Genomic DNA, 288,358 nt, shown 5'->3' with positions numbered 1-288,358 from the left:
TGGTGACTATAGTTAATAATAATGCATTTTATACCTGAAATTTGCAAAGAGAGTAGATTTTAAGTAGTCTCACCACAAAAAAGGGAACTATGTGAGATGATAATATGTCAGACAGCTTGATTGTGGTAATTATTTCACAATGTGTGTATATATATATATCAAAACATCATGTTGTACACATTAAATATATACCATTTTAATTTTTCAATTATACCTCGATAAAGCTGGGGAGAAAAGAAATTACTCCAGAGTTACTTGGTATGTCATCAACGACTGGATTTCTAAATAATACTCAATTAACTCTACATATGTCTAGTTATATCTAACACACTTTATGAACTAACTATACATGAAACTTTATGTAAATACTCAGGTTACAGAGTATTGCTGTTTTCAAAACTACAATGTCCTTTTGCTCCCGTGAGAATACACTGTGTTTTCACTATAACTACTATAAAATTACTAAATTTATGCAACTAACTAAAATCAGGCCCATATCTACTTATTGTACACTTGATAATAAAATGAAGAGAGAGACACTTTAGCTTGCAAAAATTAAGGGTATTTTACCGAGTTTGTGATTCCCAATAGCCTCCTGGAACCAGTTTCTGCAATGCCTCTGTTCTTGCTAAAAGAGATAATTTTCCATGGAAGCTTATATGAACAGGCCCTTTTTTTCCTTTTTTTCCTAATCATAGTAGCTTCTTGGTTTCCCTCTCAACCCAGCCCGTTCCAGTACCATAACAACCTATTTTCAGGCAGTGTCATTACCCGGTGAGGCAGAATTGGAGCTTTTGGTGTTTTATGTTCTACAGCAATTAGGCTGTAAAAACTCTAGATGCATCACAGCCCCAGATTGTTTTGTGTCTGAGTGTGCCATTACGATTCCGTGTCTTCCCCCGGCTGTCAAGAACATCACAACAAAATTCTAAATTACATAAATCTCACAGAGCGGCTGAGGATAAAAAGATCTCCTTCAACGTATTCCCATAAACATCAACCAGGTTGTAAAAAAAAAAAAAAAAAAGAAAAATCTCCTTGAGGAAATATTTTGATCAAGTGAGACCATGAAAATTATAGGTTACAGGGCGAAGTGTTCTTTAGCATAAAGGCATGGAGAAACAAAGAGAAATAATCCCATACAGTTATAAAATACCTTGATTATGCAAGTCAGTTATCAAATGCAACTCACCCTGTTCTGTTTGAATATCAGGCTACACAAAATCTGCTTGAACAATATGCTTCCCTCATATAAGTAATACTTTAAAAATATGAATATGATTTGGAAATAATGATAATAATGGCACCATTAGTAAAAGCAAACCCTATGAAGTATAGGGTTTACCTCAGCTTTACAGGTGAGGAAACTTCACAGAGAGGTTAAGAACTTTCCTAAGGACATAAATCTACCAAGTGACGGTGCTGGAATTAGAGAAGATCAGGCACATTCAGGGTGGTATGGCTGGAAACAGTGCTGGGATTAGAAACCCAAGAGTTGGCTCCAAAGAATGTGCTTCTTAGTTTGCATCTAGAAGGTGACCAATAATCCCAGTGACGAAAGCTTCAATCTTCATCTGTCCTAGAGAATGTACTTGGCTAATGATAACTCTCTTTATTGGATGTGTTGAATTCTTTCTGTGTATTGGACATCTGTATGGATTAGAATCATCATCCCTATAAATAGACAGTCATGTCTTCCATTGTACAGATTAGAAAATGGAGGCATAAAGAAATTAAGCAATTTACTTGTGATTCTTTTTTTTTCTACTTTAGGGTGTCTCTTTTATTCATAGAAGTATTAGAAAGTAAAAAACATGTCACATTTCTCAGGACTTAAACAATTTTGAAGAATAACCCAAACTTTTCCCCTTCCACATGTAAGTAATATAAATTACTTCTTAGAAATAGAATGGCTATTTTTTTTAATACTTTAAGTTCTGGGATACATGTGCAGAACATGCCGGTTTGTTACACAGGTATACATGTGCCATGGTGGTTTGCTGCACCCATCAACCCGTCATCTACATTAGGTATTTCTCCTAATGCTATCCCTCCTCTAGCCCCCTACCCTCTGATAGGCCCCGGTGTGTGATGTTCCCCTCCCTGTGCTCATATGTTCTCATTGTTCAACTCCCACTTATGAGTGAGAACATGTGGTGTTTGGTTTTCTGTTCCTGTGTTAGTTTGCTGAGAATGATGGTTTCCAGCTTCATCCATGTCCCTGCAAAGGACATGAACTCATTCTTTTTTATGGCTGCATAGTATTCCATCGTGTATATGTGCCACATTTTCTTTATCCAGTCCAACATTGATGGGCATTTGGGTTGGCTCCAAGTCTTTTCTATTGTGAATAGTGCTGCAATCAACATATGTGTGCATGTGTTTAGAGTAGAATGATTTATAATCCTTTGGGTATATACCCAGTAATGGGATTGCTGGGTCAAATGGTGTTTCTAGTTCTAGATCCTTGAGGAATCGCCACACTGTCTTCCACAATGGTTGAACTAATTTACACTCCCACCAACAGTGTAAAAACATTCCTATACTCCACATCTTCTCTAGCATTTGTTTTTTCCTGACTTTTTAATGATTGCCATTCTCACTGGCATGAGATGGCATCTCATTGTGGTTTTGATTTGCATTTCTCTAATGACCAGTGATAATGAGTTTTTTTTCATATGTTTGTTGGCTGCATAAACGTCTTCTTTTGAAAAGTGTCTGTTCATATCCTTTGCCCACTTTTTGATGGGGTTGTTTGTTTTTTACTTGTAAATTTGTTTAAGTTCCTTGTAGATTCTGGATATTGGCCCTTTGTCAGATGGATAGATTGCAAAAATTTTCTCCCATTCTGTAGGTTGCCTGTTCAATCTGATGATAATTTATACTGCTGTGCAGAAGCTCTTTAGTTTAATTAGATCCCATTTGTCAATTTCGGCTTTTGTTGCAATTGCTTTTGCTGTTTTAATCATGAAGTCTTTGCCCATCAAAAAGTGGGTGCTCTTAATGCAGTGGGAATGTACCCTGTGTGTCATAAGGGCTATAAAATACTGTTTTTCTATGTAAGTTTTTGAGGGAGGGGTTTATTAACTTTAAGGTAGAAAATAAAACTTCTTTGTTGACTAATGCTAGGAAATTTTCCCTTCCATTTTTTAGAAAATATGAACCCATAATTCTCTACTTGTTTCCTGTAACCCAATATAAATATCCTGCCTAGATATTCTCTTATCCTCTATCTGCCCCATTGTTTCCCCTGTAGCAGCAGCTATGGTTAAATGTGTTTGCTTTAAACCATTAATGTTAATGTTTCAGGGTTCCTCATTTACATGTCACTTCCATGGCCCTAGATGATACCTAGGAATGTAATTGTATTGAAATAAAGGTTTGAAAATTTTGCAAAAAATATGATGCTTTACAGTCTATAAAGATGTCTCTGTCCACCCTAATGTCCTCTCATCACAGTTCTATCTCGTATAATGGGATATTAAGGTGGTCACCAGCATTTTTGGTGTCCTATGCCCACTCTATTCCCTTGGTAACTTACCCAGGATTGTGCCAGCAATGTGAAAAGGTACAGGTTGAATTTCTATATGAATATGTCCTATGGTACTGAGAACTGAAAGAATGTGTGGAGTGGAAGATGAAAATGGTTTGAAATGTGTGGACCCAGAAGCTAGCCCATAGAAAATTCTTCCAAATATCAAGCCTGTAAAACTGTGAGCAAATAATTTTATTTTCATAGTTGACAAGTCAAAACAGAAATATTCCCCTGTTACGAATAAACCCGATAATGCAACATTTACTATTATAAACACTATAATAGGTAACTATAAATCACCTGTTCCCTCTATTTTAAAAATATTAAAAATTCATCACATATACAAAAAAGTTATTTTAAAAAATCATATAAATGTTTTTTAAACATACAAAATAACATTTTTATTTAAAAAATAGGCAGCCAAAAATGTAGGCTATAGGTGTGTTATAAACAGCTCAATTTAAAAAGATTGTATTTTTTCTGAATTTCATGATAGTTGTGTTTGTCAGCTTTTCAAAATTTGTTATTTATTGTAATTTCTTTTTTATCATTCAAAATAATTATTAAATTTTATGCTCAGTTTTATTATCATAATTTTTTCTTTTTGTCTGACAGTACCCAGAATGATATAAATTTGAAGCCCTACAAAACTGGATTCTCAAGTGAAGAATAGAAATACTACTGGAGCAGTGAAATTACAGATAAAAATCCTATGCAGTATTTCTTAATGGGAGGCGGGTGATTTTGCCCTCCAGGAGACATTGGACAATGTCTAGAGACACGTTTGGTTGGCCAGATTGGAGAAAGTACTACTGGCCTCTAGGGGGCAGAGGTCAGAGATGTTGCTAAAATACGCAAGACAGTCCTGCATGACCAAGAATCATCTGATTTAAAGTGTCACTAGCTCCAAGATTGAGAACCTTTGGTCTGTGTACTAAGAATGCCAGACAGAAGATATCAGGGCTGATACAAGGATATAAACATTCTGACATGGACTGGAATAAATAAAAAAATTAGATGTAGATTATCCCTAATTGCAGGAGCAGATGATTGAGAACAGGTATGATGGCAGGAGACAACGAAACCAGAATTAGCAAATCTATTTTCCTAACATTTGTGCCTGAAATTTTGACTAATATCCCAGTAAGAGAAGACTGATAGGTAACATTGAATTTACACTGGCATCATGCTGCTCTGTGATATGCTGTTGCTACATGTTTGTCTTTCTAAGTCCACTTGGAAACAGGAGGTAATAATCCTTTATAGAGGTATTACAAAGATTTCAGAAGTTCCCAGTACTCGTTCCTTATAGAGTTCATTATACTGTGTTAAAACTGGCATGGGCCGGGTGTGGTGGCTCACGCCTATAATCCCAACACTTTGGGAGGCAGAGGCAGGCAGATCACGAGGTCAGGAGATCATCCTGGACAAATGGTGAAACCCTGTCTCTACTAAAATGTACAAAATTAGCGGGGCATGGTGGCACGCGCTTGTAGTCCCAGCTACTTGGGAGGCTGAGTTATGGGAATCACTTGAACCCGGGAGGCGGAGGTTGCAGTGAGCCAAGATCGTGCCACTGCATTCTAGCCTGGTGACACAGCAAGACTCCATCTCAAAATAAAAAAGCAAAAAACAAACAAAAAACAAAAAAAAAAATACTGGGATGGTATGAGAGGCATTAGTTGAAGTGCCTCCTTCCCATCTCATACTTCCACACAAGTATGTTACCCCAGAAGGCTAACAATCAATGTCTGAAGGAGAGAAACTATGTAGAAGAGTGCCTATGGAGGAAGGTGTTTGCTTTGTTTTGCTTTGCTTTGCTTTTCACCTTCCTCTTAGATCAGATAAGAGCTTCCAAGAGGAGTGGAAGAAGAGAACCTAAGGAGTCAACATGACAGAATGTCACCCTGGTATGGGAAGACTTGGGTCTTGTTCTCCTTTAGGTCAAGTGGGTGATGATGGAGCAAGGTAGGTAGAGAGAAAAGTAGTAGACCTCTACATAAGATTGCTGATCCAAGACGAAAAAAGAATGGCCCACTGCACATCTGGAACTCCTAGAAGCAGTAGCCTCGCATGTGATCCTGGTGCCAGAGTGCAATGGAGCTGAAGAATAGAGATGGCAGCACGAGATGCAGGTCACAGTTGGGTAACCTGAGGCAACCCCAGAACTTTCTACAGCCTCATGATTTAAAATCCAATTCAGACAGAAGGGAGCAAGATGAAACCCTGAATTTAAGTGAGTTTAAACCTTAAATGCTTGAGAGAAACTTCAGAAATAACTAAAACCACCTGAATGTAAATAAATCACATTTTCAGGTTTATAGATTGTAAAAATCACACACTACACATGTATGGTTTCTGTACTTCTCAGCTAATCTTTTGTATTGTCTTGCTGAAGTCTCAAATTAAAAAATAAATGTGACCCAGCAACAAGAATCTTCAGGTATTTTTAAAAGCAAGGCACAAGTAGAACAGAATAATATTTTTAGGAAACTTCTTGGTCCCTAGAGAAGGTGGAAGAGAGAATTAATGCCCTGCTTAAAAGACAGGCTGACTGAGTAGTCCCTGGCAGATTAAACTTTGAAGAGCAAATTGTCAGGCTTATATAGTCAGCTGTCCTATTTAAAGCTTTAACAAATAATTTGCTGAACGACATACTAGCCTGTATAAGGCAGTATACCAGAAACAGGACACAAAGAGGGATAAGAACGTTGCTCCACTCCAAGGTACACACACGAACCTCTCCTATTTGAATTACAGTATAAAGCGCCTAAAACACCTACAGAGATAATATTCCATGTCTTACATGGATTCTAATGAAAACAAAGAGGTCAAAGCCTTGAACTTGATAGACTTGAACCAATTTGAAATAGAAAGTAGAGATAATTTTATCCAAATAGCTCTAATAATAAGGCTGAGGCATTCAGCACCAGCTGCAGGCTATTTTGCCGCTAATACCAATCCTAAATACAAAGAATAGCAATACCTATAGAATAGTAGAGTTTAATGATGCCAGGCACCTAGACAAAATGCAATGTTGGATCTCTTTTAATCTTCCTATAAACCGTGTTTCACCTTTGTTTATACCATTTCAGTTTAAATACAAAATTTTCAAATCACTTATTTAAATTTGGCTTTTTCTTGGCTCTAGTAGTAGATTCAATATAATGTATGGAGGAATCATAGAGTGTACTCTTTATGCTAAAATTTCTTGGACTAAAAATGTCTTTGTAACAGATAAAAGACACTCCTAGTATGTTGAAGAAAATCACAAACATGTACACAAGACCAAATATAATAATTATCTTTCACTTTTTTGAGTTAAAGGAAAGCACAATAGCAAATAAAACAAAAACAGATAATCACCCTAGAATTGCTTCCAAATAATTGCTCTATCAATGCATTATTTCACACCATTAATCAACTATGAAAATCCTTGAAAGGCAGACTAGATCCTCAAGATTTAAGCAAAATGAAAATTCTAGAATTGCAAACCCTATTTTTTTGATTGGACCAAAAACAAAAATTGCAAAAAAAGATTAACATGCCTAATTGCTCCCGTGAAGGGAACAATAGCAAGTAGTTTTAGAGAAATGCTTAGAAATTCATTTGTGCCTGTCAATAATATCCACCTTTTCAAGCTACTAATCCATTAGTGACTAATGGCTGACTTGGTATTAAGCTGGACAACAGAAACAGCCCATTCATTGCAGGGAAAAGTAAAGAACTAAATTTTTGTTGTTGTTGCTATTGTTGTTTTGCTTTTTGTAGGATAAAAAGTAGCAGTAAATGGATTTGGGATTCACAAAAAGAGCTGAGGGAGGTAATTTCAACAATTTGCAAGAAAATGTAAACACAGGTAATCTTCCCCATAAAAATTAAGTTGACTCTAACTTTCATGATCACTGTTACATTATACATGTAATACTATTAAAGAGGGAAAATAAATATCAAAGGTGAGTAAAGAGTTTTAGTATCCTTACCATGAAGAGATAGATTTTTCTTAGCATCATCTATGTAAAACGTTGTTCTGTTGTGCCAGCAAAAGCAATACAATATTTAAAATCAAATTACACAACAAAGAATTTTAGACAACCACAAGAGTGCAATTAACAGTAGAGGTGTGAAGGAAATTTTGTTCTTTTAAATGAAAGAGTGGCAAAAGAATAAAACCTTGGTGTCATTTCAAATTAATAATGATTTCCAAAATTGATTCTTGGATGGTAGTCCTGCTTTAAAAGAAACAATGTGCATCTTTTGAGCTGAGCCCACTCTGACTCAGCACATTGTTAGAGAATAACAATAGTGCCATCTACTGTCAAATTATGGTATCACTTATTTCAAACTGACTTAAATAGGGGGTTCCATCCAATACTGTAAAAGAAATCTTAAAATTATATATGTTAAGTAATATTTATCTAAAATATTCAAGAAAATAAAGAGACTCTTTCCACATAGGCAAGAATTTCGTTCTGTGCTTTTTTCCACTAGTTATTCTGCATGCTCTTATATATTACTTAAAGCACTGTTTTACAAGCTTTATAAAAAATAAATTGAAAATGTACCTTACATGGCAGCAGTAAAGATTTCATGGATAATTTTTAATTAATTGTCCCTTATTTCTAAGTTTATTTTTCATTAGTTTCCAGGCTGTTTCCTAAATCTAATTAGCAATTTAATTTTCCTTGTTAAATTTGCAGAATTTGTTTTGGGAGACAACTGCCCAAAGTAAGATAGTAAAAGAAACATATAGATGTGTTTATAACATTATGGTATTGCTGCTAAGCACTGTCAATAATGAGTTTTAAATGATAATTGTGAATCCCTAATGTACTTTATATATTAACTATCCTATAGAAGAAAGTTTGAAGTCCCGGAATAAATAGACCCCATACATGTGATTCTAATTAAAAGGCGTACAGATTCACTGCATTTGTTATGTAAGTCACGAAGGCCTTATAGAGCTAGACAATGGCAAAAATTAAACAGGCATAGAAGAAAGTAATAGGCTTTAAGTCAAAGAATATTTTTTTAAAAATATACAATACGACCAGAAGCAGTATACATGTTTGCTAAAACTATTGATAACATCATTTTTACAGTTGGGCAATTGATAAGGAAATTGGTTGGTTGTAATAGTTTAGCTTGGTTTTAAATTTAGAATCAGGAATACTCTGCCATAGTTTTTTAAATGCAGGATATTTTTATGGACACCAAGTTACCAAGTGATTGTGCTGAGATTAGATGAGACCAGGCACACTCAGGGTGGTATGGCCACAGGCAATGTGAGGATTAGACCCCCGAAGTGGGTACCAAACAACTTGCTTCTCATTTTTCATCTAGGAAAGTAACCAACAGCCCCAGTGACTGGAACCCTAGTCTCAGTCTTTCCCCAGAATCTCTTTAGCTGATAATAACTCTCATTACTTCATGTATCAAATGCTTTCTATGTATCGTGCTAAACAACCCTTTGTATGGTTTAGACTCATATCCTATAAATTAGACCCTAATATCTCCATTTTATAGACCAGGAAATGGAAACATAGAGAAGTTAAGTAATTTACCTGTGATATTCCCTTAAAAGTACGCTTGATACATGACTCAAGCACTTAAGTTAAATGAATATGGCCACAAACGTTATAAACACACAGCTATGCTCCTTACTTTTTCTAGTTTGTTTTGTCAGTAAGGAGCCGTAGGAATACCATAAGAAGCCATTATTATGAAAGATAAGACATTTTCTTACTGTAGTGCAGCAGATCTCAAGGTGAATGGGAGGGGCAGGGTGTAACTACATAGGGGTGTTGCCGACATGGAGCAGAATGTCCCATTTTTGCTCTCTAAAGATATGTTTTACTTGGATGCTCTAGAAGTTATAAAACCTCTCCAACCATTTCAGACAGCTTTACCTTTCTCTAGGGATCCCTATAGTTCATTTTCTTCCTTTATTTTACTCTGACTTCTTTAACCCCAAGCCAAAGCATTACTCAGGAATGCTGGATTTGTGAAGACTAAAATTCATTTTCTTTGGGTTCCCTCAAGACTCTCCCCTACTCCACCAGTCACAGAAGTCAACTGAAATTAGTGTGCTCGGTTAACAGCTTTATTTCTTTCTCAAATTTTTCTGTTTACATTTTTGCTCCTTCAAATTATCTTCTGTGGTTGCACATATCTGTCCTGAACTACAATAGAAGCTAAAATGCAATCCTATTTTTTGTTTCCTATCTAGTCAGTTTTTTTCCTACTGCAAAGTGAAGTCTAGCTTATTTCTTGGTGTATTCACTGACTGTGAACATCAGCACAGCAATTAACTTGTTTGAAATACACCTCATTTCAAAAAAAATCAAATGCGGACAGCAGACAGCGCAAACATGAATCGTAACTGGCTCCTGTTAAGTTAATAACTCGTACCCTCGATCAACGCTAAGGTCAGACTGTCAGCTTCAGAAAACAATGAAAGAAAGATCTGCCTCAAAACTAGGCAACAATGAAATAGCCAGGATATGGAGAGGGGAATCTTTCGGATGACAGGGCAGAAGAAAATTCTGTGGTTTATAGGAGAAAGATCCTGTGATATGTTTTGAAAGTGGAAGTAAACTGTTTTCAGAGTTGTGTTTTGTTGTTGTTGTTGTTGTTGTTTTTGAGACAAAGTCTTGCTCTGTCGCCCAGGCTGGAAGGCAGTGGTGCCATCTCGGTTCACTGCAATCTCTGCCTCCTGGGTTCAAGCGATTCTCCTGCCTCAGCCTCCCAAGCAGCTGAGACTACAGGCGCCCGCCACCACGCCTGTCTAATTTTTTGTATTTTTAGTAGAGACAGGGTTTCACCGTGTTAGCCAGGATGGTCTCAATCTCCTTACCTCGTGATCTGCCTGCCTCGGCCTCCCAAAGTGCTGGGATTACAGGCGTGAGCCACCGTGCCCGGCCAGAGTTATGTTTTTGATAGATGATGAAGTGGAAAAGAGGAATGTCAGAGTGTGAGCACAGATAAGAAAATAACCCCATGGCATTTGTGGCAGAGCCCAGCATGGCCTGGGAAAGGTGAAGAGGGCACACTGGGAGACAAGCAGTAACAAGCTGGTTAGGTATTGGTGTCATGCACACCCTGTGGAAGTCACGTTAGTTCAACAAGATTGGGTAATCAAGGTACAGGTCAGGTATGGGAGTGGACTGGGAAGTGTCTGCATCCAAGTGAGTGATTCAAGTCAAAAAGTTTAGCAAGTATCAGAATCCACAGTCCCCAGTGAAACCAGATGACAAACAGGTTAGTGAAGTAAGAACATAAATCAGAAGGCTCAACAGTAAGGGAAAAGGCAGGGCATCAAGTGTTCATATAACCTACATGATTCAGAAATGCTGGTGGCAGGCAAGACCAGGCAGCAGGAATCCTGAGCCCAAGTTGAGTCTGAACAGCAGAGTGATCAACATTTATGCAACTAACTCTGCAGTAGTCTATCCACAGCAAGAAAATTCTGAGTGCAAATAAAACAATATTAACTATATTCAGCCTCATCTCTGACAACTTTAAGCCATTTTAACTTCCTGATGCAGAAATCATGAGTGAATCCAGCCCAGGTTGCCATACATCAAAATGCATATAAATTTGTACATGATAATAAATGGACAGGTGTGGAGTGGAGATAAATGTTACCATAAAAGGAGTAATTCTGGAGGGCTTTGAAATCTCAGAGAGATCTTTGAAGGTCTTCAACAGGAAAGCAGGCTGGGCGTGGTTGCTCACGCCTGTAATCCTAGCACTTTGGGAGGCCGAGGCTGGTGGATCACCTGAGGTCAGGAGTTCAAGACCAGCCTGGCCAATATAGTGAAACCCTGTCTCTACTAAAAATACAAAAATTAGCCGGGCGTGGTGGCGGGCGCTTGTAGTGCCAGCTACTTGGGATGCTGAGGCAGGTGAATCGCTTGAACCCAGGAGGCAGAGCTTGCAGCGAACCAAGACCATGCCACTACACTCCAGCCTAGGCAACAGAGTGAGATTCTGTCTCAAAAAAAAAAAAAAGAAAGAAAAAAAGCAGTGGATGAGGAATTCAGTCTGACACCAGCATGCTGAGCCACTGGAGAACAAGAGTGCTAGGAAATTGTTCCTGAGTAAGGAAAAAAATAGGTTTTTGGAATACTAAAAAACAGTTTCCTGGTTTAGTCTGTAGGCTTCTCTCTGCTTCATTCCTAGTTGTCTTTCACAATAAAGTCAAAAATATCGCTTAAGTATTAATATTGGAAGACAGAATTCATGCTTGGCATATAAGCTCATCGTGCCACATGGGAATTCTATTGTTCAACAGGAGGGATACTTTGACTCTTGCCGCTTGGGAACGTGTTTAATCCTGAGGCATAACAAGACTACACCAGGGACAGGGTGCAGGGGAGAGGGAATGATAACTCTCCTAATCTGCACTATTGTAACATTTTTAAATTCACTAAATTGTATGTCCCTTGAGAATAAGGGACATTTCTTCTTTATTCATGAAGTCCCAACACTTTCTGCCTCAAAATAAAAGATACTCATAATGTTTATTGGATTAAATACTATAGATGACTTCCATATTTGTATTTTAGAATACTCTTTCATTACAAAGAAATGAAAGTTTTGGAGAATAATTAACTATTGAAAATCCAAACTAAGTAAAATATGTATCTCCTCAAGTTCTGAAAGCTACCACAATTTCATTTTAATATTTGTCAACCTTAAGCACATTCTAAACTTGAATTTTATAAATAAGGAAACAAATGAAGAATTAAATCTGTTCAGAATTATTCACAGTAATAAGAACAATAAATGTTATTTTTTTCTGATAAAACTTTTTATAGAAAATAAACTATGCATCAGACATAGTTTTAAAATTAGACATTGGAAACATTTTACTCTTTCCGTTTAACTAATCTGCACTGTAAAAATAACCAATTGGGAAACTTAAGTGACCTCTCTAGAGAAAAATATTTTCAAAGGAAGAGAACTCCTTACTGTGTTGTGGGCATGCAGAAATTGCTTAGATGGCATAGAAAGCAGTTTCTATTACTATCACTATAAATCATAGCATTTATTTCTTTTTAAAAAATTGGCTGATAGCAAATGATTTCAGTATATATGTATATATAATTGCCAATTTGACGTTAATTCTGAATTACACCATTTACAACCATGGATCACTTGCACCGCCTAGTGGTCATGTGTAAGTATTTCTTACTCAAGGGGTTGGCATACCTGAGATAATATTTTAAAGGTTTGAAGTACTTTGTTTTGAGTATATTATTTTAAACCAAATTCGAATAAAATATTCATTCCTATGTAAATACGGAGTATAACATAGGCACCCAAGTATATAAGGACATGTCTATATTGTACAATATATATATGTAAATAGATCTCAAAAAATTATGTGGTTCATATAAATGTCCATAAAATTTGTGTAAGCCTGAAGCGCATCTCTCAAGATTATCTCTTCTCTTTTCTATCACATGAAAAATTAAACAGAGGCTTTTCAGCTCTCAATAGCCATGATCTTAAGTGTGTTCTCAACCCTGACTCCATATTAGAACTGCAAGGGATATTAATAATAATAATACAATGTCTAGGTGTCAGCAAAGAGCATTAAATCAGAATTCTTGAGTATAGGTATGGGAACTTATAGTTTTATAGTTTTTATAGGTGACTCAAGATACACCCAATATTTCACACCTCTGATCTAAAGGGTGCACATAAGAATTCTTCAGTTGAAAGAGAACATACAAAATTAAGAGAAAAGATGAGTCCACGTTACCTGAAAGTGTGAGGATGGTGACATGTTGAATCACTCAGCTCTGCCTGGTTCTGCACGGGGCCTATTATGGTAGAATTACAAAAATAAGGACACTTGTTTCCTCTCCTAGAGGTTTCAAAACTTTTTTTTTTTTTTTTTTTGAGACGTTGTTGGCATACCTGAGATAACATTTTAAAGGTTTGAAGTACTTTGTCGCCCAGGCTGGAGTGCAGTGGCGCGATCTCGGCTCACTGCAAGCTCCGCCTCCCAGGTTCACGCCATTCTCCTACCTCAGCCTCCCAAGTAGCTGGGACTACAGGTGCCCGCCACCATGCCCAGCTAATTTTTTTTTATTTTTTTAGTGGAGACGGGGTTTCACCGTGTTAACCAGGATGGTCTCGATCTCCTGACCTCGTGATCTGCCTGCCTCGGCCTTCCAAAGTGCCGGGATTACAGGCGTGAGCCACCGCGCCTGGCCAAGATTTCAAAACTATTATACAAATGCACCAGATTCACTTATTATTTGATAAAATACATTATTGTGCAGCATACTGCCATTGTCCAAAATATATTTTGGAACTCACATTTGTGAACTGCTTTCTATGCTGGAATAGAGATTATATAGAAAAAGATGTGGAAGGATTATTTTTTCATGGAAAAATCACTACCAGATTTGCACAAGATCTGTTACCATATTTTAAGCCATCCCTAGGCATATGGACAGGTGTTTGTCTTTAAGATACTCAGGTAATTTGTCTATAGTTTGAAACATTGAAAAATAATCAGCATTAAAATCTTGGATGTTTAAAGTTGTTATATGAACTTTTGGGCCATGTAGGAAAGCCAAGCTTTTTAAATGAAAAAGCTAGTTTTACTACCAGTAGACACCTGAAAACATTCTTCAGTTCATATTAATAAGACTGAATGTAACTGAATGTCAGCAGATATGGTGATTTATAAAGTACTTCATACCCGGTGTATAATAAAATCCCTGGCACTGAGTCCTAATATTTGATGAAACATGATAGTGGCTTTATTGCCAATAGAAAACTTGATCTAGAACCTTCTGTCATTTTTATAGTGAACTAGTTTACCTGTTTCTAGCTGTACTCAGGTTTTCATCTTAAATTAAAGAAAAAAATTACACCATATGGATTTTAGCCAATTTCCTTTTTCAGCTATTGCATACATCTTCAAGGCAATAAAATAAATATTTTAGCAAATATATCAGAATTACATATGTCTAAATGAGTGTAAACTTTCTGAAAACAGATGCTTGAGGAAATTGACATTTACTTCCCTGATACTGCCGTTGTCCAAAATATATTTTGGAACTCACATTTGTGAACTGCTTTCTATGCTGGTAGTACATTTTCAAATATCTGTTTTATGAGAAAACTTTGTTTCTGATGGTGGATTTGAATTTTTTAAACAGCATTAGATGACATTTGCAGCCAAGACTAATGGGTAATTGTGTTAAGGCAGATGATAAGTAAAACAAAACAAAACAAAACAAAACAAAATAGAATAAGATGTGTGGGACTACAAAGTAAGCACGATGGGGGTGACGAATGTCACACTAAAGACTATTTTGAAACTCTCCTTAAACCACCAATGAAACATTTCCCAAATAATATCAGCGATATCAGCACTTTGGGGATATGCATAAAGTCTCACAAAATACCTGCTTTAAGGGTAGTAGATGTGCTGTCTTGGTATAGGTTTCTTTTATCAGGGTAATGTTTACTGAACTATTTATTAAATATTCATTAAGTTGAAATATTTATTGAATTGGAAAACAATTGTAATTAAAATGTTTTATTTACACTCAAAATTATATATGTATCATGAACATAGAGCTCAATTAATTAACACACAAATTAAACACACTCGTGTAACCAGATCAAGAAAAAGAACATTGTCAAGTTTGTAGAGTATTTAAAACAAGCTCAATGCTTTGTATTCACACATTTATTTAAAATAATGTTGTAAAAGAACAGCATCATCCAGCCACAAAACCTAGGAAGAAATTTAATTTCAACTTAGAAAGCAGGCTCATAGTTCATTTTAATCTATTAAAAATTAAAATGTTTTAATATGATAAAACACATAATGTGGTGCTTTTAACTAAACATGCTTTATAAGTACCTTGATAATTTTATAAGAAGAAAATTGACAGAAGTAAAACAAATTTTGATAAGATTTCTAATATTTATTCATCATTTTAAAATGTAAAATTTGAACATCAAATAAAAATTTCCTAGTAATTTTGATAACTTTAAATGTATATTTCTATTCATGTTGACGTTAAAAAAAAAAAAAAAGTTCCCCAGACTTTACTCTCAAATGTGAATGTGCATTCTACCAGCCTGGATGCTATTGTCAAAATGCAGATCTTTGTTCGATCTTTCTAGGTTGGGGCCCAGGAGTCTGCGTTTCTGACAAGTTCCCATCTGGTGCTGTTGTTGCTAGTTCTTGTGCCACACTTTCAGTAGCAAGGGTGTAGACTTCAACTTGGATATATTTAATAGATATCATCACGTAATATTTTGTCGTCTTTCTAGCTCTTTCCCAGTCTCTGGACATGCCATTTATTTTTGACCTTTTCTTTTCTTCCCTGTTTTTGGTTTGTAAAAAAAAAGCAAAAAAGACTCCTATTACTATGAATTGTCTGACTTCATATTCTCAGTGCTGGAAATTCCCTCAAAAACCTCTCCCTTCCCCTTGCCTTGGCACATTCCCCTCCCACTCCCCACACCTGCAGCTTCCTGTAAGCACTTTGATTTTCAGAGGTTAGTTTCTACCTCCATCTAAGGTTCACCGTAATTCTTCAGTGTGGTTCTGTGTAGTAAAATGAAACTGTAATATCAATGTCCTGGACCCATGAAGGCCAGAAAGCTCAATGATCCAACAGTTTAAAAAATCAATTCTGCTTAAAAACCAACAAAACCCAGAAATATCTAAAGCAGCTGGGCTGTAATACTACAATTCATCAGCTGGTACCACTATCTGATAAATTTTGTACAATCCTGAAATATTACTTGTTTTTATGTTTTGATTAATGCAAACAATTAGTTCCTTTATATCAATTCTGCAAGACTGAGGTGCAATAATTTCAAGAATGAAAACAACAGTTGGCGATTTCCAGTATGAAAAAAGGGTCTATGATGCTAACTTTAAAGGTTATAAGACAAAAACAGAACATAAAATAATAAATTTAATTATGACTGGATAAAGCATAAATAACTTTAGATAATGGCTGATTTTCAAATAATATAAGAATTTATCCCATATAGACTTTTAATTCAATGACTTTGTAAATAAAGGCAATAAGAGATCAATAAAGTTTAAACAAAGGCACAAAATCTCCAGAATTTTTTAATGTCAACTTTGTATAATGAAAGAAAGAAAAAGAAAAACCTATCAGTAAGATGAATATATGAAATTATGTCTTATTCGGCAATTTGCTGGTAATGGAATTTTCTGACCTGAAAATCTCATAATTATTAACAATCTATAATGAATCCATCTATATTCAACTCATTGAGATGTATAAATAATAATCAGAAAAATCAGTCAATTCTGAGCCTTTCCAAGACAAATGTATATATATTTTACAAGATACGTCTATGAATTATTTCAATTTATCTGTTCCATAATCTGATCTAAATTTTTAATTCTCTTTGCAGTTATGAAACAGTAGTGACAAATGAACATATCAAAAACAATTAAATATATCTATCTGCATTTCTGATTCATTCAGATCATGGTCTAATGAGCCCTGGGGTGAGAATTGAAAACTTGGAATCTAATTTTGGCCCCAGCACTAATTAGCTTGTGATCTTGAACAGGTCAACTAAATTCTCTGACTTCTAGTATCTGATATTGGAACAGATCTTTGGTGCTAGACAGGAAGATTGTAAGAATCCCAGGAGTAAGCTCAGAATCAAGTCTCATTCTGACCTTAAACCCAGCTTCTAAAACTTAGCTTCTTGACACTTAAGACCAGATATTTTGTCCCCACTCCTGGTCGAGGATGCTGGTCTCTGCCTTGCTGCCCATACTTCTGCTTTGTTTCTCATCCGGGATTGTAGTTGCTCTAGGACTAAGATGCAGACTTAGTCTTCTAATATTTGCTTAATACTTGAGATTTTCTTCTAAGCCCCAATGTCCATAGCTACCTTCTTCCCTTTGACTCTTACACTGCATAGATTTCTGGCTAATGTTTCTTGCCAAAACCCTCTTGCTTCTGAGATTTTCCTATTTACCTGGTCTCCACTTGCTGCTGAATCTCTGCTCATCATATAGCCAGTGCTTTGTAGGGTCTCCACGTCCCACCCTAGCCTTTGAGAACCATGCAGTTGTTGAAATAACATTGACTTCAAATATCAGGGTCTACGCATGGGATGATGGTCTGCGGGTATAAAACTGAAAATGTTGTTGCAACAAGGCAAACAGGTCAGATGGGGGGAAAAGTGATGAAGTGTTGCATCACTTCAACAGAATGTTTTCTTGACCAAATATAATTGTCATGAAAATTAGCAGATTCAGAGAACAAATACAGCTTAGACAACTGCTTGCTAATATCAGTTCTAAAAGCATGGTGAAAGTTTATTTCCCACAGGTCATTCAAAGACATGTGCTTCTAAGTTAAGTGCCAGTATCTGTAACCAATATCTGTTCTAGGAGCTCTCATTTAAACAAGTGAAAATACATCAAAAGAACTGAAACAAATCAGCAGTGACCATTCAGGATTTATTTGTATTAATCAACTTACACAAAACACTTTTTTTCTTGATCTCTACCGTTTACTGCACCTATATCTTAAAAAACCATAAGCTGTATACAACAAATACAATAGATAGGAATGTGTATAGCAAGCCAATATTAAAACATCAGGATTGCTTCACATCTGATACCTCTTATTGCAGCAAACCCTGCATCTTCAGTCACTCACGGGTCATTTCTGATTGATTATTTTTAAAGTATGTATCTGATTTTTTTTATCATTTGTATATTTTTAACAATAGATTCTTAGAAATATAAACTTGTCTGTGTCTAAAAATATGGGTTCCTGGGTCTACAGAGTTAGAATATCCAAGCATGAATGAGAATTTGCATTAACAAACTAACCAAGTCATTCTGTTCTTATCTTTCACAGAGGTCACTGTAGAACAACTGTTGTTTTCATTTAGCCCCTCTTCCTAAAATGTTAGGAAAGCAAAACACTGGTGAACAGTGTTTGAGAAAAATGTAGACTAAATTTAAATACCTGTAAGCAGAGTATACCAACCTCTCATCTCAATTCCCACACCAACTTAGCAACTGCAGAGGTTACTTACATGCCTGGCTGCAGAGGCCCTGGAATTTGTTACTGTTGACCTCAGTTATTGGGGGAAAATTATCATTACCTGTTGTAGAAAGATGCTAAGCAAATAAGGCAGACAAGGTACTGTGCTGACTTATATTATTTAATTAAAGTAAGCTTTCTTTTCTTTATGTTCTGGAGATCTCCAAAAGTTGGAAAGGCCACTGGTCAATGTTGTTTAAGAATAAGGATCATCTTTCAATTAAAATGTTTTCAATTATAGATAGACTGAGCTACATTGGCACAATGGTTTTAAGATAAAAGTAATACACTCTTAAACACTAATCCATGAGATCTGAAAATAAATAAGATCACTCTCAAATGCTAGGCACTATTTTAGCATGTCAAACTTAAGTATGTTTATTGAGTTTTGAATATTCAATAAACATTTTTAATATCTACTATTTTTAGAGATTCAATAACCAAATAGTGTGGCAAAACAAATTCAAATGAAAAATGCATAGCTATTTTTAATTTCTCTTGGGTTATTGGGAGCGTATATAAATATACAATATATGTGTGTGTACATGTGTGTATAAATAGATGTTTCACTTTTAAATGACTATTTTCACCTAACAAATATTTCTCTAATTATATATTTTTAATGATGTCTTGATGCATATCTGTATATTCTATGCAATATGTATAAATAGGAGCCTTACAAAAATAATGATATTTTAAAGTATAAATGTCCAAAAAGAATAGGCTGTGAGTACTAAACAATGCTCTCTCAAAGGAGAGTCTTTTGTCTATTTATTTGTTTGTTTGTTTTTTGAAACGGTGTTTTGCTCTTGTTGCCCAGGCTGGAGTGCAGTGGTGCGATTTCAGCTCACTGCAACCTCTGCCTCCCAGGTTCAAGAGATTCTCCTGCCTCAGCCTCCTGAGTAGCTGGGATTACAGGCATGAGCCACCATGCCTGGCTAATTTTTGTATTTTTAGTAGAGACGGGGTTTCACTATGTTGGTCAGGCTGGTCTCGAACTTCTGACCTAGAGATCCACCCACCTCAGCCTCCCAAAGTGCTGGGGTGACAGGCGTGAGCCACCGCGCCCGGCCTCAAAGGAGAGTTTTACCTTTGAACATTCACTTATTTTGCAGGCTTAGTATTTTTTTTAAGTCAAATTAAAGTTAAAGTTAACCGAATGCTATTACATAAAGTCATATAAAAATAGAGCCAACAACTAACCAATAGTTTTTAATTGTCTTTTTTATTCTATTTTAAAATATGTAATTATTCTTAAATCAAAACTAAAATCCTGGCAACTAATACTGTTCTGTTATAAAAATAAGCCTTCATACTTGTTCCTGATTTCCAAATATGTAGAGTAAGAAATCCACCTCGGTTTTGTACCTATGTGAGAACTTGGTGTTTACATCTGTTTCTTTCATTTATTGACAACATGCATACTAGGAACAAACTGCCTCTCTTCTTTATCTGGATAGTTCATTCTAATCTGTGTAATAAATACGACCATTTTGTGTCATTTCATAATATTCTGAAACAATCTCCATTTTTCTAGTGTGAGTTATTTCTGGCTGTCCTTGTGTCAATAAGGCACATGATGGTTTGGTTTTAGAAAAACTAAACTTTCCAGTTTGGTAACTATAGAAAAGTTTAAAATGGAGTTATCTCAGGAGAAGGAATTACTTGTGCATTTTTGCAGCTTATTAACCTTAAGTGTGAATGAATTTGATATTCTGCCTTTAATATTATGGCACTTACTCTTGAATTCTCAACACGGCTTTGGCAACACCCCAAGTCCCAGTGCAAAGGGTATTACACGTTTATCTGTTCCGATTTTAGGTTGAGCAACAAGACTGCTTTTGTTCAAAGAATAACTAACAGATGAGTAATGAAGTCACTTACCCAAAACCAAATTCCATTGTCAATAAGAGGAGATTTGGATTGTACAGTTTCATCTGACAACTATGTCGGAATTCAGCTTTTTTAGCAGAAGTCAGAAAGCAACTGTTCTTTCAACCAAACTATTTTTTCTCAAGAATACACCAGCAATCTCTGAAGCATTTTCATTTGACCACTTTTTTCAGAAGGGGCTCGTAAGCTTGTGTTATACTAAAGCGTAGCTCCTCAAGCAAATTGGTGTTTTCCCTTTTTGTTATCAGTAGAGGACTTTCGTTGTTGCTTTTTTCCTTCAGTAGAGTTTTTGAAATCCTCAGGGGCTTTTCTGTTTTTCTTTTGTTTTGCTCTTTTTTGCTTTTTTTTAAAGAAAGTTTTTAAATGTTCATTTAGTAATGGAGTCAAAGTGGAACCATGAAGGCAATTCTTAAAAAAAAAAAAATTGTCCAAAATTAAAATTCCTGTGACCTTAACGGAAAATAAAAAATTTTACCATTAAGTCATGAGACAAATGCCGTTAGGATATATCAGCTATCAAAGTGCAGAAATCAAGTCTCCATGAGAAATAAACCTCAATGGAGGTTTGCTGCTGGGTATGTAATAATAAATTTATTTATATTATATTTTTATTTCTCATGAAAATGCCTACTGCTTAGATAGGGGTACATTGATACTAATTTCTGTGTAGCACTCTTGGTGCGTTCCTCCAAATTCAGCAGACTTAGCACTTCTCCTCAATATAGGAATACATTTTAAGATAAAATAGATTAAAATATTTTCAATTTTTCTTCTCTCACGGAGACATCTACAATGCTGCCCATGTAGGACAGCTGGTTAGGAATACGTGTTTACTAGACTTATATTTGTACAATTCTCAACTTCATTTGTTACAGTAAATTAACATTGCCCCAGCCAAAAAACTATTTTCTCTTTGTTATGATTTTTCTGTACTTTTTAAACAGATTTCTCTGCCTAATTTTATACACGTTTTCTATTGCCTTCCTGGTCCTTTTTCTCTTTTTTTTTCCCCAGAAATCATTCTTTCTAATAAATTTCGACTTTCACATAATTATGCTGATTTGGGGTATCATGTTTCTACAAGGTACCTTTCTCCTGAACTCCAGCATCCACGACAGCCTGCTGTCTTCTCTCCACGGTATTCTGAACCAGCCACCAGCCTTGGTCTCTGATAAACAAAACTGAGGCTTAAACTGCCTTTTGTTTCACTTGTGCTCTTTTTAGCCTAATTCCTTATAGTCCATATTCTAATATTATTTCTCAATTTTAAACCTTTTCCTATAATCCAGAGTCAAAGTATTATTTCCAGTTTCTAACTATAAAGTAACTCTAATTGCTTTTTTGCATACGCAGTAATTAGGAAGTATTTAGAACATGGTGTTTTAGCACATATGATGAAAATTTAAAAACAATCTTGACTTAGATCTAGAATGTTTTCCAAGACAAGCATAACAGAATAGTCACTAATAAATTTATGATAAGAGTCAGAAATGGTAGATCAATATATGAGTAAGAACATATGCCTTTCCTTTTTTCCTATAACCATGGCACAGTTAATGTAATAGTTTTTCAGTATTCTTTGAACCCTCAGGTAATGACTGTAGCTAAAGACACAACATTAGGTCATCCAATTATCTGATTTTTTGTTATATGTTCTACATGTTTATATTTTCAGATTCTTTCACTATGATGGCAGAAAATCAAGACTTGGAGGAGGCTGTTATATAAACTTTCTCTAACATTCATTACATTTATCTAAGGACTCTATCAGATACTTTCAGTGTGGTCTCTCCTAAGTTCATTGAAATTCAAAATAATTAATTGAAGTAAAGCCCTGTATTTGTGCATGCACTCTGAGCAATTAAGTGGAGTGAAACACATGTATTGCTAATCTTGCATGCTGTGATTAAGATAGAAATGAAGACGTCCGTCAAACGAGATTACTTCTTCATCAACAAGGCTCAGAAATATTTCTACAGCTGTTTAGATCGTTTTAATTGTATCAGAACCTCTCACAGCATGGTTTAAGTGAGGCACTATTTCCCCCCATTAAAAAAGAGAATATGAAGATATAAGACTATACTAATCTGCATGTGAAAGAAATCACAATGCATTTAAAGGTTTCTTTACAAATAAAATTAGATTAGCTAAAGAAACAAAAGGCATTTGTGTGTTTATGATCTATTTTCATACTTAACTGCACAAACACAGAGCTGAGAGGACCAGCTGGGTCCCAGATTTCATTATCAAATATTCCCGGATGATTCCCTCTGGCCACTCTAACTCCTTTATTTGAAAAAAGAACAGGGAATGGTACTACCTTCCCTATGTAAAAGTAAATCTAATTGATGACTCACACACAAAAAAAACCATGATACTTGTTACCATTTCCTCAAGTTCCATTCCTCCTTCCAATAGGAACATAGTTTTTTTAAAACAACTAATTATTCCAAAAAGAAAAGAACTCACTTATTCTACCAATTTTTTGGTTAGTTACTCAGAATTATTCCTAGTAATATAAACTTGGATTTTGAGTCCCTCAATGGGACTGAAGAATAAGACCAAATGTTATCTCAGAATAATGAATGATTTGACTCAAAGTGATTTCTTAAAAGCCAAAGTTACCATTTCAGGAAATTCTTTCTTTTGTGGTTCAGTGAGCTATGAAAGAGGTGAACTGAACAGAATGAGAATAAATCAAGATTGGACTTTTCATAGGTATAGCGCCCTTTCTTTGGCTATCTCAAAATACTACAAGTAGTACCACTGTCATATCTCTCATGTAATTAATATACTGAGTTTCATCTTAAAAACCAAGTGCAAAACCATGAACTTGAGTGATTTGAGACAGAAATATATGTATTTGTATTCATAAAAGCTTGAACCAGCAAAAATGCCTTTCTATCTAATTATATTACTTTAGCAATTAGTTGTGAAAAGAAGTAGTTTTAATTAACTTTTTTTTTCACTGTTGTATATTTTAGGATTTCAATTCATTTTAATAGATCTTCAAATTAAACATAAAAGAAACTCTCAGACTTTAGGAACCTATAACCTATAGGTCAGAGTGGTTCAACTGAAAAAGCAAAGAGAAACATGCAGACCCATGGTGACAAACGGCTGAACCCTACACTTTACTGAAATTGGACAAGCAAATGTTTATATCACTAAAAAAAAAAAAAGAAAAAGAAAAGGAAAAAAGAAAAAACCTGGAAAAAGTGTTAAGTAGTGATATTGAAAATGACATGTTCTTATAAACAGAATTCAAATATTAAAAATAATATTTTTATGCTTTACAACTTCAATTACAATCGCTAAACCAAATGGCAGTGTTAATAACAAATACACTGAAAAAATATATGTTAAGGTAGGAAAAACAAAAAAACAGGAAATTGGAATGTCCTATAATAACTAAAAATACTGTTGTTAAAATGCACTTATTGACATAGAATAATGTTTACGTTATGCTAAATTTTTAAAGTATGTTATAACAGTTTTTATATTGTATAATGTAACATAATACATAAATAACATACTACATATAATAATATTTAAATAGGTAATATCATCTATTATTCTATAAACTACATATTCCAGAAGAATATACGATAAAATTTTGTGGTAAGGATGTATTTATGACTTTGAATCATTTCTATCTGCTAATTTTCTTCAATAAACATATGTTAGTTATGTAAAAACACTTTTCCATTTAATTCTAGAGCCCTTAGGTTCACTCTAGCAGTTAGTTAACAATATGTGACTCAGTCTCCTCTGTCTTTCCAGTGAAATATTTTCCAATGAAACATTAATTGAAACAAAACAGTATAATTTCTCATCAGCAAAGAAAATAAAGAAGCTCCATCAGCTAACAGCAGGAATTACTTGAAGGAATTACTCCTAAGTACAGTATGAATGAAATCAATTGAGAAGTTATGAGGATCAGCCAATCATAAGAAGATTTCTCCCTCCACATTCATTACCCCCTGCCTCCAAACACACCTACAACAGAGATGCAGAGCCTCAGACCAGAAAAACCTAAATACTATATTATTCACAAATTGCCTGCTAAGATTGTCAGAATCATCTCCTATTCTTGCATCAGGTCTTCTTCTTTTGTAAGTATTTGGCAGGCTGTGTTCACAGTGACCCGACAGGGCCAGACACACAAGAGGAACAGCAGGGAAAAGTAGGAAAGAAACAGGAAGAATACCTGGAGAGTAAGAAGAGGGAATATCAACAATGAATTAAAGAGAAATCCAGGCCAATCAGAGCACTGTCCCTGCTCCTTGGGGGCAGAAGAAAGAGCGGAAGCTGTTTTCCCTTGGGAAGGGAAAGGAGCATAGAATTTTCCTCTCCTGCCCAGTACTCTTCATTATTCTTAAAGCAAACCCAATGAGGTAGAAATAATTGTGTCTCTTTCACAGGGAGATCAACAAAGCTCAGAAAGATAAATACTTGGCCCCAAATCACATAAAGGAGATCTTAAAATTCTGAAGCCTCATAATCAAACTTAGCACTCCAAATAATAAAGTCAGTGTTTTTAATTACAAATGCCAAAGATGAAATTAATCCAATGGCAGCAGCCATAACCAATATAAATTGAAAGAATATGTGCTTTTATTCCGTCTGTTTTCAAACTAGCAATTTCTTTATTTAACTAGTGGTTCTGATGTCTTTTAAACTATTAAAAGTAACACAAGTATGGTGATTATTATTTTTTATAGTCTCAATCATTTTTGAAGGCTTATGATTTATAATGATGTTATGATTTATTAGTAAGACAAAAGATAAGTAAATAAATAAAGCCAATAAATTTCTGGATGTGCCTCATCACCATGACCTACCATTGTTTTCATAATAAGTTGATGGTGGGATTTGATTTGTCCCTACCTTATACTTTTTTAATGATTTAGGAAGACAAATAATACCTCTAACCACATAAACTTCTCATATCCTGTTTTGCATACAATGTGAACTTCAAAGTATTTTTAACAGAAATTTAATTAGTCCTGGGTAGATCAGAGATAATGGTTGTGGGATCCTTTTTATTTGCATGACTTTTAAATTCCTCCTGAAATTTCTACTATACATGGTAATTCTACTTAAACTACTTTTGATAGAAAAATCAGTGCTGTCAACCAAGGACAACATCCTTTCAATTCATACCAAATAGAGATTTAAGTACTGCTAAATCCACTGCCAGCTAAGGACAATCATAGATAAGGCAAGGTTGATTTGAATCTCTTTCCACTAACTAATGGAGAGCATTTTTATTTTAAACAGGATAATCTTTGGCTGATAATCTAATATGCAAACTTAGTGTGTAATTTATGCAATTATGTCATTATTAAAGTGTAGCATCCTATATCTTCAGAGATTACTAAATATGCCCCCTCATCTAGCAATCAGAGACATGTAAAAAAGATGAAATTCTTTTCTATGAGATAGGTAGAAAAGTCAGTTAGCCTATGTTTTTCATCAAATAGCCTTTGATTTGATGCTTAATATTAATTGTTTTTAACTGTGTGAATGTTATGTTATTTAGTGTGTCTAAACCACAAATGGCTCCTGGAAAGACCTCATACCATTAACAATGAGATTAGCAGAGGAAAATTCAAAAACACTCATGGGGATTGTTTGTACTGTTTTTTGTTGGGTATGTTTTTGCTCTGTGGGATAGAAGACAGTTTAAAACAGCACTGCATGAAAAAAGAAGCGACTGACCGCAGGTTGCAAGTATGCTTCAGTGAAGCAGAAGTTTCTACAGCTCCGTCTCAGCAAAGGGGAGGTTTCTAACGGTCCCCTGCTGACTTCAAATGTGTTCACAGCCTGCACGCAGCAGCCACAGTGGAAACTTACCGGTGTGATAATAATCACTTAGAGTGAGACTGTGGTGCAGACCCTCTTCCCCCAACCAGAAATCCCCTGAGTAAAAGCTTTATCCCCTGGGGAGACACAGAGATGTAAAGACTTGAAAACAGGTGTACCTTTCCCTGACATTCAGAAAAATTGGGTATGAACAGCTTTTCACTCTTCATATCCTCAGAGTCCCAAAATTAGCCCAAGCGCAGTGTTTTCTAATCTTTAGGCATCTAAGAAATGCCTTAAAACATTTGTTGGGACCATTTTTCACATGTAAAAAGGCACAATTTTTGTTAAAAGAAAAATAAGCCTCTGATGAGAGAGACAGAGAGAGAGAGTGTGTGTGTTTGTGTGTGTGTGTGTGTGTGTGTGTGTGTGTGTGTGCATATGCATGTGTGTTTTTCTATATAAATACAGTCCTGGAGTGACACACAGTATATGTCTCTGTAACATGAGGTACAGGATAGAAAACAACTATTCCTTTTATTTTTCATATTTCTGCATTGCTTGCCTTTGTTACAATTACTGTTTGGTAGGTTTATAATTATTTTTAAAACTTGCTTTCACAGTTATTTTGAACCATCTCCTTGGATGAAGGTGAACCACGTACTTTTTCTAAAAAAGCGAACTTAACCTTTTGCAAAAGGTGTGGTATAAGTAAATACACATAACAAACTGTTGTGCAAGGATCAACATCTTATGATTCATTAAATTCATGAAGGTGATTTTTAATTTGATTCCACTTTTTTTTTATTATTTACAGATTACAGAGTGCTTTGCCCACTCCTGACCATATGTTAGGCAACACCATCCCCTCTCAAGAACATATCATTTTTGTTACATTATAATAACACTTATATTAAGATATTACAATGAGTTATATTTAAGGAGTAATATAATAAAAGCAAACCTAAAAATATCAAAGTTCAAGAAAATACTTCGTAAAACACAAATATTTTTGCTACATTGAACTGAGATATCATGTACTGCTGTCAAACCATTTTCTAACAAGAACTCTAAATGCTAGCACTTGAGTATTAAAAATCCACTCAGCAGGTGGGCAAATGTTGTAAGGATCAAACAGAACAAGAGAACACAAAAGCAGTTCTAGTTTGTACATAGGTGGACATGGTGATGGGCCCACATGAATCTAGATACTGTATTAATTCTCTCCCACATTCTTATTTTTCTACTCTAGCCAAACTCACATAAGATTGGAAAACAGAATTTCTGGGGAATCAATAGCATGTTCTTTCTCCAGCTGTGCCTGCTAATACTAGAGGAAAGCTAACCTTACCTTTAGAATTAAAAGATCTATGAAAGCAAAAAGACAGCTTAATTAGGGACACATTTTAGAGTCACCTGGGGACCATTTTAAATGTATAGCTCCCAGGGCAGGCTAACTGAACAGAATTTGTGGGGACGAAGCCCTAACATGTATATACATATTAAATATATTTTATATTTAAACCACCACAGGTGATTAGAATGTCTGATTATCAAATATTTGTAGAGGAACCTAGGATAATAAAAAGTAAAAGAATCTAGTGGTAAAATAATGTAAAAATCTATGCTCATTTATCTAATTCCAAAGTTGAGAATTAAGATCATTAACCATTAATAAAATGCATTTAATAAGAGAAATGAAACAATTAATTTAAGTCCTTACATAATGTTAATCTAACTCATGTCTGCCTTAGCAACATGAAGTCAACATGGTGATGTAAAGTAGGTATTTTCTAAATTTCTTTTATCAGTGTTCAATAATTTTTAATTTTAAAAAAGTTAAACATCATTTTTAAACAATATGTTAAACATATTAAAATTCACAAATTCACAAAAAAATTCAAAAATTCACAAAAAAGTAAATTTCCATTAATAAACACGGTTTCCTGTATATAAGCATAGCTTTTCTGTCACCAAAGCACTTTTTTAACTGAAACATTCATGACCTGATAATATAAACCTTTCTTATATACACTGCTTACTTCAAGAGAACTCGGAGATTTATGGATGCTAAATCATCACTCCAAAATTTCTATAAGGAGTTAGTTTTATACCTATATATAAGAAATTCAGGTATACACATATTAATAAACTCACAGGATCCTATAGCTAGACCAGAAATAGAATCCAGGTTACGTATTTTTAGACTAGTGCCTTTTTAATTTTCACACACAATATGATACCTACCCATATGCTTTAAAAGGACACAGATTTTAACAAGGAGGATAGCAGGAAGGAGAGAATTTGAATAACCCTAGAATTGAATAAAAATCTGCATGGCGTTGCCATAAGCATTATTGAAATCTTCTCTTTGAACCACCCATGCCTTCCTTCAGATCGTTATTTTTTTATTCTAAGCTCAACTCGCCACTTTTCCTTACTCTAAGGATACATATAGCTCTCTCCAGAACATAACAACAATAATGAGAATAGCTGCTTATTCTATATTCCAGGCACCTCCTATATGCCAGACAGTTTCAGGCATCCACTGAGGCTCTTGGGACATACCCCGAGCAGATAAGGAGGGACTGCTGTACACATGTTAGAGAAGAAAATGTTAAGGAATTCATCAAGAGGCAATAGAGTATAGTATCAAAGAATTAATAGATACTCTGAGATTAGACTGCCAGTTTTAAACACTGGCTCTGCAACTTGTCACCTTTTTTTTTTTTTTACCTTGGGCAAATTCCTTAAATCTCATTAGGTACTTGACACAAATTTTATTTAATGGTCATAACAACTCTATAAGTTAGATATTACTACCGTTAATAGGCGAGGAAATTGAGGCTCCATGGTTTACCAAATGAAAACTTGAGTTATTTGGACACATTTGTGGGGCAAATGAGAAACTGATATTTCAATTTTTTCTGTTTGATTTTGTGTTTACTTCAATTTACTTCAGGTGAGCAGCCAGATAAGGAAGGGAAGGATAACTCAGTGGTGACCAATGGTCACCCTTAGGTTCACTCTTAATACAGTAGTTTCCCCTTCTTGGTGGTTTTGCTTTTCATGGTTTCATTTATCCATGGTTCAAAAATATTCAACTGAAAATTCCAGGAAAAAATAATACATACATTTTAAATTGTCCGTTCTGAGTAGTGTGATGAAATCTTGCATGGACCCATCTGTCCCACCTGGGACGTGAGTCATCTCTTTGTTCAGCATCTCCACATTGTCTATGCTATATGCCCGGTGATCAGAACGACTGCTACAGTACCACAGTGCTTGGGTTCGGTACTATCCACAGTTTCAGGCATCCACTGGAGCTCTTGGGACATATCCCCAACAGATAAGGAGGGACTGCTGTACACATGTTAGAGAAGAAAATGTTAAAGAATTCATCAAGAGGCAATAGAGTACAGTATCAAAGTATTAATAGATACTCTGAGATTAGACTGCCAGTTTTAAATACTGGCTCTGCAATTTATCATCTTTTTTTTTTTTTTTTTTTTACCTTGGGCAAATTCCTTAAATCTCTGTTATTATTTCATCTTCTTTAAAAATGATACCAATTGTTCCTATCTCAAAGAGTTTTTGTAAGGATAAAAAGAGACAATAATGCATTTCAATGTTTAGTTTTCCACGTGTCTTATAACCAGTGCTCAACAAATATCAGCCACTGCTCTTCCAGAAAGGCTAACACTGTTTGAGACCCTGGTGAGGGCCCCAGCACTACTTATTCTGATAATCTCTTTGTTATCAATAACAGCAGCCAGCCAATCACAAAACTGTCTCTGGGCAATCACATTTCCCCAAATAGTATATTAATATTTAAGGTAGTAATAAAAGAGATTTTCTGCACATTTTATTTAGGCCTAAGTTGGTTTGGAGTTGTTAAAATACCTACCATTTAAAAATACCACTTACTATTATCCAGGCTGTAAGTGTATTATTTCTTTTAATTCCCCAAATCTTGCTATGAGGAAAGACACTATCATGAGAGACAGGAACTAGATGCATAAAGAGGTTATATAACTTTACCGTTTAACAAATGACAGATAACAGGTGGTGAAGCCAGGACTCAGATCCACATATCTGGGCCATATAGTGCTCACTTACGCATTTTACTATAGTGCTTCTCACTATGCTATATATTTGATTATTTTATTCCCATAACTCTGCTTCACAGAAGTCATCTAAGACATGCTTTATTACTCCCCATTCCCAGCATTTTAAATCCTTGAGTTCTTTTGTGATTTGGATAGGCATCATCTAGGCTGAGTCATGAAAGAAGATGCAGGGAGATCTGATTTCTTGTTACCCGACAGGACCTTTGCTTTGGGATTATAGCATTCCAGAGTTCCACACCTGATCCCACCATTTGCTGCTATGTGCTCCTTATGTCAAGTCAGCACATTACCAATGTCTTTTGAGTATTAAAAATTGAAAAACAGTGACCATAAAATGTGATACCGCTCATTAAATTAAATGTAAAATGAAAATCTTGCACAAATAAAATTTAGTGTTAATTCTTTTTGACTTGAAGGGTAATATATTAAGAATAGTGTGTGCATTTTAATACGGTGCAAGAATGTCGACATTACAAGTCAGGCTCCTGTCTGGATTGTATGGGGGCATCCTCACCAGGATTATCATACAGGTTCTCCATGAAAGAGTGCTCCATATCTGCAACTTAATCCAAATTTCCAGCCACTTATATTATGTAGAAAAAGATTTGTTTCAAGACTTCCAATCTTATCTGCAGTTTGTTGATCATAGAGAGTAAGACTTTACCTGAATAAAGATTATAATTATCGCTTGAACCTGAGAGGTGAAAGTTGCAGTGAGCCGAGATCACACCACTGCACTCCAGCCTGGGTGACAAAGCAAAAAAAAAAAAAAAAAAAAGAAAAGAAAAGATTATAATTAAGTGCTCTTTCTTATGAAGCATGCATGCATGTGCAGACACACACACACACACACACACACACAGAGAGCTAGAAAAGTTTTCTTACACTGTGTTCTTTACATAAACACAAGGCCTTAGCCTCGTTTTTTCCCCTCAAACTTAAAAGTATGTCTCATCCCTGGGACAGCCAGGAGGAGCCTACGGTGGCCTAAGTAGTCTTATCTGTTTACTCCACCGTGATATCTTATACATTGTTATTTTCAATATGTATCATATGTCCTAAGTTTGGGGAGTACCAGTGAAAACATTGTTCAGTGCTCTCAATGTATAGGTAGAGTCTATATTAATCACCAGTGCACATACTTTCAGTGAACAATTGGTGTAGTTTATAATTAGGGCTTTATATTATATGTCTGGATTTGCTGTTTATTTTTCAAATAATTCATTATTATTATTTTACAAAGGTATCTGCCCATGATGAAGTGGGGGAAAAATGGTCCTTTAAACATAGAGAGGGACATGCTCCAGGCTACATCTATCTCAAAAATAAAGTTCATTTCCTCTGCTCTTCCCCAGTGCTGGATTCCCTCCCAAATGCTTTTTCATACTCAAGAAGAATTGATTTTAGTTTCTCAACACTCAAGCCAGGACCCACACCTGCTCCCTTGAGGTTAGAGGAGTCATAATCACTTCCTGATAGCAAGTGCACTCTTGCATGAGACCATGATGGTGGTGTGGTCACCAACTGCAAAGGCCTGGTGTTTATGTGAAACCTAGCTAGTAGAAAACATACTTCATTTGCTTCCATATGGTTAGCACTAGGGTAAGTTTTCCTTGTCTGCTGAACTTTTCCAAGGCTGCCAATGGTAAATACCATTTCTCCCCATTATAGTTTTCTTAAACCGTGACTGTCATGCCCTTTTCTCATGTTACTTGAGTTGCAGTGTTTGAACTTACTAGATTGCCTCACATAACCTGTCCCCTGGTTAATAGGGACAGCATCTATTCTGTATCCTTCATGGATTATATTGCCTCGTTAATTCAGAATCGTGATTCTCATTCACCAACATGACCTGGTGTAGGAGTCAGCCCAGCAGCCCCATTTCTTCCTACGTTTATGGTAACTTTATCTTAGAGAGAAATTGCCTTTGTATGTTAAAAGACGTAGGACAATGCTAATACCAGCAATTGCCACAACTTTAAATCTAATGTGGAAGAAGTTTAGGATCTTTATCCCTTTTCTACTAAATAGCAGCTGAGTTTGATCATCTCCTTCACCAGCAGGCTTCAAGCTTTCCTCATTAGTAGTAGCTTTTGCCAAAGAATATACACCATATACATTAATTCCGCTTCCCCGGAAACTCCTTTACATATTTTTCCATTTTTGTTAACCTTAACATTTTTCATACATCACAGTTCATTTTAGACTTTAGTACCTTTGACATTATCCTGACAGTCAGTATCATTGTAATATTTAAGTAGGTAGCCTTTCTTCTTGTGTCTCACCAATTTAAAATCTCATCTTGTCAGTTGTTTCCTGGGAAATTACACTGGTTTCTTTCAGTACATTGACCTGTATTGTTTTTCTTCCAGACAATATGAAAATGTATAGGCCAACAGTACCAATTTCCCTAATAGCTTTCTTCACCTTTTACTGGATGAAAACTATCAGTCAGATAAAACAAGACCTTATCAAATGCTCAGCTTTCAATAAATTAGATTTTCAGTTAAATGTGCACTTAAAGTCCAACTTGTCATTTGCACCAGGTGAATATTATCTATTCACTTTCTTTGGTCAAGTTCTCTCTAATACTCTTCTACAGTGATAATAATAATTAACATTTATTGAGCACCTTCTTTATGCCTGGAGATTTGCATTTAATCTTATTTAATCCTCACAATAACCCTATGAGGTAGGTATTATCATCACCCACATTCTACAGATGAGGAATTTGAAAGACAAAGAGATTAAATAAGTTGTCCAGGGTTCCACAGCTATAAGAGATATATTCAAGATAGGAGCCCAGGCAATCAACTTTAAAGTTCAGCCTAGTAACCACTGGGAGATACTGCCTAATTTTGTTTCTAATCTCTTTTTAGCCTCACACACATACCCTCCACAATTCTATAGATTTTCCTGAAGGAATATATCTTCACCGTACTGTACTACAATACCTTTCTTAATAATAGTTCTGTTTCTTTTGAACCCGGGATCATCATATCCTATCACAGTGTATTCTAGTAGTGAATTTCCTCCTTCATGTCCTCTCGTGTCACATGAACTTCCTTATGTCACAACCTCAGTTTCATTTTGTTTATTAATCATGTTTTTCAACTACTCTGGCCCCTAGGTAATACAAGTAAAACAGATGATCTGACCAGATTAATCTAATTTACTTCCCTCAAAAGTATATGAGATTTTGACAAATACAGAGAGGAGCATACCCTTATAGTTCCATTACTTATCTTAGATAGTTTTTAAGTGAGAACATTAAAAGAAGGGTTATTTATAAGGTTAAATTTGGAAGAGATTTTGGAATTCATCTAATTCGACATCCCCTTTTACCTTTTAAAAAATGATGCTTTGGTATGTTAAATCATCTGCCTACAGTTAAAACAGCTAGTTTATATTATTTTTTCCATAGTAATGCTTTCAGTAAGTTATCACTAGTGAAAAAGATACTTCTTTTTAAATTTATTTATATTAACTTCATGATTATTTAACATCTTTTTCCCCAATTTAATATGTAGTAAACTTAAAATACACCTTTTTATCACTGTGTACTTTTAGTTCAGAAGGTTATAGTTATTTCAATTAATATGTAGAAAACTAGATATTGTTATGTAAAAACTTCTACTTTAATTAGGCAGCACATATTTTGGAAGATACATGTGATAGCCATGTACACAAAAATTTTACAGTATTTCTGATCAAAAAAAATTCTAAAATGTCAAATATAAAAAAATTAACCAGAAATTATAGTGACAAGAACACGAAATGTCTTAATTAGTGACACTAATTAAGTGTCAAAATAATAAAAATAGTATACATGTTATAAAAGTAATCTCAGGGAAATATACGTTCAGTGGAGAAACATACAGCGACATTTTCTCTGTTTTCTTTCTCCCTCCTCAGAGATTTAACAGATTGCTTCTCTCATCCTAGTAACACTGGATTTGATGAGTATATAGCAGGTACCTATGGTTATTTCATTATTTTGCCATAAATGTTATTTACTGACACATGTTATAAAAACTATTCTGGTTTTAAACATAAGCATTATTTTTTTAAAAAGTGGAGCATTATGAAGAAAAAGTTTTCAAGATTTACAATTTGATCAATTTGATGATAAAAATCTGCATGAGTAGGTCAAACTGGATATGCAGGAAGTCTGAGAAAATTAAAAATTGTGGAAAAACTCAGAAGTTTCAAATGTGATTTAGCTTTAATTATAACCAAACTCATATCCTTTCATACATCTGATCTTCATATTAAAAATAAAATTCAAAGGTAATGTGGAAACTGAATTTCATTGTATATTATATACTTCATTTATGAGAATACAAGTTTGCAGACAAGGGCTTGTGGGGAGGTGTGACAATGATATAATGGAGAAGTAATGATCTCAACACAAACGAGTGCATTTCTTTTCAGCTTTTATTCTGTGTGTGTGTGTGTGTGTATGTGTGTGTGTGTTTTTGTAATAGTAGTCAGCCTCTCTACCAAGTTTCTCCTCCTTGTAGGTCACATGATATGTAGGATTCACCTCCTGCTCCTGTTCCACTAGAGGCTTATCCTTTGTAAGTAAGAGACTGGTAGCTGACTAAAGTGACTCATCTACATTTAAGACCTATGATTACAAAATTGGGAAGGGTTATGTTTCAAAAAGTGAATAGTTTACTTTTTCAAATACAGGATTAACACATTTAGTGTTCTGGTCACAACAAGCAACCTGGCTTCCCAGCCATCCTCAGAAAAGTCAGGGGTTCCGCTGAGAATAATATTTCCAAACTAGAAGTGCTTGAGCTCTAGGCCCTAAATTGTAACTTAAAAAAGTGCTAATAAATTGAGGAAAGTCACTTACCCTCCCTGTTCTACAGCATTCTTATCTATGAAAATGACATGATGCTAATTGTTGCACAGTCTTAATTGATCATTTGTATTAGTTTCATGTGTCTATTCATACCTCAATTTCATCTGAAAATAAATTTGGGACAGCTTCTAAAATAAAAGGAAAAAGATTAGGTTAAAAAGTTAAGTAGGAAGATCAGAACAAAAGAAAATATAAGGAGATAAATATAAAATCAAGTCAGGGAAAGGATCGGTAGACAGTTTGCTTGACTTTACATTTGAATATTAGCTTTTCCATAGCCAATGACTCTCATCTTAGTGTAAACTGATGTCCTCATTGTCAGAGATAAGCTGTTGATAGTGAGAAAGAGTAGAGAAAGCATAAAAACCCCAGCTGCCTCAGGCATATAGGATAAATGTACATTTTTAAATTATATTACAGTTTTGCCTACACTAGAGCACACCCAAAAATAAATAAGATAATTTCTAAAATTTAAAGTGGGTCAGTATTGTTTGGCTCTGGCTATGTAACCAAACCACTATATAATCTTTGGAAGGCCGAGGCAGGCAGATCACGAGGTCAGGAGATTGAGATCATCCTGGCTAACACGATGAAACCCCGTCTCTACTAAAAATACAAAAAATAATAATAATTAGCCGGACGTGGTGGTGGGCGTCTGTAGTCCTAGCTACTCGGGAGGCTGAGGCAGGAGAATGCCGTAAACCTGGGAGGCGGAGCTTGCAGTGAGCTGAGATGGCAATACCGCACTCCAGCCTAGACGACAGAGAGAGACTCTGTCCCAAAAATAAAATAAAATATAAAAACATCATAATTCCAGAAGTTGAAAGATCTTTTAATTGATGCTGACATAGGAAACAATCCTATAAAATATTTGCTTTTCTGATACTATCATCACTAAAACATGTAAAATCATCATGTGTAACTGACCCTTGCAAATATTTTCTTTCCTTTTTTGCCACTCTCCAATTTTTGTCTTCCTCAGCTCCAAATTATGGAAGCAGTTTTCAAGGTCTTACAGATGCATTTCCTTCCATTTGAAAATAAGCCTTAGTGATGTTAATGTCAGAAATTAGTTCCATAGCAACTATTATAGGAGCTTTCACATGCACACACATTTCTAGAGAAATGATATTTGTAATTCACAATAGTACAAAGAAACTTAAACTAAAATTATCTTTTGCCTCTGGTACAAGAAATAGGAGTACTTCAAAGATCTCGAGGAAGTTTCTTAAGAGCTCTCCCTAGGTCAAATAAGTTGTATTATTTTGCTCCCAAGCTCATGTTATTTTAAAGCAAGATCCAGAGCCTGGAAGTGACACTAACTCTTCTATCAAAGTGATTTAAATGATCATACTTTCTGAAGATTAAAAAACTGGAATAATTTTGCCACTGTATTTTATAATTTCCTTTCTCACATATAAAATAATTTTATTCTTCTAAGAAAACCTGCTGAGTTAATATGGGAGACATTTCCACTACAAGTACTAAAAAATCAGTCACCCTTACAGTTCACAGAAAGAAAATCAAATTCTATTTTAGTGAAGTTTTCATAACAGCCTTTTGGTAATAATGTTGAAGAATCATGATATATTTAAGAGATATTAATTCTAGTAATAGTCATTTATCTTTGATGTCAGAGAGAGACAAAGGCTTGGGAAATAGAAGATTTACGATGACATATTATAGACTCACTTGGTAGATGTTGGATTTTTTATTCTTCCTCTGAAATGACAGATAATGAAGCTTTATCAACTTCCTTTTATTAAGGCTAAAAACATATCCTATAATAGGATCATAAACATTTAATGAAAATCACAGCTGTACTGAATTTTAAAATTAGGTGAGAATGGGCAAGTAGTTCATAGAAAAGTAAATCAGCGTAACTCATACATTATGGATTTACAACCCAGCTTGTTTTAATTTAGTTTATCTCTGGCTCTGACCTCTTTCCTGTAGTCCAGACATATATTGCCAATTTCCTAAATGAACCTGGATGTCCAAAATGAGTTGATTTTCCTCCCAAGGACATCTGAGACATGTCAGTGGAGAAAGCTCAAATTTAAGAAGATAGAACAGGATGACTGATCTTCCCTTTATTCTTCCCATTGCTTTCTGGGAAGAAGATTAAAATTCTTATTATTATATCTCTGCCTTAAGTTGTATTCCCCAGAAACAGACTCCCAGAAGATGACTCATGTGAACATGATTAATAGAAAATTTTCCCAGGAAAATCGGGGATATGGGGTGTGTAGCAAGGAAATAGGACCAGTAAGGTAAGAAGGCTAAGGAGGGGTATATTATAAAGCAAAGTTTCATGGAGGGTAATCTTGTCTCTGTTCCAGAGAGGATATCTCTAAACAGTGTGGGTCACACCTCAGACTTATCCTGAACAAGCCACAATGGCTGGAATATTTAAACCCCTGAACCTATCAGTGATTGGATAAGAACTACTCCTGGAAGGATATAAATCCCCAAATACTTCTACCACAGTGGAGCAAAGTAGATTCCGGCAGTCAGGGGCCACCCCTCCAATAAAAAGACACAGTGCTGTCAATGTGAGAATAAAAACACACGTGGAGACGGAGAACCTGGGAACGTAAAAAATTCAGGCAAGCTATGGCAGTGCACTGACTATCTGCTTTAATGTACATACTGGTCACAGTGTAATCTTATTTTCCTAATACCTACACCTTTATCACTTTCCATTTATTTACTCATCATTTTCTTCTCCTTTATTCCTTCTATGTGCATCCTGCAGGAGGGGTGAGGTCCTGGGACATCAATGGCTAGCAGTAGAGTGCCACCACAGGTTGGCACCAAGGTTGCAATTCCTTCCTTCCTCTTTGTTCTACTGCTTAATAAAGTCAGGAGATATACATCGTTGGCCAGCTCAATATTTTAAAAACTTGAATATGAATGCTTTCAGATGAGGTGTTTTTTTTCTAATTCACCAGAATCTCCTAACACTATCAGTTAGGATTTGATTCAACTGCATGTAACAAAAACCCCAAAGTAAGTCATTCTCAAAGTAGGGTTCACGGACCGCATCATGTGGCAGTCAACAGATACTACAGTTCTTTTAAGTCATGAAGAACCCAGTCATCTCTCAGTTTCATGGCATAAGAACGCTGCCTTAGCAGCATCCATCACCTCCTCATTCCAAGCAGCAGGTGTGGAGGAAGATGCAGGGGAGAAGATGCAAGGGACTCATGCAAGATGTTTTTTGTTTGTTTGTTTGTTTTTAAAGAGGATAACACTTTCCAGTTGGTTCATCGTGCAGAACCAATAGTGCGCTGGGAAGATTTGACAAATAGTCCTCCAATCTTCATTGTGTAAGTATGCCTGCTATGGCTGATTTCAAGCTACCAACTCTACTTCACTGAACAGTGATGGAGAGAGATGTGCACAAGTGACTCTCCCAGCCTAGCCAGCTCCAGCAAATCACTGTCCATGACTAACATATAGCCATCCCTAAATACATGGGAAGCTTCAAAAAGAAGGCATTATTCCAAGGAGTTATGCGCTCAGAGTAAAATTTGAGTATACATTGTTAAAGTTGAAAGGAAGCATGGCTATTGTGCAGACATTGGCTCTTTCTGTTGCAAGATTGCTGTCCTATACCCAACTTAAATTTGTTTGTATCTATCCTTCTTGGACTCTGTAGAAATATATCTTTGTCTGAGATAGTGCCAAAATTCTAGTCAAATGGCTTTCAAAGGCAAATACAGTTGAACCTCAAACAACGTGGGTTTGAACTGTGCAGGTCCACTTATACACACATTTTTTTTCAACCAAATTAGGATTGAAAATACAGTATATGCAGAATGCAAATCCCACACATAACCAAGCACTGCCTTTTCATATACTTGGGTTTAGCCTGCTGATTGCAGGACTCGAATATGCAGATTTTGGCATATGCAGGGGGTCCTAGAACCAATCCCTCTGTGTTCTGAGTGACAACTGTAACTGCTCACAGAAATTGCTAGGCAATATATTATAGATGCCAAAATAGCTCAAAATACATTGCATGTGATCACACATGAAAAGCAGCAAATATCTGTAGATAGATGAAGCTTATTCACTGACTAAAAGGTCATATTTTTGCAGTAGGAAAAAATAGAATATTAAATTGCCCATTTTGTGATGCTGTGATGATTCATGTGGTGTGCTAAGAAGTACCAGCTCCGTTGACTGGCAGACCTGGTTCAAACCACAACTCTTCCACTTAGACTGTACGATTTATTCATATTCTTGAAACTTGTGTCCTCATATGTAAGTAAATAACTACTTAAGCAGAGGAAGCAACATAGTATTGGGTACGTATTTAGTTCACATATATATATAAATTGCTTATAAGAAGGAGCAGCACTAAAAAGGGATGCTACATACAGTTGCATAGTAACTTTCCAAACTAAACATTACTGCTGTTCTGTATATTTGTGAGGTCAGAGTATGTTACCTTAAAGGGCTTTCACTAGCTCACTCTTTAGTTCAAGAATTTCCTCATAGAAAATGAAGCCATTAGAGCTCTCCTGCCTCTTCCTCCTCAGAACATTTTTACTAGTTAACACTTGGAGCAATTTGTAGTCCTCTTTCCTGCTACCTGTCTCAGTGATGGTGGTTCCGAATCTCACAATCTATCTGAATTTCATCTCTTTTCTACGACTGTGGCTAATTTACTTTTGTCGTGGTTATACTACTGGGCTCTAAATTCAGTATAGCTGAATTTGAAGTCAACTCTGCCACCTACTATTTAAATAACTTTAGAAACCTTACTTAATCTCTTTTGTGTCTGCGTGTTCCAATGAAACTGTACCCTTTTTCAAAAACAGCATTATTGAGATAAAACTCACGTACCATTCAATTTACCTACTGTAAAATTCACCTACCCCACAGTTCATTTAACATTGAAAGGGTACGATTCAATGTTTTTAAATATATTCACAGAGTTTTGTAGATCTGACAATCTAATTGTAAAACATTTTTTTCACCCCCAAAGACAATCTATTAGTAGTCAATCCCCATTTCTTCCCTCAACTCTCCCAATTTTTGCAGCCCTGAGCAACCCCAAATCTACCTTCTGTCTCTATAAGTTTGCCTATTACATACACCATACAAATGGAATCATATAATGTTTGCCTATTACATATGTCATACACATTGAATCATATGTGACTTTTGTGTCTGGCTTCTTTCACTCAGCATAACATTTTCATGTTTCATCCAAATAGTAGCATTATCAGTACTTCACTTTTTTAATTACTGAGTAATAGTTGTTTTTTATTACTAAGTAATTGTTGTTTTTCTGTCTAGTTGTTCTATCATTGAAAGTAGAATTCAAGTTTCTAACTATTATTGTTGAATTTTCTATTTTTTCCCTTCCAACCTATCAGTTTGCTACATATAATTTGGAGCTCTGTTATTAGGTACACATACATATATATATACACACACACATACATCTATATATGTACACATACATATATGTACACATACACATATATGTACACATACACATATATGTACACTTACATATATATATATCCTGATAGATTGGCCCTTTTATTGTTATTTAGTGACAGTTTTTATGTCTAGTAAAATTTTTTGTTTTAAAGTCTATTTTCTCCAATATTGTCATAGCCACTCCAGCTCTTTTATGACTGCTATTTGCATGGAGTATCTTTCTCCATCCTTTTACCTTCAACCCATTTTTTAATCTTTGAATCTAAATGGTGTCTCCTGTAGACAACATATAATTTGGTCTTGGTTTTGTTTTCTTTCTTTAAATCATAGCTCTACAAGTGATTACAGAGGCAGATGGTGGCTTCCCCTTGTCTTCTTGGTTTGATCTTCTCAATGTGGAACTTCAACCCTTTGAGTGAGCTGAGCCTGGGGAGTGTATGCAATCAAGGCCTCAGTATTCTATGTCTAGGGTGCCTGGGTTAGAGCTTCTGCCCTACAGATGGGGCCTGCATGGGGAGTAGACCCTCAGTCCACTCAGCCACACCTGCTTTTACAACATGAAGTTGAAAGGAATGAGAACTTCTGGTAGCCTACTCCTCAGGGGAAGATATTGTAGCCCTGGACAGGGAGTTGGAGAAATAGAGAGTTCCTGTATTAGGTGCATATGCTGAGGCAGAGTTTCCACAACACCAAGCTGAATAATGAAGGAAGTCACAGTTCAAATACCACATACTCTTATTGTTCTTATTTAAATTTAGTGCATTTTCTTAAATGAATATTTCTACATTTTTTTGTATGTCTGTAAAACAATTTCCGGATATTTAAATGAATGCTTTTTATACTTTTCAGCAGTTAAACTGCTTCATGGTGAGCCTTTCTTCAATTATTGTGGAGATCCTGCTCTCTAACCTCGTTAAGCATCACTTTTCTCATCTGTAGCATTTAGTTGATAATAATAATTGTTATATGAAGATTAACTGATATGATGCTATAAATAATCAGAATATGCCACTCCAATCTATACAATTTTGGCATAATGATTATTTTGAGCTGAAGGCAATTAAGAAAAGGCAACAGAAAAGCACTCTGCCCTTCCCCTACTTGCCTAAAATCTGAGTATACATCTCCCTTGGGAAGGTGTCTCCTTCTCTCATACTAGGAAAGGAAGAACAACTTTTATAACCAGAGATGGAAACAGCACCAAGAAAAATTTGCATAAACAAAATCTTATTAAATAGCCTTTGTCTTCCATTATTTTCTGCTATATATTTACTGCCTGTAAAAGTCCAAATTTATTTTCGTTTGTTTTATCACTTCTCCATAATTTATTGATTTTTATTAGGATATTATGTAATCCCTTCCATTTCAACCACTTTTTTTGATCATTATTTCTTTCTATGAAGGCCTCTATGCATATCAAAATTAAAATGCGAACATCAAATAAAATTTGTATGCCTTCTCTCCTGTTAATCTGTGTTTTGTCAGATAAAATTAACAGGTCCCAGCTGCTTAATATTCTTCCTCTATTTTAACAAAATTATCTATCAATACTGTTTTTATTTACCAAAGAATCAACAGCAATGTATTACAGAATAGAAAAAAATAGAAGATCTGGTCCTCAAGCTATAGAATGTTCTATGTGTGTATATACTTGAATTTTAATTTCAGTTCTTTTTCAGGAACTCCTAATGAAATTTTGAATACTCTGTTTTACTGCACAAAATCACTCCATATTTGGTCTTGTTTTTTAACTTCACATTGTACAAAATGATCAAATATGGAACTTATTCTAATAAGGAAGGAGCTTTCCCAAGGGACAGTACTGTTTTCTTTATGTGAAAGGTAACAGAGAAAATAGTCTTGAAACAAATTCCTGGCACAGGAACAATTGAACTATATGCATCAATATATGTGACATCGAGACAAAATGTTCTACAACCAGGAGGTAGTTCCATCTCGCTTCTTGGAATGCTAAAACTCTATTTGACCCTGGAACAAAATGGAATGGAAAACAACCAGTTATTTTTTTAAAAAAAGATTCACATTGTAGCTTCTCGTGACTCATTTAGCAATTGAACTTGACCAAACTGGTTCTGGCTGTTCCTTTTTTTGCATTAGCAAATCAAATCCAAAGTAAGCTGGTCTTGATTTCTTTACTAGACTAAACTTGTTATTTTTAGTTATCTAAATGAATTTGTACTCATTCATCTGCAATTTCTTGCACAAACAACTCATATATGTTTGTAACAATACAGTCTGAGCTAGAATGAGTTAGAAACATTCCATAAGAACTTTATGAAAATTATTTTTGTAGATGTACTCCCAACTTTTAAAACAATTTTCATGATGTTTTTGAGAAAATCTGCTTAAAAATCCTTCACCAGTTTTACTGTTTGATACATAATTTATCTGACTTTAAACCATTTGCTCTTATTTCTATGCAAATAATAGTGGAAGAGGTATTGTATTAAGCTATGGTGAGTTGTGAACAATTTAGTTTATTGTATTATTTCCAATCATGCAATTGTTCAGAGAAGTCTTTGGTCAATTAAGGAAGCGATTAAGAGCAAAGGAAATTGAGAATAGTAGTCAATGGACTGGTCTTTCAATACTGGATAAATGTCATCATGGAAGATTACATAGACTCCAAAAAGAAAAGTAGGAATTTACCCTCTCACAACTGTCTTAGTTCAGGATGCTATAACATCCTCCACTCCCCACCAAATTCATATGTTAGAATTTCAACATATGAATTTGGTGGAGAGGGGAGGACACAAACATTCAGTTCATAACAACAACTGTCCCTATATCAATATAGAATCTCAGCTATACCACATTAAAGTTTTGAAGTATATAACGTATTTGAAGATATATCAAAATACCTCAGTCATGTGTATGTCCAAAAAGCCTCTATGATAGTTTGTCAGGGGCATTGATGCAGTGCCATTTAAAGAGAACCTGACAGTTCTTTAAAGCTTCAAAACAAACATGAATAAAATGAGTAGCATCGAAGAATCTAGTATAAGACGTAGGATTATTTTTCAACGGTACTTTCACATAGGTTAACAAACACACATCATTTATTTATTCTAGTTATGTCCCCATTTTTATTTCTAACACCGGTTATTTGTACCTCCTGTTTTTTGTTCTTAATAAATTTTGCCAGTCTCAACTAGTTTTTTTGTTGTTGTTGTTAATCTTCATTTTTTATCATTCAATTCATTAGTTTGTGCATTTGTACACTGTTTTCCACTTTCTTGATTTTATTCTACTGCTTTAAATCTAACTTTCTAAGTTCAATGCTTAACTCATATTTTTCTGTCTTGTTTTCTCTTAGATATGTATAATGAGCTAAAAATGTCTCATTAAGAAATTCTATAATAGGATCCCACAAATTTCTAGTGTAATGTATTCACTGAAATTCAATTCTAATGTCATAATTTACATTACTATTTCTTCTTTGATCCAAAGTTGTTTATAATTTAATTTTTTAGTTTGCCAAGATAAGAGTAAGATATTTCTTTCCTTACTTATTTTATTTATTGGTTGCATTTTGGTCTAGAAAATCATTCTACATCGTATTGATTTTTTATTATATATAGAGCTTTCCTCTGAGGGTGACGGGTAGATTATTTTTGTAAATATTCTATATGCACTTGAAAGAATATGTATTCTCTATTTCTTTTGAGAGCCTATAAATTGATCATTAGAATAAGCTTTTAAGTGTGTTATTTAAAATTTCCTAATCATTACCACTTTTGTTTACCATAATTTATTGATTTTGAGCAAGGTGTTAAGTTATCCAACTGTATTTTTTTCATATCAACCTGTCCATTTTTACCTTATATATTTTGAACCAACATTGTTATATGCCTACAGACTGAGAAATATTTTATATTTCTGGTGATTTGAAAGTTATTATAATTACGGGAGTCTCTGTGAGTCTGTTGTGATTCTGGAATCTTCAATGCTCAATTAAACTCCTTTAAATTAATTTGGCTGAAGTTTTTTTTTTTTTTATCAGAGGGTGTCAGAAGCGGGATCTGAAGTGGAGCTTCTAGTGACCCCAGGAGCCCTGAGTGAACACGCAAGGCACCTGCAGGACCCACCGGTGTCCATTGATCTCTCAGAGCCGCTGGGGATCGTGGGTAAGCTCTCTTGCAGATTTCACAGCTCCATGGATTCCTGTTTTGAGCTCTCCAAGTTTCTTTACGCAAATTTCTGATCCAAACTGGGTTTGAAGTAACGACAGAAACTGGACTGGGTCCAGGAATGGATTTGATGTGGGAATTAACTGGCTTAGATCCAGTTAGAGGCCTCTTACGTCTGAGTGGGTCAGAAAGGAGTTGGTAGTAAGCAGTAATATTGCAGGGATTATAACATTTGTCTTTTGAAAATTCACAGGGATTTTTGAGTTCTACCCCTTTGTTTCATTTTTCTTGCAAGCTTAGGTAGGAAAAATAATTGGCTAAGTTAATTGAGAGAACCTGAGAGTAAAGCCAGTATTTTAGGTAAAAATGGGACCCTTAATTTCTGGAAAACTGAGTTCCTTCTGGCTTATACATTAGGCCTGGAAGGCAGTGAAGTCTTACAGAAACAGCAAAATCCTACTAAAGATAACTTACTGTGGAACATTCCAAATTAACAACAATGAATTAAAGTACATTTAAAAAATGAGGACGCTCGGTAAAGTCCCTTTTGGCTAAGAATGAGTTTGGCACTACAGCATGTCAACCGCTATTCTGTTTGGAATAATCTGCCTTGCACTCTTTGCTGTCAGCTGTGGGTGACAGGATTAGGCATGTACAGGATCATGGGACATGGGGAGCTTTTTCATCCCTAAAAGGGGAAACTTGAGAGATGATAGGACTGCTGGAAAAGATCCCTTTGCTACCCAGAAGCAACTGCCTGAACTTTTCTGTGTTGCTGCAATGGGTGGGTCTTTCTTTGGCCTCCCTGGTCATTTTGCCTTCCCCACCCTGCCACAGGTAATGCTTTTCTCTCTCATCTTTCCCTTTCTTAACTTTTCTATTACTTAAGGCAACCATCTTGCGTAGACACCACGTGTTGAAGCTCCTGGTCAGAGCTTGGGTTAACAATGATGGGGCCTAACTAGGGGCAAATTTAAGCCTTGCCAGTTTGATATTGGGTGCTAAGCAGAGTGGCTAATGACTGTGTTTTATCACACATATTTTACTCTGGCCAGAAGAAAAAGGCAATTTTCCTTTATGATGCCACTTGGCCCCAGCACAATAGTGTGGCAAGCTGAGTCACTGGGGCCGCTCAGGGAAAGGGAACCCAGAAGCCTGGCATGCTGGCAAAAGGGTAGGAATTTCTTGCCAGTCAGATTCTGGCTTCTCTGTCTGTGTGCAAATGGTTGAATGAATGGTAAAAATCACTGTTTATCTCTTCTGTAAAGTTTTGATTAATGCAAAAAGTAATTCTGAGGCGAGGCTTAAACTTATGCATTTGTGTTCTTTTTTCTGGGTCGAGGGGTACCTTAGGATAAAACATGGGCTTAGGACCACATAAGCTCACTGATCAAGATGGCACAGCAAGTTGGTCAATAACAAACTCTCCTGCAGATCCCTGAAACAAACAAAAAAACTGGATGGGGTCTCCATCTTGTTTTATGTCCTTGAGAACGTAACCTTGTAACCATGTGGCAGTATTTTCTCTTGGTCTCCATCTTCCATAGCACAGGAATTTTTGGATTTATGTCATAGTTAGCTGTAAAAATTATCTTGAGTAGTTAAAAGGCTTCGCAAGCTCAAAATTAACTACTCTAGACTCCTTCTGGGAAAGACAATAGATACGACCCTGTGCTATAACTCAGTAGCTGTGATTTTGGCTTTGTACACTGGTGGTCCAGGTGTGGTTCCCTGCTTAGGAAGTAAGTCCGTTTTGGTTTAATATCTGCATAGCCTTGTCTAGTCTCTTCTTCTCCACAGACTATCTTAAATTTTCCTTTCTCTGAGCACCTGGAAGGTTACGTTTGGTAAAGTTCAAAAGCCAGAAATATCAGCTGTTAGGCCTGGCTAAAATCAGGTAATAAGAAATTTTGAAAGGACTTCATTAAAGAGTGCTATGGTTAAAAGTCAGCTTAATTACAAGTGAATATTCAAGCTCTAACTTCCTGGAAAAACAGAAGGCATCAGAAACTGCTTTTCTGGCCCTGTTCTTCCAAGGGCTCCACCCAAAAGCCAATAACCAATTAAGAAACTTAAAAATTGGCAAATGAAAAATCTTACAATTACTGTACTAATCTTCTTCTGTCTGTCTGGGTAACTATGTATGTGTTGTGTGTAATGTTTATATAAAATAGCTCTAATTAATGAATTGACAAACAAAAATAAGCACTTAAATAAAATATTTTGAAAGCAAAATAAAACTGCAATGTCTTTTAGTTCATGTAACTTTAGTAATTTTGGGGAAATAAAAACAGCTTTAAATATTATTGATAAAATAAAGACATTTTTATCTAAATTATGCAGATCAGATATGAGGTTTGCTAAATGCTTTAAGGTCATAAACTGCTTCAACTTTTGAAAATTGTTCAATTTATTTTGGAAACATTAAATTCTAATTAAGTCCTGGGCTTATATGGAATTAGCCATGGCCCTAGCTATACAAAGAAGGTTATAAAGAAAAGAGATACTATATAAGAAAGGATATTGTATGGTAAATTCTTGTCCTAAAGTAAAATGACTGATTGTTTAAAAAGAGGGATGTTTAGAGCAAGTCAGAAAGTCTAAACATGTCATACATGGTCTGTGTAAGTCATGAAAGAATTTATTAAAAGAAATGTGTCCCAGAAATGTTGTACAGTTTAAAAGTGATTATGCTAAATGCTTCATAAAATGCCACTGTGACTCTTAACTGTACAGCTTGCCTGTTTTACAGCTAGGTAAGGCCTGTGACACGTGGAGTTAGATGCTGGAAAGAGTCGGACCTTATCTGCATTTCTGCCTGGGTCCTAGGCTCCATACCTAGCACATAATTAAAATCCCTCATTTACCAAAGTTTTTGCCAAAAGTAAAAGTCACTAAGAGTTAATATTGTAACGTGTAATTGAGGCTACTGAAAAAATAAGTTTACATGCAAGGTGTGTAAGGAGAATGAACTGTGTTTTTTGTAAGAGCTTATAAGAAAGTACAGAAATGTAAATGTTTGCCTAGGTTAGAGAGTTAAAGGATTGTTTTAAATTAAATAAAGTTTGAACAAGTTGTGGATGGCTTATAAAGATTAATTATAAGAGATTCTGTGTATGAACATATTAGCTAAAGTTAAAATGGCATTATTCAGGTTTTTTCCCACAAATTGGAAATTGGAATAGAAGCACAACAGAGTTTTCTTAGAACATTGTTCTGCTCTGAGAAAAAAATTGTAAAGGGTTATAAAAGGTTTATAAAAATCTTACCTTATGGTCAAACTAATTAAAACTGAATAGATTTATAAAATGTTATTTAAAAACTAGCTTAAACATGAAAAATACACTAATGGAAACACAAAATTTGGTTTTCTCTTTTAAAAAGGATTTGTATGTAATATTAAAAGATAATGAAAGGTTTTTGTTTACCTTTTAAGTAAACTACAAAAGACAAAGGGGGAAAGGGAAAGAAAGGAGACAGTCAGTTGGCTTCATGCTATCTCCACTTGGTCTTATTTGGAAAGCTGAGTCTCCTCTCTATCTGAATAATGTTTTCTCCTTTTAAAAGTTTTCGAGTTATCATTTTGGCTAAATGAATGACTTTTGGTAACCTAAGATTATATTTTGTAATATTCAATGTTTTATACTTTTGGTATTTAACAAACCTTTCAAAATCAAGCTCTAGATTATCATGCTAAATCAGCCAATACTAAAATTGTTTAAATAAACAACATGAAGGAACTCCATGGTCTGTCAAATTACCTACAATAGCCCATTAGTTATCAGTGCTATGCACCTAAATTGGAGAAGCAACTGTTATTCAAGAGGATGTAAGTCCAGTGTTAAGCATGGACTCATGAAGAATGAGGATGGCTGCCTTGTCCGTCCTGAGTTCTTAAAACTTTTGTTATTAAAGGTTCTATATTCTATGACCTGTCATGGAAAAGATAAAATAATCCAAACTGAATATATTGATGTGGTGACTTATAAATTGCAGAGATGGTTTAAAGCCAATGTTTGGTTCCATATTGCTGGGAAGACAATCAAAGCTTCACGTACATTTAGCTACCTCATGGGCCATTTTAACATTTATAAAGGGATTTCATTCAATTATCACTTTCAGTGCATGTTTTCTGGTTGTATGAAAGCTTTCTCATGAAAGAGGGCTAATGTTATAACAGTAGATTACTATGATACAGTTTATTTTCACCAGGTAAAGAAAGCTTTCTATGGTCCACTGAGGGCAGTCCTTTCACAATCTATAACCCAAAAATTGGATCTTCTGAGAACATCAGAGAAAGACTGTCCTTGCCGCCCACACTACAGCAAAACTTTGGAGTCTTCAACCTTGGGTTCATAATCTCACAACTGAGAAGGGTCCCTCCACACTCCTGAAACTGTAAACCCATTGGAACCCTTAAGTTAAAACTAACCAGGAAAGTTTTTACCCAGAAGAAGATAGCATCCTTGATATGAACAGCTTTTCCCAACATCACAGATCAAAACTTGAACTATCACAAGACTTATCTTTGAATATTTTTTCCTTGTTTATGTGTCTATGAATGATAGAAATGAAAGGGGGTCTATTATGTGCACTTATAGGGCATATTTTTATTTGTGAAGAATTTTGCAGACAGCCTTATACATGAATAAACATATATATATATGAAAAACACTTATATTTAAGTTTATTCATGAATATGTAAAGTTTATTCATATATATATATATATATATATTTTTTTTTTTTTTTTTTTTTTGAGATGGAGACTTGCTCTGTCACCCAGGCTGGAGTGCAGTGGCATGATCTCAGCTCACTGCAACCTCCATCTCCCAGGTTCAAGCTATTCTCCTGCCTCAGCCTCCCAAGCAGCTGGGACTACAGACACACACCACCACGCCCAGCTAATTTTTGTATTTTTAGTAAAGACAGGATTTCACCATGTTGGCTAGGATGGTCTTGATCTCTTGACCTCATGATCTGCCCACCTTGGCGTCCCAAAGTGTTGGGATTACAGGCATGAGCTACCATGCCTGGCTTAAACTTATATTTTAATAGGTAAAAGATGAAGGCCCAATGTGGGTGAGAAACTGGTGGCACAAGCATTGCCTCATAATCAGTCAAAAATCCTCTTAACCCACATCATGGATTAAAGAGAACATTGTCAGGAGGCCTTCACTCTTCTAAAAGACATCATTTATTAGGTCCTTTTTCCATGGTTTAGAATAAAAGAGGCAATAATTAGAAATGTCACCCTCACAGTAGGTTCTACAGCAAATTCTACTTTAAAGGCTATAGATGCACAACAGACTTTAAATTCTCTCGTGAGAGTTATGCTAAATAATAGAATTGGCTAGACAGAAAAGTACCTGTGCAGCTGCTGACAGTCGTGGCCTATGGAGAAATACATCAAATGTAGATTATAAAAATTCAGTTGAAGGGGATTAATGAAAAGACCACTTAATCAAGTGAGTTGACTCTTCATCTGGCTCATTCTTTAATCTATTTAATTTTATATGGTTTGGCTTATGGGGAACCTGGCTAAGGAGCATACTCCAAACTCTTGGTATTATCCTCCCAATAGTCATAATAGTCTCCCTGGTGCGCTGTATTCTCTCAAAGGTTTTAAATGTTTGCATGCAGCCATCTGTGGAACATCAAATGGTCTCCAACTGGAATGACAAAAGCTGAAAGAAAAGTGTGATCACAAAGATGCCATAACCTATGAATAATGTGCTGAAACTGGAAATCCAAAATGATGGTAACTGAGAGTGGTGCTAAGGCCCTAAATTTTGGTCAGACTTTCACCTGAGAACGTGGCCAAAAAGGGGGAATTTTTTAAAAAACAAAATTATGGGAGGCCTTTAATTTGGACTGAGCTCATGCACTAGTTCCCAACAAACTAGACAAAACTAAAATGGAGTCACTCGTGCTAAATGTGACATTAATCAAACAAGGCTTTAAGAAAACACATAGATCCTAGAATAGACCAGTTTTTTTTTTCCTGTAAACAGAATGTTCCAGCATAAGGAGCTACTCTCTACTCAGTCCTTATTCTCTCCTTGCAAAACCCACTGCTCTACTGTTTCCAAGTGAGTTTCAAAACCATGTAAGTACATTTACGATAGTGATAATAACATCAATGACTAAAGTTTCAGTCAGTCTCTCAAAATTGAGAAAATGACCAAAAGGGGGGAATTGTTAAAGTGAACTAAATATGACCTGAAAAAGACTCCATACTTCTATATTTGAGTCCTTGTTGATGTACTGTAAACTAGCTTAATAGTCAGACAAAATTGAAAACCTAAGTTAATAGTATGCACCTGTAACAATGGCTGAGTGTTGGCCACCAGTGGCCATACTTCAACCACTCATAGACTGCTGAATGCTCAACCTACGTTCAAATAAGGCAAACGCCGAGCTGTAACCAATCTCACTATGTCTGTACCTCTCTTCCGATTCCTGTACCTCACTTTACCTTTTTTGTCTATAAATTTGTTCTGACCATAAGGCACACCTGGAGTCTTCATGAATCTGTTGTGTTTCAAGGGCTGCACAATTCACAAGTCATTCATCACTCAATTAAACTCCCTTAAATTATAAAAAAAGAAAGTTATTATAATTACATACCCTATTAACCCTAATAATTTCTTTTCTTAAGGTCTGTTTTCTTTGATATTAATATACCTGTGCCAGATTGTTTTTGCTAATTACTTTGTGATATCTCCTTTTCTATTCCTATACAATTATATTTTAAGTGAATTGTTTATGCAATCAAAGTTTAAGTGGCTCTCTTATAAATATCATGAATATAGCTGGGCTTTCATGAAACTCTAGGTTGAGAATCTGTCATTTAGTGAAAAAATTTTACCAGCATACATTATCATGATGCTATCCAGTGTATTTGGATTTATTTCTAATATATTATTTGAACTTTCTGTTTACCATGCATTTTTGTGCCTCTTTGTTCCACCCTTCTTGCTTTCCAGTAGGCTGATAATTTTTATTTCTTCTTTTTTTACTCCACTTATTGTTTAGAGGTGTATTAGTCTATTCTCATGCTGCTAATAAAGATATATCCAAGACTGAGTAACTTATAAAGAAAAGAGGTTTAATTGACTCACACTTCTGGGGAGGACTCAGGAAACTTACAATAATGGCAGAAGGGGAAGCAAATATGTCCTTCTTCACATGGCAGCTGCAAGAAGAAAGAGTGCCGAGCAAAGGGGGAGGCCCCTTATCAAACCATCAGATCTTGTGAGAACTCACTATCACAAGAACAAGATGGGGGAAACTGCCCCCATGATTCAATTATCTCCACCTGATCCCTCCCAAGACATGTGGGAATTATGGGAACTACAGTTCAAGATGAGATTTGGGTGGGGACACAGCAAAACCATATCAAGAGGTATATTATTTTTCTATACTTTTAATGTTTATTCTTTATAACATGTTTACTTGCTTAATAATGTTTAAAGGTAATCGTTATACAGAGGGGATACTTAGTTCATTTTTATTATTTCAAACAATAGATTATTAGGTAGTTCTATATGTACTACACTTAAGCAGTCCTATATGTTCTGATACAGAGCAATCTCTAATTATGGGGTTCAATAAGAAAATTCAAGGAACATTTATGTGTGTGTAATATGTTACTTTTTTGCATGGATATATATACACACACATAACTATATGTGCAAATAAATGAATAGGAACAAAATATCTTTCTAAAAGTACACCTATGAAACTGGTAACAGTGTTCATTGGGAACAGTGTTTGCTTCTGGAGGGAAGAAATAGGTACATATGGGACCAGTGTAAGAAGGAAAATGCTTCTCACTGAATACCCTTTGTACACATTGAATTTTGTATAACATACATATCTTACATTTACAAAAAAGGCAATAATAATTTTTTAAGAGTTAATATTTCTTCTCCAGAACAATTCGAGGGACTTAAAATGTTTTAAACTCAACTTTTCTTATTTTACATCCTTCTTAGTATCTAATGTATCAGTTAGAGATTGCTGCTTATCTGAAAATCACAAAATTCCAGGAGCATTCAACAAGAAGCAATCATTTATCACTTTTTGGCTCAGCTGGGCTAGGCTAGACATGGCTGGACTGAACATTGGGTCCAAATTCTGCAATGGGTCCAGGTCTGTTTCCAATATCTCTCATCTTCCTTGAACTAGTGGCTACCTGAATCATACTCTTATTGCAGAAAGCTGAAGAGTAAGAACAAATGCAACAGATATGCACATTTCAAGCTTTTTTTCTCTCGGTACTTCTGTTAACATCCCATTGACCAAAGCAAGTTACAAATCCAAGTCCAATATTTATGAGTCAGAGAACTATATTCCTCCCATGGCTATGAAGGGTGGAGAGTGAGTGAATACTTGCTGAATAATAATCAAATCTATCACACCTGGTATTATAGCTCTTCTTTGCTTTGAAATATCCCCCAAATTAGTCTCTTTTCAACACTTGATATTTACTTCGATTTTCCTAAATCTTTATCAATCTATTTGCCCAGGATTGCTCCTTGCATTCTATTTTTTTTTTACTTTATTCAATTTCCTTCTTAGTAAAATAAATATTTTAGTACAGAGCCTTTGCTGTGAATTCTTGAGTATTAAACTCTCACTGTATTTGTCTAGAACTATGTCTTGAATGATTACTTAGCTAGCTACAAAGCAGAAATGGCTAGAACTTAGACTTAAATAATTAGGTAGGTAGTTAATAGTACTAAAACATAACTTGATTTCATAACACTGCCAACTTCTTTGGCAAAAGTTAGACGTAGGGAATGAATGAACCCTAGAACATGAAATAAACACATCTTGGTGTACTCAGACAAATCTGGGAACTTGGACCCTGTCAAATTTCTCCGAACCTCCCTTCCAAGCAGAAACACTCACTTCTTCCCTGCCTGAGAAGACAACCATTATTTTGATTCTAGGCTTTAGTAACATCACTAGAGTAGTTACTTTGCAAAATAAAGCCCATTCTTCTCAACACTTACCTTCCAATAGTCTTCATTGCCTCCAGACCTATAACTAGAGGCAAATCCAAGCATGCCCCACGGGAAAGTACAAAGTGTAACCACACCTAATAATCTCTGAAATTTTGCTAATTTATGTTAATGAAGTTCTGAGGAATACAAATTCTAACAGTGTCAGGCAAATGATATGAAACGAAACACTGGACCAGACCAAAGTTATCAGTATAATTTATGTCTCAGAAATTCTGAGTGTAATGTACAAGCTTCAACAACAGATTCTAAAAGTCAGATTTTTTTATTTTTTAATTTTAATTTTTATTTTTGCTTAACTGAAACTTGGATCTTTGACAGATTATGGTTAATGAGGGTGAGATTCTAGAACTTTTATTTCATAACATAGAGGAAATAATTGAAAAGATTAGGAAGATGGGATGTGGAAGTACATATGTCGTATGTGTCTTGCATACCCACCTTCCCGTGATTTCTCACAGGAGAGCCCAGAGCATGCTCCCTTCTTTAAGACATTGAGAAATGCAAGAGAGGAGATCAGTAGCATCTTTGAATAGCTCTGTAAAATCTAGCTTATGGAGGCCTGGGAAAATGGTGTAAATGCCATCACTGAAATGTACTTCCTGATTTCAAAGGGTATAGTGAGATCTCGAAGTGCCAGATAGGTACAAATACCTAAGAGAAAGCAAAGATACAGATTGAGTGGCCAACACCAGACATGCATCTTATATTTTAAGACATCTGAGAGTTTTCTTAACAAGGTACCATGACCCCAATACACACACACAGTCTGGTTCTCGCTCTTAAGATGGCATTCTTGACCCTGTTATTGATGTGAAAAATACCTCAAAGGAAATATTGAGACAATTTGGTAACTTGTAATAAGATCTTAAGTGGTACCCTCTCTGTTGCCCCAAAATGGGTAACTAGGACCCAAAATTTAGGGGAAAAAAGCCTTAAGTAACCTTATTCTCTAAATATCATAGCAATAATTGAGTCCATTGTAAGAACTAGATACCCATTTTGAAGATAAGAGGCAGCTGAACCAGCAATCCTCTCTCTTCTTCCCAACTGTCATTCCAGCTGCACCCGGCCTCATGATCTGTATAAACAGAAAACACAGGAGGAATGAAGTATGGTGGTTTTCATGTATCCTCCCCCACCATAGGTGGAAGAAGACAGTAGGATGGGAGGGGCATTTACCTTCCCAAAGGCCAACAAGAGAGGAATTCAATGAAAAATCACTCATGCAAAATTAGGAATACTTGCTGGAAGTAGAAAGTGACATCTTAACCAGTTTAGTCAATGGATTTGTTGTTTTTCCCTGAGCCTACCAGAACCAAGAAAAAATATTATTGGAAAATAATAATAGTAGCTTAGAGACAAGGAGGCAACATATCAGCCAGTTTTTCATTTCTTTTCTTTTCTTTTTTCTTTTTTTTTTTTTTTAAACCGTTTTTCATGGCAGGGATGCCTAAATTTCCTGAGTCAAGAAACACAAATAGAAGATAGCCAGGTTTGAACTATCTTACTGGTGTATAAGAAAACCTGCCAGATGGGGGGACTATTAGCAGAAAGCAGTCATAGGGGATAACAATGGGCACTGACCAGTGTCAGTGCAAGGAGCTCCAGAAGGATGGAAACTTCTCCAAATGTCATTAATGATTAGCAAAGTTTTGACCATTAGTTGAAAGCAGTGATTCAAAAAGAAAACTTTTTTCTTTTTTTAATGTCTGTGCCAAATTGACTTCAGAAGCTTCTGCTAATACATTGTAAGTCAATAGAATGTTGAAAGTGAGTGAGATAGAGAAGAAATAAAGAAGCATCTGAGTACTCATATTTGAGTGATTTGGAAAATGATGATTCTCCTGACCAAAGGAGAGGGAGGGAGAGGCCTACTTGGGAGGGGGCTGGAAGAAGTTGGGTTTTAGACATTTGACCTCAAGGAGTGCTGGGATATTTCCTAATGGAAATATCCAGAAAGTAACTGGAAATGTACTTTTAAAAGGGGTAAAAAAGAGGTCAAAAAGGACAGATATGGTAGACATTCAGAAAGAGATGATCACCAAAAATATAAAAGAGAATAAAATCTTCATGGTAAGGTGCTCATTAAGCACACGCAGACATCTCTCCAAGTCATAATGCAGGGTTCCTTTTGTCTCCTTTAGGACATAACAGAAAATTAAAATATTTAAATAATGCATTAAAGTAATGATGGAAAAATCAAAGCAGAGTGGCCTGTGCCCTTTAGCTACTCTGATTACTTCATTAATGAAACACTAAACTATTACATTTGATGATAAGTATTGTATTTATAATAAAGTCTCCTGCTTTTTATGAAAAGGACATGCCTTTCTTTACAAGAAAGCCAAACTTTGTTGAAAGATCCTGTCACTTGATAACTCCAGTTTTGCTGTTTAAACAGCCTGGATTTGTCCTTAATGACCAGACAAATGTCTGTCACTGTAAAATTAGGCAAGTCAAACTTTTAACTTTTGGAAAGTTCAAGTTAACGTCCTGAGAACCATGCTTCACAGGACTGAGGGGACAAAATGGATAAGGGCCTAATTTCCCAGACGTATAATTTCTCTACACCAAAAATGTTGTATTTATTTTCTTCTGTAAATTTGGCTTATATGACTTGAACTTCATTCATAAAAACTAAAAAAGATTAGGGTGTCCATTCCAAACAGGACAAGTGTGTGCATCTGGATGTTCATGAGATTTAATAAAGCATGCCCTAATGTGAATAAAGAAAAAAAAATCATCTTTAGTCTGAAAGCATGGGTGTTTTCCCCCCTGTGGCACTTTATGACACTTGGCAGCTCATTATCACACTTCACAGAGTCTCGTGTCAGCATGTCAGATTTCTCTAAATTTTGACAGAATTAAAGTAGTGCCGTTTGATATAATTGATATTGTACAGTTAATCAGGCAGTGGCTCCATCACAGAGTAACATTCTCAAAAGGCTTAATTACTGAACTGTGAAGATTTACTGCCATCTGGAAGTTCCTCTCCAAAGTTCTGTTCCTGAATTTTATGTAGAGTTCACAAAAATAACTTGGTCCATTTAGAAATCATGCCCTCGATTTGGAAATTAAAATTGTTATTTTTGGAATCTCATTTGGCCTAGAGATCATAGAAGCCTTATGAAAAATAAAGGAGCAATGGCAAATGAGAGAAAAGGAAATAAAAGTGGAAGCTCTGGAAATTATTTTCTTTATGTAACGTTTAAAAGGGCAGACTCTGGAGCCAGATGGCTTGATTTCAAACCCCATTTCTGCTACTTACTAATCATGTGACCTTGGGCAAGTTAGTTAAACTGTCTGTAAAATAAGGACATGAATAGTGCCTACATGATAGCATTAGAGTCAAAATTAAATGTATTAACAATTGAAAAGTAATCAGAACTGTGCCTGGCACTTTGTAAGAGCAATGTTAAGTGTTTGCTGTCATTATTATTAATATTTTTAAATTACTCTGTCCTCATGATTGTTCTCACTTTAAGAGACAAACATATCGTTTGAAAAACTTCCCCTGGGATAGTAAACTTCTTGTGACTGAAGACTAATAAATTAAGTGTAAAGTAGCAGCATCATTTGTCAGGAATCTTATAGCTGCGGTTTCTTTTGAGTAAAAGGTTGAATTGGATTCCCTCTAAATTCATCTTAATCTAAGAGTTTTTGTTTTATAGACTCTGTAAAATCAATTATAATAAATAAGGTAACTGACAAGAAATTTCAGAAATAGAGGCTTTAATCCAGAAGAAACATTTATTCATTATCTTCTATTCTGTGAATCAATACCTATAAAGAAGAAGGAGGAGGGGGAAGGAAAAGGAGGAGGAAGAGAGAAGAGGAAGGAGAAAAAAAGGAAGAATCAGTGTTATGATGGGAGTTCTCTATTGGTAGGAAGATAGAAATAATCCCTAGAGAGGAAATAATGTCTTTTATATCCTGAGTAGAACCCCAGTAGAATATAGTGAGACATACAGAAAAAAAGAAAAGATAAAAAGAGGTATATAAAATTTGTTCATTCCCAATAATGAGGAAAATATTGATTTAGACAAAAAAGAATTGGTTTTATAAAATCAGGTCATATATTGGCAATATAGCCAGATTTTCCATTTAAAATGCACTGTGAATATTTTGGTATCATTATATATTATTCTATTGTATTATTATTATTATTTTGGTTAGAGATTCATAGTGTTTCATTGAGCAGACATATCACAACTTATTTAACAAATCCTGAACTGATGAAAATTTACATCGTTTTTATTAGTTTAATGAGATGAATGTTCTTATGACTGTAATACTGGACACCTTTTAAGTACTCCTTTAGATCCTCTTGACCTTATATGTCTTTATTTCAGACGCTTTGTGACAATCAATACTGCAAAAGCTCTGACCAGCTTCTTGGCTCAGGCACCTATGATTAACCTCTTTCCCCTCATCCCAGGAATTCTCCATTGAGTCTAAGACGTTAGATTCTAGGGAACCAGTTGGTGTCCACAGCCCATGGGGTGGAACTTTGACCAATGGGAATGAAAACTGAGGGATACATGCTTATTACCTTTCTCTCCTGGGATGGACAGACCTGATATGCATTTTATATGGTTTCTCAGATGGTCCCACTGGATTTAGCAACATATGCATAAAGCCCTTGTTTCAGGTTCTTCTCTCTGGGGAAAACATATCGTGAAAGATGGTACCAGGAATAGGCTTGGAAAGCAGACCCTCAGAAAAGGGTTTTGAAACTGGATTACTTAATGTTTAGATATTAATAAGAACTCCCTCCTCCCCTACTAGTGGTAAGAACCTCTGTTATTCAATAACATCACAATTATGAAGACTTTCTCCTTCAGCTGATTAATATGAGGTATAGGTAGAAGGTGAGACATCTGAATGGTATGGGAGCCATGATAACTAGAGTGATTATAAGGATTTTGGTATAGGCTAGTTTTTGTTGAGTGTGTTGGAAGCCTTGAAAAAAAAGAAAATGAAGTCTCAGAAGAGCCAATCATCAAGGCTAACAAACTGTGAAACCCAGAGGGCCTACGTGGAAGCTTTGAAGGCGAAAGTTGTCTCCTTCAGCTACAGGGCAGAGTTGACTGAAAATTGGGTTCGGAATACAATCATAAGAATGGCAGAGCTTAAACTGGATTAAGATGCAGCATCTGGATAGATCTTCTAGATCAGAGTCAGGTGCCATATAGGTAAAGGGTTGGACTTGAGAACTGAAATGAGGACTTTAGGGTGGACAAGCCCAAGAATCACAAACTCCAACATTCTCCTGAATCTTCCATTTTGCTGAAGCAGGCTCTTTGCCAGAAGAGAGGAGGCTTCCCTTGCATGGAGAACTTGCAATGACCTCATCTGAGGCTAGTGCCTTACAAGATGATGCAAGACTTACCCTTGAAATACCTCATTGCCTCCAGGCCAACGACCAAGGTCAAATCTCTGAATAATTACTATGTGCAGTCTCTGCTCTTGGAAGAAATACCATAAATAGCATGGAATTGCAAGAACTAACTAATAGTATTAGCAGGATTTAGGAGACCATGCATGAATGGACAGTTTGTGTAGATAATGAGAGTGTTGGAATAAAAGTCTAGATAGGGGAGAATTTTTTGATCTGGGATTTCTCAACTATAACTCAGGATTCAATGCCATGTCAGAACTTATGGACGTGATCCTAATACTCTTCTGGGATGACTCCTTGAAACTTGACCTAGAGCAAAACAGATAACTGTAGAAGCCGGAACTTCTTGGAATAGATTGAGAAAGTGGTCCAAAGGTTCGTGGAGGTGGGAATGTAAGAATGGATATTTATTATGAGTCCAGAGAATGCATGTGATGATTATATTTTTCAAAGATAGCCACAACATCATCTCTTACCTCACAAGTTATTCCACAAACTTACTACTCTCTCCTCAAGAAGTGGAGTCTAATTTCTCTCCCATTGCTGGCATTTGCCTATTTCTATGACTAAAACGCAGAAGAATTGACACTGTAAGATTTCTGAGGTTAGGTCACTGGTTGATCTACTATAGAGATGACATCACATTAATTGGACCAGGTGAGCAGCAAATGGCAAGTGTCTTGGACTTCTTAGAAAGAACCATGGATGTCAAAGTTTGCCAAAAAAACTCTACAAAAATTCAGAAGCCTACCACATCAGTAAAGTTTGTAGGGGTCCATTGACCTGGGCATGGTGGAGCATCCTCTTCAACTAAAGATATGAACATGTGGCCCAGACACTCCATCTCAACCACTCTGTTGTAGCAATACCCTTTATCGTTAGGTTAGAGTGATATTTTAGTGTTAGTTAAGAATGCACTGGTGCTGCATTATAGCATGGCTCGGGGATGACTCAAATTTCCCAGTGGTAAAGGGAAATTATCCCAGTGGGAAGACTGTGAATGGTACATTTGGCATTCAATTCATATGGAAGGAAAAGAGATCTAGGATAAGGATATATATATGGAACCCTAGGCATTGGCAAATGGCGAGGCTGGTTTTTGGTGATCTAAAAAGAACAAGATTATAAAACCAATGACAAATCTGTGAAAAAGGTATGTGATTGGACCTGTCACACTGGGCACAAAGCATGAGGATTTGTTTCTAACACCTGTGCATACCAGAGCATATCCACTACAAAGAACAGTATGACTTTTCCTGTGGATGGCAACTGACCAACTCTCTCTTCTTAGCCATAGTAGTGCAAAAATGATAATTGTCATGGTGGAGTCTGTACATGCACTCAACCGTATAGCCTCCCTCTCAGCAAGGATGACCTAACTACTGCCACTGCTGAATGATCAACCTGCCAGCAGCAGACATCAACACTTGATAAAGCATCATTCTTTGGGGAGATAAGAAAGCCATTCTTGATAGGTTGATTACATTGGATCTTCTCCATTCTGGGGGCCAAGTGCTGGCCAAGAGTAAGGAAAATCTTGAATTGATATTGAAGGAGGTAAACCATAAATAGTAATTACAATCTCAGGAGCAGCTGTATCTGTGGAGATGGTAGGTTTCTGTTTTGTTTTGCTTTTATTTCTCACTCATCATCTTATGTTAAGTCTTTGCAGAGACTGTGGCTGTCCTCCACCTTGAAGGAGACTCTGGCACGTTTGACTTGTACCTCTTCTCTTTCAGGGAAGAAGTGAAGGAAACTTATTCTGACCAAAAATGAAGTCTCCATTACATAGTAAGGGAGATGCACACAAATGAGGGACACAAACGGATCATTGTGTTGCAAGGGATGGACTTTATTGGATACCTCATATGCACCACTTCAGATCTTCTCAGTCTTGTATTTCAGACACCTCAAGGGCATTGATCCATTCTAGACATGTGCAAACTGACAGCACCTCACATCAGACTCAGACAGAATGACCCTCAAGCAGACACGTGGGATACTGTGAAGTGAGGGATAGGGAGGAGCTGTTCCTGTGTAACCAGGAAATGTGCTAACTTTTGTCCAATGGGGGATGAGAAGAGGTACATAAATGTGCCCCTTTCTCCTTCAGATGGAAAGCCTGAGACACATTTACTATGACTTCCTGGACCATCCTGCAATAACAGGCAACCGCTTGCCTATGATGGTGACTGAAGTGATAATGCGCCCTTTCTGGCTTTTTCCTTCCTCATTTTGCTTCCCTGTCCTCGTGCTTGCTCCTTGGGGTTGACATTCCAATATAGGACTCACCCATGGGGTTTCGTTTCAGGTTTGGCTTTTGGAGGACACAGGCTAAGAAACTAAATTTCTTCACAAATGTATGTTTCTTAGGATAAATTCCTAGATCTGGAATTGCTGAGTCAAAGCACATTTTTAAGGCTTTGATGCATATTGCCAAAATTGCTCTCCAGGAAGATTTTGCAGTTCCCTCTCATGTGTTTGCTATCATGAGGAATATATAAAGTGGCCATTTCCCCACATACTCGTTAATGATTGGTGTCATTTTTTTACTGTTCTTTAATTCAGTATGTTTTAAAATGGCATAATCTTGTTGTAATGTTTATAATTCTGCATAAGAATGAATTTGAACTTTATTCAATATGCTTATTGCCCACTTGTTTATATTTAGAAAAGTTTATATGCTTGGTCATTGTTATATCCAGTTTTCATGTAATTTCAAAAGATCTTTTAAATTAAAGTTATGAATAAACCCGTTATCTTTCTTACATGTTGAATGTGTTTTTCCAGTTGTTTACTTTTTAATTTTGCTTACGATGTTTTTAGACATACAAAAACATATTATTGTTGCTGTTGTTTTGGAGATCTGACACATAAAGCTGGCTCTTTCTACATGAGAATCATATTATTTTATTATGATAGTGGTATGGTCATTATATTTTAATATAATGCAGTCTTCCAATATGCTTTGTTCATTTTAAGAAATATTGATGGCTATTCTTATACAGTTACAGTCATCCGATATGCTTTGTTTGTTTTAAGAAATATTCAAGGCTATTCTTATACAGTCATCCTTTTTTAAATCCCATTAGTTTGTTGAAGTTTAGCAATTACTTTGGATATCTGACATAAGTGTTCACATGTCATTTTCATTTTGACTTATTTACATTGTGAATTATAGAAATATATCTCCAGATTAAATAACATTTTAATCTCTTGTATAAGCCCAACAGAGTCTCTTTCTATTTCTGCTGCTGCTACCTTCGTTTGGAACTTTAGCATCTTGTTTATTTGGAATTTTAATATCTGGTTTATTACACTATCATCTCTAAAAGTCTGAATACCCACAATGCCCCCTCTCCAAACCATTCAAATAATCAAATCTGATGTGTCTGATGTGTTTTTCTGGTTCTCAATATTCTTCAGTGTGAGGTCCATTTAATATAGCACACAAGGGTCTTCATTATCTAGCCTTTTGGATATCTCTGCTGCCTCATCCCTTGCCATTTCTCCTGCACTTTCCCACTCCAACTCCAAGTGGGCCTCTGCAGTCAGTCCTTTAGTTGTTCCCAGGATGGGCAATATAGCCTGTCTTTGGTGCCATGCCCAGGCTGCTCTGCAAACACTATCACATCCTTTTACTGCTCATCTTTACCTGTCTAATGTCTATTTATGATACTTGACTCAGGCCTTACCTTCTCTGAGATGCCTTTCTTGACCCCATTTTGCATGTGTTTTCTTTCATACATATTCTCTGTACACCTCATATTTACTGCTATCTTTACAATGCTCATACTCCATAGCCACTGTTACTGAATCTCTAAAGTCTGTCATATAATAAAAAATCAGTTGAGGCCTGGCACAGAGGTTCACACATGTCATCCCAACACTTTGGGAGGCTGAGAATCACTTGAGATTATCCTGGGCAATGTAGTGAAACCCCGTGTCTACAAAAAATACAAAAATAAGCCGGGTGTGGTGGTGCGCACCTGTAGTCCCAGCTACTTGAGATGCTCAGGTGGGAGGATCACTTGAGCCTGGGAGGTTGAGGCTGCAGTGAGCAGTGATTGTGCCACTGTGCTCCAGTCTGGGTGACAGAAGAAAAACCTTGTCTCAAAAAAAAAAAGGTCAGTTAATACATGGTGATAGATGGAATGAATAACTCAGCATCTACACATAAAAAATGAGGATAATATTTCAAATGAACATTATATAATCCTAAAATCAGATAAATATATGAGAGGGCTTTAAACACTGTAAATTGGTGTATAAATACAAAGTGAGAACCAAAGATGAAAAGTTACATTCCCAAATGATCGGAGTAATGGAGCTTTTACTTCATAGACTGAAGAAGAAAATGTAGTAATTTACATATTGAATTCTGTTTAACACAGTGATACTCAGAAACAACTACGAGTTTTTAAATATTTCATTTGGGATTTTTTTCATTGGTACTTGGAAATGTGCTTATGATACATAATCACAGTTATTTCTACCTAACCTTTATATTTTGTGACATTCTCAAGTTTAAAATTTTTCTTTTGTTAAAAGGTTATATTTTACCATTTTTATAAAGCAGTTTTATCAACTATCTTAAAGGAAGAAATCATAATTTTTTTTTACAGTCTAAAAATTGTAGATATCTATATTCACTTGAGAATGCCTTTAAAGGGCAAGTGTGCATCCTAAATAACAAGTTAGGTATATTAAATGAGTATAGTAAAAGTCAGAAAGACTAATCATAAATGTCTAAAGTTGCTGACATTCTTACCACATGAAAAAAGAGCATTCAGTGGAAAGCTTTTTAAGTGACTCGTTAAAAAGCAGTTTATAAATGGATTCGGAAACTGTGATCTTCTAAAACTTAAAGAAAAATTTTTATGTTAAAAAATGTACCAAACTGATCTATGAAATCCATTCCATTTAAACGTTTTTATTTAAAAATATGTTTAGCTGGGTGCAGTGACTCATGCCTATAATCCCAACTACTTGGAAACCTGAGGCGGGAGGATCACTTAAGCCCAGGAGTTTGAGTCCAGCCTGGGCAGCATAGCAAGACCTCATTTCAGATATATATAAATGTATATCTTAATATATATACCTTTATATATGTATATTTTTATATATCTTTATACACCTTTATATATAATATTTATATACCTTTATAAGTATATATATATTTTTATCAGTTTATCACTTTTGAAATTCTGATACACATCTTAGGAATAGACTTCCACTTTAAGAGATACATATAAAGATATATAAAGATACATAAGTGTATATAAATGTATCTCTTTACATTTGTCTTAATATAATATAAATTTTATTTTATAATTTTCAGTTATTTTAATGCAAAATGGTTGTAATAAATTTACCAGTGGTGAGGTTTATTTAAACACTATTATATATCTTAAGAAATAGGCAGAGTAATCTGAATCTTGTGCTTATTTAACTCATATTCAATTTATTGACTAAACATATATCCAAAATATTCACAAAATTTTTGTAAGTGCTCACTTCCAATTTTATTCAATTATAATCTAAAAGTATATACGTTTTAGCATATTAAATTATTTTTGGATTGCTTAAATTACTGTTCTAATTCTGCATCCTTTTAATTTCTTAATATTGACACTTAAAAAGCCAAAATTGCTTTGATTTCTCCTGAATACTTTTACTAATTTTAGATCTATATAAAATATATTTAAGGACAACTTTTTTCTTCCTTAAAGGTAATATAAATATATAATGGAAATTTTCGGTACAGTGCTTGACTCATAATATCATGAATTAAATAATATATTCCATAAAAAAAAGCACTTCTGTTGGATGTTTGTTAGGGAAAAAAAGGGCAGTGTTTGCCTTTAAGAAGCATTTGAATACAAAACTTCCCTTGTACTTAGCAATTTTCACCTTTAAAACATTTTTTCCATTTTTTGTTTGTTTTCATTCTTCTGGCTTCCAGGGCTGGAAGTTCACCTTCTACAGAGCCTATACTCCCTTCGCACTTTATTCTCTCTCTTACAAAGTTCTTAGCTCTTTCTTTCTGTACCCTTAGTGCCAAAACTCTTCATTCAGCAGATACAAAAGCAAAGTGAAGGTGAGGCTCCATACCTGCATATACCATTTTTATAAAGGAAAACAAAAAAGATGGGATGGTATGGAGTAGGACATGTGACCAAAATCCAATAATCATCCCTTACTTGTTGATATTGTTCTTGACACTAAATGCTAAAGTCATACATGTTGGTGCTTAAATGGACTCATGATAAATGAAAATATATTTTTTCATCTTTTGGCACTAGGCTTGTTGAAAGTTGTGCAGTATGCTGTTTCACTCCCATTTGAAATGCCAGCCTAGAATTTTTAGCATCATGAGTATGTTGTGGGATCAACACAACAGACTGAGTATTGAGTTTGTAAAAATTGAACTTTGCGTATTTTAAAATATGCTTTTTACTTGGTAGGAAGTAAAAGACAAAAAATAAAATAAAAAAAATCACATCATGTTAGGTATAATACAGATTGTCAACAAAGAACTTCCTATGCCATAAGTAGTATGAACACATTTAATCTTTTAAATATGTCCATTAAAGTGTCCATTAAAAAATTAAATGTCTATTTTAAAAAACTAAACAATTCAGAACCAATGCTTTATGTAGTGAGAAAACAATACTTCATGCATTATGAAAGAGATAAATTACTTAAAACTTTCTTTAATCCTGAATTGTTTATCAGTTTTGGAACTCTGTGCATAGTAGGGATAGACTTCCACTTTAAGAGATACACTTTGGGGACAAAATTTTAGTTTGGCAGGGTGTTCCTCTTCCACTATCCACATGTTTCTTAAACTCTTTTTCATCAAGTGTCAAGGGGCCCTTCTTACTTACGACATTCCATCTTCAGACAGCTTAAAACTTTCCCAGGAAAGCTCTAAGTCCATGTTTCCCAAATGTTTAAGCTGATAGATATTATAAGACTTTTTTACCTCTATTTTCTGAGCCCCCTCATCAAGCAAATGTATTTTATCTATTCCCATTTTATGTTATTTTTTAAATATGTATTTCTATATATGGAATATGCTTTTCATTTCTACAAATGGTTGTTTTTAAAAATGAAAATAGCTTGCCTTTCTGATTAGCAAAATATTCTATGCTCAGCGTAAATAATTCAGATCATATATTACCACTTTTCATCATGTATACTTCTATTTATATTTTTTACATAAATAGGAACATACTATAATTTATTTTTTTCACTTAACATAACATGTTAAAGATTCTAGGTCCATTCCCAGAAAACTGATTTACTATGTATTTCCCTAATGACTAAAAAGTATTCTACTGGGTAACTGGTATCTTAATTGGCTGATCTAATCCCCTATTTACTAACACCAAATTTGTTTCCTACTTTCATTATCTGATACAATTTTACATTCTTGCACATATATTTTTACTCACCCGTTGGACTACTCCTTTAGGATAAAATCTAAGAAATGGAGAGGAAACACATTCTTTTAGTATGTTACAAAACCCAAATTGCCCTGCACAGTATTTATATCCATGTTCTGTCCCACCAACAGTGTGGGAGAGTACTTATACTGCCCTGTATCCCCATAATCTTACTTATGCTAAGACATCAATTTTTAAAAAATCAAATCAATAAAAAATGAGATTTGTATTATTTTAAACAGCTTTGATTTATAGTAAGATGAATGACTGGTCTGTCTTTGAGGTGAGACTTAGAAAATACTTCCTGTTACAGACTGAATTGCATCCCCCCAAATGTGTATGTTGAAAGGTGATTGCCAGTGTGGCTTATTTAAAGATAGGGGCTTTAAAGAGGTAATTACGGTTAAATGAAGTCTTAAGGGTGGGGCCCTAATCCAATGACTGGTGTCCTTATAAGAAGAGGAACAGCCACCAGGAATGCACACGCTCAGGGAAAAGGCCACCTGAAGACATAGGGAGAAGGTAAAAGGCCTCAGGAGAAACCAACCCTGCTGACACTTTGACCTTGGACTTCCGGCCTCCAGAACTGAGAAAATAAATTTCCATTAAGCCACAGGTTTTTTTTTTATATTAATAGCAGACCTGGCAGACTAATACACTTCCCCATTTCAAGATTGTAGCATTGTTAATCTGAATTTTCTCCTCATATTTTATAATCTTATTCTTTTCATTCAAATCTCTGTTTTGTTTTGTTTTGTTTTTCTTAAAGACAGGATCTGGCTCTGCTGCCCAGGCTCTAGTCTAGTGGGTGATTATAACTCATTGCAGCCTAGAACTCCTGGGCTCAAGGGATCCTTCCTCCTCAGCCTCTCAAGTACCTAGGACTACAGACGGCACCATCCCTCTGGCAAATTAAAAAAAAAATTTTGTAGACACAGGGTCTTGTAATGTTACCCAGACTAGTCTTGAACTCCTAGCCTCAAGTGATCCTCCTACCTTGGCCTCCCAAAGTGCTGGCTTTTCTGGTTTACAGCTGTGAGCCACCGTGCCCAGCCTTAAATTTCAAAATATCATTAAGTGGGAGGCAGGCTTCTCTTATATTTTTGCAAACACTAGCCATTTGTTCCAAAACATTTTTTTGGAAAACCCATTCAGTACATTGATTTGAAATATCACCTCTAAATTCCCAGGAACTTAGAGCTTGGTTTGCTTCTGGACTTTTTAATCTCTTCCATTGATCTGCCTGTTTACTCCGATGCTGTTACTCAAACACTATCACAGTTTAAAAATATGGCTTAAGGCCAGGCACGGTGGCTCACGCCTGTAATCCCAGCACTTTGGGAGGCCGAGGCGGGCGGATCACGAGGTCAGGAAATGGAGAACATCTTGGCTAACACGGTGAAACCCCGTCTCTACTAAAAATACAAAAAATTAGCCAGGCGTGGTGGCGGGCGCCTGTAGTCCCAGCTACTCGGGAGGCTGAGGCAGGAGAAGGGCGTGAACCCGGGAGGCGGAGCTTGCAGTGAGCCGAGATCGCGCCACTGCACTCCGGCCTGGGCGACAGAGCGAGACTCCGTCTCAAAAAAAAAAAAAAAAAAAAAGGTTTAATACACCACAGGCAAATTCCTACTTGTTACTCTTTTTTTCTCAGAATGTTTCTGGATATTCCTACATTTAATCTTCCAAATAAATGAGAGTTATGTTGTCACGTCAAATACAAAATGGATCTCTTTGTTATACTTACAAATAGTTTGCAGAAAATTTACATCTTTACAGTATCTGTCTTTCCAAAAAGGACATGTCATGACTCTCCATTCATTCTGTTATTTTAGGCCCTTCATTTGGTTGGTTGGTTGGTTTGTGTTTTTTTCTTCATACAGGTTGTGCATATTTTTTGTTATATTTATTCTTAACATCCTTTGTATCGGGCCTGGACTTTGCAGAGGAAGATAAGATGCCCTGCTGTGTTGGTTTAAGCCTGAAACTTATTCCTCCTTCTAAGGCTTGGCTTCTTTCTAAAAACACCATTCTCGAACTTTGACAGGCTTCCAATCAATTTTGTTCTTGCGAACTCCATGGTTTAAAATACAGAACCAGAAATCTTGAAATGAGAGGCTTCTCCCTGCATCTCTACATCCACCTTGTCGCTGATTCTCAATAGCTGCAAACGTGACCCGAGAAAGCTTTAGTCGCTTAGCAACAAATGGGACTAGCTCCTCCCCTCCCCATTCTTCTAGAACGAAAGGCTTAAGCCTCAAGGCCCTAAAGGGAAATATCAGTCAGAACTCACAGTAAAGGCCCTTTCTTCCTTAATCTGCCTTTGCTTATTTCCAAAAGCCAGCGCTGCATTCCAAGCTTTGGTCACAGGATGGGCTTAAAAAGGGATGTCTCCTCACATGTGGGAGGGAGCTTGCATTGGTAACTGCCTCAGAGAGGCTCGGGTGCCAAGAATTCTCAGCTCTCCATCCTGCAGGATAACCTTATTCACTGTCAGGATCCCAACCTTATCCTTAGAAACATAGCTTAGTAGAAGACTCTACTGCTGTCATTGAGGGCTCTGAGGGCCGAAATCAAGGGCAGAGACGGCTTCCTCTGCACAGATACCTAACACCTTTGCAGATCCGGATCTGTTTCCCACCAGGCAGCCCAGGGCAAGCTTGAGTTCCTGTGTTCCTTTTCCCGCTGTACTTCATTTAAGGCTACAAAGAGTTACTGATTCAGACTTCCGTTCAGCTCATTTATTTAATTACCTAAATTAAAAAAAAGTTTTGATCCTCACCAGAGCCTTTTTCGGCCAGGACATAAAGCACAGCGTGACTGTCCTTGGTCAGGTGTCTGTCTTTGATCCAATCAGCTGTAGCCAGAGGTGGGGTAGAGTCAGAGGAAAAAGAACGCGGCCTTCATTCCTGTCGTTGGGAGACTATTACAAGAAGAGAATGTGACTAGGCAATAGTGATTAGCTTTTCTAGCATAACGTCCTTTGCTATTATCTTTTGAGTTGCATTATTTCAGCTCTCTTTTACGTATCATACGGACGACTTTTGACGCCATTGGAGGTTTTGTCTATTAAATAAGTTGTTTAATCTCATTTTTATTTAGATTTAGTAATAGCAATATTTAATTTAATAACAAAGTAAATGTATTAAATGACTTAATTTAATAAAAGCTATCAGCATTTACAGAACTCTTGGTATGTGCCAGGTATTGTCATAATCCCTTGTTATATAAATAACATATTATCTTTTAATTCTTACATGTATGTTATTATTCCCATTTTATAGATGAGAAAACTGAGGCACAAACAGGTTAAGAAACTTGCTCGGTAGCACATACCAAGTAAGTAAACAGTGCACTAGGACTGGAACCTGGGCTAACTGCTTGCAGAGTGCAAGCTTTCCCTGCTCACCTTAGTTTCAGTCTTCTGTTATTTATGCTGTTTCCTCAACTTTTACTGTTTTGCCTCCTCTGGTCTCCTTGGTACTGTTCCTGTCCACTTCAGACCTCCCCTCTTCAGATTAGGGTTCTCTCCTCCTTCATCTGAGGGAACTTGGTAACTATGAAAATGTCAGATCAGAGAAGCAAAGTGAGGAGGGGCAGAGTGCTCACTTTACATTCCAGAGATGCCAGCATGGCCTAGGAATGTTGTTGAACTCTGGTGGGAAAGAGGCTCAAGGCCCCGTCATTCCTCAGAGCCTGCCTGCAGCGCCAACCTTTGTCTCTCTAATATTAGGATTTCCCAGAATTTCCTCACTTTCCTATAAGTCTGTTCTACCCTGGAAAAAAAAAATGGTATCTGGGTTCTAAATGCTGCCATATTTGGAAGAACTTCTTTAAGATTTGTGGTCTGTGTTTGGTATCATTCCCGATGTCAGTATTACTCCCCATCCCACTGCACTGTACCTGTCATTGGTTTACTTCCGATCAAAGAAGTACATTTTTGTTCAGGGGTGGAATATGTGCCCTCATGCTGCCATCATTCTGGAATTGTTAACTTCCTTTTGATTCATCCTACATTCCAACAACATGAGGAAAATTTTTCAGCTATCCACTATAAGCATTAAAACTAGGCCTAAATATTTTAAGAATAAACAACCAGCAAAAATTTATTGTTTCTGTACATAGGCTGCACTTAACTGGGGTGCCTAAAAAGTAAATTTAAAGGAAACTAAAAATAATGATAATAATAAGCAGTAATGTTAATATTTTATGTAAGAAAATCATTTAGCATATGTCTCTAGTATAAGTGAATAGTTATCTACCAGGAATCTAAATGTCATTATAAATGCTATTTATTTATAAAGAAATCTTATTGAAACCAGGAAAAACATTAAAAGAACATTACCCTGCTACATGGTACAAAGTTCATCAGTTTCTTTTTTGTAGTTTGTATTCTGGGATGTAGCAATGAATTAGATTCTGGATGTCTGACAAAATTTCACAGACTTGAGTAAAGTCAATGGAAGTTTTTCATGAGTCAGATCATGGTCCTTAAGTTATTTAAACCCGAAGTATGGATTTGGACTAATAGATGGATGAGAAATCGATTAAGGTCAAGCAGTTTATAATAAATGTCTAGGCCAATGAACATTGCAGAAAGCTCATTCCAAAAATTATGCCAAAGTAAGACAAAATAATTTTTCAAATAACTGAGAGAGTGCTCATTGAGTCTTACATTTTATTGGGAAAGGTAAACAAAATGGAGCAGTGACGTCTCCTTTTAAAAGTAATTTAAAGTTCCCATGCTGGGATTATTACACATTGCATTCCTGTACCAAAATATCTCATGTATCCCATAAATATAATATACCTACTATGTACCCACAAAAATTAAAAATGAAAGTAATTTAAAGATTAGCTGAAAAATCTTTATATTCCATGAGAATCATCTGTCACATCTTTCTTGAAATCTTACCATTAAAAGTAAAAATGTGTGTGTTTGTATTTCATTAATGTTCCACAAACTAGTGTAAGAAAAAATTTCTGAAGTATTTTTTCTGCTACAGAAAAAAGTCTAAATATAATATCTACTAAAACTCATGAAATGCAAAATCCTTTCTCACTGCCAGAGTCCTATAAGGGGGATGCAACATGATCAGAATTATTTCTGGTTTTGCAAACACCAATTATGAAAACCATTAGGATTGTGTTTTTACCAGTAACTGCTTGCCACATATCTGGGAATTTGGTATACTTTTCACAAATGAGGGAGCTAATGCAGTTTTATGTTATAACTGACCTCAAAATAGTACCATACCTCTCAAGGCACATCCTAGGTCTTGGAGATACTGAGTGTCCCACAGGAAATTGTATCTATGCTCTGAGGGAAAAAGAAAAATATCACAAGACATGTAAACTCATGCAAAGGAAGGGGGTAGAGCAGAGAGAACAAAGAGAACGGAGAAAGGAATAAAAATTTGAAAAGAGGAAATTATGACTGCTATTTCACTACAAAGTAATGATTCTGGTTTTAATGTGAAAATTTTTATTGCTTTTTAGTTATACTCCATACATCTTCCAGAAAAGAAAAAAAATCGTTAAAAAAATTATGGCATATGGTTGAAAGCTAACCTTATGCCCTCAGTGAGGGGGCAATTAATTCAGTCAGTGTTTAGCATCCAGTTGTAACCCTGTGACCCTTACAATCCGTTCCTGACAAATCTGGTTTGTGGGCTATTCAGTGTATAATCTTTCTACATTCAATCATTTTTATAATAAATTTTGTGGCTCTTTTTATTATATAAGAAATTATCACTTTACTTAAAAAATTAAGATAAAATGAGTCTTCTTTACCATATTTTGAAAAGGATTTTGAAAATGTTTTGACCTGTTGCTCTCAATTTTGAGGACTGATCAAAGCTAATATACTGATATTCATTGCATACTGATATTGCCTTCTCTAAGAAGATGCCAAAAACATGTATATTATTATTCAAGGCAACCTGGTAATTTTCCCTTGAAAACACAATTCCTGAGCACCCACAACCCAGCAGCTACATGCAGTGTGCCAGCTTCACAGTTCAACAAGAAGAAATTTTAAAATTTCAAGCAGATGAAGAATAATCTTTATTTGCATTGAGAAATACCTTTAGAAAGTGGAGTATTTTCCAGCTTGTCCTTTCTCTGCCATGACTGACATTGGCCTGGATCTAAGGAAGCTGGGACTAATGATACATGATTTCATCTGCCATGTGACATTTGAGACAAATAGCTTGTAATAGAGCATGGAGTAAATAAATAAAATGGAAAGAACCTAGAAAGAAGGACTACTGCTGATTAACAAACTCCAGTGTCAAAGGAACAGACCAGTAATATAGATGAGTGACAAGGGCCCATATCAGTGCAGATGCATAGCTGAGGGGGTAGAGGGGACCCTGGCAAATTATAGTGAGTGAGTCCTGTCTAGAGGGATAGACTAATCTGCTGATATATATATACATATGTATGTATGTATGTGTGTGTATGTTTGTGTGTAAGTATACATATTTTTAGAAGAGAGCAATTCCTTAAACATTTATTAGCATACCCTGATCAACACTTTTTCCTGAGTATCCTCACTCAGCCCATGGCTTTAAAACCATATGCAAATGACGGACAACACCAAACTATTCAGCTGAACTCTATACTTTCATACCCAGCTTCCTGTCTGATATTTTCACTTGGACATGTACCAGCCATCTGAAATAGAACAGGTTCTTGATTCTCTCCTTTGAAATCCAAATATTAATAGGATCTTCCCTCATTCTTTCCCATCTCAATGAATAATGCCAGCAGGTGCAGTTTCTCAGGTCAAAACCTTGAAGTCATCTTTCTATTTTTCCTATCTTCAAATCCATTAGAATGACCTGTGGCTCTACATTTGAAATATGCTCAGAGTCAGACAACTCCTCGCCATGTCCACTACTACAACTTTAGTTTTATATCTGCCCTAAAGAATTGCAAATCATCCTTTTAACTGTTTCCCTGCTTCCACTCTAGCTTCCTCATAGTGTCTTCCACAAAGCAACTAGAGATTCTTTTAGATAAAATTAATAAAAATTAATACATTTTTCAAACATAAAGTGTCCCAGAAATATTTAGCTTTGAGATGATACTACTGCAGAAAATAAAAGGCTATTTAATACACCTCCACCTTGAAGACTTACCCCCTTTTTTCCGTATCTCTGAATACTACTAAATATGCACATCAATTTCATCACAACCATCACTCCAGAGCATTTTATCATCGTCTGAAGTACTATACTTCTTCTTTTGTTAGTTATTTTGTGCCTCTAAAATAAAAGTTCCAGAAAGGAGGCTTTGTCAGTGTCCACTGCTGTATCCACAGAGGCAAGAACTATGCCAGGCACAAAGTGGTTACTCAAAAATGAATGGATGGATGGATGGATGGATGGATGGATGAATGAAGAGTTCAGATTTAAATGCAGGCATATAATCTCAAAACTTATGCTTTTGCCAGTAAATAAGTTGACTCCTAGGATGGTGCTAGGTCACGAAAGGCAGTAGGAGTCACAACAAAGAGTTTCAATTCTATTCTCAGAGCAAGCAGTTATTGAAGGGTTTCAAATGAAATAATGGTGCAATTATATTCATACTTAAGAAAGATTGCTTTGACAGCATCCAGGAGAATATTTTGGATGAAGGAAAACCAATAATTCAGACTTGCAGTAGCCTAAGAAAGAGATGCTGGTGGACTGGAATTGGATTGTGGCAGTAGAGATTAGAAAGATGGACCACTAAAAAGTTATTTATAAAATAGATTCATCAAAGACTGGTGACTGACTAACTGTGGGGAACAAGCAGACTGGAGTTAACGGTAATTCACAGGTGCCATTCTCTGCTCTAAGTACTAGCAGGTTTGGAGAGATGATTAGTTCAGTGTAGACATGTTGAGTTTGGATGTCAGTAAGACATCCACTTAGAAGTATCCTAAGGCCAGCTAGATATACTCAATATAGAGATCTAAAGTCTTGTGCCTTACGTTTTTTAGTTATTCAGTAGATAACTTATAGTTGGAGATATTGACGAAGAGTTCATCTAAGCAGACCATGAAGATTAGGAATTGAAAAGAACGTAAGATAGAATCATAAAGAAAACAGGTAAGAGAGGCAGAGGAAGAAAATCTTGCAAAAGGCAGTAAGAAGGAGTAATTAGTGCATAAAAGCAAAATCTACTGTTGTCTGCCCAGAAAAAACTAAAGCAGCTTACTGAAGTGCCTAACATATTCTCAAGAAGTAGTATGCACCAGGAGACTCTGAATCCAATTACATCATTCAAAAGAGCTAATGTGTAAAGCCATCAGAATTGAGTAGATGGACACGCTGGAAAGACATAATGGGTTGATCAATACAATGTCATGCTTGGTATTAAATATGGTATATGATAAATAAGCAATAACAATAACAGATAGTGAGGTGCTGGGAAATGTCTAGTGGAGGAATGATGACAGAGGAGATAAAAGAGAAATGAAATACCATACAAAGCTAACAGCTTATATACCCATTCTACCTCAACTTTCCCTCTATACTCAACATTTACTTGTAAAATTTAGCAAAACTCTAAAATCTCTGTTGATTGCCCTTCTCAGCATAAATTTTAAAAACCCACTTTAGTTAGCAAACTTTTATGAGTTTCATTCTATTGTACATAGCCAGCCATCTTGCTCACTGTTAATTCTCATGATAAAGAAGTAATTCTAATGACAAAACCAGCTAATTGTCCACGGTTATCTCTGGGTATTATAGCAAGATCTCTTATATTGCTGTTTTAACAATTATGAAAGATTTTTTTCAATATTTTATATATCAGGGTGGGTACTCAGAATAAAAGTTGAGATTACGATTGAAAATGTCTTATTTAGTAATAGCTGACATTTATTGAAACAATTATTATATACTTGGGAAACTTTTAGGTGAAATATGCATATCAAATAATTTAACCCACACAACAACTAGAAAGTAGATTCTGTTATTATTGTCATTTTGCACATATGGAAGCCAGCGCCCGTAGAGTTTGAATGTTTTGCTCGTCAGAGCCAGGAAGCTCTTGCCTTCTGACTCCAGCACCTATGATCGTTTTCTTTTCAGTTATTTTGCTTCCAATGTTTTATCATGTTGGCCATTCACTTAACATTTATTTTGTGGTGAGAGCTAAATCTCATACAAAGACTCATGTCTGTCATTTTATATGATGTAGTACTGATTTTTTACAATTTACAATAGAAGCAAATTCTATTGTGTTGCTATTTGAACTGAACAATCATACAGAAATTGAACTCAATAATGAAGCACTTACATATAGATTTTAATATGAAATAAATATAAAATTCTGATCAATATTTAATCTCTTGCAAATAATGGGCTTATTTCCATTTCCTGGTGAGAAAACCTCAAGAGATCTGATCAGCTGACAGAGCAGATGACTGGGAAGGGAACACAGCTAGGTCAAGTATCTCCAAAGTAGTTCCTGAATGCCTGGTCCCTTTGCACTGAGATTATTTAAAGCATGCACAGCACACCTTCTGAGTTCATCTTGCCGCATTTACCCTTTGTTATCATAAATTTCCAGTTTTCTGTAATTTCTTATACCTTCATCAATATACTTGTTGACTGATAGGCATTTCTGACTAATTTTACTCTTAGAAGACATTAACAATCTAGAAATAATTTTATTTTTAATATTTATATTTATTTTAGCATATTATATTTAAAATACAAATTAAGCAGCACATGTGTTTATATTTTAATATTTTCCATAAAGGGACTTTAATGTCATATACATCTGATGAACATAGGTAAAATGCTATATATAAATGGTGAAATTAAATCTTGGAGTGACTGGACCAGACGGCAAAGTCACGAGTTTGATTTAATAATAATGAATAGATTCTTATAATTCAAATAAATGACAATGGAGCATGGAGTAAGTAAATTAAATTAATGAGACTTTGTATTCTCAATTGCATTCTAGACAGAGAGATAAATATGTATAGAGATACTACGGTAATATACATACCTGCACAAAGATACACAGTCGGTTGTGCATGTTAATGAGTGTTGCTCAGGGAAATTTACATCAGAAGTGTATGACCATTAGCAAATGAACCTGGACCTTTGTAAGCTAGCAGTGGAAATAGCAAGCAGTAGGAGTGCTGGATTCATAAGGATTTTTTTGGTTTGTTTTTTATTTTTTTAAAAAACACAACTAATTTTTAGTTCAAAAAGTAAGTACAGAAAGGATGAGAGGATGAGAGGTGGGTGTGGTGTTGGAACTGCTCGGTATCTTGACTGTCTGGTAGATACAGGCAAAAATGCAGGAAACTAAATTGTAAAGAACTTCACACACACATGTACAAAATACACTCATGCATAGGCGTGAACTCACAAATGAGTACAAATAAAAATGGGAAGTCTGAATAAGATTGTTGGATTGCAACAATATGGTTGTAATATTGTATTATGGTTTTACAAAATGTTACCATTGGAAGAAACCAAACAAAGTATACAAGGAATATTTATGTATTATTTCTCACAGTGTCGTGTGAGTACATGTACAATTATCTCAATGAAAATTTCAATAAAAAGTAATTATATAATTCTAAATTAACTTTATTAAACAGTGAGTTAAAATAAAAATCAAATTAATTTTTTAAAAAACTACTTTTTTAACATGAAAAACCCTACAAGTATTTCTCAACTTGGATGATAATAATAATATCACAACAATACCATAGAAGAACAAGAAAAATTGCCAGCACCTGTTAAGTATTTAGTATATCTGACATTGATGTAAGTGTTTTGGTTTTATTAACTCATTTAAACCTTATAACAATCTTATAAGACTGATATTATTTTTATCATCATTTTATAGATAAGAAAACTGAGAACAAGAGAAATGAATAATTATACCCAGATCAAATACAGTAAGATGCATATATATGATATATAAGGTAAATATAGTAAAATATAGTATATCAAGATCAAATATAATAAGTGTCAAGACTTGAATTAAAAGCAAGACAAATTTCTCTCTTTTTTTTTTTTTTTTTTGAGACTGAGTCTTGCTCTGTTGCCTAGGCTGGAGTGCAGTGGCATGATCTCAGCTCACTGCAACTTCTGCCTCCCAAGTTCAAATGATTCTTCTGCCTCAGCGTCCCCAGTAGCTGAGACTACAGGCGCCCGCCACCACGCCTGGCTAATTTTTGTATTTTTACTAGTGATAGGGTTTCACCATATTGGCCAGGCTGGTCTTGAACTCCTGACCTTGTTATCCGCCCACCTCGGCCTCCCAAAGTTCTGGGATTACAAGCGTGAGCCACCGCTCCTGGCCAGCAAATTTCTTTTGGCCTTTGACTATCTTCAATGTACCCAAATCTTAATGCAAACTCCCCCTTACTCAAGATAACAAAATTAAACAATAAAACGATGCTTTTATATTCAGTTTTTTTTAACAGTTTTAAATTATATGTGCTAACTACAACATGGTAGTGAGATCGAATGCACAAGTTCACAAGTTAGATTTACTCATTCTACAAATATTCATTAAGCATGGCTATATGCAAAGCAACATCACGAAAGCTAGGAGGAATTTGAAAATATGTAAACTATAGTCGTTGCCCTCAAGGAGCTCAAAGTGTGTGAGAAAAGATAAGAAACGTAAGTAAATAGATTTAGTGCAAGACAACATGTGGTAAGATTGAAATAAATGGGAAAAATAAAATATTTAGAAAAATAAAATAAGAGTACAAAGGTAATTCAGAAAGGTGTCTTAGTTATGATATTTAACCTGTTTTAAGTCAATAAAAGGTAATTTATGAACTTACAAACTCAAAAGGTCACTAGCGGTGGAAGTTGCAGGCAAGGCTTGATCCAGCAACTCTATGGTATTCACCAAGGAGCAGTTTTGTTTCTCTAAGTTTCTTTCTTTTGTGGCAAGCTGATTCCAAGGCTGGTTAACCTTATCATGACAACCGTGAGAAGAGGGTGCGGGGGCATGAGAGAATGAGAAAATGGTTCATAGATTAAATTTCTTACCCAAAGCATCAACTAAAGTCTTGGGCTTCCTTCTAACTTGACCACATAAGCCCTGTGCTGACTTTTGACTAATCTCTTTAACCAGGGGAATTCTGTGTATTAAGTTGGCTTACACCCTAATTCACATGTCCTATCTATGAACATACCTCTGCTGTAAGGGGGCTTGTGACTGTGTCAGTCAGGTTGGCATCAGCTAATCAGGGTTCAATCTTAGGGTAACTGGACTGGCTTAATTCTACCCAAAATATGCAGCTGTTTGACAGTGAGGGTGGTGTAGAAGGGATACTAGCGGGCAACCAACTATGTCCGCTGCAGCCCCCTTCATGCATCCATACATACCCTCCTTCCCATATGAAGGCCTTCTTGGAAGAGGTGGCATTTGAGGTGACTGTTGAAAAGGAAATAAATATACAATTCACACTTTTCTCGGTGGTTTCAAGAGGCATTTCAAGATCTTTTAGTAAATTAAGGACATCATTATATTCAATTTATTGAAGTGAAGAAACAATGAAATGTTGGTTATTCAAATCCCCCAGATAAGTATCCCGTTTCGAATAGAGAAAGCTGTTTCTAAAGGCAAAGTTGTTCCGGCTCCTACATTCTAAGAAGAATCTCCCCTTCCTCTTGCCCTTTCCCCAACTAACATCTGAAAATCAAGTTTTCAAAACTGAAACATGATCAGTTTCATGGATGAAGGTGGGTGCTTAATTCATGGGGAGACAGTCTATTCCAAACATTGAAATGGATTTATATGTTCATGTTTGTGGAGAGGCTTGATATCCCTTGCCTGGAAATGTTTTTGATGTTCTGCAGATGCCTCTCAACCAGCTTCTCCTAAATTCGTGTTATTCATTCTTTCTAGCTGAGGTCTGAAACTCCCCTGCTACTGCTTCCCAACTCCTAAGTTTGAGTCTACCCTTCTATGTTTCTGTTTCCCACAGTGAGTCCAGTTTTTCTACTATGTCTTTAAAACTTTTATTTCACTTACTTAAACTCCCGGCATAGTTCCTTATTTATAATTGTCACAAAATAAATGTTAAGTAGATTGGAGGCATCATTTTTTGACCTTATTTCATTACTCACTCTCCTTAAGTGGGACTGGATTTCCTCAGAAAATATCACAGTACATATCTAGTCTGATAGAAACTATACCTTTGCTTGCCTTTCTCATCCCTACTTGATGGGGAAAAGAGAAAATAACTGATTCTTGGATCTCCAGATTTTTCACTCACACTTACTATTCCATTTTTTTCCTTTGATGTTTAGATATCATGATATACCACTTTTTAGCCTTTTTGCATTTCTACTTTTCCCTCTGTCTCCATCCCCCAGGAAAGATTGGCTCTTCCTTGTTATCTTCAGAATTTCATAATCTGCCTCATGTTTTTCTCCTGGTATTTAAAATTTGGTTGCTATTCTCAACAATGTCAAATTATTGGTTGAATCTTCACATGATATAAATAATTTAAAATTCTTGGCTTTCCTTAAATCCACCAGGCTATGTGTCTTCTCCATAATGTCTCTCCGGCAATATGACCAACTCCTTGCAAATGGTATCCTCACAAGGTTCAGATTCACTAAGATTTAAGCCTTAATCCCTTTCCTTTTTGACCATAAACTTGCCTATCGCCTGTCTCTCTTCCACTGTACCTGCTCTCCCTCTCCATACAGAGCTTCCATCATTTCATTCTTAGAACATAAAACTTAAATATTCAGTTGACACTTCTTGCTACAACTTCCTAATTCTGGAAACTACTCCTCAATGCTTCGATCTCAAAGAAACTAGGTTTCCACAGTGCAGCCCCCTACCTTGAAATCACTTCTGTTTTTCTTTTTCCCATCTCAATTTCTTGACACCATGTTATATACAAAACCTGTTTCATGGGGAGTACTGCTTAATTTAAGGCTTTGCTCATCCAAAGTCTACAGTGATTTTCCATTACCTAAAATGATACTAGGTTTGTTGAGCAATCACTCAGTGAGTGCCACACTATGCATATTATTGATAATGCACAAGTCTGACACACAAGTATGAGGAAACCACAGCTTTGGGAGAGGTTTAAAAGTTTGCCTAGTGTTCCACATCTAGTGAATGCAGCTGCTGAAAATCAGTCCCAGGTCCTGTCCTTTGTTCCACAGAGGGGAAGCTTTGGCTGACCCTTCCAGGCTTTCTGTAATCTGTTTTGAATTTTTAATTTCTCCCTCACTACTCCTCAGTATCAATTACACATTCAAGTTAAACTGGTTTACTTGCAACCCCATGGACAAATCAGTGATTATTTTCACCTTGTATTCTTTGTTCACCCTCTTTCTGGTAGAAAAAAGTAGGTGTAGAAACAGTTTATTCTTACTTCTGTGTTTACTCAAATCCTTCTGAATTTCTAAGGAATCACTCAGCTTTCACCTCCAGAAGACTTTCTGCATACCATGGTTCCTCTCTCTTCTGAATTCTCACAGCACTTGTCTGTATAACTCACTTGGAACTTTATCATGTAGGTTTTATATTCAAGTTGTCATATGCATATATGAGCTCTTATTGTTAAGAATATATGATCCCTGAGAACAGAGTCTGTGTCTTATGTCTTTGTGTCTTCCATACAGTTCTAAGTATATGAGAAGGTCGTAACACAGAATGTTGAATACAGTAAACTTAAAAAAAAAAAAAAACTTGGTTCTAAGGTGGGAGATTTTTGTTTGCTTCTTGGCTTGTGTGTGTATTTTCCCTGCAGAATCACAAGTTTAAAAATAGGGTGCTTGTGATGATTAATTTTATGGGTTAACTTGACTGGGCTAAAGGATGCCCATATAGCTGGTAAAACTTTATTTTTGTGTGTGTCTGTAAGGGTATTTCCAGAAGAGATTAGCATTTTTGTAAGTAGACCAAGTAAAGAAGACCACCCTCACCAGCCTGTTGAGGGCCTAAATAGAACAATAAGGCAGAGGAAGGGCAAATTCTCTCTCTTTTTGAGCTGGGACATCCATCTTCTTCTGCCCTGGGATATTGGAACTTCTGGTCCCTAGGCCTTTGGACTCTAGGACTTACATCAGCCTTTCCTCCTACTCCCAGTTCTCAGCCCTTCAGACTCAGACTAAACTATAGTCATCCCTTGGTATCTGCAGAGGATTTGTTCCAGGACTCATGGAAAGTACCAAAATCCACAGATGCTCAAGTCTCTTACATAAAATGGAGTAGTATTTTCATATAACCTGTGCACATCCTTCTGCATATTTTAAATTACTTATAGATTACTTATAATACCTAATAAAATGTAAATGTTCTGTAAATAGTTGTCATACTGTATTTTTTAAATTTATATTTTTTAAAACACTTTTCTTTTCTGAATATTTTCTATCCATGGTGGATTGCATCCATGGAACCCACAGATACAGTGGGCTGACTACACCACCAGCTTTCCTGATTCTTCAGCTTGCAAACAGTAGATGGAGGGACTTCTTGGCCTCCGTAATCATGTGAGCCAATTCCCATAATAAATCAATATATCGATCTCCTATTGATTCTGTTTCTCTGGAGAACCCTGACTAGCAAATTCAGTGCTAGAGCATAAATTTCTTCTTCCTAAGCCTTCCCTGTTTTCTTGGAAACTCAGTGGCCACTTCTCACTCTTTATACAGAGTAAAAATTACCAAATTTATTCAGAGTCAATTAGTTAACAAATATTTGTTGAGCACCAGTGTAGTTTCTTTGTGGAGTTTTAGGACTTCTGCTTCCAAGGGCACGGGGTTTAAGTGTTAAAGGGGCAATCACACTCCCTCATTTTGAGTTTGTTCATTCTCCTCTTTGGGTTATTGGGCAACAAGCTTCTAAGCTACTACAGACTCATCCAAAGACTGGTGACCTTCTTAGACTTTAAAATGTTGTTCTACTTGCTCCTCAAGATGTACCTCCTTTTTTGTCCTGGAGTTGACAAGGAACTTCAGTGGATTCTGGGTATATTTTTATTAAACAGTAAATAGAAATTGTCAGTCACTTGGGTATATTGATGACAAGCTCTATCTTAAGTGAAGCTAAATGCTCATCAGCCCCTAAAATATTTGCCCAGAGGGCAGCTTTAAACTCTCCTGTATTTACTTAAGAAGACCAGAGGTCATGGCTCTGAATTCTTATTCTAACTAAGCAGGGTGTTTTTATTACCCTAAATCCCTGGAATATGGCAGTGTTATCTCCCTACACAAATCTTGGAATTATTGCCCTGAAGTAACATTAAATGCATATGATTTCAAAGAATGAAAAGCAAACCAATTCCAACAACCAAACAAGTAAAAACAAAAAAAAAACTTTAAAGATGGTTTTGGAACTGAGAGTGAATTGTGCAGTTTAGTTGTACAGTTTTTGTTAACTTTTTTCCTGTAAGTCTAAAACTAATCTAAAATTAAAAAGTTTATTTAAAAAATAGATTCTAACAACAAAAAAGGATAGAAGACAGCATAAATGTCATTAGTCTCCCATTTTAGTCTTTCAGTTGTTTCAAATCCTTTTCTTACCATGAAGCCACTGGAGTAGGAACAGAAAATTCTATCCATTGTATAAACTGACTTGTAAGATATTTCTACTTTTTCTTTTTAAGACCTCTTGCTTGATTTACTGAGAGTCAATCAGATAAAAAATAAAAGCCATTCCAACCTTCATGAGAGATAAAGACTTCAGTGAATTGACATAATATATTGTCCTTCATATATAATCATAAGGCTGACACACTATCAATAGCAGTCAGTTTCGAATTAAGCAGTGATGACATGTTGATGCTGAGCTATTCACAAAGAGCTAGAGACATGTTCAGTGGAAGACGGGCCTGGAGCTTGGTTGGAAGTGGTACTGGGACTAAGTCAGATTCCAGTACAGCTGGATGAGAGTCAAAATAGTGTCTGAGACAAATTTTGCCCACAATATGAAATTCTTCCCACCTTTGGCCAGGATTATTACCAGGAACTGGGCTAGAATAAAACTTGCCAATAGTGGTCCAATAGTGCACATTTCAGCCCAACAGCTTCAAGAGTGGTATACCCTAAGAGGTCTGCAGAAAAATCTCTCAGGGTTAAAGAAATATTAGAACTTGTACTTATATTTATTTTTATCTAAAAAGAAATACATTACACTTTATTGATATTTAGTATATGAGTTGACCCTGGTATCCTCACTAGATCTGCTCGTTAGCCAATCTTCAGTAGAAGGGAACATGGTTTTCACAAACCTTGTTTCTATTAGAAGGGACTTTGCTAGGCAAAGTCTGGGTCTTTCCACCACTCCAACCCAATACTGTCAGTCCTCTCCTTGGACTACTGGAATTCTGTCCTCTCCCTGGGAGACACCTGCCTCTCTATAGCAACATCTAAATGGATTGGGTAAATTTGCTATATCTGGGGTCTTTGTAGCAGGCCCATCTGGTACTTATATTAAGCTACATTCTTTAATCTAGATTTCATAATACTAAACATGAGAATTTGCCTTCATATGCTACATGTTGCTTCATTTCTCAGTTTGTTTAGAAAAGAGGGCCCATTAGAGACCCTAACAGTCTTTTCTCACATATGATTATATGAGGTTTTTTGAGGGAAATGGAGGAGTTCCATAACGGGAGGGCTTGACAATGGTAACTTCATTCATTTCACTCCTTCTTCTTAGCCCTGAGAAAGGGCTCTCTTGACTGTCAGCTTCTCGTTGGTGACATTTTCTGTCGTAGCCAGTGGCTATACTGCCTAATAGATACCTGCAAAAATATAAATAAGCAATTCTTTAATGGTAGAGGTAGTATTTTAACAATAAGTGAAACAGTAATTACTTTCAAAAAGAATATACATTTTGAAAAGGGATTTTGGGGATGGTCTCTACGAGAACATTCTTTTACAGCTGAAGCTATTTAAGTAAATCTGCCATCTTTAAAAACACTTTTCATATTCTGATAGCTAAAAAATTTAAATACAGAATTTTCTGACATGCCAAAAATATTACAGTGTGTTTGAAGTACATTTGTCGAAAACAAAATAGCCAATCCTTTGATTAGTTTGTAAGAACTACTAACATAAAGATGGAAATTGAAATTTATAAGTAAAACTTCAAAATCACCTTTGTATAAATTGGTGAGTAGGACTGAAAACAGAGTATCATGATGTTTTCAGTGCAGACAAATATATATTTCTTTCATTTAGTTCTACCTCTGATTGTAAGGAGTCTTTAACTATGACAAGCACTAAATCCAAGCATTACAATAAACCAAATTACTTTTTTTTTTTTTTTTTTGAGACAAGGTCTGGCTCTGTCACCCAGGCTGGAGTACAGTGGCATGATCCTGGCTCACTGCAACCTCCACCTTCTGGGCTCAAGCAATCCTCTTACCTCAGCCTCCCTAGTAGCTGGGACCACAGGCACATGCCACCACATCTGGCTAATTTTTGTATTCTTTGTAGAGATCAGGTTTTGCCATGTTGCCCAGGCTGGTCTTGAACTACTGAGCTCAAGTGATCTATCCACCTCAGTCTCCCAAAGTGCTGGGATTTCAGGATTGAGCCACCATGCCCAGTCAAACCAAACTTCTAAACAGGTCTTTTAATTGCTGCAACTAAAAGTTTTAAACCAAGATTTTCAAAAATATAAGTTTTGGTCATTCAAAATAAAATAATTAAAGATGGAAGGAGCCTGGTTCTCTGAATTACCAAGTGGTGTGCCACTCATTATAAACTCACAGTAATATGTTATGTCAGTAGAAATTAACTATTAGCATATTAAGGCATTGAGATTTTGGTGTTTGTTTACAGTAGCTATTCCACCTTCCTAAGTACAGAAGTTGGTACTTTGACATGTGCTACTATAATCACAATACCCAAAAATAAGTGGCATTAGTTTAGTGGCTGGCCAACAGAAAGTGAGGCTATGATAGAGCAGCCTGGATGTCTGGAGAGTTCTGCTGTGTCTCAGCAGGTTTTCAGTAAAGCCGTCATGGGAGAGCTTGGAAAGCAGACCACACATCTACTGAGTCTGTGGCTCTAGGGCAAGTAGTTGGAACTGTCAGAGTGATAGTGAGTTGGCCACAACTTAAGCAAAAAAGATATTCACTCAGGTGAGCTCGGGCTGATTTCCAAGCAGAGAATGGACAGAAGAAAGTTCAGAGATCAAGGACCTTACACGGTTGAAAAGTTGATAGCTTTTGGACCTCAAATAAAAAATGGTCCTCAGTGACAAAGAGCCAGTGAGATTTCTCAAACAACTCAGCCCTTCAGTAAACATCAGATTAAGAGAGACACTTTTCCACTGTAGCATATTGTTTCAGATAGCCTCAAGGTACCTGCCATCAAGCTGAAGGAGAAACAGGACTAGGAAACAAAGAGTACGGAGAGTTGAATAACGACATCTAGTAAAAACCTTGGCACATGGAACTAACTGGAAGCAAATAGATCAGAAGCTTACTAAGAAATTTTTGAAGAAATTGTAGTGCCAAAGAACTCATGTGTTAGGCTAAAAAGGCCTTAAAAATAACCCATGGGAAGGAAGAGAGATATGAAAGCTGTACAACCCCAAGAAGATAATATTCCCCAACAATTATTTCAGATCTTGCCATGGAGGGCAGTAATGGTTAAGAAAGAAACTGAGAGACAGTAGCCAAGAGCCACGGAAAGAAGAATCATGAACAGACAAGAAACTACCTCACATTTTGGGTAGCTGCAGTGCCTACCCAGAAGGATTTAATAATTTCTATGGGTAATGGACTGCTCTGTGTATCCTATTCTTCCTTTTTCTGAATGGAAGCTTTTATTACAGTTATGCTGGGGAGACAACATAGATCACCCAACAGAGGTCTGGCTAAATAATTTGCAGTTCAAATTGAAAATGTAAGAACTCTAGTTCAAAGAAGCAAAGAAAATGTGCCATTAAAAGTACTAAAATATAAAACTTTCTATTATCTTCTGTTGTACGTTTTGACTGGTAATGGTGTTTTATATTTGTTACTTAATGCCATTCTAAATAAGGGAAAATCTAATTTTAATGTTCATCTTTATCTTGTGCAATGCCAGTTTTAAATACAAACACAATAGCATCTAACTTGCATGTAGAATTACTGAACTTATACAATTTGTATTTCTTGAGCTTATACGTGCCTATGCATTTTGTTTTTCCTAGAACAGTGGAGATGCTGCACACAACTAATTTGGCTATTTTTATTTTGCTTCACAATGTGTCCATAGTCTAGCAATGCTCTCTACCTTTGGCTTACATTATTCCTTCCTAAGGCAGGAATAAAATGAGAAGGAACTATGATGGCTCTATCATTCCCTTTCTTTCCATGACATCATTTTAGTGTAAATGGTTGGCAAATACAGGGAAATATAGCAAAAGATTCTTTGGACTTTTGTGCTTCTTAGAATGCTACTGCCTTCTTTTTGTGTCTGAAGCACGTTTTCGTCCCAATGCAAAAATGTGGTTTCCTGAAGCTGTCAGTGCCCTGCTCACTCAGTCGTAGAAGTAACATGGCTACCTTGTACTCCTTTTTTTTTTTTTTTTTTTTTTTTGAGACAGGGCAGTGGCATGATCACAGCTCACTGCAACCGCCACCTTTCTGATTCAAGCAATCCTCCCACCTCAGCTTCCCAAGTAGCTGGGACTACAGGTGCACACCACCACCCCTGGCTAATTTTTGAATTTTTTTTTGTAGAGATGGGGTTTCACCATGTTACCCAAACTGGTCTCAAACTCCTGAGCTCAAATGATCCTCCTACCTCCACCTCCCAAAGTGCTGGGATGACAGGTGTGAGTGGCCGTGGTTTTCATTTGCTAAACTCCCTAGCATCATAGGTCTACTGGAATTCTGTGCTCATGGGACATTAAAAATGCTAATATATGAATGGGACAGCAAGGAACAGAGGACACACATATTGCAGATATCTCTTCTCACATGCCTGCTCCGTTATCACACTAGATTTGATTAAAAAAACAAAAACCAGAAAACAAACAAACCAAAAAAATCACAAGTTTACAGATAAAATTATTGGCCAGGCACGGTGGCTCACACCTGTAATCCTGGCACTTTGGGAGGCCGAGGCAGGTGGATCACCTGAGGTCAGGAGTTCGTGACCAGCCTGACCAATATGGTGAAACCCCGTCTCTACTAAAATTACAAAAATTAGCCAGGCGTGGTAGCATGCGCCTGTAGTCCCAGCTATTCAGGAGGCATAGGCAGGAGAAATTTGGAACCTGGGAGGTGGAGGTTGCAGTGAGCTGATATCCGTGCCACTGCACTCCATCCTGGGTGACAGAGCGAGACTCCGTCCCCAAAAAAAAAAAAGATAAAATTATTAGTAATTTCAAGACATTGATAACAGAGCATTAAACCAATTCCAAGGACCCACCTAGGTAGGCCCACCTGATGATTTCACTTGGGTTGAGGATAAGTAAATTCTTTGTGTGGACAAGAGAGTAAAATGGATGTTTTAGGTGAATAAAAAGATTAAGGCTTTTGACTCACCAAAACCTATTTCTTTTTTTCCTTCAGAGCACACACACTTATTTGCCAGCCCCCCGACCCTCCTCTTACTATTAGGTATGCCATGTGACTGATGAACAGCAGTTCCACGCTGGACCCTAGAAACTCCCCCTATGATTCTCTGCTCCCTTCCCTCCTTTGTCTGACAAGTTTATGCAGAGGGGCCAGGAGAGGATTCAAGTCTTCCGAAGAGACGATTCATCAATGGTTTAGAAAGGTCCTGAATCTCCCTAAATGCTTTGAGCAATATATTAAGAGATTTAGGGGCTTATTTGTAACCAATACTAGTTCTCTCCTTAATAGAAGAAACCCCCACCCTCCTAATATGTGATTTGCAACTCAGGAACTTATCAGTGAGGGCTTAACTGGGAACAAAGCAAATCAGATTAAGGATGTCAGCTAACCTTGGAAACTGGACAGACATATGAGGTAATTCGGGAGTGTAAAGGAGATTTTGGTGGTGAGAATCACTGGGTGCAGGGGGTGTCACTGGTTGATAACAAAACTTGGGAATGGGGCTAACCCTGGATATATATGTTAAGTAGCTGTAGTTTTAAATTTGGTGGGCCACAGGGCTGTGGGTGGAGGGTGAGGTAAATAATTTTTTTTAACCAATGTTATATTCTCCAAGAGGCCTTAGCATCCTCCATAGCATCCTCTACCCCATTGCTTTATTCCTTTTCATGTCATATTTGATCCATGACACATAATACACATTGTGATTGTACATGTATTTGCTGAATTAATTATTCATTGTCTGTTTAACCCAGTTTAATGTGTTTCATAAGGTTAACTTTGTCAGTTTTATTCAATCTCTTTGTCTAATAGAGTGTTTATCACTGAATGACCAAATAAATTAAAAAAAAATCTGGCCCTCCGTCTTTATGGGTTCCATATCTGTGGGTTCTGCATCTGTGCGTTCAACCAAACATGGATTGAAAATATTCCAAAAAAATAGAATGGTTGTGTCCATAATGAACATGTACAGACACTTCTGTTCTTGTCATTATTCCTTAAACAATTATTTACATAGAATTTAAATTGTGTTAGATTTTTTTTTAGTAATGTAGAGATAATTTAATGTATCTGGGATGATATGCATAAGTTACATTCAATTACTACAACATTCTATATCAGGGACTTGACCATCGATGAATTTTGGTATTCCTGGAGAGGTCCTAGAATACCAGGATACTGAGGGACACCTGTATATGAATATATGCACATACTATGCTCACTCATTGGGACGTTTACTACTTTAGACTGTTGTCAATTGATTCCTGTCTTGTCCCTTGGTACCACAGTGAGTGGATACTCTACTTCTGAGCTCAATTTTCCTTGACTGGGGCCTTGATTCCTGCAACTGGACTTTCCAACACTGAACACCCCACTGCTTAGATCTCTTTCATTTGCCTGCCATTTTGACCATTGCAAAACACCTGCCCCACCTCTCCTTAGATAGATCACCTGGGCTTTCTTCCCTTGATTTGGATGGTTTGTCCTTGTTTCTCATGCCGATCCTCTCATTTCTGACCTTTCTTGAGACTCACAATTCCGTGTGTTTGTTACCTCTATCACCGATATTGGCTTCATAATCAGGTCCAAGATCACATATCCAATTGCTGCCATTCTGAATGCAAGTAAACCCAGTCAACATCTGCCTCTGAGTTCTACATCCCCAAATGTTCTTAGTATTCAACACAAAAGAGCTTACTTAGGCCCAGCTAACCAACTCTCCTGAACTAATTGTGGTTAATATCAAACATGTACACTTTTAAAAATAAAATGGAACAATTTAAAGGAATAAGGATTTAAGTAAAAGTATTTTGGTAGTGCTGGAAAAAAAATAATGACAGGAATTAGACATTAATCTCAAAGAAAGGCTTAGGAGGTCAGATATTGTGTCTATACTACTGTTATTTCACACATGACCCCCAATACAAGTACTCAATAAATATTTCTTTATGGATTGCTTGACTATTGTGTCTAAAAATTCAAAATTTTAACAAATATTGATGTAGTAGAACATGCTACAAAGTCTATTCCTAGTTCCAGTGCTTTTTACCAGCCTTGGCTGGCTGGCTATCCAAATGATTATGTTCTGAGGTCTTTCATAGCCACATTTCATCACACTAGTGACACTACTAAAGTGATTGAGTGAATGTAGTGCCTGTTCATAAAATCATTTCAAGTAAAGGGCTTCAAGATTTTTCCAGATGTTATTCAAATCTATATAATTATTTACAGTAGGACACAATACACCAAGGTCTCACATATTTTTTTTTCCCTTAGTGAACTAAGCCAAGCCATGTGACAGGGCATTAAGGTACAATAAAGTTGGTCACTTCAGAATTTGTTTCCTCAAGCATTCTATTTTTTCTCTAAATTGTGGATAACAGGAATTGACAGTCACATGACTGTTAATTAAGGGAATTAAACGCAATAGGGTAAAGCTTTGGTGCCTTGTAATGAATGGGCCACACACAGTGGGTGCAGATCAGTAAGAAGTTATTATGTATCTGTTTTGAGATAAACACTTTGCTGCTGCTAATGTTCTGTAACTTTTTATTACATTTTCAAAGAAAGTAAGCCAAACTGGTTGCCATGGAAATGATTATGATGTCACAGAGGATGATGACTTCTCCTAATCTATAAGCAGCAAGAGCAGATGTGCTTGTAAGAAACAAAGATCTTGTTTTCATACAAACGCGCTCAAAATAAAACACAAAGGAAGAAAAATACCCAGAGCACATAATGCAAAGAACAAGAATTGCTTCTAAATAGAATGTTTTACAAAGTTTTCCATAAAGCCTCAGCTGCTCCTCAAGCCACAACCAGCTTGAACATGGATGGTAGACATGAAATTACAGTATTCACAAAATTAGTATTCAGTTTGCAGAATCTCTCTTTCCAAAGCCTTCAGGCATACTTTATGCATGCACAATTACAGAAGCAGGTAATGAGAGAGATTCTGATTTCTTCCTATTGTTGTTATTGTACTTAGCTAGATAAGTCTTGATAAAAAATTGCTTTGTTAAAAAGAAATCTAAGCAATAATTTATTAATTCTATTGAAAATATCTTTTGGCTCTTATTACAAGATATACTGGATGATTTCTCTAAAACACACATTACTGTGTCCATGGAGACGGGTAGTGACATATCAACTTTTAGTAACACATCAAAAAGTTCCGTAACAATTAATAATCTGCAAGCTACACTAATTTTTTTTACAATTTTATTATTTCATATCACAATTAATTTCACTTCAATTATTAGAGATTTTAAAAAAGGATATTCACAGTTTATGACTATGACCTCCTGAAATACATAGATATGCTAAACAATATATCACATGAATGGGTTGTGTCAAAATATATTACAATGTTTTCATTACATCACATTGAATTTAATCTTACATGCCTTCTTGGTCTTTGAGACTCTCCTAAATTAATTCTTTAGATTCTCAAATATTTCTCACAGTAACTTCAACTATTCTTAGAATTAATCAAAGTTTAAATGATAAAAATGAATGAATTATAATAAAGTTCTCACTTCCTGCAATAAAAAATAAACTTCCATCCAGTTTGCAACATGGATTTGCAAATAAGAATTTTAAGTTCTGCTATAACTAAATGAGAGATCTGAACTGAGTGAAAATGAGATAAGTTAACTATTTTGATGGCTCCTAAGATCCTGCTCCTAAAGAAATCTACCACCAAATAACCTTTTATATGAAAACATTAAACATTAAGACCAAGGTACATTGTGCTACAATTCTGCATTACTGTTAAGTGTATGTATATCCAATTTTACATTCAATTTACTGTCAAAATTAATTTTTTATTTAGAAATAAAAAATATTATGAGAATTATATGAAAGAAAAACAAGTAAAAATAAACAAGAAAAAAGTAAAAGTTCACTATGTTCAGTAGCCTGAATTAAAAGAAATTGAGAATAAGTTAACAGGTGTTTCTGAATGCTAGACTTTAATCCTAGTTTTAGTTCTGCTATCATATTGAAGTCATATACTATTTTAAGACATAAGCTCACTTTTTTAAAAGTACATAGTATGAAGATAGTACTCCAAATGAACACCAATGTTTGAGTTGTATATTAGGAACTGAAAGACTATGATAATATAAATTCTGAAAAGAGGCTAAAAACACTTGACAGCCTTATTATAAACACTGAAAAGATTTAAGAGACACCAAAGAGATGTTTGTTTAAGAACTACAGAAGACCATAATAGCTTGGTCGATTTAGACAAAGTGCAAAGGCCTAAATTTAAAAAGAACATCGGTATTTGAATTTAGAAAAAGAGAAAGGAAACTGCATTAAAAGTGCTTTTTAATGAATGAATGACTAGACAGCAGTGGAATCTTTTATAACATTTTATTGATGAAGGGTTTTATCTCTATGATAATTTTTATTACAAAGATAGTATCAAATCTGTTTAAAGCACTGTATTAAGAAATAAGAGCGCTATAAAAACAGTTGACTGAGTCTTTCTCTAAAATTGCTCTAACATAGCAGTGTAGATAAGATACACATACAAGAAAAAATATATTTTATTGAGATAAATGATAACATTATTGATGTAGATAGTAGGTGCTAAATAAGTTAACCTAAAGGGAATTACAAAGCATTCGTTTATAATATATGGTATCAGCATAGTTCAGGGGCAAAAATAAAAATGTGGTGTAGCAATTTAACAGAATTAAAGCTGTATATAAATAAAGTGTAACAGACTATGTTGTCTTTCCATATACGCAAGTTTTTGTCTATAGTTTTTTCGAGCATATTGGATCTGATTTCATTTAAAAATGCTTAAGCGAAAATTTTTCATTTTAAAGACTCCCAATGAGGGCAAACAAACAAAACCTAGGCAATTTTTAGTCCTTGGAGGAGAAAACTTAGTTGGCAGATTGTCCTAAATTTTGCACTCCCTATGTAAGCATAGGTTAGTTCAGCTGATTGTTGCTATGTTAGGTTTTTCTAGGCACTTATATTATACAAATGCTCTGATTTAGAGTTGACCAAGGTCTGGATAGAAAAATTTGAATCTGATATATGTTATTTGGGGTACTACATTTTGAAGAACAAGCATAAGAAATGGGTACTCTGATGTGGAAGAAAATATGTTTTTCATCAGTTTGATTCGTTCTTTTAAAAAAATGACATCAGACATTTGGGAAAAGGTTTTTAAATATTGGGAAGGAAATCAATATAAAATTAAGGTACAAGCCTGAGCAACATAGAGAGACCCCCATCTCTAAAAATTTTTTTTAGAAATTAGTCAGACGTGGTGGTGCACATCTGCAGTCCCAGTTACTTGGGAGGCTGAGGTGGGATTATTGCTGAAGCCCAGGAGTTCGAGGCTGCAGTGAACCATATAGTCACAACACTGTACCCCAGCCTGGGCAACAGAGAGCTATCCTGTCTCTCTTAAAAAAAAACAAAAAAAGAAAAGAAAATTAAGTTACAAAACAGTGATCAGCTTTTATGTCACTGCAATAATTAACTGTAATAATTTCAATCACACTGATTTAAGAATGTTCTTTGTAAAACTGCTATTTAGAATATTCATTTGCTTATCAAAGAAATGCAAATAAAACCCTTAGCCATGAATGAGGCATTGCTCTAAGCCTTGATTTGATCAACTATAAATATTAACTCATGTAAACCGTATTAAAAACAAAACTTAGGTAAGTTTTATTATTTCCATCTACTATTAACAGATGAGAGAACTGAGACTATTAAGAAACTTGCCCAACTGTTAAGTAACACAGTAAATCACAGGAGCCTGGATTTGACAGCAGGCCTTCTGGATTGAAAGATCTTGATAATTATATAGCCAATGGCACTTTTGCCAGTATCCCCTGGGTCAAATTCCTCTTGGAGTACTGAGCTGGAATTTTTTTTTTTTTTTAATCTGGGCTGATGATTTCACAGGCTTCCCAGACAATATGAGCTATGTAACCAACAGTGTGTTTCCTCTTTTATCTGATTACTATGTTTGCAGAAGTAAGTTTTGTGTTCAATTGTGGCTTTTTCATAACAAAGATTTCTTGATATTTTTCTTTCCCCTTTGCATCTTAGTTTCTCTTATTATTTTCTGAATTTACCCTGAATTCGAATTCCTGTAGGAAGTACTGGTGGATAAGTCAACCAACCAACTTCAAAAAGTAGCCACAAATCAGTCTTGAAAATAACTATTTCATGTTTTCCCATTTATAAATCAAAGGACTAGAGGCTACTATCCATTATTTAAGATAAAACATAGCTAAACTAAAGGTTCACTTGATGGTGATCTTCACTGCTTTTAAAATTTAACAGGGAAAACATATACACATTTGATTATACTTGGCCTTTTCAAAATATTCATTCTCTCCTTCAGTAGCATTACAAGAACCATAGGTCACAAGGCCCACTTCATATAGTAAGATGAGGATAATGGTAATCTCTTGATTTTACCGTCCTACATAAAATGATGCCATGTCCTTTTATCTTTCATCAAAGGCATAATTACAAGGTAGAGAATGAAACACTATGATTCCAGATGACTTCTCTCTATCTAGCCTGAGTTCTATCATTAGCTAGCTGGTTAACTTTGAGTAATCATTTAAATTGTATGAGTTAAATATTAGATGAGTAAATATTTTCAATACACAAATCCACTTCTTCCAGCCTGACTCTTTGATCATTCTCTGGTATTATCCCTTCATTTCACATAGGAAGAAACAAGGACAAGAGCAATAAAGTCACCCAGTCAGAGTAAAACAGTCAGGTAATGGCAGAGTCAGAATTAAAATAAAGGTCTCCTGTCTTCTGGAATTGTGTTTATTAAGAAATCAAATGTTGCAGATGCATCTCATCCTCCTCTCTCTCACCCTGGAGGTTACTGCTATTCCGAAAGTGGTGTCTTTCTTTTATGTTTTATAATACTTTTACTACATATACATATGTACAAAAACAATACATATTGTTTTCTATGTTTTTAAGAATTAACAATTTATATAAGAATCCTTTAACAATTCACTTATCTTACCCTGTATAATATTTTAGGGATTTTTGTGGTGGTATTTATATATTTATATATGTATTGATTTATGTAGCACATATATATGTGTGTGTATATATATATATTTGTTGTAGTATTTAGTTGCTGTGCAATATTTCAATGAAATGATACACTCCAATTTGTTTATCCATTCTCTTGGCCAGTAGCTTTCGGTCTTCTTTTGACCACGTAATCCATAGGGAGTAAAAATAGCTTTTACATGGTGAGCCAATAGATAGATAGATAGATAGATAGATAGATAGACAGATAGATAGATAGACCTCTCATACAAAAAGTTACCTTTTATTTATCTTTGTTGTGTGTGATAAATGTACTCTATTCGATTCTATTTTATTTTTTTAGATGCTGGTTATGACTGACTAAATACACACAGCCTGCTAATGGGTTATAACCAGGCATTTGAAAAATACTGTTCTAGGGGAATAGTTTTCAAACTGCTATAACATTTCCAATACTCTGATATTCCTGCAGAACATAGTGGGAAGCTGGTGGGGGGTGAGTCCAGCTTAGAATTTTTTCTGTCAATGAAAGATGGAATTAAATAGGAATATCTTTAACATGTGGATCGTTTAGGTACAGAAAACAAGTTTGAACCATGGTTTTAAGCAGTGAGGCTGATTATGAGGTAATTCTAAAAAAATGTATGTAGATTTTTAAACAAATGATTCACATTTTGAATTCATGCTGCTAGCTTACTACTTTAAGAATTCCTATGGACAGTCTATTCGTAACTGGAATGAATATTTTGTAGAAAGTGAATAAAAATCCCCCATTTTAATTTAATATTTATTTGTCACGGTCATTGAAGAATACCCCTAACTCAGAGAAATGGCTTTACCTACATTTCCATAAATTACATCAATAAGCTTTATGCCTTCATTGCATTACAGTAATATATTATTTGCAGACTAAAATACAAATGACCTCATTGACTTAAAGGTCTCCTGTGATGATGTCGTAATGAAGATTTCTGTGTTTAGTGAGTTGGGATCATTTTGTTTTAAAAAAGGAATCTTCAATTACAATTTGGTTACATGTTATACTGGTCTTTGAAGGTGCATTTTAGCCTATGGTTGTGACTAGAGACATAAGAATATTTTGCTTTTAGCAAAGGTGGTAATTTCTGCTTCCTTTTTGGCATTGGCATCTGACTTGAGTACTCTAATCCTTTCGTCATCAGCTCTCAGTGTACAATGCTTGGCAAAATCTAGTGACTTCGATGAATAAACCAGTCTTCATATGATCCAGAGGCCTTAAGCTGCCTTGTTTTCTTACCCTGATTTTGAAGCAAGTAATGGAGTTGGCAGAGACAGAGCTGAATCTGCCAAAGCTCAGAATAAAGAACACTCAAAACATAAGTGCAAAAGAAAGCAAATAGTAGGAGGTTATCATCTCAATTAGGAGTCATTGTATGGCAATGATCTGGAGGAACTCAGACTCTGGTAAACGTTTATAAAGGTTTCTTACCTAAATCTGTCAGTATGCAGTACAATAACTGCTGCAACCACTCGCAACAATGCAAAGATATAAATAATAGTAGGCATATTTCATCTATGAAGGCTTGATTGTCCACTTGACTCCAGATGGAAAGAACGAGAAAGTTGACACAAAGATTGAAATGGAAGATGGGAGCTAAAGCTGAGGTCAACTCCTTTCTTCTGCACTCTCAATTACAACACTGCTTAGAACCTCCTTTCTCCTGAATCAGTATCTCACTGCTCAATATGCTCTCAAAGCTTTTTCATTATGGCCCCTGGAACTCCTCTTTTAAGAAAAAACAAAACCAAAAACAAACAAGTAAATCCATCTATAGCCTCCTACCTCTTTAAAAAAAAAACATTGCCTAGGCTGGGTGCGGTGGCACACGTCTGTAATCCCAGCACTTTGGGAGGCTGAGGAAGGTGGATCACTTGAGGTCAGGAGTTCAAGACCAGCCTGGCCAACATGGTGAAATCCTGTCTCCACAAACATTACAAAAATTAGCTGGGATTACATGCCTGTAATCCCAGGTACTCAGGAGGCTTGAAACAGGAGAATCGCTTGAACCCTGGAGGCGGAGGTTGCAGTGAGCCGAGATTGCGCCACTGCACTCCAGCCTGGGTGGCAAAGTGAGACTCTGTCTCAAAAACAACAACAACAAACATAAAAACAACATTGCCTAAATGAAAAAGGTCTTCTTTGAGGCCATTACTCCTTCTCATCTAGGATGAATATGTAATGTCACACAGAAACCAAGACACTTAAGAATAAAAGGGGTTACTATTAATAATTATGCCAGGACCACAGGTGTAAACTGAGACAGTTCTTGGCAAACCAGCTTATATGGTCAACTTACCCATAGTCCTCTCAAGTGAAGGCTTTTCATTTTCTATTGATTAATCTTGCTCAAGTTTAGACTAAGGAGTCAGCATCCCCTATGTAGTTCAAAGACATTTTCAGAACATATACACTTTCATGTAAAACCCCAGTTCCTCTGATGCTCATTCTTTCCAGCTACCACCTCACAATTCTTCCTCCTCGCTTTTATTTATCAGTTTTCCAGGGATTCATTCTTCATAGACTTTCGCACCTAGTTCAGTATTTCCCTCTCTTCCCCAAGAGCTACATCTCCCGATTACCCTTTCATGTTTCTGATATTCCATCCCCTAGAGGCCATGACTTCCCAACCTCCATTCTGGATTCTGGCATCTTGTTCTCCATCAGAAATTTCTGTTCACAATCTTCTATACCTTCTTATCTCTCACTATTCCCTCTTATGCAAATTATTTAACCTCACTGGGACCCAACTGAGGTCTCTGTACCCTTCTACTTCTATCTGTCAGTACCCTCTCTGTTTTGTATAGCTTACTTGATGATCCATTACTCCAATTCATTTCTTTAAGTCAAGCTCAACTTCTTTGATTCAATGTCTTCCAGCTCCACAGCCGGTGAAATTTTTTACACTGGAGCAATCCTGTGGTTCATTCTTTTCAAGATTCTATCTGGGCTGTGAGCCCAGTTACAGTTACAGCGTTGAGCTTATTGATGGTTTATTTGTGGTCATCAGCCTCAACTGGGTCCTCTATTCGGCTTGCCTATTTTTCTACTTTTTTTTTCAGTTAGCCTCTCTCTATTTTTATAAAAGCAACTATTTCAAATTTATTCACTCTTCTTAAATTTTCAATCCAGTGGCTTTTCAACCTTAATAAATAACATTGATACCTTCTCCATACCTTTCCTAAACTTCCCATCATGACAACTCACAAAATTACTTACGTCTTCAATCTTCCTTACTTATCCTAAGCACATGAGGTATGTCCTCTTCTAGCTGAAGCTACTCCTGCCAATTACGCAATAGATTCTTTTCTTTCCTATTCCCTCAGGGACCCCACTTTACCAATTTTCTCATTAGCACTGAGATATGTCAAGGTCTTACTTAAAAGACAAAACAAAACAAACAAGAAACTTCCCTCAACCCCACATCTTCCTGTAGCTACTAGCTTCTACCTCTCCTTTTATAGCAAAACTTCTTGAAATTACCGTCTATACTGACAGCCTCCATTCCCTCACTTATTTTCTCAACAACTCTGCTGTCATTATTACAGGCAGAATTTGATGGTGTTAATCTCTCCTTTTCTCATTCTTAGATCTTTTAGGTTTCCTCTCAGATCTCTGCGGGGCTCCATTGAGACAGGGTGTTTCAAAAATACTGCTGTCCCTCATGAATCGACTTAAGAAGGCTGGCTTGCTTATGAATCCACTGACATTCTAAAGCAGGTAGAAGGATGGTGGCCATATTCTCGAGGGTCAGGAGAGAAGTCTGGCCAGGTGACAGGGACAGTGCTGAATGGCATGACCTTAGTGAGCTCCACTTTCAAGAGACTGGCTATTAGCCTTAAACTCAAGTTTACAGATGCAGTACTGTACTGTTCTTAGAAAGGAAAACCATACATTTCTAAACTCATAACAAATTGGTGGAAAAAAACCAGAAATATCATTTGTTTATAAAGAAAAATATAATGATCATGTATATTTCCTTCACATAGGAAAATCACATGGAGAGTGAAAATATCAGAAAGTTGCTAATGTTGGGCTTAGAACTGATCAAAGAGTTTTGTGTATGATAGACTGCCTAATGGCACCAGGCCTGACAGCCCGCAGTGTCCCCCTCACATCAAGAATGACCTCTGAAGGCAATATTTCCAAAGACTTGGGGGTAGGGTACTCCTCTGTCTTTCACATTACGTTGTGAAGGAACATCATTCCTTCCTTTTTAAATATTCAACCAGTCTGATGCCAAACATTCATCCAACATAAATATGGGAAAATGTTAAACAATATATTTTGAACATACCAGATATCATATCCATTTTATTTGTTGGCTACTACCTGATGTTTTCGGAAGCTCTTCTGGGTTAGGTTATTCAAAATACCCTTAAGCAGAGTTCCCCTAAAATCACTGATTGGCTTTTCAAATAAATAGTGTCTTTGTTATCAAATAAAAGCATTATTTCTTTTTGTTTTTAGAAAAAATAACCTGTAATGAGAGAGCAAATATGTAACTTCTACCCTCATGGGATAGGAAACCCTAATTAAAATAATATAGTTACGTTTCTCTACTCCAGTATTCACTGTATTTGTAAATTAAAAACCAGAGAAACATTCTAATTTCACAAGCTTCATGTATAAACCCTAGCAAAATGTTCAACTTGACTTTAACTATAAACTGAGAGCTGTTCTCCACTGAAAAAAAAATCTGTTTCCTGAGAAATATCGCTTAAGAATGCCGTAACCATTTAAAATTACAGTGTTTATCACAGAAAGCCATGCATTCATTATTTACACATGTAGGTGAAGTATGTCTACAAAAGGGAGACATATGATTCACCTGTTTCTGGCAGTAATAAATCTGAAATGGTTCCCTTTGAAATAAAATGTGCAAATATGCTTGGTGACCCAGACTTTAAAGTTATGTTCTTATCTGGATCTCTTTGTCACCACTGATCGTTACTCAACTCTTTATAGGGTGACTTTCAATTCACTCTCAGTGATTCTCTCATGTCATTCACTTATTGAGAAGAGCTCTAGATATTAATAAACATCAGATATTAACATACTAAATGCCAAATAGGTAATGTTTCACACATAGATAAGTATTGGGTTTGGTAAAAAGTTCTATGTTGATACCACATTCAATTAACCTTCTTAAAACACCCTGGACATTCAGTATGCTTTCAAGAGATACAACAGTGGACTGTGCATTACTCATAAGGCTGGATTTAACTACAGTAAGACTTCTGTATGATTGATGAAAATAATTGGCAATTTAGAGAGACTATAGCATGATGGTTATGAATATGGGCTTTCTAGAACTTAAAACATGTGTTTGACACTGTGTAGCTCTGAAACTGTGTGACCAGGGACAAGTTAATACTGTCTCCAAGCTTTCTTCATGTGAAAAATGGGGATAATATTACCTCTCTTAAAATGACAGTGGGTGTTAAATGAGATAATGCATGTAACATGCTTACCATGGTATCTGGCACAAAATAAATGGATATAATTATAAAAATGATATATGTGACTTTCCTAGTGCCACTGATACTCTAACTTCATTGAAATCAGTTATATCATCAATTTAAAATGCTATAGATTCTTCATATGGATTTATTTCTCAATAATAGTACACTTCAAAAGTACAGTCTTCCAATGTGGCCATTTCTGCAATATAGTTTACAGGACTTAGAGTGATATTCTTAGTCTACTGAGTGGGACTTTCCCAGGTGTCTAGTACCTCACCATGACGTCAGGTTTTAAATACTTTTGTGAAACTTCGGCACAGCTGCTGGGGGAGATACACTGATGGTGTTACTCTCTTCTTTATCATGTCTTACGACAGTTCAGAATGCCACACTAAGTTCTATATTAAGCTAACCTTTTTCTACACCACAGTCATGAAAATTGGGGGAGGTGACATTTGACTTTACTACTTGTAAATGACCTTTCTTTGATTCAATTCCCTTTTCCATAGCTCACGCCCTCTTTCAGAGTTATAAAACAGAAAACGGCTCCCCAGTTCTATCCCTATATGGTTCTCAATTCCCTAGGTTGTAACCATCTGGCTATAAAAATGGGGAAGGTGAATTCTCTGGATTATTTCCTTTACTATCTGGTGGTAATGTGTTCCTCTATTTTTTTTTTTTTTTTTTTCAGCTTAACAGGATTGCTAAGCAAGTGATTAGACTTTGCTTTACTGTGAAAGAATTTTGGTTTATAAAGAGTTGAAGCTTCTCACAAACACTGGGTATGTACTTCCACAAGCTTTTCACAGGATTAAAAAGACAGTATCATACTGCTGTTGGCACTGGTTTAACCACCAAATGTTTCTCTTGAGATGCAACCTGTCATCACTCTGCTTTAGTGTATGGATCTCTCTTGCAGAATCCAACCTTTGATATCACAGATCTTTAGGTTAATCTGTCCTATTTTCACCTCCCAATTCCAAAGTCAAATGATTATGTTTGGTTTTCCTGCTGGTCCCCAGCAAAATAAGTTTCTTTTTAATCTCTTGCATGTAGCTGCTGAAAAATATTCCAAATAATAAGAGTGTTTTTTTTTGTCCTGTATCTAAATTAATGCTCACCAGGCATCTTCTCCTTTGTTACCCTCTTTTGGTAAGTTATTTCTTTACAAAGTTGAATCATATCTTTTTCATTTCTTGAATTAACACTTTATTGAGGATTCCAATAACTTCCCTGTACTTTTTGTGCTCTAAAATTTTAGGGTTTCTTAGAAGAATGGTCTTCTCAATCCTTTCTAGAGTTGACTTTGAGCATCACCACTTGACCCAGCTCAAAGTTCCCTTGTTTTTGCATTAATGGAACTCATTTTATCAAATGCTGAACAAATCTGCATTTTGAAAGCGATTATGATGGATTTTAACGACATCTTTAAAAATGTGTGCTTTCATTTTATTCAGGAACCTCTCTGGTCCTCACCCCATTGGTTTAACTCCCATAATTTATAATTCTTACTTGGGATAGAGATAGCTTATCACCTGCTCTACATCAAAACACGCTCTCTGGAAGAAATCTGATAGTATTCTATCAACGTGTGAATTTAAGTCATGATGTTACCTTTTTTAGGGACATGAGTATTTGCATAAGAGCCTCATCTCTAATTGCAAAGTGACACTCTTAAGACTGTTAAAAGAAACTATTGTTCAAGGTAGATGGAATTAGAAGACCCTCACCATGTGGGACTTATATGCCAGCTGAATAGACCCCAGACTATCAGTGTACTCAGGGAAGTAAAGTTTGACAGTATTTATATGCTTTACTTATGAACTGGATTTGGTATCTTAGAATATTTTCTTTGAAAAGGTAGTTCCATTTTTGGCTTTCTTGCTTCTTCATAGTGCCAATCTAGGTCAACAGGAGTAAGTGAGACCATTGTTCCATATCTCACTTAAAAAGAGAACACTACTTCAAAGACAAGAACAACATCACCTGACAAAAATAAAACAAGTTATCGGTTTTAAAACATTGTGCTTATGTGTGCCTGTTATTCTTAACTTTTTCAGGGATTCAAGTTATTTTAGGGTACCTATTCTGGTTGATTATATATCTAGCACAATAAAGCCATTTAAATAAAAAAATATAGAATTCATTTCCAAAAATTTCTTCTTTGATCTTAGGAAAGAATTATAATTTTCCAAATTGTCCCCTCCCACCTTCTGCTAAAAAAAACCCCAAAACTTAAAAACATACAATTAATTCCTTGAGCAAACAAAAGCGGATTTTACCCAAATTCCTTTAAACGGTACTTAGGGCTTTTAAATCTAAAATAGATAAAACAAACTACCCAAAGAAAACAAAACCAATACTCCATAATGTACTTTTTAGCTATATTGCCTTGTAAAATTTTTCTTTTGCTGATCACACTTAGTGATTACAAAATTAAACCTGTCGCATTTCTTGATAGTCACCTTGGTTCATGAATTGTCAGGTAGTAACAGGAAATAATTCATTTTTGAAAGAGAGGCATTACATAAATGTATTTTATTCCAAATTGCATTTTATATACAATGTTAGCCACTTTTCATATTTATATTTGCAAAATTAATATATAAATGTTAAAAATATATATTTATATATAATTTTATTTTTAATTTATATAACATTTTATTTTACATACATTCTGTAAATATACCTGTTATCTAGCAAGAGGTTCAGATCCTTTGTGTGGCTTGTAAGCCAGAGCTGACCTGTTAAGGATATTTGTAATACGACTTATGAGCCAAGATCTGACCAAATTCTTTATGAAATCAGCATGTATCTTCAAAATGGGACCCTTTTTGTCCTTTGAAAATAGAGTTTAATACATGAAAGCTAGCTGAGTATATAATTTCCTCCATATTCATTCATTTAATAAATATTTATTGAGTACCAACTTGTACCAAGTACTATGCTACTTCTGAGAAAACAATGATTAACAGGACATAATCCCTGGCCTTAAAAAGATCATATCCTAGTGGCAAAGACAGATTTTATTTTAAAACTCAACACATTAATAAAATATTTACAAAGTATGTTATGAAGGAAATATTCAAGGTGCTATGATAGGAGTTGGTGCAGGAAAATGTTTGGGTAGGATGGGACAGAAAGGATGAGAAAGAACCAGCTATGTGAAAAATGGTAAGGGTTGAGGGGTCTGTTTCCTCCCCACCCTGCCACTTCTTCCGTAAAGTAAAAACTTAACTCTCCAAACTGGATACAGCGGCCAAAGAACATGGTACTCCACTTCCCTAGTGGTATATTTTAATGTACAGTATAGTTACATACGTACCTTAAAAAAAATGTGTACAGTCTATGTCTTCTGGCAAAGGACAGAAATAAATGCACCCTCTAACTATCAAAATACTACCCAGAGAGGCCAGGCGCAATTGCTCACGCCTGTAATCCCAGCACTTTGGGAGACCCAGCACTTTGGGAGATCACCTGAGGTCAGGAGTTCGAGACCAGCCTGGCCAACATGGTGAAACCCTGTCTCCACTAAAAAATACAAAAATTAGCCAGGTGTGGTAGTGGGCGCCTGTGATCCCAGCTACTCGGAAGGCTGAGGCAGGAGAATCACATGAACCCAGGAAGTGGAGATGGCACCACTGCACTCCAGCCTGGGTGACAGAGTGAGACTCCGCCTCAACAAAAACGAAACCAAAACGAACAAACAAACAAACAATACTACCCAGAGAAATTCTGAACAAAGTGAATTACAGTTTATGCAAGGGTTCTTTCTCATGAGTGGATTGCATTGTGAATCTTAGGACTATAGACTCCACAGGCATGAAATAAAACCCCCAATCTTGGTATGAAAACATAATCTTGATTTCTCTGGATGAGTTAGATACACCATAACCTGCAAATAAGAAAGGAATGTAGGATGTTAAAAAGAGGGAAACACTTGCCAAGACGGTCCAGTTCTCCCAGGTGGTCGTGAGATCTTTGTTATTCTAAAATCTGGGATCCATTCAGGGGGAGGCAGGGTGACAGAATGTAGTGTCTGAAGCCTTAGCCACTAGAGGGAGAAAGTGTTCCTCTGGTGACTAGGGAGCCAATGAAAGTTAACTCTTGAAAAGGACAGGCTTCAAGGAAGCTAAATTAAGCTTCAATAAACCAGGGGCAAGGACTACATCAACTTGGTAACTTTGGGGAACTTGAGGATGTATCTTTAAGATTTCACAATGTATCCTCTTCTACAAAATAATTACATTGTGTAAACTATCAGACATTTCATCTTAATTTCGATTATCTTTATTTCATATTTTCAAGGATATCTATAACTGTACAGATACCTAAACACTTAGGTTCAGTTTTTAGGAAGGACTTATGACAATTTAGAGAACTTATGTTAACCTTTACATATTGGGCATTTACATATTATAAACGACATACAGATTTTTTGAGGTAATTTAAGACTAAAATATTTACTCTCTATTGGGATGATTAGAGTGACTTACTGGTTCCCTACTCAGACTTTCCCAACTACGACTTTAGGAAAACTAATTTTATTTAGATAACTGGCAACTAAGTGTTTAAAAATCTGCCTTACCAATATGTAACTCACAGGAACTGCAATTTTTCTTAAAATCATCATAATGTTATTGCAAGCCTGAGCCCAAATAATTTCTCTCCAATGAAAATTTGTTAATCTTGTTTGCTGTATCACACCATCTACCATTTTCTATAGTTAAACAAAAAGAGACTATCGTTACAATTGTTTAATAATACATTGTATGGGAAAAAAACTTTCAAGAAGTAATTCATTATAAAAGCTACAGTATCTACAGTATCACACAAGTTATATGGTATCTATTATTTAGTTTGTGTCGATGTGAATTAATTCCTTCCCTTTATCAAAATGTAAAGAAAAGACACTATCCAAAATTACCTATAGAGTCGTGCTTAAGGTACTGTTGATGATTTAATTTTCAATATATCGTTTTTTCCTCAGCAGAAAAAAAACCTCAACAACTATTTCTGGGATTCTTCAAAGGAGTAAGAGTACGGTGCCTGTTCCGACTCTTCTAGCATTGATTTTCTTCACAATCTGTGACATGGTTTCTCAGAAACACCGTTTGGCAGTCCTGATAATTTCATGTGTTTTCAAATTTCAGCCACCCAGACTACACAGTTCACTATTTTCAGCTCCTTTCATTTTCCTTTTCCCTTTAATTATAGAAGTCTCTATTCCCTCTTTTCGCAAAAGTGGTCAGGAAAGATACTAAATGCTACTATTTGTAGAAAGAATATGCATTTGTTTTTCTCTTGACGGTTCACTTAAGTTCTTTCCAAATAAACAAGCTGTGATTGATAGTGATAGGTAACACTTCAAGGGTACCAACTTTTTGGACTCTCATCCGTTCCTTTAACTTTGGGGAACGTGGCACATGCCCCGCGGGAGAAAAAGCAAGTCAACACTTTAATTTTAAACTTGCACTGTTAAAGCACTTTCAAAATAGTAATAGTTGAGCTTCATCTCAGACATGAATGTCTTTCTCAGTCTATTCCCCAGGACCCCTCTTATCCCGCTTCATGTCCCGGTCAATGCGGTGCGCTTTCCGAAATGGGGCCGCAGAGTTGCCGGCGGAGACCAGTAAGTGGGAGGCTCCACGCGCACTCCCCGACTCGGCCTGGACGCGGCTCCCGGACTCCGCGCAGGGCGCCAAGATCGCCGCCCCGCTCCCTTCCCCCGGCCTCCCCACCAATCCCAGTTTGAAAGAAAACTTCACGCGGCCGAAATGAACGTCACCTCACCGCTCCAAGCCTCCAGCCGGCAGAAAACGTGAGATTTATTATGACACGGGGAGGGGAGATGGGGGGCGCCGTGGCACACTCGGAAGCGGGTTACCTGGCCCCCGTCGGGGGCGGGGTCAGCAGTCCGGCGACCAACGGGCTGGGGGCGACGCGGCCGGGCGCGCGGGTGGGCGCGAGGGAGTGCGCGCGTCGCGGAGCCTCCGGGGCAGCACTTGTCCTGTAATCGATTGCCGAGCGCGCCGAGCGGCTGAGCGCGCAGACACGCGCACACGCGCCCGCCAGCCCGCGCGCGCGCGCACACGCGCTCTCATACACACACGCACAGGCGCTCGGGCCCCGCACACACGCACGCGCGCGCACGCACGTCCGCTCGCCCGCGCCCGGGGCTCCGCTGCCCGCCGCCCGCCGCCGCTGCCGCCGCCGCCGCCGCCGCCGCCGCCGCCAGCCCGCCCTCCGCCCGCGGGCGTCTGCGCGAGCCCGGCCGGCGGGGGAGATGTGCTCGGGCTCCACCGGATCGGTTTCTCGGGGTTTGACCAGCTGTCCCGGGCTAACCCTGCTCCTCGCTGAAGATGGAGGAAGTAAAAACAGGATTACCCTTAGCTACAGATCCACTGCCTTAGTTTCCACCACCAACTGCAGTGCACAAACACACGTTAGGCACAGGAAAGAAAGAAAGACAGAGGACACATTAACAGTAAACACAAACAAAAGGGTGATGGGATTATTTTACTGCATGCACTGCTGAGGTAAATCTCCGCTTGGCTTTTGCGTGGTGAAGAACAGCTCTTGTTTTATTTGTCTTCTGATTCATAGATTATATATAAATATGTGTATGATTTGCAAAGGGGGGAGTGTTTTCAAAGTTAAGTGTAATTATATAGCATCTCGTTTTGCACTGTGATGTGATCAAATGACTTGTTGCTGTTAACCAGTAATAATAATAATAATATAGGTATTTTTCTCTGGGAGGGATGGATTGTGGTTCTGATTAGGGTAATGATTTTTGTAAAGGACGCTCAGGGAATCGGGTTGAAGATGATGTCCTCTGCCTTAATTTATCGTCCCCTCCTTGTAATCTGTTTCTGGGATGTTAATCGATTAATCAGTTCTCATCTCTATAGCTGTCATGAATTTGGACTTGTTTTGCTTTGTTTTAACTTGAATTCCAAGAGGAAAGATTGGGTAGGCTGGAATAAATAGCAGCTGTCCAGATAGAAGGTAATATCCAGATCCTGTTGGAATTAAAAAACAAAAAAAACAAAAAAACCCTGGTATGACACATGTAAACAGGCAGCAGTTAAATCACTTTGACAGGTTCTAGTATGGGCGAAAGAGATGGAATTAAGATTTAATTTTTTTTTTCTTTTTTGCCAAGGGCCAAAAACAGTCCTGTGAAGTTGGCCTAGGTTCCTAGCTGGGTTCTGCCTGACTGTCCCTCCCCTCTACCCGCCCCCCCCCCTCCTTTTCTTTCAGTTTTCTTGTCTTAGCTTTTGGTCGATTCTTAAGGAACCGGTGGATCAAGTTTTTTCTCTTGTTAATCGCATTGCTATAGCACTGACTGACCTCTCTCTCTCTCCTTTTTTTTCCTCTTTCCTGAAAGTACGTGGTGCCATTCCTGAGTGACTTTTCCTACTAGACCATCCCAAAGGGACGAGGGGGAGGGGTGGAAGGAGGAGGAGGAGGAGGAGGAGGACGAGGAGGAGGAGAAGGGGGGTGTTCCTTCTCTCTCATTTCTTGGTTTTGTTTATCAGCCGATCTGTTTGCTGGATTTGGGCTTGGAATGACCCACCTGTAAAGTGCTTTTCCTTCCTCCTCCCCTTGAACTCTGCAGGGGGCTTGGCTTGGAGGGGCAAGGGAGGGAAAGAGAGAAGGGGGAAACACAAAAAACTTCTTTCTTTCTCCCTCCGTTTATCTTCAGCCCGACATTGTCACCTCCTCTTTGAGGGGTTAGAAGAAGCTGAGATCTCCCGACAGAGCTGGAAATGGTGATGAATCTTTTTTAATCAAAGGACAATTTCTTTTGTATGTACATTTCGTTTCTCTTTCTCCTTTTTCTTTTTCTTTCTTTCCTTCTCTGAGGGTTAATAACCATTTCATTGATGGGGCAGCCTTCTTTCGCTTCTCCCTGACGTTTCTTTCTTTTTAATATGTGTGTGTTAAATGTGTACATTTTTAAAGAGATAAGCTCATTTGTAAAATATCCGAAGAAACTGCTCTTCTTTTAAACTTTACGGATCTCTTTCTTTAAAGCCTTATGTAATCATAATTTAAAAGAATGTGATAACAGTACAGCAGGTTGAAATTTAAGTGCTATGTAGTGACTGAGTTGGGAATTTGATCTGATTATTCCATAAAGAAAGAAAGAAAAGTTTTTTTTTGGGGGGGGGGTAAGGGAGGGTGGTGGTGAAGAAGGGGAGGGGAGGGCGAAGGGAAGTGGTTTTGGAGACAAGAAGTGAAGCTGCCTGTTTTCCAGTAAGTAATGGAGAAATTCCAGGAGCCAGGGCTAAATATACTTGGCGATCAATACAGAAATGGCTCATTGTGAATAATTTAGCTGCTGGTGCAGTGAGAGTTTTGAAACTAAAGGCAAAAAGGACCAAGGCCAAAGGGGGGAAAAAAAGTAAAAATCTTCTCAGGACTTGTCAATTCTTAAACTTTTTTCCCCACAGAATACAGTTAGATTATCGATCTTTTCATTATGTGAATCAAAGCTAGGGGGTGTCATCTCATACAGTTTACTTTTGTTTCTGAGAATTATGTTCTGTTTTGTGGCATTTGTGCATGAGAATAATTGCCCCAATTTTTTTTTAAATGATTCTCTCTAGCACAACCAAAGTTTATGAAATTTTCAAAATCAGACTGTATTAAGTAGGCTTGGCATTTGTATCCAAGCATGGTCTGGCAGGAAATTAAGGTTACATTGAACAGGTGCTTACACAGAACTTGGGATAGGCTAAAATGTCAATACAAGTCAGGGAGTTGGCCAACTGCTGTAGAAATCTTCAAGACACCATTGGGCACTAAGTTTTTTGTTTTGTTTTGTTTTCTTATGTTTGTTTGTCCTCCCCCTCCCTATTAGAACATGATGAACCAACTTGCAACAATTGTGAATAGAGCTATCTGTATACTGGGGAAGTCCTCAAACTGCAGTGTGATTGTGGGAAGTGGTGAATGGTAAAACACTTAAATCCCAGTTAAAGCTGACACATTTGAGCTGTACCCCCTATTTTTTATTTAAACCCAATGAATTTTGATTAAGAGAGTCATTCCTTTTTTGCTCTAGCCCATCTCACAGCACACTTATCTTTCCTGTCCTATCTCCAGCAGGAATCAGATCATTTGCAGAAAGAGTTCAGTGACTTGCAAATGAGCACATACAGTACACTGTGTATGTTTCTGGGCACAGGTGGCAGCAGCAACATGGACTAACTGCTTGGAGCTTCAAATAAGTTAAGAATTTAATGGCAGATACTGAAAGGAATCATTGTATTAAGGGTATAATCTTTTGTTTTGCAGCATTGCACTTTGACTATGGAAACAGAGGCTATTGATGGCTATATAACGTGTAAGTATTAGTTTTTATTGATTTGTTATTGGTAATAAAGTTGCCTTTGTATTACCTGTGTTTTAATTCCTGGATTATGAAACTTTATTGAGAATTCTGCACTCTTTTTTCTCTCTGTTCACAATTTCACCTTTGAATGAGTTTGAGAAAATGACAGCACTGAAGTGAAATAAGAAGGAAATATAGAAATATACTAAGTAGTATACTTAAATCAATAGTAGCTAGCAGATCAACACTTTCTTACTTTTTATAATTTACTTTGTTGTAAGTTGAGAATAGGCCAGGTTTCATATATGTCTGTTAATATGGTGTGTACTAAATATTTACTTCTCTGTAACCTAATTTTTCAGACATATTATGTGAAAGAGAATTGGCTTTCCTAACTTGACATTTCTTTGGCTACCTGTCTTTTCCATCCTCTCTCTGATAGCCAGCATTTTGGAAAATGCTCATTATAAATTCTGTGTGCTTAACAATTAAATTAGATGTTAAAAGAAAAGTTATTTCTTTCAACTGAAAGATACTTTAGAAATCAACAACTTATGTATTGAGATAATAAAGTTTTGTTAATTTTTTTTATTGTGGGTTGATTATGGCTTCTCATCATTTCATTCAACTGTATATTTCTAAATGATATTTCCTTATAGTTTCTAAGGGAAAAATGTATTACCTTACAGTTTGAAGGCTATGCATGCCATTGTGTATATAAAGCAAAGTTAGTAATTACATCTTATGTGACAATGAATAGAAACCAAAAGATTATATTTTGTGAAAGCAGGTGACAATGAGCTTTCACCCGAAAGGGAGCACTCCAATATGGCAATTGACCTCACCTCAAGCACACCCAATGGACAGCATGCCTCACCAAGTCACATGACAAGCAGTAAGTCTTCATTTTATGATTTTTTTTTTTTTTTTGTATGTCTCCAGCAACAGACTTTAATTTGTTAGGTCTGTGGGGTCCTCTCACATTGTGGTATAGCTACTGTTATAGATTTTGCTAAAGAAAGAACAACACGGATTTATTCCTGTTCATTCTAGTATTATAAAACATGAGCCTGCTTACTAGTCTGAACTATCCCAAGGTGGCATTTGGGAGCTGGTGCTTACCTGTATCAGGTAAGAAAGGTTAGAATTTGCTGGTTATTGTTTTGACTTGCCAGGTTTATGACTGGATTTTTTGTTGTTGTTGGGTAAAAAATGTGGAAACGTCACTTTCAAAGGACTCTTCACAGTTAAAAAATGAAATAATTTTATGTTGCCTTGGTAGAAAGCTAAACCGTCAGTGATAAAATTACAGTGTTACTTGCTTTTAAAAAATGTGAAAGTTTCTTCTCCAAAGCATTGGAAGTGAAGTGTAATTGAAAATTTATAGAACTCATTTATATCCATTTCTGTAACAAAGTTGAAAGGCTTTTGTCCAGAGAAGAACTGATAAAATTTGGAAAGATGTTTTGAATTTGTAGGAAAAGACAGTTTTGGCTACTGTTTTTGATAAAGGGTCATTTACTGATGTAATATACATTGTTTTTGTGTAATAAGATGCGACTTACATGCTGTCAGTGACAGAAGACAAAATACTTTCCTTTATTAAGAATATGGTTGCTTTTTTCTTAATTATAATGTTTTATCAGTTTAGTTATCAAGTGCAAGTGCTTTATTACTCTTACTCAAAAGTAATTTGAAATCTTGTTTTCTTTATACTTTCGATTTATATTTTATTGTTACATGTTATAGAAAGGACATTGGACTTACATGTAAATATAATTAAATTTACAAGTGTTCTGTTTTGGCAATATGTGAAGGAAAGGCATTTTCTTTCCTCTTTTTTCCCCCCTGAAGATTTAATAACTAAGAAAAGTGAATCATCTACTTAATTATGAGCATACTCATAAATGTATTCTGACTATCCAGAGAGAGCAGCTTTTTCTTTTTACTTCTAACAGCTCTCGAAACTGGAAGTTATTATAAAATTACAAGCTTAGTAATTAATAAGGACTACTGAATTGTAAGCAATTTATATAGAATACTATTGAATACATTTTGCAATTTATTAACTTTAAGTAATTTTAGCTATTGACTTGAAATTATGATTGAGTTTGAATTTGCTTTATTTATTTAAAGTTGTAGTTCTTTTAAGTAATGAGCACTTCCTAAGAAAATTTAATTCTAGAAGCAGTCCTTACAATTCCCTTATCATTTAGAAAGAAAAAACTAGTAAAGTTAGCAAGTGAACGTATACTAAATTATCATACTAATCTCATAATGAATCTTTTGCATTCATTTTTCTTGCTAGTTGATTTGATAAAAAATGTACTATGACTACAATTTAGGCAATAGAATTTTTACATGTCAATATACTAGTTATTTGGTGTAATGTTTTTATTTCTCAGATAACTCACACAATTTCCTAAAGAGTAAAAAGAGATAATATGTAGTTTCTATTAGTTAGCTATTGGCTTTAGAAACATTGCATGTATAGGGTAGGGAGTAACTGTTAATCAGAGACTTGACTGTCATCCCCTAGACACAACCACAGGAAAATGCTTGTCAAGTGGTTGATTGGCTCCTTTATTTCTGAATTTGATTCTGGTTTTGCAAGTACTTGCTTCAGAAAGGCAGTTCACTCATCTTTTTAAATAAACAGTGCAGAGTGTAGGCATGATCAATTTGAACAAATAAGAACTGTGCTTTTGACATTTGAGCTTTTCTCACCCAACAACGGTAAACTTGTGTTTGGTAGAGAGTTTTTTAACTTACTAGCCTGTGGCAATTCCATGTTAGTACAGGTTTTGGCTAAGATGCACGTGTTTTCAGGTTCTTTTCCAAAGAGTTGCAGGTTAAATATTTTGGCTCTCACTTCAGAGCTGTCTCTTGCATCCTTTATGTAGCCTCTATTTACAGTATCTAGGTTACCCACTTAGGTGTTAGATGGAGAAGATACCCATTTTTCCTCTCTGTTAGATCTAGGAGAATATCAGCATTTTAGATTGCCAAAGCAAATAGTGATAGAGAGGAACTCTTGTCTATTAATTAGAACAAGAGACCTAGAATTGGTCACTCTGATGTTTTTCTGTGACTTGGAATAATTTTTGTGTGCATCTGGCCTGTCAAATCACTTGTGTCTGAGATCACCGGTTTTCCTAAATCCCTTTACATGCATTGTTGACTTTGTTAAATGAAAAGAACTTATTTATTTTCTGCATTTTTTAATATCTTCAAATATACTTCCTGGAGGGTGCCTGCTTCCAAAAACAGAATTGCAATTTTGATTGAAAGTGTTAAAGCTAAAAGTAAATGTGAAAACCTTTAAGACAGTTTCTAGTAGCAGGAAGGAGAGGATGGGAATATATGTGTAAGGAGGAAAAAAGTTATTTTTAAACAGTTAAAAAAATAAAATAAGTAAAATTTTTTTTTTTTTAAATAAAACAGCTAACATTCTGGCCAGAAAAGTATCAATAAGGCATGAGAGTTCACTTATTTTGGCTTTAGGAAGGTGGTCAGTACTACTCTAAGGTCCCAGCATTTGTTTAAGCTATTGGTAACTCTTCTAAGATGAAGGGTTTCTGTGCAACTTGCTGCCAGCTATTGTATAAAAATAATGACAGCAGCTATCATTTTTTGACAGTGCTAGAATAGAGCACTGCTGACTTGGGAGGGAGAGAACTAAAAATGTTATAATGCCTGACAGTTTTTGGTTTTAAAATTTAGCATGTAAGATAAACTTAAAAAGAAGTAAGAGGTATTAGTGATCCTAACATTTTATAATGACTACTTCCTATGGTTTTGAATGAATTTTCTTAGAGAACTTTAAACTTTTTCTTCTGGAATAAGGATCTCTTTGATAAGAAGATGGGCATTGTTGCCTGAGATCATTAGTGTACATATTGAGTCTGCTGACAATCTTCGGTGTCAGGGATGACAGTATATGCCTTGATGGCTACTGGAAATACATAGTGTTAAGTGATTTTTAAAAATAGAATCTGGGAGTTAAGAATCTGAGACAGACATCTCAGACAGAACAATATAAAAATAATCCATATTGTATTTCGGCCCATCAGATGAAACTTACTTTGTGATTCCTTCTGTTTCTTGGTTAGCTCATTTCCAGTTCTTGCATAGTTGTTCAGTATTGGTTTCAGACTGTTCTATACTGGCAGGTGACTATTTTGAAAATTGTTTAAAGTTCAAAATTTTTAAATTAATTTTATTTCTCTTATCTATTTTTTATAGTGTTTAGGTATAAATTTACTTTGCAGGTAGTTACTTAAATGGGTGTGAAAATACATCAGGATGCAAAATTTGTTTCTATTACTTTAAAGCTCTTCAGTGGATCAACTGTACAGTCAATGCTATTTATCAGTCTGATGGCCAGGTGGCGTGTATGGAATCGGAAGAAGTAGTAAGTCTAGTTTTACAAGGCTCTGACCAATAATCAGGTCAGGGAATCTAGTTTATTCTTTTCAGAGTGCTTCACATTAATTTTTTTCTTAGCTAGTTTCCATTTTTAGAACCTAGTGAAGCAGAAGTATATTATGATTTCTGTTTTCCATATGTGGAAATTGAGGCTTGAAGAAATCAATTTACCTCTTAGAGAACTTAGCAGAAAGATGAAGTTATCAGGATTGGGACATAAAATTGTGATATTACCTTGTGGGTTAGTTAGATAACTGCTATCTCTACAATGTCACCTTCTCAGGGTATCTGCCGTGTCCAATACTGGCCCATATTTTTGTGACAAAAACAATATTTCAGAAATAGAAGAGTTATTATGAGGGTGGGGTGATATCAGATAATCTTTTCAGGTGGGTGTTCTAATGCACTTTTTGAAATAGAGCCTATATTATGGGACTTACCAGCTTTCTGAGTTGTCTTCCGTAGCTTAGTTTGGCAGTCACCCTTGCTTGGATTTCTGTAGGACACACCCTAATATAACACCAGATGGGCTTGATATAAAATCTTCTGTTTTAAGTCACCGTACTTAGGTTTGTGTATATACCCAATGTACTTTACGTTTGGTTCTTATTTATTAGGGAATTAAATAAAAATAGTTCTGATTTAATTTCTTTACAGCTATCAGAGATAAATGTCATAACTATGTACCAAAAGAGAAAAAAAGGGGGAAAAAAAGGAAAGTAAAGGAGGTATAGATTTGTTGGTAATTAACAGCAAAAATGCTGTAATTTTTTCGTTGCACCTCATTCCACTCCCAACTCCCTATCTTTTTAGGCTGCTTAGTATTGAGAATTAAAGTCCGTTTTCAAAAAACAAAACAACTTACGGTGGAAAGATTATCCTTACCATCTCTATCTTTGTTCAAAATCTGTCTTTCCCACTAGAAGTACTTTTTTAAAAAAAAGGTAACATCATTGATTATGTTCTATTGAGAGTCTTCCTGTAAGCCGTAATGAATTTTCATCTCTGGGTTCCGTGCTTTTCTCTCCTAACTTTTGATATATTGATATATTTTGAATATTTACATATTTTTATAATATTTGGAAATATCAATAGCAGAGTTCCAGTCCTAAAATGAGGTAGAATATATTGTTTTTCTTTACTTTTTTCTTCTTATCTGTTTATGTTAAATGAATTTATTGACCTGTTAGTATTTTCCTTTTGCGAATTAATTGAGACCCAATGTACCTCTGTTTTGATATAGGTAAGGAATATTTAGGGATGGTTTCCTTTATTATAAATGTTATAATCACCACTGGAGTGAGAGAAGGTAGAGGGGCATCCTTTATTGAGTGCACTTAGTATGTTAGATGCTTATTATTTCACTTTGTCTCCACATCAATTCTGTGAGGTAGGCATGTTATTACTCTATTTTATAACACTTAAAACTGAGGCTCAGAAGCAGTAGACTGTGAGTGTTAAAAATATGGGCTTTGCAATTATGCTGGCCTGGGTTAGAATTCCTGCTTTGCTGTGTGACCTTAGCCATGTCACTTCACATCTCCGAGCTCCAGTTTCCTTATCCGTAGAATAGGGATAAGCAATACCTACCTCAATGGGCTGTTGTGAGATTTCAATAAGGCAATGTATGCAAAATGCTCAGCACCACTTCTGACACATGCCAAGACTCAATAAATAATCACTGCTGCTGTTACTCAGAGCAGTCAAGTTACTTTTTTATGGACCTATGACTCATAAGAAAAAGGGTTTGTTTTTGAATCCAAATCTATTTGAAATCTGGGTCTTTTGCTCTTTTCTGTATATTGCACAGGTCCAGGGAAGAAAGATAGGGATTTCTGATAGTTTAGGATAAAAACTGAAGCAGGAACCCTCCATTATTTAAAGCATCTATGAAGATTTTGGTTAAGAAAGAAATAGAGTTTGTCTGTATGTCAGAATTGGGGAGGGGGGTGGCGCTGGACATTCCTGAGTATAGTTTTGTGGTTTTGATTGTATATAAAGCAAATCACTGCATATTATTGGTGTTCCAGATATACTAGTCATTACAAATAACAAAAGAAAAAAATTATATTAATAGAGTAACCTATTTCTACAGAGAATCAATTCTTAGAGGGTCCTCATCTAAAATCTAACCTCATTTGATGCTTCTGGTAGTACCATAAATTCTCACTTGATGATACCTAATAAAATTATTGGTTTAATTGTTGATTGTGCACTTCGGGGGTAGTAGTTTAGATGTTCTAAATTTGAAGTAGGCCTAAATGCAATTATTAATTATAAGCATTTGACATTTTGCTGTTCAATTCTAGTTGATCAATTCAATAAATATTTGTGGGATACCTCATATGTACCAGGTATTGTAAGGTGAATCCAAAGGTGAATAAAGAGTATAGAGTCCTTTTCCTCCAGGAACTCATACTCTAGTGGGACAGACAGACATTAAATAGTGCATTTTACTGTAGTAAGCTTAGTGTCTTGATTATTATGGGGGATGAGAGGTGGTGCTCATTTGGAAAGATTTTTTAGAGGGAGAGACTGCTTGAGCCGAGACTTATTAAATGAATAGGATTTAGGGGATAAGTGGAAGACCTTTTCAGTAAATAATGTATCCACAATAAGAGATGAGAAATAGCATGCAATATTCTGGGAAATACAAGCAGATTGGTATTTCTAGACTATAAAGTTGGAGTCTAGGAATTTGAGGCCAGGAATGACTTTGGAGAGTTAATCAAGGCAGGATAATGGAACATCTTGTATGAGAGGAAACTTGGCTTTTATTTTTATGGAAGTCAATGGTTTTAACAAAGTAGGTGACTTCAGTCTTTTGACTGACATGGATCGATTTGACTACAATGTGGGGAAAAAGATTGTGGATGGGGACCAGTCTCTAGGCAGGTGCATCTTTAACAGCCTGTTTCAATGATTGAGTGAGAAGTCATGCAAGCTAGCAGTAGTGGGATAAAAAGGAAGGAGAAGGATCTAGGTAATATTTAGCATCTTAAAGTAGACAGTACTTGCTTAGTAGAATTAAGGAGAGAATAGAGTCAAGGATGACAGCCTCTAAATTACTGGATAGATGGTGGTAGGTTCTGTCAGTGAAGATAGCAAATACTGGAGCAGGTTTCCTGGAAAAGATTTAGCTTAGTTCAATTCTGGTTTGAAGCACCCGTAGGGTACAATTTGGGAGGGGGATAGCAATTAGGCACATGCATATAGACTGAAGTATGAATTTTCCTAATTAGTGAAAACTAATATTAGCCCATGGTTTGGTTACTTTTCTGCCCATATTACTGTAACAGTAGTTTAATACTGTATTTTGAAAACATTCATGTCTAAGTAATTCTCAGTATTTGATCAGTGGCCTTATTTCCCCAATTGCCCCATTAAATCAAAATTCTATATTGAATTGTAGGTGCACAGGCTTTAATAAACTCTTTGCTTAATGGAATCCTTTATACTGGTCTCAGAAGTTGAATTAATTGATGTGACTGACTCACTGATTTTTTAAAAAAAAAAGCTCTTCAAAATTTTGTGGTATATCTAATATCATAACTTCTATGTTTTTTTAAAAAATCATAAGATTAATGTATGCCATATACTCCAGTGCCTCTATTCTAATGATCTATCTTTATTCTGTAACCTGTTTCCTTATAAATAAATATGCTATTGAAAATATTACATACTTATTACAGGTTGTTAGCTAAACACTGATCAGTTCTGCCACATTAATAGCTAAGGAATTTAATACTCCTCACCAGAGCCTTTTTGAAGACTTTGAGATAGATATGCAGATACAATATATATTATTTTAAAATGATTTTGTATATAATTAATATTTTTAAAATATAATATCATACCCCTTGGGATGAGGTTACCTAGATGGGAAAGTATACCATAGACAATATCTTAATTAACATACTTATTCTAAAATATTTATTATAGAATTCCATCTTAAAAATGTAAGTGCTGACTACCCAAGACACCATAGAATTCCAAATGAATGTTAATGCTAGAAACACTTCTTCTGAGATTTCCTGTATGTGGAGATTCAGAACTCCCTAGAGAGATATTTTTCATCTTTCGATCATTGATCCAGCAAACATTTATTAAGCACTTACTGTGTATGATGCATTGCTGGTGCTGGGGCTCAAAAAATAGGTTTGGGGTGTTTTCTAGAGAAGGATGTTATCTTCAAGGGTCCAAATGAATTGATATTTTGTGTGAGATCGTAATACTGCTTATTGCATTTAGAAGTAAATGAGTGTGATGTGCTAACTGTGACTTATATCCATTATAGATTAATGAGCTGCTTCTCACCTTTTACCTCCAAGAGTTTTTCAAACGTGTGTAAATTTGAGGATGTACAGTGAAACAGACAAAAGGGCAACCAGCCACTTAGATAGGTTCTCAGAGGATAACATTTCCCCACAAAATTATTTATAATGCAGGATTTGGCACTCATCCTTGCAAGTTCTGAAACTAGATTTGTGGCACACTTAGAGTGGATCTGTATCTCAAGGTTGACTGACATTAAACAAGTTTACAAAATTGATATTTAAAATCAGAATGCCAGTTTATGTTTAGATATTGATTAAAAATAAAGCACACACACACACACATCCAACCAACAAACACAGGAGCTGGATCACTCTAGTTGGCTTGACTAGATCATTTTGTTCTTGTGAACTGACCTATATGGGTAATCAGTAAAGGTCATTTACTGAGCAAAGAATCTGAATAAAGGGAGTTAGTTATATAATTCAAATGTTTAATGGCATTAGACTAAGATAACCTAATATATTCAGCATCACAATAGAGATAGCATTACTATTTGGATAATTATGGTTGAAGTCCTTTGTCCAGTTCCCTCTCCTTTTAATGGGCATGGATTTAGATTCCCTAGATCTATATTCAACCAAAATACTTCTGAGAGTCATTTTTTTTTCCCCTTGGCTTCCTAAGTGAAATCCCCCAGATTCAGTCTGTAACCTATATTAATACATACAATCAGGTTACAACCAGTTCTTTCTGGCCTGGGATCCATTCATTTTCTTTAGTGTGATTTATATTTCTGCTTTAATTTGTAAAATGTTGATTTTATAGCCTAACTTTATGAAGACAATCTTATAGTGCCCATAAAGGATACTTCCTTCAACTACTATTGCCATAAATTGAAACTTCCATTCACAGAAATCTCGATAGGTGATGTGGTCAGCAGTTTAAGAGTTCTTAATATCTATTTTAGATGAAGATGGAAAATAGCACTACCATTTAAGAAAGATCCTTAAGTTAGCTGGTGATATAGAGGCACTTCCAGTTTATAGGTCAGAAGGAAAAAAACACCAAACCAGTCTCATGAAATTATTGAAGTGATCTGACCGCAGCAAATGAGATTTTATAGCAAACTATTGTATTTCGTGTTAGTTAGTAGGAAAGCTGTCTTAATTACTGAGTGTGAATTAAGTAACTTTTTAAAGCATATAGATTTATTTGGGGGGCCACACATTGATTATAAAGAAATTAATCAGGTTTTCCAGATGTGAATCTTTGGGGAAAATGGTCATACCTCTTCATCCCTAGCATATGCATTGTATGCATTGTAGGAGCCCTGTAAATATGTGTTGAATGAAGGAACTACTTAAGATTAGCATATTACATATGTCTGTTTAAATAATATGCTTCTGATCTACTTGAAAAAATTTGGAAACTTGATTTCTTAGTTGTTGAAATAATCCAAAAATCCTAATTTACTTGTGATTTTCTCTGTTTGGGGATGTGTTATTTTTATAGTGTCTCACTCTGAAAAAGATTTTGTAATCTTCAAATTGGTCCCAAAAGCTGATCTCTAAGTTTCTAAACAGTTCTTATGTTTTCTGATTCTATGCAACCATGTTCAGTGGAATCCACATGAATGTTAATGTAGATGTTTCCATGACACCACCATCATCATCTTCATTACTACTATTAATATCTTGATATAGCACATTTAAGGTTACAGATTTAATTCCATATACTTGTAATTTTAAAGCCAGTTCTCTGTTTTTAGTAGCATGTACAAGATGGAATGCTTCAATTAGCTTTTCTTATGCACTCCAGATATTTTGATGAGTGTATAATTAATCAGTGTGAAGTCACATTCTAATAAATTAACATTCTGGGTGTCTATACTTTTGACGTTTTTGTCATTGCTCTCATTATCATTGAAGCTGTAGTTCTCCTTACACTTGTCTATGTCAGCTCTACCTACTTCTTACTAAGACATTCAACATGCAGGGCTTGATCTTATTTTGAAGTGCTAGGGTACTACGTTGCTCTGTTTTCAGTTGAATTAACAGTGAGAATTTCTGGTTGAGTTCTAAAGAGGCATAATTTCTTCTACAAGTATATAAAATGTTTTTTCTTTGATGGCCATTTTCATAAATGTCCTTGTTTTGTTGTTTAAAAATACACATTTTAACAAGTAATATTTACATATGGAAATATCTTATAGGTCTTCTAATCAGACTTATGCCAATATGCTTATTATTCAGATGGTCTGAAGTAGATGACTTTATTTTCAATACATCTGTTACTTTTTAGACTGAAAAGTGGCATTTCTATAGGTTTTAGGGCTGAGGATGTATGTTTAATTCCTGATTGTAAAAGGTCTATTTCTATTAGAAATGGTTGCTCAGATCACCCAAATATCATCTAAAGCTTGAAAATTGAGCTATTCAATAATTTTTAGGTACTAAAAATAGGTGGTACCTAATCATTTCTGTGTACTGCTTTAAAATGACTTACGCCTTAAAAACACTGACTCAAATGTAGTATTTGGAAATGTAAAATGACTTCTATTACATTATTACATTTTTGAAAACTACTTGAAAGCAGGAATAGATTGTGTCTGGACATAACTGAGAATTATAAAAAGAAATATGAGATTTTTCTGTGAGTCTGCTATTTTTAAGTTCTCAAAGCATGAATTTACACACTGCCATCTGTCTGAATTATGACACATTAATGACCTAATGATAGTTTTAGATTTAATTTTTTTTGGAAATAAAAACAAACAAAAAGAAACACCCCCGTACCTCAACAAAACACAATTAAAAATAAATTATTTTTTACATAAATAAATCATAGTAACGCTGTTTGCATAAATTTTTGGGGATACATTTGAATAGTTTTAGTTGGTGTTACATTTTGAGTACAATACCTGTAACAAATTTGAAAAGATATTTTTTCAGCCAGAGAAGCTATAGTTAACTAGACAATTGATTTCATACAACACTATGTATATGATAATGCCATTTATGTTTTTAAAAGCATATATGTGCATGTGTATGCGTGTGAATGTGTGAAAGCAAATAATAAGAACAAGAAGGAAACGTCAAAACTTGATATAGTTGACTTTGGGATATCGGAGGGTAAACAGGGTGTTTTATATTTTATTCTAAATAGTTTTACATTCTTTAAGTCTCTTACAAAAAACAAATTCAGATATTATTTGTGTAATTTAAAGAAAAGACCAATGAATTCAGTCAACCATCCTCTAAAAGAAAGTATGGAGCCAGAAAACTGATAGTAGCTCTGATTACATCCGTTTAACTTTGAAATTTCAGTAAAATTATAGACTCATAAAAATGATCAGCTGTCATCAATGATAAATACTGAAATCGGGCATTTTCATGTACAAATGATATCTTCAGATTTATTGAATACTATCTTACTATAGATTTAGTCAAAATATAAGGTATTTTCTTTTTCTTTTATTCTTTCTTTTTTCTTTTCTTTTGCTTTTTTTTTTTTTGAGACAGTGTCCTTCTCTGTCACCCAGCCTGGAGTGCAGTGGCGCGATCTTGACTCACTGCAACCCCTCCCTCCCAGGTTCAAGCAGTTCTCCTGCCTCAGTCTCCCGAGTAGCTGGGATTACAGGCGCCCATCACCATGTCCAGCTAAGTTTTTTATTTTTTAGTGTAGACAGGTTTTCACTAAGTTGGTCAGGCTGGTCTCAAACTCTTGACCTCGGGCTATCCACCTGCCCCAACCTCCCAAAGTGCTGGATTACAGGCGTAAGCCACTGCGCCTGGCTCTTTCCTTTTTCTTTCTTTCTTTTTTTTTTTTTTGAAACGGAGTCTCGCTCTGTTGCCCAGGCTGGAGTGCAGTGGCGCGATCTGGCTCACTGCAACCTCTGCCTTCTGGGTTCAAGCAATTCTCCTGCCTCAGCCTCCTGAATAGCCGGGATTACAGGTGCGCCACCATGCCCGGCCAATTTTTTTTTGCATTTTTAGTAGAGACGGGGTTTCACCATGTTGGTCAGGCGGTCTCGTGCTCCTGAGCTTGTGAGCCACCGCGCCCGGCATTCTATTCTATTCTTCTCTTTTCTTTTCATCTCTTCTCTTCTCTTTTCTTTTCCTTTCTTCTCTCTCTCTTTCTTTTCTTCCTTTCCTTTCCTTTTTTCCTTTTTCTTTCCTTTTCCTTTCCTGAGATGGGGTCTTGTTCTGTTGTTCAGGCTGGAGTACAGTGTCACGATTATAGCTCAGGGCAGCCTGGAACTCCTGGGCTCAAGCAATCTTCTCAAGTATCTGGGGCTACAGGTGCATGCCACCATGCTCAGCTAATTTTTAACAATTTTTTTTAGAGTCAGGGTCTCACTATCTCACTGTGTTGTCCAGGCTGGTCTTGAACTCCTGGCCTCAAGTGATCCTCCCGCCTCAGCCTCCTGAGTAGCTGAGTTTACAGGTGTGAGCCACCACACTTAGCTAGGTTGTTTACAGTGGAATTTCCAAATAATGTTATATACTCTGAATTGTTTTATGAGTAATATTCATTCATAGCATGAAGTGTCATACACTAAATAATGTACATATAAATATTAAAATGACATATCAATATTAAGGAGACATTGTGGCATCTGATGGCAAAAGAAATCAGAGTAGAATGAGTTAAAACATAGATTTTCAATTCTATCCTGCACGTAACAAACAAGTTTACTTTTAAAAAAGAGCCTTAGTCTCTTTTTCATATTCATCAATTTAAAATTCCATCGAATGTTGCTAATTTTTTGCATTAAAACTATTAAAGAGAAACTATTTTTAGCAAGACAACTCTGGTGTGTTGCTAATGGAGGTAGGACCTGTGAAAATAACTTAAGGCCTATGAAAGAAAGAGCAGTGCTGTGAAGTATAGAGAGCATAGAAGAAAGCTGGAGCAAGAAGAAAGAAAGAATAAAAATAACAGATTCAGAAGTGGAGGACAAGCCACAGACTCCACTTGAGTTAGAAGATCCGCTGGAGAGAGCAATAGAGCAAATGAAAAATAGCATCTTTTCCTCCCCTTTTTCTTTCTTAACAAAAAAATAAATAAAGAGAAATCAGAATTTATAAGTGAATCAAGGAAGCTGCCTGCTTAAGCGATGAGGAATGTGGCAATAAGATTAGAATGGTTTCTGGTAGAAGCTAAATGAATAAGCATTTAGATTCGGTAGAAAGAAGCATACTTCTTCAGATATTTGAAAGCCAGGGAGTAGGAGATGGGGATAGATTGGTTAAAAGAACTGGGTCCTAAGGGATTGATTCTAGAACAATTAGCCAATTAAAGCAGGATAAAAGTTAGTGGTGCCTAGTTATTAAGTTATATTAGTTATAAACCAGTGCTATTATCAGTGGCCATCTTGGACTAATCTATTGCTTTTATCTTTTGCAAAAATGATTGTGTACTATACTGTGTGTGTGAGAGATAGCCTAACTGGTCATATTCCTAAATTATCACGGATGCGGTAAACTTTGATCTTGCCCCTCAGTTGTCTTTTTACTTTACTTTAGTGGGAAAGGAGATTGGAAGGGGGTTAGTGAGACTGTAAGGCGGCCAGAAAGAACTTTCTCTGCTTTTTTTCCCCCTCTTGGGAGGTGGCAATGAAGAAGGAGCTTGATATTGAGCAGATTAGATGGGGTTTTGCATCCAGTTTTTGTTCTCTGATCTCTGGTTTTTCCATTTTCCTCTTGAAGTGTCTAAGACACAGGCACTGAGGGTTCCAGAAGACTTTCTTGAGATCATACTCTGTTATTTAGAAGGCTCAGGTTGGCTTTTACCCATTGAGACATTTTTAAAAAATTAATCTGTTTTAATACTGTAGTAAAAATTGATCAGTTGTGAGATAAACTTTACATGTGTATCATTGTTGAAGAAAAGGTTTACTAAGCCCATAAACAATAATAATAATAAAAAGATCAGGGTATATGTTTAACTTGCTGAAAAAAACAAATTTTAAGTCTATTAAGAATACCATTTTATTTGTAAGTTACTTTTTTCAAAATGCTTTGACATCTAGCATAGAATGTGCTTATCAAAACTTGAGCTTAATATTTATGCAACCAGTGTCAGAGTAATCTACTCTTTTTGATAGTACTTAGCATTTTATTACTGGAAAATAGTAAACATTTATTTATTTATTTATTTTTTTGAGACGGAGTATATCTTTGTCGCCCAGGCTAGAGTGCGGTGGTGCGATCTCGGCTCCACTGCAACCTCTGCCTCCCGAGTAGCTGAGATTACAGGCACCTTCCACCATGCCTAGCAAATTTTTGTATTTTTAGTAGAGACTGGGTTTTACCATGTTGGTCAGGCTAGTCTCGAACTTCTGACCTCAAGTAATCTGCCTACCTCAGCCTCCCAAAGTGCTGGGATCACAGGGGTGAGCCACCGTGCCTGGCCAATAAACATGTTTTTAAAAATTACAGAATTGAGCAAGTTTTCCTGTTTCTCTCCCTCTGTGGTATATAAAGAAGTGGGACCTAATATATGTCAAATGTGCAGCCCCTAGACAGATATTTCATCTCTTGGAATCTCAGCTTTATTTGTAAAAAGGGGGTATTGCTCTCTGTCAGAGGAGTGGTAAGCATTAGACACAATATATGTAAAGCTTCCAGAACAGTGACTGGCTCATGGTAAGTTAGCCAGAATGATAGCTCCTATTTTATTGTTAGATAAAAAGAATATGAGAAAAAAGTTGAATTACGTAATAACTAAGAAACAGGTCCCACAAACATATATCAAATAGTCTTCTAGGAAGGACATGCTTTTAGTCTGCTTTTAATCAACAATAATTTTAAAAATTAGTCCAAAGCATTGCATGGAACATAACATATCTGTATCACTTACTGAATATTTCTGCTTTTCATCTGTTTGAGTGCTGTCAGGTAGACAGACTCAGAATTTTTGTTTGAAAAGAAGTGTGTATGCAGATATGAGACAATTATTAATTCTGTTGTATTCAAATCAATTACTGAAGAAATGAAAGTAAAATTACCTAATTAAATTGAATCACACATAAACCTACTCTGTTTGTGAGGGGTATAATTGAAATGGTAATTAAGTGGTAGTAATGCATTTCATTTGAGGATGGCAATTCAGAAGATGTGTTTGCTGGCAGGTCTTGGCTGCTTGGTGTACCTCCCTAGGTGACCTTGTCCAGAGTGAGTTTTTAGGATGGACTTATTTACTTGTATACTAGATGTGTTCCTATTTTATTAATTTTCATACTTATGGTGCTATATGTGTTACATTAAATTCATGTCTCTGTTGCATATCTGGAATTCTCAGAACCACATATACATACCCCAGCAGTGTTCTTTTTTTCTCTCTTATCTTGTGTAGAATCAAGGAGAAAACAGAATATTCAGTTTAAAAGGATTTCACATTAGAATACACATAAACAGACATTTTCATGACTGAAGTTTCACCTTTTTTGGGTCAGAGTTACTATTGTCATAGGCACAGGACAGTTGATCCCTAATTCCAAATGATCTTTTTTTTTGTATGCCTTTATCACCTCCTATCCTGTTTTATCATTGCTTAGTTTCTTGAGTACATCTTATCTCTTCTGTGTGACTGGAAACTCCTTGAGGGCAGGGAAAATGACTTTGTAATCTCTGCAGCCTGAGGGTAGCAGACAGAATATGACTTTTAGCACCTAACTGACTGGGATAGTATCTTTCCTATGCTGTGTTTTAGTTTCCATGACCTCATTTGTAAAATAGGGAAAGTTAGTGCTTGTCTCTTGGAGTTGTTGTGAGGGTTAATAAACTGAGGAAAGCTTTTATCACAGGGCCTAATACATTTTAAGAAATAATTTAAGAAATATTCATTTATCTTTTCCACAGAAGCTAACACAGTGTCTTATACATAGTAGTCTCTCAATTAAGAAGATTTGCTGTTTATTTTAAAATATATTGTGAGTTAATATCCCTATGTGTTGGTTATCTGATTGACTGAATGCATTAGAGACATCTCTCAGTTATTCCAGACATTGTTATTCAGATTAACCCCACAGGTTACTTCAGTTATGCTATCTGTGTTGAGGATACCAGAGACCAAATCACCCAGCTAGTCTTACCCAGAAGGCAGTTTTAAAATAAATGCTCTAACGTTGGCTCTAGCTTAGACAACTTTTAACTCTTTTCTCAACTCTCATTCAAACAGAATACTACATTGGACTAAAAGCTTCTCAAGTACATGGCTTCAAAAGCTTCACATGGCTTCAAAATATACATCTTTTCAGCCAGTGTCACTCTAGAATTTAGAGATGGATTTTATAAAACACTTTAAGGGATACCTAGAGAATCTTGAAATGTATATACAAACAGGTCAGTGGTATTATTGGAAAATCTTAAAGATACAATTTAAAAGTTATTGTTACTATTATTATTTTGAGTAATGAATATTTCTGATCTTTATGATCCAAATCTTTCAAGTTATAAATAAATCAGTCATTTAGTAGATATACATGAAAATGGCATGTAATTTTAATGTTGTTTTTAATAAACTTTAATCCAGTAGCTAAATCTCAAAGATCATTTAGAATCCTATAAATCAAATGGCTCTTCCTTAAAACTGTTAAGACAGTTCTGTTTATGCCAGATTGTGAGCCAGACCTCCCTTTTCTTAGAGGAGTTGTGATAATTATCACATTTGTCTATGATTATTGTAACAGTACCTGGGTTCATATACACAATCTTTACAAAGGATATTTCCCCCAGTTTTATCCCAACATTTACATTCCCCCTCAGTTTAATTCTTACTAGAAATATTTGCTTAAATATGTCCAAGCAATTTGTTACATGAGCAATCATTATCTGGTTTTACAAGCATTTGTTTGTAATCATTCCTATAGCTGCAAGAAATAAGGCAGTATATTTAATAGCTTGAAGAATACCATGTATTCTCTTTGTTTACATTGTAACAGATCATCTTCTTAGAAGTAATCTTTTATTGTATCTCTTTCACTGTTTTTTTTTTTTCTTTAACGTTACAACAAAATTTTGTGTTATTTGGAAGCTCATGAAATATAATTTGCTTGGCATACGGTTCTGTGAATTAAGCCCATAATATCTAACTGGCATATATAGGAAAGCAATGTACTTAATCTTAACTGAACTGAAAATTCAAGCTTGTATCTATATATTTTTAGTAGCAATTTAATGATAATCAAGTCATATGCATTTATGTGCCAAAAAGAACTGTTTGTGGTAATCAATCTGTAATTTTCTGCGTGACATTTTTTTCCTTTGAATTACTGTAAAATACTTTCAGCTACTAGTAAGATTATTTTAAATCACAATTAAAATTGATTTTTCCCTGCTTGGGTGGGTCTTAAGGTTGGTGGGGAACTTCAGTGCTTCCCCAAATGCTTCCTTTTCAAGTGTGAAGTTTATGGATATTTTGGATCTTACTGTGTTCTCAGGATCACGTCTCTAGGTAGGCACAGCTTTGATGACTGATGTCTATTAATTGTGTTTGTCAGTTTATAACAAAGCATTTTATTGCTCTAAAATGCTCTCATGCTTTGGCATTTTGACTTCTTTCCTGCCTGTGAGAGACCCTAGCTTAGTGATTAGTTTTTGTTTCTGAGTTTCTGTTTTTACCAAGTGTTTTTATTTTCTAGATTACTGGCTAGTGGGATAAAGGAAATGATCCAGTTAGAGGACATCAGAAAACTAGAAGCTTTTGATAGAACAGTAAGATCTAGTGTCCCTATCTAAAGAGAAGAAATAGAGAAGGTGTGGCTTCATTAGAAGTGTTATAATCAATAGCCGCCAATTACTTAGTGAGCAGAAAACATCTGTTACTCACCTTCATCTGTTTGCAGCCCATATATCTTTATGTACAGGTCCTCCTCTCTCTTTCTCAGTTTATTTCGTTAGATACTGTAGATGCTTTGATGACTTTCAACTCTGCATCTAGCACTGTTTCTTTCCTCAAAGGAAATCCCACATCCAGTCTATCAGAAATCCTTGGCTCTGCTTCTAAAATACATCCTGAATTTAAACAATTCTCACCAGACCCGCTACTGTAACTTTAGTCTATCATCATTTCCTAGTACCTTAAGCCTAAAATATTGCAACAGTTTAACTGGTCTTCCTGCCTCCATTCTTGCTTCTCTATAGTTTGTTTTCCACACAATAGACAGAGCCTGACTTTCTAAAACCCAAATCAGATTATAATAATTCATTGCTTTAAACACAAAAGCTTTCCATTGAAACTAGAGTACAACTAAAATTCCTTTCCAAAGTCTGTAAGGTCCTAAAGGCTGTGGCCCTGCCTCCATCTCTGACTTCCTCTTCTCTATTCTTTCCCTGTTCACTGAACTTTTAATACCTCTTCCCTTTTTCTTTTCCCGGACATGGCAAGTTCATTCCTGTCTAAGGACCTCTGTACTTGCTGTTTCTTTGGTTTGAGACACGTTTTCTTCCTAGTTTTGCATGAAAGCCTCCTTCTTTTCTTATTTCCATTTAACAGTCGCCTCCTTGGCGAGGCTTTGCCTGAGCATCCTAGACAAATAAGCCCCTCTCCAGGCATTCTATGACATTATCCTGTTTTATTTTCTTTATTATACTTAATAGTATTTGAATTTATTTAATTTATGTATTTATCTCTTCTCCCAACACACACTTGAGGAACATTTGGCTTGTTCATTCATGTAATAGGGCCAGGAATGTAATAGACAATAAATGTGGACTCACAGATGAACTGACTCCTTGTTCTTTCCTTTCCATAAATAGAATTCTCTGTGTGTGTCTATAAAGCAAACAAAGTGTTTTACACTGTAGTGTTCATTCTAAACCCTCTATTTTAGAAACCTGTACATTGAGGCGAAAGTCACATGGGGAGAGAGTAGTACAACAACGATTAAAAAACTTATCTTGGCCAGGTGTGGTGGTTCACGCCTGTAATCCCAGCACTTTGGGAGGCCGAGATGGGTGGATCACCTGAGGTCAGAAGTTCGAGACCAGCCTGGCCAAAATGGTGAAACCCCGTCTCTACTAAAAATACAAAAAAAAAAAAAAAAAAAATTAGTGTGGTGTGGTGGCCTGCACCTCTAATCCCAGCTACTCTGGAGGCTGAGGCAGGAGAATAGTTTGAACTTGGGAGGTGGAGGTTGCAGTGAGCTGAGATCACGCCACTGCACTCCATCCTGGGCGACAGAGAGCGAGACTGTGTCCGAAAAACAACGACAACAACAACAACAGCAACAACAACAACAACAAAACCTTATCTTCTGACTCTTGGCTTGGTGTTCCTTGCTTTACATGATACACTCTTATGTTTTGGGGTGAGGCCCTGTAGAAGTAGTTAAGAGAACTGATTTTCATATTACATAGACCTGGTTTGGAGTCCTGGCTGTGCACCCTACTTTTGGGTGAAGCCATAAGGGATTACTGATACACCATTGTTTTTCAACCTAATAGCTGTGTGACCTTAGGAATGTTCCTTAGATTTCCTAAATTTAGTTCCTGCAGCTGTAAAATGGTATAGTAATAATAATACTTGCCTTAAGGTTTGAAGAAATAAATGTAACAATTGCATACAGCACTTAGCTCATTTTTTGGCACATTTGCTGTTGTCATTTATAGACTGCAAATATTTGCATATAGCTTTTTAATATTTATTTAAGGCTTCTAGGGTTTGAAAATTAATGAATACCAACCCCATTCTAAAGTTACCACTTGCATTCTAGGAAATACATTTTTTTTGCTTTGTTTTAGGATTTAGAATATGCTTTTTTATTAAACAGACAAACAAAACAAGTCTGCATTCTCACATTTCACCATTTCACAAATCTATTGTGGTATTTCACAAATCTATTTTATTTTATAATGGTAACTTTATTTAGCTTTTTCTATTTGCTTTTATATTACACTTAATAGTATTTTAATTACTGTGGTTGATCATCATGGTAATTTAATAGCCTCTTAGGAAGGGAAATGCTTTATAAAAACAAATCTAATTTCTTTAGTTCCTAGGATATTTTGGAAATATATGTATTCTTAAGTTAGTTAATTGGGTGGAAAAATTGCATGTTATAATTCTTTAGAAAAGAATGTTGACATATCTAACCAAAAATTCTGATGATAGATAGGACTTAAAGAGAAAATGTAAACAAGTGTGTTATTGATTTCAAATTACTTTTATTTGGGTTGGATTAGCTGTCTTTATGCTACGACTATTTGTGTGTAATATAGATCAAATAAGGTGTTCAGAATGGGATGAACTATCTGGAAGGAAGTGGTATTATCTATACTACTACAGCTGGAAAATATGACAATTACAAACTTAATTGATCAATACTGTATCACATCATTATTCAATGATTAAGGACTGCTAGGTGAAACTGACATAATGGGGTTTTCTTTTTGGAAAATAGTATCTTAGTTGTATTGGTATTCCGCTGGATATTTAGTAAAAGTGCTATTTACTGAGAACATCCTTAGGATTTAGAAAGAGAACTATGTAATTTTATAGTTACAGAGATTCTGGTGCAGATTTGGGAAGAGGTTTGAAATTAGTATGTAAAGTCAGAACAGCATGACCTCAACTAATGTACTGTTTGCTCTTGACCCCTTCTCCACAACCTGCCACTAATGAAAGGTCTTTGATAAGTGTAACTGCCTTATACCCATTTTATTTACAGTTTTCATAGCTAATGAATAATAAGAAAATTCCACCAGGACCTGATTGTTTACCTTTCTAATAGCAATTTACAAATGGTATATGCTGTGGCTGTTACAAACCATGTCCTGTAATAGCATTTGATGTAAGTAGCTGCTCACCATTCTGTATTGTGGTTGGAGCTGGAGAAATAGAAAATTGGTCATTTCCCGGCAGATAGCAGTAACTTTCAATTCAGTCAGAATGCTGTATGGGCTGTGATAGGTTTATAATTATTACCCAAAGATTGATGGTTTTTTGGTGTGTGTAAATTTGTGCAGCAGTAATCCATTAAGAAATCAATAATCATTCCATTCTGATGTGTAGTTCCTATTCACTGTTATAAATGTGTATCATGAGCAGAAACCAATGTGTTTTGCTTTGTTTTTTGAAATTGTATTTGACAGTATTGGAAATGAGGAAATTATTATAATATTTTTTCTTCAATCAAATGTCTTTTTTCTTTGTGTTCCCTTGTACCATATGACATACCTATTGCAAGTCTGCATTTTTTCTTTGAAAAAATTTTTCTTTGAAAAATTTTATTTAAAACTATTTCTAATGTTTCTGTCTCCTTTTTACCATCATTTACTTTGTTGTTTAATAATTACAAATTATTTATAAGCTTAAAGTACCTCAGTGTTTCTTTCTCTAATCTGGAGGTGATTTATTACCAACTCTATATGGTCAGGAAAGTAGGAAATTCTTCTCTTGTAAAATACAATTTTAACCTCAAAACGGTGATCTCATAAAAAACAAATCTAATGTTTATTTATTACCAGTACCTCCTAGGATGCCATTGTGGGAAGCTAGGATTAAGGCAGCATTGACCCTACTCTCAAAGGAGCTTAGATTTTAGAGAAAGAAAGGCAGAAATCAACACACATAACATAAGGATGTGAAGAAATGGGAAAAGTGGTAGGGGAAATGTCAACCCTGAAACTATCCATTACGTAAGTTCCGAACTGGAACTTTGGTGTTATGGCATGATAGTGCTATGGATGATGGGGTGTGGGTGATAAACTTCATCCCACAGGGGATGTGGCCAGCATTACAAAATTCTGACATAGTGTGGGGCTAAAGAGCAGTCTAAATAGAGATTCTAGTTAAAAATGATATAGGAACATAGTATAAAGTTAAAACAGTAGAGAAAGATATAACATGAAAAGTAAAAGCTCTACCACTCAAGTACCCTAGTCCTCAGTTTCCTGTGCTACCAATTCCTTAATTATCTTTCCATAATTTTTTAGTATATACTAGCACAAATCATGTGTCTACATATTTTGTTTCCTTTCCTATTAATAGTACAAATAGGGTTGCATGGTACATACTTGCCCTATGACTCAATTTTTTATTTAGGATTTTTTTTTAATACCAACATTGTTCTTGGGTGCATATAATACCTTTATACACTGATGATACATGGTGATTTAATTTGCTCCTCATTCACTGTTGGACATTCAGGTTGTTTCTACGTTTTTGTTATGATGTAGACATTGTTTCAGTGATATTCTTGTTCATTCATTTACCTTCTTTACATCCTTAGGATAACTTAGCTGTATATTTGCTATGTCAAGAAGTCTGTGCAATGAATATTTTAGTAGATAAAGTGTGGCCAAATTGCTCTTTGGAAAGTATAACAATTTACACTACAACTAGTAATATGTGAGTGTCTGTTTTCTCACCTTGACAACAATGCATTTTATCCATTTTGGTTCATCTGAATGGGGGAAGATGGTATCTAGGTATATTTGACATTTCTTAATTATGGTTTTTTAAACATAATTTCAAACGTTTGTTGGTTGGAAATTCTGTATTTAATTTTTGTTCCTGAAGAATGTTTCTGCTTCCGTGTCTGGGAGAAATTATAATTAAAAACTCTATTAGGAACTAGGAGAAAGAGAGAAAAAATATTTTATCCGTGATTCATGACTTGAGGCATATTTATTAAAGGATAATGGGAGAGAATGGATGATTTGATGTTAAGTAGAAATTTTCAAATGTTATACACTCTAGAACAGAAGATGTGGCTTTTATTTCTATATCTGCTCTAATTTCACTAGTTATCTTGGTAAATCACATAAGAAACCCTTCCAAAGTATTTAGCATAGCAGTTCAATGAAGTTCAGGGGTTAATGAAATCTGAATTGTTATATCAAGAAACCTTGTCATCCATATAGCCATTCTATTAGGGGAAAAGATTGTGTATCTAATAAGTAGCAAACAAAGAATACAGAAAGAAAAATAAACCTTTACTTAAAAATTATACAATTAATTACATTTAAGTTGCTAGGTGAGGTATAAGGGAATAGATACCTTGTGCAGGATGTAAGGGATAAGGATCTGATTTCTTTTTCTTTCCTATTTCAAGACTGGTAGAGAACTCTGAGTCTGTCAATTGATTAGCAAGTTGAATTCCTTGGAAACACATAGGCAAAGCCTACTCTTGAGAAAAGTTGAAACCTGGTACTTTTTTGTTGTTGTTGTATACTTGTTCAGGAAACTACCAGGTTTAGACTCACCCTGTACTTTCTACATGTGGGAAACTGAAATACTCTTGAGAGCAGAGAAAGTTCATTGCATGACATATACACTTGTACATGAAAAATTATGCATCCAAGTGTGTCGTGTAGTTTTGTAGCTCCCGGTCTGTCCCAGGAACTGGATGGTTTGCAGACTGTTAGAGAGTATGCTGAAGATTACCTAGGACCTGGGTTTGTTCTTTGACCTAAAGAGAATCCCTAGGCAGAAGGCTTGTACCTGTATCCCTTTCCCCCTTCTGCACAATGGCAGTTTCGTGACAGAGCTGATTGATATTCTTTGCTTTTTGCCTGTAAAATCACATTTAAAAATATCAGGCTTCCAAGTTCTTTTCTGTGGCTCTGTGTGTGTGTGTGTGTGTGTGCGTGAGCGCATGTGTGCATGCACACAAGGACATGCACTCATGCCATTCATCTCACTGAAAGTAATCCTTGAATCAGTTACTTGGAAGTGACCCCAAAGGTCATTTAGAACAACTTCCTTAACAAAGCAAGAATATCCTTGACAGCATGCATGACAGGTGGTCTCTGGGATTTTGCTTGACCGCTTCAAGTGCTAGAGGAAAGGAAGTTTACTGTTCCATTGCTGATCAGCTCTAATTCTTAGAAAGTTCTTCCTTATTTTGAGCCCTCATCTGCCTGTCTGAAATGTGACTGCTTTTTTTTTTTTTTTACTAAGACTCAAGCTAAATATCTCACAAGTTTTAGATGCTTTGTTATGTATTAGTGCTTGTAGAGTAGGCTTTCATGGAGGTTTTTAGAGTGTTTTGCATTGGCCCTTGTATTTAGAATACTATCATCATTTCTTCTGAGGAATGATGCTCTAAGTGTAGTGCTTAACATATATATTGTCTTTTTCCACCTCTGTACCAACAGCTGCAAGTAAACCATGTTAAGTATGGTAAATAACAAAACCAAACCAAACCAAACCCTGAATTTATTTTCAATAACTTGTATCTTATTAATGTTACTTTTAAGCACTTTACTCTTTTTATTTATTTATTTATTTATTTTATTATTATACTTTAAGTTCTAGGGTACATGTGCACAACATGCAGGTTTGTTACATATGTATACATGTGCCATGTTGGTGTGCTGCACCTATTAACTTGTCATTTACATTAGGTATATCCTTTTAAGTCTTTTATGTGACAATTCAAATAACTTATGGTTAAAATAAAATTTTGTACAAAAACCATGCCTATTATGGAAACAGAAATCCATTGCTTATGTTTCCATTTAAATATACAATTTTGACTTTGTGCATAGAATTTTGAGCAGATACTATAAAACCTGATGCTTTGAGACTTAAAAGTAGGACATAAAGTGAAGAAGGCTATAGGGAGATGTTACAAAACTCACATAAAGAAAGTATGATCATCTTTCAGGATTTTACTTTGCTTAGGTTGTGGAAATTCACCACGGTTTTCCAGCTGACATTTCTTAAGAAAGATTCCTAGGTGAAAAAGATAATACGGAGTCTACTGAAAGTGGTTGTAAGCATCCACATTTGTTCCTCTGAGGATATTAACAACATATGAATTAGCTTATGACTTCTTAATTCTCCCTTGCCTGAGTGGCAGTTTTACTGTGGCTTTATTGGATTTACTGTTGTAATTGGATATGGAATTGTGCCGGGAAGCATATATTTCAATATGTGCACCTTAGCAATCTAAATCGTTAGGATGGTGACTCACATTTAACAGGGAAATTAGCTGGCTTCGTCTTTGTGTGAACATTTGGGGAGGAGCTGACCCTAGCTGCAGAAATATCACCAGTGTTCCAGGTCACCTGTGGCAAAATCTAGCCATGTGAAGGATTGGAGTTTCTTTTGATTATCTAGGCTAGATTTTGTCATTCACCTCTTTACTTTAGTTTGGAGAATTACCTGAGTAGGAGAATCACTAGCTGAGAAATGATTGGATATAAATTTAAGAGCTATGTTAGCCCATTTAATTATGTCACTGCAGATTTGGTAAGAGTGTTTCAGCAAGGTCATGTAGAACTTTTCTGGTCTGCCATCATGGCAAGAGACATTATGAAATTCTTAGGAAAGAATAATCCTTAAAACCAATTTGTTTTTAAAATAGTTATGTCATAGGGTCTTTTTCCTCAAACTTGCTTGATCGTAAGAATCATCTAAGATACTTGAAAAAAATAAACAGTCCCAGACCTCAACTCAAGTATACTGAATCAAACAAAGTGTTCAAGGGAGGAGGAGCCTGCGACTCTAATTCTGATAATCAGGCAAGTTTAGGAAATACTGTCATATAGTATATGTGCAGGGACTTGGGAAAGAAGATAGTGGTTGCTCCAAGGAGCTAAGATATTACAGCATTTTACCATCAATCACTAAAATATCCTCTGCTTTTCAGAAGATGGTACAAGAACGTGACTGAACTGCATCTTTAGGATTGGGTGGTAGTCAGGGAGAGTTGTAGCTCTTCTCAAGAAAAAACTAAAAATATAAGCATATATGCATAATTTTATTATTGTGGTTTGCCCTCTCTCTCTGTCTCTCTGTCTGTCGTTTCTTTTCCTCTACCTGCCTTTGATAATTTTTCCTTTGCTTGGCTTTCTAGGTCTTTTTGATTGAGATGTTTTATAAAATCATGTGAATATTTTCACACTGTATTTTATTATACTCTCTATTATTTATTTCTGCACTTCTCTCTCAGTTGTATTCCTTCAGCCTGTTTACACAAAATAGACACATGTTCCTGTTTCAGCCAGGGAGTTTGTGCATCTGTTGACACTTCAGAAATAATCAGTTTAGATTTCAACAGCTGATTAGTGTGCTGTTCTAACCAAACTGAGAAGGAACTCTTAAGAATGGAAACAGATATTATTCTATTTAGCTTTTTGTACAAATATGTAATAATGGCCATTTTAAACCAATGCTTTGGTTATAAAAGGCCTTTGCTGAAGTTTTGTTTTTCTTTATTGTACCTCAAAGAGGCTATCAAAATGTTTAGTGACCAGTATTCCACAAGTTGTAATATGCCAGGAGTAATCACAAACATTTCATAATGGTCCTTGTATTTATAGCAACTCTATGAATGTTAGAAAGAATATTGATAGAATTCCAGGAATATCCTACATGATCTGCTAACAGTTTCAGAACTCCAGCTTCCACATTGAATTACTACTGAATGTAAGAAATATAGCTAATGGTATCAGTGTAGCACCCAAGTACTGATTTGCCTAAGATAGGAAGCCATATCTCCATGAGCTGGAGCCAAAAGGAAAGAAGAGCTGCACATTTTAAATGCGCTTGTACAAATACTTACCTGGTTGACCTTATATTTCTCCAACAGTCTGAAGAAATAGATCAGAAATAGGATCAGAGAACATAATAGAATCAGTAGAAATATTATATAATAGAAACGGAATCAGAAAGCATAAAACTAGTTTCTAGAAAAGATCCTATAGGATAACTATTATGCATCTTGATCAGTCAGCAAGTATCTATTTAGTACTTTATGAAAAATATTGTGTATAGGACAGAGAAGAAGAATGCATTTTTTCCTTTAAAGAGAATCAGATTTCACAGTTACATCATACATAAATAAAAAAATTAAATAGAAGTTTAATATTTTAGATGTGAGTTTGAGACATTAGGCAAACATAGTAAAATTATTTTCATATAATTAAAGTACAGCAGCTTGGACAACATGGCAAAACCCTGTCTCTACAAAAAATACAAAAAATTAGCTGGGCGTTGTGGCACGTACCCTAGTCCCAGCTACTTGAGGGGCTGAGGTGAGAGGATCACTTGAACCCAGGAGGTTGAGGCTGCAGTGAGCCAAGATCCTGCGACTGCACTCCAGCCTGGGTGACTACATGAGACTGTCTCAAAAATAAATAAATATATAAAGTGCAAGATAAAGTGATTTCTTAGGACTAATTGTAGGTCCTCTGCCTTTCAGTTAGAGTTATAGAATTAATCATTGCCTTTCTGTAGTTTTGTCACCTACTTCTGTTACAAAAATTTGTTTGCCATTCTTTTTTCTGATAAACTGAATGACTCCCCTTACCTGAGGAATGCAGTCTAATAAGCTCTTTAGTATTTTATACTACAGCCTTTACTCAACAGCCCAATCCATCTTTTTGTCTTCATCTCCTGAAATTCGTCTTCACATTTACTGTGCTTCAGCCACAGATACTTGCCATGTCTTGAATATAACATATTCCCTCAAATTGCCTTTTCTTTGCATGAACCCTTCTCCTTTCCTTGGATTTCTGTACTTTTTCTCAACCAGGCAAACTCTCAATCCTTTTCAAAGGTCCAGTGTAACTGCTTATTTGAATTTTTAGCTATTCCCCATATTTCTATAGCACTGAGTATGTACATGTATCTATTATAGTATTCACCACATTGTATTGCTATTGTTTTATGTCTTTGTCTCCCATATTAGATTTTGAGCTCCTCTGGGGCAGACTGTGTCTTGTTCATCTGTGTATTTATAATTTTGACACTGTACCTGGCAGAGAATAGGTGTACCACTTCCCATTGTTTTATGAACAAATGACTAAAAGGAGAGTGAATGAACTTTCATGAAGTGGATGGGAGTAGGAACTGCCCTTGAAGAAAGAGAGGTGGAGTTGGCTGCTTTACCTGGGGAATGAAAAGAGGGAGAGACCCGGGCTCACATAACATGTAGTCTGCCTTCAACAGCAAATTCTTTTCTCCAAGCAAACAGATACTATCTCACTAAAGTCGAATAAGTGAGACTGCTTCTTTCTTTGCCAGGTACTTACTGACTACTAACTAATTATTTTTCTTTTCCTTCAGGATTGCTAGTAAAGGCCAATTTTAATCTGATATCACATGTTCTTATGCACATAGGATGTGGTAGGGATCCATATATGATGGTGACCTCTGAACTCAAGTCTATAGAGAAAGCCTTGCATTCAGTACCCAAGTCCATTCAGCTTGGCTTCAGGCTTATTCTTATAACTCGGTGCTGACCAAGATGGATATGTCTGTAGCTGTGCCTCATAGTAGGGTAGAGTATTAATATACAAAATTACTAGGGACTTCCTTTTTGTGTCATCTGTAACAGAATAACAACAGAACAGTGGTACATCCTTTCTTTTTTTTTCCTCCTTCTCATGTTTCTTCTCTCCCACACTTTCATCTCTTGTTTATGCTGGCTCGCAGCATTAGATTTTTTATGAAACTTCCTCTGACTAAAGTTAGGGAAATTTGTTTCATCTCAGTCATTTGCTCTTTGTCGAGCTGACCTATTTCATTAAAAAAAATGAGGTTGTGGTAGGATGAGTACTTAGAATGCAGGAAGGAGGCATGCCACCAGTGCCCTAGCAAAGGTTATACAGATAGGGCTGGCTTTAGAGAATTACCTATGAATTGTTTTTGGGCCCCTTTTACTACTCTTTTTTTCTTTCTTAGCACTCCCATTTGCAAACCCACTTCCCTTGTGGTACTTGCTTGTTGCTTCACTGTCCTGCTCAGTCCTGCCTGCCTTTCAGGGTTGTGTGATTCTGATATGTGTCTTCACAATCTTTCTTTATTCAAACCAAAACCTGTCTGTGGACACTAGGAACCCTTTCCCCAGCTTTCCGTCCTGTCATAGAACAATTCAAGTAATTGAATTCAGGCTAAGGTTTTTGAGACTGACATAGTTTAATAGATTACTGTTGTTTTATAGTAGCATAAATGCTTTAATAGAGATGTCTCTGGAAATTGGTTCCCAAGCCATAGTAGTAAATTCCTGATAATGGAGATCTCAGGTACCAGATTATGCTGGAGGGTATGGAGAAGAAGTTTGGGAGAGTGATTATTATTCTTTTGTTTTCTGTCAAATTAATACCATTAAAGTAACTGTCTTTGCAGCCCAAAGGTAGTACCAGACCTGAGTAGAGACTCTTTTTTTTCACAAGCACAAAATATTAGCACTAATGACTGACTTTGTAGTTACAAAAGTGTTAGAGAATATTAGAATCTGAAAGTGACCTTTTGGCCATTCTTTGACCCTGTTCCAAAAATTTTTTTGGGAAAAAAATTTTAGGTGGCATCTGTAAAGCTAAACAAGAACTTTGATTAATATTCTTTCAACTACCTTTTTAGTTTGTTAGAGTTGTGTTTTTTACTTTTGTTGTGTTTTAATATAAGGAACTTCTAGTTATAGTTTTACAAATATAGAACACATTTACAAATGTCTTTGAATACCACATAATATATACTCGATAGTCTTAGAACAGAGCCCTCCACCTAGCTAGTCTCTTCTGGATAAGCAGTTCTCAGTCATGTGTAGTGTTGAAAAGGTGTGCTCATTTAATTATTTCCACAGTTGTCAAAACTCTGCCATGGAAAAGAATTTCGACTATTTTGATAAAGCCCCTATAAAACCACAGCTTCTAAATATCCTTAAAAATGGAAATGCCACAGGTATACAAAATATATTTTGCAAAAATATACCAAGTGTTTCTATTGTGGTGTCCAATTCACTTATTCTAGAATAGGAGGAAAGCCTGGTGTGTTGGAAGACAGAGTAAAAAGTCCTTAATGTAACAGAGATTGTCTTTCAAGTCCATTTAGAAGTCATCTTTCTTTTTTTAATGAGAATGCCTTTTTGTTGTGTATCCTGATTATGGTAGTGGTTATAAGAATCTATACATGTTGTAGAACTGAATGCTAAAAGGAAAAAAATGCTCATGTTTTTTGTATGACAAATTTAAAAATAAAATGAAGGGATTAAAGAATGTCCTTTTCACTTGAAACATTGCTAAAAATGCTGGTTAAATTCCATTGAAAGAAACAACAATAAAAAGGCTTAGTTAATGTGGCAATTGTAGTAGGGTTAATAGCATTATACAAACTAACACTATGAGGAAATACATTTTAAATCACAAATCAGAACTTGAGAAATACACTTTCCCCTGTTCATTGTCAAGAGTGGGAAACGGAAGTATTGTAATTAGCCTTCTGGTGCAAGTGGCAATAAATGCAGTTGCAGTGACTGCAGTGATGGATGTAGGGGCTCAGGATCAGAATTTGAAGAGGGTAGACCTAGAGTAATTGTTAGAGCCCCTGCCTTTAGCAGGGCATAGGTCTTGACTGTTGTGCAGTTAACAGCTCCTTGTGCCTAGCATTTTTCCTGGAGTAGGTGTTCAATAACTACTGATTAAATTCTGGGGCCTAGGTTCAAGTCTTGGCTCTACTTACCAGCTATGTGATATTGGATATGTTACTTAACCTCTCCATGCCCTCATTCCTCTCAGCCCTAAAGGGTGTGAAGAACATCTCTCTCATAAGGCTGTTGGGAGAATTAAATGAGATTAAGCTTTTAAATCTCTTAGCAAAGTATGGAGCATATAATAAGTGTTCCAATAAATGTGAGATATGATGATTCAGTAACTGTGGGTTGAATGGCAGTATCTCGTAAGGCTTGTGTTGGGGAGGCAGTGTTGAATGACAGTTGCTCCTTTCAGTGTTGGTCTGTTTATTGGGGTCAGGAGTTTTTGTGAAATTAATTTCTTTCACTGTTCAGCACAGAACACTCAGATGTCTAATATTTTAATGTTTGTTTCTTCTCTTCCTTATATACCTCAAATTCTGGGCTTTTTACCTACGGAATTTTACCCTAAATGCTGTTGAGTACAAATTACGAGGTACAACAGTTAGATGAATTTTTTGTAATATGTGTTAATTTTTCCAAATTGTGATTATTGGATGTGAAAATTGTGATTTTTATAAATTATATTTTAATGATATATGTTTTTTAATAAACATTTTTGATAGAATGAATGCAGGTTAATTAAGGAGAAGGGGAACATGCACAAGTAAAAGGAAGTCAGGGCTAAAGCAGTCATAATTGTACATTCAGAGCCAATTACCATACAAAATGATAATAGCAGATTTGTGTGTGTGTGTGAGACAGGGTCTCACTCTGTCACCCAGGCTTGAGTGCAGTGGTGCGATCATGGCTGAATGTCAACTTCAACCTCACAGGCTCAGGTGATCATCCCACCTCAGCCTTCCAAGTCGCTGGGACTACAGGCACAGGCCACCCTGCCTATATAATTTTTAAAATGTTTTTTGTACAGACAAGATCCCACTGTGTTTCCCAGGCTGGTCTCGAGCTCCTGGACTCAAGTAATCCACCCGCCTCAGCCTCCCAAAATGCTGGGATTACAGGTGTGAGCCACTGTGCCCCCAGCCTGCAGAAATTCTTAAAGAGCATTTACTGTGTATTAGACATTGTTCTAAGTGCTTTGCATATAATTCACTTAGCAACTCAAAGTATATCTGTTTAGATTATTTTCTATGACCATGTAAACATGGAAATGGATGGGATTGTATAATAGACGTTATTTATGACATAATTAATTTTCCTTTAACATTGTACGTCCTCAACACTGTTTCATGTTTCTAAGCACATACATACATTATAATTATTAACAGCTACAGAGTAATTCTTTCTGTGGTAATTGACTAACTGGTATCTCTTTTTTGTGTTCCTGTAGCCAAGAAAGAGTTTAACATTTGAGACGGTAATAATATGATTTTTGTTTTTCTAAAAATAGTGTTATTAACTAGAAGGTCAATAAAGTATAATCTATTATCCCTTTATATTAAAAGAGGTTCAAGCAGTGCTTTGCTATATTTAAGAGTTTTACCTTGTTTTTGCCTTGTTTTCCTTGTTTTACCCTTACACAAAATAAGAAAGCTCTGATGTTACACAGCTTTTTTTTTTTTCTGTCATACACCCATACATTGTAATAATGTGGTGGCTATTTATTTGCTAAATGCTTTAAAATAAAATCCAAGTATTTATTACACACCATGTGAATATTTTGACTTTTTTGGTTTACTGACATTTGGTGTTTAGCATTTCCATTGTCTTTTGGTTTTGACAGGAAAAACTTGGTCTAATACCAATTATGACTGTTCCAAGATGGTAAATGGAACATACTTGTTGAGATTCACATGGTTTGAGTCATGCATTGCCTTTACCTATCCCTTTAATTTATTTTTAAGGCAGGAGTTCAAATTATATACTGGTTTCAGGGTGTGAACATCAGTCTCTGATTATAGTTCAGGAGATATGTGGATCTGAAGTTGATGGACAGGCTGCCTGGTTAGCTAGGCAAGCTCCCATTATCTCAAGAACCCCTCTGCTGATTAGTTTGCTATCATTTTGAGAGACCTCACTATGAAAACAGACATTTTCCCAGGGTGGCAGAGAGATAAAGGAAATATTCGCTATGTGGTTAAATTCTTCCATTGTTTTATGCCTATAGAGTTTTATTTAATAGTATAGCATATTTATTCAGGAGGAGACTAGTGTTATTTACTCTCTAGTCACTGTTTTCCTTCCTCATACCTCAAATTAGGATCGTTTCATATTTAAGACATTATAAGACATGATATTATTTTCTTAGACCAGTGCCTGACATTGGTTAAAACTTCAGTAAACATATCGAATACTGAATGAATGGAATTAGGTTTAGACCTGTGTAGGAACATGCAGTATGCTTTATTATAATGTATGCGATTGTATATATTTATTATCCAGCTTTTTCACAGCTTCCATCATCATCCATTACCTACTGTAGCTGTGATTCCACCTTCTTTGAGCCAGATGTAAAACTACACTGTTGTAACTTTTAAGGGTTAACGTGCATTTGCCTTCATTCTAGAAATAGGTTTATGCTTTTGTTTCTTTGTTTTTTTTTTGAGATGGAGTCTCACTCTGTTACCAGGCTGGAGTGCAGTGGCGCGATCTGGGCTCACTACAGTTGCCTTCCGGGTGCAAGTGATTCTCCTGCCTCAGCCTCCTGAGTAGCTGGGACTACAGGAGCGCACTACCATGCCCAGCTAATTTTTGTATTTTTAGTAGAGACGAGGTTTCACCGTGTTGGCCAGGATGGTCTCGATCTCTTGACCTCGTGATCCTCCCAGCTTGCCCTCCCAAAGTGCTGGGATTTCAGGAGTGAGCCACCGCGCCTGGCCTATGCTTTTGTTTCTTAAGAGGTTTTTGCATTGATCAAAATCATATTAAATCAGTTGCTGTTCAGGTTCACATCTTCACACTTTTTGGAAGACTTTTGGAAAAATCTCTTACCCTGAGTTTCACATTCTTTTTCGTACACTTTATTTTGGGAAGGCATTTGGTTCATTCAGTGTCATACATCACATGGCCAATTAAATAATCACTATTAATTCCATTTCTCAAGTCCATCCAACAGTAAATAAATAGAAGAAATAGGAAAGGAAGAAAAAACTTGGTCTTTTTAAATATTTTATTTAATTCAAAATAAAGTTTTAGATATTTCTGTAACAATTTACATTTAGGATCTCTCATAGTCAAACTATCAGAATACTTGTCAGAGTAAAAAAAAAAAACCCTTTGCACCTTTGCCCCTGTAACACACACACATCCACACCTTTTTATTATAGAGGAAGATTTCATTTTAGATTATTCTGAGGGAGAAAATATTTTTTTCAAGAAAACCTATTCTTATCATTAGCAAATATAAGCACTGAAAATATATTGAAAACTTTCAGTCAGCTATTATTTGAACTTAAAATTTGGAGTTAGGTGTCAATGTTAGAGATTTTAGGAAGACGTTTAAGGCAGGGAACCAGGCTCAAGAGATGTATTAGACATAACTGATTATTACAGGTATATTAGGAGGAGTTTGGGATTGCAGTTGCAGTGGGAGATAGGCATTCTGGCCATTGCTAGCACTTGTCATCCTTGTGATGAGTATAAAAATAGCTATTTACCTTCATTTCTGTCAAACTTGTGTATCCTTGCCCCTCCTTGCTCAATAGATGCCAACTTTAAGAATATAATCCCAGGCACATTTGGAAACATGCTAAAACAAAACAAACACCTCTCTCCACTCCTTCCCTACAATTAGAAAAAACGTATGTGCCAAGTATCAATAGATACAGCTGAAGAAAGAGAGATAAGGGGAAAAAAACCAAGCAACAACCAAACTTCTTACTTCCAAAGTAAATTAACTTTGAAACATGGTTCTTTGTTTTTTAGAGAAACAGACATTTGAAGAGTTAGGGGATTTCTTGAGATTGTACCTGAAAGTAGGTAGTATATTTACTAGAGGTAATTTACATTTTAATACCATTTGCTTTGTACAATGGATAAATCCCAGCAAGCTTATGTAATAATAAAATTATGTGTAAGAAAAAGCTATTCTCCATGGGCTCTAAAGTTAACTTTGAAGAGGCCCCGAAAAACTGAGTTAAGGAAGAAATAAGATTATTCTTTCCTCCAGGCTGATTTTAAGATGTTTAAACTCCTAAATACTGTAAAGATTAGGCGACTCTCTGCATACCATTTCAGAATGAGTTGGAGTTGTACCATTATAGATCTCCACTAAGTCTCTTAGTGTTACCAACTTCTTTGATAGTCATTGGAGCAAGGGACATCCATATAAAGTAGGAATAAAAGAGACACTTTAATGATTATTTAACTTAGCTAATATTTACTGGTTATCTCAAGGCCTTGAAAGAGAAGATCCAGTTCAGATTCACTTTAAAAAACAATCAGATATTTAGATTATATTGGCATGCTCATAATTATTTTTATTAGATGATAGGAAGTCTGTATATTTAATGATTTCTCCACAGTTTTTGTATTATGGAGATGCAAGTTTTTGCTTTTTTTAGCAACTGTAGGATCAAGGGAAATGTTTTGTCAAACAAATCAAATATAATATTTCAAACATATATTTATATGTATTAATTATTTAATCTCAATAAAACCCTATGAGGTAGATACTAGTATTGCCCCGCTGTTATAGATCAAAAACTGAGGTGCAATTAAAAGCCATTAAGAGGTAAAGCTGTGATTCAAACCTAGGTTGCCTAGTTCCAGAATCCTTCATCTTAGCTAATATGATATTTCTAACACTGTAAATTTTAATTTATTATGGGTTGGGAAATCGGTATAATGTATAGAAACCAACACTTTAGTAAAAATGATATGGAATAGAAAATATTAGAATATGAAATATTGAGCTGGGCCCAGTGGCTTGCACCTGTAATGTTTTAGCTATGCAGAAGGCTGAGGCAAGAGGATCACTTGAGCCCTGGAGTTCATGGCTACAGTGAGCTGTGATCGTGCCACTGCACAATCTGTCACTGGAGACAGGGTAAGACCCTGTCTTTAAGAAAAAAAGAAGAAAAGAACTATGATTATGTATAGTATTGTTTCATTAGCCATTTTCATAAACATTAATATGTATTTAGACATACATAGACATATGTATATATTGAATTGCAATAAAAAATTTTTTTATTGTCTGTCTGGGTCAAAAGAAAGTTTGCAAGCCACTGAACTACACAATCTCAATACCTTGAAAATAGTTGATGTTCAGTAAATCTGTACTAAGTTGAATTAATGTATTGCTAAATAAAAAATAACCCATAAACAGTGTTAGGATAAAATACTTCTGCTGAGCATATGATTTCCCTATGGAGTAGGACTGAAAATGTTAGTCTCACAGTTCTTAACCAATGAAACTATAATTACCAAATATAATCTTTTAGTTTATACCTACTCTTCAACCTAAAGTTTTCCTCTGCAAATCTTTCTGGTTGGTAATTTTTTATTGCCTTAAGGCTTGGCCTCTTGTCCTTTAACAATATCAAGTAATAATAGTCCAAAAAGAAGAGGCAGTTTCTAAAAAAATAAATTACAATTTGAATTCCCTGAAAGTAATAATTTGTTATTAACAAAAGAAATTTATTTCAGCAGTGCAAGGATGGATCAATAATAGGAAATCTAATATTTATCATATAAAACTAAAGAGAACAATCATATGGTTTTCTCTATAGACAGTGAAAAAACATAGGACAAAAATTAACAACCATTCTGTACACCCAGTAAACAGAAATAAAGGGAAACTTCTTCAGAGTGATAAAATGTATGTATGTGAGTCCAAAAGCCATTATGATTCATAGGAAAACACATACGCATGCTCAGTAATTTCAGAAACTAGGCAGATTTTGTTTGCTGTCTTTACTCTTTTTTAATATTGTGCTGGATGAAACTGCCAATGGATTTAGATAATAAAAAATAGGATTATAAAAATTTGATAGGTAGAGATAAAATAATCAGTTTTTGCAGATGATATGTTTTGTATCCATAAACTGCAGAGAATCAGCTGAAAGACAATTCATAAACAATAAAATAATTTAGTAATAAGGCAGTTTAAATTAACATGCATATATTTAAATGTGTAATATTTGTATTAAAGAACATGCAAAAGCGTACTTAAAATGGGGAAGACATACTGTATTCTTTGACAGGTAGATGCAATATTGTTTATATCTTGTACTGAACTTCAGGATAAACTCTGAATTGGAACAAAGATATATACATGAAAGATAACCATATAAGTAATAGAAGAAAATGTGAAAGTCTTATTATGGTCTTACTATGGGAAGCTCTTTTTAATAAAATTCAATATCTAAAAGTGAATTTCAAAGGATTAATTCATTTAAAATAAGAAAAATTTCTACATGGCAAAAAATAACTTAAATAAAACCAAAAGGTAAACAACAAGCTGGAGGTAAAATTTGCAACTCATATGATGACTTAAAGAGTTAATCTGTCTAATACATAACAGCTCCTAGTAATTCCCAAAGTACAGTAACTATCTAATAGAAATTTGGTTAAATTATTCTAACACACAGTTCACAGAAAAATACCATTGGCTCCTACACATATAAAGTTTTTCTTAACTTCACCCAAAATAGGAGGTATATAAAACTATACTGACATAGCATGTCTAATTCATTATATTAGCAAAAAACTGAAAGTATTATGTCACACTGTGTTGGCAAGGCTGCAAGGAAACAGGGACTTTTATGTATTGTTGATGGGAGTATAAATTTATATAAATGTGAATTGGAACAAATGCTTATAAACTTTGACTCAGTACTCCTGTTTCTACAAGTTTATCTTATAATAATTTGTCAAATGTTGAGTGCACAGATTTGTTCATTGCAGCATTGTTTTTAATATCAAAAGATGGGAAACGTGCAAACAATGCCTGTCAGTAGCGGATTGATTAAATAAATTAGGTATATCCAATAATTGAATATTATGCAGGTATATAAAAAATAAGAATCATGAATATGGAAAGACTTTCAAAATATATTGCTAAATTTTAAAAAAAGGAAGGGGCAGAAGAAAATAAGTTGGGCAAAAAAAACCCAGAAATGTTTACTAATAATTATATTTAAAAACTCACAGGATAAACAAGAAGGTAATGAAATAATTACTTATTTGGGAGTGTATAGATAGAGGGATGACAGCTGAGCAGATGAGGGGCTGGGATGGAACAAGACTCTTCACTAGGTATACTTTTATACTTTTTGATTTTTGAACCACTCAAATATCTATTTGACAACAACAAAACAAAAGGAAAAAAACACTAATAATAACAACTAAACCACACTAAATATTAGTTTTTTTGAGAAAATATTTCTATAGGGTGAGACTGAAAGTGTCAGCCCTTCAACTGTTTGCCAGTGGAACTGTAAGAAACTGGTGTAATCCATTAATTTGCTTCCCCAATACCCAGTTTAGATGTAGATTCCTTACACTCAGATCATTTGTTGATGGTTTTATTTGTTGTGTATATTTAATAATTTTAATTGCATTTTATATCTTTGTTTCCTACACAATAACTCCATCAAACAATTAATATTGAACAGTGTAATTAAGTGGTAGTTTTAAAACACCAGTTGTACAGAAATCAAGACTAGTGTTCATTTTAGAATTTACCATTTTTATACAACATGCAACTTTAGAAATGATATTATTTAAAATCTCTGTATATATTTTACCTTGCTTATGTTTTTCTTCTTGAAATGTAGTATTGCCAAATTGCTGTACTATAACATCATGATAATAATGGTAGTGTTAGGAATTTATTTTCATTAGTGGTCATAGTACAGTTAATATAAATATATAGCACGTAAATATAAATGAGAACACTAAATATCTGTTTGGAAATGGGATTCAAGAGCTGCGTCCTAAGTTTTGGTAGGATTCATTTAATAGCTGTGTGAATTACTTAACCTTTCAGAAAGTTAATTTCTTAATCTGTTAAAAAAAAAAAAGTGATACTAATACATGCCTTACAGGGTTGTGGTCAAGGTTGGAGTGAATGTCTTTATAATACCTAGTATAGTATCTTCAATGCAAGCATCTATATTATTCCTGTGATTGTGTTACTTATGATGTGTAGCCCTAAAATTGCAAGATGAATATTAACAAGACAATATGCACAGTTTGCCACTACCTATAAGATTTGATTTGTTTGAGTAAAATAAAGGGGAGGTGGATTATAAAATTTTCACTGCTGTAATTTTGTGTCTGCTTGCATGTTTTACATGCTGAGAATTTGGTAGGGTCAAGTGTTAAAATCACTTCTAAAAAAGTCTCCTCAAAGTGATTATTTAATATGGAGAATTAATTACTAATTTGAAATATTTTAAATAGTGGTCAATTATTTAAAAAATAATATATTAATTGGATAGAATAAAATGGAGCTGTTAAAAACCATGTGCTTTAAGAATGATTATGGCATAGACATTTTTCAAAATACATGCATTAAAAAGGTTATACAAGTTTATATAGTAGGATCTCAAATATGTAAATAAAAGCCTGCCATATATAAGTAGATATATATTTCATAGAGGAGAGATGAGATGAATATACACCAAATGTGAATAGTGGTCATTTTTGAGTGTTGGGATTCTTTGTGATTTTTGTTTGATTTATACTTTTACAGATTTTACATTTTTTTTATGATCAGCATATATTACTTTTATGTTAGCAAAAAAAGCAATATGTTGTATTGCTTTTTTATGTTTATGTATTCTTCAAGATTGAATTTTAGGATGAGTAGAATCTAAATATATGTACCTTCTTTTAAAGAAAAGCACTTTAAAGCTATATCAACTTTGTTAGTGGAATTTTATTCCAGAAGAGTAGAAGTTGGCACCTGGAAGCACTCTTGGACCGTTTTCCTATTGAGGAGGGGTTTATTTTGGTAAAGTAACACTACCACTGTAGCCCGATGGCTACTGCAGTGGGATCAGATCTCAGGTCACATCAGTTCAGTAGCTCAGCCTGTAGCTCTGCTCTCTCAAATTGTGGGGCACAGTGAGAAGGGTTTTTTAGAAGCTGGTCCCTATGTCTTTTCATGCACACAAATCTGCTTATTATGACCACAGTTCATTGGGGATGGCAGAAGTAGTACATAAAGCTAATGTAAGCATAATATTTTATATTATGTAAAATATTTACATCATGTAGAAGAAATTTTTTAAAATTTGTAAAATTTTGTCAGAAAAACTTTTTTTTCTCAATAAAAATCACCTACTTTCCAATGGATAATTCTACATCTTATACAGTCCTTATTTCATTTTTTCACAGGTTATCCTAGTTGACATCAAAGCATGCACCCATTTTAAATATTTCGGGAAATCTCATTAAACACTGAAAAGGATAATGCCTTGTGGGTTGCTGTATAGTAATTTCAATCGTTTTTTTCCCCAGTTTATATTGACTCCATTCTCCTGACAACTCAGTAGGGTGTCACGGCTATTTTTGCTTCCTTTTGCCTAATTTAGCATCATGCCCCTGATTGTTTACATTTCACTTAATCATAGCTTTTGAGATGTAGCACACCTCTCTTTGTTCTAGAGATATGATATGAAAACTAACCTAAACAGTTAGAACACAGGTAAACTTCAGGTCTTTTGATTTCGAATTCAGCATGTATTGTGTTCTGTCGTGTTCCAGTATTCTTGATAGTTCTCTAAAATGTTGTCAAGAAGTGCCTAAGATCTTTGTGATCTCGCCAAAGAGTTTAGAAGTATGTATGTGTGTTGTTTGTTTTTCCTCCTGTAAGGATTCCTGAGATAAATTATCTAAATTTTCACTGAAAACTCTAATACATGAAGGTAGTTACACGGTTCCAGCAATGACTGAACTTGAACCATGATTTACATACCTTCCCTGTTAAGTGCCAGTCTGGTTCTCACTACAGATGAGCAAATCTGCTTTTTCCACAGTGAGAAAAACATCTAGAGACAATTCTACAATTAGAGTTTTGTGATACTAATGGAAAGTACGTGTATGTACACGTACTTAAAATGAGCTATACAATTTGTTGGGAGTTCAGTGATCCCTCCTTTAAAAACTACAACTGTGAAGCTATAAGACCTCACAGTGATCATCTCTTTGTTGACATAAATGTGATAAATCTTGCCTAAGAAATATATAATTCTTTGTTTTTCTTGCTAAGCCTTAAAGTTCTCATGGGCAAGGGATGAGAAAGGGTCTTCTGAGGACTATGATTTGATTGTCTTTTATTAACAGCCTGAGTGCTTTGTGATGGTCTTTCACTGTGTGTCTGAGGGAACCCTAAGTGTTGTTTCTGACTCTGAGCAGGCTAATTTGCTCATCATAGACAATGGACCTGTTGACAAACAGGTACATTCTCCTTACCCTGTCCTTCTATATGTGATATAGTTGATTTCTAGGTTTATGATTTTCCCCATTATAATTAATCAGCAGCATGATATATCTGCTGTTTATCATATAATGGCTTTCTTGATGGGTGGCATAAGGAATATTTTAAATTAAAATTAAATTTTTTTTGTCTTTTGCTCTGAATTGGAGAGATGCTTTTTAGTACCTTTGCCCAAGATTACATACTAACCACATCTTAAATATATGTATTAATTAATGTGTTCATCATAGTACAAAATATGAAGAATAGAGTTATGAGTGAGACTTGAGATGTTTCACTTTTAGATTTTTCAAGTGGCAAAGAACTTTTAGATATTTAGTCTCAGAAATGGAAAACCTACTACAAAAACATTTTTTTCTTCTTTTCTTTTCTTTTCTTTTTTTTTTAGACAGAGTTTCCCTCACTCTGTCGCCCAGGTTGGAGTGCAGTGGCACAATGATCATGGCTTATGTGGCAGCCTCGAACTCCTGGGCTCGAGAGATCCTCTCACCTTAGCCTCTGGACTAGCTGGGGCTGGGGACATGCACCACCACCATGCCTGGCTAATATCTCTCTAGATCCAAGGTCTCACTATGTCTCATAGGCTGGTCTCAAACACTTGGGCTCAAGCGATTCTCCAGCCTTGGTCTCCCAAAGTGTTGGGATTATAGACATGAACCATTGTGCCTAGCCGTTTTTTTTTCATAAGAGTAGTTAGACCAACTCTTCCTTTAAAAAACAGATGCAAGGTTTTCTTAAATTAAACAGAAAAATAGATTGGTGCCCTCGTTCCATAATTTTCTTTTCAACCACAAAGGGATTTTTTTTTTAAAAAGATTGATTTTAAAGATATTTAAATACTAATTTTTGGATTATAATTATTGGTCATTATGGTAATGCCTTTTTTAAAAAGAGAAATAGCTAATCATGAAGTCTGACAATTTAAATAAAGACAGTTTAGGTAAATTTATATCTTAAAGTGAAAAATGGAATCACAATTTTGTTACTATATTTTTGGTCATAAAAATATACTGATTGAAGAAAATGTTTTCAAACAAATTGTACATTTATCTTTTGCCCAAGAAATCTATTTTTATCTGAGCTAGGTAAAACTTAAGTCAGTGTAAAACAAGTTGTTTGGAAACTCTTAAATCTTTTTGAAAACATTACAACGAAATAACAAAAGTTTTCCAAAAGAGTCTGGTTAAGCATTGAGCTAGAGCACAGCATTTTCACAATTCCCCCCACACACACTACACTTCTTTAAATGTGCCAGTTAAAATCATTTAATCAAGCTTTTTGGGAACGTTTGAGTGTGTCAGAGGTGACGTATTTAGTGTATAGACAAAGGTAAGAGAAAACCAGCCCAGGAATGAGAACATCATTCCTGCACTGTATGTGCATATGTGTTTGTGGTGTGTTTTTCCTTTGCTCTAATGGTATTCCTCCCTTCCCCCAAAACCTCGGGTGTATTTTCACTAATAGTGATGTCAGGTTAGGTACTTTTGGGAACAGTTGGAAAGGAAAACAGCAAGGGAGAGGAGGATTGGATCATCGGGTTATGATTGGGAGGGAAGGCAGTCTAGGGAATTGGTTTCTGTGGGTAGCTCATGAGGGAGAGCTTTGCAGTAGAAGAGGAGTCAAACCTTTTGGGAGGGTGAGGGGAATAAATTGGACATTTCAGGGGGTCCCTGGAATTGAAAGAAGCAGTCAAAGCATTAAGGGAAGTCTTTTTGACACTACTCAAAGGAAGCCAGTGAGGGAAAGCAATGAGCTCCTTTGAGAAAATTCTGGGATAGGAGCATGGGGGCCTGGGAGGGGAGGGAATCTCTCAAGTACCTTTGTTGTTGGCTCCACATAGGTCCCTGGTGTGTGAAAGGATCTAAATAGGTGTAGTTATAAGTGGGTTGGCCCTGTAAATCTGTTCGTATATGTGAATGTCTTTCTGATTTCCTCTTCTTTTTACATTCTTATCTGAGTATGGGAATGGCTGAAGGCTTTATTGCTATCTGTGTGTTGCATGCTATGTGGATCTTTTAAGGCGTGACCTTATCAAAGTTGGCATCTAAATGCAAAAGAAAATGCAGGGCAAGCTTGTTCTAGTTGGGGTTCCTGTCACCAGACCATAGCAATTTGGAACAATGGATACATTACCTGAATTCGCTGGCAGCAAGCAGAGTCCCTGCTTCTGTGCATGCCCTTATCAGTGATTAAAATAGTGCCTCGTACTCTGCGTACTATCTAGAAGAGAACACCTCCTTCCCATTCTCTTCCTTTCCCTATTCTTTATTAATATTTTGGGGGGAATGCTTTCATTTCAATAGTTAGAAAATGTGGAAAAACAAGATTGCAAGGTTGAGGTGAAAGTAGTACAAGATTGGAAGAATGAAACTCTTTTTTCTTCACTCAGTAAAATGATACTTTTGGCTCAAGGCCTGGGGAACATAGGCGAGTTAGGATGGTGCAGACAGGACTAGCAACAAGTTTGTTAAGGAATGGGCTGAGAACCCTTTGCCTCTGCCCTGTGGTTTACTACTGAATTTGAGTTGTAACTCTTTTTTTTTTTGTCCGTTAGAAGCAGTGGTAGAGAGATTACACACTAAGCTTTAAAACCACAGCAAAACAAAACTTTTAAAACACTTGTGCAGTAACCTCAGAAGACCAGTTAATACATTCTGTTTTAACTGTACTATTAATGTTTTTTGCAAGTTTGCAATACTTCTAGACATGGAGGTCTTTTTCCCCCTTACATTTTATGTATATTGCAAATCAAATCTGAGGTGTGGCTTGTGAGCATTAAAATAATGAAAACAAAACACAGTTTTATCCAGGAAATATGTAATTTTGAATACCAAAAATATTTTAAATTTATCATTTATGTAATATAAGTATCATCACTTTTATTCAATACATTTCAAAATATACTACTCTTTTTAGCAAATTCAAAGTCCTTTTAACATTTTCTTATAAATCTGATATCACTATATTTGTAACTAAGGAATTTTATGGTGAGATTATTTGAACTTTGTTTATTTCTGTAACAGTTGTTCTAAGTTATAAAAACGAACATCTTTAACACATCTATATAGACTTTAAAATAGCTTATTTGTAATTTAAACTATCTTCAAATATTTTGCTATATTCCTGTTTCCCCTAATTATTCAAAGTTTACAAAACAAACATTTATTGACGATCAGTGATGTCATAGTTTTATTGTAAGAAGACATTTCCTTTCAGAGAATTAACCTAGAAATAAGGAAGGTTAAAGAGATTTCCTATCCTTTCCTTAAAGAAAAAAAGCCTATTTATCACTTGCCATCTTATACTCATTCATTCATTCTCTCATTCACTATACATTCAGTAAGTGCCCACTAAACATTTATTAAGCCTTTCTTTTCATTCAGTCTGTTGATTTGATAAATCAGAAGGTTATCTTTGATAAGTATTCATATAATACTTTTTATTATCCTTTTGGGATTGTTTATTAAGCTGTCTGTCCAAGCTTTGAAGACAGTCTGCAATGGTTCAAATCTAAGCATTGCCATTAGTTGTGATATATGTGTATACATGTCTGTTGGTCTCTCTATCATCATTTATCACAATTTATCATTGTTTACCCATAGGAATAACTAGCTACTGACTGACTGACCTTGTATGAATAAATTAATATCTCTGAGCCTCAGTTGACTTACCTGTACAAAGTGAGAATACTTATATTTTTTAAGATTGTTAGATTAGTTGTATATTTAAGCCCCCCCTACAGTATTTAGAACATGTGAGTAGCGTGGTTACTTACTATTGTTTATATTGCCATTATCCTGACCACTATATAGACTTGACCCTCCAGTTATTTCCTTGGGTCCATGCCATCTTACCGCTCTTATTTTTCCATTACTTCTTATCTCACAATATTCGAGAGTAAAAAGGAACCTTTTTACAACGAAAGACTGCCCATTTCTCACATGTGCTTTCAACTTGATGCCTTCATGCATGCTGTTTTGCTTGCTGTTGTAGAGCAGCAGAATATTACTGAGGAAGCACTTCTTTTTAAAAAAATTTTCTGGTACAGCTGGAAATATGACAAGAAAAATAGAACAATTGATTATTAGTTAAATCAACATATTATTCTATAAATTCAATAAAATTGAGACCCTTCCCTTCCTTTAAATGTTATATTTAGTCTTATTAAAATTCATTTTGCTATATGCTGTGGATTTTTATGCATTATTTTTGTTTAATTTCTAATGAAGAGTTATTGAGATTTTATGAGATTGACGTCCTATTTACTTTAAAAATTTTCTATTGCTTGTACATTGGGAGCAAACCAAGAAGAGGTGCGAAAACAACCTCCCAACTTGTCTTGGTGAATTGTGAATTGCTCTGGTTTATTCTTGTTTGTATTACATTTAATGGACAAGTCCTGTACGCTGCTATACATTTGAATTCAGTTTTGAAAATTATCAATTTGCAAATTTTGTCTTTTTCCACTTTCTTTTTCTGTTTCAAGAGCTTATTACCTTTGCTCCAGCTGGATAGAAGTTGGGCAGACAGATACCCTGACAACTGCCAACAGCACCATGCCTTGGTTTTCCCGGGTACAGAAAGTAGTCAATATTTCTGGGACTACGCATCTGTCCCATCTGAAAGATGCCGCTCACAAATTCTAGTTTAAATACAGAATTATTGAAAACATGAAAATCACCACTTCTTTAAAAATATGTATTGTATGTGCTTCTTTCCTGGTTTTACCAAAACAAGTAAAAAAGATCCATGTAGCAGATTTAGGTCTACAGCCAGCAAATTGCTTCCTGGTTGCTTGCATGGTGACAATGTTCTAAGTGCCAGTTTTGAATACTAGTAACCTGTCATGGATCAGTTATCTGAAATGGCAGATTTATTTGTTATGGGAGGAATGACATTATTTCCTGTCCTTTAGACAGAGCTAAAGTGAGAATAAAGTAGTAAGAAAGTGTTTCTTTGCACTCTAGGTGTGAATGTACTATCATTTGTGCTACTGATTTGATTGCCACAGCTACTATCATTAGCATCTTGGACCAAACATGGAACAAGCTGTACTATATTTCATGTATGATGGAATACAGAGACTGATTAAAAATACTCTTAAAGGTACTGGATTATTCATTTGATAGCTGATTGTTATAAGACGTTAGGGTCGTACTTTCCTTTGTGGACATAAACATTTTTAATAATTGCTTTTTAAAATTAAATATAAATTTAATTTGGAGACTAGGTAAGGATTTCCTTCATTTGAACTAATTTGTTTTTTTGTAATCTCAGAATTATCTTAATAGTAGGTAGTGTCAGTTGCTAGAAAAACCTCGATGTGAAGGAAATTTGTATATCATAATTCTTTCCTAGTGTTTTCTTTAGGCGGACTACAGTGAACGTATCTATTCTAATTCTCATTCCTTTTCTGGATAACCATAGGTAAAGGTACTTTTAATTTGACCTCTGAAAGAAGAAAAAATTTTTCCAGGTTGGAGAAATAATGAGTAATGCTGGTTAGAGACTGCTTCTTATCTTCTTCTCAAATCTAGTCACTACCTAGTCTAGTGTTTTAAATAACTAATGAAATCATTTTTATGGTTTCCTTGATTTTTTTTAAAGCAGGCTTGAAAGATATGAAGTAATTTACTGATAAACCAAATTTTAACATTATGGACATAAGAATGTTGTCTGTCCATCTCACTTTGTTTCATTGTAATATTTTTCCTCATAGGTATAGGGAAAATAGGGGATTTTGTTTAGTCAACAAAGGGATGTCTCTCTCTCTCTCTCTTTCTTTCTCTGTCTCTCTCTACCATGGCAGCCCAAGTAGGGTTCAACCGTGTAGGTAGGATCTGTATTATTAATTTTCATTATGCCAAAACTGATAAAACATTATGTTGAAATCATAAAGCACTAGAAAAGTAAATACCTAGAAAGTATTATCTATTCTGTAAGAAAAACAAGAAACTAAACATTTTAATATATTATTGACTTTGTTGGATTTATAATATTGGGACTTCTCTTTATACAAGTACCTGGCCTTTAAAAAGAAATATTACCTAGAGTAGCCACAGGCACTGTTAATGTTGCCAAGTGTTCCTAAGTATATGGTAGTTAGATTAGTGTGAGGAACTTCCTTAAAAAATTTAAGTGTAAACCTGTAAGGTTACTCTAATTGGTTGTTTTTCATAGTTTATTTGGTGACTATTGCACAGTAATGCTTTGTATTAAATCGACATTAAGTTAGAATTCAGTGGCTGTATTAAATAGCCTTTTAAGACAGTATGTTAAATACGTGCCTTTCACCAAGGGGCCCCTATGGTATTTTGGCAATTTTACTGTTTTTTAAAATTCATACCTAGTTTGAATTGAGATTCATGTAAGTGAAACACCATTAATAAGGATTTTTAGTTTTAAATTTTAGTTTGTTTTATTATAAAACGGTCAATATCCATTGTTCTTAAATTCAAGTATTCTTTATAACAGTCCTACTTAATATGCAGTCTGTAGGCTGGAAAGCATTTGTTACCAGTCTGCCTTGAAATTAAATATAGAAGTTGAGTAAATGCTTAAAACTGTCACCAAAATTTGATAGAGTAATAAAAATCGGGGGCTTGTATTTTGTTTTTGTCAAATTTGACTTTATTATACAAATGTGATGAATTAGAAATTTAAAAAGCCAATTGGTCCTTCCCACAGAAGGATATTTCATTTGAGAAATATCACTTTAGATGACATTAGAAGAGTTATCCATGTGCTTAGTGTCAGTTAGCTTAAATGCCATACATTAAAATATAAACATATCCGAAACCCACTTATATTAGTAACTTATGTGGATAACCATATGATTTTTATAAAGTAATCTTAAATGAAAATGAAAGCCAATTCTTTAATGAATCTAAAGCAGTAGAGCCTTTACTCATATACCTAGTAATAACTATAATTTATTAAGTGCTTACAATGTGCAATAGGGTGTCTTTTATCTTATTTAATCCTCTAAAAGCACAACGGGATAGGTTCCATATTACCCTCATTTTAGAGATGCCGAGCTAAGGGTCAGAGAGGTTAAAAATGTGCTGATGGTCACTGAGCTAACTAAAAAAGCTAACATTAAAACATGCTTTTGTTCATAATATGATTACACATCTTGTGCTTCACGTTTTTTCTTTTCAATGAGGAGGTAGTAACATGTACTGGGTAAAGAATGTTGTTTTGTGCTTGTAGGTAAAGCTGTGTACCACGCTATATATCAGAAATTGGCTAGAAGAGGAAAGCTCAAGCATGCAAATCTTCAGTGCTGAGTTGGTGTAGGGAGTAAGATGAGGCTTCATCACGTATGTTGCTCTTGATCTCAGAGTCTGTTACTACAAATTGTTGATGAGAACAAAAATTTAAGGACATCATGTTCAAGTTATACTTGATACAGCTTATAAGAAAGAATCCCTTTTCAAAAAAAGCAGATGAGATGTGATTTTTAAACGGCATCTCTCTACTCTTCATGTGTACATAGATACTCAGCTTTCAGGAAGCATGTATATAATATTGGCATCTTACAGTAATATTTACAATATTTGTTTCCTTCTTCAATCTCTTCAGTTATTTTTATAAAAGAAAGAAGGATGGGAGGAGGAGGCTGACTTTTGTCATGTAGCTTCCTCAACTAAAGCCTTCAGATCTTCATCAGTATATGAGTAAATTCAGTTTACTAGATGCTTCCCTTCTGTAAAATTCTGTAAATCAACTAGCTAATATTTAATTGAATTTTTATCTTGTTTTCTTCATTTGGTCCATTTGATTGCTGGTCATTGATGCTCATCTGCCTAATAACCTTTGCACAGTGTTTAAGGATTGAGGATAAAAACTATCAAGGGCAAGATTAGAAGAGGTGACTGACTCTCTGATTCTCTGCTGCCCTTGAAGGCACTGGAAAATGGAGAAACAAGTGCCTGCATGTGTTGGATTTTGTTAGTTGGATCTAGCTCCAGCAGAGTGACAACTGAGGTCACGTCAGCACCTTGGAAGGCCGGGAAGCTGGAACTGGAGCAGCTGAGCCAATCCCCAGACAAACAGGTTTTAACCGGGACAGAGTGAGAGAATGCTTTGCTTTGGAAACTGTCTGCCCATCACCTAAGGCGGTGATTCTATTCCTATATATTTTTTCCTGCTGTCTGTTCATTTTTGTATAGAAAAGATTAATTATGAGGACTTCTTTCTCTTTATATGTGGCAAAAAGTAATTGCGAAGTAGTTATGTTAGACTTTGAGATTTTTTTGTTTTCTTCAGATTCAGAAGCAAAGAAAATGTTACTTTTGAAATTAAGGTGGTATGATTGAAGGACCATTTATGGCATTAGTAAGGGTGATCATTTGTTGATTATCATCATTTTGTGTAAGGTTGAATGCCAATTAAATGTCACGGGTGCCTCAATATGTTTAATTATCTTCATATTATATAATGTACATTCAAACCTCTTTTGATTCCAGGAGGAGATTTTCTTATAAGTCCTAAAATTGGAAACTTGGATTCTAGTCTCATTTTGTGAGTTGCTCTACTCTGTAACTTATTTCTTCTCAATATGTAGAATGGTGGTTCTCAACTTTGGCTGCACATTAGAATCATCTGGATATGTTTAAAAAATACTGATATTTTTACCCCATCCCATACCAATTTAATAAAAATAGGGGTAGGGCTCAGACATTGATAATGATTTCTTAATTTCCCCAGATAATTCTGATGCACAGTGAAGGTCTAGAGCCATGGATATAGAACGATATCACTGACCTAACTTCTGTGACTTTTTTGAGGTTGATTAATTCATATTAACTGTTTTAATCACTCTTGTAAAAAGTTTTCTCTAATCTATAGGGTCTTTTTCAAAAATATAGAATTAGAAGTGTCCTTTGATATACTTCTGTTCCTTGCCAGATTACATTTAACCATTAATTTAAGGTAAGGATGCTTGACAATAGATATTGTAAATATGTAATTATATTTGTTCACCTTTTAATTACAAATAAAATTTGATTTGTCAACAAGTACATATTGATAGAGAGCAGAGGGGGAGAGCTGGAAGTTAGGGGAAAGGGAATGGCATTTATTGAACACTTCTGTGTGCTGTGTGTCAGGTTCTATGATACAATCACCTCTAATATAGGAGTCACAATTTCTGCTTATATATGATTCAATCAGTACTTAAAGAGTTATTAATTAAGTTTAATTATATTTTATAAGTCATAGAATCTCAAGGGTATGACTGATCTTAAATGTCATTTGAATAACTCATTTACTGCACATAAAGGCTAAATGTGAAGGTTTCTGAATGCTTTAAAATATGAAATCAAGAATGAATGTTAGGATTTTAAATGTATGTCATCAAGAAATATGGGGAAAAAATAGCCCAGAGAGAGCTATTTGGTAATATGTTATACAGGTTATACAGTGTAACTGTTTGCTTCATGATGTTGAGTTTTATTTTTATTTTATTTTTCAATTATGGCAGAGATAGAAGTTTAATTCTTTAGATATGATTATTAACTAAACATTTTGAAATATTTTATATCAATTTATATTATTATAAATCTGATTATTTCCAACTATTGCATATTTTTTAGAATCACCATAGTTAACTAGAATGATTCCCAGTTGTACTAACTAGCATAAAAAGCTAATTAATTATCTCATTAAACTGCATGCCATTAGCCTTGATTTTACTGCATATTTGATGTATTATCTCTTGGTCTTTAAAAATATAGAAAATAATAGTTTAGTCTTTCAATAATTGATTTTAAATTGGCGTTTTTCAAAAGAACTTTTGTAATCCCAGGAATTAATAATTAACACGACAAATTTATCTTTAAAATGCTTTACAAATAAGAAAATAGAAGAAATGTTCATCCCAATTTTCAATCAATGAAATACACTTTAATAAAATACCATGTTTTACTCACCATATTATAAATGATGAAAACTACTGAGATTGTTTAACATCAATAACATTGTATTGGTTTTATTGATAACATTACATTGGTAATGTTGTTTTTACACAGTACTCATGCAAGTTTAAATTGACACCTCATTTTGGATGGCAGTTTTATATATGAGAACTTTATAATGCGCTTACCTCTCTTTTCACCTAATAATGCCTTCTTTAAGACTTCAGTTTTAAGAAACCTATTAGAAATGCAGACAGATTTATCCACAAAAGTGGACACTGGAGTATTATTATTGGAAATTACTTTCAGTACAGTGCTTAGGTAAATCATGGTTATTCCATAAGCTGAAGTATATATAGTCTTAAAAATTATGCTGATGAAGAATTTCTTAATGACATGGAAATGCTTAGGTTATTATAGAGAGGTAAATACTTTATAGTATATTATATATATATCCATACATTATTTGTTTATTGATAGATAAAATCTCAACTTTTTTTGAAAAGAAACATGCTAAAATGTTAAAAATAGGGGTAGGTTTAGGTACTGGTTTAAATATCTCTGTAAATACCTGTTTTTATATAATGAGGCATTATTACTTTCATAATCAGAAAAAGAATAGAAAACAAAGTTTTTACCTATAGTTAGCAGCTTTATTTTGGTGGGGCCATGCTTGATTTGCTATTCTTAGACATTCTAAGACATTTTTAAAGTCAATATTTTCTATTCTCTGGCTATTAAGTTTCTTTCATGTGAAATTCTCATCAAGTTTAGAGTATGATGCTCTCTTGATCAAGTAACATATCCTTAGTGAATGGGTGCTATTTTTTTGAGACTTCAACTATACCGTCTTCTCCAGTACCTCTTCTAAGCTCTTTTGGACATATCTTCTGGGTTACCTTCTCATAGGCTGTATAGTATTTAGTGGTTACTGTAACCCAGAGATGGGTTACTTATGACTATCAATTACTGTTAAAGATACTACAAATGGGAATTTTTTTCTCCAAGTCATACTATTTAAATTTTATTTCAAATATCTATAATTACCTCTTTAGTAGATAGAAACAATATCCTTAGATGAGCTAGAAATACCAAATTAGGAATTTTCCAAGTTTTGCTTCTGCAGAAATACTTAACAGTAACTTATTTTTCTTTAGATCTAGTGAAATAGTGAAGTGTGCTTCTTAGCATGAACTGAAATGTTAATTTGTTCAACTTTTCATTAACACACATTTCTACCATAAGAAACTTCAGTAAAACTAGATTTAAAAAATTTGAAAGACATATTTTTACAAAAACATATTTTAATCTTTAAAATGTTTATGGTATACCTGTGGTTAAATAACATATGCATGGTTTTAAATTTTTGATTCTTCTATGTTAAACCTCTTTTCAGTGTGTAGATAAATCTTTATTTTTTAAAGCTCTTCACTGAAGATTATTCAAATTTTTTTCTAAGACATTTGACTTTACATATGTTCATTTTACAGACTATTTTAATTCAGTGATTCCCATCTAATTGGTCAACCACCAGTATGATGTTAAAAGTTACCCAAAGAGTCTAATATGCACCCCAGTTTGGGGATCATGTTTTAAAATGAATCTTGGATATTTAAAAATGATTTATTTAGTATATTTTATAACATTCTAATTTTTAACTTAATGATATGTTGTGGTCAACTTTAATTTACTTTATCCTAAAAGAAAGCTATCTATGTGCACATTTATTCAGGATTCATTTTAATGTTCACTTACTTAAAGAGTTTATTTACCATTATCACATTTATACTGATATTTGCATAGTTTTCCCCAAAGTCTGTAACTTTGAGTTCAGATCTGAACTTAAGGTTTGTACTTTTAGTTGCCCTTATGGATGTTTATGAACAACTATGAGTAACATTTTCAACTCAATAATTTAAAAACTCATAATTCTTATATACCACTTCACTCAAATTTATTCTGTTTCCAGAATACCTTATGTCTGTCATTAATATAACACTTTCCCCTATATGGTTCTTCAGACTTGAAATCTTGGAATCAGATTACTTAATATTCTTTGTTTCTCCTAGTCTGTCATCTGGTATCTTGTTCTTTTTCCGTTAAGATTTCTTTTGATTCTGTCCTCTCTCCTCTTGCTGGTCCACATCTTATCTAGCCTTTCTTTACCTGTGGCTGATATTCACCCAGCACTTACAGATATGATTATACTGGTTGCTAAAATATTAAAATGCTTTTGTACAAGTTTGAGAAAGAGACTTTTCCTCAAGTCCATTGAGTACCTATACTCCATTCATCCCAAGAGCTTTGTGGGTACCCTGTTTAATATGCTGTCAACTGGCTAACCAGCCTGTGTCCCAGTCTGCGCATCTCAGCCTCAGTGTGCCCATGGATGTTCTCTCCCAGGCTAGGGGGGTCTCAGATTCTTCCAAGAAAGATGGTACCCTGGTGTCAGTGCTGGTACACCAGCAAATAGTACTTACATGGGCCCCTGAAGCTATGGTAGTCTCCTGCCAGCTCTCTCTTGCTATTGCTTGTGGGAACTGCAGCCTCTCTGCTGTTGCCAATTTATAGAATTGTTAAATACGTAGATATCACCCTATCTTTACTCCAAGCTTCACAGCTGTTAAGGTAGATTAGTAGCCCCTTGGTTACTCTTTACCTCTAGCTACTTATCCTTCTGACATACTCAGCATAGCCAGATGAATCTCCCTAATTTTATCACTCCCCTAAGAGATGGAAATTTGAACCCAGTTCAAACTGTTTATCAACTCACTTTACCATGTCTGCTTAACCTGTTAATCCATACCTTTCTCAGATGAACTTAGGTTTACCTTCTCACACAAGATGTTCTTATTTACCTTTTTATGTTTCCCTTTTCACATGTTCACATCTCTGAAGTTCTCTCTCGTGCAGTTTCAAATCAAACATTTCCTCTAAGTTATGTCTCTATTATATTTCAAGTAATTCCTCCTTGAAACTTTTACTAACTTCCCAAATAAGAATGACCTTCTCTTCTTAGAATCCATGTAGCAGCTTATGTCTTATAATGTATTAGTTCCAGATCTAGAAAGTTCAAGCTCATGTAGTTGATCTTCCTTCCCAACTTAGGAAACCTTCGTGCAAAGCATGTGATTTACAATGAAGATTTCTTCCAAGACAGTAAAGCTAGTGGTTCTGTTATTCGGTATTTCTAGTTATTCCTTCAATTATCTAATAAAATATTTCTTGAGGCTTATTTTGGGTCAGGCACTAAGCTTGCTCTACAGCAGTGAACAAAACAGACAAGGCTCTGTCCTTATAGAGCTTACAGTGTGAAAGAAGACATTAAAAATGTAAGCACATATATAAGTATGTAATTTATATTAGATGCTGTAAAATAAAAATAGTAGGACATTATAATTAAAAAGAACATCAGGTCCTTAGTTTATATTGACGATTTAGAGTAAGTGAAATTTAAACTATAGAGGAGGTAAGGAGTGGGGGCTACTCAGATAGCAGTAGAGTATGAGAGACCAGTGTATATGTGCAAAGGCCCCGTGGCAGGAGAAAGTTGGCTTTTATAATATGTTCACCAAAGAACTAAAAGAAGGCCTGTGAGCCTACTATGGAGGGAGATGGAGTGGCTCATGATGTGTCTGGAGAGGTGAGAAGGAGCCATGTAATATACATTTTTTTTTGAGGATTTGGGGAAGAAGTTTGGATTTTTATCCTAAAAGCAACAAACAACTATTGAAATAGTGTTGAACACTGACTTGGTAGAATTTGATTTATGATTTTTTTAGGTGTTGGGTGGGGAGAAGAGCAGATATTTAAATCTAGAAATGCTCATCTTCTGTATTACTTGAATAACCTTCTTAGTTTAGCAAATATAGAGCAGGTACACAATCATTGTCATGGAGCAGAAAACTTTCTGACTTCATTAATAAAAGTCTGCCACTCCCTGAGAATGCACTTGTATTCTGCTCTGTAAAGCTGGTTCCTGGGGAGGAGATCAGTTTACACAAGATGTCCAGCGCCTTCTGGGAGAGAAAGAACTAATACCTAGTCTCTGTTGACATAGAGCTGTGTGGCACTGACTGAATCCCAGTCTCTGGAAAGGGCAATGAGATTCCTGAAATGAAGTTACACTGAGGACAGAAAGGGGTACCCCACCTGGCAACCAACATTCAAGAGAAGCCCTTTTGAACTCATGGGGCTGATGATAGAAAATTATGTATATGCTGTCATCAGTGTAGTTAGTACCTTAGGGAAGAACAGCTGGTAATGGTAGTTGCAAACACAGAAGTAGAGCACCCTTGACTGAGCTGGGCACCAAAGGAAACAGGATCATCACTGTGGCTTGAACAGGGCGGCGGGATGGTACCATCACAGGGGGGACTAACATTGTTGGGTGATAAAAGACCAGTAGCCTTGTGAATAGCAGATTAATTATGGTTTACCAACTTTCTGCATGGCATGATATGTAGACTGAAGTTCTGGGGCAAGTGAGAACTCTAGCCAGCTATATTTGAAGTAAAAATTTAAATATGACCATAATTGTACATTGAAATGGTAGAGGAGGTTATTATGGTTACAGTTCATAAAAGATAGCTTATAGGCCAGGCACAGTGGCTCACACTGTAATCTCAGCATTTTGGGAGGCCAAGGCAGGAGAATTACTTTAGTCTCGAAGTTCAAAACTAGTCTGGGCAACATAGGGAGATCCCATCTCTACAAAATAATTATTTTAAATTAGCTAGGTGTGGTGGTGTGCACATGTGGTCCCAGCTACTCAGGAGACTGAGGAGGGAAGATCACTTAAGCCCAGGAAGTCAAGGCTGCAGTGAGCCTTGATGGTGCTACTGCACTCCAGCCTGGGCAACAGAGTGAGACCCTGTCTCAAAAATAGTATGTGTATGTATACAAATACTAGTATAATAAATAAAATAGATAAATAAATAAAAATATAAACAAAAAATAATAAGTAAATAAATTAAATAAAAATAGTATGTATACACACACACACACACACACACACACACACACACACACACACAGCTTATACTCTCTTTCACAGAATGGATTGGAAAATGTAAGGGAAGAAATGGGGAAGCTAGTGGCCATGGAAAGGACCAGCAATAATTAAGTAAAATATATTAGCACTAGAGTGACAGTTACACAGAGAAATAGAATATTCTTTCTTTTATTAAGTTTTCACATCTTTTCTGCATAAGCTACTTTGATCCCACATCTTTCATAAATCCAGCCTTGATCTCATATCTACCTTTCCCTGTTGTTTTTCTCTTGGTTAACATCTCTGATTCCTTTCTTCTTCAGACAGATGATTTCTGGAATCAAAACTCAGCCATTGCGGGGATCAGGTATCCTTGTTAGCTGTGTGTCATGCACAGGTTTGATAACATGCCTTGCAAGTTTCTTTTCAATCTTGTTAAAGTACCCCTATGGCACACAACTTGAGATCTGTTTTCAAGTTAACATCTTTTCATTAATCAATACTCTTTGGGTGTGGTTGTTCAACCTGTTATGAATGTACCTCTCGTATAATTTCCACGTATTTCTCCATTTCGACCTCAAGAATATTATGAGAGCTTTCTTCAGATATGAATTAAGTTCAGAATTAACAAAGTCCACATTTTTAAACTACCAGTTTAATAATTCCATCAACAATAAAAATATTATTTTTAACGAACCCATATTGGATCATACTTTTTTAAAAGTTGTTACACAAACACTTGCCTTCCAATTTTGTTGGGTTCATTGTAAGCATATTTATCTTAGATTGGCAAAATTCACATCCTTTGCCTTTAAAAATCATAAAATTAGCCCGTCTCTGGTCCTCTGGCACCTTTCCTTTCCTCTGAAGGACTTCAAAATGTTCTTGCTGTAGTGTCCCAATCACTTCTGCATCTCCTTTCTGGTTCCTAAAATGTATCTCATCTGAGCCTGTATTAATTTCCTTGGTTTGCTGTAACAAACTACCACAGACCGGATGGCTTAAACAACAGAAATTTATTGCCTCACAGTTCTGGAGGCTGGAAGTCTGAGATTAAGGTGGAAGCAGTATTGGTTTCATGTGAGGGCTGTGAGGGAGAATCTGCTATGTCCCTCTCCCCTGGCTACTGATGGCTGCTGATATTCCTTGGTGTTCCTGGCTTATTATCTGCATCACCCTCATCTTTGCCTTCGTGTTCACAGCATTCACCCCGTATGCATGTCTCTGTCTAAACTTTCCCTTTTTGTAAGGACACCAGTCACAATAGATTAAGGGCTCACCCTACTCTAGTATGACTTCATCTTACCTTAATTCATTACATCTGCAATTTTTAAAGAACCTTAGTTTTTAAATTGGCTTGTTTTTTGGTGAAAAGAGTATGATATAAAACCATTTTATTGTATAATTGTCTTCTGTCTGTCTGTATAGCCAAAGCATCAAATAGAAATGTGAATGCCAAAGTAAATGAGCCTGGAGTTAGTAACAGAAAAGACCATGTTTGTTTAGTCTCCTTTAGAAATGTTAGAGGAAAAAAAAAAATTGGACTTAACCTAAAGGCAGAACCAAGATGTTTACAGACCTTACCAGCCTTGACTTCTGCATAAAGACACATATACTTTAGTGAGCAGATTGAGTTAGTTCTGACTCTCTACTACTGGCCCCACTGGCCTGATTCATATAAATTCACCTTCTTCACCATGTTCCTGTGACCCTCTAGGAATCCACTGTCACCTCACATATGTCCAGAAACCATTCTCTCAGCTGTCACTAACACACACTGCCCACATTTCTCCCCTAGTTCCCAAATGTTTGCATCCACAGCTCAGGAGGTCTATTGGCAAAGACCTTTGTTGTTACTCCCTATCAGGAGAAAATCAGTGCTTGAGTCAAGGATGCTTCTGGGTGTTTTGGCAGGAGGTCTCTCCCCAGCTGTGCGTGATATTATATTGTCTGGGCCTTAAAGAAGCTCTGCTAGTGCCTAGAGTATCAGGAAGTGTCTCTTGATCAATTTCTGGTCATAATCTGTTTTCCAGAATTTCATTTCAGTTCCATCATTTTTTGGCTGTCATTCCTTTACTGTAAGCATTTAATCTCAGGCAAGGAGTCCAACGAAGAACAGATGCTAGGCTCTACTTTTTTCTCTATACTTACCTTTTACTAAACCTTCTCCCCCTTACAGAATTCTCCCAATTTCCTCCTCCTTCTCCCCCTAACAGAATAAGGGTTGCCATGCATGTACATGGTTATAAACCAGATTGGGGCTAGAGAGTGGAGGTTAAATTTTTGGCCCATGATCTGTCAGCCAAAAATGTTCTATTACAAAAGCAGTGGATTTTCTAGTTAGAATCATTCTTGGGAATTGTGAAACTTTGCATATTTGGTATACTTGAGGAACAGCAAGAGTACCAGTTTGGTTTGGTTACAGTGATCTGAAAGAGGGGAGAGATCTGTAGGGGGTGATCATATATTTAATAAATTATCTGGGTCCCATGTGGAGAGTGGACATTGGGAGAGGACTGTATGCAAGGTGCCCTGTGAGGAGGCCCACGCAAAAGTGAAGAGGCCTGTGCTGAAGTGAGAAGGTCTGTGCGAAAGTGATTTGTGTGAAAGATGGTGGTGGATCCAACTAGAGCAGGAGCAGTGGGGGTGGTGAGAAGTGGTCTTTTGTAAGTAGAGCCTGTTGGACTTGCTGATGGATTGGAAGTGGCATGTGAGGGAAAAAGAGGTCGTTTGGCTTAAGTAGCCTGGTGAATAGTGATGTCACTTACTGACTTGGGGAAATGAAGAGCTCTGTTTTGAACAGGTGAAGCTTGAGAGTCATTCCTAAAATCTCAAATCAAGATGAGTCTTAATCAAAATGTCTTAGCCAAAGGATTTGAGAGGCAGGATGCTCCTGCAGTGTAGTGCAATTATGGTTTCCCTTACAATGCAGCAGAGAACCAAAGCTGCCAAACAGTTTTTTAAGACTTAGTGTCCTCACTTATAGGTGGGGATATATTACTTATTTCACTGGGTTCTTTGAAGGTAACATTAGATAATGCTTGTGAAACTCAGAGTAATTCTTGACAAGTAATTAGCACCTAATAAATATCTTCCATTCTTCTTGTTATTAATTTTGGTAAAATGAACTTTCTTTCTTTCTTTCTTTCTCTTTCTTTCTTTCTTTCTCTTTCTTTCTGTCTTTCTCTTTCTTTCTTTCTTTCTTTCTCTTTCTTTCTTTCTCTCTCTCTTCTTTCTTTCCTTTCTTTCTTTCTTTCTTTCTTTTTTCTTTCTTTCATTTTGAGACAGAGTCTCACTCTGTTGCCCAGACTGGAGTGCAGTGGCACAATCTTGGCTCACTGCAACCTCCGCCTTCTGGATTCAAGCAATTCTCCTGCCTCAGATTCCCAAGTAGCGTGATTACAGCCGCCCACCACCATGACTGGCTGATTTTTATGTTTTTACTAGAGAGGGGGTTTCACCATGTTGGCCAGGCTGGTTTCAAACTCTTGACCTCAAATGATCCCCCTGCCTCGGCCTCTCAAAGTGCTGAGATTACAGGTGTGAGCCACTGTGCCAGGCCAGAAAATTATTTTTAAAGTTGATTTTAAATATCAGCTTTGGAATGAAATAGGATATAAATTAATACTTAGTATATCCAGAATCTACAAAGAACTTAAGCAAATTTACAAGAAAAAAATCAAACAACCCTATCAAAAAGTGGGCAAAGGATATGACCAGACACTTCTCAAAAGAAGACATTTATGTAGCCGACAGACACATGGAAAAATGCTCATCATCACTGGCCATCAGAGAAATGCAAATCAAAACCACAATGAGATACCATCTTACATCAGTTAGAATGGCGATCATTAACAAGTCAGGAAACAGCAGGTGCTGGAGAGGATGTGGAGAATTGGGAACATTTTTACACTGTTGCTGGGACTGTAAATTAGTTCAACCACTGTGGAAGACAGTGTGGCAATTTCTCAAGGATCTAGAACTAGAAATATCATTTGACCCAGCCATCCCATTACTGGGTATATACCCAAAGGATTATAAATCATGCTGCTATAAAGACACATGCACACGTGTGTTTATTGAGGCACTATTCACAATAGCAAAGATTTGGAACCAACCCAAATGTCCATCAGTGATAGACTGGATTAAGAAAATGTAGCACATATATACCATGGAATAAATACTATGCAGCCATGAAAAAGGATGAGTTCATGTCCTTTGTAGGGACATGGATGAAGCTGGAAACCATCATTATGAGCAAACTATCGCAAGGATAGAAAACCAAACACCGTATGTTCTCACTCATAGGTGGGAACTGAACAATGGGAACACTTGGACACAGGGTGGGCAACATCACACACTGGGGCCTGTCGTGGTGTGCGGGGAGTGGGGAGGGGAGAGGGATAGCATTAGGAGATATACCTAATGTAAATGATGAGTTAACGGGTGCAGCACACCAACATGGCACATGTATACATATGTAACAAACCTGTATGTTGTGCACATGTACCCTAGAACTTAAAGTGTAATTAAAAAAAAATAATTAGTAATGGATAGTCATTTCACATGTGTTGTATATATATATACACACACACACTAATGTAAATAAAACAACTTTTTCTTTTTAAATGAGTTGCATTTTCATCCTCAGAACTACAAAGTATTAAAATCAGGATTTTGAATTTTATACGTACGTGTGAGGAACTTTCTGAATTATAAATGTGATTAGTGACATGAGTAAGTGTTTGCTGCCTCTTAAGATCTGCCATGCCTTTATGCAAATCAAAGTTCCCACAGAAATAATGAGTCAAATACAGCGACAGGCAGTGTTTAAATTAGCATTTTTTTCCCTCCGTTCTGCTTGGGTCAATTTTACTATACATTGCATATCAAGACCTTTGATTTGCTCAGGTTTTCCACTGATTTGACTTCCCCTACGTTTTGTTTCAAAACCTAAGATTACCACTTTAAGTGTACTGGTATTGTGGAAGGTGTTTTATTCAGAACAGAGTAAATATATATTAGAGAATATTATATTGATATTCTCCCTATTGCATTAACAGAGAGATCTTTATGGAGCAAAGGCCAGATTAATAAAACCACAGTCTGTTTTTTGGCAATAGTGTTGAACCTGGAGGAAAGCCAGTCTTAGCCAGTATAAAGTTAGATTCCATTCCATCAGCATAATAGTTAATAATAGTTGATTGACAGGGATGTAAAGGGTGCCCTCTTTTCCTCCCCCCTCCACTCCCATTCCACACTAAACTCTCTAGGGAATGTGCCATTCCTTTACCCATTCCTAAAATTCTTTGCTTGAGCACAGCCAAGGGCTGCTGGACTGGTGCCTGACTGTTTGGATGCTGGAGAGTAGGGGGTCTCTCTGAAAGAGTTCCTAGTCCCTGTAGTTGTTGCTGAGGAAGCCTAGCAATCTCTGGCCATCTTTAGGGATATGCAGTAAAGGTGAGCCTCTGGGCTAGTGTTTATGTGTGAAAAATAATCGTACTCACCTGAACTACCTTAATACCATGGGATCAGGATCACTTTTGCTTCCCTTCAGCCACACACATTCATCTTGTCCGCAGAAATTTAGAGCTTATTTTAGTCTGTTTTTTGTAAATCATACATCATATCATATACTATTTTGCGTTGTTAAAACTATATTTTGTTGGTGTTTAGTACTGGTAAATTAGTAACATTTGCAGCTTTCTTCCAACTCTTTTTTCTTTTTGGATGTAGGTGTTTGCAGGATATGAACTATTCAAACAGTTACAGCATTCCAGAGATTCTTTCCCTGGATTCTACGTGCTCACATGGAGTTATATTTGAATACCAAGAAGTATTGTTGAATATTGCTGAACATAAGGTTCACTAGTACAGTGTTTTAGTTGAAAATTCAAAAGTTTTTTTCTAAGTCCAAGTAATTTCTGTTTTTAGTGGAGTAATGATTCCTATATTAAGCAGTTTTGTTTTCTTTAATTTGGTGAAGTTAGCATTTGGTGTTGCCCTCAGTTTGGGTTAGCAATTATTCTTTACCCCACGTCTCACCACTACAGAACCACTTGCTAACTTTTAATCGCCACCTTCTCAAGTTTAAGAACTTGGCCAGAGTGATCCCGGAAAGTCTCAACATTTTCCAGTGAGTAAAGTCCATCTCTTTTGGAGATCTTGACACCTATCATTAACAAGGCTGCAACCTCCTTAAGGATAATCGAGAAAGGAGACCTGCTCTTCCATATGTACAGCAAAACATAAAGAGGTTATACAGCAGGATGCGATAGTTCTTAAATAGAGTGCATGTATTGTCTGGCAGGCTGACCCAACATCATGTTGCCTCCTTCATTCTACAGATTATGTTATGGGTTTCAGGTGTTTTTCTCAGGTCAGTTTCCCTATCATTAATGCTGCAACACCTTTACTGAGTAGATATCCACTCTCTCATTCTTTTATTACACCATGGTGAAACCAGCACTGCCAACTCTCATGAGTTGATGAATAAACTCTAATTTTACTGCATTTATAAATGAAACTTTAAAAATAGTTTCTGGAATAAGATCATGGTGAATAAAGTCCTAACTAGATTTTTAAACAAAGCCACGTTTAAATGAATCACATTGAAATATGTTAATATATTTAGTGTTGGTATGTAAATATGTAAGCCATTTATACCCTAAGATGTCAATAGTGTCACTTGCCTTGCTGGCAAATTTGGCTCATAATAAGAACATGTGTCCAAAAGGCTTTTTGTTTAAAAACATACATAATTTGAAAAATATTTAATTGCTCTTTGGTGCCTTTTAATAAAAGAAGGAGCTCACCTTTTGATTTTAAAAATGCTTACTAAAAATTGCTTTTAACATCATCTGTTTCTAAGTGTTTCTAAGTGTTTTAAAAGAGAAAGATGACTTGGGAAAGAATTCAGCTTGATTCTGTAAATATTTTTTGAACATTATTGTGTGCCAGCCACTGTGTTAAGTGCCTGGAATGCAGAGATGAATAAGATTGTTCTTGGGTCATAGCATACAGTGTAATAGAAGCGACAGTTAAATTATATTTGCGGTGTAGATTCACTATTCTGTTAGGAGCCATTAATTTCACCAAAATTGGTCAGAAAGGGATATTCTTTTAGGAAATCACATTGAAGCTGGACCTTGAATCATGAAAGCTAGAAAATGAGGACAAATGAGGACATCCAATGCAAAGGGATACTACATGAGCAAAGAGAGTTGTAAGTATGTGACGGGCTCTAAAGGTTACAAAATCCAACTTCAACAGGGCTTAATGTTATTGTATTCTTTCAGATTAGAGAAGGCATGATAATATTTTTTCATGTGTTAAAGGCCTTCAAATAATGCTCATCACCTGATATTGGGACTTAATAGTAACAGAAAATACTTAAGAAAGGGAGAGTTGAAGGAACCTGTTTTTTTTTTTCCAATTTCTTTTTTAGAGTGACATAGATATATTTTATTATCTTATGATTTTTTTTCAGAAACCTTTTTGTAGACTTTGTTACTTCTGTAAGATTTCATATATGTTCATTTCCTTACCCACAAAGCCATAATAAAAATGATTACTAAGCACTTTTCTAACACTGACCATAAGAATGAAATTAACATTGCTGTGAGTAAACTGTAGTTTAGGAGAATCTTTTGTAGTGAGGAACAGAACTATTATTTATTGAGTATCCCTATATGTTAGGTACTGTGTGAGGTACTTTCATATAGTCTATACAATTTACTCCTTAAAGCATCCCTGGAAAGTTATTATCTCAATTTTCTAAGCCAGGGAAGCATTCTAGGGAAACTGAGGATGACTAATATGCTCTGTGATATACAGCTGGTAAGTGACAGGTTTGGGATGCAAAATCAAGGTGGTTGAATTCCACATCATATGCTCACTTTACTGTAGATTAGACAGGTGTACTTGAATAATTGGCAGGTGACAAGTGTCAGTTTGGGTATTTAAACTGAGGCCTGACTTACTCCAAATAATCTGTATTCTATCCCCAACCTTTTTGGCACCAGGTACTGGTCTCGTGGAAGACAATTTTTCCACAGCCTGGGGGTTGGTGGGGAATGGTTTTGGGATGGTTCAAGAGCATTACATTTATTGTGCAGTTTATTTCTATTATTACATTGTTATATATAATGAAATAATTCTATAACTCATCATAATGTAGAATCAGTGGAGTCCTAAGCTTGTTTTCCTGCAACTAGATAGTCCCTGATAGTCTGGGGGTGATGGGAGACAGTGACAGATCATCAGGCATTAGATTCTCATAAGGAGCACACAACCTAGATCTCTGGCATGTGCAGTTCACAATAAAGTTCGCCATCCTAGGCTGGGCGCAGTGGTTCACACTTGTAATCCTAGTACTTTGGGAGGCTGAGGTGGGTGGATCACCTGAGGCTGGGAGTTTGAGACCAGCCTGACCAACATGGAGAAACCCCATCTCTACTAAAAATACAAAAAAAAAAAAAAAGTTAGCTTGGCGTGGTGGCGCATGTCTGTAATCCCAGGTAGGCTGAGGCAGGAGAATTGCTTGAAACTGGGAGGCAGAGGTTGTGGTGAGCCAAGATTGTGCCATTGCACTCCAGCCTGGGCAACAAGAGCAAAACTCTGTCTCAAAAAAAAAAAAAAGGTTCGCCGTCCTATGAGAATCTAGTGCCGCAGCTGATGTGACAGGAGGTGGAGCTCAAGCAGTAGTATGAAAGATGAGAAATGCTGTAAATACAGATGTAGCTCACCTCCTGCTGTGTGACCAGTTTCCTACTGGTTCCTACTGGTCCCTGGCCTGGGGTTTGAGGATGCCTGCACTAGAACTTATAGAAGTTATCTGAACTTCAAACATTGCAAAAGCAGAGTGTTTTCATTACTTAAAGTAGTGTTTAATTTTAGCATGTCTTACTTTCTGGCTATAGTTTTTAATAGACTTTTCAACTATATGGCTCATTTTAACTGAAGGTTTAAAAAGTCATTTTGCTGTCTCAGAGGTATAAAATTACCATCAAATAAGCAGACATATGAAGGAAAAGAAATATAAAATGCTTTTCTGGACTTCTGAATGAATTGTTAAAAACCCTGCAAAGCAAAGCAACATTTCTCCTCTGAAATTATATTTTGCAAACATATTTTAGAAGGAAAACTTGAACTGTCAAAAGTAGTGAAATGTCTCCAGTGTTTATGGATGTAATAAGTTAATTAGCTGAAACCCCATCCAAAAAACTTGTCAGTGAAATTTATGAATCTTTTTGCTATCTGTATGGAGTTGACAGCAGGTGTTTCTTACTCACACACTCACCAAACTTTGAACAAGAGTATTTTTAACCCTTGCTTCATAATAGGCAAGTTCAGATGATCTAAATATTTCTTCATATTCTGTATACTGAGTGCCTTGAGTAATTTGAATGATATGGGATATTGACTATATATGTGTTAAGTTCCAAATCCAATAAACTTAGAGTTTTAAAGTTGACTTAGAGGGTTTGCTTCATTGCTAACATTAGCACAGATTCTTTTGTGCAAATGGACCTTTTCTTCCTTTTATCTATGTTTTTATCATTATAAATCTTATTTCTTGCATTAATATAACATCACAGGATAAGCTAGTAAAAAGTACATTGGTTTATAAAAGAAGAGACCTATTGACATTTGCTGTACCTTGTATATTTGCTCATATTTCTAGATAGCTGTTTTATTTCCTTAATTTGGCTGTAAACTTCTTGAGAGTAAGGATCATTTTTTATCATTATTTTTATTCCTCAAACTTAGCACAATAATTTTTCTATTGCAAACCTTAAGTATACATTTATTGCTGCTTGATTTCATGAAAAACTGTTTTAACATATAGCACATACCAATGTATAGAACAAAACTAGAAAAATTTCTGTTTGACGTGTTATCAAAATCCTAGATTTTTCATCACTATTGGGTAACTTGTAGTCAGCCTCACTTGACTTTAACTTGATCATGAGTCCCACTTGCTCTTCAGAGACCTTTCTTTAGGTCTATAAAGTTCTTATTAAAATATAACTAGTTTAGTTCTTATTAAAACTTATTTAAGGACCTCCCTGACTTTGCAGCTAGACCTCTGACCTTTACAATTGAATATGGTTAATGGACTCAGATTCTGGACCCTACCCCCAGAGGATATTAGGAGGGGTGTAGTAGCTCACTAGTTTAGTACACAGTCACATTTAATGTCAGTTCTGGTCTGACCTTGGTACCTCAGTTCCTCAGGGCATGAGTTTATGGTTTGCTCTCATGGTCTTGAGTTTCTTGCCCTGAAAACCCACTTTCCCCATGACTGGTACCTGATGATCACTCCATTTTTCATACTCCATTGCATTCGCACATGTTATTCCGTCTTCTGGGATATCTTCCCACCAAGTGTGACTGGTGAAGTCCTCTTCATGTTTCAAGGTGGAATTCAGTCATCTTCTTTGAGAAACCTTCCCCAACCTACCCAGACTTCTTTGATCACCCCCTCTTTTATGTCTTCTCCTTATACCTGAGTCCACACATCTATTAGTGCACTCATCATGCCATATTATCATTATTTGTTGACTTTCTGTCTATATTGGACTTTGAGCTCATTGTAGTTCAATAAATGTTTAAAAGAGTGAATTACTTCTGTGGCTTTGTTTTGGATCATTGCCAGTCACCTGTCCTGCATCTACTTTGAGGATATTATAGATACTGGATTTAATTGAATCTACTAATGACATACTTACATACCTGTTCTTTTTTTTTTTTTTTTCTTCTGTTCTGGCTAATATCCTGATTTCAGTGTGCCTTTGGGCCATGCTCCAGTTTATTGATTGCTGGGATAACCACTGGCCAGCTCTATATGCTGTAAGTCTTTCTGAACTACCTCCTGTACTCTTCCCAGGCCTGGTATGTTTCCACTTGACCCTCATGGGCCTTACTCATCTTCCTAGACTCTAGGCCTTCGCAGACCTAACTTAATATATGTTGGACATATAAATAGAAACTCTAATTGCTTTTTTATTAGTTGTAATAGATTTATACTAAAAAAACTCAACCTAACACCAAATTTTTTTTCTTTATGAAAGGGATATTTAATGATTAGGACTAATTTAACAATAGGTCAAGATGGTGCCAAACATTTCATCCTTTATTAAATGGATTAGAGAAGGAGCTTAGTAGATAGCCTTTTTTTTTTTTTCCTTCCATATGTGTTGCAATTGTCAAACCTATTAGAATTAGTTAGGATTTTGAGTCAATGATATGTGTGGTATCATTAAACCATTTCTTGCTATGGCTAGCCCATGTCCTTTATCTTAAATTTGTCAATGATTTAAAAATTAATGTTGTTCCTTTAAAAATATTCACTAGATACGTGAAAATTTACTAGTTGTAAGAAAATATTTAAAAGTCTTTTCTGAACATTTAGTTCTCATTTATTTTGAACTAGTCTTAATCACTTGCATTGTACACATGTCTCTTACTGTCATACATTATTAGAGGGTTTTTTCACTTATTTTCTATTTCAACCATTTTCAAAGTTTTCTGAATTATAATAGTTGCAGTTTCATAACTTTTGCTCCCCCATTCATTGATTGATTTGTTCTCCTCGTTTTCTCTTTCCTTTAATGTTGAAAATTTGGATATATAGAGAAGTAGATATTTAATGAACCTTTGTGCCTCCATATCCCAAAATACTTTCCCTCTCAAATTATTTTAAAGTAATTTCCAACTTCAGAAGTTCACTGACACAGTATTTGTAAATTATGGGTGGGCAAAAGAATCTCCCTTTCCATATTATCACATTATAACAGAATATGACAAGATATCCATATCTATCTATCTATCTCTATATAGATTTTTAAAATATATACTTCAGGGTAAATAGAAGCTCAAGCTTATCTCTTTTTCTCTTAGGAGAGTGTTTTTATTTCTTTTGTTCCTTTGAACTTTGTAGTTGTAAGCTGTGGGAACTGGAATTGGGTACATGTGTTTTTAAGTATTAGTCAAATTTCTTGCTAAATATTGCTTAGCAGTTTATCAGATTAGGTAGTTGGTTTCTTAAAAAGCTTTTGGCAGGGTTACAGGTGATAGGAGAAATGAAAAGTGAATTTTGATTGGGAGCAGGTGATAGGAAAGCAAATACAAAGTGTGGTTCATTTAGGGTATGTCATAGAAAGCTGGGCATCAAATTGGAGGGTGGAAAAACAATGAGCACTAATTAGATGCCTTAAGGTGGGTAGCACTTTGGGAAAAATGGAAGTTGCTGCTAGGAAAACATAGAGAAAGTAAAAATCAGGAGATGACAAGCTTTGCCTATTTTAATCGTATTTTTACTTGGGCTGGCAAATGTATCCTGCCCAACTGTGCTGGGACAACACAAGCTTTCTCTCTTGGTAGTATACAAGAAATTTATGGTGATAGTTTATAGATGGAGATCTTTTCTTTTCTTTTCTCTTTCTCTGTCTGTCTCTCTCTCTCTCCCCTTTCTACTTCCTTCCCTCCCTCCCTCCCTCCCTCCCTCCCTCCCTTCCTTCCTTCCTTCCTTCCTTTCCTTCCTTCCTTCCTTCTGTCTCTCTCTTTCTTTCTTTCTGTCTCTCCCCCTCCCTCCCTCCCTCCCTTCCTTCCTTCCTTCCTTCCTTCCTTCCTTCCTTCCTTTCATCCTTCCTTCCTTCCTTCTCTTTCTTCCTTTCCTTTCCTTTCCTTCTTTTTTCTTTTCTTTTCTTTTTTCTTTGATTTTCCTTTCCTTCTTTTATTTCCCTTCCCTGCCCTGCCCTGCCCTGCCCTTCTTTGTCTCACTGTGTCACCTAGGCTTGAGTACAGTGGCACAATCATGGCTTACTCCAGCCTTGAACTCCTGGGCTGAAGCAATACTCCTGTCCCAGTCCCCCAAGTAGTTGGGACTACAAACACACACTACCACACCTGGCTACATTTTAGAATTTTTGTATAGATGGGATCCCACTATGTTGCCCAGGCTGGTCTTGAACCAGTGGGCTCAAGCGATCTACCCAGCCTCCCAAACTGTTGGGACTACAGGCATGAGCCACGACACCCAACCAAGACTCTTCTTTATAGAGTTTCTCCCCCTTCTCCCTCAACAAAAAAGAGAAAATTAGACAGCAACAACAAATGTTGTATTCAAGGTTTATTTTTCAATAGATTTAACGTCTCAATGATGGGCTAGTACTACTGTCGTATCAACCTGACGTATCAGAAGTTACTACTCACCATGCAGCTGTTGTTTCTCATAGGTCTGGAAACAGAAAACTCAGAGAGCAGTTTGGTTGTGAACACAGTTGGTTAACATGGGAGAGAAGAATCACTTTGGTTTGGCAGGAAATGACAGCAGAATTTCATTCTATATGGTGGGTTGTCCATCTGGTCTGTTCATGCTAATGAGACAGATAAATGAGAACTGTCAAAATTAGGTAGCCACTCACTCTATTTCACTAAAATATAAAATTACTCTTCTGGACTCACTTTTCAAAGGGATGAAGAAACACAGTATTTAGAGGGCAAAGCAAAAAACAAAACCTAAGCCCAGCTCTTCAACTTACTTATTAGCTGTGTGATTTTGCTCAAATCAATTGAGTTTTCTGCGATTCAGTTTTCTTGTACGTTTACTGGGGATAATAATAGCACCTACTTCATATTCTAGTGTGAAGATCTATTGAGATGGAAGATTTCAAAACACTCTGAACTAAATAAACTGTTTGAGTTACATTATAATATAACTCATAAAGAAAAGAGTTTCTCATAACCTCTGTAGGATACTGATTTTGTTTCTGGAAAGAATATAGTAATTGTTGCTGTGAATTGAGAACTAATTGAATATTAAGAAAAGGGAAGAAAAAACCTTTATTAAAAATAGAAAGTACATTTTTAACATTTTCAACAGAAGATAAAATATTACTGTCTACATTTTTAAGTTTTCTTAGCAATTTCAGCCAATTTTCTCTATCCTTCTAAAATAATATAGCAAAACATAAATCTTTGTATTCATGAATTTTTTTTTAAAGGACACATAATCTGTTTACACTTGAAGAGTTGAGGATACAGGAATATGTGGGTTTATCAGTGGGATCCTTAGTAGAATCATAAAGCTCTTAAGATGGAAAGGAATATGCAATCTTCTAATCTAACCCACTTGTGTTATAGATTAAACAAAACTAGATTTTAGCGAGAAATATAGATAGAATTTTATCTTCCAAACTAATGTAAACATGATTTAAAAAAATAAGTACATAGAATAGGCCGGGCACGGTGGCTCACACCTGTAATCCCAGCACTTTGGGAGGCCCAGGCGGGTGGATCACGAGGTCAGGAGATTGAGACCATCCTGACTAACATGGTGAAACCCCGTCTCTACTAAAAATACAAAAAATTAGCCGGGCGTGGTGGCAGGTGCCTGTAGTCCCAGCTACTCGGGAGGCTGGGGCAGGAGAATGGCGTGAACCTGGGAGGCGGAGCTTGCAGTGAGCTGAGATGGCGCCACTGCACTCCAGCCTGGGCGAGAGAGCAAGACTCCATCTCAAAAAAAAAAAAAAAAAAAGAAAGAAAAAAAAGTACATAGAATAAAATCAGAACTGGAAGCCCAAAGGTCAATTAAAAAAATTTAAAAAACAAATTGCAAGATGTTAGATTGTTTCCCATTTTTATAGTTCATACTTACTTACTATTTTCATTAATTTTGTTGATTGACAGCATTCACTATAGATAAGAGGTAGTTCATGGCAGTGGTTTAATATAAATTATTAGAGAAAATTTAAATACAGAAAGTTCAAGAAATTCATATTTCTGTGATGGAAAAAAGACTAGTATTATTTTACTTGAGCTGTGGAATGCTACAATTTAATATGTATAACACTTGTGCTTTTCATGGATACATTTTAAGAACCACTGATATAAACAAGTGACACATTAATACACTTATTTGTTCACTATTATCATGTTCATTTGGTGTTAGAATTCTGTAAATGGAGAATTAAGTCACTAGAAAATCCTTAAAATAAGCCTTCTCTATACCAGATTCAGTGAATCTCATGTATATAGGATGGATATTTATATAATTATTAAGCAGCTTGCATAAAGATATTCCACAGTCCTTTTGGTAAATTTGTACCCGTGTATAACAATCTTTTATTCTGAGGAAACCAAAATTTTCCTTGAAATGATTTATATATTAGTTGTATGTCTTCTGATTCACTAAGTTCATATGCTTTTATTTCTTTTTTTTTTTTTTTTTTTTTTTTGGAGACAGAGTCTGGCTTTGTCGCCCAGGCTGGAGTGCAGTGGTGCAATCTCCGCTCACAGCAAGCTCCGCCTCCTGGGTTCACGCCCTTCTCCTGCCTCAGCCTCCCAAGTAGCTGGACTTTTATTTCTTAATAGTGAATTGTAGAATTTGGAAGTTGGACATCTCTCAAGCTTCTTCTAATTTAAAATATCATAATTTATCCTAAACAATTGAAGATAAATAATTATTCCATGGTATTAAGTATAGGCAAATGACAATATCTCGTTTATTCCCTTTTCTATATTAAACATTCAATTCCAAAAATATTATAGTAACCAGCAGTTAATATATGAATTTAACTTTGGAGTTAAAAAGCACTTCACATACATATTTCATTTAATTTAAATAAATAAAGTACAAATGCTGAAGATAAGATCGATAGATGTTATATCAGTATAACTGTATTGCAAACCACCATGTTTAATTTTTGTGTTAGGATTCTATGCCTACTATACATTATTTGTGTTTAAATAGTTCTCTGTCTTATTCTTCTCTTGTTTATATTACATATTTAGGAATTTTGTGTTTATTATTTTAGAAAATGAGATTATATAGTAGTTTTGTTTCAGTGTTTTAGAATAAATGGAATTCTATAAAAAGAGTTTTCTATTTTTTTTTCTAGTGGAAAACTAGGTGATGGTGCATATGACTTCATCCCTAGGAAAATTATTAGTTTTGTAATGGGGTTTCATGAAGTTTACATCCCTTCACTTTTTTCCCTGCCTGTTTAAAAAAAAAAAATCCAGTTTAGTTTAAATGATGTGTAGGAAAGTGTTGGGAAAACATTTTTTTTACAAATAGTGATTTAAAAACATAGTCATTAGTGTGTCTGTGTGTTTTAAATTTGTATATGAATTTCCGTGATGCCTTATCTGCTCTGCTCTTTGCTGTGTGCCATTAACCTAAATTTGGTAAAGTGTGGTGGTGGTGTATTCTTAATATTTGCTTATGATTATTTTATGAGTTCTTTGATAATATTATTCCCAGGCAGAGAAAAATAAAAAATCTTCTTTCCATATTCTTTAGTTTGAATGTCAGTGCTTGAAAAATATCAAGATAGAGGTCACATGAAAATATTTTATCTTCATTTCTCACCTAAACGAGGATGGTTAAAATACACTGGGTGTGTTTAATATAAACTACTTAATGGTTATTATGTCAGTATATATCAATTAATGAAAAATTGATCAATTTTTGAAAATTAATCAATTTTTGAAAAATTAATCAATTTTTGAAAATTAATCAATTTTTGAAAAATTAATCAATTAATGAAAAATGTTTCCTTTGAGGATGCTAGTTTCATTAAAAGAAAACTTCTATGTGACCTCAGAAAATTAATACTTGTATTCAGATTCTCAAATGAGAGTTGATAAATAATATTTATTTAGGTGACATTTGGAGCAAACTGTCACTTTAAAAAATAAACTTCTACTAATGACATTATGACAACATTCACATTGGGGGAACTCAAATATAGGATAAGATATATATTTTTTCTACTGAGTATAACTTAAAAGTACTTTGAATTTGTATTTATTTCTTGGTTCATTTTAAATATTATGGCGAAAACCACAGTTACTTTGGCATCAACCTAGTATTTCAGCTGATACCCTAATTTTAAGTATTGCAATGGCCAATTTGCTAATGAACATAAACACATACAGCATGTGCCAATAGATTGTTTCTCTAAAGCAGGCATTAGCTTTTAGAAAACTTCCCAGTGAGATTTACTATTTCATATTTAATGTTAATAAATGGGAATGGGACATGTGTTGAAATAATGATAAGGCCATATTAAGTCAGCAGAACAGAACAAAACTTTAACTGAACGAAATAAGGTAGTATAGACTTCAGCATTTCTCTTTTGTTAAGACTGTCTCAGTATCTGTATAGTGTATAGCTAAGGAACAGTTTGAAAGCCACTTTGGAATTGTCTTCTAGAAAAGTACACACATAGTTGAAATCTGAAATAACTGGAAGTTAGTTTTAAGAAAACAAACCGCCTTTTCAGGATCCATGCTTGCCTGTCTAGCCTGAATAATTTAGGCTTACATTCAATAACCATTTAAATACAATTGTAATAAATTCATCATCATATTAATAAGATTTGATGAATCAAATTTTTATAGAATGTTTAAGAGAAGGTTTTTTCCTAAATGAGATAATTGCAGAAAATTTGGCATACTATTACTCTAGCAAAACTTGGCAAAGACCAAAGTACAGAACAGAATCTAGATTCTTAGTGAAATTTGAATCACAGCTTCTACGTAGTAATGCAGTGTCAGTCTTCTAAAAAATATGTATGTAAGCATAATCCATTGATTGGATTTAAGAGTTTTGTTAGGCTTTTGTTATTCTAACTAATGTTCCATCTGGATTTTAATATTTGACATAAATATGTACAGTCATGTGCATGCCTGATAACTTTTCAATGATAGACTACATATACAACATATACAGCGGTGATGCCATAATATTATAAATAGGGTATTTTTAAGGTACACTTTCTGTGTATATATAGATACCATTGGGTTACAATTGCCTACGTATTCAGTACAGTAACATGCTGTGCAGGTTTGTAGCTTAGGAACAACAGGCAATATATACCATACAGCCTAGGTATGAAGTAGGCTATCCTATCTAGATTTGTGATGTACACTTGATAGTGTTCACAGCTAAGGACACATTTCTCAGAACACATTCCTGTAGTTAGGTGATAGTTGATTTTATATAATAGTTATAAACATGTCAGAATAATATATTTTCCTTGACTTAGTTTTATACGGGGTTAAAAAGTAAAGGGCAAAATACTGCTACTCTGTTCATGCTTTTAGTTAGAGATGGATGTGTCTCTTCAAAGTTTTTTCTTTTCACTCTTTTTCATTTGTATGATATTTAAATCAATGCTCTGGATATTTGCAACAAAATAATGAATATTGTCACTTTTCTCAGTTTGAGAGGATAGTAAAATACATTCAAGGGACCAGGGAAATGTGATTATAGGAGCTGGGTCAAATAGATACAAGTTTCTGGATCCCAGGGATTGTGAAACTGAAATTTATCTTTTTCTACTTCTGGATTTTGCTTTAGAGATAATTCTTCACATCATTCTGAATTTTTAAAATTTAGGTTATTTAGGGATGTGGAGGTTGCAGTGAGCCAAGATCGCGCCACTGCACTCCAGCCCAGGTGACAGAGCAAGACTCCATCTCAAAACAAAAAAAACAAAAATTACGTTATTTATAAGTTTTTATGGACTTCTGATTCGTTAGAAGTTAACATGGCTTTCACTTCCCTGATTTTCATTTTATGTATTTAATATATGCTTTACATTTTGGAAAGGTGAAGTGTACATTGATTTTTCTGTTGTTTTTCTTGTAGTGTTACATCTTTCAAAGGTGTAACATGCTATCAAGCATTTGAATAACTGTCATACTCTAAAACATTTTTATATTTATGAAACATAGATCATGTCAATAATGGATTACTATCATTTGTTTAATATTTTCCTGGCAGTGTTTTCTGTTTAATTTTTATATACTTCTTCTGTAGTAAATATGGAGTTAGTTTATTTCTGGTTACTTATTGGGAAACTGAGACACTAACATTCACCTCCACTCTTACTCACTGAACTCCATCACTAACCAGCAGTGGAATCTAGGAGTCTTACTTCTAGTTCAGTGATTGGTTTATTTTATCTCAGTTCCTAGTACCAGATTAACTATATTAGGTCCTTGTATTAACTTTTATTTGTGATGTTTTTCAAGGAGTGGAAAAACAGTCTTCATTTTCCACTTCCCCCAAATCACGAAGAATATGGACTTATGACATATTAAGTAGACCTTAAGGTTTTTAAGTAAAATATTTACATCTATTCCTGTAAACCTTCTGCCTTCTTGCATCCGAGACAATACTGTACTTGTACTGGATAAGTATTCTGTCTGAATATTTACTGAATTTATGCATTATTAAATGAATGAAAAAAGGAAACATTGATTGACCGTCATTTGAGAGTATTGAAGAAGCTTAAGCAGAATAAAATTTATGAAACAGCATAAATTCAGTCTCTAACTGAATGGGTTTCAGTGCCTTAGATTTCGTGTTCATGTGTCATTTTCGTTGAATTTTTATTTCTTCTTCTAGGCCATACTTAATTTTTATTGAGTTGCTGTGTTTAACAGTTTTCAGCAAAAGCTTAAAATAAAAACACTAGAAAAATATAAAGTTTAATGTATCTAATATGCAAGGCTTGATAAGGTGCCCTATAAATGGGGAAACATAAAAATATGGTCCTTTCTCTTAACAGACTTAATTTCAAGAGTGCTGAAATTCACTAAGGCTTATAAAAGTTTGTCACTAAAGTCAGTATGTAGAAAGGTATCTTTGCCTTGTCTATCTTTGAATGAGCTTCTTGGTGACATTATTCCACTACAGGGATAAGTTCAATACCCAGTGAGCGATAATGATAATAAAATCTGCAGATTGTAGACTGTCTACTGCATTATTCCTTACTATTGTATAACACTGTGTATTTTCAGTGAGTTTTACTCAATATATTTGCTACTGACAAAGTGAGTTTTTAAAGAAAAGAATTAGCTGACTAGTAACATTTAGGGAGATCATCAGTTGAAACCGAAAAAAAAAAAGGAAAGGAATCTGAAAACTAATCTTTTTTTTGACCAATTAGTGACAGAAATTTCTGAGTTACTCCTTTCTTATATTTCATCGTTAGCTGATTTGATTGGGAAAAGAAAAGAGATTTTAATTTTACTCCTGTCATGCTGGGCGAGAATTCACTGTTTCAAAACAGAACTGACAAGTGAATTTCATTAAGACTGATAATATGGCAACATAGTGAAAGCTAGCAACTATTATCAGCATGTAGAAATTTTAACCAAGCTATTATTTTTGACCAATGTTCTATTACTTGTCATAGCGATCTTGTATCTAATGATGGTGAATATAATGGGTTGAAGAGGTTTCATTTTAGGTTTTCATTCAAAAATTGTGTGTGTGTGTGTGTGTTTCATTTTAATATTTTTAGGTTTTGCTTGCATTGTAGGGCTACGTTCATAGTGAAAAAAGACAATTATATAATTTTGTTTATATTTGTCGTGGAAACAGCCTAGGAAGTATTAGTGAGAACTACCAGTTGATACTGACGTGTATTTTCAACAGTAAATATTCTGCTTTCTGATAAAGGGATATATGGTAGGGCTACAAGTCCTTAGTTCAGGAATTTAAGTGAATTGCTGTGAGCCTTTCTTCTTCCCAATTTTGTGCCTTTATACTTCTCCTTCCACGCAGACCGATACTTGTAGTGGGATTGTGATCTCTTCTTGTCTCCACCTAATATAAACAGAATATGAAGTTAGGACTATGGCTTGATTGTTACTGTATCTTTAGTGCTTAGCAGTGTGTCCGGTACAAAAGTCTTACCCCATAAATATTTGTTGAGTGAAGGAATGAACACTCACATTTTATCACCTTGAAACCGGGCATAAAAGCCCAGTTTTTAAACTCACTCGTTACATTCAATTTCTTTTCTCTGCAGATTCTTTGCATTTTTCTATTTATTTTGTTGCATTTCACTTGTTTGCATATTACTTAGTAAATGAGCTTGTGTTTTTAAATGTTGTATATTTTTATTCCGTAATGTTCAGATATCAGTTACTAATAAATATTTGTTTGTATCGCATCTAATAAAATATAAATGGCCCCATTAATGGAAAAAGACTTTGAATTCCCATATTTGTAGAAGCATTTTCCCCCAACTTGGTTTCTTTTATGCCAGTGATATACATTATGAGGGTATTTGGCTGGTTCAGACACACAGTATTATTCAACATTGTGATGTGGTCCTGATCCTCAGCTTCCTTTTGTATAAAATGAACCTAATACTTATTGGAAAGATTTGTTTGGTAATTAAATGGCTAATGTTGAAGGACGCCCAACGAAATGCACCTTCACTAAACGTTAGTACTTTTCCCTCTCTGTTCATTTGTTCCTTCCATTGCTACCAATTTCACAAAACTAGCCCACAGAATAATAAATTCCTGTGGCCCCATTGGCCCTGGATTTTAACCTTTAAGGGCCTTAAACCTTTCTTTTCCAGCAGTATTATTTTGAGAGACCTGGACACCATCGTTGACTGTCCCGTCTCTTCCTTTTAGTTCCTCTCAAACACTGTATTTTACACTGAGACCGTGCTCCCATGAGGCATTCTGTACTGTCCTTGTCTGAGAATTGCTTACCTTGTTAGGTTTGCCTGTATCCCCAACCAGACTATAAGTCTGTCTTGTCTAGTCCTATAGATCCAATACTTAGCAGTGTCTAGTGTGTATACTGTACTCTATAAATTGGTATTTGATAAATTGATTTGCTTATTTGTTTTTCTGTTATTATGGGAAAGTGATGATGGGAAGAGGGTATCCTGAAAATCAGTGAATTCCCTGATCCTGGAATACAATCCAGTGACTTCCCAAGTCCACACTCTTTATATATTAGATGTAAGTAGTAACAGGAGTTTTAATATGTAAAGGAAGAAGCTAAGTTTTCTATCTGTAAAAGCTATTCTTCAGGATTCTATTCCTTAATTTAATTTTGTTATGTAGTTAAAGATAATACCATTTAAAACTTACTTGATCTCTTTCTTAATAATGGACGTCTCTTTCCCATAACTAAGCATAGTTAAAATATGTCCTGTGTTTTCCATATTATTTGAAAAACTATCAGGATTTTACTGTATTCATATGAACCTTGTAAATTGATAATTCTTGTGTCAGCTGGAAGTTTAAAACTTCCTGAGTTTGAGGAAGTTAGTTCAAATTTCTGAAAGGTATTTTTTTTTCCTCTGAGTATAAAAGTCAAACCAGACATTTGAATATAAATTTAATCTCAAAATGCATGAAAATAATGGAGTATGCTAGGTGTTTATTGTTAAAAATATTGCACAATTAAAGGCAGGCTACCTTGCCACTAGGTAAATTAGTCATGCAATAGGTTTAATCTACTTAGAAATAGCACTATGAGGAAGAAAATAAAATTAATTCAACTGATAGTGTTAGATCATGGAAAGAAAAGACAAAAACAGCTTACTCTTGCCAAAAACACATTGCTAACTTTGTTCAGGTTGCAGCTTTTGTGTTTCATTTAGGTTTCAGCTTGTCCCAGGAGGTGTTTCTATACTGTGAAGGTGTTAGGCAGTGTAGTAATGGAACAGAAGATAAAATGGAAGGCACATAAAACGTCTTATCATTTGGACCTTCCTGGAGAAACATAGCTTGAATTTCTGAGTGGTCAGCTTGACATTTTAAAGCAGTGAGAAGTTGTGTCATTATTTCTAGAATACTACAGTAGTTAGAGGAAAAAGATTTAAAGTTCATTGCGGTAATTGCTGACAGCTTCCATGGAATGAGAGGTGCTTTTAGTAAGCATGTGCTGCCTTGAACAAAGGCAACCTGCTAGGAATGTGAAAGAAGACAGTGGGCTTTGGAAGATGAGAGTGACAAAAAGGTAGATTCGGGCATTCTTGTGCTCCTGGAATAATTGCATTCATTTTAAAGGTGGAAGAAGATTAAAATAACTTTTAATGGTTATTCATATGTTTATAGCCTTTGAGAAAAGAAAGACTTTAGGCATCTAAAACTAATACCTTACATAATTTCAGTAACAAAGAGTACAAAACCTGGTGGCTAGCTTGTCACAGGGATCAAGGTAGCTGGTATCACTAGGCTTGGCACAATCCATGTGAAGTGCTGAGGTGATCCCTACTGTAACAGCATTCCCCTCCCTGGAAACCTGCAATTTGCCTCTTAGTCCCAGATGGGGAGGAAACTCCCAAACAGCCGCAAGCCATACATAATGGCAGGGTTCACATCCTGACGGGGACAAAGTAGAAAAAAAGAGAAATTCAGAAGAGTCTTCATAACATTATTTGAGTCAAGGACTTTATGCTTTCTGTGAAGGTTGTAGCACTTCTTTTTTCTTTTTAAAGTTTTGAGTATGTTGTGTGTGTGTGTGTGTTTTCTCCCTCCTGGATGCTAGCCAACATTCAACTGAAGGAAGCACATGGGGATGGCACATTTATCACATTGCACTATCTTCTGCTTAAGTAGCTAACATTTATTGCTTAATAAAGAACATCCTGCTCACATACCAACTAGGTTTCCAGTATATTACTATGCATATGTGTAAATGTACATTCACATTTAAACATGCTTTTTACCTGTGACCCTCAGAAACACCTGAACACATAGAATTAGGCATGCCCAGAGGTTTCAAATATATGATCTAAAAGGTAGATCTTTACCCCAGATTTTGTATAAATAAATTTATACTATTACTTATAATAGTGACCAATAACTATTACCAATTACACAAATTGTTATTTATGTAAAACTTAAAGAACAGTCTGGTTGTATTCTGTAATCATAGATAGATACCATAGATTGAAGGGACCTTAAGGTCCTTAACCTCCTGCAGGTGGGCTCTTAAGCATTTTACCTGCACAAATCGGTAGCATTACCTTTATTTCACAGAAAAGGAAGCTAAGCCTCTTAGAAGGTAACTTGTACAATTCCAGGTGACATAGATGTGATCTTCAGTGCTAAATCACCAGTTAATAGAAGAAATAAAACCCAGTTTGTATAAATTTTGATCTACTTACCTGACCAGAAAGCATCAGGTATTCTAAAAGAAGAAGTATTTTTTAAATGGATAAGGAACTCTCTTACATCTGATTAATGTAATATCATACATACACAAGTATTAAAGCCATTTATATGCCCTTTAACTAAACCTTATATGTCTGTCTACTTTGCTTTCTATGGTGCATAGTCATCACTTTAATATGTTTCACATACTTTAGTTATGAGCTTTAGAAAGCTGTTTAAATGGTGATTTGGAAATGGAGACAGATAACTCATTGAATAATCAAGACTTCAGTTCACAAATACAAGGATGGCATGCTTAAAGTAACTACTTACAATGAGAAGTTATCTTTTTGAATTAGTGGTCTTATGAGAATATTTCTTGATTATTTATGCTCTATATTTTGCACTGAGGTTTTATAGTAGCTGAATATACTGGCATGGTGGTGTGGGGCTTATGAATCCTTGTACTGCTCATTAAATATTTTACAGTGCACAGTTGCCTATATATATATAAAGACAGACACATATATCTATATGCATACCTTTCACTAGTGCCATAAAAGCAGGGTGTCTTGTTCACTACTGCCTCATGGTGCCTGGTACAGAGCAGGTGCTCAGTGAGTAATTTTGAATGATTTCTTAAGAGTTCTTCATACCTGGTTGTCCTATTAATAAGTTAACAGCATTTGTCTTTTGAAATTACTGCCATTCAAGCATTAATTCTCTTGTACTTTACTCAATTTTAAATGCCCTCTGGTTTTAGAATATGTTCTATTGTATATTATCCATTGAGTGTATCCATTCCGGAAAAAATGGTGTCATTCACAACCAACATGTACTTTTTCCTCTTTTCATGCTTGCCCCTATCTTGAGTGCCATCTAGTTCTTCTTTTATATGTCACATCCAACTTATTAGTACTATTTTACATGCCATTTCCTTCATAAAGCCTTCTGCATCTTCCCTGTACTTCCATGTAGTAAACATAACCCCAGATTTATGTTTGTTTGATGTTGATACTTATGAAATGCTTTCACATGGATATATTAATAAGAAGTAAGTAGTTCCAAGTGTATTATTTATACAATTTTATTTAATACTCAGGACAACCCTAGGAGGCAGCTGTTGTCATTATTTTGATTGTATAGATGAGAAAATTGAAACTTAGGTTTCCTAAGGTCATGTGACTTATAAATGAACGAACCTGGCCTTAAACTCCAGGGTGCTGGATCTAGAGCCCTTGCTCCTTAACCACAGGGCTATGTTGCTTGCTTTAAGTGATTGCATGCTTTTCCAGTCTTCACAGTTTTAATGTAGAGGATATTATCTTCACTTTATACAGCAGGAAGCAGGGAGCTAGCAAGTGGCTTCCTAACATTTATATATGTAAGCATTTAAACATAGATGTTATAATCTGGTATTTCCATGATTTAAATACTTCGTAGGATGCTTTGTAAATGTTTTTGCCTTTAATTATATGCATTCTGTAATCCTACTTAAAATGTTCATTCATTAGGAGTAGGAAACTAGGTATGAGCATTATAAAGAACAACAACAACAACAACAAAAAAAAAACTGCTGCTGCTACATTGTGGAAAATAAGTATCTGGCACTGATCTGTCAAAAATTGCTTTAATTCCCCTTAATCACCACAAGTTTTCTCTTTCTCACTGCTTGATAGATCTTACTGGTTATTAATTTCTAACTGACCAATCCTGCATCTCAGGGCCAAATGCAGACTCTGTTTATTTGACTCAGACCAGTAGTACAGTGTTTATGGAAGAACAGCAGGGAAAGAACTTTTGTAGCCTTGATCTCAATGTGTATGACCCAAAGATGTTTGAACCTGGGGTGTGGAAAGCTGTCGGGTTCCCCTGTTGCTTCACTTCAGAGACCCAGTAAAGCTGCTGAAGTGTGTTGCACTGCTTTGGCTCCTCCCTCTGTTGCCGTTGCCCAGTGATAGAAACCCTGCTCCCTTCCTTATCTCTTTCTGTTGAGCCGCCAGCAGCCTTGCCTTCTGACCTCGTTTAAGCGTCCTTAGTGACCTCTGGGAATCCTTGTGGGTCCCTTTGGGAACATACCCACTCAGTTGGATTTTACAGTAATGATTTTACTTCTTACAGAAGTTAGGTTAAGAATTTTGTACTGCTCTTATTAAAAAGATAATTTCATAATGTAATTTGCTTCACAAGCCTCCTACAGTTATGTTAAGCAGATGGTTGCCAAACACCAGTTCAAAGTAGATTGCTCTTATATGAAATAAAATCCACGCTCAGGAAATTTGGCAGTGTAAGCTGATCTTCTTCCAAAACAGGCTTACTCAGACAACTTTCTCTTTACTTCAAACTGGCAATCTACTACACCTGTATTCCACTGTGGAGTAAAAAACATATCGGATTGTATACACTGATTCAAAGGTATCATTCTTTAACATATTGACATCTGTTTTTTTTCTTTATTGTTACTAGCTACTTTGCTTTTGGCGTCATGGGGAAATAGCAAGAATTTGGTCATCAGTTCTGAGTTCCAGTCACAGCTCTGACTCTGAATATTTGTATGAATTGAATATGTTACTTCACTGATTTTGAGCTTCAATTTCCTCATTTGTAAAATGAGGATAAAATTACATACTTCATAGGGTGGCTATTTTGATTAATTCAGTTGATATATATAATGCACCTAAATTCTTTCCTGTCATTAATGGTTCTTTAATTAATGTTATGTTGATATTGATGATTTGTGTTTAAAACCTAAATCTGTATTGTTATATTTATTCATCATGTGTGTTTGATTTATGTGAGGTCTTCGTAATTTAAAAAGAGAAATATACGTAAATCAGCAGCACTGGTTCAACAACTACATATTGGGTGCTTTGTATATGTAAGGATAGAATGATTTTACAACTATGAATAAAGGCAGTATTTCCTCTCAAGGACCTTACACTATAGGCAGTGTAGAGGTAAGGCAAATGTTCTGATGAAATCACTGTAATGTAAAGTGAAGTAAGTTTCATAGGAGAAGAACTTTTTGCTCAGAAAACACTCATGAAAAAAGGTAGCAGATAAGTGATACTTTAATGATGTGCTAATTTTTATAGAAATAGGGGAAGTATCCCAGAAAATGAAAGCAGGTGCTTGGGAAAAAAACAAAAAAAACCCAGTAAGCAGAGATGTATAAATGTGTTTCTGGAAAACTGAGGACAGTGGTTTGACTGGAAAAGGTATGAGTAACTAAAAGACTCATAGGACATATGGCTGAAGGATATGATGGGACTACACTTTGGATGTTCTTAAATTCTACACCAATACCTTTGTATTTAATGTGTAGGCAGTAGGCAGTTCTTGAAGACATTTGGAAGAGTAATATGAACTCTGCAATAGGAAGATTAATCTAACAATTGAATATAGATGAATTGGGGGAGAAGAGTGTGGCAAAAGTTTGAAGGAAAGAGACCAGTTAGAAAGTTTTTGATATTGTTCCAGGTGAGAGGTCATGGGGATCTTAAAGTAGTTGTATTGCCCAAGAAGATGCAAAAACAGTTGGATGTGCAAGACACAGAAGATATTGAACCTTTAGGACTTGGCAAATGAAACCATTCATCGAAAGGATGGATAAAGGGATAGACTGCTGTTTGGCTGAGGCGTTTCTATTTAAAGTAGGTTTATTTTCTCTGCATTGTATAGTTCTCATGAACTAGTTGTCTGCCAAAAAATAGAAACTCCATCTGTGGGTCACAATGGTGCTACTGTGCTAGCTAATAAAGGTGTGTATTTTGATGATGTGCATGCTATGCAAGGTTTCATGCATTGTGGAGGATCGTCAGGAAGTTAGATATTTTTCCCTCCATTCTTTTACATTTTTTTTTTCCATGAAAGTAGGGAGGAAACTTTTTGGTCTTTATTTTGTTGCCAAGATCTGTTTAAATGTAAATAAAATGCTACATTACCAACTCACAGGTGTGATTTATCTTTATATCAATAATTGACACAAGATTGTCAAAACATGACCACAAAGGAAATCCTGAAATGCTATCCCTCATAAACTATTGGTTTAGAGATTAAAATTGATAATATTGACTTACTGCTCAAATTGCTGCCTTGACCTACCACCGATAAGTCATAGCAGGACAAGGAGGATAGAAATTAATGTTAAAAAATAGAGAGGAGGAGGAAAAGATTGAATATTGACAGATTCTTCAGCAACTAGGTGTACTGCATGGACATACCCTTGACAACACCAAAGCAAATTTTAAAATTATGAGGTAGTTGTTTCGAGTGAGACATGCATCCCAGTTTTGATAGAAAGTCATAATTCAATAGTTTGGTTTATGGAAACTTAACATTTCTTTATCTGACCATTCTGGACTTAAGTTTCTGGTATCCTCTTCAACTGGTGGACATAGTTTTACAGCTACCGTAAGAACTGTTTGCCTATGACTGATTTTTGTCCTAAGTGTAATACTAATGTAAGTTACTTGTTTCATTGGAGAGCCAGTATCATGTCATAGAAGGATGGATAGGCTACAAGTCAAAAGATCTTGAGTTGATATCAAGTTCACATTTACTAACTTGTATCCTTTCAACAGCCACTTAACAACCATGCTTCAGTGTTTATCTGTGGCTATCCTTCCTATGATGCAGTCATTTTGAGTATCAAAAAAGAATATGTCAGTATTTTATAAATCATAAAAACTGTCTTATTTTTCTATTATTATTATCACTATTATTACTACTATCATTAAAAGGATTCTAAATCTGTAGTCTACCAGAGATTATTTTATCTAGCCTGCTGTTTTCAGGAACATCAAGTGTTATTTCCCCCCACATTTTAGATGGTACTAGTGGCTGAGTCAGGATAAACAAATTTCCCAAGGTCCCATAACAAGTTAAATGGCAGAAGAGGTGGTAGAGACCCTGGTTTTTTGCCTTCAGGTGCAGAGTAACTTTACTACACTATTGTTGGAATAATAACAGTATTTCAGAAATCAGTACTGTCTTGATCTAGAGTAACTCCAGTGGGTTTAAGAAATACATAATATAGCTATATTGAACAGAGAAGAAAGAGGATGGAGAGAAAAGTGAGGTGATGTGATATACAGATTTAGAATGCTACCCAGAAGTGGCTCAGCGGCAGCTCAGTGACACCAGTGTCTGGACATGTCCAACCATTTATAAAACAAATTCTTTAAGGATGTTGTGAATAAACTGTTTTTCAAGACTCATCCACTTATTTATCCACAGTCAAAAGGAACAAATCCATTGCGTGAAATTTTGCTAAGGAGATTAAAAAATGGTTGCATATACCTTTGTTGTGATTTTACTTTAATTGTTTAGACGTTGGTAAATTCTTAGTAAATAATTAGGCTTTACATCACAGTTTTGAAGGCACTTTGTTTTCCTAACACATTATTTAAACAGCTGTTGGGATATTAACATGGGTTTAATCATGTTTGGTGTTTCTGTTTAGAAAGTTTAAATGAGAGAGAGTTATATTAGTGTAGAAGCAACTTAAATAAATTATTAGATAGCCATATTGGTTCAATTAGTGTATATAACACCATTTCAAGTGTCTGGCATAGACTGGGAAATGTTCATGCTTATAAGTTATAAAATCCCTTAAGTGCCCACTTGAATTGCCAGGGAACAGAAACCAAGCATATAAAAAGTCCACTTACACATCACACCTGAAATACACTTTTTTTCATTTGGTAAATAAGAATGGTATTTTACTATCTTCTGTTCCACACTATGAAAAAAAATATTTCTTTAATTCCCATAATATTTACTTCCTTGAAAAATTAAAAATTAATATTAAAATATACACTTTGGCAACTAAACAAAAGTAAGTCACCAATTTCATAGAAATTAAACTAGAAAGCTTATTTTATACTCTATAAGATCAATAAACATGTCACTTTAAATAGAGAAAATAAATCATAATCCCTCTGCATTATTTTCCTGGTTAGGAAACTTGACTAACTTGTTTGTAGATTAGTAGAATCAGGTCATATTAATAATAAAGTTTTAACTTGTAGAAAGTTTAATATGTATATTTAAAAATATCTTAAATTAATATTTTCAGTTCTCATTACTATGTATGTTGCTTCTAGAACTTGACATTTAAAAATTATAGCAGTTTGTGAAAATAAAATTCTAATGATGAGGGTAGAATTTATTATCTTAATTTGAAAATTTAAAATTAATATATTTATCATTCATATAAAGTGATCTTTTTCTTAAAAATTTTAAAAATTGAGAATTCATATTATTGAAGAAATAAATTTCCAGACTGCAAAATCATATGCTGTCTTGCACAAATGGGTGACTTTGTGAAGTTATAGCATAAAAAGTAGTAAAGTAAAACGTCCAAGTTTTAAAGAAGTGCCTTTTTACATTTATATATTGTTCAGTTCAATAAATTTATTATGTAACCAAATTACATATGTTAGTAAAATATTTCCTGTATTCTTACTCATGAACTCTTTTATGGCCATTTTTGGAGTACATACTCTTCTGTTAATATGGGTTTCTTATTTAAGTTAATAGTATTTTTTTTGCTTTAGGCTTTAAACGTTTACTATTATTATTGACGAAGTATTAGGCAAGTAGTAGATAATAAATATTTACTGGTTTAATGATTTTTAAGGAGAATTCAGTGCTGTCTTTGTTCCTTATTGGCTAAGGTAGATGAGTTCTATGAATGAATGTAAGGTCTACAAATGTATGTAATGAGTGTTGTGCATTTTATTATCCTTTTCATTCTTATGTGAGTAAAATTTGAGTTTTGATTTTTTTTTTTACTTTTTCTTTTTTTTAAAAAAATTTTATTATTACACTTTAAGTTTTAGAGTACATGTGCACAATGTGCAAGTTTGCTACATATGTATACATGTGCCCATGTTGGTGTGCTGCACCGGTTAACTCGTCATTTAACATTGGGTATATCTCCTAATGCTATCCCTCCCCCCTCCCCCTACCCCACAACAGTCCCCGGAGTGTGATGTTCCCCTTCCTGTGTCCATGTGTTCTCATTGTTCAATTCCCACCTATGAGTGAGAACATGCGGTGTTTGGTTTTTTGTCCTTGCGATAGTTTGCTGAGAATGATGGTTTCCAGTTTCATCCATGTCCCTACAAAGGACATGAACTCATCATTTTTTATGGCTGCGTAGTATTCCATGGTGTATATGTGCCACATTTTCTTAATCCAGTCTATTGTTGTTGGCCATTTGGGTTGGTTCCAAGTCTTTGCTAGTGTGAATAGTGCCGCAATAAACATACATGTGCATGTGTCTTTATAGCAGCATGATTTATAATCCTTTGGGTATATACCCAGTAATGGGATGGCTGGGTCAAATGGTATTTCTAGTTCTAGATCCCTGAGGAATCGCCACACCGACTTCCACAATGGTTGAACTAGTTTACTGTCCCACCAACAGTGTAAAAGTGTTCCTATTTCTCCACATCCTCTCCAGCACCTGTTGCTTCCTGACTTTTTAATGATCGCCATTCTAACTGGTGTGAGATGGTATCTCATTGTGGTTTTGATTTGCATTTCTCTGATGGCCAGTGATGATGAGTATTTTTTCATGTGTTTTTTGGCTGCATAAATGTCTTCTTTTGAGAAGTGTCTGTTCATATCCTTTGCCCACTTTTTGATGGGGTTGTTTGTTTCTTATGAATTTGTTGGAGTTCATTGTAGATTCTGGATATTAGCCCTTTGTCAGATGAGTAGGGTGCAAAAATTTTCTCCCATTTTGTAGGTTGCTTGTTCACTCTGATGGTAGTTTCTTTTGCTGTGCAGAAGCTCTTTAGTTTAATTAGATCCCATTTGTCAATTTTGGCTTTTGTTGCCATTGCTTTTGGTGTTTTAGACATGAAGTCCTTGCCCATGCCTGTGTCCTGAATGGTATTGCCTAAATGTCCATTATGACATTGATTGGATTAAATTAATTTGTTTTTAATAGATTCACAAAATAACATGATTTTGCTCCATTTGGTTTTAGATTGTACCTTTTTTTTCACAATGATCTATACCTGTTTACCTGTGTAAAGGCTTTTATTCAGTTGTCCTTTTATTATCATATTAGTGAATTAAAAGCAAGTCTAGTGTAACTGTCTGTTCACTATTATGTATCTGGAAGCAATGACTATTGTGAAGCCTTTGATTGTAGAGAGCCTGGAATGGTTACTGAAGAAACTTTTATCATTGAAAATCGTTTGGCTTGATAGTCATTTTAAAAAAGAGTGTGTGTGCAAGTGTCTTTACTTCTTGTCATTTGTAAATGGAATTGCTTAAACAAGGTGTTTTTATGGCATGAAGATTACATTCTAGTGTTTATAAATAGTATTTTGAAAGCATAAAGAAGAAGAGGGGAAAAGCTTGAATTCATGAGAATGTTTATATCCTGAAGCTTTTTTTTTTTGGAAAAATATGTGACACTTTTTATCCTGAAATATATTCAAAGCTTTTTCTACATAAACTTGACCATAACAGTTTTTTTCTATTAACTTATTCTTTCCTTGTGTTCACAAACCTGAGTCTACTAAAATGTGGATATAACAATTAGTTATAAATATAAATGCTAAATAGAAGTGCCATTACAACTAAAGTATAAGAAACATCTTTATCATCAAAACTAAAATCTTATTTCATATCCCCTTTTCATTGCTAACAGTTCGTTCTGGCAAAATCCTTTTTAAATTAAGCCATTATTGCTTATTAGCATATGATAACATGTGTACATTTCCACAAATATGCCCAAGTTTTACATTCTTTATTTCATATCAGAGAAACAAGCTTGAAAAATAACTCTTGGTATTGAGAATTGTAACAGTGAGATTTCATTTTACTCAAATGAACAAGTTTTCATCTTTATAGCCCATTTATGAGGATGTCTTTGTGTTATAAAATTGTAAAATAAATTTCATATAAATCTAATTTCAAATATTTGAAAACTAAAGCACTCTGAATATTATTGTACAGTGGTTAATAGTTGTAATTCAATAGTTGTAGCATCATATAGTATAGCTACAAATATAACAAAAGTCATATATATATGTTATAATTTAGAGTACACTTAAGTTTACCACTTACATTTAATCATTAATAAGTTAAAATATTAGGTGTTCTACATTAATTGCAAACATCTTAAATAGTGAAAATAAACCATGGGAGAGTTTCTATGAGTGGAGAAAACTTTTCTATTTAATAGTTAAGATTCAAAGAATAATTGCTTTTTATTCTAGAATTTCAACCTAATTGTAGTGAGATGGGTTAAAGATTAGTTACACTGGGATTTTGTTTGTATATACGTACCACGTAAATGCAAAATTTAATGTATGACATGCGTATATTAAAATCTGTTGCACTTTATTCACTATATCAGTACAGCAAAATTGTATACATTCATATGTTCTAAACATATTTCTTTATAGTATTGTTAGAGAATAGATTACTACAGCTTTACTATTTCTTGTCTATTTAGGTTTTAGCAAAATATACATTTTTTCTGTATTTATTTGAAGTATATTCTATAGATAAAAAGTTCTAACTATATTTGTAATATCTCACACTTTTAAAAATCACATTTTTATCTGTTTCAGGTTATGTTTTAATTTCCCAATTAAATTTAGTAGTGTAATATCAGTCATATTCTTCATAATTCTGAGCTATTTTGAAATTTAATAGACTCATAGTTTCAGGTTCTAAAACTACACTTTCAGTTATGTATTTCTTCATTCCTGAAATGGAATTCTGATAAACTTTACGCACACTAAGTGGTATAAAGTCATGCTGTATAAAGTTACAGTTTTCAGTGATTTTCTTTCTTCTTAATTTTAATTTTAAATGATAATTATGAATGGAATATAGCACTATATGGGATAACCAATAGCATTTTGCATTGATTTTAAAAGTCTCCCTTACCAGAAAAAATATCATGGAATAATTACTTAGATTATGGAAAAACCTATTGATGCAACATATAGAATCCAGGAGCCATAACTGAAGACTTTAAAAATTCAACATGTGAAATTAGCATATATGTCAAAAAAAATGCCCTTGAGTAAAGAGATAAACCAAAATGTTTGCAAAACAAATCATAAACACCGGGCTAGGTTCCTTAGTATATAAAGAGCATTTAAATTCAGTGAGAAAAGACTGACAACCTAATAGAAAAATGGGCAGACAACTTTGATAAACAATTCTGAGAAAAAATAAAGAACATTTCAACATAGAAAAAGATGTCTAACTTCACTCATAATTTTAAAATGCTTTTTGAAAACCATAATAAAATACCAGTTTTAATCTGTCCGATTGGCAGAACTATGTAGTATTGTAACGTAATGTCTGTAATAGCAAGAAACAAGAAATAATTTCGAATTTCCAATGATGAACTGGATGAACAAATTACACTACATTTATAAAATGGATTCAGACTGTTTGGAATTTGAAAATTATGATACTGGTTACTTTTGAGATAGGGCCTGAAAGATAGTGAGCTTGGTTACAAAAGAACTTAATATTTAATTTTTATTCTTTATGTTTTTTGTTTTTTCTGTGCCATGTTTATGGGTTCTTTAAACGTACAAAGCAAGTTTAAAGCAATAAAACTCTTAAGTTAGTAAAACATCTCACTGAATACTACTTGAACATCTCCTATATACCACAACATTCTTGAGCATGCTGGCAATATAAAGGTGGATAAAATACTGTCCCAACTCTTTTTAAAAACCAGTAAGGCAGTACCAATTTGTAAATAGGGTAAAACTCAATATAGTTGGTACTCTGTTAGAAATGGGTCCAGGAAGGATGCATATCACTTTGTAGATCTCAGAGTAGTTTATGTACTATAGGTTGATTGATCTTCACAAAAACCTTATGAAATAGAACACTGTATGTCCAGAAAAAAAAAGATAAGCGCATTTCCTATATTTACTCATTTAATGCTCACAGCAATCATAGGAAGTCGGTACCATTATCATCCCCATTTTGTAAAGGACATGGTGAAATTAAACCTAAGTTCCTCACTATCCTCACTCTTAATACCTAAACTGTTCTGCTCGAACTTTATTCAGTAATCTGAATTCATCTGTACTTTGCAAACATGAGACTCAGTTTAAATAATTAGTTCAAGATTATAATGCCAGTACTCTTCTACCACAGAGCCATTTTGATAGTGCACCCTCTTGTGATAAATACTAATGACAAATCACAGACTGTGTGGTTTCTCTAAGAAAACAATGGCAGTGAAAAGAGCTTACTTCCTTTTTATGAAAATATTTCCTCTAATCAAGTAGTACCAAATAAGTTGTTTTGCTTAGTAACTTTGATATGACTTCTGAAGAAATTTTCAATATTACTGGATAAAAAACTGATATTCACTTAAAGTTTGTTTCTGCTTCACGAAAAGACTGTGTCAGCAATCCAGAATGAAGGCTGTGCTAACAAAATTCCAACTTTTCTGTGGGATGATCCAAAAACAGCAAACGGAAGGCACTAAATTTCTTAACAGTGGCAAGTGTGTACATGCATGCTATGCCATTCCTATGATTAGCTGCTTTTTGGTGTGCATAGATTAGAGTTGGAATACTTTGATTTTCAAACAACATGTTCCATAGGTAATTTTTTAGATAGAAAAAGTAGGCAGAGTAACTTAAGAGCATGTGAGGTTTGTGCACTACATTTATATAGCTCTAAACTGAATATATGTGTTTAGTCTGATTTTAGAACATTGCCTTGTCAGTGTATCTTCATATGTCAAAGACATTTGCTGGATTAAGATCCTGAATTGTTTCTCTTGCTCTGTTCAGAAGCAGGTTTATACAAGTACCCTGATGTGAAACAGAGAATATGAAGTATACATAATGATCATTAAATTAAGAGGAGGCATAGTTCAGTGTGTTAAGCAATATTTAATCTTGTTTCTTCCATAATCCTATCTCAGTCCTAGGAGTCTTAGTGACAGACTCAAAAGCCAATACCAGGATTATTAAAAAAAACTTGTTTAAAAAGCAAATGTCTAAGTGAAAGAAACAAATGTGTGCAGAAATAGAGTCATTCTGTTTACCTAGAGTTTTCCTGAGCTATCTTCACTTCCATGACATTTCACTAAAATATCATAGAACACAGTATGTATTAACATGGCATTTGATGATGAACCCTATTCTACTTTATATATCATTTTCATCCATTTAGTAGAATGACAATGAGTGGAAAAGAGATGTAGGTGAGAATACATAACATGTATTTAAAATTTATTTTCTTCTTTTCAAATTACAGCAAATTCAGTAAAGCTAGAAATGCAGAGTGATGAAGAGTGTGACAGGAAACCCCTGAGCCGTGAAGATGAGATCAGGGGCCATGATGAGGGCAGCAGCCTAGAAGAACCCCTAATTGAGAGCAGCGAGGTGGCTGACAACAGGAAAGTCCAGGAGCTTCAAGGCGAGGGAGGAATCCGGCTTCCGAATGGTAAACTGAAATGTGACGTCTGTGGCATGGTTTGCATTGGGCCCAATGTGCTTATGGTACATAAAAGGAGTCACACTGGTAAGCAGCTGAAAGAATAACCTGATGACTGCCTGTGACATCTGATGTTGATATTACCTGACATCTATTCTCTTTCCTTTTTATTCAGGGGTGGCAGTGGTGAAAACTACCTTTTCAGAATTCTGCTAGTATTGGATTGCAGAAAAACAGAGAGTAGCCTGGGTCTTGACTTCCAGCCTTCAAATCTGAATAGCATATCAGAAAAGAAGTTTGGGATTCAGTTTCCACAGTTCTTAATATAGCAATAATATGATAAGGGTTCAAAAGGTATAGGAGAATTTCATTGTGTAACTTAATCTTTTTGTATTTCTATACATATTTTTACCATACCCATGGGCAGGTAATATAGTTTGCTAGATAAGAGTTTATACTACAAAATGGCACTCATGCATTTATATAAGTGAATAATTTTCACTTTATCCAGTTAACTCCTTGAAATACAATTTCTAATCGATCTCTGCCTACTACAGGTCTCAGTAGCAGGCAGGTGCTTTTGTAGTTCAGGGATGCTACCATCCTTCTGTACTTGTTGGTTGTAACTCCTGCAAGGATATATGTAGCATTGAATATGACAAATAGTGGCTGGTGTGTAGGTTGGAATATGTATTTCTGGGATAGAGTGAGGAAAAAGCCCACAGATTAATTCATATTACATTTTTAAACATTTGAGAGGTGAAAAGTTTTTTGTGAAAACTAACCAAATCAGGTCTTATTTAAATCTTTTTAAACCCTTTGCCAATTTTTTTTTTTCTTAAAAAGCAACAGAAATGAGATAGTAAGTGGTAAGCTAGGAGGATCGTTGACTCTTAACAAAAAAGGTTCAAGTTCATATGAAAATTGGTTTAATGGTAATGATGGCTTTCACTATAATGCAAAGTAGTGTAGTGTACAGTAAAATATTAATAACTAATATTTTCAGAGTTTTAAAATATACTCTTTTGGAAGAAATATAAATCACAATAAATTTATTTAAAAGTTTTATTTCTAAATAGTTTAATAATTACATGCTTAAAACATTAAAGATACAAGGTAGGTCAAAGTCTTTTTTAATCCAAACCTTTCATAATACACATGAAGAAACAGTCAAGTGATTTGTCCATTATCCCTTATATAGGTAAAGGCATTGCTGAAGCTAGAACCAGGGTTTTCTGATGCCCATACTGGTTTTGTTCAGACACAGTATTGCTTGGTATGTCAGTATACCAAGAATTTATTATAAGGTATGACTGTAAACTAAGGCTGATATTTTAAAAATTACAGTGAGAAGTTATACATTAAAATCAGTGTTATCATAATCAAAATATCAGCTTTAGAACATATATACTTATTCCAATCATACAGTCAATTACATTTTGCTTTTTGGTTTTTTATCTCCTTTTTAAACAGCATGATGTTTTAAAAATATTTATATTACTAGTGTAATTTTTTTCTTTAATTTTTAAAAGTGTCTTAGAAAAGGTTGAAAGATCAAGCTTGGTATCTATTTGATAAAAAGAAAAGGGGAAAGACTATAAAATAATCTACTTTTCACCTATGCTCATGAACTAATTCTAACGACCGTTCTAAAAACAAGTTCCACAAAGTTATAATATATTCATTATGTAAGAGTGATTATACTAAGGAAGATAACACTCATTCAAATGTGTAACTTCTCCTATCTAGTAAAATACAAACAAAACAAAGTCAGTCTAATGGTTTTTCAGTTGAATTGCATGCAAAGTTAAATTTTAAGCTAAAAAATAAACTAAACACAGTATTTAGAAGATTTTTAATTGATCTTTTATGTTCTGAATTAAGATAATTCAAAGAACCAGAGTACAGTTTTTAGAAAATTTAGGTTAATCAGTGATTCACTGTAGCTACAATAATATTCATGAGGATTGTTAATTTGTAAATACAATAATAATTATATACCTACTCTACTGTCCTTTTGTTATTTACTAGTGTGGTAGAGTTGAATTATTTTATTTTTGAAAATAATCTAATTGGCATAATAAAGTTTATAAACAGTTATACAGATTTCCACAAATCCTAGGAATACGAGACTCACTCAACTAATAACAGCAAGGAGTATGTTAAAGTACACTTGCAACACTATCTTGTTTTGTCAATCAGTGTTTATTGGAGCATTGTGCAAATTATTACACTTTCTTCAGATCTAGATTTTTCTTAAAGTTAATAGCCATTTACGGAGAAGCTGTGATACCTGTCATGCTTTGTCAACTTTGAAATTGTAGATATGATATCTTTAAACTAAACACTTAAACATATTTCTGATGATCCAGTTTATACATCTGAGTGTGTCCTGCCATTTTCAACACCACTTTAGTACCATTTTGAGACTAGAAAGTCTATTTGCATTTCTTTAATTTAAACTAGATTGAGAAAAATGTAGTCAGAATCTAGTCATTAGCCAAATGTTTTCTCCTTAATACCATGAACTAGTCTGCATTTTAGAACTTCCCACTCTTATCAATTGTTTATCTCTCATATTAAAGATACTGTCTTAAAACCTTATAATGCCTTTAAGAAACATATATTTTAGTGTTTTTAGTTCATAGAATATCTAATATAATTTTTTTTTTGAGTTGGAGTCTCACGCTGTCACCCAGGCTGGAGTGTAGTGGTACAATCTTGGATCACTGCACCCTCCACCTCCTGGGTTCAAGGGATCCTCCAGCCTCAGCCTCCAAAGTAGCTGGGATTACATGTGCCCACCACCAGGCCCAGCTAATTTCTGTATTTTTAGTAGAGACAGGGTTTCGCCATGTTGGTCTCAAACTCCTGACCTCAGGTGATCCACCCACCTCAGCCTCTCAAAGTGCTGGGATTACAGGCGTGAGCCACCGTGCCCAGCCTCTGATATAAAATTGATAGTGAAAAAAGATTCACAACTATCCAATTCATTACAATATCATGGAGCATCAGATCGAATCCACTCTTCTTCTTTCTCTGTCATACTCTACTAAAGTACCAATTGCAGTGTCTTATTAATGGCTTCATTTTATTTATTTGGTATTGCTACTTTAGTAAGTAATCAGGTAATATTGTCATCGGATACTCCAGGCACTCTTCACTGGGAATATAGAGAGAAGAGTAAACAAATATGGATAGTAAATCAATTCATGCATAAACACATATCAATTGGACATTATACATATAGAATTTCCCTAATTTTGCCTCTCCTTAATCTACTCCCATCTTGTAACTCAGTTTTCAGCACCGTATTTTGTACATTGCAGCTTTGTGCAGCCATCCTCTTGCTCAAAGGCACTCAGCAGATGCTTGAGATTCTGCATATTTGTAGGTTGTTCCACCCAACATAGGAGCACCCTCTGTCTTTGATTCACCAAAGCAAGTTGATGCATATATATTTGCATTTTAATTGAATATTTAAACGCAGATCTAGAAATAGGTGTTTATGAAGGTACATAAAATATCGAAATATAAGATATTCCATAATAAAAATAATATATAATCTCACCCAGTCAATAAATAAAAATGGACCAGTAGATTGTTCCATTGGATTTAAAAATAAAAACAAAAAAACAGATTGAGATATGGACATGAAGGACACATGACCATATCTTAATTGTTTTCCTTGATCCAGTTTTATTAGTCTAGATTTTTGTGCCTACCAGGGGAGGTTATAACAAACGGTTATAACATTACGTTATAACAAACTACTTAATGTTTGCAGCTTAGATTGCTCCATTAATGTAGTTAGTAAATTTGTGAGGTTTTCTTAAAATTTGCTTTGATATACATATGAAGAACATGATTAATATTTTTTTCAGACAAAGTCTAAACTGACTCAAAAAGGGCCCATTGATGCAGTCCATTTAAAGAACAAATTATTTACAAGAAATAATTGAGATATGTTGTTTTAAAATTTCATGGACAGTATGGAGTTTTTGCATATGTACCATTTGCATACAGAAAAGATAGTTAACTGAACCTTTTACTTAATTATCAGATAATTTTACACTTATTCTGTAATGCCTAGGCCAGGAAATACCCCGCAACATTGAATAAAAGGGTTGCTAATGTTTTATAGAAATAACTTTATCAAAAATTGAGTCAATTCACTTTTTATTTGTTATTAGACAGATATGGATATTACTTCTATATTTGGATTATTCCTGGAATATAACTATGTATACTTTTAGAAATCTCATAAATTACCCTCTGTTTTAATCCTTGTTTCTAACAGTATTGTCATTGAGGGTTTCATTAGGATTCCAACCAACTTTAGTCTGGAACACAGTAAAGCAAGTGGACTCTTGAAATGATAATTATCTTTTCATATAATCAAGACATCAACAGGAGTTAGGCAAATAAAATGAGGAAAGCCGTAAAATTAGTATCCAAATGTAAAAAGCATCTATCAAGACTTACTCATAATTCAAATCAATATCTCCCAAAACCTTATCTTATTGAAATTAACATGTATTATTTTCAATGCCCCTTTTCTCTTACCAAAAAAAGGAAGAAAACTAGTTACCTTCATCATGCCTTGTTCTTCTTTACTTCCCATGTCCATGGGAACTTACCAAAGGCTTCCATAGTATGACTTCCACACTCAGCAACAGGATGATATTGCCAGATATACCTAGACCACCTCTTGTTTCTTCTACCCCATTTGGGGATGATCATATAAATTCAGAAGTAATTTCTTATTAAAAAGATTTGAAGATATCTAGAGTATTTTGTAAATGTAAAAACTAAATTACCCTGTCATTAATCTCATAAAACTCAATTAGGTGAATTTTAAAATTCTTTTTTAAAAAGATATTATTGTTTCATTTTTAGACTAGCATTATTTTTGAAGAATGAACTACTCTAAATTAGGGATTTTGAAATATTTCAACCCAAACATTGTAGGAGGTTTAAAGGAAATCTGAGTCAGCATGCTACAGGAGTATTATCTAAAGGCAGACATGATTTCAAATTGTTCACCACAGTTAGTAATTTAACTCTTTTGTAAAGTTATTGTGAACGAATTTGTTACTTGCTTGGGAAACCTTATGTAGACAGATTTTAAAAGTAAAATAAAATTTTTGGAGTGAAAAGTATAATATACATTTGCTATTTTCCTTTTTCTTTAAAAATTTGATTTGTCAAAGAATTGCCTCCATCTTTCCTTTTATTATTATGTAATTCCATGGCAGGGGTAGGGAGTGGAAAATTCTTGATTTAAAAAGTTGCAGCCTGTGATTCCATTAGGAAAGAGAATCAAATAATCAAGTTGTATATTGTGTGTAAAATAAAAAAGATCTGCCAAAATTCTATTTATTTTAAAACCTTATGTTGGAAGACTTTGTATGAGGAGATATAAATCTTACCAGGTTAATCAAAGTGAAGAAAATACCGCTTAAGGGAACTTTAACATTATAGATAATTTTTTTCAATCCAATATTATCAATATAGGACCTCTTGTACATATAGCTCATAAGAGCTCCAGATTTCTTAAGAAAAAACCTTAACCCCCACCACACACACAGATGACACCTTTTTGGTATGTACCTCATTAAGTTCCCAAAACACTAAATACTACAGAATTTGAGATATACCTGATCTATCAATTTTTAAATTTATCTAGGTTTTATAACAAATCTATATGATAGAATTTGCAGTAGCTGCTGCCAGAAAGTGACCATAGTTTTTCTTATTTATACCTCTTAGCTTTCTTTAATAAAAGAATCATTGAGTTTGCATTATGTCAAAGGGCCAAAAAACCTTGAGTTTTTATTATTCACTATTATTATGTGTGTTTCAGTTAAAGATGTATGAAACATGACATTTCAATGTAAGCTTTTTGAAAAACTATTAAAATTACAGTCATCATCTAACTGCAGGTACAGAAATGGTCCAGTTCAACCAAAAGGGAATTGTTTTGTAATGTTCTTTTTATTCTAAACTTAGAGCTTTAGTATGATACATTTTTACTATTTACTTATATTTGAATTTGTATTTTATGTATATCTTTAGTGATAGGTGAATTTAAAATAATAGCATTTTCTTTATGGTTTGATAAGGCTATCAATTTGATCCTACTTGCCAGTTGTACTGCTTCATTGCGTACATGTTTTTATATTTGATGACATTGGTGAGTCAGTTGATGGCAACAGACCAAACTTATAATTGAGGCTTAAAAACTTCATAGCAATATCAGTAATAGAAAAACGGGGAGAAAAGATTCCTTTCAAATAATAATTTTCACAAAAAAGGTATACAGGACATGTCTGGATGAATAATTTTATTTGGAAATTTTGCTAAAGGTTTTACTGTTAGTGACCAGGAGAATCAAGAAACCTGGCCTGTATCTGAAAATCTTGTACTAATGAGCTTTGTAAGCTGGTTCATTTGCTGTACCTTTTAGTTGCCCCTTTCCATATCAGCTAAATGAGGGAATTAGACTGAAGGTCTCTTTCAGCTCAAATTTTGTGCCAATTTTAAAGAGATAGCATGGTAAAATAAAGAGAACAAGATTTTGTAGCCAAACTGACCAGGTTCATTTCTCACCTTGACTACTTTCTAGCTCTGTGTAATAAAATACTTTGATCTATGGATTTTAATTTCATTTGTTAATTAAAATTAGTACTACCTAATTATTGTCATTGTAAGAAAGGATTGATATATTCTATGGAAAGCATACAATTGTGCGTAAGGCAGTAAAGTGACAGCACCTCATTGTTCAACCAATGATAAATGCTATTATTGTTATTCTTCTAAGTCAATGATAGGACTTTTGTCACATTTATACATAGAAGGGTAAAGATCATTTGATGTAAAACTTGAGACTTTGGTAACTGTATTGGCAAAGCAAATTCTAGGAAGATAAATGTTTAAAAGACTTATGAGGGAGATGAACATTTTTAGCATAGAGAACTGGCTTTGGTTAACAGTGGATGGCAAATTAATCACTTGCACATACCCTAGTTGATCCTTCCCATTTCTTCTCCTTACTGCAGGTGAACGCCCCTTCCACTGTAACCAGTGTGGAGCTTCTTTTACTCAGAAGGGCAACCTTCTGAGACACATAAAGTTACACTCTGGAGAGAAGCCGTTCAAATGTCCTTTCTGTAGCTACGCCTGTAGAAGAAGGGACGCCCTCACAGGACACCTCAGGACCCACTCTGGTAAGTGTCACCAACTCCTTGAGAAGAAAAGTAAAACAGGAAAATTTAGAAGAGTACTATTGAATGATAGTAACATGGCTTTGTTATGTAGTCAGTAATGACCAAGACAATATTGTTATTGGTGTACATTAAATAATTGATAAATCTTGCAAGATGCATGTATCTTTCATTTTTAGACTTTACGGCTTGGCAGAAAGGAGCACTGTCAACTGAAGAGTATCTTCAATATATTAGAATAAGAAAGCAGCTGTTATATATTTTCTATGATTTTAAAATTTTACAATTAAGAATGCAGTCATTATGGTTAATCCAAGATAAGTGAAGATCCAGTATAATATCAGTTATGTTTCAAGTTACTATAGAGGAAATGAAAACTGATGGTTTTTTTTGCTGATACAGTGCTCAGGCTGGGATCTCTGTGGAAAATAAAATTGTTTCTTTTAAATTTGAAAATATACTCAGAAAATTGGCTGTTTGAGTATTTTATTTTCTAATTTTAACTCTCCTTGTATCTTCAGCTCTCAAACTATAGTCATTGGGTACTCTGAAACTTTGCTGTGTTTCATAAATCATTAAAAAAATGTACAATATGACAAGTTCTTGGGAATAAAAGAAAAAAATAAATTTAATGTTTTTAAGAAATGCCAGAATATAACACATAAAAGAGAAAAGAATGATCAGAAATCCAAATGAATCTCATTTGACTTTTAGCATAAATTTTCATAACCAAGAAGTTAAAGGTGGAAAATTAATGTAGAATACTCTCAAGCCAGTTTTATTTGTTTCTTCTGTTCATAATGACATACTAAATTTTAATTTTAATATGAAGATATGATGGAAGTGATATTTTAATCTACACTGACAAATCGTATTGGAGAGTGCTGAGGTTGTGAGATAATGCTTATTGTATTATCTCTCTTTACATTTTTCCTTTTTATCCTTAAGGCTGTACTAAGTTTTTAAACATGAATGTGAATCGTGTAAAACTACTTTAAACATTAACTCTTAAATTTGGGGCAGTTACAAAAAAAAAATTAATGCAGACATGAAAACAAAATATTTTAAGTATATATTTTTCTTTCCTCCCTGAGTTGAAGGAATTCACTTACTTCCAACTACAACATTTTATGTTTTATTTTAAAATTGTGCTATCAAAATTATATCTTAAAGCAGTGTTTTATTACAAAAAGTTCTTTATTGAAATATACTTTTAGGACATGATAGGCATTTCCTTTAGCTTGTCATGTACTCTAGCCAGAGTTAAATTATTATTGAGTTGTTCAAAGGTTATATGACAAATAGATCTTCGTGAACATATAGTTTTGCCTCAACTTCATGTAATAAATAACTTTAAACATCCATCTTATTTTTGTTGAAATCATGTTGTTTTTAATATCATGGTTTTGTTTGTACATATTATGTTATCTGTCTTCATAAATAAAGACATGGTCCTTATAACTGCCATCGTGCTCATTTTGCAATTTAGTATATCAAGTTATGATTTTTGCAGATATATAAATAGATATATTCAAATTGGGTAATTCAAGAGAGTTTAATGGAGTCACTATTGGAGAGGGGGCATCCAGCTACTGCGTCACCAAGAGCTGATACCAATTCAATCATGCTTCCAATTGGAATCTAAAATACTAGCCATCCCTAATGTTCTTCATAATAGATAGAACATAAAACAGAGTTGCTACAGTTTTTGCTTCTCTAATTTGCCAGAAAGCTCAAAATTGATCATTACAGTGTTCTTTTTCCACTCAAATACATCTTCCCCTTACTCTTACTCTGTTTAGCACATCAGCTAAATAAGGTTCTTTATCTGATAGGTGACTAAAATTTTATAGGTTCTGAGTCTTCGGTGGTCCTGTCTTTCTTATATTACTATAATTTTTCAATAACCAAAATTATTAGATACGTATTTCTAAAGAGATGCCCCAGTAAATCCCCTGAGTTCCAAGCATAGTTCTTCTTGTCCTCATTGTATAGCAACAACTCCAAATCATTCTGGTAGTCTGGAAAAATTACAAGCCAGTCCCTGTTTGTTTAGCAGCTTGACATGCCCAAAATAGCTAGTGAGTATTCTCAGCTTCCAATACAACAGGACCAGATCTCTGAAACCTGGAGAAAACATTCTTCTTTTGGGAACTGAGATCTCCAAAACCACCAATCTGAGGGTTTCAGGACACAGAGTAAAAAGCCTTTAAATGGGTTATTTGATGTTATTAGAGTGGCCACCTCTACCTTAACCTCTTTGTTCTCAGACTCATGCCTTCTGGCTATGGAGGAGATGATGTTGGCCATATATAATATCCTGTAGAGCACACCCAAACTCCTCCCAGCTGGCAACAATACATGAACCACTCCTTTGGTAGGCCATTTCACCACTCCATGTAGCCATCTGATTCTGGGTGGTGATACATGGGGTATGACCCATGCATTCTATAGATTTGTGCTAATTGTATTTGTCTTGCCATAAAAAGGAGTTTCCTGGTTGAAGGCAGTGTAGCAAGGAATACCAGGGTAATTGGTAAGGCATTCTGTTAAATCTATACTTGAGGGAGCTTGCAAAAATATTGAAGAGAAAGGGAAGGCACATCCTATTAGGATATATTTCTGCCTCCTCCATGTTGGAAAGAGTCAAATGTAACCTGCCTGCCACTACTTGCTTGGTTGATCTCCCTCAGGAATGGTGCCATATCAGGGTCTCAGCATTGGAAAATTGTGAGCTCAGCAGTGGTGATAGTTAAATCAGTCATAGAGAAGAGGAAGTCCATGTAATTGAATCTGTTCAGTTTCTGTGTCCCTACTCCCATTGTCACTTTGTCCATTGGCCCACTGAGAAAGTACCAGATAAGCCTGGTAAAGAGTCTGAGATTCATGAGATTACCCCCTCCAGATTACTAAGAGCCTTCACTACAGTGAATGCCCTCTAGAGAGAATTTACATAGAATACCATATCATTACATTTTGTACCAATTCTGAAGGATACATCCTCATAACTCTCCCCTAGACCTTCTGTCACCAGTCGTCCAATTTTGTTTTTTGAAGTCCTTGACCATATGGCCATGCCATATATCATTACCTCAACTGTCTCTTCTTCCATGCAAAGTGTATGGTTAAATGTACTAGCTGAATGAAATTCTGGCTGCCGGAGGGATAGCCACTGTATTTCAGGGCCCTGTCCCTTAAGTGGACCTGTAAACACCATAGTCACAGCTGGTATTGAATTCCAGACACTCTTATTTACAAACCAGATCCACACTGTTTCTTCCTCATCAGCTAGTCACTGAGAATACCCTATGAGGCCATACATACGGGTTGAAGCAAAAAGATTGAGCAGCAGTAGTAGCAGGTATTAGGGACCTCTGAGCTACTTGCTCATACAGTATACTTGAGCTTCCTCAACTAGCATAAGAAGGCTGAAGGGAAGGAAAATATACCAAGGAAATGATGTTGTGTACTTTTTTGATATGTTGAATTAGATAACACCTAGTTCATGATGCGTGGTTTGGGTTACATTGTCATTCAGAGTCCTATGGCCTGGTACACAGTCTTAACCAAAGTTCATTAGCAAGTAAGGAGTGGCTTTTCAAATGGAGATTAGTTATTGTTAGAAAACTGCACATCTTTACTATAAAACCACAAGGGATCTACACACTGAGGCTTCCATTGACAGAGATGTCATACAGCATCTCCATTTGCCACAGACATTTCCAAAAATCATTGCATCTGCTGAATCTTAGAGTCAAAAGTAGAGGGAGCTTTCATCATGGTAGGGTATGATGTAGATCCTTTTCTTGCCCCAGGCTGCTCTCAAAATGGACAGCCTGTGGATTACCTAGTATATGCACCACAGAAGTATACCCAAATATGGTCTATGTTGCTTCTAAAATCTAGAGAGGCCACCACATTTTGTGCTTCATTTTCACGAAGGAAGGTGCAGGGTGCAGCAATTTCTCACTTACGATGGAGGATCTATTTCAGCATGCCCAGATAAGTGGCCTATAAAATTTTATCAATGCTGAAAGTCCCTGAACTTTCTTGGAGTTTATCTGCTATTCTATAGCATATATCTCTTACTGAGGCATCTCAGGTATTTACTATATCCTGCTCCCAAGTTCAATCAGTGTAATGTCATGAATATAATATTCCAGCTTGATGTTTTGTGGGATGTCAAGATGAACAAGATTTCTCCAGACTATGTTATGACAAAGAGAGTAGAGTTGACCTAGCCTTAAGGTAAGAGAGTAAAAGTATGTTGCTCCTGTAGTGTGAAGGGAAAGAACTGCTTCTGATTATCTTTGTTATACAAATTACCTTAAACAGAAATCAAGTTCATTGCTTCATACCTAGTGTCGGTGGCTATATTAATATGCTCCAGTAAAGATTGTACAGCTAAAACTGCATCTACAGTTAGCATTATGAAATGATTAAGTCTGCATCAATGCCATGCATTAGCCTAATAAACAGTTTAAATGGGTGTATAGTATGAATTATCACCCCTAACATCTTTCAGTTTTCTGATGGTTTCACTAATGTCTGTTATTCATCCATAGAATTATTATTTCTTTTAGTTTGCTGTCTTGGGAGAGGTGATAGTTGTAGGGCTATGCTGTCCAATATGGTAGCCACTAGCCTCATGTGGTTACTAAACACCTAAATATGGCTAGTGCTACATGTTGAAATAATATTTTTTATTTTTCTTGTTTTTTTACTATGGTTTTATGTATATTAATTATACCTCAATGAAGTTGTTGAGGGGGAGGGAGAAGATACTACCATCCCATGTTTCTCTGCTTTCTCATCATTGCCCCACTACCAAAAACTAATGGTCTTAGTATTGTCCATTGTATTTAGCATTGCAATTCTATAACCCTTCAAATCAGATTCTGGAGTTGGTCTTCAGCCTTATTTGCCCTGAGGCTTAAGTAGATAAGGGACCCTTTTAAAGCTGACATAAACTTTCTTGTATTTTGCCTGTATTCTGACTTGAGTATTCAAGGCACTCAGTTTGTCTTTCACCTTTGTGTGCTCCTTAGGGCCATGAGCCATATCATGCTATAATCTTTACACACTACCATTGCTGCTTTAGCAAGTAATGCCACAGCTCCCAAAGCCTTACCCTGCGTTGTACCTCCTTCCATTCTACCACCAGTGACAATTTGAATAATCATCTTGCCAGCACATGCCTTGGATCACTACTGTCCCATTAACTCCCTGATAAGGAGGCTATCCTGCTATCCTTGAATTTCATTTTGACTGGAGCTTTGGGCCATTTCTGATATCAGTATCTCTTTATCAGTCAGGATCCTGACAAGAAAACAGTAAGACACTCAAGTGGGGAAAATTTGGGGACATGCATGGAAGACAAATATTCACAAAAGAATGGTTAAGAATAAGGGTAGTCTACAAAAAGATGGTTGGGTTTACAATAGTAGGAAGCCATTTACTAGCTCTAGCCTGAAAGAGATGGGGGATCTAGAGGTCACTGGAATTAAGAGAAATAGGAAAGGGTCTTGGACACTGACCTTCAGTAGAAGAATGTAGCCTTTGCTAACCTGTGACTTGGGGAATAAACACCCTGACCTCACTCTTTCCACCCTTCAGTCTCTTACTGGTGCCTCACATTGACTAAACTTAACCAGAAGCCAGAGGACAAGGGAGCCTATTGATTAAAGCCAATAAAAATTAGCTTTTGCAAGAGCAGAGCAAAGAAGTGTGGAAAATGGCTATGGCAGCCAAACAGAGAATGTGCCACAGATTAACTAAAATTTAAGAACTAGTACTTAAAATTACTAGTATAGAGCAGGGGTCCTCAACCTCCTGGCTGCAGACCAGTACTAGTCAGTGGGTGGCCTCTTACAAATTGAGTCACATAGCAGGAGGTGAGCAGCGGTGAGCAAGCATTACTGCCTGAGCTCCTCCTCCTGTCAGATCAGTGGCAGCATTAGATTCTCATAGGCACGCACCCTATTGTGAGCTGCGCATGCAAGGGACCTACTCTGTGTGCTCCTTATGAGAATCTAATGCCTGATGATCTGCGATGGAATAGTTTCATTCTGAAACCATTCCCCCACCACCTGTCATTTGTGGAAAAATTGTCTTCCATGAAACTGGTCCCTGGTGTTGAAAAGGTTGGGAACTGCTGATATAGAGTATTAAGGGGAATATAATGATTTTAGATTTAATCTCTGTTTTTATGAATATTATTATTGGTAGAAAGTATTTGCCTCCCTTTTTCCTCTGGGTAATAAACTGTCCATTGTTTTATTGTATTGTTATTTATCATGTTGGATATTAATACCACATTTCTGCTTCCTATATTGTAGACTTAAAAATTTCTCATCTTGATTTTCATTTAGTAGGTTGGTAACAACAAGCCCAGTATTCATGTGCATGAATATGTTACTGTGATAGATGTTACAGTTTAAGAAATGAAAAATACTTTGAAAAATATCTGGAATACAATATGTATTAAGTAAATACTAGGGGTGTGTGTGTGTATGTGTGTGTGTGTGTATTTCATTTACCTTGCATGATCCCTGTACAAGGTGGTATTTTTCTGCTTAGGAACTCTTCTTGTCCTCTACAGGACACCAAGTAGTGTCTTGGTTTTTATTGTGTAGGCCTGGTAGTTAGGTTATTTATCTGGAATTTCTTGAGCTTTCCCTAGACAGTAGACACTATACTAAGCATTTTCCATGGTTTCTTTAATAAAAAACCTTTTTATCTAACATAAGCAAAAAGAGATTGTAGATTAATAGCAATAAGTCTAGTAACATGGAAAATGCATTTTTGAAAAGTTTTTACTTTAAAAAATATAAATTTAATATATATTTTATTATTTATCTTTTGATTTAAGGCCAAGCTCTTTCTTTCAGTCAGAAATTTGGTTGTTGAATAGCATGTAATTTTTCTGGCCTAAACCATACCCATAACACATCATCTTTAGTTACATTTTCAGTGTCTTTAAGAACTTAAAGATCCTGTGAAGCGATCAGACTTCTATTCATTTTTAAAGATTTTTTCACTAATTTTTATGATTATTTTTGCCCACATTCATTTCTTTAGAAATATCTTTATCAGCTTATCTTTATTGAATCTTTTCAAAGTGGTAAAATTTGGTTTCATAGAAACAGTATTCTTTTTGTAATTATTTCATTGGAAATAATTATAGCAGGTAAACTGGCATAAATAGGTTTTGCTACAGTTATACCAGACTCTTAGTGATTACATACAGCTCAATTGCTAGAAGTATACTTGGACATACCAAAGAAGAACCTATGAGCTCCAAGAATTCAGTGTTTTTGGTTATCCACTAGTATGTTTTACAAAGAGAATGGAGAGGCAGGTTCATTATGAGAACCTCTCGCTTTGGTTATTCCTCTTGTACACTGAGGCAGAAAAGAAGTCACACAGGCAGACCCTGGATTTAAACTAAGGCAGCAAACTCAACAATTTGTGCTCATCACCACCCTGCTAAAGGATAAATGACACAGCTCATATGTTTGTTCTATAAAGCTTTAACTCTACTGAAGTAACTCCTAATGATTGAAAAAAAAAATGTACTGTCTAGAAGTCAGGAGATCAAGACGTGGGTTTTAGGGTGGCCTTGCTGCAAATTAGCTATGGGACGTTGTCAAGTCACTTAATTTGCTCTTTAAATCTCCTGGTGCTGCTATTATATGATGCAAACTACAATGTGTTATCTTTTCTCCCTGGATTTTGCTAATCAGTCACTACTACCACACCCTAAAGAGTAGTCTCCACTCCTCCAAATTACTTCTTTTTTAGTATTTTGCCTTAGTTTATTTTAAAATAAGTTTGCATGAAACCAAATTAACATCTTAAGGTTTATATTGAGTCTTCACAGTGCCAATATTTCTTGTCTACTACTGTCTGATATCCTACATCTGATAGCCTTGAAGTGTCTAAGGAAGAAAAAAATAATAACTCTTTTTATGTGAAATGTGAATGACATTTTAAGAAGGGGAAGGAGAAGAGGGAAAGGGGAGACAAATAAATAATTGAAATGTTTTATGAACAAAGATTAGCTAAAGATTACAGTCGAGTTGTGGCCGGGCGCGGTGGCTCACACCTGTAATCCTAACACTTTGGGAGGCTGAGGCGGGCGGATCATGAGGTCAGGAGATCGAGACCATCCTGGCTAACATGATGAAACTGTGTTTCTACTAAAAATACAAAAAATTATCTGGGCGTGATAGCACACGCCTGTAGTCCCAGCTACTCGGGAGGCTAAGGCAGGAGAATTGCTTGAACCCGGGAGGCGGAGGTTGCAGTGAGCCGAGATCACCCCACTGCACTCCAGCCTGGGCAACAGAGCAAGACTCCATCCCTCCCCCCAAAAAAAAGATTACAGTCAAGTTATTAGCCCACTGAGAAAGTGAAGTGCACTTTTAAAAACATGTCCCAGAGATACATTACATAAAGTTATAGGAAAATAAAAGGTATTAGTCTATACTTGAAACTCTTGCTATTCAGTAATCTTGAGATTTACTATGCAAATCATCTACTTTGCTTTATGTAAACTTTTAACATAGTATTTAAGTGACTTTTTTTTTTTTTTTTTTTGAGACAGGGTCTCACTCTGTGGCCCAGGCTGAAGTGCAGTGGCGTGATCTCGGCTCACTGCAACCTCTGCCTCCTGGGTTCAAGTGGTTCTCCCGCCTCAGCCTCCCAAGTAGCTGGAATTACAGGCGTGCACCACCACGCCCAGCTAATTTTTGTATTTTTAGTAGAGACAGGGTTTCACCCTGTTGGCCAGGCTGGTCTTGAACTCCTGACCTCAGGTGATTCACCTGCCTCAGCCTCCCAAAGTGCTAGGATTACAGGCGTGAGCCACCGCGCCCGCCCTTAAGTGACTATTTAATGATGAATCAATGCATCTGCTATAAAAACGATTTTTATTAGTTTGTCTCAGATTTTTCAGTTTTACAGGTGATTATAGTTCTTTCATTCTTATAAATTTGATTACTATACTTTGTACATCGTATATATTACACCTTTTACTTTCTTTATCGTACCTAATACTCTGAGGGAAATAGTGTTTAAATTAAGCCCTGGACCCCTATTAGTCAAAATAATATTTAGCATACTTGTTATTTTAAAAATTCTAGGAGGAAATAGAATTACATACTTTTTCTAATTAGCATTTCAGGTGTATTTTGTATATACTCTTATGCTGTACCCAAATTAAAGGTTTAAAACAGAAGAGTGTATAATTTTAATATATGAGAAACATATATATGTGTTAAATATTTCTTTTTATAAATTATAAAGAGAAAAATGATGAGTAAGAATGTGTCTCCATAGAGGGGAACAACACATACTGGGGCCTATTGGAGAGTAGAGGGTGGGACGAAGGAGAGAATCAGGAGAAAATAACTAATGGTACTAGCCTTAATATCTGAATGATGAAATAATTTATACAAAAAAACAAATCCCCATGATACAAGTTTACCTATATAACAAACCTGCACATGTACCCCTGAACTTAAAATAAAAGTTAAAAAAACAGAATGCGTTTCATAGAGTCTCAAAATATTTTTCTACCAGATGAAAAATTCAATTTTGGCTATAGAATTATACTGGTGCAGATTACTGTGAAAATTATTTATTGCTCAAAAACGGAATCATCCAAATACATTTGAAAATTAAAAATCTTAATTTCCCAAAGACATTTATTCATTATCTCTTATGTTCTAAAAAAGCCAAATACTTATTAAGAGTACCATATATTTAAGATACTTGTTCTAAAACTAAGTTTTTTTCAAAGATTTATAAGTAAAATATCCTTAAGTAAGAAAATAAGTAAAGGAATTGTTTTCTAATATTTTTGTTCATCCTCATTTTAAGAAAATAATTATTTCATATTTTCAATAATGCTTATTAAATTCTAAGTAAAACCTTAGCTTTCAATTGAACCAGCATTGAGCATATGATATAATTATTTATTTGTGTATATCACTTAAAAATAACTACTTTGTAAAATTAGTTATCTGTATCACATAACTTTGGAGTAAGAGAGATTTGAGGAACCTTACAATGTCAAAGTTCTTTTGACTTAGGGTTAATATGCCTAAACTATTCTGAACATATATCTATCTTACTTCCAAACACTTTAGGAATGTTGATTTTTACAACACTACTTTGTGACCTATTCAGTGTTTGACAATTTTCAGCTTATGAAGTTTGTTGTTTATGTCTAATTGTCAGTTTAAAGCTATTCTATTCCATAAAAAGGAACTGGACCAGATGTACCATATAAATCCCCATCTGTTAAAACAACAACTTCCTCCCAACTAAAAAACATTTTTAGTATATATATATATATATATATATATATGTATATATATATACACACACATGGACTATCTTTATTTTTCAAGTCCCTGTAGTTCCAAGGACTATGTTTTATCCACAAAAATAGCTCAGAAATATTGAATGCTTATATTAGTTCCTAATATTGACTTTTAAAAATCCCAATTAAATAGCCTAGTTTATATTTTTTAGTTATGCCTTTACTTATTATGAGAAAATTCCTGTAAAGTATTATGACTCATCCTATGTTTAAATATATTTGCACATTTATCTTTAATAGAATTTCACACTAACATGCATTTTTAAGGTATATGCTACATGCCCTCAGAGAAACTGGTAAGACAAGATGGTCTTCTTCACATCTTCAAATTTCTTAAAAATAAAATAAAAAATTACCATGTGGCTTGGATCAAGATGGAGCTCATCTTTGACCATATTGTTTAAAGAGACAACATAATGTTAGTTGCTCTAGTTTTAAATCTCATAGAAATAGTCTCTTAATTTGTCACGAGAGTAGCATACCCTCAAACGCATTGTCATCTCTTACTAAGGAATTTATTATCACAAGCACATTGTTTCTTTAAATTGACAACTGATCAGTGATTTCATAAGCTAAAGTATTTTCTAATGTACTGTAGCATTTATCATCATTTACTCTCTTTTATAATACACCAGTTTCTATTTTGTTTTATTTAAATTATCTTCCCCTCTTCTTTTGAGTGTTGTGGTCTGCTCTTTCTTGTCTTTCTTATAAGTCTTTTTCCCTCAATCCTTCATCCATTTGCTTCCACATTACTTCACTTTTTTTTTGTAACGACTTCCAGAAAAAAAGTACATAAATAACTCTCTTCAGTGTATGTATCATGCAAAATGTTTTGTATAAGATGGGATAGCTGCAAGTTATACACCTTTGGATATTGATAGTACTGATAGTTTTGTGGAATGATTGAGGACAAAAATTTCTGATAATTAGGTACTTGGCCAGAAGATTATGATAATCAGTTGTTTTCATATTTATGTTATTTTAAAACCAGACCAGCTGGACGCGGTGGCTCATGCTTGTAGTCTCAGCACTTTGGGAGGCCGAGACGGGCGGATCACGAGGTCAGGAGATCGAGACCATCCTGGCTAACACGGTGAAACCCTGTCTCTACTCAAAATACAAAAAATTAGCCAGGCGTGGTGGCAGGCGCCTGTAGTCCTAGCTAAGGGAGACTGAGGCAGGAGAATGGCGTGAATCTGGGAGGCGGAGCTTGTAGTGAACAGAGATCCTGCCACTGCACTCCAGCCTGGGGGACAGAGTGAGACTCTGTCTCAAAAAAGAAAAGAAAAGAAAACAAAACAAAACAGACCACCATGACTTTTTTTTTTTTTAAGGATAGACACATTGAATTAAATTATGCTGGTTTAGAAATTGAATCCAGTGCAGCTCATTCATAATAGTGATGGTGCATTAAATGTAGTATAATTTGTGTTGCAGGCTTCTCATGAGAAGGAACTGTTTTAAACTGATTGTAGACCTGGCACCTGGCCCACTTTCTGGGTGATCTCCCAAGTGTGAACTTTCCCCACCCTCAGCCCCTCCTTTCCTTCCTGGAGGTGGCTGATAGAGGTGGATTATACTGATAATTACACAAGCAGTGTCAGTTGCACACATGATTTGCATAACTGTGCTGTGCCGATTTCATCCATCAAATTCTGATACTGATGCCCTTGGTGCCTCACTGTATGCTTTGCAATAAACACTGAAGAAAGGAAATGGGATTAATATTTTCATTCTTGACTCTTAAAACACACACTTGAGGTCCTACTCATTGAAATTTGCCCAGAAGGTAAAAGCCACTTTCAGTCAGGCCAGCTGTAAGACAGCCCATTTGATTTCCACCAGGTAGAACACCTCTTTCCCCCTACCCCAGACCAATAATCATTATGTATCTACTCTTCATTTTATGTTTCTTATAAAAGAAAGTAAAACTTTTAATAGCATATACAATCTCATCTTTTATGAATTGTAGTAGTCATGCTTCTTTCAGACCCTATTTCTAGAAGGAATTAATAAGCCTTTCTTTTATAATTCTATGTAGCTCTTTTCACTTTGGTGCAAGTCATGTAGATCAATTTACTGTAGGAAGCTTTCCTTCCTTCTTTATTATCAGGAGTTCTAAAGAAATGGACAAGATTCTTGGGTGCTTTCTCATTGTTCTAAATAATCTACACTGTCCTCATTCCGAAGCTTGCTACCACAGTTTTGTACCCTGCATGGATTTAGTGTGGACAGTCTTAACTTTGGCCATTTCACATTTTCCCTTCCACACCATGAGTCTGCAGGCCTGGCATGTTTGGAACTCCACAACAGAAGTGGAGAGGCTGCACGCAAACTTTATTACTCACCTAGTATCCAGAAGGGCATGACACACTGGGACTTGTGTGTGTGTGTGTGTGGTGTGTTTCGTTTGGATGTTTTTTTCTAACCTAACCTTTACCATTTCTTTCAATTTTTCCTACTTGATCTGTGTATGTGAGTCAAAGAAACCTGTTCATCCACAGCCTATACTATCTTGCCAAATACTGTAAGAAAACTCTCAAATGGTAGAAAATCAGACAAATAAGAAAGATAAAAACCAAGTATCATCTATCATAAGCATGTAAAATATATTTAGAATATAATTAAAATTGTATGTAAGGTATCAGAAATCTATCAGAGTGGAGTCCTTTTAAATTGTATAGAAATATGATGATAATGATTATAAGCATCTGGATAAGAATAAAAGGTTCTAGATTCAGCATCTCAAAGAAGAGAGCTTATTCTGTTTTGCATCTTCATCCCTTATATACCATATTGATTGAATGAATTAGTTAATGGACAGATTATTTTATTTGAATATTCTTATATTAACTAGAAAGGTTTTAAAGATTCATGGAGGTTAATGATGGTTGAGTATATTTCCTAGTACATGATAAATATTAGTCTATTACAAAAATTAAAAATTATGGGTATATTTAATAAGTTCTTATTTTGTGACAAGCATCATTTTAAGGGCCTTATTTTGCAGATAAGTAGAGTCAAGTTTAAAGAAAGAGATGTTACCTAATGTCCTCACACAGTCATTTTACATATTACATGTATGCCTCCTCAGCTTATACAGATTATACTTTCACCTTATTTTTCTTTTATTTTCCATGATTTGGCAACAGTATATTATTGGATTAGATTTCAAACACACACATACACACCCACAGCACAATAAAACAAGAATTGTATCATGCTCTTATGAACAAAAATCTACCATGATGCTTGAAGACATATAGCAGCTTAGAACAAAATAAATCTAACAATAGTATAAATTATATTTGTGAGAGTACTTTAAAAATTATGATCTGATATAGCAAAAAAATCATACCATTATAACTCTATGTTTACATTTTATCCAACTTCCAATATACTCATGAAAGCTGAGATATAAGCTCTGGTCTGTCTGAATCTAGTCTGAATCTAGGGTATCTGCTCTCAGCCACTATACTCCTGCTTCCCAATCTATTCTCCAGATAGCAACCAGAATGTTACTTTAAAATCTGATTTAAATCATGTCACTCCTCTTCTTAAAATATTTTAATGGTTTTCCATTGCTTTTATAATAAAATCAAACTACTAATCATGGCCATTGGTGGTTCTGCCCACTTCTCCTGTCTGATCTTCTACTACTTTATGCCTCACTCTGGGTTCTTTGCAACCCGAGTTTTCTTTATTCTTTCCTACTGTTTTTGAACTAATGGATGACCCTAGAAGTCAACACCTTGAGCGTTTTCCCAAGATCTTGGCACAGTTGCCTTATTATCTTTCAGATGTTAGCTTAAATGTCATCTCTTTGAAAATAGTGGCATCCATAAGCAACCTACCAGAAGCATCCCCTTAGTTCTATTTTGCCATCTCTATCTTAATAAAAAGCTTGAATCAGAATCTGTGGTTATGTTGGTGTTTAGTTAATATACATGTTGTCTGTGCCGTCCCACCTCACTCGAATGTAAGCTCTGTGAGACTGTGGACTGCAAGACTGTCTTTGTGGAGCTTACATTTTAATAAGGGGAGATAGGCAAGAATCAGTTAACAAATTATATAATACGTTAGAAGGTGTTGACTGCTACAGGGAAAAAAAAGATTTTCCACTTATTGAGCATTTATTGTGCGTTAAGTACCTTGAGTTTTCCATATGGATTAAAAAATATATATACTCACAGAAATGCTGTGAGTTAGGTACAACTATTTCCTAATTTAACTTAACCTAGGCTTCACACACACCTGGCATTAGGGTTAGAATTTGAGATCCAAGTAAGAAACTACATTCTGGTTATACAAATACATATTCTTTATATGAATATCCCATAAGTTAGAGCAAGCTATTTGCTTCTGAATTGATTATTTTGGGAGCTGTTTGCTATCCAAATTATTTGCTTACTCATAAGCCTGAGTTATTGTAATATAGAAAGTCAGATGAAAGGAAATACAAGCATAACTTCCTTTATTGTGCCTTACTTTATTGCACTTCACAGATACTGCGTTTTTTACAAATTGAAAGTTTGTGGTAACCCTAATTCCAAGCAAGTCGGTTGATACCATTTTTCCAATGACACATGCTCACATCATGTCTCTCTGTCACATTTTAATAATTCTTTCAATATTTCACATTTGCTCATTATTATGTCTGTTTTGTGATCTGTGATCTTTCTTGTTATTATTATAACTGTTTTAGGATACCACGAACCACACCTATACAAGCTGGCAAACTTAAATGTTTGTGTTGATAAATGTGTAAGCTCTGACTGCTCCACCAACTGGCCAGTTTCTCTGTCTCTCTGTCCCTCACCTGGCCTCTATATTCCTGAAATGCAAAAATACTGAAATTAGGCCACTTAATAACTGTACAATGGCCTCTAAGTGTTCAAGTGAAAGGAAGACTCATATTTCTCATTTTAAATCAAAAGCTAGAAATGATGAGGCTTAGTGAGGAAGGTGTGTCAACAGGCAAAACATGCCAAAAGATAGGCCTCCTGTGCCAAACAGCCACGTTGTGAATGCAAAGGAAATGTTATTGAAGAAAATTTAAAATGCTACTCCAGTGAACACACAAGTGATAAGAAAGCAAAACTGCCTTACTTTTGATTATGGAGAAAGTTTCAATGGTCTGGATAGAAGATCAAACCAGCCACAACATTCTCTTAAATCAAAGCCTAATCCTGAGGAAGAGCCTAACAATATTCAATTTTCTGAAGGCCACGAGATGTGAGGAAACGGCAGAAGAAAAGTTGGAAGCTAGCAGAGGTTGGTTCATGAGGTTTAAGGAAAGAAGCCATCTCTATAACATAAAAGTGCAAGGTGAGGCAGCAAGTGCTGATGTAGAGGCTACATTAATTCATCCAGAAGAACTAGCTAAGCTAATTAATGAAGGTGGTTGTGATAAATAGCAGATTTTCAGTGTAGACAAAACAGCCTTCTATTAGAAGACGCCATCTAGAGAGGAGAAGTCAATGCCTGGGTTAAAAGCTTCAAAGGACAGGCTGACTCTCTTGGTAGGACAATGCAGCTGGTGACTTAAAGTTGAAGCCAATGCTCATTGACCATTCCAAAAATTCTGAGGTCCTTAAGAATTATGCTAAATCTACTCTGCCTGTGCTCTGTAAATGGAACAGCAAAATCTGGATGACAGCACATTTGTTTGCAATATGGTTTACTGAATAATTTAAGACTATTGTTTAGACACTGCTCAGAAACAAAAATTCCTTTCAAAATATTACAGTTCATTGACAATGTACCTTGTCACCCAAAACTTCTAATGGAGATGTACAAGCAGATCAATGTTGTTTTCATGGCTGTTAAGACAGCATATATTCTTCAGCCCATGTTCAATGGGTAATTTCAACTTTCAAGTCTTGTTACTTAAGACATACATTTTATAAGGCTAGAGGTGCCATAGACAGTGATTTCTGTGATGGATGTGGGCAAAGTAAACTGAAAACCTTCTGGAAAGGATTCAGAATTCTAGATGTCATTGAGAACATTTGTGATTCATCTGAGAAGGTCAAGATATTAACAGGAGTTGGGAAGAAGTTGATTTCAACCTCATGGATGACTTTCAGGAGGTTCAGGACTTCAGTGGAGAAAGGAACTGCAGATGTGGTAGAAACAGCAACATAACTAGAGTTAGAAGTGGGGCCTGAAGATGTGACTGAATTACTGCAGTCTCATTATAAAATGTGAATGGACGAAGAGTTGCTTCTTACAATGAGCAAAGAAAGTGGTTTCTTGAGATCGAATCTTCTAGTGCAGATCCTGTGAATATTGTTGAAATGACAACAGAGGGTTTAGAATATTACATAAACTTAGTTGACAAAGCAGTAGCAGAGTTTGAGAGAGTTGAATCCAATTTTGAAAGACATTCTACTCTGGGTAAAATCATATCAAATAGCATCACATGCTACAGAGAAATCCTTTGTGAAAGGAAGTGTTGACTGATGTGGCAAACTTCATTGTTGCCTTATGTTAAGGAATTGCCACATCCATCCCAGCCTTCAGCAACCACCAGCCTTATCAATCAGTAGCCATCGACATCGAGGCAATACCCTCCTCCACCAGTGGAAAGATTATGAGTCTGAAGGCTCTGTCTTTACAGTGTATGTATGTATGTATGTGCAGTACAGTGGTGCAATCACAACTGACTGTAGCCTTGACTGTCTGGGCTCAAGTGATCCTCCCACCTCAGCCTCTCAGCCTCCTGAGTAACTGGGACCACTGGTGCATGCTACCACACCCTGGCTAATTTTGCTAATTTTGTATTGTTTATAGAGATGAGATTTCATCATTTTGCCCAGGCTGGTCTAGAACTCCTGGGCTTTAGTGATCCTCCTGCCTCCACTTCCCAAAGTGCTTGTATTACAGGTGTGAGGCACTGCACCTGGCCTCTTTAGCATTTTTTAGCAGCAAAGTATTTTTAAAATTAAGGTATATACATTGTTTTTATACACAATTCTGTTGCACACTTAATAGATTATGGTATGATATAAACATAACTTTTATCTGAGTGACCCACTTTATCAGGATATATTCTTTATTGTGATGGGGTGGAACTCAACCTGCAATATCTCCAAGATATGCCAGTAGTTTGATTAATTGAAATCTCATTAAAAGGAAGAGTCTATATAATTTGGATTATTCATTTAATCTGTATGCCTAGTAAATTCTTACTAGCCTTTCTGTTTACTTTTTATTCCCCATAATGAATATTTTGCACATTTGTAATAATGAAACAGTATCAAATATATCTGCTGTTTCTCTTGTGTCTTAGATTTTACTGTACCATCTCCTGGCCACATTAAAACTTTTTGCACCTTTATACTTTCTCTAGCTCTTTTTCCTAAATTCATCAACCAATCTGTTAAATAATTTATGTTACACTTACAGTGAAAGAAGTGAGCATCCCTAGTGGTTAAATGGTTTTTGAATATAATGTTTATTATTATGATTATATATGCCACATTTTAGGCAGCTGGTAAATACATGTTGTATGAATAAACAATTGATATGTATATATTTTTAACAGAAGTGGAAAAATTTAGAGAGATTAAGCATCTACTTCCATTTATTGTTTAATTATTTTATTAGCAATGTTAAAAATAAGCAATAAAATATTTTATGTGATAAAGAAATGCTGGGGAAGCATAACTGTCACACTGCCAAAATATGTTACAATGTATATTTTGCTTAATCCCATTTTGCTTCCTTATTTTAGGTGTTAAGTTCAAGAAATCTGAGGAAATGTGTTAACTTAAAGTGATAGAAAAGTAGATGCCAACAACTTAGACTCTTAATAAAAATAATCTTACATAAGACATTTTCTTGTTTGAATTGTGCCTATTTTTCTTCCAGAGTGCCCGAAACAATAAAAAGCAGTTTTCTTTTGCTTTTAAATGTCTGTGATTTTACTTTAAAAGTCCCATACATACTTTTTTATATACAATTTTTCCTGGTGTTTGTGTCCTGTATAAGATTTTCAATTTACTTTGAACATTGTTATTACATTATAAAACAAATGGCAATATTTGGATGGTTAATAATGTTAGCTCTGTGGATGCAGGAATGACATTTGTCTCGTTCAATGCTGTATCTACAGCACCTCGAACGTGGACATGGAACACTGGAGGTGCTCAAGAAATTTATGTTAAAGGAACTAGATGTCTTTGCTCAACACCTGGCGTACCCTGTTAAAGAAGAGTAAACAGTATTAACGCAGCCTGGCACAGTGGCTCACACCTGTAATTCCAGCACTTTGGGAGGCCGAGGCGGGTGGATCACCTGAGGTCAGGAGTTCAAGACCAGCCTGGCCAACGTGATGAAACCCCGTCTCTACTAAAAATACAAAAATTAGCCAGATGTGGTGGCGCATGCCTGTAGTCCCAGCTACTCAGGAGGCTGAGGCTGGAGAATCACTTGAACCCAGGAGACGGAGGTTGCAGTGAGCCAAGGTAGCACCACTGCGCTCCTGTACTCCGGCCTGGGCGACAGAGCGAGACTCCGTCTCACCAAACAAAAAAAAAAAGAAAAAAGAAAAATAGTACTAATGCTGGCTTTTTGTGCCTCTGTTATTGTCATAATGCAGTGTTCTTCACAGTATGTTCACAAAAAATTATTTACTTGCGAAATTACTAGTTGCTAAAATAAAAAAAAGTACTATATTTAGTTTTTTTTGGAAAACGTTGGGTTAAATAAGTTTTGTTTATTTGCTTTTTTGTTATTGAAGCTAAACATCCAAAGGAACCTCTGATAATGCTCATGTACATTGTAAATCTCTAAGAAATCTGCATTAAATATGCTGTCTCACAGACTTGTTTAAACATTTAACATTCATTCCCCCCACCCTCAAATACTTTAGTAAACTGTCCTTAGAGAGATAAAAGTTATTTTACTGTAATGATTTTTGACAGACACCTAATTATCCTGAAATGATTTCATATGAAGAGATTCTCTTTGAAAGATATCTCACTTTTCAGATAGGGATCTGTTTCCTTTCTAAAATATTCTTTTCCCACTTAATCATTTCATTAAAAAAAGGAACCTAGAGTCATTAAGACTTCTAAAGATTTAGAAAAAAAAAGTAGGTGTGGGTATTTCTAAAAAATTCTGTATCAGGCAGAATTTTAAAACTTAAAACAGTAAAGAAATCACAACGTGGGAAACTACCAACAATTTTGACCACAAGAAAATATAAAACCTCTAAACCTCAAAAAAAGCATAAGTCAAATAGGTAAGTCAAGAAATAAGTCAAAGGCATTAATATATACAGAGATTGAACAAATTGATGAGAAAGACAAAAGCAGTAAGACCATCATTTAAAAATAGGTGAAGGCATGAAATAGATCATTTGAAAGGATAGCATACAAATGGCTAATAATTTTTTTTATTTAATATTTAGTTTCACTAATGCAAGTGTAAAAGAAATGCAAATTACATTTTATTACCTAGCTCAGTGTTTCCCAAACTTTCTTGGTTCATTGTGAACCAAGAAAGTTCAGTGTCTTAATAATTTTGTCAACGTGCATTTAGGGCTAAAAGTAATACTGAACAGTTTCATTTTATTAAGTAGTAAGGTCCAAACAACTTAATAATGATTTATGCCCTAACAACTTTTTATCCATTTGGGAAAATTATAATATATAAATTGAAACCCAAAACAGGGTTTGGTTTTGTTTTTTCATCCTTAGATGGCCACAGTTACTTACTAATGGGATGGTATGCCTTGTTGGGCATACCATCCCATTAGTAAGTAAGTGAAATCGATGGCTGATTCCATGAAAAGATCAATAAAATAGATAAACCTCTAGCAAGATCAATCAATATTAAAAGAACACGTAATTTGGCATCGTCTAGAATAAAAACCGGAAATCGCTAAAAATCCTGTAGCCATTGGAAGCATAATATGGGGATATTGTGAACAACTTTATGTCAAATTCAGCTAGATGAAATAAAACATAGAAATTATTGACTCTCATTCAAGAAGAAATACACTCTCTGAATAGCCCACATTTATTCCAGGAATTGAAATTGAAGTTAAAAACCTTCCCACAAAGAAAACTCAGATGACTTCACTGGTAAATTCTGTTAAATATTTAAGGAAAATGTAATTTAAGAAAAACATCAAAGGAACAAATTCTGCCAGACAATAGAAAAGGGAGGAGGGAGGCCTCCAAACAAATTATTATGTTCAGCATTACTCTGACACCAAAATCAAAGACATTACAAGAAAAAAATACTGCATAATGGTATTCTTCATGATGCAGATGCAAAAGTCCTTAAAATTTTAACACATTGAATCTGGAATATATAAAAAGGATAATATATCATGACTAAGTGGGATTTATCTTAGGAATTTAAAGTTGGTTTAACATTGGGTGAAAAAAATCACTCAATGTAATTTTCCATATTAACAGAGTAAAAAAGAAAAGATTTTAGTCTGTCTTTAAAGTTGCAGAAAAAGTATTTGACATAATTCAGCATTCACATATTATAAAAATTCTCTGCAACAGCATTCACATATTATAAAAATTCTCTGCAACAGAGTAGAAAAGAACTTCCTTAGAACTTCCTCATCATGATGGTTATCATTTGATGAGTGTAATAAGAAAATGCGGACACTTATGTTGATTCCATATCTTGGCTATTGTAAAATGATGTAATAAACATGGTAATGCAAATATTTCTTTGACATACTGAGAATAAATCAAATGTATTTCTATATGCTAGGAATGAACAGTTGGACATTGGAATTTAGAAAGCAATGCCATTGATTATAACATCCCAAAATGTATGAAATACTTAGAGTTAAATTAAGTAATATGTGTAAGAACTGTGCACTTAAAATCATAATACATTGCTGAGATAAAGACTTCAATAAATGCAGAGATGAGACATTATCATGAGTTAAAAGATTCGGTATTGTTAATATGTTGGTTTCTCCTGAAATTGAGTCTGTCAGTTCAAGGCAATTGCAGTCAAAATCCCAACAGGCTTTTTAACAGAAACTGGCAAACTGATTTCAAACTTTGTTTGGAAATGTAGACCTAAAATAGCCAAAATAATTTTGAAAAGGCAAATTTGGATGACTTGCACTGCCTGATTCCAAATTTATTCCTAAGATTTGCTCAGTTGGTTTAAGGATAGACATAGAGGTTAATGGAATGGAATAGAGTCCAGAAATAGAACCCAAATTGATCAATTGATTTTCAACAAAGGTACTGAGATAATTTAAGGGGGGAAAGGATAATATTTTCTATAAATGGGTCTAGAACAACTCAATACCCATATTTTTGAAAAAAATGGTCTAAGACTCTTATGCCATATATAAAAATTAAGTTGAAATAGCCATAGACTTTTGACAACTGTAGTAATTATGTGAATAGATGTTAAACACATATTTATATGTTTTATCTGTATATATGTAAATATTCTGCAATATGTGAAATAGTATATACTTATTATATATAGTACAGACACATATTTCTTGAGAGGTAAGGGACAAACATCCAAATTAGAGACTTTAGACCAGAGACATACACTTATATTTCAGAAATTTCAGAACATCAAGGACAAACTGAAGTTACTAAGAGCTTTCAGACAAACAGGACACATATAAAACTACATTTATATAACACTTTTAAAAAGAAACTTTGGAGGTTAGTAGCCCAGTGAAAAAAGTCTTCAAAATGTTAAGAGAAAATGACTTTCAACCTGGAAATTCTAAACCCAACGAAGAGGAAAACATGGGATTCAGACAGCAGAAGACTAATCATGAGGGGGACAAAGGAAAGTTCTGGATAACAACTCTGTAATAAACGCAGGAACCATCAGTTCCAACTGGAGAAAGGGATGCCAATGGTTGTGAGAAAGCAAGAGGAAAGTGGGATTGGCAAGGACCTATGACATCGTTTTGGACTCTGAGTGTTTAGAACAGTTATCAGTAAGGTGTGAGAACCTCAGAGGAGGGGGTAAGTGGCACTGGATACAGAAACACAAGCAAAATAAAAAGTGAGACGATTATTAACTCTAGGAAAAATTAAAAGGTGCACAAAAAAGGAAATGTAATCACTGTTGAGCCAAATAGTATGTTATGATTAATATTTCTGTGACTACTGGAAATTTCCATTTCTATACTATTAATCAGAAATGATTATGTAACTATTGAAAGACCACAGAAGTGAGAATTGAGAGGGCGTTTGTAAGAGAGCTGAATCCTTAACTACCAGGACAGAGAAGCAGTAGATTATCTCTAAACCTGATGAATAAAAATAACCCATATATTATTTAGAAATATGAATATAATCACCAAAAGAAGGAGCTGAAAATGGTTGCTTTTTGGGATTTTGATTAGATTGCTTGGGGGCAGGTAGGGCAGCATGGGGAAGAGACTATGTATTTCATTAAATGCCACTTGGGACCATTTGATTTTTTTTATTGGCATATCTAACTATGGTAAAAAGAAAAATAATCATTAAAGTAATAAAAGAAAAGGACTCAGAATGCTAAGCAAACTGAATAATTCAGCATTATCATAAATCTAGAATCTGGGAGAAAGTGTTACCTAACAGCAGCAACAAAAATATCATTTCATAATAATGGGGAAATGTTCAAAATATATTGTTCAGTAAAATAAGCAGGTTATAAAATAAGAGTGTGTAAAATAACTCATTTTCATACCAAAATTTATCTTTGCATGCATTAAAAAAACACAAGAGGATGATACAGAAATACCAAAGACAGTTATTTCTAAATGATATAATTATGGATTTTACTGGTGATTAAAAACATTTTATATGAATGTTTTACATTTGAAATTAGAAAGAGATTTAAGAAAACCCAATGAGAGAAAGCTATTTAAAGAGTTTGGAAATGATATCGTTCATAAAAACTCCACTTATTAGTTCTTTCAATGAGCAAAGCACCCTGCTAAACTCTTTGGAGGTTACACAGATACATAAGATATTGTTATACTTTCTCAAAAAGTCAAAATCTAACATGGAGATGAAAATTAGTGTGTAAATACCAGCATAAAAGTCACAAATAATATAAGATAGAGTGATAGAGTGTTGGAAGCGTTCTAAGCATGAGGGTCAATACAAGAATAGTTCTTTAGTGAGAAAGACCACTTTAAAATGGAACAGAGTTAAGGAGGTTGCAAGTGGAAGGATGTGGAGGATTTCAAGAGGTAGAAATCATGTGAGGCCATTACAGCAACAAACAAAACTCAGAAGTGTAGGTGCAAAGTAATTTTGACTGGGGCCTGGGGTAGGAGTGGAATGTGTGCTTTGGGACCAGATTGTATAGGGTGCTGAATGCCAGGTAAAGGGATTTCAACTTAGTTCAATAAAACTTAACAGTTATTGAAGGTTGTTGGAGAGAGGAATAAAATAATTACACACGGGAAGAGAAAGCCTATTTGAAGTCTATTATGCCAGGCCCAGGTGAGCAATAATGAAGGCCTGAACTAGGATATTGATTGTGAGAATGAAAAGAAGGGATCAACTTGAGAATCATTTTACGAGTCCAGTATATAGAATTTAGCAGCTATTTGGAAGTAGGAAAAGAGGTAGAAGGTAACAAAAGTGGTATTAGAACAGTGGTAGCACTAGCAAAGAAGGGCAGTCAGAACAAAGGGGGAGTTTTGTGGAGGAAGATAGTTTTGGGTATCTTGAATGTTTGATTTGGTTTCGGGGGAATATCCGTGAGGCAAGACTCAAAAGGCAGTTGCAAGTATGGATTTGAAGTAGTCATTCAGCAAATACATATTGTTTCCTATGTTTAATAACTCGATATGTATTATCAGTTTAAAATTGAGTAAAACAAGATCTCTGTCCTCATGAAGCTCATCATTTGGACTAGGGAAATAAGTAGGTATCAAATGGTTAATTACAACACAGTTGTTGTAAGTAATGCATCAACAGAGTATGAACAGAGTTCTGTGAGAGCAGAGGAGACAGCTATGTCCTGATGCTCTTTGTTTTGGTTGTAGGGAACGGATTCACTCAGATATTGAAAGATGTACTTGGCTAGTTGCTTACAAACATGGGAGATTATTCTTGACCTGATGTGGATGTTTCATAAAAAATGAACACTTCATTTAGAGAGCAAAGAGGGAGAACATTGTACTGAGAACAATATCTGAAGGGATGTTTATAACATATTTGCAAGTTAGGAAAAAACTGAGAAGCAGTGAGAGGGAGTGTAGGATCTGATCTCAGATGCTAAAATAGGAGACCCAAGACACAAGAAAGCTTGATAGTGGCCAAGAGATTAGGAAGATAGAGGATTAATAAAAGCCTATGGATTTAGTGATTCAGAGACCATTGACTTTTCAAAAATGTTTCAATAATACCAGAAAAAGTCTGCTTCAGTTGGTAACAATATGAAGTAATAATAATAATAACTATTATAAAAATAAGGGTAGTGAAATATTGGTCCTTTTATATGAATATATATGTTATATGTATTAATTATGTATTACTTTAAACTCATGTACAGATAAACACAGGTATAGGGAGTAAGTATAAACAATATTTTTATGAACTTTATTTTTAAGAAATAGTATGAAATGGATAGGAAATGGTCTTGTGGAGATAGTAGAGCCATTGAATTTGCAGGGATTGTTGGCAATGTCTGAAAACAATTTTCAATAGAGTAGTAAGGGCAGAATGTAGACTTTGAAGGAGCTAAGTATGTAGAGGAAAATAAATGACTACAGGTCTCAGAAATCCTGAAATCCTGCCTTTCCACCCCCAATCATGTAATGACTACTTTTTCTTCATTTATCACCTGAAATGTTCCTACTTCAAACAGACCTTGTTCAACCTTTTCAAACTAGTTTCTCCATGTTATACTATAACACCATTCTTTTGCTCCATGCAACCGCCCACAATTTGTAATATATTGCTTGTGTATTTTTTAAATGTCTGTCTCCCTCACCAGACTGTCAGTTGCATACGGATAGGCACCATGGGAATTTGTTTTCCACTTTACATTTTAGCCTCATGAGCATTGGTGCATAGTAGTCTGTTATTGAATGAATGAGAGAGGTAAAAGGATAGATTGTCTCCAGAGCAAATTTATTGGAAATAGAATAGTTGTAAGAAATGTCCAAATCCAACATGTCACCTAATAATTGGGTTGCTGGAATAGAATGGAGATGAAGAGTTGGGAAAATTAAGGTTATACGTTTAGAACAAAGCCCAACTCAGATCCCTGTTGGACTCGATGGGATGAAGAGGAAGGAGTGATGCTTTAAAATAGAGGACAAAATGGGAGAAGCTGAAATAAAGCAGATGGGATAGAAATGAGAGTAGTAAAAAGTGAGTAGAAAACAGTAAAAACTACATGTCTCTTCCTTCTTATCAGGTGAGTTGGGACTTTCAGAGGGTTGTGAGCCAAGGGGAGTAGAATGAAAAACCATGTTTCAATTAAATTGAGAAGGTATGATGATTGCTTACAGAAATAAGGGGAAGAAAGTATAGGAGAATATGCTCATAGTACAACAGAGGCATCATAATGTGATGGGACTAATACCAGGGAAGACCCAGAAATGACTGAAGTAGTTTACAGCAGGCTATTAGCTTCAGTGTAAGTGCTTACTAAGTATTAATTGGTTAATAAACTTGTTCAGTGTAAATTCATTACTATTTCTAGAGAAATATTACAGAAGAACCCAAAATTGAGTAATGCTAATAGCAAACAGATACTTTTTGTTATGTAGTCCCGTATCTTGGAACATAATTACATGTAAATTTATTTATATTATTTACACTAGATGATTTCAGCAAAACTTATTTTTTGTATTTTTAATGCTGTCACATGGTGATACAAGTTCTGCACAGTATTCTCAGCTACTTCCCAGAAATCCATGGTTCCGAAAAATAGAAGCTGGTTTGCCAAGCATTTTTTAAAAAATGAATAATCACTCCATAAATAACTTTTATGATAGTTTACAAACAATTATGATTATGAAATAACTGATCTTAATTTATGTGTACCTCAATTACAATCTCAAGGTTTGGTGTAGTTTTCTTTTTCATCAGTACAGTGAAACTTTTAGGCAGCCATGTATACCTTGCCTTGTTACAGTATTTCAGTTCCTCTTGTGACCAATGTCATAGCATGAGTTTATAAGGTAACTGGGGTTAGGGATGCTATCTTTGGTCATGAAAAAGGGTTGTCTGTTATTCTCTGGGCAAAACTAAATAATTCCTATGGGAGTCAAATAGAGACACGGGCCTGGATCACACTGTGCTTTACTATTGAGGGCTTTGGCACAGACCACCTGGGGTTTTATGTTGTTCTGTATTCATTCAAAACCAAGAGTCAAAGTGCTCTGTGATGTCCTTATGAAGACTCATGCATTAAAACATGCTTCTTTCCATAGAGATTATATTTTTCTTCTTTGTTTTTTAAAGTTTTTTTTTACTGAACATCTTAGTATTTTAACAGATGTATTGAGGTAATGACACTGAGATAATGGCTCCCTAGCTATTAGGGAATAATTCATTTCCTGAATGTGAGATGTTTTGGAAACTATTACTGTCATTTTGTAACTACATATTGTGTAATAATCCTGACTCAAAGCACCTAGTAGGTTAATTCTTGGTATTATAAAAGCTGATGAGGGAGAATATACTTACCTGCCACAAAATTTTGCATGTGTGAATAATTGTTACCAAGGAGAAAGGAAAGGAAACTCTACTTTCATCTGTACTTTTTCTCACCACTTGAGTTCTTTTTAATCTTCTTGGTACCCAAGAATAATCTATTAAACCATGACATTTCAAGTTGTTGCATTTTAAGTTTTCTTCTGTAAAATTCTCTGCCCTTACCCGAAAAGAAAAAAAAAAAACACACACAACTCATGATGTATCTAGGATACTCCTGATTTGTCTTTTGAATGAGTCAAAGCTGAGAGTCAGTGTATTAAGAGTGAGATAATTTGAAGATTGATCATGAGGCCCTCAAGGTCTAGAATACAGTCAGAGCAAGAATTTGATTCAGTATTTCCCCTGTTGCCAGAGGTAAGATCCACCTGTCTTCTTGTCTTTGTCTTGGTAGAAATGTATTATCTTTTCTTACCAAAATTGGAATGTAAAGGAGGAAGAGATTTAAGTCTGAAAACTATATGAGTGATTCCTCCAGACTATCAAAAGTTAGCTATTGATTTTGCTTTGAATGTTGATGAGACTAACAGCACACTGACCTTGAGTTCTCTTCACAGTGGGTAAACCTCACAAGTGCAACTACTGTGGACGAAGCTACAAGCAGCGCAGTTCACTGGAGGAGCACAAGGAACGCTGCCACAACTATCTCCAGAATGTCAGCATGGAGGCTGCTGGGCAGGTCATGAGTCACCATGGTGGGTAGAAACTGGATTCACCATTTTTATTTCCTCCTACTGCTTTTGTAGTTCAACATGAAGATAAAATCTTACGCTGTTTAAAACTATTTTAGATCACTTTAACTTAAATGAGTTAAGCTTTGGGATACATTGCAAATAATCTATATTGAAATTTTGCAATACTCCCAAATTATTTCTGATAACATTTGAATTAGCATAATAATGACAATCAACCTTTCACATGCCAAAGGAAGGTACTATTTACTCTTCTTTTTCATTTATCTAACCAGATAGAGCTGGTTCCACATTAGTCTGTAGGCTGCATGAAAGAATGAATTGGTTATTTGAATATTTTCATCTCTGTTAGGTAAGTGATCAGTCATATAATTTGAAATTTCTCCAATCGGCCCTTTAATTTTTATGAGAAATTACTTATTTTGCTTTCTACAACGTGCAAAACAATCTAGACCAAAATTAGACACCATCTCTCTCCACAAAATACATTCTCCAAGCAAAACATCCTGATCTCTAAATACACTACAGCAGGTAGGAAGGCAATCCCTAAGGTTTATCAATGAATAATTCTCTGTTCCTGAAAAGTTAATTTTAATAATCAGCCTTATGTAGGAAAATAATGAATTTCAGTTCTTAAGATTTGTAGTGTCTATCTTGTCTTACTAATTAGATTTGTCTACTGATAAGTTTTATTTATACAAAGACAAAAATCTCAACTTATTAGTACATGTATATCTTTTATTTATTTTTTTAAATTATTTTTTATTTTATTTTATTTTTTTCGAGATGGACTGTCACTTTGCCACCCAGGCTGGAGTGCAGTGGCGCGATCTCAGCTCACCACAACCTCTGCCTCCCCGGTTCAAGCGATTCTCCTGCCTCAGCCTGCCGAGTAGCTGGGATTACAGGCATGCACCACCAGGCCTGGCTAATTTTTGTATTTTTAGTAGAGATGGGGTTTCGCCATGTTGGCCAGGCTGGTCTCAAACTCCTGACCTCAGGTGAGCTGCCCGCCTTGCCTTCCCAAAGTTCTGGGATTACAGGTGTGAACCACTGCGCCTGGCCACTTGTATATCTTTTATTTAAAAAAGGTTTGCCCAGTATTAAATGGTATAGTTGGGGATTGCTACAGTCACTTTTAAAATATAAATATCTATGTATTGGCTTAGACATAGCCCGGTCAAGGATTATTTCTGGGGTTTTCTGTTTGTTTTATAGAGTATATACTATGGAACTGTGTTTGTTGGACAGCTAATGATTATGTGTTGTTGAATTGGGAATTTTTTTAATTTAAAATTTTTCTTGTTATCCTGAACAACTGAAGCATTTCCTTCTAGTTTCTATAATCTAAAGAATCTAATTCTATGATCAAGTCCATTTATTTTTATATTATCATCATTAACATTTTTTACAAACCTATCTGTGTATCAGGTCTTGGTAAATTTGATATTTCAAGCTTGCATTACCTGGGCTGATGATGATAGCATAGGATCTAGAACACAGAGATTACAAAATGGTATGTCTCGGAGTCTGCCAAACCTGCTCTGGCTACATGGTGTCTGGGTGTGTCACTCATAGGCTGGGTTTGAGGTTTAAATGTGATTGGATATGTAATAAATGCCCAATAAATGGTTTGCTTTACTGTTAACATTTGAGAACATTAAATAACTGAATAACAGTAAATGTGCTATTCCCTATAAATTTGTTATTTACCAGCAATAACTTAAGCATTAGAAGTTTCATTTGCTGACCAAATACACTGTTACTATTTAAATTGATGGATTTAAGGGTAAATTGAGGCAGGAAGCTGATGGAAGCTTGGAGGAATATCAAATCTTCCCCAAAACACCTTATGGCATTGCTACTAGTTTTTCTATATTATGTTCTCCCATTGCAGTTCTGACATTTGATGGGATTATGTATTTCCAACTTTATTTATTATTTTTGCATTCCTAGTTATTTATGGAATTCTGTATTGCATACATACTCCTAAAAGACTATATGGTAATAGGGAGGTAAAATGTAAATAAATTATTATAATCAACATTGAATTATCTGTTGGCAGATTGAACTTTTAGAGAATCAAATGCTAACGAAAAATTTAAACAAGCATATTTTGGGGGAAGCAAAGACATGTCTTCTAAACAACTGGGGCCTCAGTCTTACCCCCTATTCCCCAGATTGCTTAGCCCTCCACAGGCATAGGCCCTTTACAGGTGGTGCTAAAGCTGGAACCAAGTAGGGGAAAGTGGGAAAGAGGCAGGGGCACTGGGTAGGTAGAGCAGAGGGTAAAACCAAAGAGGAGAACGGATTGAGGGTAGCTTCTGATACCATTTATAGAACCAAATATTCTTAAATACTGGATATCGTTTTAACCACATAAGTTTACATTCATGCCATTTCATGCCGTACTTTTTCTGGGTTTGTTTTAACAATAATTTGAGATTATCCTTAATCTCCTCTACCTGTTATTAATATGCCTAATGGGAAATTGGCCATACAAGGTAGGAGTTGATAAATACTGTAAGAGAAAAACATGATTCTGTAAAATGCTGCTAGAGTTCATCATTAACATGTGTCTCATATAAATAGCTTGGCGTATGTCTCTTTTTAAACAGAAGCACGATGAAACTTATATTTATCCCCTTCTCTTGCTGTATCTTATTTATTTGTTTTCCTTTTTTGTGGTAGATATGAGAGTTGCTGTCATTTTGGTTGCCATTAGCTCCATGAAATGATTTAACTATTACTCGTTTTTAAAAAATACCTGACATAGTTATATTTCCTAGTCTCTCTTTTCCAAAACATGTTTTTCCCTATGTTGTTCTTCTAGTATGGAATTTTTTAAAGAAAAAGAGGCATTTTCACTTTACTCAGAAAACATTTATCAAGAGCTTACTATGTGCCAAGTTATATAGAACATTCTGGGATATAAAAATAAATGGACACAGTTTTTTTAATACACTTACTTTATAGTCTGGTAGGAAATACATACTTTAAAAAAATAAAATAAAATGAAACAAAAGCTCTAATAAGGATGCATACACAGTTCTCTGGGAACATAGATGTAGAATTAACCTAACTCTGGAAAAGTCAAGAGAGGCTTCTTACGTGCAGGAGTGTTCAATCTAAACATGAGGGATGAGTAAAAATTGCATATATCAGGCAGGATACAGAGAATGTATATTCAAGGAGAAGAAGAGGCTTGGAGATATAAAAGATAATTAACAGCTTCCCTGATGTTGAGTGTAACTGCAGTTTAAGGAGTGGTAGGAAATGAAGCTTCTGAATTAGTAGGTTGTGATGCAAAGACAGAGTCTTCTCTGCTAATCTAGTGTTTGAATTTCATTGTGTAACTGATGGGGGGCCACTAGGGCAACCAAATTTGTTATTAATGAGGTAATCAAATCAAGAAAAATGTCTCCAATGAGGATACATGATAAATGCCTACCTGGGGCAGGGGGTATGGTGTGAGGAGAGACTGGAAATGAGAATGCCAAGAAAAAGATGAAAAGGCAACTGCAGAAGAGAACAAGGTGAAATATTGAAGACCTATTTAGGAGGTAGAATAAAATGGTCTTAGAAAAGTTGATTGAGTTTGAGGAAAAAGGATGAATATCATGACTCATAGTTTTGGAAATAATAATTGAGTTTTATGACGATTATTTGTATAATTAAATTATTTAATTGGGTTTGATGAGCTTATTTATTTAATTGGGTTTTAGGGCAGATTATTTATCTTATTTAATTAGGTTTTATGGCAGATTATCTTGTTCAATATTATCTTTATGTTGCTTCTTCAAGTCTGTTCAGCTTGAAGAAAAAGCTTTAAAATCAAACTATGTTATTACCTGTTTTACCTAAACCTAAAGACAAAAATGAAAGTGCAAAGCAGAAGGATAGCCAGCTTAAAATCTATATATATTGTTAGGTTTATGCTTTGAATTGTTTAGGAAAGGGAGGTTCTTTTTCACAGTGTAGAGGCATTGTTGGGCACCCCCAAACTTTGGAGTAAGCTTTTTTGACTTATTTCCATTGGGTGACATCATTCAGTGACCATCCATTGAATATTATATCTCTCTTGTATCATAAAAGGTATTAGAGACACAAATACAACAGAATGCAACTCCTGAGGTTATTTACCAGCTATTGGAAGATAGACCAGTAAAACAACAATTATAGTACTATGTGATAAGCATTATGGAGACAGAGAGGACATACCTAAATCAGCAGAACATCCAAGAGGAATTTCCCGGGATTGAGCTTAGTTTTAAAAAGCAAAAATGTGAACTAATAAATGGAGAAGGGTGTTTCCTGCAGAAAGAACAACATGTGTGAACAACTACCAATGTAGCATCTAAAACACTTGGGGTACCTCCATGTGTGTTTGTAAAGAGATGTGGTAGGGAGGAGGAGAGGCAGAAGACTGGATGAAAGGAAGAAATCTAGGATTTTCCACAGGTGACCAGCATGGCTGATGGAGTAAATAGTAGTGTCATTCACTGATATGGTAATTAGGAAAATAGAAGAAAGAAAGGTAAATGGAGATTTTACTTCTTTTACTATATTCTTTTATGTCTCTATGAAATAGCCAAATAAAACTGTCTAGGAAGAAGTTAAATATATAGATCTCAAGCTCTTGAGAGGGGTCTGAGTAGGAAACAAAGATGCAGGATCCATCATAATTTATGTAGTGGCCCAACGTAGTAGTTTTTAATAAGACAATACGGATAAGTACAAAGTGTGACATCAAGAAGGCCAAGAACACACTAGCAGGAAAAAAATTTCATGAAGATGAGTAAGAGCAGAGTAGGAACATGGAAAGAGTGATTTCACAGAAGCCAAAGCAAGTGTCAGCACTGCCAAATGCTGTCAAGAAAATAACTAAGATAACTGTAAAGTTTTTTTTTAGATCGGGTAACATGGAGAAAATTTGCAACAATATAGAAGACATCTGTTGTTTTTGCCTGCCTGACATCCCTTCCTCCTTCTCTTGATAACAAGAGTGCCCATTTACCTTTAGAGAACTTTCCTGTTGCATGTAGCTGTGGTGGGACCCTCAGTCCAGGTACTCTGCCCTCTCCTGCTCAGGGGCTAGACATGTGACCTAATCTAGGTCCCTTAGACTTGGAATTTGAATTTGGGTGAACTGTTTGGTTTTTCAAAAGGATACATTGGGAATACACTTATGGTTTTGCCATTATGGTTATCAATGTTATGAAACAGTGATCTAATGGAATTATGTTTTTATCTTGGTTATAACCTCAAATATAAGGTCAAAGAGGATGTTTGGTTATAAAGTTTGTTCAAACAGGGGAAGTTACCTTATTGGTATATTTTTAGCCCAGTTAATGTCTATGTGATTAATGCATTATTGAGATATCTAGAGAATTTGTTTTATGTTTCTAGCAATGTATACACAGAAATATTTTGATGAGTTGCACCCAGATCCATGAAGCAAAAAAAAATCAGATTGGTTACATAATTAAGTAAAAATGTATCAGGTCTTTACCCAATGGCAGACCTTACAAGTATGTCTGACTGGTTTACAAAAAGTCAACGCTCAAAATACCTCTACAAAGAGTAGTATAGCATAATGGTTGAGCCAGGCTCTGGAGCCAGACTCCTAGTAGTAATAACATTCTCTACTAACTAGATGTAAACCCTGAGGAAATTACTTAAGATCTCTGGGTCTTTGTGTTCTCATCTGTACAGTGAAGATGGTATTACACCTATTTCATGGAGTTTCTGGATGAATTAAATTAATTATTAAATGCAAAGCCGTAAAACAGCACACAGCACATAGTATACGTCAGTTATTATTATTGCCGATGTGGTAGAAACAAGATCAATTTTTGACATGAAAAGGGCTATTGTAAAGTAGAAATTAGATCAGAACTCTGCCAAAGTCATCATTTTCAGTTCACATGAGCTTCATTGAACTCGAGACAAATCATCTGAATTGAGGTGGATGTGGTGTGGGACAGTTCCCACACCCAGGTTTCGTTTTGAGTGTTAAATGCGTTCAAATATGAAAATTCAGGGTGAAACTTAGAGCAAAACTGCCAGGTTTTGGACTACTCATTTCCGAACAAATTAGCATATTCAATTTTGGGGGCAAACCCGTTAACCAGTTTTGCTAGTTTTTTAGCTAAATTTACAACAACATTTTTTTTTCTTGCCAAATTCTTTCCTTTTGGATCTTGGTCTCTGACATATTTTCATCTTTGGTCCACACATGGACTGCTTTTTAGTTTTATTGTTACTTCTAATAATGTAGTAAGTGCTTGTAAATCCATCATCCAAACAAAAAGTTAAGATTTTGACCACAATTTGTATCTCATTACCTAGTTCTCCACCACACCACCACCACTGTGCCATTCTTCTGACTCCCCTTATGTGAATTGGTCATCCTTGAATGTTTTTGAAATTCTTTGCTTTTTTGTTGACTCTTTTTGCTTTTGTGTAACTTTTTTGGTTGTTACTAAAAGAGAATATAATGTTTTATACATAATATCTTGGGACATACTTTTTCAATATGATAACATCATTAATGATATAGTGTAGACAATGATCTGTTTCCTTGTTCCTCAGTCTCACCTTGAAACTTTTTTTCCAAATTAACATCCAATAATTGCACAATCCGTTGCTATTCATAGCCAGAGGACTTCTTATTAAATGTAGATTACAATTCAATTTTTCTGACCCATCTATAGGTTAATCAAAACTTGGATGGAATGTTGATTTCTTTAAACATGACCAAATCATGAAAACATTTTTTCACACTATGTTTCATTTTTTTCAAAATTGGTAACCTATTGATTATTAAATACGTCAACTGAATTGTGCATTCAAGTTTCCTAACTTTCATCTCTTGCTTTCTCACTTATTTTTGTGTCTGCCAAGAGGATCCCCTTATAAATGAGAATACATTTTTTTATACACAGTGGGACTATCTTATACAAATGAAAGGATCAGAGTAAATCATTTTTACAGTGCATACTGAACAAGTAAAGTTATTCTAAGAAATGAAAGCTTTAGGTTTCCAAACAGTACTGGCACAAGTGCAACTGGAGAAAGCAACAATAATCAACAAGTAATAAGTTATGTTCTTTCCTGAGAACACTGTTTTTAATCAGCTGATTCGCCTTGTCTGAGTTGTTACCCTATCCTTAATTAAACATCCTTGGGTAGTATTTCTACTCAAAAAACAACTGTTTTAAGTTCTTTGTCTGCACTATGAATGTCAGTGTCGAAGGGCTAACAGATTAGTCCATAGCAACGTAGAAAAAAGGGATGAATAGGGAACAGCATTGGAGAGTGTATGTCAAATGAATTAGGGCAGTAGTTTAGTGAGCCAATGTGCCAATTTAGAAATGGATTCTTCTTCCTGCTGAAGAGCTCTTTTTAAAATAAATTACAATCATAAAGCTGCCACAGTTTACTGTGCATAGACATGTTCAGAATTGGCTCTTCTTCATGAGGGCTGCTTGGTGCAGGTATTTAAGCTACTGCCAATAAGGCTAACAGCTCATCAAATAGAAAATATGCTACAGGAAAATACATGGGTTAAGAAAAACAGTTAAATACCGTGCTGTTATTTTGTATGTCTGTTTCAGCTTTTCTCTCAAACAAGTTGACTTATGTAAATTGTTTTTTAAAAATAAACTCTAAAAGCCTTGAAAATAGTGCAGTCTTAAAAGTAGTATTGATTTTAGTCAATGCTAAAAACACTTTCAGGGGAATAAAATGAGAAACCACATGAACAAGTTTGCCACCAATAGTGGCAACAGTGTATGTCATGGATTTAAGAGAGTCTCAGATAAAAACAAATCCTCTGGTGTATATGTGTGTGTGCAAATTTAAAGAGTATACTTTCACACTAGAGGGTATTCTTTCTACTTGCTTCTATTGAAGCATACTAGCTTTTATAACACATATCGAGATGGCAAATCCAGCTTTGTATCATCCAAAATGTTGAAGAAATTATCAGATTGCGTTTTTCTATGGTTTTGTATAGTACCTCCTATGGAAGATTGTAAGGAACAAGAGCCTATTATGGACAACAATATTTCTCTGGTGCCTTTTGAGAGACCTGCTGTCATAGAGAAGCTCACGGGGAATATGGGAAAACGTAAAAGCTCCACTCCACAAAAGTTTGTGGGTAAGCATTACAAATGCTTTTGTTTCTTTGCAAGGTGATTTTAATAGGAAAAGGCAAGTTCCCATGTATTAGAAATATATATGGTGTGTTTCAGTTCATGAAATAAATACCCATCTCTTTTCTCCATTATTCTTTTTTACTCTCTGACACTCTGTGTACACCACACTTACACCAACACCCACAAATACATACGAGAGATAAAGACTGATAGTGGTCACCATCTCAAAATATGATGATATATAAAGTGAAATCACATGTAAAATAGAAAATATTAATTTGTTTAAAAAATAGTCATCCAGAAGAGAAATGGTCCAGCCTATTGGCCACTTTTGTAATCTGTTTTAAAATTTTCATTGGTGTCAGGTTTTTAGCTGTTTTTTTTTTTAACCTATTAACATTTATGCCTAGTGTTCCATTATTGGAACGCTAAGCTTGTGGGAGTTATTTATATCCTACTGCTCAAGGTCATCGCCAAGGTCTGATTGCAAAACTTAAAACAAAATTTCAACCTCAGGCAGAAATGGGTTAATTATTTTAGTATTTTATCTGGAATGAAGAGAATTTTTCTTTTTTTCTTTTTTTCAAAATTCTGCATTGGAAAAATAATGCAGCAACCTACATTCAAGATGTTTCATATTTGGATCTTTATTTTATATTTTGATCTTTTTTTTCATCCAGCCTATGATTTTGAACTGAAAAGATTAAATATCATATATTTAGACTTTCCCTTTTCATTTCCAAACCCTTAGATATTCTTTGATACGCCCAATGTTGGCATCATTCTGAATGCATGCTGTAAGTCGTAGATTGTCTCTGAGGATACAAAAAGCATGGACTTTTTAAAAGAAATATGAATAATAGAGATTCAATAAAAAGATTTGTTAAAGAATTGTTATTCATTTATATATAATATATCTATTAGGATAAAAATATTCAAACAGATTCTGACATTCTAGTGTCAGCATTGTGGGACATCCTGATTAAATGGTGATTGAGACAAAAATCTTTGCTTTGGTTATTTCAGGGAGGAGAGGATAACACAATTCCATTACTTCAGTAAACACTTAAAGAAGGTTTCCTTTCAATCTGAAATTGAAGAACTAACACATCACCAAAATAGCACTCTAAGACTAGCTGGAGGGATTTATTGAGAACTCATTGAAAGAAGGCGGAAGGGTGACGATAAGGGCCATAGTTTATACTATGTCAGTTGAAGCCCCTGAGTTATACACAAAGGACTACCTCAGGCCTTTGGTAACTTTTCTTTCTGTTCTTGTGGGTAACTATGAAGAAAAAAGAAATAAAGAGCCAGTTTACTTATTTTTAATATTGATTTTTTTGATGGATGTCATTAAATGCTTAAATCTAACTAGACTCTAGTGTAGTTGGAAAAAAATATATATTATTATTCTTTCTGTCTTCTGAATTTATATAGTCTACTCTTTGTAACATTTTTGTCATGTTTCCTGACTTAGAGATGTTACTCTCAATTTTATTTCACTGCATTCCTTGGAAAAGAGGGACAGCTTTTTAGAAAATTACATTATGATTCTAAAATATTTATATTATATTGTTAATTAAGAATTTGAGAGTATATTTTTCTTTATTTGGATTCTATCCTAGTAATATATAACAAACAGTAGGCATAGTAACTACTTCTGTTATTGTTCTTGAAACAAAAAGTTTCATCATTCCACACTTATTATAAATTGCCTTCTCCATGTGCCTCAGTTAAATACTATTCTTTGACCCTATCAAATTCTCCAGACCAATGATCCCGGAATTTCCTGCATATCTGCTTGTCTCTCCCTCTCTTTTCTTATTCAGCTTAGATTCCATGGCTCATCACTTCTACATCTCTCTTGCCATTATTCTTGCCTTTCTTGCCTTGTTGGCTGATCTATCATCCCCTTCTCCTGATGAAACCCTACTCTCTTGTAAAGCTGACTGAGCATCCTTTCCATACTTATATCTCACTAGATGTGCACCCCAGCCTGCACATCTGGTACTTTTGGAGCAAATTCCACAGGCTGATGAGTTGGCATCAATATATATGAATGAATAACTGATCCCAAATATCAGCTGGCCTATCCATCCTATGGAGCAGTATCCCTGAAGAATCATCTCTCCTGCTTTCCACCATGACAGTGCCAACCTTCTGTACTCTCTGCAAACATGCTGTCTCACTCCTTGGTGATCTTATATCTGTATTCACAGGGGATAAAATCACTGGAACTGATTTCAACATAATATTACCAATTCTATAGGATTGTATGCATCCATGGAAATGCTTTTATCTTTTTTCCTTATTTCAATGAAACAACTATCCCTCTTTCTAATTAAAGTTCATTCCCCCTCTTGTGCACAGGAATTCTCCTATCCTGGCCCCCCAGATACCTCACGCTATTATTTTTTCCTCTTTCTCACTTACATTTTTAACCTCTCCCCTCTATTGGGCATTTCCTATCAGCATTTAATGCAATAAATTCTCATAATTAAAAAAAATCTTCCTTTAAGCCCCATCTCCTTCCAGGTACACCTGTAGTCTCCTTTTCTTCAAAGGCGAAATTGTTGAAAGAATCTCTGTGCTTGTTTTCAATGATTTTTTTTTCTTTTCATTTCCAAGTCCGTGCAACCTGTTTTTCTTTCCCACACTCCATTGAAATTATTCTCACTGAGGTCACAACTAGCTTCTGTAGTGCTAAATCCAGTAGACTCTTTTAAGACAGTATCTTACACAGCTCCTAGGTAGTATCTGCCACTATTGAATAGTCAATTCCTTTGGAAACACACTCTTTTCTTGGTTTTTATGACATTGTTCTCTCTCTCTGACTGTGTTCAGTATTCTTTATAGGCTTATCCTTAACAGCTACGCAAGTTGGGCAAAGTACAAATGGAGGCCCCCATTCATATGCCTAAATATTTTTATATTATAAATCTAACTGTAAAACTTATTTTCTACCCTTCCAACTTGACTAAGTTCAAATAAATATGCAATTCTCAGATTTCCTGAAGCTCTACACTACACTTAGGCAGCATGAGCAGAACCACCCACTGGCTTACAGCTAGGCTCCTCTCTTAGACCCACTCCTAGTTCTCTCCATTACCAAAGGGGGTCTCACACACACATGTATGGACACCCCAGCCTGCACATCCAGGTTCTTTTTACGTTGCACATAAAGTCCAGTGCCTTGGCCATCAGGCCTAGGTGTGTGCTTACCAGTAGCACAGTTGGTATGAAGTATTATGGACCCTATGAAGAGGACTGTGTAGACCCTAGAAGCAGGCTCAGAACCATTTGGGAAAGGAATTCTGGGGTCTGAGTGAGCTTCAGATCAGCACATTCCCTTGGCCCTAGAAGCTCCTCATTTCCTGAGAAGAAAGGCCCAGGGCTCCCTAAACATGGGGCCCAGTGCAAACCCCACTTTCCCTGATCTATGAGTAGGCAGAAAAATCTTAGTGTTATTCCAGGTTCGATTTTTGACTCATCCCCTTCACACTCTACCTGGGTGATATCAGTTATTTCCTTGGCTTCAGAAGTTGCTTTCTATCAACTGATGACTCGTTTCTACATCTCAAGCCCAGGTCTCTCTTCTGAATTTGAGACTAAATCTTACTGGACATGACTATTACTCATAGTCCTCCCCAAACTGAATTCATCATCTTTTCTATCTCATTGTCATCCACTAAATTTCCTAGACCAGAAACCTAGAGCAACAATTTCCAAAACCCCTTTGCTAAATGAATACCTTCAGGGCACTTCCTTGTTTATCCCCTTCAATCTGTATTCCTTTAGGGAAATATTCAAATTTTTAGCATATTTAGCCTTATATTATCTAACTTGTCTTTCGCACTTGTTTCTACTCTCAGCCTTATTGAAGTATAAGTAATTCCTCCTTTTTAAGTGACGCCCTCTTGCCTCTGATCCTTTCTACCAGCTACTCCACCTCATGTTTCTTCACTTGGCTAATGTTTACAATCACATTCTTGTCCTTGATTCCATTTCCTTCAAGAAGTCTTCCTTTAGTCCCCTGGTATGAGCTAAATATTCGTCTTATTTGACCCCATCACACATATCACACAATGTCGTAAATGATCCTTAAATTGCTATTGTTCCTTCCAAACTGTAAGCTCTTTAAGAATATAGATCAGGTTTGTCTAGCTTAATTTTGAAATGTTTGACATTGCATATATCTTAAGTTGAGTGCCATGAAATAATTTCTCCTCATTTTATGTTTCCATTTTTGTTACTCTAATCATTACACTGATCACGTAGGGGCCATTTCTTCCAATCTGAGAGTATCTGCCAAAATTACAAGTTAAGCATCCATCTACAACAACATATTAACCATTTATGGGAAACCCACATATGTTTTTAAGAAGCATTTATCTGTAAGATTTACCTATAAAAGTAACTGGTAAATAGAGACCACATTGTCTTAGGGACAGAATTTTTAAAAGACTAAATATTCTGTTCAAAACCAGCAATAGCTGGCTAAAAATCAAAACTACTTTTCCTGTTGCAAGCACCAAAACTCTTTTATAGTTAACAGTCAGACATTATGTTGATGTCAAATATTGGAGTAAAATTATATTTGTTGAGATGTGTATTTAAGGAAAAACTGCAAACACACTTCAATCAAGAAAAAGTATGGGAAGCTAGCAATGGGTGTACGTACCAGCACTATCACATACACATGTCTAAATAAGAAAGGATGATATAAAAATGAGTATCAATTTCAAGAAGCAAAACAATGAGACAAGATTTTCCGAGTTTATGAGCAAATACTTTTTGAAAGAACTCCTAATTTTATTTTTAAATAACCCTACATTTCATTCATTTTTATTAGGTGGTACAACTTTTAAAAGTATTTTAATAATGACTTTTAAAAAATCTCCAGAATGACATATATGGGTTATGTATATTTTTTCTAAAATAGTGGCTGAATCAACCAACTTAACCCTACACAACAGTGAGGTGCCATATGTTATAACCAGATCACTCTCACTTTTATGATCTTTGTAGCTTGGTCACTAATGTTTAAAATATGCAAAATCAAGCATAGTCTCTGACTTATTTTTACTGGGTATTCTTCCTCCTATTCTCCTTGAGCTCTATTCAAGTGAGAATTTTAAAAGAAAATGAAAATATGATAAACTCAATCATATCTTTCAGACTAGATGCATTCTCATGATGGCATCAGAACAAATGCAAATGGCTTATGAAATTTTTATTGCTTTTATATCTTTTTCCTGTCAAGAATATTTGTGGCCAGACCCAGTGGCTCATGCCTGTAATCGTAACACTTTGGGAGGCCAAGGTAGGCGGATCACTTGAGGCCAGGAGTTCTAGACCAGCCTGGCTAACATGGCAAAACCCTATCTCTACTAAAAATACAAAAATTAGCCAGATATGGGGGCGCATGCCTGTAAATCCAGCTACTCGGGTGGCTGAGGCATGAGAATCCCTTGAACTGGGGAGGCGGAGGTTGCAGTGAGCAGAGATCGCACCCCGAGACTCTGTCTCAAAAAAAAAAAAAGTGTATGAGCATCAGCAGAATTGCCCAAATATTTGACTTATAGAATAATATATACCAAATTATGAAAAATGAAGGCAATCAGTCAACTTCATACCCTTTCATATTTTTAATCTGATACTAATGTTGTTGTATTTTTTTTTTTTACTTCTTTCACCTCCCACTTCCTTCCAGGGGAAAAGCTCATGCGATTCAGCTACCCAGATATTCACTTTGATATGAACTTAACATATGAGAAGGAGGCTGAGCTGATGCAGTCTCATATGATGGACCAAGCCATCAACAATGCAATCACCTACCTTGGAGCTGAGGCCCTTCACCCTCTGATGCAGCACCCGCCAAGCACAATCGCTGAAGTGGCCCCAGTTATAAGCTCAGCTTATTCTCAGGTCTATCATCCAAATAGGATAGAAAGACCCATTAGCAGGGAAACTGCTGATAGTCATGAAAACAACATGGATGGCCCCATCTCTCTCATCAGACCAAAGAGTCGACCCCAGGAAAGAGAGGCCTCTCCCAGCAATAGCTGCCTGGATTCCACTGACTCAGAAAGCAGCCATGATGACCACCAGTCCTACCAAGGAAACCCTGCCTTAAATCCCAAGAGGAAACAAAGCCCAGCTTACATGAAGGAGGATGTCAAAGCTTTGGATACTACCAAGGCTCCTAAGGGCTCTCTGAAGGACATCTACAAGGTCTTCAATGGAGAAGGAGAACAGATTAGGGCCTTCAAGTGTGAGCACTGCCGAGTCCTTTTCCTAGACCATGTCATGTACACCATTCACATGGGTTGCCATGGCTACCGGGACCCACTGGAATGCAACATCTGTGGCTACAGAAGCCAGGACCGTTATGAGTTTTCATCACACATTGTTCGAGGGGAGCACACATTCCACTAGGCCTTTTCATTCCAAAGGGGACCCCTATGAAGTAAAGAACTGCACATGAAGAAATACTGCACTTACAATCCCACCTTCCCTCAAATGTTGACATACCTTTTATTTTTTTTTAATATTATTACTGTCGATAATTCTTATTTTGTGGAGGCAGTGTCATTTGCTCTGCCTAATTACGATAAGGAAGAAACAGAAGAGAGAAGAGACGGGAATATTGTTTCTTTATCACCTGGCTTGTTTATTTTGTGGGAATTTAAGAGCAGTCCATTTCTACCAAGGCATATCATGCTTTGAAAAATCACTTGATTCATAAAGATTCACCTAGGAGATTCTGATTTGCCACTGATATTCAGGATTATGATGGAAGACAGGAAAGTTTAGACTTTTCTGGGTAGGACTTTGGTGGTTTAAAAATGGTATAAGTAACTTTATTCTTGAAAGAAGAATGTGTTTCAAACTGTAAACCAATTTTTTGTTCTTCAGAGATCATGGAACACAAACACATTGTTATTTTCAGTGATAACTCCTAAGAGGAGCTGAGTTGTTGTGGGTTCTATGTTTACTTCCCCTATGGAATTAATAATTCAGTATGTTTTACACTGTACCATATAGCAAAACTTTTAAACTACAGGTAGTTAAGGGCCACCTACAATACATCTGAGGTCCTGTGATCTTATTTTTCTAAACGTAAGCACTGTTTTTCCATAGTTTTGATGACTGGCATTTTATAGACACCCTGGCAGCCTTACTTTTAACACCTTTAAGGAATAGTATTTTTATGTAGTTTTCAGAATAACATATGGTCTAAGAGTGGATAAAAGGCAGTCAATAACTTCTGGGAGGGACTTCTACTTTCATAAATTTGTTTGAGAGGTTTTCCTTTAAAGTTGTAATGTGATGGCAGCATAGTATATGTATTTGTTTCTAAAAGTATGCTTACGATTGTCACTTTATCAGCATTTAATCAGTGTTAACCAGTCAGCAGAAAAATATAATTATGCTAACAGTAGGGGGAGAAAACCCACTTAGAAATCCCTTTTCTGGTATTTCTCTTTTCACTAGTTTTTTTCAAGATGTGACCTCCCAGTGTTCTGTCCACAGTTCATTCATCCTTTACTCTTTAAGTAGAAGGTCTTAAAAGTCTTGCTGTCGGCTATTTCTTTCAAAATCTCCTCAGAGCAATTGCTAATTTGACCTGAATCTGGTAACTTGAACCCTGTAAGGTTATAGAACTAGGGCTATTTATTTTAGCATTTCTTCAGTAGTATTTACTACTCTTGCTGCAAAGAAAAGGGAATGGGACTTCTTTGTAACCTGTACCTTGGACAACAGATAAAAGAAACAAAAAAATAAGAAAGTTTGCTTTTACCCTTCTTGGAGTCTAGAATGTGACAGAACCCCCAAAGGAAGGTCCTGCACATTTTTCTGTTTCCAAAACATTTAATTGTGTAAGTCCTTGTCAGAAATGAATCTCAATCCCTTAGTATAGAATTCCCCTTACATGGTATAGGTTGCCATATTTCATGTGCAGATTTTAATTTCATTTATGTGGGTGCTCTGTTTTTTCTTCGTAGTCCAACCACATTAGAGGGGAGGAACCGAGTGATACTGATTCAAGTCATTTTAGGGGGACATACTTGGAAGGCAGAACTTGCTGCTTCTGTTTGGGGAGGACAGGCCTGACTGTGACTGGATTATCTGATAACCATTTGTGAATACTGAAATTCTGTTAGGCAGTAACTGATAACTGCTCTAAAAGATCATTAAATAGGATGCTGAAATTATGTATCTTAGTACAGGGTGGTATGAGAATTACCAAGTCAAGAGAATTGTGGACATAAACAAGTTTGGCCCCAGTACTGATCTTAACTCATTTTCCAGCTTACCATTTGCTATTTAAATGGTAAGCACCAGCTAAGCACTTCTAAGCACTAACACAGCTAGAACTAGGCAAAAATGGTTAGAACTCAGCTCTCTTCTGCTAGTCCCTATCATAATTATTTTTGGGAAAATGTCCAAACTGCCCCTTTAAATCTAAGGGAATGCACCAAAACAGAGATATATAGAATGTCAACCATTTCATTTTTTTTTTTTCTGCATGCCTTGGTACATTGTGAACATACAACCTATTCAAAGATAAAGCATGTTTTTGAGACTTGCTCACCCCCCCGCCCAATCACTCCCAAATAATAATTGGAATGCCATTTTTTTTCCTTTTGGATGAGGTAAATAATTTTAAGGTTCATAATTTTGTCTTTTACTGCAATTTAAGGAAACATTTGGATGTCAGTCAATATGTTCATAATTTAGGCTGCATGTGAATTTCTGCTGCCATTATCTATGAATTTTCTTCCTGCTTATTTTTTTTTTTTTCAATATATGAACAATCATACATCTACCTGCCCCGGGATGAAACTGAATTTAGGTGGACCCTAAACCTTATGAAGACAGTGCTAAGGCACTTTCCTTTTCTGATTTCATCTTTTTGGGAATCTGTTTTATTGAAGGTAGGTAGTAGTTGAGAGTGCATTTGCTACAAGCATATACTTGTATTTTCCTAGCTTCATGAGGAACAGAAAGAGGTGGATATGGCTCAGGGTGTGGCAGGGACAAATGAGGACAAGGTCAATTCAAATTTGTGGGTCAGAAAGAATTTTTGTGGACATAGTGTTTTTGGAGAAACTCTGGATGGTTATATTTGCATGGCTTTTCTTCACAAAAGGAAATACGCAAGGTTGTAGCATCTAAAAATAAATATAAGAGTCAGACACCAAATAAATCAAGTTTTACATAACAGTTGTATGCCCAGTTTATTTAGGTGAGATTTCGCATTACAGAAAGTATTTGAGGAGCATGAAAATGGGTTATCTTCTGTATTTTCCAGTTTGGCAAAAGTTCAGAATTTCATCACATTGCTTTTCCCTAATTTTGCCCAGAATTTTATCTTAGCCTCTCTCTGACAGTGATGAATCATGCTTAAAAAGCCATTCTCATTGGACCTTTTTAAGACAGGGAAAGGGACCAGTAGGCAGATTGGAAGAAATTTCAAGTCATTGAAATATTCCATTGAGATTTCCTAAAGGGACAAAATTGGGAAAATAACAAACTACAACTTAGATTTGGCTACGTAGTAGAAAGTATCTCCCCTACATACATACAGGTAATTGTATGTATGAATCGTAGGGTATATGTGTGTGTGTGTATTACACACACATTCTTTTTAAAGAGAATTCATGGGAAAAAAAAGCAGTTGGAGTGATCAGATATATTGCAAAAACCTACAGAGAATTTAAATGACAGTTAATACCAGAAATTAGTTGGATTTACTTTATCAGGTCTTAATAGGAATCACTAAAGAAGTTACTAGTATGTCTTTAGGACCAGTGGCAACTCTTAAACTAAAACTTTGGGTCCTTATTATTTACTTACAGAACAAAGTGAAAAACAATGATTAAGCTGATTGGATATAAATTCAAAGATATTTAATGTAAAGTTTTTTGGAATAGGAAGAAAATTCAGAAAATAAATATTATCAACAGTTACCTATTGGCAAATGGAGAAAGACAAGAACAGTTTAGTGAGCCCGGTATTTTGTTTCTATAGTTTTTATCTCAGTTGTACAACTCACAAAACCCTGAAGTCTTTGGTATTTTATAAATGTTTAACAAAATTTACATCAGATTAAGGCATTTAGAAGAAAATTATTATGTTCTCACTATCTTCCAAATTTTATTTCATCCTATCTCCAAAATAATTTCTTAGGGTAGAAAAAGAGCAGAAGGGGCTGTAAAAATACAAACAAAAAACCATGTGCCCCTAGTTTCAGGCAGAACTTAAACTGTCAGAGGTACTAGCTACATGATTTGTTTTTTAACTTTGGATTGTTCACATCCAAAAATGGATAAATTACATCTGTGTTTATCATCAGTTATATTTTATGTATTATTTTAATAAATACTATCTGAATGAAGACTATTCTAAACCAGAAAATTCCCCAAATCCAAAAGAAAAAAAAAGTGGGAAGGGGTGAAATTGAAGTTTGTATATATGAAAGTTATCTTAGACATATTTTTAATTCTCCAGTTTCTGCAAAATAATTAAAATATACAGTAACTGGTCTCCTAAGTCCTGAATTTAATGTATTAAATACTTATGTTCTTTATATTGGTGCCTTTTTAAAATGCATTGAGAGTGTTGGTTAGCTGTTGCAGCTGTACAACACTTTTAATATGCATTTTTAAAAATCACTTAAAATTGAGTACTATATAATTCATCTCTGCGTTTTTAGGGCAAATCTTTAGAGCAATTTCTAATACAGAAATTTTCAGCTCAGCTGTTAAAAGGAAAAGGAAACTTTGAAACTAGACTTTAATACCTCTTTAGTTTCATTGTATTTCTGAATATGATTACAAGATTATGCAGGTAAAATATAGAGTGAAACTTTACCTGTGAATTGAATTATAATTTGTGTTTTTGTTTTGTTTTTAAGGAAGAATAAGTTCTGTATCAAACAAGAATTTATTAGATAATTTTTTGGTCAATAAAATACAGTATTCATTTGGATTTTCATCTCCAGACTAGTATTGTTCTAGTCTTGGAATCTGTATTTTCTAATCTGTTAGAAAATAGAGATTGAAAATTGATGGAATAATGTGAAAAAGCAGGTAATTAATTCTCCTTGAACAAAGCAAAACTGAACAGTCATATCACATTGCTATTCTCCAAAGCATAATCTCAAATGGTTTCATATCATAGTTGTGTATTACTTGCAATGGGCGTGTTAGGATATGACAGCTTTTTAAAAAAATGAGCTGCTGGTTATACAAAGCAAATGGCATATGACCAAGAAGCTGTGATATGCTAGTGTTTCTTTTTATCATAGTGTATTACTAGGCCAAATGACACCTTGAATATTTTTACATTTATTGCAGAAACCTTAAACTTTGGAATTTCCATAAGGTTTTTATGTAATATTCTATTTCTAGCTTTTTAGTTTTATCTTGCTGTACTGTAAGTTTGAGGATATTTTTCACATGCACTCTTAGGAATAAGTTCATAATTCTGTTTATGGGGCTTTCCTCCCATAACACTGCATTTGTATATTTTCTGTATAAAATATGTGTTGTGTATTAACCTTTATCCCATACAGAGAGTGGTACATGAATGACAGTTTTCTAAGATGTCCTTTTTATTGTGAATAAAGTATAAAATTTAGAGGCCCTCTGCTAAGCCACATAAAGTACAGCATATAAGTTCATATAGGTACAAATAAATGAGTTTGCAGTGAATTGGGCCTTCAAATTACCTCAAGTGACACATAGTAAGAAAAGCTTCTTGAGCAGGTGGAGGTCACTGAATCCCCTACTATGCACTTATCAAGATTTTACTTACTTTAATTTACTGGAAATTGATTTTTTTTAAAAAATGAGTACACTGTAACAAGGGAAGGGATCTGGGTTTTTTTGTTGTTGTTTTATTCTTTTTTTTTTTTTAAGTAGTTCAAATTCTGAAACTGTGATTTAAAAATTTTTGACAGCCAAGCATTCTGATTTTGAACATAACTCCCTTCCCTTTCTGTGTAACAGGTCTCTCTGTTATCTCTTAAATTTTGTTACATCTCCCGCAGCCTCTTTCTTTGTCCATCTCCCTTCTGTCATTATCTATGGATGTTTACCTCTCTGTTCTCCTAAAAGTTTGAAGATTAGGTCAACTCTTATTTCTAGTTCATTGGTAATTTAATCTTAATTTTTTTGTTCGTGATTTTTGTTGGTTGTATAATCTGCTGACGTATTTTTATACTCAAGTGTAGTTTTATATTAAAAAGAAAAGTGGTTGGATTAAAAATAGTAAGCTATATAACCCTCATGTTATTTTCACTTTCAAATATTGGGTACCTAAAACATTACTTCAGAGATTATGTAATCCTATTATAGTATGTTTGCTTTCCTTTATTGTTGGATTTTACATTCTGATTTGGCTTTCCTCCAAAAAATGTATATCATGAAAGACTAGACAGTTATTTGCAAGTGTTTAGAAAGGTGTTACAAATGTAAAGCAAAGAGTCTTAACTTTCTCCTAATTGGGAGAAAAATGCTTTAACGTTACTATAATAATATTCCAGGTTTGGAGGGGGTCTCCAGGCCCCATATTTGCTGTTAATAGTTGGACCTTTTAGACCATGTGTTATTTGCAATCCTAGAATGATTGCTTCTGCTATTAGTTAAAAAGATACTATTCTTTTCTTTCTGTACAAGTGCAATACTCCCCTTGAAGTCTTAAAAACTATGGTGATATTTTTTTTCTTTTCTGACCTATTATTCCTTTAGCTAATGGCAAAAAGAAACTCATAAAAGTCATAGTATGTTAAAGGACACAACAAGCAAAGAGAAAAACACTCCACAATCAAAAGATTACAGAATGTGGAAACCACTAGTCTGATCTCATGGTATCTTTATTTAAGCTAAATTTCCATGGAAATTAGTAATCTTTTGCTTGAAAAATGTGTCCTAAAGTTGAACTTTTTACAGATTGAATCTTCTTCTTAGACCCTCGCCCAATGCTCTAAATTAAGAACCTAATACTTAATATTTTTATTTTACTTCTCCCCTTTTAGAAATAAACTTTTAAATAAAAGCAAAGCACTTAGCTGAGTTTTAAACACTTACATATCACCTATTGGAGAAAATTTTTTAAAAATATTTGGAGCAGTCCTGTTTTCATACAAATTTAAGTAAGAAGTATTTTTCTTATACATATTTATATGTAGTGTGCTAATTTTCTTTTTTTATACCTGTGTCCCTGTAGTAAAACTGCTGTAATATAAATACATGTTTTGTTAAAAGATAACATTTCTTTGGCATTTCTTTTAAAGGCAGTTACTGCATTTCTGCATTTGTACAGTATGTGTCTTGGCCATTTTAGATATTTTTTCTTTAACAATACCAAAGGTAATTAGACTATTTTAAAGACTAATTGCTTGACAGTTTCTAGGGTATTTTGTGTTTTAGAAGCGAAAAAAAAAAAAAAAAAAAAAAAAGGTCAAACCAGTAAACCTCATTTTTTTTCAAATAATAATTTGGGGAAATAAAAATTATTGTTTAAAAAAGAAATATATATATATATATATAAATATATATGTAAAGTTAAAATTCCAGACCTTGTATGTCAGGTTTGCTAAGTGTAATGTAATTTTTTTAAGGCTCAAATACCATACCTCAGAAAATGAGGTTTACTATGGAAATACTGAAACAGTCTTTGCAGCTGTGTGACAAGTCACTCTACTACATACTGATTTGGAGACCTCCGCTAAACAGTTTTATCACTGCAGACTAAAATGTGGGACTTGTATCTTCTTTGTTTTTAATGCACACACATACATGTTCTGTGCATGTATGTGGTTACTGTGTATATGTGTATGAGTGTTGTATATGCATGTGTGAGTGTGTGTCTGTATGTGTGTACAACTAAAGAAGCTGCAGAAACTTTGTAATACTTTGTGAAAAGGATTATATTATAAAGGTTTGTACTGTCTGAGTGCACAGCTACTGGAATAAATTTAGGGAATCTCAGGAACAAGCATATAATTTGTCCAAGATTTATTTCTTCTCAGAAGTGTAAGTGCAGTTTTTAATTCTGTATATTATTTAATATTTTACCAATAAAATAAACTTCTGACATAAAAAGTTTGCTATAAAAACTTTCTGGTGAAAATTCTGTACACAAACATGTCTTCCAAATACAGAAGACTAAATTGTTGACTATACCAGGCTTAAATTATCATTGCCATTGCGTATTTGTCACACTTCCGGTTCCAGAGGTTTGGATACGTGTGATATCTGCAATCTACATCTCAATCGTTAGTCATCTCCATCATTACTATATAGTCCACCAGAGCAGAGAACAAAGTATTACATGATTTGTTAAGAATGACATCTCTGCTCTTTAGACAGCTTTCATACATATCTTATTTCACTTTTAAAAAAGAGGAGTGTACATCAGAGCCTATCCCCTTTCTATATAAGAAAATAGACCTTAGGAAAGAAAATTGTGACTTACTCCAAAGAGCATAGTAGTGCACTTAAATTACACAAAAGGTCTGAGTGTTCTGATACGGTCAATAACACTACTAGAATAACACTACTGCTATAGAAACCAGTATTTCTTAGAAGTCAGACAAAGATAAAATTAAGAAGTCATAGCGATTGTTCAATCACACTGGCAAAAACTGGTTGCCAGTTCTGCTTCATGTTGTACAATCACTACGTGAGTCATACACATCTCTTTGTTTCTTAGATTTTACAAATGTAATTTATCTTTTGCCATGAGAAGGTTGTTCTGTTATAAACATCTTCATTACCAGAAATGCAAAAGGGCATATATGACTGCAAATTCATTTTATTGAGTGTTAGCTATCCACTATCCTTCAGGCCAGTTTGAACTCCACCATCACATTTGAGATAGCTGTTAGAGTTTTTCCTCACTGATCTGTATTTATAGAATTTCATGGATACTTATCACATTCCCCAGTAATTTCACTTCCACGTGTCACACAGAATGAAAAATACCATAAATTCAAATGAAATTTTCCTGCCTTGACTGTATCATAATTCAAAATTCTAACCTAATTTGGGCAGGGGAGGATGTAAAGAAGTGAAATAGCAAAGCAAAAAGAAGAAAAACCAAATCATCCTCCAGTGTTAAGTTTATAAAGGATTCCTTTAAGATCAGCAAGGAATATCAAATTCCCCTGGTGTATTATATCAACAGGAGCCAAATGAAAAGGATTTCTTGAAAAATGTGCCATATGCTCTTGACTTTTCAATTGCAGTATGGTCAGAGAAATTATAAATAATTTAAATCTTGATATGATTGTAAGACTTTTTATCAGCATGCTCAAGCCAGAAGACTGTTCTTGGGGTGTGAACCACATGGTGAAAGGATTTCATCTAGCATTTTAGCAACCCTCCCCTCCTGCTGTTATGGGGTTCCAAATGGACCCGTTAAACTTCCAGGAAAATCCCCTTTTTTGTTAATACCCCTACTGAAATTTCCCAGTGTGTTTATTTAACTTCTCACTAGAGGTTCCAGCGAAGGTAACAATTGGTGAATTTGAATTTTCCTACTTTTCTCCTGTTTGGCACAATACCCAATGGAGAGGTTTCAATAAAATAGCCTAACTGGCAAATGGGAGAAATTGACAAAGAGGACAAACTTATTTGGACATCCATAATCCCTTATAAAAATGGGTAAAACCTGGGGGAGATCCTGGAAAATAAAGATGTGTTCAGTCTGAGAAATATGAATGTGGTAGCCTTTTTCTTCTTGCTCTTATTGCTGCTTTATAATCCTAAACTGTCTTGAATCAGACCAAGTGCTTCTAACTTGAAATTTGTCAGGCAAAGGACAAATCCCTCAAAGCAGTGCAAATGGATACTGCCTATATTGGTGTTGAGTTGTTTGTTCTAGAAATCCTTAGAAGAGCTGTATGAACCTGATCATCAAACCAAATGGAATGTCTGCGAAGAAGCAAGAGGAAGAACCAAAGGTAAAAAGGAAGTAACCTAAGGGTATTTGTGTTGGGTTTCATTGGGCCTTTGGTAAGCCTGTGGTAGAAGAGGGAGGAGTCACTGTGTTGCCATTTCACCTCACCAGATGGAGTTGGAATCAGAATCAACTGTCTCCACCGGGAGGGAGTATTTAATGAAATCCCTTGATCAGGAAGTAGGAGAATTTAGCTAAGAGGGAATGGCAACAGAGTTCATTTTGTATCAATGCCCTGGGCCCACATATTGGTTCTGGTTTTGTGGACATAAAAGCTTAAAATACTTGGATTAACATCTATCTGTTCTTCTTGACCCTGTCACAATTCTGATTACTCTAAATAAAACACAATCTTTTTCAATGTGAGAAATTTGATGCAACCACAATATGTGAGTTTTAACTATACCCCCCTTTTTGCAAGTACTTTGCAAATGAGCACGATTGTTCCTGACTTTATCTAATTCACTCTCAAAATGCTCATAGAAAGTGTAGGGTATCTGATAATTTATCTTCATTTTATTGGCAAGGAAACAGATTCAGGTTGGTTGTGATTTTGTTCATAAGCACCCCAATCAGTGAAAAATCTAAAACTAGACTCTAATTCCACATATACTTAGTTCAGTGTTTTAATTTCTAAACCAGTTTATTCACCATTTGATTGATAAACCCAATTAATAAGAGAATCAGCAGGCATACTTTAAAAGTGTTTTGCTTTTTTAATTTTTAAACAGAACTATCCCAAACGAACTCACTGGCACAGTCATTAGGACTGAGAAATACAGTATTAAGTAGCAAGGCAAAAATCATTTGAAATTAAAATATTGTTGCAGAAATTTTTTTTAATGAATAAATTATCCTAGTTTGGTCTTCTAAAGACCTAATTTAAATAAATGACCTAATTTAAATAAATGTGGGCTTTTGATTAGTTACAAAATTTCCTTCAGAGTTGATGGAATTCTTTGCCATTTTTTAAATCACTAGATCTATATCCCCATACTCTTTTTCCTTAGTTCTTTCATTGCAGAATCTACTTTCTAATATTTATACTTTGTTTTTTGCCTGCTCTTCATTTGAAAACCTTCACCTGACTCATCATTAAATCTATGAATTTATCAGTTCTGGAAGTTCTGTCAATGATATCCTAGTGTTTTCAGTGATATCATTGTCATTATGTCTTCCAAATTCAATGAGCAGCCTGGAGATTGTGCTTATTCTTCTTAGGTGCTAAAACCTATTACTAATTTATCTCTTTACTGTTAATTCTGTAGCATAGAGCAATATCAAGATTCACCCTCAACCCCAACTCTGTTCTTTGTGAAATGAGTGATATATTTATGGTAAAATCCAGCCTTATGTTGTCTATCCTTAGGAATGAGACATGTACTACCATTTGGTCAAAGCCAAGACAAGTTTCCCCAGTCTTCAAGGGATGGTTGCTGTAGTAACACCTAGCATTATGTTCTCCTTGTCTTACTTCTCTAATGTAAGTAAATAACATTTTTTTGGCCTTCAAACAGTCTATTCTTTGTCTCCCCACTCCTCCTCACTCCACCCCTTTGCACAGCCCCTCCCCACCCCACCTCCCTTCACTGTTTGTTTGTTTATTTGTATCAGATTGTAACATGCATATATATTACTATCATTTGATAACACTCAAGGGGAAAAAAGAAACTGGGGCAGCAAATGACTCATGTTTTTCCAAGCTGTTAGCCAAATTACTTTTTAGTCATCCTAACAAATGGGAGTTTGGCTATACCATAACACTAATACGTTTTCCAAGCTGCATGTAGAAGCCCAGAGTCTGCTGCTTTCTTCTTTAATGTCTTGACAAGTCTGATTATAGCTAAGAAAGTGATCACTTGATCACATAACAAGCATGAGAAAAATTCTGCTACAGGCAAGGGTAAAGGAAATAATTTATTCTTCATTTGCCTTGAAGAATTCAAGTAGCTTTCTTGGGTCTTTAAGATATGAAATGGGTCATCACCTAATTCTTTTGAAATAAAGATGAGCTCTGTATTAGATCCCTTATGCTTTTTCTTGTTTTTACTTGAAATTCCAAAAATGAGTGCACAATAATATAGTCAATTCAAACTACAGTATGCTGACACATTGTCTGCTCTAATTAGAAAAAAAAGTCTTTTTGACTCTTAAAAATTATGATTAAGCATCATATTGAGATGCTTAATCATATTGAGACTAGCCACCATATTCAATATGATATCTCTCAGCTTTAATTAATGCCCATTTGTGTTAACATATTTTGAATGATTAATTTATCCTGGTTCATAGTTTATAGAAAACAAAATCTTAACACTAAAGAGCTTGATATGGTGTGGTGAATTTGAGCTATATAAAAAACGTACTAACATGTCTTTCCATCAATGTAGATTATCTTAATGATGTGGGATTTTTTAATAAGCAATCTGTCATAAGTATGTTAGGATATTCTGTATGTTTGGGTTAATTATATTATACTCCTTTATCTGACTCTTAGAATATAAACATGGCATGTTCAGCCCAGTTCAAAAAAAAGGAAGCGCTTGAGAACTACCAGGAATGAGCAAGATAATGAAGGGTATGTATTTTCCTTTCTGTACTCACATGGTTCATATGAGTATCAGTAGGTCTTGCCAGCCACATTTCCAATGTGTGTATAACCCAAGTACAATTATTAGTCATCACATGGAAGTTTATAAGTAGCTTTGGGCAATACTAGTGTCCCATGGCAATTAGGCACATCCAAGTATCATGTATTAGTAATAGCAACCTGTCAACCTGCCACTGGGCAGCAAGGATCACCTATAATAATACACCATCATAGGGTTAGGGAACAAGTAGTATAATTTATTTACTTGCTATGTTTTTATTTATTTATTTATTTATTTATTTAGAGACAGAGTCTTGCTCTGTCACCCAGGCTGGAGTGCAATGGCACGATCTGGGCTCACTGCAACCTCCATCTCCCAGGTTGAAGTGATTCTCTTGCCTCAGCCTCCTGAGTAGCTGGGATTACAGGCTCCCGTCACCACACCCAGGTAACTTTTGTGTTTTTAGTAGAGATGGGGTTTTGCCATGTTGGCTAGGCTGGTCTCAAACTCCTGACCTCAGGTGATCCAACTGCCTCTGCCTCCCAAAGTGCTGGGATTACAGGCGTGAGCCACCACGCCTGGCCACTTGCTATGTTTTAAATCTGCAGGCTTTTCATTTCTATTTATCTGCTGTTTGTTCTTTAGTTCTGTGTATGCTGGGTTATAAGTAACCCTCGTATTTCTCAGAAGCAAAGCCTTTTTTTGGTACTTTTTTTTGTTTGTAAGACTAATTTTCAATATTTTGAGACCATGTAAATTACAAATGCAATAGTTGGGAGAATTGGCCCAGTGATGGTTTTACACTTCTAAATTTGTTTTGGTCTATGAGACCTAAATTCATTCCGTTTGTCCAGACTATTATGGCAGAACTCCATAATAAAACTTATTTGGAGAAACAAGGACAGCTCCATCATTGGCCATCTGAATGACAGTAAGAGTGAATGACTTATCTTACCTCATTTATCACTATTTACTAAGCAGACCTGATTTATATGTAGCAATACCTTTCATGACAGCAAGGCCTTTGAATATTTTACTATAAGTAAAGTAAAACTATAATGGGTCTAAGTGTAAAAAATAACCTTATCATTTCATTGAGTAATATAAAACAGAGTATCTCAAGATTAGGAAAGAATGTACACATTTTAAAACCTAAATTTAAATCTAAATTCAACCTAATTTTAATTTAAACCTACGTTCAAGGTGAAGGGAGTAAAATATTATCCTTTAAAGATATAAGGTTTTTGCTTTTTTTCTTGTGAGAACCCTGAAAACGTTACCTGATAAATAGTACTAGAGGAATAAAAGACAAGTAGGGAATGACGTAGCCACATATTCTTTCTAGGATTCTGGCTCAGCGACATTATTTATTCTGGGATTCCTAGCAAGGCCACTTTGTGTCCTTGGAGAAATGTAAGTAAAGTCTGAAGAATTAGCCTGTAGGATGAGACAAGGATAGAATGTGCAGATGATTTATATCTCAACATTAAATTTGAGTCTACTTGGAAAATTGGGTAGATCATAAGCTTTGTCCTTTCTTTCGATACTATCTCTTTCTTTCTGAATGATTGGTTCCTGTTACAGTGTCCACAAAAAAATTATCTAAAATTTAGGAAGTAGAGTATTTATTGCATGCAAGCCCCTTGACTAAATACTGTAGGAAGTTCATTCATTTATTCAGTACTTCCAATGTGCTTGTCTAGGTGCTTAGCACATAATATTGAATAAGACACAATCCCTGTATTCAAGGATACAAAAATCTTACAGTGAGGAAGCAAACAAATAATTAGGCATCATAAAACATGGTAATTGTTGCCATAAATATGAAAGAAATATACTGTGGAAACAAATGGGTGGGGAACCTAATTCAGCCTGAGACTAAGAAAAATATGTCCTGGTAGAAGTCACAACTAAGCTGAGTTCAAAAAGATAAACAAAAGTAAATTTCACAAAGAGGGAAAGATGAAATGGGAAAATGGAAAACATGTTCTAAGCAGAGGAAAGACATCTGCAGAGTCCTGGAAGAGACAGTGGGGCAGACAGGGAAAGACAAGAAGAGTCCAAGAGAGACAATGACAGAAACAGAGAGTGAATAAATATGAATGGTTCCATTCAGAGAATTGAATGTTCAGTATGGCTTGAGTGTAAGATGAGAACAAGAGATGAAATTGGAGAGTTGAGTAGAGTTGCATGTTAGGGCTTTGTTTTTCAAAATCAAGGAATTTGAATTTATACCAAGGGAAACAAGGACCAATGGAGGCTCTATTTGGAAGTGATATGATTAGATTTGCAAAATTACTTGGGCTTCAATATGAGATGAGATTGGAGGGATGCCAGACTGGAAGTAGAAGCTACTGCAGTAAATCCTAGAAAAAGATAATCGTGGTTTGTGCTATGGGAGTGGTCTGGAAGTGGAGAGATACAGATTCCAAAGATATTTAAAAGGCGGAAAGTACTGGACTGCTCTGTGCTGGATGTATGTGGGTAGTGAGGAAGGGGGGTTAATTAAGGATGATACCCTGGTTTCCGACTAGGGAGGTTAGGTGCATGGTGGTGCCATTACTCACATCAAAAAACACAAGGGGAAAAATAGATTTAAGGAGTAGAAAGGTGATGAACATGCTGAACCTGTTGAGTGTGAAATACCAGTATCACATTCAAGTAAAGATATCTAGTAGGAAATTAGAAATACCAGGTTAATATCAGGAGAAAGATCTGGGCTTAGATCACATACATACACATACACACACACACACACACACACACACACATAAATGCATATACAGTCATGTGTTGCTTAACGACAGGGATGTTGTTAGGCAATTTCAGTGTAAACAGTACAGAGTATGTATGTAGTTCTTATGCAAACCTAGATAGTATAACCTACTGCTCCTAGGCTACAAACTTGTACAAAAAAGTGGTCCTAGAGATGCCTATATAAGTAAAAGAGATTGTCTAAAAGCTGCGTGGGGATATAGGGTTGTTCTATAACTGTATAACCTGCCTCTTAGTGAGACCTTAAGCATTACTATATGGAATATAGTGGTCAATTGTAATACAGATCACTAGGCAATAGGAATTTTTCAGCTCTATTATAATCTTATGAGACCACCATCCTATATGTGGTCTGTTGTTGACTAAAATGCTGTTATACAAGGTATAACTATATATACATATGTATATTTATGGTAATTGAAGCTACAGATTTGAGGAGATCAACTAGGGAGAGTACACTAAAATAGAAAACGTTAAAGTCAAACTCATGGAGTTTGCAAAGTATAAGAAAAGTTATACCAAGGAATTCCTTCAGTAGAAGGAATAAGATTCATATGAAAATTAGTATAAAGAAAAGCTGTCACCAAGGGTCAAAATATAGGTACTGGCAGTATGAGGTGGCTCACAACTGTAATCCTAGCACTTTAGGAGGCCAAGGAGGATCACTTGAGGCCAGGAGTTTGAGACCAGCCTGGGCAACAAAACGAGAACCCGTCTCTACAAACAATTTTAAAAATTAGCCAGGTGCAGTGGTGCACACCTGTAGTCCTAGCTACATCAGAGGCTGAGGCAGGAGAATCGCTTTCATCTGGGAATTTGAGGCTACAGTGAGCTATGATTGTGCCACTGCACTCCAGTCTGGGAGACGGAGTGGTACCCCATCTCTAAAAAAACAACAAAAACAAACAAAAAAACCAGAGGTACAAGTTACCTGGGAGTCCTAGTAGGAGAAGGTTTGGGTGGCAAATAATAGACTCATGGAAACAGGGGTATTGAAGAGAGATTCTAAAATTGTATTGGGAAGTTTGCAGAAAGACAACTAAAAACTTAGGTGGAAATCAGGGTACAGAGTAATTTTAAGATAAATGTACCTCAATTTTCAGTTCCTTTGAGTATGAATGTGTATTAGAAACAGAAACAAAGACCAGAACCAGAGAGCCCAAACTTCCACTGAGCACAGCTTGGTCCAGGGAGTCCCTGAATACCTCAGCAGGGGTCTGAGGAGTCTAGGCATGTACCTTTTCTGTCATAAATGTTCAGACAGTTTCTTGTTGTTTTTTTTGTTTTCTTTTTTTTTGTGAGGTATAGGGTAAAGTAGTACATATACAAATGTAAAAAGTAGGTATATATTTGCACTTACCTGTTTGAATGTGTCATGTATTATCATCTCCTTTTGAGCTGGAGGTTATCAGAGAGCATCTCAATTTATAGAAATGGAATCTGAGGCCTTCAGCATGAATCGTTGGGTGAATTTATTTATACAAGCCTGATTTCTTAACAACTAGTTGGTCACATGACTAGAAACTAGGGTTTCGTCATAGTCCGTGATGCTCAAGGTCACATTGAGAGGCAGGATGTACAGTTATAGAACAACCCTATATCCCCACACAGCTTTTAGACAATGTCTTTTACTTACACAGGCTTCTCTAGGACCACTTTTTAACCACAATCTATTGCTGATCTTCTGGTAAACTGCATTCCTTTTAGCAAAATTAACTAAGTTTTCCCATCTATTATCATACAGGTCTTCAGTTACCCCCACATTTGTAAATTAACTGGGTGCATAAATATATGATACCCAAGTAAATCTTTATTATTATTTTCACTGGCTACATAAGGAAGATATCTTGCAAATATGATATAAAAAGAGCCTTTATATCAAATTATAATATATTAACATGTCATTACAAATTAATAATCCTAAGAGAGAACATCTTCTATATATCCTATAATAAAATATTTCAAAATATTTTACATGTCTATGTAGGAATTTATAAGAGTTCATTATGGGTGACAACATTTTACATGAGAGAAAATTTATGACAAGATTTCTAAGTAAAACTAAACCCACTCTTGGGTTTATAATTATTATTATTTATAGCAGTACTGTACAGTAGAAATGTAATGTGTACCACAAATACAAGCTGCATGTGTAATTAATTTTTCCAGTGGTCATGTTAAAAATATTTAAAACATACAAAATTAATTTTAACATTTAATTTAATCCAATATATCTAAAATATCATTTCAACATGTATGCATGTAGAAACTTATTAGTGATATACTTTACCTTCTTTGTTTTTTATACTAAGTCTTTGAAACCCAGTGTATATTTTACATTTATAGCATATCTCAATTTGGGCTACATTTCAAGGGCTCAAAAGCAGATCTATGGTCTATCCTAATAATTACATTGAACTATATAAATACTCCTGCTTTATAACAATAACCACAGCTACCTTTTATTGAGTCCTTGTTATGTGGTAGTCACTATAATAATTTCCATGTTTTTCTTATTTCATCTTCGAAGCTATGATGGAAATTCCATTGTCATCTGTATTTTCTAGATGGAATAACAAGAGACTTCAAAGGATTTAACGGCCTTGCCTAAAGCTGTGGAGTTAACAAGTGATGGACCAGGGATTTAAATACAAAGATTTATATGTACATTGAAATAAGGTATATAAATTGTTATTTATATTATAAATTATTATAATATATAATTATAAAATATCATTTAAATTATTTATTATTTTATGTTTTTATATGATTTCATATTTACAATTTTTCACTAAAGATTGCCAATTCAGTTGTAGGAGAAAGTAAATTTGTGGTAAAGTGATTTGATAGTTGGAAAAGTTAGACCACTGCCCCACTGAACTTGTGGAACAGTAAGAGAATTTATAAATACTAAAATAAGAAAAATAAACAAAAGAAATTATGTTGCAGAGATAATGATATTGAATAAAGTAGCCATAGGGCCTTATTTCCTTGCCAAATAAAACCAAAAAAAATGAATAGAGGTGGGAAGAACAATAGTATATCCTGGATGCATTTCAATGAGATGATATAGAAGACAATTAATATGTGATGCAATGCACTAAGTTGTTGAACCTCTACATTATTAAGTGTATGGAAAGAAAATCAGTAACAAGTGTTTGGAAAACTAGAGAATTGATTTTGGTCTGAATTTTCTAAAATAGGAAGTTAGGAATTTGAGAGCTAAGATATTTGGCACAAGATATGATGTCTGAAGAACTCAGATGAAAATTAGCCAATCTGATTTGGATAACACTAAAGATGAATGTGATGGTCAGTGGTATGGAGTTGGAGGTCCAGGAAAATAATTAACAAAAAGATGTTCTGTCCTTCTCATGATTCTATGGGGTTTCTCTACTCCTCACTATAACATCACAATGGCTTGTTCTTCCTTCAAGTAAGCCTATTTTTTATTTGAATCAGCTTCTTCAATCTCACTGGCCTTGAAGTCTGCAAATTAGATCCCTTTTTCCAAACACTAAGCCATATTCTCCCTACCATTCAAGATACATTTGGAATCAATCTACTCCAGGAAGTCTCTCCAAACCACATATGGGAAATATGATATCTTCTATGGAGGAAAACAATGGCATGGATAATTCATACAAATGTTCTCATTCCATGGGTTCAGTATTGCCATAAGATAAACCAATATACTTGGGTCTGGTTTGCTTTACCATCACTTTCCCACCTCAGTTTCCACATACCTCTGCTTCAGACCATAGAATCCTTATTGCGCCAGTTTGTATCCCTTTTTTCTGAGCATTCTGGCCTCTGCCTCTCTTGTTTACTGTTTACCTAGGAGTCTATTTTTTAAAATCCAGTGAAAGCAATATTAATATTCACAAGCAGGTGGCAAGTGAAAAGAATTGATTGGGGCCAGGAAGTCTTTACTTTCTAGAAGGGGTTTCATCTTACTAGCTGATTCAAAGAGATGTAATAGATTTGAAAGAGAGCATGAGCTTTGACATACACAGAGCAAGGAGGTCCCAAGAGTTATTTGCTTTGTTAATATTACTTAAGCCGTTTAATCTTTCCAGCCTCAGTTTCCTCATCTAAAGTGATATCAAGGATAACTATATGGCACAGCTATTTTATTTATTCATGTATTTATCAATTAATTTGAGAATGGAAATGGCATGTGTCATTTAAATATTGAAAACAAGATATAAAAATACAAACGATTTCTTGCCTTCAAGAGATATGTAATAGATATGTAATGGGAAATAAAAAAATCAGATGTTAGAGTATTTTAAAGTGGCAGTAAGTGCAGGAACATTGGAGGCAGAAAAAGGGAAATTACATATTTTACTTTGGAGGATAGAGAAATCATTCAGGAAAATCAAGCAGTATTAAGCATTGACACTTGAGCTACAGTGGAGGAAGGATGTAATTATTCTAGATATTTCTTAATATATTCATTCACTCATTTCTTTATTCCTTCAGCAAATATTTATTGTGTGCCCAGTACATGGTAGTGAAGGTAGGGATGAATACAAAAGAGATGGTCATTTCTAAGACATGCGTATTTCTTCTGTTATCACAGTGCTTATAGTCAATGTGAAAGAGAGACAGCTATGTTAACAGAAGTGCTCTTAATAGATCTCCATTTAACTGACTTGGCAAATTAACCAATATTATCAATTTCCTTTGCAAAACACTCTGATTAATACTCAGGGCTCAGTGAAAGCTCACAGCCAGTAGATGACGCTCCAGTAAACCTACACATTTTTCTCATTGGTGCCATTGCATGCTTGCCAAGAATTAGTTGTGTTTATTCCCAAACCATTGCCAGTTGACTTCGTATTATAACCATGTAATAAAAATAACATTGCTTCCATAATTCAATGAAATAGAGTATAAAATGAAAGAGTTGCTTCTTTGAAAATTAACTTGAATTTTTTGGAAAGACTCAATAAAGGAAAATTGCTAAAAACTTTCCTATGAAATTAGGTGGAGGAGATAAAATGAGCAAAGACTCAGAAAAAAAAAACTTAATAATCCAGAAAGTTCATATTTAGATTGGCTTGCAAATGTGTTTTTTTAGTTTAAAGATAGTGAAATTAGAAATTATGGATGGTACACTATAGTAAAGAAAGATTGTCTGGATCTTCAGTCAACTGACCTGTTTCCAAATTAAAGGCTATATCCTTAAATTAAAAAATAGGGGAATGAATGTATAACTGTATTATATTAAAATAAATGTTTAAGAAATGTAAATATCTTATGCTTCTTAGATTTGAGTCTATTTTAATATTAGCAACCATATGAGATAAGAGGGCTTCTAGTAAAGAAATATATGTTATGGTATGGAAAGTATTAAGACCTTGGAAATCTACAGTGGAGTATACGATCAATCCTGGAGAATAGGAACTCTGAAATAGATTGAGCCAGGCAAAGAAAAGGGGTAGGGACAAGAGAGCATTCAATGTAAGCAAAACAGAGACAAAAAGAGACACAAGAGGCCGGGTGTGGTGGCTCACGCTGTAATCCCAGCACTTTGGGAGGCGGAGGCGGGCAGATCACAAGGTCAGGAGATCGAGACCATCCTGGCTAACACGGTGAAACCCCGACTCTACTAAAAATACAAAAAAATTAGCTGGGCGTGGTGGCTCATGCCTGTAGCCCCAGCTACTTGGGAGGCTGAAGCAGGAGAATGGCGTGAACCTGGGAGGCGGAGCTTGCAGTGAGCCGAGATTGTGCCACTGCACTCCAGCCTGGGCGACAGAGCAAGACGCTATCTCAAAAGAAAAAAAAAAAAAAAAGAGAGAGAGAGACACAAGAGGTCCAGATACAAGCTGGACCATATAGTGTGAAAGTACACATGGTACGTCATCTGGGCTGGTAGTGGGGGCCAGAACTAGATCTTAGAAAGCCTTAAAAGTGATAATAAGTCTTTGAACTTTATCTTGAAGGGTTTTAAGTTAGGGGATTATGTTATCAGATTTGAAGAAAAATAGATGAGCCTAGAGCAGGATGGGTTGATGTGGGACAACATTGGAGCCAAGAGATTAATTAATTTAGGTAAGAGATGATGGCAGCCTGGGGTAAGATGGCTGCAATGGGATTGTCATTATGTGATGAATTTTAGAGATATTTGTGAGATATAATCAACAAGATATGGTAACTAGTTGTAGGGGTCAAAAATAGTGGGAGAGGTCAAATATATCTCCTCAATTCTCACTGAAGAAATTGGGTGAGTGGTGTCATTTATACAAGTGTGCAACTTTAATGAAAAAGAGGTTGGCTAGGGAGGGTTGGAGGATGAGGAATTCCCTTCTGAAAACACTATGTTTATATCATGCACGAGACCCTTAAGTTGGAAAGTCTTATGAGCAATTGTATATATAGGGTTCAGGAAAGAGGTAAGCTTAGAAATAGAGGATTATTTGGCACTTGCACATAGATAGTAACTGAAATCATAAAGAGTAGAGTGGATTTCCCAAAGAGAGTTAGTAGAATGTAAAGAGAATTGAAGAAAAGAAAACTGCTCAGGAAAGAGTCCTGGGGGCAGAAAATTGAACTATAAATAGAAGAAAAATTGCCAGAAAAGGAGATTAATAAAGGAGAAGCCAAATAATTAGGAGGAAAGGAAGTGTTCAACGTGTTCATTGCTACTAAGTGAAAAATGCCCAATGGATTTAGGAGTATATAGGTCGTGGGTGCCCATATTTGAGGGTACATGCAGGGGAGGGTCTAGAGCTTAAGGCAGACTCTTGTGGAGTGAGGAGTGACAGGAAAGGGAGAAATGGGAGATGGAAAATGCCATTATTTTGTTGTTTCAAGAGACGTATGTCTGGTGGAGTGTATAAAAAGGAAAGCCTGAAAAAGCTGAAAAGGATAGGTCTAAAAGATCTTAAACGCCAAGCTAATGGGAGTTGTATTTTGTCTCATAGAAAATTCAGGGCACAGAGTAAAGTCTGTATAATAGAAACTACTTACTTTGACAATAGTGTAGGGAATGGAATTAGTGTGGGGTGAGAGGGTTAGTGAAGGAAGTTAGCTAAGGCAAAGCTCACCCATGGTATACTGGCACACAGTTATGCTGCAAGCAGTTTGCTACTAGAAATACAGTACTCACATTTGCACAAGACAAAAAACTGGAGTGGATTCAAGTTTCCCTCTTTGCTAATTCTGCTCTTACTTTTTTCCCCAGTATATTCTAGTATATTTCCTATTGGAATGGGAAACAAGGGGGTGGAGTTATAGCCTAAACTTCTAGAATTGTACTTAACATGGAGTATGCCTGACGGAGCATCATACATGTGAACTTCCTCCATTCTGTGTGTTGATATCAGGAATAAAAAAGAGGTTGAGAACCATCGAATTAGAGAAAATTGCAACCCTTAAAGCAGAGACGACAAGATCTTAATTAGGCATTATCGGCAGGGATGGTAAAGAGAGAAAGATTATTGGAGTGAGGTTACAGAGTTAGAAACAATAGGACTCAGAAGCTGATTGGATGTGAGAGGTAAAACATCACTGCCAAAATAGCAATACTCTTTATTGAATGCTTTTAATATGTCAAGCACTCCCAAAAGAACATACACAGTATAACATACATCATCCCATTTCAATTTCCCAACAGTGTTGCAAAGTAGGTATTTTTATTCTGATTTTATAGTAACAAAAATAAAGTTTAAAGAGTTTGAGCAACTTTCTCAAGGCCATCCAGATTTTAAGTGGCATACCTTGGGTTCAAACCCAGGGTTGTCAGATTCAAAACCTTTGTTATCATCATTACTCAAATCTAAAATGACTCTCTTATTAGGTGTTTGGCTGTATGATGGTAAAATCAAATTCAGGAGAAAAATGGCCAGTTCAATTTTAAACATATTCAGTTTTTGAAAGCCTGGAGGATATCCCTGGTGAAGATGTCTAATAGACAGTTACATGTATAAGTCTAGAGTTAACGGAGATGTCTGGAAGGAGATAAAGATTTATGAGGCATTAGCATTTAAATTGTGGTGAAAGTCATGGGAATGGATGAGATTTCCCAGGGAGATTGCAACATGAGAAGAGGATAAAGTGGAGAGTGAAGAAACACCAAAATGTAAAAGGAGGTCAGAGGGAAGAATCAGTGAGGGAGTCAGGGGAGGAATGTTAATACAAGTTAGAGGGAAGTAGCTGAGGGTCATATCACACCGAAGCAGTAAAGAACAGCAAGAGAAAGGAGTGATCAGTCATCCCATGCTATGGCGTGGTCATGAAAGACGAAGACTGAAAAAATTTCAGTAGATTCAGAGAATTGTGAGTGAGAAATACAAGTTGAAACAGTGTGAGATTAAATTTTAATAACGCCCAGTATCATCTAAGGTCTGTCAATAAACAGTTTGTAGGAGCAAAAAGTACAAACGTTTTGAAGAGCAATTGCCAATGCATTTAAAAAGGGTGCATTTTCATTCTAAGTATTTTTCTAAGGAAACAATAAGAAATTAAGACATTCATTGCAGCATTGTTTCTGATAGCAACCATATCACAGTAGTTAAGAGCACCTACTCTAGAGCCAGCCTGAGTTGAAACCTCAGTTCTGCTACTTATTAGCTCTGTGAACTTGGGCAAGTTACTTTTCTGTGCCTTAGTTCCTTTATCTGTAAAATAGGGACAGTAAGAGTATTACTACTATTAATAAGGTTGTTGCAGCCTGGTTGGTTTTTTATTGTTACAGAATAAAAAATCAGGGCAATTGGGGTAGCCATCACCTCAAACGCTAATTATTTCTTTGTGTTTGGAACATTCCAAATCTTCTCTTCTAGCTATTTTGAAATATACAATAAATTATTGTTAATTATATATAGCCTATTGTGCTACCAAACACTAGAACTTAATGCTTCTTTCTAACTGTATCTTTGTACCCATTAACCAACCTCTCTTCATCCCTCATTCAGTTGTTCCCAGCCTCTAGGAACTACGAATCTACTCTCTACCTCCCTGAGATAAACCTTCTTAGCTCCCACATATGAGTGAAAACATGCAATATTTGTCTTTCTGTGCCTGGCTTATTTCACTTAACATAATGACTTCCAGTTCCATCCATGTTGCTGCAAATGATATGACATTTTTTACAGCCAAATAGTATTTCATTGTGTCTATATAAAACATATTTTGTTTATTCATTCATCTATTGATAGACACTAAGTTTGATGCCATATATTGGCTATTGTGAATAGTGCCACAATAAACATGGAGGTGCAGCTATTTCTCTGATATACTGATTTCCTTTCTTTTGGATAATACCCAGTAGTGGAGTTTCTGGATTGTATGGCAGTTCTATTTTTAGTTTTCTTAAGGAACCTCCATACTATTCTTCATAATGGCTGTACTAATTGACACTCCAGCCAACAGTGTTCAAGAGCTTCCTTTTCTGCACATCCCCACCAGCATTTGTTGTTGTGCAATCTGTTAGCCTACAATACTTATTTGTCCTAATTGGTTTTTACAGTAATTAAATGTGTAAATACCATAAAGTGTTCATTACAGTGCCTGGAACATAGTAAGAGTGAATTCTCTGTTAAATGAATAGAGATAAAAGTAATCAAAATGCTCAATGGTGAGGTTGATTAAAATAAATTATATATCCATGCACTGGGATATTATGCAACTGTGAAAAATTATGTAGTTAACTATTAACAATATGGAAAGATACTGATGGACTGTTAATTAGAAAAAAGTTATAAATTATATGACTAGAATGATTCCATATGTGAATAAACAATATGTACCTATGTGTTAGATATGTATGATAATTTTTAGAAAGATTTGTACCAAGATGCTTATATGTATAGATGGTTGGATTATGAGTTTTTTAATTTTACTTTTAAATTTTTACACATTTAAAAATTATATAGAAAAGATTATTTTTATGATAAAAATTTTTTAACATCCTGGAGGTCAGGATATTGAATAGCAAGTGATAATTATTCTTTGGAAAAACTTTTATGTGGAAGAAAGTCAACTGAAAGCACAGGAGCTACAGCATATTTATAACCAATGGAGTAGCACACTATGTAAAATGCTGTACAGAGTCCTGCTACCTGGGAGGCTTCTAATAAACGGGGGTTGCTATTATTATTATTGCCACTAAAATGCGTTCAGGTCTCATAGACTTTCAGCACCAGCACAACTCTACTGAGTAGCCAAGGAGTGGGAAATAAGAGAAGAAACTTTAAAAAAGGAGAGCGTTCTAGAAAGAGAACTCTCCTTGAGAACATTCTGGACAGTGCTCCTGGACAGTGTGCTGGTGCTGAAAGTCTATGAGAACTGAAGACATTTTAATGACAATAATAATAATAGCATCCCTCATTTATCAGAAGCTTCCCAGGTAGCAGGACTCTGTACAGCATTTTACATGTCCTGCTTCTCGATTGGTTATAAATAAGCTGTAGCTTCTATGCTTTCAGTCCACTTCCTTTCACAGACAAGTTTTACCAAAGAATAATTATCACTTGCTATTTCTATATCCTCACCTTTAACATGTTAAAAAAATTTTCATAAAAACAATCTTTCTCTATATATAATATATACATATATAATATATATTAAATGTGTATATATATAATATATATTAAATGTATATATATACATATATAATATATATTAAATGTATATATATACATATATAATATATATTAAATGTATATATACATTAATTATATATATTATACGTATAAATTATATATATTAAATAATATATTAAATATATATAAATTACATATATATATATAAAATGTGCAAAAATTTTAAAGTAAAATTTTTTAAAAACTCATAATCCGGCAGGCTGTGGTGGCTCATGCTTGTAATCCCAGCACTTTGGGAGGCTGAGGTGGGTGGATCACTTGAGGTCAGGAGTTTGAGACCAGCCTGGCCAACATGGCAAAAACCCATCTCAACTAAAAATACAGAAATTAGCCGGGCATGGTGGCGGGGGCCTGTAATCTCAGCTACTCAGGAGGCTGAGGCAGGAGAATCACTTGAACCTGGCAGGCAGGGGTTGCAATGAGCCAAGATCATGCCACTGCACTCCAGACTGGGCAACAGAGTGAGACTGTCTCAAAAAAAAAAAAAAGAAAAAAAACCCCTCATAATCCAACCATTTACATATAAGCATGTTGGTATGTATCTTTCTAAAAATTATCATACATATCTAATACATAGGTACATATTGTTTATTCACATATGGAATCATTCTATTCATATGATTTATAACTCTTTTCTAATAATCTGTCATTGTCTTTCCATGTTGTTAAATAGTTAACTACATAATTTTCACAGTTGCATAGTATCCCAGTGCATGGATATATAATTTATTTTAATCAATCTCACCAATGAGCATTTTGATTATTCTTATCTGTATTCATTTAACAAACACTCAATTCACTCTTCCTATGTGCCAGGCACTGTAATGAACACATTCTAGACATTGTTCCTGGAGGTCAGGCCAGGTCCAGAGCTAATTATATATATAGGGACTGCCTCAGGACCACAGAGAAGATAAGACTCAAGGTACCAGACAATCTATACAGTGGCCAAGATAATAAGAAAAAATATATTGTTTCAAGATGCTTTCTTCCCACCTGTCATTTTTACAAATTTGTTTTGGTATCTAATCATTTGGGCTAAAAATGCCCTGGTTTATTTCTCATAGAGGCTATAAACCCCTAAAGGTTTATGAACTATATTAATCCTATAATGCTTCCTCCTCTGCTAATCATCTTGTGTATTCAACAAACTCTACTTGAACAACTAAGGGCGTGAGCAACATAAACCTACCATGATTAAGAATCATTTCAAATAGCTACAAATAATTTTATAGGCTTATTTTTTAAAAAAGATAACCCATTTCATTTTGAATTTCTGATTTCTTGGTTCTATTATGGACTAAAATTCTAAGGGTAAAAGCAAATAAAATCCCAGGGAAACCTGCTGTTTTTACAGTCATGGCCATAATCAGAACAAATTTTGGTGACCTTAGAACTTTACAAATTTTAATAATTATATTGTATAACATAATTCTAAATCAGTTGTATTATCAAATCAGAGCAGTAAGAAAGTGGAAGCTGCTATAATTGTAATCTATTTTAAAAAACTTGAAATGAAAACACAACTTTAAAAAGCAAGTCAGAGTATATCGTGCATATGCTTCAGAATAAAGATAAACACACCATTTAAAGAGTTGCTTAAATTAAAATGTCATTTCTTTCAAGTTCTCTGTTAATGGCCCATCCAGTTAGCTATTGTCCTGAAATTTTAGACTTGGGCAATTAGCCTGTTCAGGTCACCTAAACTTTCTAGATATTTAAGTCTCCACATTTGAAAGAAACACAGCCTTGTTATCTAAATAGACAAGTCTAGCAATTTCAAAGTTCAGGTAGACATAGAACATAGAAGAGGGAATTATCACTACATTAGTGGTTTGCCACTACTGCATAACTCAACCCCTGACTTCCCTGTCCTCTTTCTTCAGCCCCGACACCCCTCCACCCCATCCTAGTCTATAGACAAACAAGCTCTCCAATCTAATTCTTATCAAGATAGAAACAAGGCCAGACCTGCTCTTCTAGATAAAATGCCTTGGCTTCTAACTGCCTGGCTGCTTATCTTTCATCTTGCAGTGTTAACCATAACCCCTTTCCTGACCTGCTCTACTTCTTGTTTTCAGATGAGCAGTAAGGACTGGGGGAAAAACATGCTTAAATGAACAAGTTCACTCTCTCACATCCCTCTCCATTCCCTTTAAAGTCAATTCAAAATATCTTTCCAAAATTATCAGAAATCACATTGTGTGCATTACATGTAACTTGAGATATTTCTAAATCTCTCTTTTCCAACTTTTACTCTTTCTATGCTATACTGTCACATATATCTTTACCTAAAAATTAGAAGTTTTATGTTTTTTTTTTGGTTGTGGGATTAGGTTTTCTGAGGAATAGTAGGTTTTGTAAGGGTTTTTTTTATTTTTTCTCATTTGTTTGCCTAGATCTGAATAAGCTGAATCATCTTCTCACCTAAGCTGTTTGGTTTGGATACCTGAATTTTTGTGCTTTCATCCAAACAAAGCATTGCACTTGTCTTTCCTGAGCAGGTGAAAGTTAATGCAATATAGACCTTGAGCAGTCAGGCAATGTAACTGCTAGGTTTGGACTAGCTTGCTGTGTGAGGTTAGCCTTCTTTGACCCTTGTTCCTTATACATGAAGTGGGAAAAAGAAAAATAAGCTAGGTTCCTTCTGTATGTGAGAATCCTAGGAAACTCTATTGTCCTATATTTTGAAACAGCTATTAAGTTGAACGGTGTGAGATTACACAGGGTGCTTGCTGGTGTTGTAAACACCACGATCTGGTTTATGACACCTTTATCCCACACACACTCTTGCACTTGAACCTGCATGTCCTTGAAAATATGGGAGTCTTTTCAAAAGAATTTGAGCTTCTTGTAAGAAAACCACTCTACTAATATAAGGTGTTTTGTTATAACTTTCACTTTTTAGCATTTAAAACTAAGTCTACGTTACATATCAGAAAATGATCTGATAGATACCCTGTTTTGATTTGGGTCCTCCATTTTATTTTCTTAGCCTAAAAAAAGATTAAATCCAGAATTATACTGCTTCTTTTCATTTTTCATTTTCTTCTTGCAAATTAAAAATCTAATTGACCCTTAGAGACCAATTGCTTAACTGTCAAAGTATTATCAATATTGGGAAAATAGTGTCACTGAATTTAATTTATAAATACATACCACATGCTTAACCGTGTATGAGGTATTTCCTTAGATACTAATGGGTAAAAAATAAATACATGCCTTTAAAGAAATGATTTCTTTGCCAGAATAATGAACTGTAATATTTTACCATAACATTGACATTCTCATAATATTAATGATTCCATTTTAAGGATACTACATTCTCAAAAAGCAGAACATACATTTCTTAGTTTTATGTCACCCAGTGTCCATAAACAAGGTTCTAAAGTTTATTTTATTATCAAAACAATTGATCTTCAAATATTATGTTCCTTAAAGGAGATTTATACTTATAAGTAAATATGATGTTTCATTTCTTATCTTTTCTCCAAAAGATCGTAGGCAAGTAAATCTTTAAAGCTTGTTTCATTTGTGATAAATGCATCTTTCCCGTGACTCTGTTAGGGCTGGGAACTCACAGGGGTAATTGAACTTGTTGCACTTGTAGTTGAAGGAGGGGGATTTCTAATAATCTGTCATTTCTGAAAATTCTTAGTTGCCTATGGTCACAGGAATTTGTCCCCATTTTTATAGGACACTATTAAAACTGGTCTACTTGTGTTAGAGACATGGAGAGAATTCATTTTCACTGGATCTTGTCTTGGTTAGGTATTAGGTACTGTTTGTTTAGTTTGTTAGGTTTGTCTTTAACCTATAGTAGATCCTTATATGACTATAAAGCAAGGGTTAGGTTTAAATAAATAAAATTATTCAGTGTCAAATGATGGAGTATCTTTCAAGTCCAGTGAAAATGTGGAAAGTACAGTTTAAATTACAGCAGTGGGATTGGGAAACAAATTATATGATAGTACGTAGATTTTTCTAAAAAGCCTTTAAATAAATGTTATTTAAAATTCTCTTCTACTTAGAAAATGTTAAAACTAGTCAGATTAATGTGCAAATGAGAGTGAAAGAAAAAATCACAGACTAGAGCAAATTACAAAGAGGGAGGGAGGAGTAAACCTAACTAGAATGGAAAACTTTCAGCCTGACTTGAGCATAAATTTGCTTTAAGAATATAAATCTAAGGATTGGCTTGGGTCTGGGAAAGGAAAGTCTAGAACTAGGAAGACCAGTTGGGCTTTCAGTCAGCCATTCACACATGAGAAAATGGTAGTAGGAATTTAGTGACAGTGACAATGGGAGAATGGAGAAAACATACATGAAACATGTTTTGAATGAAAAATAAAAGGCCAGGATATAGTGATTTATTGGATCAGAAAAAGAAAGAGCTAAATCAAAGATGAGGTTTCAAGTCTGGGCAAAAGAAAAATGGTGGTGGGGCTAACATCATGAAGTTAGGAGGGAAAGTGGATGGGAAGTGTCAGAAGAGAATTATATAAAAGTTCAGGGGTTGAAGAAATGGGATTTCTGATAGCTGTCTGTAAATTAGTGGAGCTACAGGCCTGGAACTCAAAGGAGAAGCTGGGGCTAGCAGTTCTGCTTTTTTTTTTTTTTTACAGCCTTTATCATAAAATTGTTTATGAAAATTGTAGGAGTTTCCAGAGTTCACTAAGGCCAGTCATGTTTAGAGAGAAAAGCTCAAGTCAACAGTAGTACCTACAGTAATAACCACAGTTGGGGGATTTATAAAGGAAGGGAAAGGAAAAGAAAGTTGGAGGGCTACCACACCTTAATTTCAAGACTTATTGGAAAGCTACAGTCATGAAGACACCATGATATTGGTGTAATATCACCTATATTACACCAATAATATATATTACACCAATAAGCCAATGGAACAAAATAAACCAATGGAACAGAATATTAAAAAAAACTAAACATATAGACAACTGATTTTTGACAGAGTTGCAAGGGCAATTCAATGGAGAAAGGACAGTCTTTTCAACAAAGGATGCTGGAATAATTGGATATACATATGTCATAAAATGAATGCTGATTCATATCTCATACCATGTATAAAAATTAACTATTAATCGTTCACAGACCTAACTACAAAACCTAAAACTAAAATTTCTAAAAGGAAACATAATTTTTTACTCCTGAATTAGGTAGAAATTTCTTAGATATAACACCAAGAACATGATCAAAGAAGAAAATAAGTAAGATTTCATCAAAATTAAAAACACTTTTCTGAAAGATATTGTTAAGAAGAAAGTTAAAAACTGGAAGAAAAATATTTGAAAATCATATTTCTGATAAAGGGACTTGCCCCCAGAATAAATAAAGTGCTTTCAAACTCAATGTAAGAAAACAAATAATCAAATTAAAAAAAAACTGGCAAAAAGTTTGAAGATACTTTGCCAGGGAAGGAATATATAAGACAAATTAACACACGAAAAGATGGTCAACATCACTAGTTATTAGAGAAATGCAAATTAAAACCCACAGTGAGATATCACTACGCATATATTAGAATGGCTAAACTTAAAATACTGACCATACCAAGCATTAGTAAGGATATGAAGAAACTGAAACTCTCATACATTTGCTGATGGGAATGTAAAATGTACACCACTTTGGAAATGTTTGTCAGTTTTTTAAAAGATATACTACCATATGATCTATGCATTCCACCCAATAGAAATGAAAGCATTTGTTCAATAGAAAATTTGCACACAAATGTTCATAGAAACTTTATATGCAATAACCCTAAACTGGAAATAACATAAATTTCCATTAAAAAGTAGACAGAATTGAAAGCCTGGACAAATTGTATAGGATACAATGAATTCAAATTAAACAATAAAAGGAAGAAACTATTGATACAGGAAATAGCATGATGAATCCCCAAATTATTATGCTGAGTGAAAAAACCTAGACCAAAAAAGAGTGAATACTGTGTCATTTCATTTATAAAACTTCTAGAAAATGAAAACTAATCTATAGTGACAAACCAGATTAATGATTGCTTAGGGATGAAAGCAGGGGATTGGGGAGAGGGAGGAGAGAGTGATTACAAAGAGTCATGAGGAAACCTTTGGGGGTGATGGATATGTTCCCTATCTTGACTGTAGTCATGGTTTCATGGGTGTGTAAATATGTCAAAACACCAAATTGTATACTTTAAGTACATTCAATTTATTATATGTTAACTACTTCTCAATAAATCTGTTAAAAAATTAAACACATTAAACCACCCCTCAATAGAATCCCTAAAATAAAAATTTAAAAAGGGGGAAAAATGGAAGGGAAGCTACTGAAAGTTGTAAGAAGAGACAAAAAGTTACCAGTAATGAAGCCAGTGTTTCAAGGAGTGTGCAGTTAAAATAACATGACACACAGATATCAAAACTGACAACTGAGAGAAGTCCAAGGTCCTTCACAAAGAGAAAGCCACTGACCATCCATGGAAGTGTAGTAGGGTGACAGCCAGAATGTCAGAGGCTGAAGGGAAGCTATGTGAAACAGAGAGGATGGCAGCAAGTTTAGACCACTTGTTTAAGAAGCTCAGAAATGAAAATGAGAGAAGTAAGACAGTAGCTAGAGGGGACAGGCAAGTAAACTAAAGATTTTTGGTGAAGTTTGAAAGCAGAAAAAAGTAAAAGAGAAATGAAAAAGAAACTGAAGATTCCAGAGATGAAGGTAAAACATGTAGGAACAAGATTCTTGAGGAATTTGGAAGTGATGGGATCTAAGGCACAGGTGCCAGAGTGAGCCTTGGAAAGGAGAAATCTGTAATTGTTAACTCCTGACAGTCCTCCCAAAAGGACGGCTTACAGAGCCCTTGCATGGATTATTTTAAACACTGAGACAAAAATAATAATAATTCATTTGCCAGCAGACTTCATGGAAAACCTGGATAATCCGACATTCTGACATTTCTTAAAACTGATCTCTGACAAAAGAACACATATTAATCATCATCTCTCACCCCCGAAATGTGACTTTTCCCTGCTGTAATCTGCTGACCACAGACCATAGGTCTTTGTCCCAAGCCCAGTGCACAATAGCACTTCTGCTTTGCTGATTGCAGTTTCTTGCTGTTTCAGGAAGATTACTCTGAGTCAGACATTTCACAAGGAATAGAGGGCAGGAGAAGAGTCAGGGACAAGCTGTGGGTTTATGTGTACAAGGTAATGGGAGACATCTCCATGGAGAAACAAAACAACCATCACTGGAAGGCACTGCTAAGGCTTACAAAATAATGGAAAGGGTAAGAAGCTTGGAATTAGACTTGATCTTAAGTCCAGCCTCCCCCTCCTATGTATGCTATGCCCATTCATCTCCTTGCTTCATCCATGCACTGGGTATACTGTTTACCTCACATGGTTGTTCAAAGAATTAAATAACCTCATGGATTTAAGTATCTGTTAGAACATAGGCAAGGAATATAGGGTAGCTACATTTATTATTTTAATGTGAATATATAGGTGTTCTTCATCCATAAAAATACCCCCAAGGTGTTGTAATTCCATGATTGTGTACCATGTATGTTCAATTAATGCCTGTTAACATTTCAGTGATTAATCTAGCTGTCGTTTTTGTACAACAGTGGCAAACTGACTAAAGGTCAGATAATACATCAGCACGCAAGGTTGAAGTGAAAATGCAAACAATTGGCCTTTCTCCACATCAGCATGTTGCTTTCTCTTTGGTGCCTACTGGGACTTAATACCACCATTCTCCCTTCTTGTCACCAGTGAAGGCCCACAATGATGGGTCAGTAACTGAGAGGGGTCCTGTGACCCTAGAAGATGAATCCTCAAGGAAGAATCTCCAGTGGAATCCCTGAAGTGCAGGATATTTTGTAAGACCATAAAATAGGGCCGATCTTCCAGAATATGATTATACTTTTACATTTCTGAATAGAAATCCGTATCAAGAAGTGAAATAAAGTAACTCAACTATTTTCTGAAATCAAAGAGAACATGTGTTTTAAGTAAATTAATCCTTTAAAATGCATACCCCATAGTACCTTGAGTCAAATTTTATTATAGTATTAGGCCCACTGCTGAATTATTATGGTTTTCTGACACATTTAAACTGAGGCTTTTTAGACCAACTTGTAATATATTTCAGGCATCCTCTGTCTAGCAATTTAAAGGATCTAGAATTTGTGGGTTATATATGCTGTTCATTTATCGAGGCAAAACAGAAATTTATTGATCAATTCTTAAAATGAATGCATAAACTCAGTAATAAGATCTAGTTATCATGACTGGAAATTCAAATATGTAGTATGAACATATCCCGATGACCCTAATCATTAGTGATTTGATGGTAGGTAGGTCAGCTTGTCTCAAGCTTTACACTACAATCAAGAATTAGTTCAAGTGCAAAAATGGAATGTGGTCTTAGTTATCAGGATACATTTGCTAAAGATAGCACACCTCTCGCCCATCTGATCCTCCTGGTGGCAGTTCACTGCATACTGAGTCCTATGACTTAAGAGCTATAAAGGGTCTGGCATGAGTTTTTTTCCTGCTTTATATCATGGCTGGAATTCGTTGATAACCCAATCCTTGGTTATAGTTTGGCTCTAAGCACTACTAAATTAATTCATATATAAAGTCTGAAGAATCTGCCACAAATATTTTTTTCATTTCCTAGGTCTTTGGAGGTATATGATTGGGCAGAATATCATTGAAACAAATATTTTCTTTGGGTTAAAAGAGGGAGAAGCATGTACCTGAGTCAAAACCTACACAAACTGTCCAAACTTGAACTAAGCTAATAATGCTAAGTTAACATTGCAAAGTTAATATTGTAAAGTTAATTTGGCACATGTTTAATGATACGCATTATTGTGCTACATGGTAATTAGGCATAAATGGTAAGCAACTAATATATATGACTGAAATTAGAAGTTTTACACAGCCAAACCAAGTTCAGATTGATCATTTCTTCTTGCTTTGTTAATTTTCCATTTTCTATAAACAGCATTAATGTTGACAGTTTCTCTGATACCTTGCCTTAGGAAGCTCAGCAGAAAATTATGGTACTGTTTTAAAAATGTACTTGAAAACACTCATTCATTACAGGTTTGTGCAGTTTAACCAACCCACGCTGACTGCATACTTAGAAAGTTTTAAAGGGATGCTGAATTAAGTTGCTTTGGAGTGTAGATCTATGCTCCACTCTTCCCCACGCTGCTCTGTAGCCTGAGTGGCTAAAATATTAATATATGGACCACATACCATACACAGTTTCCTCACTGTCTGACCTCCAAGCAGGCAGAGAAGGGAGTGCAGAGAGTGAGGGGGATATGCATTCCTCAGGCTTCATTCCTGTGGGGTCGCAAGAGGTTCTGCTCTATCCAAGTACCCTTCCTGTCTCTGAGTTCCAGTAACCACCCTGTCCCCATTGCTCCTTCAGGCCTAAGGGCTATGTAGAAACCTCCTATCACACTGGTACCCTGCACTGGCCTGAAGTTTCCTTCTACTCAGCTCATAAAAGGGACATTCAACTTTTCTCACAGTTTTCTAATGTGAATATACTGTTTGCTTCCTGCTTGGACCCTGACTGATTCAAAAGGTATGATTTCACCCATAAGCATTTATTTTGTCATGGTTAACAAAAAGCAATGTTATTGTAACATCCCAGTATTTCTTGCTTTGCTTGTGTTGTATTTTATCAGTCTTGGTGTGTGGAATGTAGTAGGCACTGAATATCTGCTTTTTGAAAGAATGCATGAATCTATGTAATGTATAATATTTCCTGAATTACAGTTTTCAACATCAACAGTTTTCCAGTAAGACAATTAGTGATCAAGTCATAAATTGTATGTAGATAAAAAATATTTGTTTTGCCATGGTTGCAGGGTCACCTTTGAATTTAGAAACCACCTACATACATTGTACCAAACTTTGCTTTCTGAGTTTCTTGCTCGTCAAATTGCGGAAGTTGTGCCTTTTCACTCACAACATAGCATTGATATAATTGCTTGAATCACCAAAGTAACTGTTTTTTTTACTTGCACAAAATATATGTTTAATAAATTCAGTTAACAAACCAATTATTGGGTGCCTAATGTAGATAAGATCATTTGATCACTTGTGTGGAGAATGGATTGGACAGGAGAGATTG

At 35.2% G+C, this 288,358-nt stretch overlaps 1 protein-coding gene and 2 long non-coding RNA genes across 17 annotated transcripts; 1 reads left to right on the top strand and 2 right to left on the bottom strand.

The window, feature by feature from the left end:
- Positions 1-65,046: 65,046 nt before the first annotated feature.
- LOC129058117 (uncharacterized) lies at positions 65,047-82,167 on the bottom strand. 2 transcript variants are annotated; one of them, XR_010136085.1, is made up of 7 exons: positions 79,208-82,167; positions 78,658-78,791; positions 72,094-72,156; positions 70,246-70,393; positions 69,619-69,759; positions 68,584-69,000; positions 65,047-66,876 (listed from the first exon to the last, which is right to left on the bottom strand). It is a non-coding gene; the product is annotated as an uncharacterized LOC129058117 (long non-coding RNA). The 2 variants fall into 2 exon arrangements; XR_008522978.2 differs by lacking the exon at positions 65,047-66,876 and having other exon boundaries at positions 68,463-69,759; positions 78,658-82,164.
- A 24,533-nt stretch (positions 82,168-106,700) lies between these two features.
- IKZF2 (IKAROS family zinc finger 2) lies at positions 106,701-260,380 on the top strand. 14 transcript variants are annotated; one of them, XM_054548678.2, is made up of 9 exons: positions 107,194-107,483; positions 108,656-108,722; positions 110,254-110,302; positions 111,078-111,185; positions 202,906-203,172; positions 210,147-210,314; positions 237,953-238,090; positions 246,108-246,251; positions 251,963-260,380. In XM_054548678.2, exons 2-9 carry the CDS (start codon positions 108,720-108,722, stop codon positions 252,685-252,687), a joined length of 1,602 nt encoding a protein of 533 aa, XP_054404653.1. In that variant the 5' UTR covers positions 107,194-107,483; positions 108,656-108,719; the 3' UTR covers positions 252,688-260,380.
- Positions 179,852-252,546, bottom strand: LOC129058116 (uncharacterized). The gene is made up of 5 exons (XR_008522977.1): positions 252,415-252,546; positions 210,110-210,331; positions 189,660-189,852; positions 187,136-187,321; positions 179,852-180,071 (listed from the first exon to the last, which is right to left on the bottom strand). It is a non-coding gene; the product is annotated as an uncharacterized LOC129058116 (long non-coding RNA).
- Positions 260,381-288,358: the final 27,978 nt, after the last annotated feature.

This window comes from Pongo abelii, chromosome 11 (assembly GCF_028885655.2).
Source record: "Pongo abelii isolate AG06213 chromosome 11, NHGRI_mPonAbe1-v2.0_pri, whole genome shotgun sequence".
Classification (NCBI taxonomy): Eukaryota; Metazoa; Chordata; class Mammalia; order Primates; family Hominidae; genus Pongo; species Pongo abelii.
This window is presented reverse-complemented; position numbering and strand designations above follow the sequence as displayed.

What these genes read in the sequence shown, in the direction of transcription:
- IKZF2 (XM_054548678.2), top strand. An exon ending in TATTGATGGCTATATAACGT is followed by an intron (nt 110,303 to 111,077) that starts GTAAGTATTAGT and finishes ATTTTGTGAAAG; the next exon opens with CAGGTGACAATGAGCTTTCA. An exon ending in GCAGGTCATGAGTCACCATG is followed by an intron (nt 238,091 to 246,107) that starts GTGGGTAGAAAC and finishes GGTTTTGTATAG; the next exon opens with TACCTCCTATGGAAGATTGT.